Source organism: Labrus mixtus, chromosome 11 (genome assembly GCF_963584025.1).
Source record: "Labrus mixtus chromosome 11, fLabMix1.1, whole genome shotgun sequence".
NCBI classification, from domain to species: domain Eukaryota; kingdom Metazoa; phylum Chordata; class Actinopteri; order Labriformes; family Labridae; genus Labrus; species Labrus mixtus.
Genome location: NC_083622.1, coordinates 29,632,571 through 29,849,300, shown reverse-complemented (window position 1 = coordinate 29,849,300; position 216,730 = coordinate 29,632,571). Strand labels below are relative to the sequence as shown.

The 216,730-nt window shown below is 39.3% G+C and overlaps 2 protein-coding genes across 7 annotated transcripts; both read right to left on the bottom strand.

Annotated features, from left to right (window-relative positions):
• Window positions 1-29,826: 29,826 nt before the first annotated feature.
• Window positions 29,827-39,137, bottom strand: sqlea (squalene epoxidase a). The gene is made up of 12 exons (XM_061051260.1): window positions 38,661-39,137; window positions 38,017-38,019; window positions 37,610-37,862; window positions 35,490-35,667; window positions 35,014-35,110; window positions 34,783-34,896; window positions 33,761-33,932; window positions 33,354-33,449; window positions 31,558-31,700; window positions 31,191-31,287; window positions 30,946-31,033; window positions 29,827-30,491 (listed from the first exon to the last, which is right to left on the bottom strand). The coding sequence occupies exons 1-12, from the start codon at window positions 38,934-38,936 to the stop codon at window positions 30,299-30,301; spliced, it is 1,710 nt and encodes a 569-aa protein (XP_060907243.1). The 5' UTR covers window positions 38,937-39,137; the 3' UTR covers window positions 29,827-30,298.
• Window positions 39,138-57,157: 18,020 nt separating this feature from the next.
• oxr1a (oxidation resistance 1a) lies at window positions 57,158-193,051 on the bottom strand. 6 transcript variants are annotated; one of them, XM_061051256.1, is made up of 16 exons: window positions 192,935-193,051; window positions 150,386-150,579; window positions 125,790-125,872; window positions 109,620-109,727; window positions 109,180-109,293; window positions 96,884-97,036; window positions 93,681-93,865; window positions 91,687-92,345; window positions 87,596-87,752; window positions 85,713-85,875; window positions 82,660-82,740; window positions 80,930-81,055; window positions 68,235-68,387; window positions 62,639-62,734; window positions 59,442-59,515; window positions 57,158-59,192 (listed from the first exon to the last, which is right to left on the bottom strand). In XM_061051256.1, the coding sequence occupies exons 1-16, from the start codon at window positions 192,949-192,951 to the stop codon at window positions 59,057-59,059; spliced, it is 2,499 nt and encodes an 832-aa protein (XP_060907239.1). In that variant the 5' UTR covers window positions 192,952-193,051; the 3' UTR covers window positions 57,158-59,056. The 6 variants fall into 6 exon arrangements, 5 of the variants coding, with proteins under 5 accessions (XP_060907239.1, XP_060907238.1, XP_060907241.1 ...); XM_061051255.1 differs by lacking the exon at window positions 192,935-193,051 and adding an exon at window positions 173,165-173,264; XR_009674919.1 differs by lacking the exons at window positions 57,158-59,192; window positions 192,935-193,051 and adding exons at window positions 62,867-62,961; window positions 173,165-173,274 and having other exon boundaries at window positions 59,494-59,515.
• Window positions 193,052-216,730: the final 23,679 nt, after the last annotated feature.

The window sequence follows — 216,730 nt, the reverse complement described above, 5'->3', positions numbered from 1 at the left end:
AAGCAGGAGGAGAGTGATGAAGACCGACCCGGAGGAGGAGAGAGACCACAGCGCCACCGGCAACGCAAAGCATTCTGGGAGCTCTGCGTCTCCTCAGAAAGCAGTGTTTTCCTTCCTCATGCAGCCAGCTTCTCAGAGGTCAGCCTATCGGCAGCGAGCATCGCCACTGTAGGCTGGAGGGAGGATTCCGACTGGGGGAGAGGAGAATCACCATGGCAACAGGGGAACACCCCCGGCCCATGGCTGAAGCCGACGCTGCAGAAACTGACGCAGGTTCTGGCTGGCATTCGGCTCAGTGGGCGGGAACTAGTGGGCGGTCTCTCTCTCTGATTGGCTCACAGAGAAGATGGTCTCTTTTTTTTAAAATCGGCTATATAAGGGCTTTTTGATCGGCCAGCTGAGAGATGATGCCTCTTCCTGTGTCTGATTGAACAACGGACAATTTCTGTTTTATGCGGAAGAAAAAAAACGAAAAAAAGCAGAAAAAAACGACTTGTTTTTGATTGGCATGTGAGCGGGTTTTGAGGCCTCTCATTGGCCGATGACGTAACAGCGGCACACAGAGCCACCTAGTTAACGAATTGTTTTTTTTATACCCATAATACCTCGGTGCATCCTGGGACCTGTATCATGAAGCCATATTAGAGTTGAATCGAGCTTCACATTCTGGTATCACGACGCTGGTTCACCTTAACCAGCGCAAGTCGTCATTGTGACCACGTTTTATGACCATGGTAACAGTTGCTAACCTGAGCAGCCGGTTAACTTCATCCTCACCACTGACCAATCAGCATCCATCCTACAGCATCCTTACAGGGACAAAAAGTACTGTAGAGAAATCATTTTTTAAAGCGACAGGAGGAATCATGCTAACTCGATAGCAAACAGTCCCGCTATCTTAGTTTGATTGCAGCTTTATTTTCCCTCTCTCTCTTTCTGTTGAATGAAATGTCAGAAGAGAAAAATAATTACTGAGAAAAGTAGAGCGAGCTCCGTGCAGAATAAGAAGTTGTGTTCAAACTAGACGACGATGGAGGAAGCAAATATGTTGCAAAGACTCAGGAGTGAGTGCTGCAGGCTGAAAAAACGTTCTGTTTGTGTGTGTGTGTGTGTATGTGTGTGTGTGTGTGTGTGTGCGCATGTGAGGGTGTGTGAGACAGCGGCAGGTGTATCGGCCCCTCAATGTCGGGGCCGATACAGAGCTGCTCCTCTCTGTCTGCGATGATGTCATCATCTTCATCATCCTCATCTTCCTCTCTAAACCTGTATGCAAACAACGTGAGAACCTTAGAGACTGAACCTTGCCCACCTGTGAGGGCGCCGTGTGTGATTCTGTAACCTGAGCATGTGAATATCACTGGAATTATTTTTTATTTTTTTAAACATGTAAAGGCTCAATGATGTTATTATTATTCATATTATTGTTATTAGAGATTAAATAGAGATGAACTGATTTGCCTGCTTGCTTGTAAAAAAGAAAAAATGTAATAATTTAACCCTGATGATGTAACAGAGCCTTTTATTTCAGCCGTCTGCACAGGGAACGCCGCCATGACACATCACATCACTTCCTGTTCACACCACATCACTTCCTGTTCACACCATGTCAGCACTTTGGGACCCTGTTTTTGATTAACAATAGAACTGAAGATCTGACTCGATGGATCATTAAATTAACAGATCATATCGTTTTAAATCTCGTGCTATCAGAGAACATATCGACGACCTTAATTTAGAAAATCGATGGTTGCCGCTGCTTCTTAAATGCTAACAGAAGATGTTTTTATATTTTACATTTTAAGACATTTCCCGTCATCGTGTTCCTGAACTTCAATCCGGATCCACCCTCTGCTGGGATCAGGATGATCCACCTGATTCTACCTGAGTACGTAATATTTTGACCAACCCAATTTCTAGATTTCATCCAATCAGATTTCTTTAAACAACCCGTGTACCACCGGCATCCCTCAGTCATCAGATCGATAATTAAAGACGATCAGTTTCAGGGTCGATGCAGAAAACATCCATCACATCATGTTGTGACGAATCAAACATTATTTCACCGTCTGTCTGTCACCTTCTCAGTTACACTACATCTCCCACAAACCTTAGCCCTGCCCCTCAGCCCTGCGCTCTATACGGGCATTATGATCTTTGTCTTCTATGCATTTTCTAAGACTGTCAGCTGATCGGTTTGATGATCAGCTGATCGATCGGAGCTTGGACTTTCAGGATCTGCTCCAAAGACAAACAGGAAGCAGCGAGGTCTGAACAGGAAACAGTTTGGTCTTCAGACGGCTGGAGGACGGTCACATGACTGAACTGTTTGTTGCTTTAATAAAACTTTAAACTGAGCTGTGAACAGTCAGCTGGCTGCAGCTGCCTCGTGTCGTCTCTCACTGTTTACATGTCTGTCTTGATGAGTTTGTCATAAACTTCTAGTTTAAATCATTAATGACTGCATATTCAAATGGACAGAGCGTCTCCGTCTCCTCCCGTTGTGAAACCAAAACACACCAAGATCGCCGCCGACCTGTTGAGGTGGTGACGTCCTTTGTAGCCAAGACACACGCAGAAGGCAGCCGATTGGTGGAGTCTCAGTAGTGCCCCGCCCCTTCCTCTAACCATAACTTCCTGCTAAAAGGTCAAAGGTCGCTCAGGTGGAATCATTCCACTGCAGAACAGTGCTAACGGACGTTAGTAGCAGACACTTGTGGTTATTTAAACTTTAACGGCTCTTTTGAGCTTCGAGCTGCAATAACCTGTGTCCTGCATTGTTGTGTTAGCATGCTAATGTTAGCGCTCTTTAGTTAGCTCGTAGCTTCACATTAGCTGTGTCCTGCATTGTTGTGTTAGCATGCTAATGTTAGCGCTCTTTAGTTAGCTCGTAGCTTCACATTGCATGTAAACTGAGACAGAATGAGCGTAATCTAAAAACTCTTACTAACATCCAAATAATCAGTGAGTATGTTCTTCTTCTCTCTAGTCCTTGACTAAAACAGCTTTTATACACAAGGGGAGGAGCCGGCCGTCCCGTCCATGTAAACACGGCTCTGACAACAACACAGCCAGCGGGACTCGAGCTTCTCACTCATTGTAGTCAGTCATGACTCAGAGACACATTTATACAGGATAGACTGGATTTATGATAAATTTATGTGGAACATGTCGCATATTCTTCCTCTTAAAAATGAAAATCTGTCCATCATCTCACAGAAACAACCTCAGGATGAGACCACCTACAAAGTCTGTTCCGTCAAATGTCGCTTCTCTAATTGCCCGTAGAAAAAAATCGTCCATGTTTGATATTTATGATTCCAGATCGGGAATGCTCCGGCAGTAAAATAATCGTAGTGACCTCACACACTTGATGATTATTTGGACAAATAACTGGTTGCGACCATAGACTGTAAATAATAACAAGCAGCAAATCAGGCCACGCCTCCCGTCCCCTCTTTTGTTTCCACATAAACATCATTCTAATAGAAATGCAAGAGTCAGCTAATGAGTCACAGAGAGATTCAAAATGTATTTACAGATCAGAGACTCAAACACAGACGATAACAGAAGAGACGTTTTCACAGCCGAGGGATGATCAGTGAAGTCAAAGATGAAAGCTTCAGAGCAGGAAGTGACAGGACACATCTGAGGATTTCATTGGTCGGTTCAAATGTTATGCTCCGCCTCCTGCTGGTCGTCATGCTCCTATTGGACAAATAAACAGCTTCAGTCACAGAGTCAAGACGAACACTGTCAGTCCTCAAGAACATAAAAATACAACACAACACAAAGACACAACAACCAAACAACACAACGACACAGAGACACAGAGACACAACAACCAAACAACACAACAACACAAAGACACAACAAAAAAACACAACGACACAGAGACACAACAACCAAACAACACAAAGACACAACAAAACAACAAAACGACACAGAGACACAACAACCAAACAACACGACACAACAAACAAACAACACAGAGACACAAAGACACAACAACACAAAGACACAACAAAACAATACAACGACACAGAGACACAACAACCAAACAACACAACAACACAAAGACACAACAACACAACAAAACAACACAACGACACAGAGACACAACAACCAAACAACACAACAACACAAAAACACAAAGACACAACAAAACAATACAACGACACAGAGACACAACAACAAAACACCACAACAACACAAAGACACAACAACACAACAAAACAACACAACGACACAGAGACACAACAACACAAAAACACAACAACACAAAGACACAACAACACAGAGACACAACAACCAAACAACACAACAACACAAAAAACAAAAACACAAAGACACAAGAAAACAACACGACACAGAGACACAACCAAAAAACACAACAACACAAAGACACAACAACACAGAGACACAACAAAACAACACAACGACACAGAGACACAACAACCAAACAACACAACAACACAAAGACACAACGACACAGAGACACAACAACCAAACAACAGAACAACACAACGACACAACAACACAGACACAACAAAACAACACAACGTCACAGAGACACAACAACCAAAAAACACAACAACACAAAGACACAACAACACAATGACACATAGACACAACAACCAAACAACACAACAACACAAAAAACAAAAACACAGAGACACAAGAAAACAACACGACACAGAGACACAACAACACAAAAACACAACAACACAACGACACAGAGACACAACAACACAACACAACAACACAAAGACACAACAACACAACACAACACAAAGAAACAACAACCAAACAACACAACGACACAAAGACACAGAGACACAACAACCAAACAACACAACAACAAAACAACACAACGACACAGAGACACAACAACACAACACAACAACACAAAGACACAACAACACAACAAAAAAACACAACGACAGAGACACAACAACCAAACAACACAACAACACAACGACACAACAACACAGAGACACAACAAAACAACACAACGACAAAGACACAACAACCAAAAAACACAACAACACAAAGACACAACACAACGACACAGAGACACAACAACCAAACACAACAAAAAAAACAAAAACACAGAGACACAAGAAAACAACACAAAGACACAGAGACACAACAACACAAAGACACAGAAACACAACAACCAAACAACACAACAACAAAACAACACGACATAACAGCACAACACAACACAAAGACACAACAACACAACAAAACAACACAACAACAAAACAACACGACACAACAGCACAACACAACAACACAAAGACACAACAACACAACAAAACAACACAACGACACAGAGACACAACAACCAAACAACACAACAACACAAAGAAACAACAACACAACGACACAGACACACAACAACACAAAGACACAACAACACAGAGACACAACAACACAACACAAAGACACAACAACCAAACAACACAACAAAACAACACAGAGACACAAAGACACAACAACACAACGGCACAGAGACAAAACAACCAAACAACACAGAGACACAAATACACAACAACACAACGACACAGAGACAAAACAACCAAACAACACAGAGACACAAAGACACAACAACACAAAGACACAACAAAACAATACAACGACACAGAGACACAACAACCAAACAACACAACAACACAAAGACACAACAACACAACAAAACAACACAACGACACAGAGACACAACAACACAACGACACAGAGACACAACAACCAAACAACACAACAACACAAAGACACAACAAAACAATACAACGACACAGAGACACGACAACAAAACACCACAACAACACAAAGACACAACAACACAACACAACGACACAGAGACACAACAACACAACGACACAGAGACACAACAACCAAACAACACAACACAGAGACACAACAACACAAAGACACAGAGACACAACAACCAAACAACACAACACCACAACGACACAACAACACAGAGACACAACAAAACAACACAACGACACAGAGACACAACAACCAAAAAAACACAACAACACAAAGACACAAAGACACAACGACACAGAGACACAACAACCAAACAACACAACAACACAAAGAAACAACAACACAACGACACAGACACACAACAACACAAAGACACAACAACACAGAGACACAACAACACAACACAAAGACACAACAACCAAACAACACAACAAAACAACACAGAGACACAAAGACACAACAACACAACGGCACAGAGACAAAACAACCAAACAACACAGAGACACAAATACACAACAACACAACGACACAGAGACAAAACAACCAAACAACACAGAGACACAAAGACACAACAACACAAAGACACAACAAAACAATACAACGACACAGAGACACAACAACCAAACAACACAACAACACAAAGACACAACAACACAACAAAACAACACAACGACACAGAGACACAACAACACAACGACACAGAGACACAACAACCAAACAACACAACAACACAAAGACACAACAAAACAATACAACGACACAGAGACACGACAACAAAACACCACAACAACACAAAGACACAACAACACAACACAACGACACAGAGACACAACAACACAACGACACAGAGACACAACAACCAAACAACACAACACAGAGACACAACAACACAAAGACACAGAGACACAACAACCAAACAACACAACACCACAACGACACAACAACACAGAGACACAACAAAACAACACAACGACACAGAGACACAACAACCAAAAAAACACAACAACACAAAGACACAAAGACACAACGACACAGAGACACAACAACCAAACAACACAACAACACAAAAAAACACAACAACACAAAGACACAAAGACACAACAACACAACGACACAGAGACACAACAACCAAACAACACAACAACACAAAAAACAAAAACACAGAGACACAAGAAAACAACACGACACAGAGACACAACCAAAAAACACAACAACACAAAGACACAACAACACAGAGACACAACAAAACAACACAACGACACAGAGACACAACAACCAAACAACACAACAACACAAAGCCACAACGACACAGAGACACAACAACCAAACAACAGAACAACACAACGACACAGAGACACAACAACACAATGACACAGAGACACAACAACCAAACAACACAACAACACAAAGACACAACAACACAACGACACAGAGACACAACAACACAATAACACAGAGACACAACAACAAAACAACACAACACAAAAAACAAAAACAGAGACACAAGAAAACAACACGAAACAGAGACACAACAACACAACACAAAGACACAACCAAACAACACAACGACACAACCAAACAACACAACAACACAAAAACACAACAACACAACAACACAGAGACACAACAACACAACACAAAGACACAACAACCAAACAACACAGCGACACAAAGACACAGAGACACAACAACCAAACAACACGACACAGAGACACAGAGACACAACAACACAACACAACAACACAACAAAACAACACAACGACAGAGACACAACAACCAAACAACACAACAACACAACGACACAACAACACAGAGACACAACAAAACAACACAGAGACACAAAGACACAACAACACAACGGCACAGAGACAAAACAACCAAACAACACAGAGACACAAATACACAACAACACAACGACACAGAGACAAAACAACCAAACAACACAGAGACACAAAGACACAACAACACAAAGACACAACAAAACAATACAACGACACAGAGACACAACAACCAAACAACACAACAACACAAAGACACAACAACACAACAAAACAACACAACGACACAGAGACACAACAACACAACGACACAGAGACACAACAACCAAACAACACAACAACACAAAGACACAACAAAACAATACAACGACACAGAGACACGACAACAAAACACCACAACAACACAAAGACACAACAACACAACACAACGACACAGAGACACAACAACACAACGACACAGAGACACAACAACCAAACAACACAACACAGAGACACAACAACACAAAGACACAGAGACACAACAACCAAACAACACAACACCACAACGACACAACAACACAGAGACACAACAAAACAACACAACGACACAGAGACACAACAACCAAAAAAACACAACAACACAAAGACACAAAGACACAACGACACAGAGACACAACAACCAAACAACACAACAACACAAAAAAACACAACAACACAAAGACACAAAGACACAACAACACAACGACACAGAGACACAACAACCAAACAACACAACAACACAAAAAACAAAAACACAGAGACACAAGAAAACAACACGACACAGAGACACAACCAAAAAACACAACAACACAAAGACACAACAACACAGAGACACAACAAAACAACACAACGACACAGAGACACAACAACCAAACAACACAACAACACAAAGCCACAACGACACAGAGACACAACAACCAAACAACAGAACAACACAACGACACAGAGACACAACAACACAATGACACAGAGACACAACAACCAAACAACACAACAACACAAAGACACAACAACACAACGACACAGAGACACAACAACACAATAACACAGAGACACAACAACAAAACAACACAACACAAAAAACAAAAACAGAGACACAAGAAAACAACACGAAACAGAGACACAACAACACAACACAAAGACACAACCAAACAACACAACGACACAACCAAACAACACAACAACACAAAAACACAACAACACAACAACACAGAGACACAACAACACAACACAAAGACACAACAACCAAACAACACAGCGACACAAAGACACAGAGACACAACAACCAAACAACACGACACAGAGACACAGAGACACAACAACACAACACAACAACACAACAAAACAACACAACGACAGAGACACAACAACCAAACAACACAACAACACAACGACACAACAACACAGAGACACAACAAAACAACACAACGACACAGAGACACAACAACCAAACAACACAACAACAAAAAAAACTAAAATACAGAGACACAAGAAAACAACACAAAGACACAGAGACACAACAACACAAAGACACAGAAACACAACAACCAAACAACACAACAACAAAACAACACGACACAACAGCAAAACACAACAACACAAAGACACAACAACACAACAACACAACAAAACAACACAACGACACAGAGACACAACAACCAAACAACACAACAACACAAACAAACAACAACACAACGACACAGACACACAACAACACAAATACACAGAGACACAACAACCAAACAACATAAAGACACAACAAAACAACACAGAGACACAACAACCAAACAACACAACAACACAAAGACACAACAACACAGAGACACAACAACACAACACAAAGACACAACAACCAAACAACACAACAACACAAAGACACAGAGACACAACAACCAAACAACACAACAACACAAAGACACAACAAAACAACTCAGAGACACAACAACACAACAACACAATGACACAGAGACAAAACAACCAAACAACACAGAGACACAAAGACACAACAACACAAAGACACAACAAAACAATACAACGACACAGAGACATAACAACCAAAAAAACACAACAACACAAAGACACAAAGACACAACAACACAACGACACAGAGACACAACAACTAAACAACACAACAAAACAAAAAAACACAAAGACACAAAGACACAACAACACAACGACACAGAGACACAACAACCAAACAACACAACAACACAAAAAACAAAAACACAGAGACACAAGAAAACAACACGACACAGAGACACAACCAAAAAACACAACAACACAAAGACACAACAACACAGAGACACAACAAAACAACACAACGACACAGAGACACAACAACCAAACAACACAACAACACAAAGACACGACACAGAGACACAACAACCAAACAACAGAACAACACAACGACACAACGACACAGAGACACAACAACACAATGACACAGAGACACAACAACCAAACAACACAACAACACAAAGACACAACAACACAACGACACAGAGACACAACAACACAATGACACAGAGACACAACAACCAAACAACAAAACAACACAAAAACAAAAACACAGAGACACAAGAAAACAACACGACACAGAGACACAACAACACAACACAAAGACACAACAACCAAACAACACAACGACACAACCAAACAACACAACAACACAAAAACACAACAACAGAGACACAACAACACAACACAAAGACACAACAACCAAACAACACAACGACACAAAGACACAGAGACACAACAACCAAACAACACAACAACAAAACAACACAACGACACAGAGACACAACAACACAACGCAACAACACAAAGACACAACAACACAACAAAGCAACACAACGACAGAGACACAACAACCAAACAACACAACAAAACAACACAGAGACACAACAACCAAACAACACAACAACACAAAGACACAACAACACAGAGACACAACAACACAACACAAAGACACAACAACCAAACAACACAACAACACAAAGACACAGAGACACAACAACCAAACAACACAACAACACAAAAAAACACAACAACACAAAGACACGAAGACACAACAACACAATGACACAGAGACACAACAACCAAACAACACAACAACACAAAAAACAAAAACACAGAGACACAAGAAAACAACACGACACAGAGACACAACCAAAAAACACAACAACACAAAGACACAACAACACAGAGACACAACAAAACAACACAACGACACAGAGACACAACAACCAAACAACACAACAACACAAAGCCACAACGACACAGAGACACAACAACCAAACAACAGAACAACACAACGACACAGAGACACAACAACACAATGACACAGAGACACAACAACACAAATACACAGACACAACAACCAAACAACACAAAGACACAACAAAACAACACAGAGACACAACAACCAAACAACACAAAGACACAACAAAACAACACAACGACACAGAGACACAACAACACAACGACACAGAGACACAACAACCAAACAACACAACAACACAAAGACACAACAAAACAATACAACGACACAGAGACACGACAACAAAACACCACAACACAAAGACACAACAACACAACACAACGACACAGAGACACAACAACACAACGACACAGAGACACAACAACCAAACAACACAACACAAAGACACAACAACACAAAGACACAGAGACACAACAACCAAACAACACAACACCACAACGACACAACACAGAGACACAACAAAACAACACAACGACACAGAGACACAACAACCAAAAAAACACAACAACACAAAGACACAAAGACACAACGACACAGAGACACAACAACCAAACAACACAACACAAAAAAACACAACAACACAAAGACACAAAGACACAACAACACAACGACACAGAGACACAACAACCAAACAACACAACAACACAAAAAACAAAAACACAGAGACACAAGAAAACAACACGACACAGAGACACAACCAAAAAACACAACAACACAAAGACACAACAACACAGAGACACAACAAAACAACACAACGACACAGAGACACAACAACCAAACAACACAACAACACAAAGCCACAACGACAGAGACACAACAACCAAACAACAGAACAACACAACGACACAGAGACACAACAACACAATGACACAGAGACACAACAACAAAACAACACAACGACACAGAGACACAACAACCAAACAACACAACAACACAAAGAAACAACAACACAATGACACAGACACACAACAACACAAATACACAGAGACACAACAACCAAACAACACAAAGACACAATAAAAAAACACAGAGACACAACAACCAAACAACACAAAGACACAACAAAACAACAAAACAACACAACGACACAGAGACACAACAACACAACGAGACAGAGACACAACAACCAAACAACACAACAACACAAAGACACAACAAAACAATACAACGACACAGAGACACGACAACAAAACACCACAACAACACAAAGACACAACCAAACAACACAACGACACAGAGACACAACAACCAAACAACAAAATAACACAAAGACACAACACAACAACCAAAAAACACAACAACACAACAAGACAACGACACAGAGACACAACAACCAAACAACACAACAACACAAAGACAAAAGAACCAAACAACACAAAGACACAACAACACAACCAGACAGAGACACAAAGACACAACAACAAAACAACGACACAGAGACACAACAACCAAACAACAAAATAACACAAAGACACAACACAACAACCAAAAAACACAACAACACAACAAGACAACGACACAGAGACACAACAACCAAACAACACAACAACACAAAGACAAAAGAACCAAACAACACAAAGACACAACAACACAACCAGACAGAGACACAAAGACACAACAACAAAACAACCAAACACAACAACACAACAACACAAAGACACAACGACACAACAACCAAACAACACAGAGACACAACAACACAAAGACACAGAGACGCAACAACCAAACAACCAAACAACACAAAGACACAACAACACAACGACACAGAGACACAACAACAAAACAACACAAAGACACAACAAAACAACACAGAGACACAACAACCAAAAAACACAAGAACACAAGAACACAACAAGACAACGACACAGAGACACAACACCCAAACAACACAACAACACAAAGACAAAAGAACCAAACAACATAACACAAAGACACAACAACACAGAGACACAACACAAAGACACAAGAACACAACAAGACAGCGACACAAAGACACAACAACAAAACAACCAAACAACACAACAACACAAAGACACAACAACACAACGACACAACAACTAAACAACACAACAACACAAAGACACAACAACACAGAGACACAACAACACAACACAAAGACACAACAACGACACAGAGACACAACACAACACAAAGACACAACAACCAAACAACACAAAAAAACAACACAACACAAAGACACAACAACCAAACAACACAACAAAAAAACACAACACAGAAACACAACAACCAAACAATACAAGAACACAAAGACACAACAAAACAACACAGAGACACACCATCCAAACAACACAAAGACACAACAACACAACGATACAGAGATACAACAACCAAACAACAGAAAGACAACACAGAGACACAACACAACAACAGAAAGACACAACAACACAACACAAAGACACAACAACCAAACAACACAACGACACAACAAACAAACAACACAACACAAAGACACAGAGAAATAACAACCAAACAACACAACAACAAAACGACACAGAGACACAACAACACAACACAAAGACACAACAACAAAACAACATGACACAGAAACACAACAACCAAACAACACAACAAAACAACACAGTTACACAACAACAACAACAACACAACAACAAAACATTACAAGGACACAGAGACACAGGAACACAAAAACACAACAACACAACAAGACACAACAACACAACACAGAGACACAAAGACACAACAACACAAAGACACAACAACACAACACAGAGACACAAAGACACAACAACACAGAGACACAACACAAAGACACAACAACACAGAGACACAAAGACACAACAACACAGAGACACAAAACAAAGACACAACAACACAAAGACACATAGACACAAAAACACAACAACACAAAGACACAGAGACACAACAACCAAACAACACAAAGACACAACAAAACAACACAACGGCACAACAAACAAACAACACAACAACACAAAGACACAGAGACACAACAAACAACACAACAACACAAAGACACAGAGACAGAACAACACAACAACACAGAGACACAACAACCAAACAACACAAAGACACAACAACAGAGACACAACACAAAGACACAAAAACACAGAGACACAACATAAAGACACAAGAACACAACAAGACAGAGACACAAAGACACAACAACAAAACAACCAAACAACCAAACAACACAACAACACAAAGACACAACAACACAACAACATAACAACCAAACAACACAACAACACAATGACACAACAACACAGAGACACAAAGACACAACAACAAAACAACCCAACACAACAACACAACAACACAGAGACACAACAACCAAACAACACAAAGACACAACAACAGAGACACAACACAAAGACACAAAAACACAGAGACACAACACAAAGACACAAGAACACAACAAGACAGAGACACAAAGACACAACAACAAAACAACACAACACAAAGACACAACACAACAACATAACAACCAAACAACACAACAACACAGAGACACAAAGACACAACAACAAAACAACCAAACAACCCAACACAACAACACAGAGACACAACAACCAAACAACACAAAGACACAACAACAGAGACACAACACAAAGACACAAAAACACAGAGACACAACACAAAGACACAAGAACACAACAAGACAGAGACACTAAGACACAACAACGAAACAACCAAACAACACAAAGACACAACAACACAACAACATAACAACACAACAACACAAAGACACAACAACACAACAACAACAACAACAACACAGAGACACAAAGACACAACAACACAGAGACACAACACAACAACACAAAGACACAACAACACAGAGACACAACACAAAGACACAACAACACAGAGACACAAAGACACAACAACACAAAGACACAGACACAACAACACAAAGACACAGAGACACAACAACTAAACAACACAACAACACAACAACCAAACAACACAAAGACACAACAAAACAACACAATGACACAACAACCAAACAACACAAAGACACAACAACACAACGACACAGAGACACAACAACCAAACAACACAATAAAACAAAGACACAACAACACAGAGACACAACAACACAACACAAAGACACAACAACCAAACAACACAACGACCAAACAACACAATAACCAAACAACACAGACACAGTGACACAACAACCAAACAACACAAAGACACAACAAAACAACACAGAGACACAACAACCAAACAACACAAAGACACAACAACACAACGACACAGAGACACAACACAAAGACACAACAAAACAAAGACACAACAACACAAAGACACAACAAAACACAAAGACACAACAACCAAACAACACAGATACACAACAACAACAAGAAAACATCACAAAGACACAAAGACACAGAGACACAACAACCAAACACAACAACACAAAGACACAACAACACAGAGACACAACACAACAACACAAAGACACAACACAGACACAACAACACAACACAGACACAACAACCAAACAACACAACGACACAACAAACAACACAACACAAAGACACAGAGACACAATAACCAAATAACACAACAACAAAACGACACAGAGACACAACAACACAACACAAAGACACAACACCCAAGAACACAACGACACAACAACCAAACAACACAACAACACAAAGACACAGAGACACAACAACCAAACACAACAACAAAACAACACAACGACACAGAGACACAACAACACCACACAGAGACACAACAACACAACAACACAAAGACACAACAACCAAACAACACAACGACACAGAGACACAACAAAACAACAGAGACACAACAAAACAACACAGATACACAACAACAAAACATCACAACCACAGAGACACAACAACACAAAGACACAAGACCACAACACAACAACGACACAGAGACACAACAACAAAACAAAGAGACACAACAACAACAACACAACACAACGACACAGAGACACAACAACAAAACAAACAGACACAACAACAACACAACGACACAAAGACACAACACAACACAGAGACACAACAACATAACAGCAACACAACAACACAACAACACAGATACACAACAACACAACGACTCAGAGACACAGACACAACAACACAGAGACACAAAAACACAACAACACAGAGACACAACACAAAGACACAACAACACAAAGACACAACAACACAACAACACAACAACACAACGACACAACGACACAAAGACAGAATAAAACAACACAACGACATAGAGACACAACAACCAAACAACACAACAACAAAACAACACAGCGACACAGAAACACAACAACACAACACAACAACCAAAGAACACAACAACAACACGACACAGAGACACAACAACCAAACAACACAACACAAAGACACAACAAAACAGCAACACAACAACACAACGACACTGAGACACAACAACCAAACAACACAACGACACAGAGACACAACAACCAAACAACACAACAACACAAAGACACAACAAAACAATAAAACAACAACACAACAACACAACGACACTGAGACACAACAACCAAACAACACAACGACACAGAGACACAATAACCAAACAACACAACAACACAAAGACACAACCACACAAGGTAACACTTTAGGGCACGGTCACACTGGCCATCCGTATCGTGCCCATGCACGCTTCAACGCTAAAGTCCAGTTCGTTTGACCAGTGTGACCGCTCCGTATCGTGCTCAGGCACGGTACACTTCCTTGGCTTTGGCACAACACAGAGACACAACAACAAAACAACACAGATACACAACAACACAAAGACACAACAACACAGAGACACAACACAACAACACAAAGACACAACACAGACACAACAACACAACACAGACACAACAACCAAACAACACAACGACACAACAAACAACACAACACAAAGACACAGAGACACAATAACCAAATAACACAACAACAAAACGACACAGAGACACAACAACACAACACAAAGACACAACAACCCAAGAACACAACGACACAACAACCAAACAACACAACAACACAAAGACACAGAGACACAACAACCAAACACAACAACAAAACAACACAACGACACAGAGACACAACAACACCACACAGAGACACAACAACACAACAACACAAAGACACAACAACCAAACAACACAACGACACAGAGACACAACAAAACAACAGAGACACAACAAAACAACACAGATACACAACAACAAAACATCACAACCACAGAGACACAACAACACAAAGACACAAGACCACAACACAACAACGACACAGAGACACAACAACAAAACAAAGAGACACAACAACAACAACACAACACAACGACACAGAGACACAACAACAAAACAAACAGACACAACAACAACACAACGACACAAAGACACAACACAACACAGAGACACAACAACATAACAGCAACACAACAACACAACAACACAGATACACAACAACACAACGACTCAGAGACACAGACACAACAACACAGAGACACAAAAACACAACAACACAGAGACACAACACAAAGACACAACAACACAAAGACACAACAACACAACAACACAACAACACAACGACACAACGACACAAAGACACAATAAAACAACACAACGACATAGAGACACAACAACCAAACAACACAACAACAAAACAACACAGCGACACAGAAACACAACAACACAACACAACAACCAAAGAACACAACAACAACACGACACAGAGACACAACAACCAAACAACACAACACAAAGACACAACAAAACAGCAACACAACAACACAACAACACAACGACACTGAGACACAACAACCAAACAACACAACGACACAGAGACACAACAACCAAACAACACAACAACACAAAGACACAACAAAACAATAAAACAACAACACAACAACACAACGACACTGAGACACAACAACCAAACAACACAACGACACAGAGACACAATAACCAAACAACACAACAACACAAAGACACAACCACACAAGGTAACACTTTAGGGCATGGTCACACTGGCCATCCGTACCGTGCCCATGCACGCTTCAACGCTAAAGTCCAGTTCGTTTGACCAGTGTGACCGCTCCGTATCGTGCTCAGGCACGGTACACTTCCTTGGCTTTGGCACAACACAGAGACACAACAACAAAACAACACAGATACACAACAACACAAAGACACAACAACACAGAGACACAACACAACAACACAAAGACACAACACAGACACAACAACACAACACAGACACAACAACCAAACAACACAACGACACAACAAACAACACAACACAAAGACACAGAGACACAATAACCAAATAACACAACAACAAAACGACACAGAGACACAACAACACAACACAAAGACACAACAACCCAAGAACACAACGACACAACAACCAAACAACACAACAACACAAAGACACAGAGACACAACAACCAAACACAACAACAAAACAACACAACGACACAGAGACACAACAACACCACACAGAGACACAACAACACAACAACACAAAGACACAACAACCAAACAACACAACGACACAGAGACACAACAAAACAACAGAGACACAACAAAACAACACAGATACACAACAACAAAACATCACAACCACAGAGACACAACAACACAAAGACACAAGACCACAACACAACAACGACACAGAGACACAACAACAAAACAAAGAGACACAACAACAACAACACAACACAACGACACAGAGACACAACAACAAAACAAACAGACACAACAACAACACAACGACACAAAGACACAACACAACACAGAGACACAACAACATAACAGCAACACAACAACACAACAACACAGATACACAACAACACAACGACTCAGAGACACAGACACAACAACACAGAGACACAAAAACACAACAACACAGAGACACAACACAAAGACACAACAACACAAAGACACAACAACACAACAACACAACAACACAACGACACAACGACACAAAGACAGAATAAAACAACACAACGACATAGAGACACAACAACCAAACAACACAACAACAAAACAACACAGCGACACAGAAACACAACAACACAACACAACAACCAAAGAACACAACAACAACACGACACAGAGACACAACAACCAAACAACACAACACAAAGACACAACAAAACAGCAACACAACAACACAACGACACTGAGACACAACAACCAAACAACACAACGACACAGAGACACAACAACCAAACAACACAACAACACAAAGACACAACAAAACAATAAAACAACAACACAACAACACAACGACACTGAGACACAACAACCAAACAACACAACGACACAGAGACACAATAACCAAACAACACAACAACACAAAGACACAACCACACAAGGTAACACTTTAGGGCACGGTCACACTGGCCATCCGTATCGTGCCCATGCACGCTTCAACGCTAAAGTCCAGTTCGTTTGACCAGTGTGACCGCTCCGTATCGTGCTCAGGCACGGTACACTTCCTTGGCTTTGGCACAACACAGAGACACAACAACAAAACAACACAGATACACAACAACACAAAGACACAACAACACAGAGACACAACACAACAACACAAAGACACAACACAGACACAACAACACAACACAGACACAACAACCAAACAACACAACGACACAACAAACAACACAACACAAAGACACAGAGACACAATAACCAAATAACACAACAACAAAACGACACAGAGACACAACAACACAACACAAAGACACAACAACCCAAGAACACAACGACACAACAACCAAACAACACAACAACACAAAGACACAGAGACACAACAACCAAACACAACAACAAAACAACACAACGACACAGAGACACAACAACACCACACAGAGACACAACAACACAACAACACAAAGACACAACAACCAAACAACACAACGACACAGAGACACAACAAAACAACAGAGACACAACAAAACAACACAGATACACAACAACAAAACATCACAACCACAGAGACACAACAACACAAAGACACAAGACCACAACACAACAACGACACAGAGACACAACAACAAAACAAAGAGACACAACAACAACAACACAACACAACGACACAGAGACACAACAACAAAACAAACAGACACAACAACAACACAACGACACAAAGACACAACACAACACAGAGACACAACAACATAACAGCAACACAACAACACAACAACACAGATACACAACAACACAACGACTCAGAGACACAGACACAACAACACAGAGACACAAAAACACAACAACACAGAGACACAACACAAAGACACAACAACACAAAGACACAACAACACAACAACACAACAACACAACGACACAACGACACAAAGACACAATAAAACAACACAACGACATAGAGACACAACAACCAAACAACACAACAACAAAACAACACAGCGACACAGAAACACAACAACACAACACAACAACCAAAGAACACAACAACAACACGACACAGAGACACAACAACCAAACAACACAACACAAAGACACAACAAAACAGCAACACAACAACACAACAACACAACGACACTGAGACACAACAACCAAACAACACAACGACACAGAGACACAACAACCAAACAACACAACAACACAAAGACACAACAAAACAATAAAACAACAACACAACAACACAACGACACTGAGACACAACAACCAAACAACACAACGACACAGAGACACAATAACCAAACAACACAACAACACAAAGACACAACCACACAAGGTAACACTTTAGGGCATGGTCACACTGGCCATCCGTACCGTGCCCATGCACGCTTCAACGCTAAAGTCCAGTTCGTTTGACCAGTGTGACCGCTCCGTATCGTGCTCAGGCACGGTACACTTCCTTGGCTTTGGCACAACACAGAGACACAACAACAAAACAACACAGATACACAACAACACAAAGACACAACAACACAGAGACACAACACAACAACACAAAGACACAACACAGACACAACAACACAACACAGACACAACAACCAAACAACACAACGACACAACAAACAACACAACACAAAGACACAGAGACACAATAACCAAATAACACAACAACAAAACGACACAGAGACACAACAACACAACACAAAGACACAACAACCCAAGAACACAACGACACAACAACCAAACAACACAACAACACAAAGACACAGAGACACAACAACCAAACACAACAACAAAACAACACAACGACACAGAGACACAACAACACCACACAGAGACACAACAACACAACAACACAAAGACACAACAACCAAACAACACAACGACACAGAGACACAACAAAACAACAGAGACACAACAAAACAACACAGATACACAACAACAAAACATCACAACCACAGAGACACAACAACACAAAGACACAAGACCACAACACAACAACGACACAGAGACACAACAACAAAACAAAGAGACACAACAACAACAACACAACACAACGACACAGAGACACAACAACAAAACAAACAGACACAACAACAACACAACAACACAACGACACAAAGACACAACACAACACAGAGACACAACAACATAACAGCAACACAACAACACAACAACACAGATACACAACAACACAACGACTCAGAGACACAAACACAACAACACAGAGACACAAAAACACAACAACACAGAGACACAACACAAAGACACAACAACACAAAGACACAACAACACAACAACACAACGACACAACGACACAAAGACACAATAAAACAACACAACGACATAGAGACACAACAACCAAACAACACAACAAAACAACACAGCGACACAGAAACACATTAACACAACACAACAACCAAAGAACACAACAACACGACACAGAGACACAACAACCAAACAACACAACACAAAGACACAACAAAACAGCAACACAACAACACGACACTGAGACACAACAACCAAACAACACAACGACACAGAGACACAACAACCAAACAACACAACAACACAAAGACACAACAAAACAATAAAACAACAACACAACAACACAACGACACTGAGACACAACAACCAAACAACACAACGACACAGAGACACAATAACCAAACAACACAACAACACAAAGACACAACCACACAAGGTAACACTTTAGGGCACGGTCACACTGGCCATCCGTACCGTGCCCATGCACGCTTCAACGCTAAAGTCCAGTTCGTTTGACCAGTGTGACCGCTCCGTATCGTGCTCAGGCACGGTACACTTCCTTGGCTTTGGCACACTTCGGAGAGGTGTGCTTCGGCACGGTACACTTCATGCACGAGCACAAGCACGCGGGAACACAACGCTGACAGCCTTCATTAAGGAGAAATCCAGAGTTTCATGTCTGTATCTGACTAAAATGACACAAGCCACAAAGTAGCTGTCATGCTGTGTTGTTCTCCGATGTGCAGGCGTCCGCGCGGACTCGCGCGCAGACTCTGCCTACTTTTTTATTTTTTCTATTTATTGCTGTCTGATTAAAATGGCTTAAAATAAGCTGTAAAGTCAGTAAAGTAGCTGTCATGCTCTGTGTTGTTCTCTGATGTGCAGACGCGGACTCGACTGCTCGTCTCTCTCTCTCTCGTCCGCCTGTTTGTAAACTGAGCACGCTTTATAATAACATAAAGCGTGCATGTCTTGGACGCGCCCTTATATTAAGGTGCTTGTAATAAGCTGTAATTAATAGGTAATAAGTCACTTATAAGACGTTATAACACCTTATTAGATTCTTATTAACACAAATAAGTCTATATAAGTGTTAATAGAGGCATAATTAAAACCTTTATTATGTCTTAAGACACATAAGCTCTTATTAGAAACTTATTAACAGTTTATATACCACCATAAACATTAATAAGATGTTTATTAACATTTATAAGACTTTAAAAGGAAATATAAATCCTTATAAAGATTAATAAATACTTTATTATGCACTTATTAAGAGCTAATAAAGCTCCTCTGCAGGTACTGGATCTAAAGTGGGAACACTACTTATAAAGATTAATAAATACTTTATTATGCACTTATTATGCGCTAATAAAGCTCCTCTGCAGGTACTGGATCTAAAGTGGGAACACTACTTATAAAGGTTAATAAGTACTTTATTATGCACTTATTAACAGCTCAGTGGGAACAGGGTCCAACTTTCAAGTAAACGCAGAAACAAAAAGGAGGTCTATTGTATTGTATTGTATTGTATTGAATTGTATTGAACTTCCACTCAAACAGTTTTTGAAAAAAAAAATGCTACTACAAATACAAGTATTATCTTTAACGTTAACTGTAAACAACATTATGAAAACATTTGGTGTGTCATAGCTACAAATATGTCTGATCAAATTCAGGGAAAAAGCATAGTTGTTTTTAACCAATGTTACTGTAAATAAAGTGTTGAAGGTGGACAAACATCAGAAGACTAGGACACCTTGAGCCCAAGGTCTGAATACCAGAGACGCACACAGGAATACATTTTCAAACTTTGTATGTAAGGAACACAAATATTGCAGGTCAAGATTACAATATACAATTTACTAATGCAATTAACAACTTAATTAATAAAGTGTGCACATGAAATAAAACAAACATTTGAAGTGTCTAAGCCCAGTCTTTTTTCGTTGGGGTACAATCCAGGTGTGTGTTTCTGTTTAATCTGTGCTCTATGAAGTAGCAAAGGAAGTTCTTCGTTAGAAGAAACAGTCTTCTTAATCCCACTTGAGGTCTCGAAGGTTGGGCTCACCATCCAGTTAGCTGCTCACAGTTCTATGGTGGATGCTCTTGTCGGTGGATGGTCTGCTGGATGAGCCCAAAATCCGCCTTTTACCAAAACCTGACCTACAGACAGGTCACACCACCCCTATAAAGATAAACATGCATGTCAGCATCAACACAGGCTTCATCTCAATTTAAGCACTTAACATTTAACACCAAGTATTAAAATAACATCTGTTTTTATTCACAATTTTCCATTAGCTCTGTTGTACTACAAAAAAGGTTAAAGATCTTCTTTATCAATTTACTGTTGAGCTTTTTATTGATTAGACAACATAGGACACTTTACTGTAATAACTGTACTATGAAACACTGAAGTTCTGTGTGAGAGACTCCACAAAAGAATGTGAAATTAGCAAAAGAGGAAAAAACTTTCATCATAACTTGCACTAAACTATTCGTTACTCATTTACATACATACTGTGGCTAAACTAAGCTACTTTCACCCTTCACGGTGTCAAACTTTTGCTCTTACAGATCACAAAAGCCTGAATAAATACTAAATTTTTCACAACACAAAAGCTAACACTGATTAGCATTGGCATATGACATTTTACATGTAGCTTGTTAGCATCGCGGCTAACGCTAATTGCACAGGACAAGGCATTTTTCAATACACCTGTTAGCATCGAGGCTAACGCTATCTTAACGGCTAGCGGATCAAGCCTTGATCAATAGCTAACATTGTGTTGTTTTTTCAACTTACCACTGAACACTTTGGATGTTTGTACCCTCAGTCAGGACAGAAGAGTTGGATTTAAACTAACACGCATGTTCTCAGCACAGATGCTGGGCTAAGCAGGAATATATGGCTGGCAGGCAAACATGTCTCAGAGCAGCCAGCTAGGAATGCTGGGAGTCTCACCTGATTGGTTAGAAAGTTCACTCTCACTATCAAACACATTTTTTCTTTTATCTCTTTTATTATACTCTTTAAGCCTGGGTTACATTTAACTAAATATATATAATAATAAGAAGAATAAGAATAATAAGAATAAGAATAATAAGAATAATAAGAATAATGAAAAAAAAGACCAATAAAAAAAAAGAAATTGGTAAAAATAATTTGGGAACCTTGTGGCACTCCATGGCAAACTTTGGTGTGCATAGAGGACTCATCATTAACATGTACAAACTGAGATCGGTATGATAAGTAGGATTCAAAACAACTTAAAGCAGTCCCTGTAATTCCAAGTAATTGTTCTAGTCTGTATAATAGGATCTGATGGTCAATGGTGTCAAAAGCAGCACTAAGATCTAACAAGATGAGCACAGAGAGAAGTCCCCTGTCTGAAGCTAAAAGTAGATAGTTTGTAACTTTAACTAGTGCAGTCTCAGTGCTATGGTGGACTCTAAATCCTGACTGAAACTCCTCAAATAAACTGTTGTCATGCAGAAAGTCAGCTGATTAGCTACCACTTTCTCCAGGATCTTTGAGATAAAAGGAAGGTTGGATATAGGCCTATAGTTAGCTAGAGTTCCTGAATCGAGAGTAGGCTTTTTGAGTAGAGGTTTGATTACCGCTACTTTAAATGACTGTGGTACATAGCCTGCCAGTAAAGACATATTGATCATATCTAATATAGAGTTGCTAATTAAGGGAAAGACTTCCTTAAACAGCTTGGTCTAAAAGACAGGTTGACGGTTTCGACCCCCCTCGTTCTCGAAGTTGATACATTGACATTCTAAAGGCATTTTTTAGAGCAGTACAACTGAAAATGTGGGGGTTAGTTACCCTTTAAAATGAGGCTGTAATAGTTCTTCTCTGTTCTGACTTCACTTTAATTCTTCTTACACTGCATTATCATTTGTCTCACCTGACGTTCAAAATATTGTTTTTTGGGCAAAAGTAGCGGACTCAGTTAATCTGGTTTAATCTGCAGCCTGCCACATCTCTCACTCCTGACTCGACTGACTGCTGACAGATCAATTCAGTCAAGAGGGTCGAGAGGTGCGGGGCGGACTAAACCATTCTGCGCATTCAGAAGGGGGGAGAGGGGCCTTTGAGACAGACTCCACATTTTTTCCAGAAAGGAATTCCGAATGTTTGTTTATTTATTCAAACAATTTTAGTAATCTTATTGCGGTTATAACTTAAAGAAAAAAGCTAAATAAGAAATTGATTTTTATTTCAGGCATTAGCTTCATGCAGCTTCATGGGGCTTCATGCAGCTTCATGCAGCCTCATGCAGCTTCATGCAGCTTCATGGGGCTTCATGCAGCTTCATGGGGTTTCATGCAGCCTCTTGCAGCTTCATGCAGCTTCATGGGGCTTCATGCAGCCTCTTGCAGCTTCATGTAGCTTCATGCAGCTTCATGGGGCTTCATACGGCTTCATGCAGCTTCATGCAGCCTCATACGGCTTCATGCAGCTTCATGCAGCATCTTGCAGCTTCATGCAGCTTCATGGGGCCTCATGGGGCTTCATACGGCTTCTTGTAGCCTCTTGCAGCTTCATGCAGCTTCATGGGGCTTCATGCAGCTTCATGCAGCTTCATGGGGCTTCATGCAGCTTCATGGGGTTTCATGCAGCCTCTTGCAGCTTCATGCAGCTTCATGGGGCTTCATGCAGCCTCTTGCAGCTTCATGTAGCTTCATGCAGCTTCATGGGGCTTCATACGGCTTCATGCAGCTTCATGCAGCCTCATACGGCTTCATGCAGCTTCATGCAGCATCTTGCAGCTTCATGCAGCTTCATGGGGCCTCATGGGGCTTCATACGGCTTCTTGTAGCCTCTTGCAGCTTCATGCAGCTTCATGGGGCTTCATGCAGCTTCATGCGGCTTCATGTGGCTTCATGCGGCTTCATGCATACTGTAGCATGTCCTGGACATGCAAAAAGGGGTGAATAACTTTACTATTGCTAACGGAAGCTCACCACCCATTAGTTAACTAGACTACTCTTTCCTAGAACTAAATGAGAGCTCACTCCCTACCAACCTGCTAGTCTACTCTTTCCTAGTGGAAGGAGCTATGTAAAATTACTCCTCTAACACCCTTTGGAGGACGGATGAACAAGTTATAATCACAGCCCCAGGATTATCTGCCTAACATTAATTTCTAGAATAATTAAATTCAAGGATAACCCCTGGTATAGGACTCTAGATTACCCCCCGGAGGGGGGATAACTGTGAACTCCCCTTGCTAGGATGTAAGGTGTGTATGAAGTGTGTAATATAAATCAGTAGAAAAAGTGTGCCGTGGTGTGACTGCTGAAGCTTACCTTCCGAGGTTCACGGGGTCCTTAAGGGAGACTCCGGTCTTTTGTGGTGTAAATGATTTCAGTCAGAAAATGATTTGAAAAAGTTTCCGAAAATTTATTTTAAAAACTTCAAATGATTATATATATAATGATTAGCCAATAAGCCACGCCCAGCCTCTGAAAGAAAAAAACACAAGCACCAAAGCAAGAGCAGACAAGGAAAAACACACAACACTGTCCAATCACCACAGTATGAATGAACAGGATTGTTCTCTCATTCCTTATCTGCAGCTGCAGTATCCTGTTTAACCACATTAACTTCATCATCACACCTCATTATATTGGACCGCCTGCACTCTGCGCTTTTGTGAATAAGAATGGTCAAATGACGTTTCACACGCGCCCTTTCTGTGATGCGCAGAGCACTGAGAGCCTTAAGCAGAACGCCTGAGTTAACAGAGAGAGTTCATAATCAGCTCATGCTATCAGATATATTTATCTGGAGCTTCTGGCTTTCTTAAAGAAAGCCTGGATATGTTGAACTTGCTTCAAGGCATAGAACTGACCCAAATACTGATCAATAACTTAAACAACAGCCAAATACCGCCACCTAGTGTCTAAAGTGAGTTTTGTCTAAACAAAATGTGTTGATGTGTTAGCACTTCAGAAATAAAAGTTTCCATGGCTAACAAAAAACAGTATAAACCGGCTCATCTGCCTGTCCCTGTCCATAGGCACACTGCAGACGTGAAGAGAGAGGACTTCCATGTATGAGACACCAAGTCCCAGATTGTGTCACTCTTTCAGGTAAAGAGCTAGCTCACTTTAAAGTAATATAAGAAGGTGGAGTATTACAGAATCATATTAAGCCACAGTCCTTTCTAACACTGAGTTAATATAAACTCTATGTATATTAAAATATACAAGATTCTGATTTCTGCCTCTCAGGTTGAGTCTGCTGTTTCAGTTTTCACCTGTTAGCTCACATCCCTGGCTACTAAGTCATAGGAAAAAGTTAATTATTGTTACCCCGTTTATGTCATGATTATATGAGAATATTTAACATTAGTTTAATTCATCAGGCTGGCCCATGTGATGACAGTTTAAAATAATCTTCAATAGAAAGTGGCAGGAACACTTTTGTCTTAAAACATAAATTCATAAAGCTGATCATATAATTGGATTCATCCTGTCTTATTATATATTTTGCTTTTCCTCTTAAATAGTTCTCCTGTCTTTAATAGGAAAACAAAAACATTATCAGCTACTTATTTACAAAAGCAAACTTTAGAAGCTGAAGTTTAGCAGAACCTGAGGACAGATCTTATTTCAGGTCTGAAGCATAAACATCACAGTAAAATTAATTATACTTTACATTTAACTCCATGATTGTTTTTCTTTATTACAGAAGATGCCCTCAGATTGAGATCCATCAGCAACCACTGACAACATGGAGGACTCGTCCCCTGAGCGTTTCCTGTCCTCTCTCGATGGAGTTCTTCTCTTCAGTTATTAACTCTTGAAAACAGCAGCACAAAATGCCAGACTGTTTGACAAGTCTGTGACAAGTCTCATGCGTATCTTGCTATGCTTATTGGCTTTAAATGTTTAATATTAAATAAGTTTGAAGGCCATTTATCTCAGACGAGCCCGGCTGTGACAAGCTGAGCTCGTCTGTTAGCTTTGCTGTTGTCTTAGCTGTTGTTGGTCAAGAAGAAATTAATGTCAGTTCAAGGCCTTTTCAAATGTGAGCTATAAACTTAACTGCTAAATTATTTAACTGTGACCAACACTTGTTGTGCTCCAGTTAATCAGAGACAGTCATGTCAGATTTTTAAGAAAAGACCCGTGAGTAGAAATGAGTGACATCTTGTGGTGAGATTGCTCAATTGGCAACCAACAGTATACAACAACAACAACAACAACAACAACAACAAAATACACAACAATCATTTGTTTCAGATGATTAAACAATAATAAAAACGTTCTAATTCTGACAATAAATCTTACTAAATTCTACTCATTGGACCTTTAACATGCATTCAAAATTCTTCTGCTGCCACTTTTAAGTTGTTCAACATTGCTTTCAGTTTAAGTAGTGTAAAGTAGTATGTTTCAATGCAGAGTACTGTGAATACCATTATTTAGTAGAATGTTTCAAATTGATGGTGTATAATGACAGACTTCACCAACAACTTAAGTATAAATGAGTTATTTCAGACAACATACTGTACTATTATAACGTAAATTTCTTATTATAATGTCAATGGTAATTTTGGATGAGAGAGAAAAACTGAGGAACTTAACCATTGGTGTTCTCTTTTACACATTTACAACATCTCCATGTCACAAAATAATAATGTTTGGCAATTTCAAATTGCGGGATGGTCCGAACATTCTCACTGCTGGTCTAGAGTTTGTGGCAGGGTCTGCACATTCTCACGTCACGTTGATTTTTATAAATCCCGACGTATGCGTCAAACACAGCGTACTCAACATTTTTGTACGCACGCACCATTTATACTTGAGGCCCATGGTGTGTTTCAGAAGGTCCAAACATGGATTTAAATACCTTGCTGTTGTCCTCATCTAAAAACAAACAATTATTCTCCTCCAATCATGGTAAAAAAAAAATTATCTAAATAGATGGGGTGTGCTCCCCCTGTCACTCTTTGGCAGAATAGTCTGTTGGCATTCTACCAACACTGCTTTTTTTCCGTTTCCAGTGCCGTAGAAAAGGAAATATTGAAAATGATCTGGCAAAATAAGAAACTAAGAATCCGGTAAAAATGTTTGATGTCAACAAAAGAGAGGAACATTATATCTACCCAATATAACAGTCTATTACTGGGCTCAGCTCCGTGCAGTGATAGCATAAGTGATCAAAGATATAGAGATGGGATGGGTTTTTATTGAACAAAATTCTTTACCAGGAATATCACTATTAAATGAACAAAACATTGGCACATGCTCACTCATATTTTCAAGGTTTATTGATAGAATAGCTGAAGCGAGACATATTGTCAAAACGTTGCATTAAAAATGACCAAACATTGTTCTATTTAATTTTGTCGTTTCGGTATACAAAACATTTTCGGTTGGGGATACGGATGCACATGTTGCTATATATAATAAAACCATAGTAGAATGTATTGTGGTCATCATGATACAGCACTATGTTTTAATTATCTGCGGAAGACATTTACAGGTAGAATGTGTAAAAAGTATTTGATGTGAGAGACAAAGACTAAGGGCATATATGCAATTGCACACAGATGTCTAATTAATTTAAACCCCAGTGGAAAGATACTACTGGGACTACAAACAGTTCAAACAACAACAATATTGTCACTGCATTCTTACGTGGAATCTGTAAATAGAGATGATTTCCAATCGTCATCTCTAATCTAGCCAGTTTGGTCCTTCTGTGTCAAGATGCAGGCCTCTTTAGTACACCATGTACCTGAGTTCAGAGTAGATGAGGGGAAACATGACTGTGCAGGCACGGTACAGGATGACTCCACTCTTGAGTAAAGCTCGGGGTTTCTTGCTCCAAGACTCAGACTTGAAGTTGAAGTAGATTGCATACAATGCCACAGCAAAGAAGTGTCCAATAAGGGTCATAGGTTTGGGAGACAACCTGGACACAGACATAAATTCAATAAATAGAAGTCTGTTATTTTACCGGAAAATGTCTCTGGTCTTCAGGAACAAAATGTATGTTAATAAGTAAGCTTCACTTGTATGATGGTACACCGTCATACAGGTAAAGCTTATACAACCTTGCATGAGAGCTTACATCTTGTTCAACATTTGCAAAAACCAAAGTAATGTAAAAAGTTGTGATTTAACAGTTGGATAACAGCAAGACTACACCAGACCATCTATTGACCCAACCAGTAATGTAGAGGTTCTAGTAGGTGGATTTAGGACAAATCAAGCCAGCCATACCCCTATTACAGTTTTTTATTCTAAGCTAAGCTACTCGACTGTAATTCAGTGCTATCAAACTTATCATCTAGCTCTCATTGAGAAAATAAAATTGGCCATTTCTTTTAATTCCATGTTTTTGTGAAGGATGGTTTAAAGCTTACACAGAGAGTAATCCAATAGGTCCTGCAATGCATTCGCCTCCAAGTTTGAAGTACTGGAAGCAGGCTTTTCTCAGCTCTTGAAGAGAATCTGGTAAACACATAATAAATAGGACATGATTAAGATTAAAATGGCCATTAGTTATTGCAGTTTTGGCTTTTTTAATTTGCAAAACAATAATTATGTTTGCTTCAGTTTTATTGTTGTCCATATGTTAGCCTGTTAATGGCAGGGGAAGGCCACTCACCATCAGTGGCTGCAAACAGCTCGTACAGGGCCTGGGCTAAAACATTCACCACAAAAGAATGAGATGACTTGCGTTTCCAGTGGAATTTTTTCTTTGCCTTTGGAGAAGGAAAAAGGTTTTTTCAGAGTTTTATCATTTCACTCAAGACACAAAAGAAAGAATTAAAAGGCAAGGCAAATGTGATGCAGTATCCAGGCTCCAAATATAATTTTCAGTTCCATGTCACAGTCAGAAGGTCTAATTAAGTGTATACTTAAACAGATTTTTAAATGACAGTTGAATTATGAATACTGTCATTCCTGTTTAGAATAATCGATCTAGAGAAAGTCAACTGTTTTTCAGCACAATTATTTAGCTCTGTGCTTACCTGCAGCATCTCCCTATCATTGTGCAGATCAGAGATGTTGTTGAGCAGATTCCTCCAAATGAGAATGTCATTGAGAGCGACACTCATCCCTCCTCCTGTGAGAGGATGCCTCATGTTGTAAGCATCACCCAGCAGAAGCACGCCTGCAAAAACAAAAAATTGTCTTCCTTTTAATATACATGACCAGTTGTTATCTTATCACAGTGAATGGCATGACATGCGGAAGATTATTTCAATTATTTATTTTGCTTTTGATACAGCTCTCATGTCTAAGCACAACATATATAGCTACTGTCAGTCCCGTAGCCTCACAAAAGACTGGGAACAGGGAAACGGATGGCCTAGCACTGTCTAAAGGTTACAATATCCACCAACCAACAACTCTAAAGTTGCTAATTAACAGGTTAACTTAATATGTTTTCTTGTTTGTTCTGAGATTATGTGGAAGTCAGATTTAAAAAGAAATGACTGAATGGGGTGAAGACATTATTGCAAAGCCAGCGTTTCCGTTTCCAGCCAGCCAAGCAGAAGCTTGAGAAATGATAACTTTCAATGTTTTCAAAAACTACAATTGTGTTTTAACCAGACCTTGTTTGTTACCAAGAAACATTGGTAACACTGTATAATAACCATCATCATAGGGTAAATTGATAGTTAATTAACCATTGGTTAATAGTTATTTTACTATTAACAAACAATTGAAATTATATATATATATTATAGTTAATAATGTTTGCTAATTATTTTTAATGCTTTAATTTATGTTAAGTTAACAGTTTATTGTTGCACAAATTATAACATTTTATACAACATATAAAATGTTTGTTAATGATAACCAAATGATTTGTAAACTTTTAAGAGAGCGTTTACAAAACATCTATAAAGATTAAATAGATAGATGGACCAGATATTTGTAACACTTTGTAAATGGTTATACATATTTTGTAAAGCATCTATTTACATTATTTGGATGGCTATTAAAAAGTTGCAATTGACAATTATAATATCTTGTTCCAACTTTATAATGACCACCCAAATAATGTTTATAGATGCGCTACACAGTATTTATTAACCATTTACAAAGTATTATAAATATGAGTTGCAACTTTACAATAATCGTTCAGATGATTGTAGATGGTTAACAAACCAATTATTAACCACTGATAAAGTATTAATTATCTAGCTAAAACATGTTTATAGATAGCTTTACTAGTTGTACTTATTAAGTATATATAAGTTCAGTTCGTTCCAACTTTATAATAGCAGACCAAATGATGTTAATAGACAGTTTACGAACAAATTATTGACATTAACAAATATCTGTCCATCTGTCTATGTAATGTTTATAGATGTTTTATAAACGATTTCTAAAGTTTTACAAATCATTTGGTTATCATTAACAAACACTTCATATAGTGTATACAATGTGTGCAACAAGAAGATGTTAACAACATAAATTATAGCATTTTCAGGGTTTGTTAATAGTAAAATAACTATTAACTATCAATTAACCCTTTATTGCTAATGGTTATTATACAGTGTTACCAAAACATTTTTTAACAATACATTCAATTAAAAAAAATGTGAAGTAATATGCTGTGTATTAATTTCACCTTAGAAGCCAATACATTTCAAACTAGCCCACAACCAGAATCAGTTTTATTAGTTTACTCGTACAGTTTTTAACCAAGTTTGACTATTTTCCAATACACATGCATTATCATACTATACACAATTATTTCATACATCCCCCAATCCTATTTTAAATGAAGTCAATGTTAATTATACTAAAGTACCTGGCTTGCTGATTGGGGAGGGAGGGAGAAAGCTGGCAGGCATGGACCTGAGTCGATCGTTCTGCAGCGCAAACATGAAAGGGTCCTTTAAATGCTCTGAAGAACAAAAAGACAGCACAGCTGGCTCATCAGATGCAACCCACAGGTGCACACTTGACTCACACAAAAGCAAATCTTTTTTCTTTTGGTGTCTGAATGGACATTTATAAGAATAGAATAGAACAGAATTACTTTATTGATCCCAAACTGGGAGATTGTGGTGTTACAGCAGCATGTTATCAGAGCAAATGATAAGTGAATCTGACTCCATTTCAAATGATTTTCTGTCAGGGTTACAGAGCCTAGTGGGTTTGATAACTTACACCTTAACGATAAAGCTCTAAATAAAGTTCTGATCTGTCTCATACCTGGCAGCTGTGGGTATATCTTCTCAGCCATGTAATCTGGGAGGTGGCGAGGCATCTCCCCTCTGATGTCCACGAGGACTCTGGTATGTGAGGAGGAGATCTGGTAGATGAGCACAGGGCTTGGGTGGGCAATCACAAGCTCAGCATGGTTGTCTCTAAACTGGGGGCAGTCCTTGAAAAAAAAGAAAAGAAACAGAGATGACTCAGAAATAAAGAGATTGACTAAATTCCTGACTCCAGCTGAGAAAAATAGACTTCACAGCACCATATTACATTTTTTGTTAAATATATCCTTCAAATATATTAAAGTTCTTTCATGAATACCTACAACCTTAATTATGATGACGATGGTCTCTATATTATTGATGATGATGATGATGGTAATGACGATGGTTTTGTTTGATAATGACGACTTATAAGATGGTTTCTATACTGATTAGAGCTCTCAAGAACTGCCCTCAATGTTGTGCTTTGCCTCTGTGCAATGCCTGTCAGCACCTGTGTGTCCAATCAGACTCAAAGCTGATCGTTTGCTCTTACTGACATTGTTCCCTTTTTTCTAGATCCTTGCTTGTGTTGTTCTTACTCTCTGATGTACGTCGCTTTGGTTAAAAGCGTCTGCTAAGTGAATTGTAGAATTGTAAAGTCAATCAGAGTTATTTGAGTGTTGTAACTAGATATTATTCTATTATCGATTGCTCTTTTCTGGTCATTTTATTAATAAAGTGATCGCTTATGTTGCATCTTAAATGTCAAGAGGAAGTTTTAATTTACCAGAGGGAAAGCCTGGATTAAAGTTTTGTTCCTTGTCATGTATGACAACGAACAACAGGATTTTCACAAAGGCCCCATTTGCGAAAACTTCTTCCTAACAATGTTTGGTATATTTGCATGAAAAAATAAATGTTAATCTAAATATTTGCTCATTATCATCATCGATTGATTGACACTTTAATGACATTAAATTAAATCAAATATAATCATCACTGGTCATAACCACAGGAACACTGGCCTGTACTTGCTTTCATAAGGCATCCAACAAAGTGAGAAGAGATGTGAGCTTTCCCAGAGACAAGACTTCTTCGGAATTTGGAAAAACAGCCATCGGCCACCACAGTTAGCGCTGCATAAATTTCCTACAGATCACAAGTTCATACAGTCATCACACATAATGAGAAATTAATACATTATATCTCCCCAGAGGGTACTGGAAAGTTGATTAAATGACTTTATATGAACAGCAGAGTTCTTACCTTGATTTCCCCAGTTTCTTTATCCTTGTATTGGAGTCCTGTAACACAGCCGTCCTCTTCCTGCAAACGTGTCACTGTGCCCTCTATGAACTTAACACTGGGGTTACAGTTAGAGATATCAGAACCACATACCAGCTTAGCATGGACAACATGAAAAAATAAGGTCTGAAATTAAAAAGATTACTACTTCACATACAATCACATGATAAACTCTGTTTGGTAATCCATGATTTTCAAGGTAATTTAAAATAAACATAACTCTCAATATTTGAATTAAATTGAAATACAAGATAAATTCCATGAAAAGTAAAACCTGGTTTCACAAAAATGTGTTTAACGATTAAGATTTATTTTCTCAAACAGCCACATCTAAATGGTGTACACTTGATAGGAAAAAGTGCAATTAATCCACTGTTTTGAGATAAGTAAAATACATTTTAAAAAATCAATAAATTTAGGGGTGTGACAATGCTCACTTCTGCTCGGCCAGCGCGGTTCTCCTGAGGCCCATGATGAAGCGACCATGATGGAAGGCGCGTCCACACTGAATGTTGTCCTCCTTCTGAGGATAGGGAATCTCTACCTTTGTATTGCTTTCAATGTCATGAATAACATATCCATTGACCAGATGAGCATCTATACCCTCCACTGAACCTAAGGCCAAACACATGTAACAAGTTCAATCTTGTTAATATTTACACAGTTTGTTTAAAATGTATTTTTAATTAATGAGGCGTAAACACTTTAATCTGGATTTAGAATTAGATACAAAATGAGATCAGGGTATACTAAAGCAAACAATATGTATGAATTCGGTTTTGACATGAGGTTTCTGAGTGCAACTGCACTGTTGTAAAACACACTGCTGTTATGCCTCCCACACTACTACCGCTCACAGACAAGATGAATATGTTGACAGAAGTGAAAGTCAAAGACCCATGGCAATTGACAAGGTAGGTTTTTTTTTGCAAATATGACTAGCAGAACAGCCCCTTGCAGAGACAACTTTTGGTGTAAGATGGATTTATTTGTTTAATTGTATGAAAACCGGAGACATAACTTGGGTTAGTTGAGTTTCTGCAACCAGAGAATCTGCTAAACAGCTAAGCTGCATGCTTAGTATGAAACTGACCTGGTGGCAGCAATAAGAGACATTAAAACTGTAAAGGAATAATAAATGTTCTCGGTGTTGTTGCTTTTGAAGGTCATCAAAGCACAACAGTCTGTTTTATAACAAGTTAAAAACTTTTTCCAGGAGCTTTAATTTAACCATATTGAGAGAGTGACTGCGCAGCCCCTAAACAGCTCAGTGAAATAGAGACGAGAGGGCACAGTGACTCGTTTGCAGGAAGAGGACGGCTGTGTACACTCAACACAAGGATAAAGAAACTGGGGAAATTAAGGTGAGAACTCTGCTTTTCATATAGAGTCAATGATGACACTGATAACAGTAGAGCCTACGATACAGCCTAACGTTGCAATCTGTTATGAATCAAATCTGCAGGGGGATGTACACTGCTTCCTGCGCTTTCACTCTCTTTTCGTCTACTTAGGTCTTCCGTCTCTTTATATATATCAAACAGTACAGAGACGGGCTAAGTTGCTAGCTTTGTAAAGACGTACGTACTTCTCAAAAAAGAACCACAACCTGCTGCCAAACTTACACAGTGCTATATAAGCAGGTGACTGTGGCAATCTGTGGACGTGATAGACGCTATTTTCTCTGTGGACAGTTGTAGTACTATTGGATAGACTTTGAAACTATTATTTTAAGATGGAAAAGTTACATTTGGTTGCTTTAAAGTATTATTTTCTTTTTAGTGCTTTTTTAAAGCTACGATGAGGTACTTTTATTTTGTGTCTATATTTGTGCTGCCTGTGGAAAAAGTGGTACCACTTTTCTGTAGTCTTGAATTGTAACATAACAAGTGACAAAGACAATCTCATCCTGCTTTCTTTTAACAGTAAAACATATGACTTGGATATAGTATTTACAGTGGAAAATGTAAACAAAGGCTGCATGCTTAGTCTGAAATTTGACCTGGTGGCAGCAATAACATTAAAACTGTAAAGGAATAACAAATGTTTTCGCTGTTGGTCTTGTTTGCTTTTGTGCAAAAAGGATACGTAAATCCTTACGTTGTACATGTGATGCCTGTGTCTTCTACTTATGGCTGGTATGCTTGGATATTTTCTTTTAGCTTTTTATTGTGCTGTGACTGTTTGGAATGAAGATGGCTGTTGGAAATGTTGTATGCTGCTATTTTTTAGCTGTGCTGTTTGTCCTTTTAACATTGACCTTTCTTTTCAGCTTTTCACCTTTCTTGTTTGTGGATGTGTTTCTTTGGTTCTTTGGAGCGTAACCACTGAATCTTTCAAAAATATTGTCTTATTTCAGTTTTACTGTTTTTTGCCAATGCTTGCTCTCTTCACTTCCTCGTAGTAAAAGGCTGATGACATAATCAAGAGTTTTAGGATGTTTAAACTAGAAACTAAAAGAATTGTGCAAAATCAAGTGCACTGAGGTGGAGGTAAAGCGAGCTTGTACACTTACGGTTTTTGCAATTCTCTGACAGCAGCAGTTTCTATCACCAACCTTCAAGTCCTAGCTCTTTCAGGGCTTTATAGCCTCCAGGCTGCAGCAGCTCCCCTACTATCCTGTCAGGCTCCTTCAAATCCCTCTCCACCACAGTCACCCTCCTCCCGTCCCGGGCTAGGACAGCTGCCATAGCTGAGCCCAGCACCCCGGCCCCAACTATCACCACATCAGGTTCTGGAGCCACTGTTGGGCATCTGTCTGAGGCACTCTCTGGGGTGGAGGACTCTTCTTTTACTCTTTTCCTCATTCTCTGGCAAGGAAATCAAGGAAGTGAAGAATCTTATTTATTCACAAGTCTAAACTGTAGCGTGAACCAGACTGCAAGGTTGTAACTTTAAAAACTTTCAATAATAACTTTCTGAGAATTTATCAATCTAGTCACTCTTTATGTAACTACTGTAAACACTCTCTACCTTATGTAAATTAACCCATCTGTTATATAATAACATATTTCATGATCATGTTAAATCTCAGCATGTTTGCACCATTCACTACTGCACTATTGTCTAATTTTGTCTCATAGTATTTGCTTATTTTGTGTTTATTGTTGATATTTAATGTACTTTCTGTACAGAGAGCACAGTTGTGTGCAACTGGCCAATAAAGCTGAATTCTGATTTACATTGAAAAATGCTTTAGCGTGTTTTACATCTAGCCTAATGTTAATGTTTTTTTTTGTCCAAAGCGAAAAAATTCAGTGCCAACGCAACCGTAAATTTCCAACTCAATTTTCTTTTTACATTTTTGCAGCCCTCCTGAAGGTAAACACTGGAAAGTGTACAATTTTATACTTCATCAAACAAATACCTGTGTCCCTCTTATTTTGGCTCCATCCCATGAATATAACCTTCTATTGTCCATTAGCACGTTTTTTGCAGGTAGAATAGCCTACTTGAATAAACCTGAGAATAAGAAACCTATGGCTAAGTAAAAGCTCACAAAAATGTTCACTATGAAGTTTTAATTATTTTTAACTGTCTGTGTCTTACTTTGTAATCATAATGTATAATGTGCTTTACAAATGTATATCGATAAGTAATAGGCCTACCTTTTCACTGTTGGTCGCTGATCTCTCGTTCGACTGTGTTGACGTATGGGGAATAAAGTTGTTGATCACAGGAAATAGGGACAAGAGACGCAAAAGAAAATGAACTACCTGAGAGGTGAGCTTCTGACCATGAAAATACCTGATAAATTGGAGCAGCAGGCCGAAAATGAGAAATAAGGTTGTAACCATCACGAGCTCTTTGTTAGCATAAGTCAAAAACGTGTTTGATTTGTTATACAGATATGTGAAGCTCGCTATTCCAAGGAAAGTCCACATGTTTTAGGAAAAATAAAATAATAATTTCTTAGCCGATTGAAAGAACTGTTTAAGAACAGTTTTTAATATTAAAAGGCTATTCTTATTTTTTTAAATGACTATTCTTATTGTGATATCGTTTCTCGGGTGGTTCGGAAATATGTCTACTATTCTTCAAAAATGTTTCCTTTTCATTCCATGAGAACATGTTCAGAGTCAAATGGATGGGACGCAGGCACATACCACTTCGGATTCGATGGTTTTAAATCCCGCCTCATCAACAGTTCAACTCTCCAATCAGGAGTGCCATGGCGGTGAGCAGAGCTCACGCTATCCACGCACTGGACAGCCACTCCGGCACTAGACTTTCTCGAGGCCGCTGATTGGACAGTCGGTTGGAAGGATGGTAGTATGATATGATGTCAGTGAAAATGTGCCTTCTGCCTGCTTCCTCCTTCTACAGCGCAATGAGTCTCGTTTTTTTGGTAAACTTTATTTAATCAATTTTCAATTACAAAAACATGTACATATTACACATTGAATTGCATGTACAGATATGTTCAATATTTTACATCACACATCTATTAAAAATACGAACAAGGATAAAAATTGAATATATACTATGAGAAAAATAAACTAATAGCAGTATTAAATGAAGAAAATTGGACTTGCTTAAAATGATCAATATGTCAATTTTTGTTAGTTGTATATTTTCTTCAACATTTTCTAGACAGATAGAGATAGATGCGTTATTGATCCCAAGGGAAATTCAAAGCATCCAGTAGCAGGTTACAAAGAAGTACATGAAACATTTGTTACAAATTAACCACAAAACCAACGCCCCCCCTCCCATACATATATATATTAACTCGAAAAAAAGATTTAAAGAATACCCCTAGATGAATCTTAAACCTGTGCAATTAAAAAAAGACTTATACAAGAAATGTACATAAACCGTGCAGGGATAAAAATATATGTGCAATTTAAACAAGAACCTATAAACAGTTGAGGAAAAAAATCTGTAATTATACCTGAATATAGAAAAATAAAAAAAGTGTTGATCTTCTGAAGTTGTGTTGTTTATATATGTAGAAATGTTTAAAAAGAACGTAGCGCAAAATTATCAAAAAACAGACATTAAATAACAGTCCGTGCAAAAGTTAAAGGTGTGATTTAAATAACTGAGATATTCAGTAGTTTTGCAAGAGATTGCAAAAAATTTACAAAAATAAGAAAATGGCCTACCACATTAATCAGATTAAAAGTAGCGTAGTGGTTAGACTGAGCCATAAATCCAGGTATCATTTGGAAATCCGCAATTCATTTTTGACTGAATCAAAAAAACATAAAACAAACCAATATTGGGGTCAGGGTCAGGGGTCCGGGTAGGTTAGTGTATCTTTTGGTTTGATTTCAGAAACAGGCATTAAAAAACAAAAAACGAGTGGTTATTTGATTTTCGTTTTTAAAATACAAAAATTAAAATTGAAATACAAGGCGTTTTTCTTTTTCATGGTCAAAAAGGGATGAGCGAAATCTAAAAAACGTTTCAATTTTGGGGCGCTGGTGGAGCAGTGGTTTGTGCACGCGTCCCATGTATGGAGGCATTGCTCCCCCAAGCGGGCGGCCCAGGCTCGAATCCCACCTGTGGCTCCCTTCCTGCATGATGATTTCCAACTCTATCCACTGTCCTGCCTCTCCATTAAAGGCACAAAAACCTTACAAACACTTTGACGGTAATTTTTCTGAACCGTTAAAACGAAGTGTTTTATTATGAAAATAAACCAGATGTTTTAAAGCTGTTTCGGTGTCTGACTTCCGGCCACGCTTGTTCTTTTTTGTGCTAAATCCTGCAAATTATAACCCTACACAAGATTTCAAAGTGCGCGTTATAAATCGGATCCCTCCTAGAAATGGGATAAATCCCAAAACAAGAACACAACTTCTTAGCAGTTGAACCGCCTGTCATAGCAGGTCTGTATATATTCTTCCCAAAATCCATAAAAAATACGGTCGCCCATTGTTGCAGCCATTATGTTTTCTTTAAACATATCCGCTTTTGTCGATCAGTTTCTCCAACTATTTGTCTATGGAAGCGATTAGTGATCAAAATTCAAATGATAAAGCTAATTTGAAAATTCAAATGCATTAACAGAAATGCTTTTTAATTTTGGAAAAGTGGACGGCGCAGGAAAGTAACGTCAGACTCCAGTTCCCAGGCAGGTGAACGTAATATGTACAGTCTATAATAATAATAATATGTAGTCAGCTCTCGCAGTCCAGAGCCCACCGCAGCAGATACGCAGGGCTTCCGGATGCCGGAGCCTGATGCATCAATTTAGCACATACAGTCTGTATGTACATCAATGACAGGTGGTGTAACAACATCAAGGTGCACCGTAAGGTGTGTATGCCCGACGTAGAGATGCTGACCCTGTCACTACGTCCCTACTATCTCCCCCGGGAATTTCCAACGCTTGTGGTCAGCTGTGTTTATGTAGCCCCCAGTGCTAACGTTAAGATAGCAGCGGAGCTGGTAGCTGAGGATGCTAATGTTATGATGGCAAAGTACCCCGGAGTGCCGCTGTTTATTGTCGGGGACTTTAACACATGCCGACTGGACAACATTTTACCATCATTCCAACAGTATGTGGACATTCCCACCAGAAAGGCAAACATGTTGGACTTATGTTATGGTAACATTACCGATGCACTCCGTGCCCGCTCATGTCCACCGCTCGGACTTGCAGATCATAACATTATCTGTTGCCTTCCGCTCTACAGGCAGGAACTGAAATGTCACAAGCCACAACGCTACAGCGCCCCACAATGGTCAGAGGACGCCATTACTCACCTCCAGGGCTCCCTGGCATGTACTGACTGAGACATTTTCGATGGAAACTTGAATGACAGGGTCTCTGTCATCACGGATTACATAAATTTCTGCATTCACAGCAGCATTCCTGTAAAAACAATAAAAAAGTATCCCAACTCCAAACCATGGATAACTCCCCAACTAAGACAGAGTCTAAAGGAAAAGAGCGAGGCCTTTAAGCTCAAGGACTGGGAACGCCTAAAACTGGAAAACGGTTTTCAAGGCAAAATTGAAATTCAAAGACAAACTGGAGTCTGAATTTGTCAACGTGAACACCAAGCAGGCATTTCAGAAAGTCAAAACTCTCACCGGGTGTGAATCCAGAACCAAAGTAGGTACAATAACTGACCCAGCCTCCTTTGCAAAACAACTCAACACTTTTTATGCCCGTTTTGACACCCTGGACTGTACAGCTGACTGTGAAGCATGGTTAAGAGCCCCCTTCACGGTAGAGGATGTACAGCACCAGCTCAGCCGATGGAAGGTGGGCAAGGCTCCGGGGCCTGACGGCATCCCAGCAAGGGTGCTGAAGGCCTGTGCCCACAAACTCTCACCAGTACTCTTCTCACTCTTCTGTGAATCCTACCGGACTGCCACCATACCCACCCTCTGGAAAACTGCAACAATAATTCCGGTACCTAAAAACCCCGGCCCACTGAACTCAACCACTGTCGCCCTGTTGCTCTCACCTCCATTATAATGAAGTGCCTCTTACCTTTGTTCAATTTCAGCTCATCACTGGACTTGAACTGCTCCAATTTCAATAACACTGGAAGAATGGGCATGTTCTAACACTTTGGACCTTTAGTTTATATATATATTTACAGTCTATGGTATTTATGTATGATTGCTGTTGCCCAATTCATTTTAGTCTTCTGTTCTCTTAAAGTAATCAAAGTGAGAAGATACCGCACAAGACATTAAGAAGTTAATTATGGAAACACAAAAATAGTACACCTAGTAGAATTTGAATGTATAAATATGAATTTAATCTTAATGTGTTTAATGCAATAAATTATTTTGTACTGATGAGTGGAGAAATCAAATTTGATGCTTTGGCCACACTTTGATGCCAATAAAGACGTTTGAATTTGAAGAAAATCAGGAACTCTTGCCAACTATAGACCTATATCTAACCTTCCTTTTATCCTGGAGAAACTGGTAGCTAATCAGTTATGTGACTTTCTCCATGACAACAGTTTATTTCAGGACTTTCAGTCAGCATTTAGAGTCCATCATAGCACTGAGACTGGGTGAAAGCATGGATACTACAGCGGCATGCTCAAGGGGCTTTCCCGAAGCTGTGTCGAGAGCTGGAGATAAATTAAACCTCCGAACAGCCAGTTAGAGAGATTCCGCTCACTGATGTTGATTCAACATGTGGAAACGGGGGCCGACAGGTAGCGATGGAGCCGGACCCTACACAAAAACTAGGGCGACGACCGACGATCTCCTTGGTGTGTCAGGGCCTTCACAGAAATTAGAACAATTAATTGGAATTAAAGGGAATCCTTTAAGTTGGTTTAAATCCTATTTATCAGATGAATGTCAGTTTGTACATGTTAATGATAAGTCCTCTATGCAACCAAAGTTAGCCATGGAGTGCCACAAGGTTCAGTGCTTAGACCGATTCTCTTTACATTATATATGCTTCCTCTTGGTAATATTATGCCAAGAAGCTGGCTGGTTTCGGGGAAGTGAAGCGTCACCTGCCTGCCTGCCTGGGGTGAAGTTTGGCCTTTTTTATCCAGCGGTACTGAGACTGACTTTAAGGGACGGCTCCACTCACAGATTTGAGGACCCAGCACTCGTGGCAGATTTCATCCAAAAAAGCCTTAAAAAGGTTGTTGAGCTACATAGCGTGGAACATGTGGAAGGTTAGCTGGTCTCACCAAGAGAGTTATAAAGCAGCCCTGTTAGGACAACTCCACTAAAGTAACCTTTTTTATGTAATTTTTCTTAAAAAACCTATTGGTAATAGTGAGTAGATACTAATGCCATCCTACTATAATGTTATATAATGATACAGTTATGCAGGGTTGTGCATGTAAGAATGTGAGGGTGTATTACCCCTATATGTTGGAGTGTTGAGGGCAGTTGTGTCAGATGGCTTCAGGGTTTCAAGTTATACAACCTAGAAAAAAGCGATAATCTGAGTGAAAGTGCAGACTTGCAGCGGCACTAGCGGCCAATTTGGACACGAGGCTATGGAGGCTATACTGCTAACATCATTGCCGAAATACAGGCGTTTCGCTCGGATGTGAAAAAAATAATTAACTGACACTCTTGGACAATTGAAGAGCGAACTAGCTGACTTTAGAGGGGAAGTTAACCAAAAGTTGAACGTTAAGTTGGGGCTGATTTAAAAGAAATAACGGACCGAGTCGAGCAGATGGAGCAGAAACTAGCAGATGTGGAAGAGGGGAACACCGAAACCTGCTTGTTCACACTTTAGAATTTCACAAAGAAATTCAAGCCAAGTTGACGGATCTGGAAACGCGTCCACGAAGAAACAACATACGAATCCACGGAATTGCTGAAGGGGCAGAGAGTGAAAACATCCAGGATTTTATTGTGAACTACATCTCCCCGATGCCTCTCTCAACATACAACGCTGCCATCGGTCTCTCGGATCAAAACCCAAGGTCGATCTTCATTTATTTTCTGGATTGTAAAACCAAGGAGCTTGTACCGCTTGGAAAAACAGAGAGATTCACTACAACAGAAAAGGAGTGTTTTTTGAACAAGACTACCCGACCGAAATAATGATGAAAAGACTACCTGAAGAAAAAAGGACTACTCTTGAACATTACTGGAGATTCCCCCCCTAATTATCTTGTCATTCTCTGCAAATACTGTCTCAATTCTCAATTCCCCCCAGTTAACTTCATCATTCATTTTGTACTGTATATAGCACCTGTTTTTATTTTTATTTTTATTTTAATTTATCTTATCTATTCTGTTAAATGTGTATTTTTGAGCTTTCTTGTCTGTGCTGCTGTAACGCCCGAATTTCCCCTCTGGGGATCAATAAAGTACTATCCTATCCTAATAATTAAAACCTTAATATCACTCCAGCACATAACAAACACCAATACTGAAAATTAGGACATCCAACTTCAACACATTCCCTGTATAAGCTCATCCCACCGTCACAGACTACTACTAATAATTTGTCATATAGTGAAACACTTACAAATATGCAGAGCAATGTCCATGAAGAGTCCATACAATGAAACCACTACACACTTTCAGTCCTATGAATATAGAAAAATGTCCATAACAAATATATGCATTCACATGCTGAAAAGAAGCAGTTAGTACATTCACACACAATTCTTGGGGCATCTTATCACAAATCCGGCTTACTGAGCAACATACAAAGGCCTGGGTATTTATGTAGCAATAGAAATCAAACTCTATCCTTAAGTGTACTTGTAATGTATTCAAATCCAGGTGTCAGCTTAGAAGAGGTATTAAGGCCATTTAAGTCAAAATTACCTGTATTACAGGTTACCTATTGATGGTCAACAGTAATAAAAATGAACAGACCTGTAACTCATAGGTAAACGTTTTCAATATTGCAGCATTAAAAATATCAAAAACAATGATGAACATTCTTCTTGTTTCTTTTTTTTTTCTTTTAAACATTCAACATCATTATTATAATTTTTTTTTCCCTCTGAGTAGGGCGGCGATCCGCCCACACCCTGACTCAGGTTAAGAACACTCTTTGCTGGTGCTTAGTCATGCACCCAGTCTCCAAATAAATCAGGTGCTTTGCGCACCCTCCTTGGTCTCTGGGGAGGTGTGGAGGTACCTGTAGGACGGCTGGCTGGCCCACCAGTGGGAGGTCTGACGTCGGTCTCACCCAGCTGAGGTCGAGCAGGACTCCCAGCAAGCCAGCTACCACTTGATGAAGGTGAAGGCGGAGAGCTGATGCTCCCAGCCACGTCTGCAGCAGGATCCTTGGTGTCTGATGAGGAATCCCACAGGTTGAAGGGACCAGTCTGTGTCAGACGCAGCCCCGTCTGCTTCAGCTGCGGGTGTCTCTATGGATGCCGACACATCTGAGTCTCTAAAAATCCAGCTGTTGTCAAGTGGAGTCCTGGAATGGTAAGGCTTGAGCTTGTAATACCTGGTTTTAAGGCGTGTTAGTGTCCTCTCTGCTCCGAAGTGCCCACCCACAGGACCGTCGTGCATCTGCTCCATAACAGGTTTGTGAAATGTGTGGGGCAGCAGGATCTGTGAATGTTGCACCTTCCCTTCTTTGCAGTAAAATCTTCTCAATAACACTCCCTCTCTTTGATGTAGTCTTTTCCACTGTGCCCAGTAGGCTTTGGTGGCAGGGCTGCAGGCTGCTATGTCAGCCCAGGGTGGCCTTGTGCTTCCTTTTTCCATCCAGCCTAACAATGGTGCTATGTCAGGGTCAGTCATTTGAGCTGTATAGAGTTGCTCTAAAGTCCAGCCAGAAAACAAATCAGTGTGTGCTGCTTCACTCACCCGGTGGATGCTTTGATGAGCCTCAGCACTGCTGCAGTTGCTGACACTGGGGTCCACCACCCCCACTCTAGGTGACTCTGGCTCAGCTAACCTGCTGTCCTCCAAGCTGTCAGGCTCCACTACCCCCACTGGCGTTTACCCTGCAGGGATCAAAGCGGCAACCGTCTCTGCCAGACAATCAGTTAAGTTACACTGCACACCTTTATGCTGGTACTGTAAGTTGCTGAGACTGGGGTCTGTTACTGTGCATGGACATGTTTCTTGACATGGTTTCCTGGAGAGCGCTTCTGCATTCTGGGGGTTTTTCCCAGGGCGATGGATAACTCTGAAATCGTACTCAGCTAGCTTCTCCAGCGGGCGAACTTTAATCTGGTTAGGAAGCGCAGGCTGCTGTGATCAGTGCGGACTGTGAATGGCCTGCCGAGTAGGAGAAACAGGGTGTCCAAGGTAGGCCATCTGCTCCCGAAACAGGCAGCACTTGGAAGGTTTCAGTTTTAAGTTGGCTTCACGCAGCCTGTCGAACACTTGCCCAAGCCGCTCTAGCATCTGAGTGTTGTCCCGCCCCAGGACAACGATGTCGTCGAGGTAGACCAGGCACGTTTCCCACTGCAGCCCAACCAGCACACGGTCCATTAACCTTTGGAACATGGCCGGGGCATTACCCAGTCCAAAGGGCATCACATTCCACTCAAAGAGGCTGTGCTCTACCTGTTGGTCTGCTGCTGTCTGCTTTTCTCTGGACATCCTGCGGGGTTGTTGCTTTACAGGCGTGGTGGTCAGAATGTCATGCTGGACTATGTTGGTGCGATCAAGGTCTGTGCGGCTAATAATAATAATAATACATTTTATTTATAATGCACTTTACATTTAAACAAAAATCTCAAAGTGCTACAATTTCAATAAAACCATAAAAACAGTAGCAATAGTCAAAGGTAAAATCAGAGTTAAGAACCTAAGCATAACACAAGATCTAAAAGCAGTGGTTTAAGGGAAAAGGTCTTTAGGAGAAGGCTCTTTTAAAGAGGAGAGTTTTCAAGTCCTTTTTAAAGGAGTCCACTGTCTGTGGGGCTCTCAAGTAGTCAGGTAGAGCATTCCATAGCCTTGGGGCAGCAGAGGAGAAGGCTCTGTCCCCCATGGAGCAGAGCTTAGTCCTGTGGGTTTGGAGGCAATTTGTGGCGGCAGATCGACGGTGTCTTGTGCGGGTTAGTGGGGTGAGCAGTTCTTTGAGGTATGGGGGGCATTTCTGTACATGCATTGATGGGTGAGTAGTGTGATTTTATATTCGATCCTGAGTGAGACGGGAAGCCAGTGTAGTGAGTGCAGGTTGGGTGTGATGTGCTCGTGTTTCCGCACTCTCATCAGGATCCCGATGAGAAGTGCATTGCAGTAGTCGAGTCTGGAGGAAACAAAAGCGCGGACGAGTTTCTCAGCGTCTTGGGAGGTGAGTGAGGGACGGAGTTTTGAAATGTTCTTGAGATGGAAAAATTTGGTTTTGCAGATGTGTTTTATGTGTGAATCAAAGGTTAGATGGGGGTCCATTTTTACGCCTAGGTTGGTGATGAGTGGTGAAGGATGGATGTCTTGATCAGAGAAGGATATGGTGGTTATGGGAGGTGCCTGAACTTGGTGAGGTGTGCCCACTAGGATGGCTTCGGTTTTTGAGCTTTTTAATTGGAGGAAGTTTTGACTCATCCACGCTTTTATCTCCTCCAGGCAGGTGGTGAGTGTGGATGAAGGTGGTAAGGCTGTGGAGGAGGTGTTGTGGGTTTTCATGTACAGTTGGGTGTCGTCAGCATAGCAGTGGAATGAGATTCCATGCCGGGTGATGATGTGACCGAGGGGGAGTAGAGGGTGAAGAGGGTAGGGCCTAGGACTGATCCTTGGGGGACCCCACAGGTGACGGGGTATGTGCAGGACTTGGTGCCTGCAATTTCAACATATTCAGTCCTTCCAGAAAGGTAGGACTGAAACCAGTTTAGGGCTGTGTCTGAGAGTCCAATGGTGCTGTGGAGTCGGTTCAGGAGGATGTTGTGGTCGACTGTATCGAAGGCTGCAGTCAGATCGAGGAGGATGAGCAGGGATGGAGAGCTGCCATCAGCAGCCATTAGTAGGTCGTTTGTGACCCTAACCAGGGCTGTTTCAGTGCTGTGGGCGGGGTGGAAGCCAGATTGGAATTTGTCGTAGAGGTTATTGAGTTGTAGGTGGTCGTGCAGCTGGGCAGCAACTGCTTTTTCCAGAACCTTTGAAAGGAACAGGAGGTTGGAAATTGGCCTGTGATTGGAGAGTACTTCTGGGTCTAGGTTTGTTTTTTTCAGCCGGGGTCTGATGAAGATTTTAGTGTAGGTGGGACACAGTGGCAATAGTGGAGAAAACATTGCTGTATGACTGTAGCAGGTTAGCCAGCTTGCTGCGGTCTTCCTCTGACAGGCAGGAGAGGCTCTCAGCATACAGGACACGCAGGTGACTGGGAACAGAAGCAGAGACAGGGTAAACAGGCTCAAACAATGCAGATGTGCTTGTAGACAAGGGTTCCACCCTCTCCAACACCTATGCAGGCTGAAGGACTCCTGCCACAGCTCCTCTCTTTAAAGTGACAGATGCAGCACCAGGGTTGAAGACTCTGATGGGGATGCTGGTGGATCCCTGTGGCTGCACCACAGCATGAGCCACTAGAACATTGTGTTTTTCAATGAAACCTTTAGTTGGGCTTAACATCATGTCTCTTTCTGCAGTACCGTGAAGGCTTGAAGACTGTTATCTCTCTGCAGCCATAATCCCGACGGGCTTGCATCTGCTGCAGGATGACCCAGGATAACTTCAGTAGTTGCAGCTGTGTCAGCCATAATAAAGTTCACTTGAGCAAACCTGCCCGCAACATGCACAGGCAGGATGACTTATCCTAAGAAAGCCAAACCATCAGGCCCAATGCCTTGAAGGACCTGTGTTGTAAACGGCCAGAATAGGGGGCTTAAAGTCTGTGGGGATGGAGTTCCCCTTTTTCGTCCCCAGGGAGGAGAAAAAATGTGAAAAGACACAGAGGTAACGTGCTGCACGGATCAGTTATTTATCTGTTGTAGTTAAGCTAGCTTGTTATTGATGGATGATAGTAACGTCAGTGTTTCCTAGCTCGAGTTAACATCAGTTATTTCCACTGTACTTTTAGTAGGTTAAGATTATTCATGTTAAGAAAATAACCAGTTTAAGAAAATACACTTCCTCTTTTGTATAGTAGGCTACGTTGTTTGGGACACAAAACCTACTTTATATTTATTTACATTTCTGTACTTAGTTAGCTTTCACCCTAGTAGATTAAAATGTTTATTTTCCTCTTCCTGTTGTCATTAATAGTTTTAAGCTCTTGTATTTAGAGTATTGATGTCTAAGAGCATGAATGCATTTTGTGAAAGAAGTCCTCACTGAATAGATATGTGTGCATGCTGTAGGTCTGGTTGCAAGGAAAGCTATTGAGTTGAGTTTTCTGTACTGCTCAGAAGAGAAAATAATATTTAAATGAAACACTATATTATAAAATGCAGATTGTTTCACAAATGCTCATCTTCTCTCTCCATGTGCAATCAGAAACATTTAAATCCATCCCCTGCTGTCCCTGGGCCGCCTGTGACCACTTCTGCTCCCTAAACTGTTTGGTATTGTTTGTTCTGTAACACTAGTTATTTGTATTTGTTTTATTTTGTATTTACTTATAAGAAATATTAGTGTTATTACCATTTTATTAATGTTTGTCTAGAAGTATTTTTTATTTTTGAAATAAAGACATTATGTTAAATATAAAGCTGTAGGCCAGTTTTCTTTAAATTGATGAATATAGTCTTTGGTGGTCAAACTGTCTGCAATATAAGGGGCAACTGCTGAAATCTTGCCTAGGGCACCAAAATGGCTAGGGCCGGCTCTGCTCCTGACTCTCTGCCTCAGTTCAGTGGCTGCAGCTCCACAATGCGCTGGTAGCTCCACCTGGCAGACTTGGGATTTTTGTGAACCTGAGTTGGACAGCCATGGTCTTTTCAGTCCAGCGGTTAGCCTTAGCACAGCTTTCAAACTGATAAAGAAAGTCTTTCCATGAATCTGATCCATCAAACTGACTTGACATGGGGATGGGGATTCTCTCCTTTGCTCCATATGGTTCATCGTCACTGTCTGTGGAGTCACCGCAGATCATTGTTCGTGAGGCACGGCGGTGGGATGCAGTTCTAGGCCGTTTCACATCATGCAGGCTACTCTCACTCTGTCTATAATCATTAGCTTGTGGCAGAGCTGCATAATGGGTTTTATTAAACTCTGCGCTGACACTATGCAGCAGCCTGGTGTGGGTTGAGGCACATATGGTGGTGATTGTGACACAATCTGGTGAAAGGGCTGTGTTGGCGTGTTAGCAGTGCAGCGGTTACAGTTTTTATCAGAGTAGCTTGAGTCATAAGCTGTGCAAAGTCACGTTCAAAAGCATTCGGGGCAGCCGTGAATGGAGTTGAAGTGACATATTTCCTATATTCTGGCTGACCAGGGGCCACAAACTCACCAACATTTATTGTTCCAGGCGTTAGGAAGGGGTTTGTGCTTTTGGGACTTGAAGGAGTCTGCAGCCTGCCCGCCGAGTGATGCGGAGTTGCAGGGCCCTCTGTTGCTTCACGTGGCGCTAGCGTTAGCTCCATGCTAGCCACGAAAGGGTTTGTACATCCATAAACATGCTCATATCCGTGATTAATTCTGTCCATATCAGTAAACAAAGTCTCTGTAACATCCGACAGGAACGGGTTGGTGCTTACATTTCGTTTCATCACATTCACGTGTCTCATCTCTCCGGTTGCTACGTGAACTTCGTCCCTGACATCCGCCATTGCTCTGATTAGCACGAATCCCGGACGAGCCCCCATTGTTACCTTTTTAGCTTCTTCGTCCTTAACCGTGGTACAGGAAAGCTGCCTGGCTCGTTTTAGGGCTGGCAACTAGCAGTCCGTTTATTCGGCACACAAAGCATGAGGAGAGACACTGCAGATTCTCTTAACCGGGTCACTTCATTCATAGACACCTGTACCTGCACACATACTCGTACCTGTTGCAGGGGAGACTCACGCAACTTCTCATCGCCTACATTTCCCATCAGCCACCTACTTAAAGGGACTGCGGTCAAGCCAGCCTCCACTTCAGAAACGATAGTCAAGCCAGCCCTAGTTGTTGTAGTTTACCGCCCTCCTGGCCCATATTCTGAATTTCTATCTTAATTTGCAGAATTTTTATCAAATGTTATCCTTAGCAGTGATAGAATAATTGTTGTAGGTGACTTCAATATCCATGTGGATGTTGATAATGATAGCCTTAGCAAAGCTTTCATGTCATTATTAGACTCTATTGGTTTCACCCAGGGTGTAAACGAACCTACTCATCAAACCTACCTGGATCTTTTTTAGCTTATGGCATTGAAATCCAAAACCTTACAGTTTTCCTAGAAAATCCTCTTCTATCAGACCATTTCCTTATTACTTTCGACTTTGTCCTACCAGAATTATCTCTGCTTAATAAAAATGTGCTCTCTAGAAGTTTATCTGATAGTGCTGTAGCTAGATTTAACGAAGCTATTTCAGCTGCTTTTGATTCAGTACCGTGTTTCAACCCAGTTGGAAACTCTTATCATAGCTTTAGTCCTTCTCAGCTAGATCAGTTTGTTGATAGTGCAGTGGATTCGCTGAGAGTTACTCTTGATTCGATTGCTCCCCTAAAACAGAAGGTTATCAAACGGCAGAGACTAGCTCCATGGTTCAACTCAGAAACCCGTACTCGAAAACAATCGTCGCAAAATTTTGAAAGAATATGGCGCTCGACCAAAACGGTAGAATCTCGTTTATTCTGGCAGGATAGTCATAAGAAATATATGAAGGCTCTACGTCACGCTCGAGCTGCCTACTACTCCTCTCTAATCGAGGAAAACAAAAGCAATCCTAGATACCTTTTCAGCACTGTAGCCAGGCTGACAGAGAGTCATGGCTCCATTGAGCCTTGTATTCCTCTAGCCCTCAGCAGTAATGATTTCCTGAGCTTTTTCAACAACAGAATTCTAGACATCAGAGACAAAATTGGTAACCTCCTGCCCTTACCTGGTGCAGATACGTCTGATACGGCAGAGACAGTTCCAGGACCAGATATTAATCTAGACTGTTTTTCTCCAATCAACCTTTCAGAGCTAAATTCAATTATTTCTGCGTCGAAACCGTCAACCTGTCTTTTGGACCCAATCCCAACCAAGCTGTTTAAGGAAGTGTTTCCCTTAGTTAGCAACTCTATATTAGATATGATCAATATGTCTTTACTGGCAGGCTATGTACCACAGTCATTTAAAGTAGCGGTTATTGTGCTAGGCCCTAAAAACCTCAGAGAGACTTTTTCTAGTGATTTGACTGTCCTTAATGAGCCTGGAATCTAGCACCACTGTTAGGAATCTAGGAGTTCTATTTGATCAAGATATGTCCTTTAGCTCTCACATCAGGCAAATTTCAAGAACAGCCTATTTTCACCATTGTAATATATCCAAGATCAGGAATATCCTGTCGCAAAATGATGCAGAAAAACTAGTTCATGCATTTGTTACCTCCAGATTGGATTATTGTAACTCTCTTTTGTCAGGGTGCTCTGGTAAGTCTCTCAAGACTCTTCAACTAGTCCAGAACGCTGCAGCTCGTGTACTGACTAGAACTAGGAAAAGGGACCACATTACTCCTGTGTTGGCTTCTCTGCACTGGCTCCCTATACAGTCTAGAATAGAATTCAAGATCCTTCTTCTCACTTACAAAGCTCTAAATGGCCAGGCACCATCTTACCTGAAGGAGCTACTAGTGCCGTACTGCCCCTCGTGAACATTACGGTCCCAGAATGCAGGCCTACTAGTGGTACCTACAGTCTCTAAGTGTACTATGGGAGGTAAAGCCTTCAGTTATCGGGCTCCTCTCCTCTGGAATCATCTTCCAGCCGGGGTCCAGGAGGCAGACACAGTCTGTATTTTTAAGAATAGACTTAAAACTTTCCTTTTTGATAAATCTTATAGTTAGGGCTGGTGCTGGTGTAGACCAGCTCTTAGTTATGCTGCCATAGGCTTAGACTACCGGGGGAACTGGCACCTTGAGCTCCTCTCTCTCTCTCTCTCTCTGTGTACTATGATGACCCTGTATGTTTTGTGTTGTGTGAATTGATTGTCATGTGTTATGAAATACCAATTAAAAAAAAAAAAGAATGTTCAATTCCAACCTCTGCTCTTGGGATAAATTGTAAGCCACCTTATATTGTCTCTTTTTTCTCAGCAGGAGGGAAACATCCTTCTCTACTAGTCTACAAGTGTCAATAGATTCATTTATTTTATGCGCTGGAATAAAGGTGCTTTTACCTCTAAATGGGTTCTGGGCCCAGCAGGGAGTCTTCAGTTTTGTGCAACCTCTAGTTCGGATGACACTGGAGAGACGTCAGGGGCATCAGTGTGATTAAGTATTGTGACTTTCCATGTTGTGCAAAGTGCCCAACATTCAGATATGTGTCATTCTCTGGTGTCAACCTTTTTCTCCCGGTGGATGGTTCTATAGTGTATTTCGGTGTATTTTTCCATTTGCTGTGGGTTTGATGTTAATATTACATTTATATCTAGACATGTGTCACACTGTGATATTATTCTGATTTTTTTGTATTTGTCTCTATCACTTGTTCTATATAATAGAGCCACCTCTATTATATCGTTCTCTCCCTGCTTTACATGTCATTATGATGGTTTCTCCTGATATTCCAGTCAAGTAGTCACTTGTTCATGTATGATGAAGGGTGAGGCCCGAAACATTACATGTGGTGAGAAAAATGTTGTCCAACAATGACCTAAAGTGACCAGCAGAGGTCCCCACGCCCTAACAAATTATATAAAACACCAAATCACTTTCTGAATATGATCAAACTAATGTTAACTTTTTTATGGCGCTTGTCAATGCTGGCTAGGGGCACTAGGTTTATCAAGTATATTACAAATGTTTATCAAATCAAAGCTGTAAATTACCTTATTTTCCAGATTTAAAATTCTCTGGCTTATATGTCGAAAATGCATCCTTTTAAAATCCACAAATTTCAAGATCTCCCATTTCCAACCCCCATGGCAATCTTGGTAGTTAGGCTTCTAAAGCTTGACAACAAGTTTATTCATTCACTTTACTTTCATTACCATGTTTGGATCCAGTATGATAAACGTGAGGCCTCCTGTTTCTTACTCACTATCACTAGGCATGATAGAATGTGTGTTGCTCCAAGCAGTTAGGTCCATCTCTCTGTGCAACAGGTAGCGGTGCTAATACGTTCCTCCGCCTTGGTCATTTCATACCTTTCATGCATTAATAATTCAAACTTTGACAGTGATACTTTGGTCTCGGGGTGGCCTTCTAAATTTTCTTTCCTTAGTTAGCATCTCCAGTTTGGCTACTATTTTTGATTCTGTGTTGCATGTTTGAGCATAAGCCATACCACGCCATTGCCTCTTCCCGACCAAGCCATTCAATTATATTACTTTGCTAATTTTTTAGTAGTTTTGTTAGGAAATTATTAGTGGGAGGGATGGAGCTCATCTTTTACGCTGCTGCCTCAATTACCTAATTGTTTAATTGTCTTAGTTTACAGTGCATGACTGTGAATGAAAGACGGTAGATATATTCCTTTACAGAATACTGAACAATATGGAACACACATTTTGCTATCCCCCTTCTTTTTTCTTCAGTTGATTTTACTGAACGTATTTTGGATTTGGTCTGCAAACGTGTACTGAGCGTGAGACGTAAGGTGTGTTACTGTAATTACTGAGGGGGATTTCTGTGAAGTGGCCTTAGAGGGGAGATGGAATGAGGTTTTTAGTATGTTGGGCTCTTGTGTTGGTGGTGTAGGAACACTGTCAGCTGTGGAGGGAACATTGTCCAATGCAGATTGGTCCTCTGTATAGAGTCTGCAACAGAAAGGATGTGGCAGTGATACCTCCAGTATGTTGGACGGGATAATGTAGTAACATGGCCTCTTTCATGATCCCAAGTTGATCGTAGTCTTTTGGTAGTCTGCATTCTGAAAAAGGTCTGAGAGGGCGGCTTGAAGTTTCATGGTGGTGCTTCATAATATGAGCCTTTTGTTGTGAAGTAATAAACTATATAAATTCCTCCTTCCATTCATTGTCTAAACCGCATCACTTTCGGGACGCAGGGGGTTAGAGACAATCCCAGCTTTCATTCTCTGTGAGGCAGCCTGACATTTAGAGACCACCAACCTGTCACACTTAACAGGAATTTTAGTCACCAATTAACCTAACCACCATGTCTTTGGACTGTAGGAGGAAACCGGAATAATCCTGAGGGATCTCAAACCTGCATGTGAATAACAGGCAAACTCCACATAGAAAAGTCCCTGTCCAACAAGGATTCTAACCAAGAACCATCGGGCTGACGTGACAGTGCTAATCACTGCCCCAAAATACAGCCCATTCAAGATTCAAAAAAAGGAATTGTCTCTCACATAGTGAAAGAATATTACCTTTAGTTAGAGGCCCAAAAAACAAAACACCTTCACACCCATTAGACTCACACTAAGTCATAGCAAAAGTTCCATAAATAGGTAAAACTACAACATAAAATATAATGGTTAAAAATACTTTAACCAACGCTTGGAAATGTGACAACTAGATGTCAATTACTCACAGCTGACTGATCTCTTTTCAAATATAGGCTCTGTCAATCATCCAATAATCCAAAAAAGCTTTTAATAAAATGCTCTGGTTTTATGCCAATTTATTCCAATTGAATAATGTATAGTCTACCTTATTATAGTTCATATTAAAATTTGTTTTCGACTTACAATATCAGATTGAAAAATCCTCCCAGCCCAGGTTAAACACAACTAGAATAGGCAATTCCTTAAGAAATTGCAGTGTAAGAGCTGGCAAAGTTGTCAGCATAAGCAGCTACCATCACAGCCATGGCTTTTCTCGCCTCAAAGCTGCAGCTTAAATATTTTAAGTCCTTAAGAATCACCTAGACAATCATCAGTCAGTCAGTTGGTACAACATTGTTGAGAGGTCCTATTTTTAAAATATACTATGTAAGTTCACAAAAAAAGCGTGTTAAACAGCCAAAGGGTGGAGCAATAAGAACTGCAGGGATTTCAGGGCAAATGATGTTGAGGAAATTAGTTATCAAGTTTAAAAAGACATCAGAATTTTTGAAATACACTTCTTTTATTATTACCACAGCGCCTCCTTGTGGGTAAAATGCTATGAAATCTGAATGTTAAAAAAACTTCTCTTACACACTCTTACCACCACAGGAACAAGTTTCCATCGTGAATCAGATACTCTGCTAGTCTTGAAGTCAACCCCCCATGCATCGGATTGACTGAGTACAGATAAGGCAAGGTAGCATAAACCAATGCCACAATATGAGGCAATGACATTTCTTAGGAAAAATGTTTGTTTTTAGATTAACTTCTGAATTGACCATAGGTTGCAGCACGACAAACGATCAGCATGATCCAAGGAACGTGCTGTGTGAATATTAATTTCCTATGGCTTATGGTTAGCGAGTTACTAGCATTGAAAAGAAAACATATGTCACCACATGGTGGCGCTAAAACAAAAAAGGGCAGAATAATAAAGAAGAAAAATAAAGATAACATGTTGCCAGCTCTAACACTAATAACACAAGTATTTACTGTGGTTACCTCTTAGGCCACTGTCTGTTGCCTTTAGTCCCGTAAATTCCAACACACTTTCAAAACTGTTACAAATGTATAAATATCTAAAATTCTGTGTAACAAAACAGAAAAAAAAAATTCATTAAATATTCAGTCATATCCAAGGTTACAACATTTTACTCAGCTTTATTGTTATTTAAACATCACTGATACATTTTATTCTGGTGAACTAGTTGGAAGAAATATCCATATTACTTTTTGTGACTCTCCACAAGGATACAAATACTGGTGTGGAAGACCAGAAAGGGGGGGAAGAAAGCTTCTAAAGGGAGGGTTACATACATACATGTCTCCCAGCCCACCTGTCAGACGTCAGTCACTCTGTTCACCAACCTTTACGAATGCGACTCACTTGAGAAACAGAGCCCTGATGCCATGTTTAGCCACATTTCATCCCCCCTTCCTACCTTAAGTAATTCTCTTTTTTACACACATAGCATTAGTGGTTACCCTTATTGATATTGGTAGCATCAACTTGTCTACCAACAGTTGCCTTCTTGATGATCTGACCCAAAAAAATACTGTACAGCTACTGCTAATAGAATATCAGAACCTGGCCTTAACACTTTTACACACCAGATTAAAGTGCTAGAAGCAAACCAATCCACACTATTAAAATTACATATATATATTTAGATATATATATTTATATAGCATTATATATATATTGATATAATGAAATATATATTTATATAATGACATGTATATATGTGTGTTTGGGGGGGTGGACAAATCTAATATTTAACATTAATTTACAGGGTACTATACATTATGTTTTAGCAGCTGAAATATCAGCACATACAGATTACTGTCACACTTAACAGCAAAATATATATGATTATATATATATATATACAATCATATATACCAATATTTAATTATCTTATAAGCATGTTAAACTGTTCACAATGCCTCAGGCTCTTCAACTGATACCAGGGAAAGCAATTTTGTATTAAGACATAAAAGCTTTACAATTTTGTCTTTCAAAAGAATGCCAAGCAGTGGCAAAAGTGCCATGACCTGCAGGTATTTGAGGTCACAGGACAGTTATTTGCATATTCCACAAATCTATTGCAACACGTTACTGTCTACAAAACAGTATAACCAGCATCCAGCGAGGGGAGCTGGTATTAGCTGGACTCACACATACACCCAGTGAACAGAACATTACAACAATGGGTAAACTGATTATAGCTACTGTATGTGCTTTCAGATGGTGTGCTATGACAGTTGACAGTGTACAACAAGAGGGCTACAAATCACAATACTCAATAGTTTAGCATCAGAAGACAACCCAAAATGGTACTGTAAAAAGATCAACTATCCCAGGAAATAGTTACTTTTCTCTGAGTTCTGTCATTGTATTCAGCAGCTACAGAGTTTGGTATATTGGTGTTTACCACAACCCCCAATTTGTTTTGACACATCACGAAGAATGGAATGTGTTTAGTTTCCTTTTCTTTTTCTCTACCTGGGTTTCCATCAGCCAAGGCTAACAGCACATTAAATAACATCCAACCAAATGAATAAAGTTCTAAGGGGGCTTGTGAGTTTGCCAGGGACCTTGAGGTTCTGTAAAGTTCAGATAAATAATCTGGGCCTGTAGGGTAGGTCTTCTTGTAGCAGACCCAACCACAGGCGACGTTATCTCCACAAGCTCTCAGGTAAATGATCTCTCATGGGCCTTTCATCATCAAGGCCCGATTGTCCTTGCTTGCTTCATCTTTCTGTTATAACTCCAACTATCCATCATTGTATTACCTCTTCCCCTACTTTGCAAAAAACAATGCACAAGGCTGTAACAAGATACACACAAAGGACATTTTTCACAAAGAGAAAAAGCTCCATAATAACTGTAGTAGTAATGCACAACAAGCATCCGATAGCTGGCTTCTGGCCTGAGGAGCCCTGGTTATGTGCAGTTATGTGAAGTTTGGGGCATTGCCATTGTTCTAAAAGAACCCTTTGCAGGACATGTTATTATCCCCTGTGGTGCATTGTTTTGTTATTCAAAAGCCCAGATCTCTATGTCTTGTACATAGAAATCCTCCTTTTTTGAGAGCATGGGGTTCCCAAACGTTTTACAGGAGTGACTCCTGCCATGGTAGAGGTCTCCATCCAGCCACAGGCCAAACTCCCCACTAAAGACAACAAAACAAATATTAAACAGGGGTCCAAACACTATAATTGTAGGTGTTTTGGTCACAAAAATGTCTTTCAAATACACTAAACATAGATTAAGAAAATTAACAATCAACTTTTGACTAGAAAATTTCATACGTTTGCCAACCTTCGTGTTAAACTTCATCAACAGAACTCATTTAAACATGTTTTGCTACAACTGGGAGACTTCTGCTAGACAGTGTCCATGAGAAGAAGCTTGGGCTCACCTTCCACCACCAAAAGCTAAGGAGTCCATATCTCCTTTGATGAAAAACATGTTGTCACCTGTCCATTTGTACACCTGTTGCATACAAAATAAACCATATATTAGAAGATGATGTATGACATTATCAATGTTGACATTATCTTTTATTTCTACTCAACAGCCTCGAGCATGATGGAATGAGAACACAAGTTAACTTTAGCAGGAGGATCCAGAATTAACATTATATGATACAGTTACAGCTACTAAACACAAAGAAAATGAAATTATTTCATCAACAAGTGTAAAACAGCAGACAGAGTTCTCTGTGACACACCAAAATATGGTGTAAGACAACCACCCGGGCCACCCACTTGGAAGACTATGGACAGGGGTGTGTTTTGGGCACTCTTCTTTTTGTTGTGTCTGCACCCTTTGGGGCATCTTATAAGAACTTTTAAAGATGTGTCCAATCATTGTTATGCAGATGACATTCAGTTGTACATGTCTTTTTAACCTAAAATTGTCTCTAAGTTGTCTGTTTTGCTGGACTGTATGAACTGCATAAAAGCTTGGATGTCAATTAATTTTCTCCAGTTGAACTGATAAAACAGAGGCTCTCATCTTTGCTCCTGATCATGTTGTTCCAGAGGTGAAGAGATGTCTTTTTTGTTATCCTCTACTGTTAAACCTGCCCTGCTTAATTTAAGGGTCCAAATAGGTCAGGCTCCGAGTCTGGAACAGCTATGGAATATCTGAATTTTTTAAACATAAAACAATATTTAAGATCTCAAGTCAGACTAACAGGATCCATCAGGATCTGATAAAAATGGATAGTTTAAGTTTTTATACACATCCGCAGGGTCACATACATTTTTGGGAAAGTTGAAAAAACCCCAGCATCCTCCCGATAAATCCTGACTCCCTGGGTGAGATAAAATTGTAAAAATTTAGTTTGAAAAAGAAAAACATTAGTCTGTTTACCCCTTAGAGTGTCCTCTGCCCAGTCAAGTTTCTAAAGTTACAGTGTGCATTGAACTTTTACTATCAACTAAAATTAGTCTTTACATGAAATCATTAAAGGCCCTTAGAGGAATTTTAGGGTTGTGTTGATCTTGGCGATTCCTGTAGGCAAAGTTGGTTGATTTATCCTTTGCTGATCTTGTCCTGTGCATGTGAATGTAGTGTGTTATGTAAAATAATCTCAACCTTCTTTAAACATCTATTGTACAACTCAATAAATCTTTGGCAGGAAAATATTTTAAAAGGCTGTTTGTGGAGCATGCTAGTAATTACCTTGTCTGACACCAACCCCACGGCAGGGGTTGGATTGTAAAATAACTGGACAGAAATAATCAGTATTTTCACTAATGTCTGGTTTGCTTTTGTATAGCGGCATCAGTATTAATTTCATACATCAATACAAACTTCCAGAAAGAAACCCCCAAGAAAGCTCATGCAGCTCAACCTAGTTTCAAATGCAGATGACAGAAGGTGTGGGTGTCCAATCAGAGAAATAAGCTAATTGGCTTGGTTGTGGGTGAATGACTAATGCATACAAGCATCCAAATGGATGACGAGACGACAGATTAGATTAGTGCATCTAGAAATTGCACTTTGTCTCATTATTGTATTTAGCCTCTTTAAGAAAATTAGAACTATGTCTACAAATCTTTGTATTTTTTAATTAGGCAGCAATGGTAGTGTTTAGTTTAAACTGGTTGTTGTAAGTCTTGTAGACTTGATTATTTTAATTTATTGGAAAATGTATAGATAAGAAAAAAAATAATTGAATGCTAAAAAAAACAAGAAAGATATTTGTAAATATTTTTATTCCCACATAATGCCTCTTTGTGTGACTTCTTACAAAGGGCAATGTACAGTAAAAAAGTAAAGTGTCAAAGTTTGCTGTATCACTTACAGCATATATTATTATTATTTTTTTGTCTTTTCATTACAATCTCAGTGTTGTAGCCCTTGTATCGTCTTAGTTTAATACCTTCTTCCCTATTTCACAATTAGTCCTACATTTTGGTAATTTTTAAATCCTTGGCACATTTTGGGATGTAAGTGACTTACAGTATAGGTACTCAACTCTACAGGGGGCAGCTATAGAACATTTTGTGGAACAGAGGATAATAGCAGGGTTGACTGTGGTTCCTCCCTATTATCCACAGCATTCCTGTTAATAGTCATTAATGTATTGGACATACAAAAATGATAGCTACATGCCCTAGTATTAACATGCCTGCGAGTGATCTTATCACAACTGCACAGCCTTAAGTACATGTGTAAATGCACCTAAGACATACTGAGGAACTATTGACTGTGACACACAAAAAAAGAAGCAACATTTTGTACAAGTAGTCTTGAACCTATTTCTCCACAATAATTTGACAGCGTGTAAGTATGTGACCACCTACTCTCTGTATCCAGGGAAATTATACAGGCCAATAGCGTGATTCCTTTTGTTTGTTAAAATCTATTGGCTTTATTATTTTTCATAGTATTTTCAACCAGTCAGGAAGAGACAATATATTCTTTTTTTTAAATATGGGATGAGTCTGTTCAGAAAAGGGATCAGGGTGAGACAGCAACTGGATCTGAGAGAGAGTGGTGTGACCCATTATTACTTTATAAAAATGCAGTGCAAAAGGATACAGAGGTTTCATGAGGGAAATAAGCATTTTTAACATGATTCTTGACAGAGACAAACGTTCACGCCACAGAGAAGTGTGCATGCCAGCAGCGGAGCGCAGCCGACACTACACACACAGACACAGCACAGCGGAAATACAGCACTTTCATGGCAGCAACTGTTATAATCATGACAGTTAGTTTTTTAAATCCTGTACAGTACCATTTGGCTACAGAATATGTCTACATAACTGTAGACTGAGTACTTACTAAATGAGAAAACGGACTCAACTGGCCGAGAACTCAGTTAAGTCAGAGCACGCAGACGCTTTCTTGCCCTGTCTCTCGCTCTCTCTCTCGTAAATATTCTGCAGTCAAATCATACTGTACAGATTTTTAAATTACGAACTGTCTTGTGCTTTTTCCTGGCAAAAGGCTTAAGAGTAGGGGATCCTTCACTGCGACAGCCCTACCAGGAAGCATGTTAACACAAGGTGGAAACAGATTTAAAGAACACATGCAAACGAAACAGCACATTTGAATTTTGGATTTTAACAGACACCCTCATACACAGGCTGGTAGTACCTCGAACTCCGGATTGAATGTGAAAAGGAAGGTCTCTCCTGTGCCATAAAAGCCATCGCTGATTTTAAAGGGCTCAGATGCTAATGCTCCAAACACCTGGAAAAACAGAACAAAAGAAAAAATGACAACGACGGTTGGTTATTGGTAAATTATTAAAATGTTTTTTTCCAACATATTTTGACAGCAACCAGCACTACTCAGCTGCACAATACAGCTTTCTTAACTTACTGATTTAGCTCTTTCCGTTGTGGTATTGACACAGGCTGTGTATAAGCTGCTGCTCTCTTGCTGTTGAAAGCCTGGTCACTTCAAACTGAGGTTCCCTTTGATATAATGACCATAAAATGAATGACTGTTTGTGTTAAATGTTTGATTTCAAAAACGTCAAAAAACAAAAACCTCTTAACTAAACAAAGAAAAATAAATCCCATAGTTCTGTGAGATATTCTCAGCTATATAGATTGAAACTATAGTGAAATGTCTAATATCTTATAATCTCCTAATCTTTGAAAATGTTGTGGGTATTGCTGATGCTTGTCTAGTGAACAAAGTGATCTACTGAGTTTGGCAAAATCAGCTGTCTCTATTGGAACTCCATACCGGCTAAAATCAGAGAGTGCTGTAGCTTTCCTGAATTTAATTCTAAAATGAACTCATGGCTCAAATCAACTCAATCATGTCCTCATCACACATAAACACATGAAGTTTGTTTGATGTAGTGTATAGAAGTGTTATTATGGTACTGTTGATGTCCTGATTAGGAGATATATGATGTTGTGGTACAGCTGTTTTTGTTGTGTAGTTTTTAAAGTGAATGGCTCTTAGCCTTTTACTGTTTTAATATAACTTGAGAATTTTACAGTGGATTACTTTAATGCCGTTGTGGTAATGTATTGGTGCATGACATAAACAGTGTGAGGGAAAAAGGTTGGGAGCATATCACAAAGTTGATACTCAAAGTCCCATTCTTTCTTTTTTAGAAAGGTGAAAAAATCATGGCACACTTCTGGTAAAAGTAAAAAGCCTATATTCAACTGGCTATTCCATTATGACATTGCTGAAAACAGATTATGTAAAAAACAAAGAAAAAAAAAATCATAGCAACAACCAAGCCTCTGGTGTTGAAAAATGAAGCCAATGCACAGACCTGCAGTTCCTCTGGTTTCCATTTAAGGTTGGCTCAAAAGGCCCCACATTAAGATACCAATTATTCAAGCAGAAATTGACATGTTAACAGCCTTGGTCAACAACTGACCAGCTTTAAAGGGATACTTCTAAGTGAATTCTAGGGAATTTCTAAGTCTTAAAAGGAACTGGAAGCTGTTGCGGTTAGCGGGGTGAAACTACAACGCTAGTTCCTCATATTTTCGACCACTGAAGCTACAGACCAATCACAGATCAGTGGGTGGGAACTCACTCCCAGAATCGAAACTTCCGTTACGTTCGCCATACTGCTTGGAAGCTATGCTAACAGGCTCTATGGAGGAAGCTGATAATGGCGAAAAAATATAAATATAGCGGCGAGATGGCTGCTGCTGACAGGACGGTCTTGTGTTCTGGCCGCCAGGGCCACTGCTGGCTCAGCAACCGAGACATAAGGCCTGCCTGTCGGCGGCGGTGAGGATGAGGAGCCCGGGCCGGCTCGAGCTGGGGCGGACTGGTAGTGTCTGTGTTCTCACTGTTTGTCTATGGACACAGACATAGAGTCTGTTTTCTGCCAGGAATTTCCAAGATCAATTCTGGAAGAAATCTCTGAATCAGTTGAGGAAATGGTCTTATGTGTTGAAGTAAATATGTCTGTAAATGTTTTTATTTCTATATTTCTACTGCTATACTGTATATTTTGGAGAAACTGTAACGATCGAATTTCCCTCTGGGATTAATAAAGCATTTATGATTCTGAACTAGAGGACCTCAGTGGGAGTGGCCTGCGGTGCTGTGCATTCTGGGAGTTGGTGTCTTTCATCCACATGAGCCAAAAAGACACTTTCTGCCTTTTCACGGCCAAGAAGGCACCAACTTCAAAATGTATTTCACATTTCTACTACATATATGACCCAATGTCAATACAGATTCATGTTTCAACGGGTGAAGTATCCCTTTAAATTGTTGAATAAGAGTTGTTCATAATTATGGGCATGACTGCAAGAAGCATGTTGAAGTAGCTGTTTGCCATGAGGCTTAAGGCCCACCCCAGCATCTTTGGCTTTTACTAGGTTGAATGAAAGTTAGATTGAGATAGCAATATGGCGATTCCAATTATTAGGCTTAAAACTTTCAGCAACCAATGAAAGATATCACTACGACTGCTGACATAATAGTTTATTCAGTGTCTGAAAACCACCTTCATCTTCATCAAGTCCAGAAATGTAATTCCCTTGATTTCTTGACTGGGTCTGAGGAGGAACTGTTATAGTTTCATGATTTCTTGAATAACAGCAAAATAAACATACAATTTATTTATGAAGTATTAGAAAAGGGTAATTACTTTTCTTGACTTGACTATTTCTAAAGGTAAGGGTGGTTTACTACCTACCTCAGTTTCAGGATATGTGCAGAAAGGATGTTAGAGGGGCAGGGGCTGAAATTTACTAAATCTACAATTCCTTTAGCAGATGCTTTGATCCAAAGTAACGGAAACCCAAAGCAAACAGCTTCAGGTCCAATTTAGAAACAGGTGCTGACAGGCAGTACACGAATGCAGAGTATTTTTAAATTATGTTTTTAAAATTAATTTAGCTTAATTATTACAGAAAAAATAACGTGCCAAAAAAATTATCGCAAATAATTTTAAGTCTGACGTCATACATTACTGATTATAGAACCGTCCAGAGCAGCATAGTAAACTAGAAAACACATGCTAAAAATGTAATGGGGTTTTGATTGTTATTATTTTATCCATCCAAGTGCTCAACACCATCTGGGATGGAGGGTCTACACACGCAGGCAAAGCACGCACACATGCACGCACACACAGGTTTGAATACATCCTATCCTTAATGTGCAATCTATACAGTGTAATATATATCGTCTTCTGTCGCTGTTAGCTTGTTAAAAGTTTTGATGCCAACCAGAAGCATGTTCTTTTTTAGGTCTTTGAAACTAAACTTTTCCAACTAAAAAAATTTGATGAAGAGGGAGAGAGACAAACTGAAAGAGGGGAGAGGCGAGCAGCCTTGTATAGAGAACACAGGTACACCCAGAGTGTGAGTGTGTGTTGGGGGGGACTGAACGGAAGCAACTTGATTAAATTAAATTGTGGATTGACTCAAAATAACGTGAAGAACTCTATTATTAATATTTGCGATTCATTGATTACAAAGCCTGTAATTAATTAGATTATATTTTTAATCGATTGACAGCAATACTGAAAACAATTAGAAAGAACATTGTTTTCATCTGAAATAGGGCTGCATGATATTACATTTCATCGTTATCGCGATGTGCGCATGCCCAATAGTCACATCGCAGGACGTGCGATTAGAATTAACTCATAACGTCATTCTACAACTTGTTTGCATCCAGTTCTTTTTTTTCCGTGATTCATCTACAAAAGACGCATGTCTGGAATAACATCATTTACTCTGATTTGGCTTATTGCAAAGGGGTCTTTTCTATGAAAAGAGCCATTTTTGCTGGCAGCACCCCCCAAAAAATCCGACTGGCGCCACATAATATATTTGAACCTTTCAATGAAGTTATGAAGCCTGTCTAAGCCCATTCACATTACTAATAGATCTAAAGGAGCATTCATTTATATATCTTACCACAACTCTCCAGCAGGAATTTCATCCACCACACACTGCCTGTCTGTCTGTATCACAAGAATGTGGTGGGATCTGACGCGTATTGCAGCCAATTAAACAACAGAACAAACGATCTCGTTATATATTTTATATATTATAAAACAACTTTCAATGAGAAGTCACTACAGAGGCTTCTTATCACCTTTCGTATCAGAGCGCTCTGTCATCTCACCTTCTGTTATCAGAGTCGGGCGGAGCGACGTGTGTGAGTGGTCGAGCGACTGGCAGAGAGGGAGCAGTGAATGTGAGTGGCGCAAAGCAGGGATTTTGACAATCTGACAGTTTGTTGTTTCAAATTTCTGGCAATAGATTGCCTACAAAAAAGCCAAAACGCAGGGAAAGGATAAACTCTGTGCCATTGCGCATCTGCTCAGCCTTTATGTATGTGCGCTCGCCCGCTGTGTCTCTGTCTCTCTCAGTCTGGGGGAGTGCCGCACGTTAACATGTTTAATTAATATCCCCGTAGTATTAATTGGTAACAGAGGGAAACTTAAATGGTGGAACCTCAGTTCATGAGCGCATTGTTAAAAAGTCTGACCTGATGTGAGAAGAATCACTTTGCAGGAAATATTATAGATCAATATCGATAATTAACGGATATAAACATGATTAAAACGCTTTGCAAACGCAAACAGCGTTCACGGAGGGAGGGAGAGACAGAGGCAGACAGGTGAGAGTCTGTAAGTGATAATTTCTTCAGGAGTCTGGGAGAATTCAGCTTAACAGAGTGAAGCAGTACACTTCTCTGTTTCTATAATTTGATTAATTAATGGAATAGATCAAAAACCTTGGGATAAAGAATATTGACTGTTTGAATCTTTGAAGATTTCTCTTTAAAATGTAAGCAGGATCCAAACATTTCTGACCTTTTTGTTTTAGAGTGATGCCATAGACGCCTAGAGAGATGGTCTTTAAAATTTCATTTTTTTATCATATCGCAATATATATCGCAGAAAAAATTAATATTGCAATGTCAGTTTTTTCCAATATTGTGCAGCCCTAATCTGAAACCAATACTACAGATGGAAACTATATATTTACCACATGAAGGCTACCATTTATCCAGTATCAAATTAAGAAATTGACTTCAGTTCTGTAGTTGTTTTTAGTGTATGAAGTTTGGCTCCTTTTCCTGTTTCTTTTGCTTTGCGCATGAATGTTTTTTCCCCTTATTTTGAAAGTGATTGCATTAACTCTAATGAGTGCATTTTTTCTCTTTTGCTCTTATTTCTGTACTTGTATATGTTGTACAGCCAGGTGACCAAGCTCTTTCATTAACACTTGTGCACTCATGTGCTTGTAATTACCTGGCATGTACTAAGTGGAAGACTATGCGCTGAGAGCTACACCCAGAAGAAGGCTGTTCATGCAGCTGTACGTGGGTTGTAGCTTAGCTTGTTTTTTTTACTTGTCTTTTAAGCAATTTCATAGTGAAATAGCCAATTGAATAGAGGCTTTTTACCTTTTCTAGAAGAAGAGCGCCTGGTGTTTCTCTCTCACATTTTTGAATTTGTTTTTCCCCATCAAAGACCACCGTCATTACAATTTGCATGAACTTTCAAACATTCCAGATTTACATTGGTTGGTGAGGGAGAAAGGACATTTATGAGCACCGCAGTGTTCCCCTAAGTTGAACTATTTTTAACTGAGCACTGTGAGCGCAGCAACAAAAAACAGCTGACACAAAGGGTGCCTGTGCAGTTAGTGCTAAAAAAGCTGGACTGCATTGGTACTGCATAAATTTGTGCTGCCAGAGTAAAAAATGCCTTAAGTGGACATTTGAAGCTTACCTGGCCATCACTGTCCTTGATAACCATGAGAACTGGGGTGTCCTGGCCCTGCATGGCTCTGTAAAGTGTTTTAATGCTCATGCCATGCTTGGATGTACCGAAAGCTAGAGTCCATGGATATCCAATGGTCCGGGGTGGGAGATTCCTTGCCAGCTGTTGGAAGAAATAATTAGCAAAATTTAAGGATTGATAAGTTAAAAAGACAAAGGAAGTTCAACACGAAAATGCCCAGCCACTAGCACTGAGTTTCATCCATGTTGACCACTAAAGGTCTAAAGAGATACACAGCTCAACACACTAAAGGCCATCATAAAGGGAGGTCCAGCACTCCCTTAAAGAGCCTGCTGCCCTGTTGCTAATAGACCAAGGATTAATATTTGTGGTGCATGGGGAGATTAAGCCGACATAGGCAATAGAGAAGCAGTGCAGTGTAAACTTAATTTGCAGGGACATAAATAAGACACTCAATGAACATGGAATTAAAGTGACCCCTTTTCCAATATACTGTACCAGTATCCCTGTAGGGACATAGTCCTTTAAATGTTCTGTTCACCATCCAATAATTCAAGTCTCTTTGCTCTTTTCTTGTTGGTTCAGTACATCCTCCAGTGGTGGAGCTACAGCTATTCTATTAGCACGCTGGAAACATTATTGAGATGAGCCCTAACTTGGTATGAATTTGCTTTGGTTGTGAATTGAGCTTAAGCTCTTAGCATAATCTTTACAGTGATTAAATTAATCTAAATATTATCAATGTATTAGTAATTCCATCCATTCACATGTCACACCAGATTCACACAATGGGCCGGATTCAACCCTCATAAAATTACATACATTTTATGAATTTCACGAATGGGGATATGAGCTGGATTTCATTTACATAAAGCTGTTTTTGCAGACATTTTTGTGAGTAGCTTCTTTGAAAGTAATATATTTGAAATTGTAAAATCCATCATTTAAAAAAAACAAAAACTAAAGGTTCCTTTGTTCATGTATCCCCAGGAGTAGTGCCAACATTTCATTCCTCAATGCGTGTCTCAGTTCCATAATAAATTATACAAGCTCTAAAAACATCATATTGCATATTTGTAATAAATAAAACTGAATGCTTTGTCTGTTTTACCTCAAAAATAAGAAAACACCTTTAAAATGTTAGTTTATTAATCGTTGGATGTATAATTTCTGATAGATTTTCTCCATACATTTGAGAAATGAATGAATCAATGAATGATGTCATCACTGGGAATTGAGTTCTTCATTTTGTTCTTAATACAGCCATATGGACTGTTTTCCTGCATACACTTACGTCTCTGGATACATAATCGATCTAAACTACTTGGAACAGCGGTGGACTGGCATAATAATTCAGGCCAGGAGTTTGACTCCATCCCAGGCCACCCTGTCCACATGAACCACTAATTGTGTAAGCTAATTGTCCTGCACAATTACTTGCAAAATAATAAAAAACACAATCTTACTAAGTCCAAAATCCAAATCGCAAGAACCAGCAATTATATGATAATGGTAAATGTGTCATACAACTGTATTATAATGACATTTTGTGCTGCAGAAATGCTCTGGCCTACAAATGTTGTTCTCCAGATGTAATAACACACGTTTGTTTGGTAAAGACACCAACAAAATGTCACAACATCATGATAACTTGTTTCTTTTTTTTATAATTTATATTTTATTATAACAACATTAAAATGGCAAACAATTATAAAAACAAACAAACAGACTAAAAGGGAACAACAAAACAGGCAGGAAACATAATAGACAATAAATGGATGACAGAAATTAGATACAACGATGTATCAACAGTGCATCACCAGAAGGAGGGCATATTACATGTGCTTGCAAACAAACAAAAGTCAATCAACACCCTGGCAGTGATGTGTTGCGTTCTCCTGATATAAACTGGCTAAAATTGTCCCATTGCTCCTTAGAAATGTCATTGTTCCAGTTCAGCTTTCCAAGCATATTTTCACAAGCAGCTATTGTCATAATTTCTTCTTTCCAAATTTTCAGTGTCATTCTTGGTTCTTTCCAAAATCTAAGAATTAGCCAAGCACATGTTTTGGCACTTTAAATGAGTATTTGCTTAAATAGGGTACTACACCTTTATCCCCCAGGAGACAAAGCTGAGGTGATCTGGGTGGTTGGCATCCCAACCAGTCCTCCATAAGTGCCAAAACATTGTTCCATAATGGGAAAACCATTCAGCATTCCCATTCTGTTTACATCTGGTCACTACTGCACATAGTTCTGGTTACATCTGTTAACATCTGTTAGTCCGATCACTGTCCACTTATATCTACTCTTTTATATTTTGTATTTTTAAGTTAAGTTTAAGATTTAAGTTGTATTTAAATTGACACTTTATATTTAGGTTAAAATGTTTTGTTTACTTGCACTGTTGTTAATTTACTGCTGTGTGCCTTTGAATTGCCCCCCAGGGACAAATACAGTTTTTTGAATTGAATTGAATTAAGCGTGAATATATGTACTACATTCTGATTTACATTTCCAACATGAACTACTTTGGATTAAACCCATACTATTACATCTTGCAGGGGTGTAATAATATCTATTCAGTATTTTATGTTGAATAAATTTGCCTCTTGCTTCTCTGATATACTTCCCATTCTGTAAAAGAATCCTCTCCCACATCTCCTCATCCAGTGTGTATCCTAAATCTTTCTCCCAAATCCTCTGAAGATTTTTACCTTTATTATTGTTTAACCATGGACACATTTCGTACCACTTTGAGGCTTTAAGGAACATTACTGGTAGTTGAAAGTATTGCTCTATTGTGTTTTTTTCCTTAGGAAAGTGAAACATTTTTTCCATACAGTGTCTAATTTGCAGATACTTCCAGAGATGACCATGACCCTCTAAGTTAAATTTCTCCCTCATCCTGTTATAAGAAAGAAACTGGTCATCCTCAAATAGGTCCCCAATCAGTCTAATACCTTGTCTTAGCCATTGTGCCCAGTAAATTGTTTGTTTACCTATTTTTATTTTAGGATTATACCATAGGGATGCATATTTTTGGTTAGTTTCGGAGAGTTTACATGTTTTATGAACCCTTTGCCACACTGTCTTGGAACACACTTCCCTTGTTTTTTGAGCCTTCCTTAATGTTTGTGCGAGGGCCTCAACAGGTTTAAACAGAGAAGTGAGCTCCTGTTCAATCAGGACCCAGTCCATTTCAGGGTTAATTTCTACCCAATGTTTAGCAAGTTTAGCCATTTCAAATGAAATGCTGTAATATTCTAAGTTTGGAAGTGATAGACCTCCCGCTTTTTTAGGTTGGCAGAGTTTATCCAAATGAATTCTAGGCTTTTTTCCCTCCCAGCGAAAATGTTTTATGTCATTATATCTTTGCAATAATGGCTTTGGAATACATATATGTATCATTCCAGTTAAGTAATTTATCTGTGGGACAATTGCCATTTTTATTATGTTTACTTTCCCCCACAAAGTCAAACGTAACCTGCTCCAGTTTTCAAGGTTAGTTTTAATTTTGTTTAATAGTTTTTCCATGTTAGTAGTAATAATATCTTCAACTTCTGGGTTCAGTTCTACTCCCAAATATTTCATGCTTTTTGGGAACCATTTAAAATTAAATGTAGCGAGAAGGTTAGGAGAGCAGGTTTGGGAAACAGGCATGGCTTCTGACTTGTGCCAGTTAATCTTATAACCAGATACTTTTGAATATGCTACAATAACTTCCAGCAGCACTGATTATAGAGCGAGTTGGTTCTTGACTCAGCACCAAAATATCATCCGTGTAGAGAAACAATGTTCCCTACCGCCTCCCATGACTCCTTTAATTCTGGGCTCTTCTCTAATCAGTGCAGCCAGTGGTTGAAGAAAAATTGTGAAGAGGAGTGGGCTTAAACTACATCCCTGGCGAGTTGATCTAGATATGTTAAAAAAATTGAGATATCATCCCATTAATGAAAACTGCAGCCCTAGGGCGTAAATCTAAATGTAATTATACTTATACTATAGGTACTGTGTCTGTCCCCCGGCCCAGACCCGTTTTAAAAAGTCATCCAAACGTAGAAAAAAAGGCGTAAATTGTCAAAATATCATGATTTTATGATTTCGCAAAAAAAAAAATCAGAAAATTCACTGCAGACTTTTGAACATTAGGTCCTTAGCATCCAAATCTCTTTTAGTGAATGATCTGATATCAGATCAGCATATTGATTTACTTTGTTTGACTGAAACCTGGCTGTGTCGAGATGAATATGTTAGTTTGAATGAATCCACTCCTCCCAGTCATTTTAATACTCATATACCTCGAGACACTGGACGAGGTGGTGGAGTAGCAGCTATTTTTAATTCTAGACTTCTAGTTAACCCTCGACCAAAGCTGAACTTTTCTTCTTTTGAAAGCCTTGTTCTTAGTCTTTCACATCCAGTCTCAAGAACCTTTCAGCCAGTTCTAGTTGTAGTTTACCGCCCTCCTGGCCCATATTCTGAATTTCTATCTGAATTTGCAGAATTTTTTATCAAATGTTATCCTTAGCAGTGATAGAATAATTGTTGTAGGTGACTTCAATATCCATGTGGATGTTGATAATGATAGCCTTAGCAAAGCTTTCATGTCATTATTAGACTCTATTGGTTTCACCCAGGGTGTAAACGAACCTACTCATCGTTTTAACCACACCCTGGATCTTGTTTTTGTTGCTTATGGCATTGAAATCCAAAACCTTACAGTTTTCCTAGAAAATCCTCTTCTATTAGACCATTTCCTTATTACTTTTGACTTTGTCTTACCAGAATTATCTCTGCTTAATAAAAATGTGCTCTCTAGAAGTTTATCTGATAGTGCTGTAGCTAGATTTAAGGAAGCTATTTCAGCTGTTTTTGATTCAGTACTGTGTTTCAACCCAGTTGGAAACTCTTATGATAGCTTTAGTCCCTCTCAGCTAGATCAGTTTGTTGATAGTGCAGTGGATTCACTCAGAGTTACTCTTGATTCGATTGCTCCCCTAAAACAGAAGGTTATCAAACGGCAGAGACTAGCTCCATGGTTCAACTCAGAAACCCAGAAACTCAGAAATAAAAATTGATTGATTGAATTGAATATAATTGAATATAATACTTTTATCCATTTACAAGAAGTACAACCAAACCCAAATTTTGACAGTGCAGCAAATAGGAAAGCCCATTCCACTCTGTCAAATGCTTTTTGAGCGTCTAGCGATATGGCTGACACAGGACATAAATTTGTTGTATTCATCCAGAAAAGATGTAAAAGTCGCCTCATGTTATGACCTATTTTTTAAAAATCCCACCTGGTCTTTATGAATTATCTGAGGTAAAACCTTTTCTAGCCTTAGTCAGGGGTGCAAACTCATCAGGGATGAAAAAGGTGACATGGATCCAAACTCCCTAGGGGGGTCCGGGGGCATGCCCCCCCGGGAAGATTTTTTTTTTTTTTTAAATATCAGCTTTAAATTGTGAATTTACAAAAGATTTTAGCATTCAGACCTACTAAAGAAGCAGTGCAAAAATAAGAAAAACACAATCGCATGTCGATATCTATGTTCTGTTCTAACTTTTTGATAAAGTTTCAGTGAAACATGAAGAACACATGCTCCCAACCTTGAGTCCCTTTTTATAAATGGGATGAATTTGCAGAACAGGGCTTACCATGTTCTACTAAGAGGTGATGTGAAGGGCAGTCACTATGCAAGTAGCTCTCAGAGCAGAGTGTGAGAGAACATAATACAGTCATCAAGTATGACAATATTGTCAAATATCTTCTATCATAAAATATGAAACATTATCAATATATGAACCTGATGTGTTGCTCCTGCTGATTTTAATTAAGTTTATATTCCCTCTGGTCTACCTTATTACATGTGTTGACACTGTCACATTTGCTGTCACTTTAATGTTGCCTGAGATAATAATGAACCAGAAAGCTGCATGAAGTTACCTTCAAGCTAGCACACATTTCTCTCAACATCTTTACCTATGGCTACCAAACAGTAAATATAATCAGACAGCATGTTTAACAGAAAGGCTGGCAAAATAACGTTATGTAAATTAGCCATGTGCTTCACATTGACTCATTGAATCAGGTTTCATGCTTCTTGCGGTCGGCGCGGCGATATTGCGCAATCGCAGTCGGAGCGAGAATGGTCTGCGGGCGAAGAGGGTCTGAGCGCCCAGCTGCGCACCTCCAAGATTTTTGTAACAACGCGGATGGGTTCGTTGCAATGATTGGCTGCAGGGCCCGGAAGTACTTTCTTCAGGCCATGTTGAGCAATCAGACCGCTCTGACCGCAATCAGAAACGACTTAAAGGCTTTATATGTGATTTCTCACACTTAAATATAATAGAAATCAAGTATATCCTCTGAAAATAACTATGTGAGTAATGATTGTCTACAATGGGTGTAACACCCGAGTCCCACTGTCTGTGATGCTTTCAGAGTTTTTTTTCTGTATGTTGACATAGCCGGCCCGACAGCTGACTCCTCCCCTCGCGAATAAAAGTTGTTTAATTGAGGGACTAGAGAAAAGAAGAATAACATACTGTACTCACTGCTTAACTGTGTTTCTAGATCACGCTCATTTCAGGTAAATTTACATGCAGTGTGAAGATACGCGCATAATAAAGGTCACTAGCATTAGCATGCTAACCCACAATGCACCGCGAGTTGTTTTGGTTTCATGCTGGTGCTCAAGGGCGACATCTGCTGGATCAAAAAATCGCATATAAAGCTTTTAACGTTCGCAGGACCATGCTCGCCGGCCGCAAGAAGCATTACAGCTCGTGTCGCAGATTTACCCACAGATCTAAATGAATCACACAAATGACCTAATTGGGATCCAAAACGGCGAATTTCGCCAAAAGGTGACAAGTTTGCGCCCCTGCTTAGTACTAGCACTTTGGACAATATTTTAGTCAACATTTATTAAGCTTATCGGTCTATAGTTGGCCGGGGCCGTCAAATTGTTATCCTTTCTAGGTATAAGTGAAATAATAGCATCGTTAACACTGTCTGGGAGGGATCCATTTTGCCATGCCTCTTGGAAAACTCTTGAGAGAATAGGGCAAAGTAAGTCAATATATTTATGATCATTTTCAGTAGGGAAGCCATCAAAGCCAGGTGACTTTCTGGTTTTGATGCACATAATAGCAGCTCTTACCTCAGGCTCAGTTAAGGGAGTGTCTAAATTATCTTTGTCCTCTTGGGATACTGATGGTAACTTTATATTTTGGAAAAAAGTATTCAGTTCCTCTGAGCTAGTTGTATTTGTCGATGAATACAAGTCTTGATAAAAGTTTTTAAAGACAGTTAGTATCTCTTTGGAAGAGGTAACTATTTTCATCATCTTTCCTTATAGATGGAATTATTCTATTTGTCTTGCCAGCAATTTTCCAGTCTTTTCACCATTTTCATAGAAACAAGTTTGCAACCTAAATAATGCATATTCGTCTTTTTTATCATAGATTTCGTGTAATTGAAATTTAAATTGACAAATTTTCCTAAATTTGTCCTCTTCGTATTGTTTTGCCAACTGCTCCTCCATTTTGGATATTTCTTTTTCCAGATTTGTTATTTTCTCTTTACTTTCTTTTTTCTTCCAGGAACTATAAGCTATACATTTCCCCCTAACGAATGCTTTCAGTGCATCCCAGACGGTAGCTAGTCTCTCTGTTGATACGATATTGATGTCTAAAAAAGTTATGTCCTCTCTTAATTTTGTAGCAAAATTTGTGTTTAATCTCCATTTTCCCCCCTTTGCCTTTCTCTGAATGTAAATCAATGTGCAGTTCTACAGGTGCATGATCTGTTAATGCTATTACACCTATAATGCAATCTGTAACCAAGTTAACAAGTGACTTTGAAATCAGAAAATAATCAATTCGAGAATAACTTTTATGGGAGTGGGAGTAAAATGCGTATCCCTTTTCCCTGGGATTTGTCAATCTCCAGATATCCATTAAACCTGTTTCTTCTCTCAGAGAATTTATCGCCCTCCTGTTTCTAGGATTTAGATCTATGTTCATTTCACTTCTATCCAAGTAATCATCTGTTGTCTGATTGAAATCTCCCCCCAGAATGATTTAACCGTCCATTTTATCCAGTATTTTGTTGACAGAGTGATAAAAAATAGAGTCATCTCTATTTGGGGCATAAATGTTACATAATACAGCTTTTGCTCCATTAATAAGTGCCTCTATGCATATAATGCGACCATCATTATCTTTTAATTGTTGTAAAAGTTTGAAGTTTAGTTTCTTATTGACAAGAATAGCAACTCCACAGCTCTTACTGGATATTGAGCTATGGAACACGTTACCAACCCCGTCACGTTTCATTTTTAAAGCCTCCTCTTCATTTCTGAAATGTGTCTCTTGTATAAAAGCTATGTCCATATTTTTTTATTTGAGGTAAGTAAGAGTTTTCTTGCGTTTGTCTGGTGTGCCACAACCATTAATATTCCACGAGACTATGTTAACATATTCACTACTCATTGTTGTAAAACCGATACTTGCACATTATTGTCATTACTGCATCTTTTATGTCGTATGTCGATACCATGTTCCTGCCATTATAAAACTTCAAACAAAAGAAAAACAAATATCTGTGATAACATCTCTCAAAAGAGCATAAAAACACAAAAAACACTGCTTTTAAAATGCACGTAACAGTGTAGTGCGCTTCCCTGGCTTTAGTTCTTTTACTTTGGTCCGCGTGAATCCTTTAAACCGCTGATCCCCTCTCACCTTCAGCTGTCCTGGCTCTGACAACGCTCCACCGACACCAACCCCGTCGTACCTTTCAAAATAAATTCTGATCTCTTCGCCATACATCGGTCATTCAGTATTCACCCTCCGTGGTCTGAAAAGTCTCCTCAACAAAATCTGCTGCCTTCTTTGGGTCAATAAAATTTAGTCGCTTTCCTTTCCACGTGAACCTGAGGATGGCTGGGTGTGCGAGCGTGTGTTTCACCTTGTGCTGCCACAGAGCTTTCATTACCGGTGCAAACCGTCTCCGCTGGTCTGAACGCTCCTTAGTCATATCCTCATAGATGGAGAGCGTGCAGTCTTCCCATGGTATCCCCTTCTGTTTCTTTGCTGCGGCCATAACTTTCTGTCGAGCTGTATAACGTAGAAACTTGACTAGAATCATCCGGGGCTGTCTGTTGTCCTCCGGACGAGGTCCGAAGCTTCTGTGGCTCCTTTCGATCTCATACTCGTCCCCCATTAGCCCAAGCCATCAGACAGTATCTTTTTTATGTAGACATTCATCTCTGTACCTACTTCCTTTCCTTCTTTAAGCCCAATCAGTCTGATATTGTTTCTTCTGTTTCTGTTCTCCTGATCATCGACTCGGCTCCAAGTTGCTCCACGCGTTTCTCAAGCACTTTGTTTACATTAGCAATGCTAGCTGTTTCGTCCTCAACTCCAGCAATACGAGCTTCCGCCTCTTCTATCCGCGTTTGCAAAACACTAACAGTATTCTTCAGCTCCGCTGTGTCAGACTTAATTATCGATACATCAGTTACAACTCCATTCAAAGTGGTGCCGATTTTGGTCATCTCTATGAAGAGGTCCTCAATGTTTGCTTTCTGGCTTGTTTCAGGGGGGTCAGCCTTATGTTCCCACAGCCCAATGGTCCCACAGCCCTATGTTCCCACATTTTCTCAAAATTAGGCCCTATGTTCCCACAGGGTAGGGTTAGGCTGATACATATTTATGAAAAAGGAAATGTGGGAACAAAGGGCCTAATTTTGGAAAAAAATCGTAGAAATGTGGGAACATAGGCACGCTCCCGTTTCAGGGCTAGCGGGGCTAGTATCCATGATGGTAGTTTTCAAGCGGGTCTGCATGCTTCTTTTCGCCTGGCTCATCCTCTTCCTTTATTCTTTATAATATGGATTAAGTTTGATTGAGTATGACTCATAGAACAACTTTAGTCAACAAGTGACCGACTACGGCGAGTAGTTATAGTAATATGTCGAAGTATGTCGGCGAGGGTCTGGTGCTAGACTAGAATGCAGCCATTATCAAGGTCTTCCCCATGTGACAACCCGTTAACCTGTATCTTAAGTAAAAATTTAATTGCAATGCAAAATCCTAATCACTAATCGCAAATTATATGCAAACACAACATCTGTATAATAGTTATAATAATATGAGTATATAATGTGAGTGTTTGAACATATTGTGCAGCCTGAATACATACTGTGCTGTAAATCATAATTTCTGGTCAGATATAGAAATACTAAAATATATTGATCTTTGTCATTGATCCCAGTAATATGAAGTTGATAAGGCACTCTAAACTCAGAGAGCTCATTTGGTACTGGGGGTTCAATATCCTAATTTTTGACAAGTGCATGATTTGATTTTGTGAAGATAATGTCAATTCAGACATTGAGTTGTTCAAATTACATTGACAGTCAATATGGCACATTTTATCCTAAAACTTAGTGGAAAGTACAAAAATAAGATCTTGTGGTTGCTGCCATTAAGTTTTATATTTTAATCCAAGAAATAAGAAAACCCACCAAAAATACTGTGCTTGACAATTTGAAAGCGGGTTATTTTTAAGTACTTTATGGTCAATATGTCAATATCTTTTTGTTTTATATTTACAAACCAATACACACAAGTAGCATACAGTATTATGAATTAGAGTGAAGAACAGTTTTTTAACACAAATGCCTAAAATGTGATCAAGAAGCCAACCACCAATAGTTCATTATATGGTAAAGCCTCAACATGCCGATTTTGGAGTATGTTTAAAACTACACATCACAGACAGTACTTTACTGTACAGTTGTGAATTTCAATAATTGAAATAGTTTCAACAAATCCATATGTCTAAATTCTGAGGACGAGCAGGTGCAGTGTGGCATGTTTACAAACCAACTGATGAATGCTCGTCATCAGAAACGTGTTATTCACAGCATCTGCAGATGTATGTATCCTGGTTTATGTCTACAATTTCAAGTTTTCTTCACTAACACTGCAATCGAGTTCATATTACAGCGGCTTCACAGATGACACTCACATGGGTAAAGAGTACAAGAGTAAAAAGAATGTTGCAGGAGAATAACATCACTACCCAGAGTGCATTGCAGTGTATACAACAATGACCACCTACGCATTGGATTTATTTTTAAAATTTTCTCAAAATGTAGAAATCTAGTGAGTTTTTTGGTAGGACATAAATGCATCCCTTTAAGCATTTCACAACTTTTGTAGTCTTTTGTTGCCACTGTCCCACATTTTTTAAACCATGTTGCTGGCATCACAACAGGATATCACAAGATTCAACCTTAAAAGTTAAATTAACATATATAGATGCACATTAGGCATGCAACAATTCTCTTTTGAGAGTTTGGCGTTTAACTAGTTACTGCGCATTGTATTTCTCTCTAAATTGGCTCTGTCTGTATGTGCCTGTGTGTGCCTGTGAGTCAGCGTGCAGCGATGAGGAAACCCCGTCCGCCAAGTGAGTTAATAGCCAATCACCACGCTGACAACAACATTACTTTTAGCATGGCGAGCAGTGAGGAGCAGTGAGGAGCAGTGAGGAGCAGCCAGGCCCGGAGTGGCTAATCAGGAGAACCAGGACAATTCCCGGTGGGCCGGGCTGCCTGAAGGGCCGCCAGGGCCGGTACAGTGACAGTCTATAGATCATACAGGCTGCAGTCATTGCTCAAGTAGCGATGTTGACCAGTTTCTGATAGTGTGGAGCGAGTGTGTGCGCCTGGAAAACATGTACTGCGCAGTGTTTCCCACTCGTCCAGGTATATTAACGACCACAAACGCCCTTTTTCCGAAAGCCTCTCTCCCTCATTATGTCAAAGACATGCATTAAAAGATAACTGTGGGTCCGTGAACGTGAGAGGGAGAGAGAGCTATACGGGTGAGCGAGAGTCGGGGAATGTGCCATTACCCATATAAGTGGACGGACAAGAAACAAAAAGTGAAATTGATCATCTGCTCTACAGTTTACATGTTAACCAGTGAAGTATGTGAACTACATGGCAGGCTGCTGTCTGTTAACTAACTGATGTCTTTGAAACTGCTCCAATCCACGCTGAGTGCTCCTCTGTCTGTGCGTCTGCGCATCACCCTCACTGCTCTTATTAAAAACTCTAAACTGGTCATAAACCACGTCTGAACCTTCAGTGTGAGGTTTGAAATGTTCTTAAATCGTCGTTTGAGCTGCTGTTAATACTCAAAATATTTACAATACTGAACATTACATGAATAAGAGAGGAGCGATAATCGTAACTAAAAGAGAAATATGACAGTATGCCACCAATGCACTTTTTTGTTGACATTCATTGAGCTAATTGTAGTTTACTTCATGTTCAAATCTAATCTGACTTTGCAATAGGCTGAAAGGAGAGCACCTGAATTTGTTTTTGCTTCCAAGTAAAATAAATAGTTTTAAAATGAAAAAAAGTAGCTCTCTTTCTTAATCCCTTGATGTTCTGTAAAATTCGCCTAAAACACTTAACACTGGAAACATTTTAACGGCCCATCTCGTCAGAACCGAACTGAACTGTGACCAAAAAACCGAGGTACGTATTGAACCCGTGGGCTGACTGTATTGTTGCATCCCTAATGCACATAGATATATTACAAGTAGTGTTGCTCTGTGTTTGCCTTTTGCCTAGAACAGGCTTTACCTTTTCTATCTGGTCAGCTTCCAAGAGATCACTTGGTTCTCTGAGGTTGGGTTTGAATGTTTCTGGCTCCAGCTCTGTCTTGACGGATGTGCCATGCTTGGAGTTTACCTCTTCCTTAGTGGTGATCTATAAGAGAAAATGTAAGTGAGCACAAATATTGACAAGGAGTAATTAAACTTGAACAAAGCACTCTATATAATGACATAGGTCTAACTTAACAGCTCAATGATAACATTTACAATGTAAACATGAGGAAAATTGGCTTTAACCATAGTCCACCGGGAGTTACAAAAGTTAGTGGGGGAAAAAAAATGAAAAGTGTTTTGTAATTTCAAATGTCTAGGATTTGACTAAAGGAGAGCAAGCGGAGATGCTGTCTGGGACAGGAGAAAGCAAGGTGAATAGGAATTTCTTACATTAATTATACTCCATTCAACCGATAGATTGTTTTGGGTAAATTATTTTCTTAATTTCAGAGTTCTTAACCACTGGTGGCTGGGAATGCTCTCTTGTTATAGTTCTCACTCCAAAAGGGCATTGTTTTCACAAAACATCATTCACCCATCCCATCTTACTTCAGACCTCTGACAAACACATCATAATTTTGTCCTTCATTTATCTGACTGTCTCTTTCTCAGTCAACACCCTGCCCACATTTTTACATTCAGCTCATTTGAACTAAATTAATATTTTTTAGAAAAAAGGGAAACACAGAAACACTATGCTTTTTCGGTAAGAAAGTTTTAATCATACACCTAGCGATGCACCGATCCACTTTTTTTCAGTTTCGATTTGATCCGATTCCGATACACATGTACTGATACTGATTATATAAGTATCCTAAACAATCCAGTGTATCTAAAGGAATACATTATTAAGAGATTTAATTTAATTTTAAACTGATTGGCTAAACCATTGTCTGACATTTTTAAGAATGAAAATATTACTTTGCTCAAAGTATCTATTAAAATAAATGTGAATGTTCACAAATATGAAAGTCAAGACAAAGCGTTATGGTTGTTGTTGGTATTATGTGTAAGGCTAGAGAAAGCTGTAGTAAACCAGGCATTGCATTGCAAACAGGAAGTAGCATTAACTGCCAGGTTTTAAATTGAATCTTGAAAATGAAGTGCAAGAATTGAAGGAGCTGTTCCATCTTGTCTGACCGTAGTCATGGAAATGATTTGTGGACATTTCTTATAGTTCAGTCTGAATGTTCTCAAAAAGAGACTGTGCTAGTTGAGAATGTTTAAAGTGCCCAACCATTTTTCTTGATTAGTGACGTGGATTGTTGGTGTCAGTCCAATATCCGATGAGTAAGTAATGTCAATATCTGACCAGATACCGATTTTAGATCGGATCAGTCCTATTTCTATCTACAACCAGCAACAAACAGCCAGTGACCACCACTTTAGTTTAAGGTGAAACAACTGTGCTGTAGCCACTAAAGACCTCATCACGACAAACAAGCTAACTTTTCAAGATGAATTGAAATGCCATATGTCACTCTCAGAGTAACTTGTATTTAATGTTTTGAAGAGGTTTTAAGATGTCAACAACCCATAAATAATACCCATTTACATTATGTAAAAAAGGAACATTTGAGGTAAGTATGCATCAGCATTAGCTAAATCCTGCAGTATATATTCTATGGGAGACCATGTTGGTGCAGACAGCAGCTGGGCTGGGCAGAGCAGAGAGAAGGGGGCAGACAGGGCTGGTCAGGGCACCTGGAGTCGTTTGCAGAGTGAGCGCAGATCTTCACTGTTAAGTGCATCAATCCGACGGTGGTACTCCGTCAGAGACACTACCTGGTAGTACAAAGACAGGAACAGGTGGAACATAAAACGCTGCCAGATCTATTGCTGGCAATGGGAAGAAAATAGTAATAAGGTATTATCAGCACTTAGTTGTGCTATTCCAGCAAACTAAACACTGGTTTAATCTAAAGGTAAATGCAAGAAATTTGAAGAAAAAATGGTAACAGGCCCTCGTAAACAGGAGTTTACTTTTGGAAAAAGAAGACAAAATGGAGCAGTTAAGTGTACTCAGCTATCTTGCATGTTTGTGTAATATGTTTAATAATACCACTCAAAGATGCTTCAATTTTACTTAAAGTAAACTAAGACCATAGAATGGAAACAACACCACAGCAGAAAGTTGACTTCAGAAGCTTGGTCTTGTATATATTATCCAAAACACCAATAAAATAGAATGAACAAATAAATAAATAATAATAAAATATATATATATATATATTTTTTTTTTAAAAGGTATGCCAAGCTGTTCAGAAACCTTGAACATTTTGATGCTGGAACGCACACAGAAAATGACGCCATTGACAGATGCATCAGTACCTAAAAGATCCAAGAACACAATACAACCATCTAATTGGCAGAAACAACTTTTAACAAAACTAAAGACCAGGCAAATAAACATCGTGGCAACATTCCAACCGTTACACATCCCAATTTGCACTTGAGAGTCATTTAAAAGAGCTGGGTTTTAAAAAGTCCTCTAAATGTAACAAAATAAACATATTAAAAGCACCAAGGATGCGATACATAAATGCATGCAAACATATATCCATATCCATATCCATAATGCCTTAGGTCACCAATAACGAAAAATAAAACAAAATAAAAATGTCTGGCAAAGATGTCACATCATTGACAATTTTGATTACATCTGAACTTTCACCAATCCTATAATTATTGGTGCTAAAACAACTTCTCTGGTAATAAGCTTACAGCTCTCAATAATGCAGGTGGTAAACTGCAGCCGATCTGTGCCTCATTTCATCTCTGGCGAAGGCACTAAAGTAATGGAAACGGTCATCATTTAAATTATAGCAGTATATTTAATATAATGTGATGAGGGAAACATACTCGCACGAACAGTGAATGAAAAATCAAGGGTTAGTTAGTATATGAACTCAAAATGATATCACGTAACTCTGGTAAAAACTAAAACAAAAAAAACTGCTAAAGTAAGATTATAGAAACTGCTGAATGAGTATGACCTGCATGTTAAAACTGATAGCTTAGAGAACCACAAGTAGTCTACCCTCACAGATGCCAAAAGGAGATGAGACCACAGATGAGAGCAGTACCCTAAATGCCAACTAGTGTTCAGACAGCAGCCACTTTGTTCAACATCGGCGACCGAACTACAAACTGAAGGGCTCGCAGGCTAGTTAGCTACGTTAGCGAGCTAGCCCGGTGTATCATCAAGTAAGATCTTAAACAGTAAAATAACATCGCCGGGGACAAAAAATAACTAACATTATTCGCAAGCAACATACAGAGGAATACTTAGGGGTCAGCCGTTTGTTATGGTCTTTTACCCTCCAAGAAAACATTGTCTTGCTTTCTGGGCGAGGTCGAAGCTGGGCACTCACATTACAGATATCTAAGTTGCCTTCTCTATGCAATTGCCTTGGACAAGCAGACAAAGTCATTGGAACGCCTGCTTGCTTGACTAAAATAGAAACATTTTTTTCCGATTGGGGTGTCTCCAAAGTATGTTTTGCGTGACATCGTTGAAATCCAATAACAGTACAGGAAATGAGGCAAAGTGGCTCCCCATTGGTTAAAAAATGATGATGCAGTCCGTAGTCGACAGAATTTAAAGACACAGTACAGTTGCTGTCCCATGTGTTGTAATTTCTTTGACTGAAGCTGTCATACAAACGAAAAAAGTTCAAATGTTCACATCAAATCAAATCATTGACCACTTAACCCTAAATATGCTTTTTAAAAGACATTTGTCAGTTATTTTTTTGCAAACAACAAATGACAAGATTAACCCCTTTCATCTCTTGCACTTTGAAGCTCAATCAATAAAAGCTATCTTTAATTTCATGTATTGGACAAACTTTAACAGAATGTACCTATTTAGGCTACTTATTTAAGTGTAAAGGTTCATGTAGCCTCTTTTTGCCAGAAGTCCAGGGACATGCAAATTAGTCCACTTTGTTTTCTGCATCATTCATTTACATTAGAATTTAAATCCAGGTCACTGCTTCTATTGTATCAGTTTCTTCATACAATGAATTCAGCTGTTTGTCTACCCACTGGCTGTAAATAATAGTGTAAAGCTTGTAGTGATGAAAAGTGAAGATAGATTTAACAAACATCATTGAATTGTGAGATTGTGGGATTTAAAAAAAAGCAGTTCAGTTTCTCAATCTTACATTCTGTGCATATGTTGAGAATGAGAAACTCATTATGGTGTGAGCCTTTTGCCATTCTGCAAAAAAACTTACAAAATACTGACCAACACTAGTAACAGCCACACAACATGTAATGAAGCTAAAGGCAATGACTGAGTAGACTAAACATTTACACAAACATGCAAAAGACTTTGGTTGGAAGCTCAATGAAGTGCATGTCCAAGCAAAGCCAGTGTTCACACAAGTTACATGTGACAGGAAGTTCAAAATTTCTTTTTTTTACCATCAAATCAAGAAATATGTAGCAGTACATAAAAATGCAAAACACACAAACACAATACAAAACTAATACTTGAAGACTTCACAGATCAGATGGTTTAAAAACCAAGATCAGAATAATATAAATTCACTATGCATTGCATAATGAAAGCAAATCAACACAATATTAAACATGTAATTTAATGCATAATGGCAGAAACTTGTTTCACAGGGTATGGATTAAACATAGTTTACTACAACTATTATTAATCCATTTCCGCGAGGATTCAGAAAACTGAACAAGTGCACTCTAAGCAAGGTTACGGAACAATTTATCTGTGTAGACCTTACCTCCCATTCCTTATTACTGAGGTCAGTGATGGACTCATCACATGTTTCTGATTCCTCATTCTTCTTGACAACCATAAATCCAGGGTCTTGTCCCATGCCCCTGACACCCTCACCATACATGTCTGGGCTCCACTGCATAAAGAACAGGTAAAGGTGATCTGACCTAGAGGGGAAAGCACAGGAAAAACAATGCAAGCATAGATTATGTTCCTAAATGATTTAGTTATTTTTTTAAATCATTATCTGAGATGTGCCATTCAGTAAAAAATATCTATCTATAAAAATATCGCAGCATAGGTCAAATCATACACAAAGCATCAACAGGCTATACTTCTTAAACTGAAAGTGACTTATGAGGGAAGGCGGTTTTTAGGGTGATAGAAATCGATTGATTGAGTTGTTACTGCAGCAGGTTATCAGAGAAAAGCAAAAACTCACACTAAAATATAGGAATATACACGCCAAGATATAATACACAGATGTAAACTAATACCCTCAAATATAAGCGCTAATTGCAGATATGTTTTTGTAGTCATTGATGTGCAATTACACTAACAGTGTTTGGAGGTGTTGCTTTGCAGATACAGTGAGTATGTGTTCCTAACTACATCACATAACCTGTGTAATATTTACAGTCTATGGTTAGAACACATATTTTCTTGTAATTTGTTTCCTTCCACTGTGAATGTAATTATGACTACTGGTGACTCCGCTACTTGGAAAAAACAAACAAACAAGGAAATGCAACCTTTGATTTACTTGAGCTTGTATAGTGCTTTTGCAGTCTTCTGACTTAATCAAAGCGCTTTTGAACACAGGTCACACCTACCCATTCATACACTGATGGCAGAGGTTTCTATAGTGACCATCAGAAGTAACTAATCCCATTCATACGCTGCTGTCGAAGCAGAGGGAGGAAATTTGGGTCAAGTGATAGGGACACTTCCCAAGGACACATCTGAGCTGGTGTTGAACCCCAGATCTTCCGGTTAGGAGACGACCAACTCTACCAACTGAGCTACCACTTGACCCTCTGAACACTTTTGATGCCCAGATACATTAAACATTAAAAATTTCTGTTTGGATCAGTCAGAGTATCTTTGAGGGTGAAATACTTTTTTTAAATACAAAACTAGGAAAAACATTATGTTTGTGGAAAGACCGTGTAGAGGTCTGCTTTAGCAGGTCAATACTTTTGCATGGGTCATGTGTGTGATTGACCAGGCACAGGGACATAGTGTGTATCTGTTTCTCTACAGAGTGAATAAATAATGAAACCAATTTGCTGTCTAGCAGAGGCATTACAAGGGGATGGGCAGAAGCCGGAGTGAGAGTCCAACTTGACAATGTTTAAATATTTGAATTGTTTCAAATATTAAAAGGATTGAAATTGAGATTCCCCAGTTACTCAGTTGTCTATTGGGTTGCTTCACATGAAGCGGGCGGCTATGGCTCAGTTGGTAGAGTCGTCACCTCTCAACCGGAAGGTCGAGGGTTCAATCCCCAGCTGGGCAACATGTCCTTGGGCAAGACACCCAACCCCAAGTTGCTCCTGCTGCTTCGGTGGCGGTGTATGAATGGGACCTAATCTAATGTATCTAATAAATGGAATTAGTTACTTCTGATGGATGATACTACATAGCAAGTGTGAAAGGGTATGAATGGGTGTGACCTGCGGTGTAAAAGCGCTTTGAGTAGTCAGAAGACTAGAAAAGCGCTATATAAGCTCAAGTCCATTTACCATTCACATGGATTAATCAATGACTATTGTGAGATTTGCCTTGAATTATTTAGGCAACCAATACATTTTACTTATATTTACTTATACGTATTCAAATGTCTCCTGCTCAGGAAATAATAAAATGTGCAGCAGAGGTACTGACCTTTCATGTGGCACAGCAAACCAGTAGTCATGTTTCTTTCCCTGTTGGGCATATTGCTGCATGGAGGCGCTTGCATTAGAAACAAACGTCTTCTTCATGGGCTTTCCCACCCTCAGACATAGGAACTTATGGGAGGGGTGCTTCCGGCTCTCCGTACCTATAAGATAAATCATTACATGATTATGTTACCTCAAGTCTATTAAAAAATGAATAGTTTAAAGGAATAGTATGAAATATTGGATTATGCTCATATTAACTTTTTGAATGCTAAGGCGATTGATACATCCATGATATTTGTACACAGATTAAGACTAGACACAAGGGAAACTAACTTGGCTCTCTATAACAGTAAAGACTGATATGGCTCAACTAATACAATATCCTGATTGGTCAAGCTGATGGCTGTAACTTTATGTTACCATACAGCTATGAAAGTATTAATCTTCTCATCCAGCCTTTACAGTTTGTACTATAGTATCAAGTGCCTATCATCTTAAAACCAAATATATATATTATGTTAAATCTATGAACCTACTTTATGTATGTCACCTATTTTTCTATTCTTTATTTACTGTCAATAATTTTGTGGCTGAAACACAACAGATAAGAGAAATAACTTAAGTTGAATGCAGCTGTGGCAGTGGTAGTCATTTGTCATTAGGTTGGTGGTTTAATCCCAGCTCCTGAGGTCTACCTTTAGCAAGACACTGAACCCCAAATTGACCCATAGTGGCATAGCCAGCAGCCTAAAAATACATATGAATGGGATAAGTTAATACTTAGGGGCACTTTACAAAACATCCTCTGCCATCAGTATATGAATGTATATGTGAAGTGAGTGAGTTGTCAGTAGACTGGTAAAAGGTTATATAACTACAGTAATTTTACCAGTGAGTCTTCTGCCAATGCTACAATGGTTGCGGCCCCAGGAAGCTGAATGAGATCACTCTCATTGAGAACCCTTGTACATCAAATCAATAATGTAAAGAACAGTGATGGGCAGTCAGAGGTCTACAAATAGTGGCGCAAGTAGTTCAACTATATCTTTCAGTAGTTTATTTGTAGTGGATGATCTACTTTAGTTCAATAGTGACATCACTGAATAATTCCTTACATGATGCCTAGCATGTCCCTGCTGAATGTGCAGATACACAAGCATGAATTCACCCAACGGGGACATACATGCAGGTGATTCTCCGAATTAGCTAAGAAAACCCATCACCTAGTAAACCATTTACTGTATAGTCTACACCAGCTAACCACCTGTGACCTGATAACTACAGAACATATACTGTAGGAGGAAAAGAGGTAAGGAAACTATAGAAGAGGTGAAACATAGATTATGGGACACTTGGACAAATTGAGCCAGTGGGTAAATTGACCCACCCTCTGTTTCTTTGCAATTGTGCACACTTTTTGTCTACTGATAATATTTTAAGAAAGCCCATATTACTTCTGTCTAGTTGTGATGGAGAAAGGCAAAAGGAAAAAGTTCTGAGTATTATTTAGACACAAAACAATGTTTTAGCTGTCGGAGAAACATTTCAGAATTTCGAATTATTAGTATGTTAATCCACATTTATCTGGGTCAATTAAACCAGATAATCGAAGAACACTATCATAAAGCATTTAAGGTGTCCATAGCTGGCCAGTTATTTGTTTGAAATGTATTAAGATATACCATAGCTTATAATTTAAGTAATGAGTGATCTTAATAAAAGTACTGATTTGATGTTAAATAAAAAAGCTTTGGTGTAGTAGTTACTTTTGCTGTAGCTAATTTCTCTGGGAGGTAGCTTCAGTTTGGTCAAGCTTGTTTTAATTTAGCAAGAAAAATAGCCTGCCCAATACTGGCAACAAATAACCAACTGAAATACAAAATAGCATGATTTCATACTGGATCACATAAGCTAATAGGGGTGGGAATCCCCACGATACAATATTATCACGATACTCGACACACGATACGATTCTATTGCGATTTTTAACATTTTCTGATATGCTGAGAATTGCGATACAATATATTGTGATTAAGCTTTTTTAACTGCATATTATGTCCACTACACTAAACTAAATGAACAACTGTTTTGTCAAATAAGAAAAAAATCTCAGTTTGTTCATCTCACTTCAATCTTTTTATTTGTATTTCAGTCTAATTGGACTTTAACATGAATTCTTAACAATGCAACTTGTTCAAAATGAATTGTGCAACCCCTTCACTAGTTCAAAATTAAAAAAGCATATCTAAAATGTTACATTAAAAATATAAAAAAAAAAAATCATGTTCAAGTTGGATTAGACTGAAATACCAACAATTCAGATTGTGAGGTGCAAGCAGCATTTCACAGGGTTTCACTTTAATCACAATGTTGGTCAGTCTGTGGGCTGGACTCACATTGTGTGGTAATAAAAAGACTGAATTGAGATGAATAGACTGAGAATGTTTTCGTATTTGACAAAAAAGTTCTTGATTTAGATTAATTTTGTGGACAAAATATGCAGTTAAAAAAGTTAAATTGCAATATAATATAATATATGTATTGTTATTCTCAGCATATCGCAAAATGTTTAAAATTGCAATAATATCGTATCGTGGGGCCTCTGGTGATTCCCACCCCTACTATGAATCCTAATGCATGATTCAGTATAAAACAGTGTTATTTGGGTTGGAAGGCATCAAGGTTTTGCTGGAAAAACACATGAATCTTAGTTATAGATTTAACCAGATTATTGAAAGGCTTGACAACCTTTTACTTTTTCCCTGTTTGATGTTTATTATACATAGTACTTTTCTGAAAGGTGTAATTTTACATCTTGAGAGTCAAAGTGGGCCAAACTAAATGTTTGGGATGACCTGAAATACCTACCTTTATTTGGCAAATTACACCGTGGTATGACATTTTTATTTCAAACTTGACAATTAACTAGAAATTAAAATTTTGGGACATAGGGAATTAAGAATTAGTCCAAGTCAAAATAAAAATAAAACCAGAAATGGATGCAAGCTATAATAACACCTCTTCGAATGCTGTTCCAGAAGGCCTTTTTGTGTTGGTTTTATCATGGCTGTTGTTCCCCTTGGTTATGTAGAGCCATTTTCACTATGCACTCCTCGAACATTTCTAGAAAATTTCAGAAAGAATCCCCCTGAAATCTTCCTGAGTTGCTTGTTCACACATGCAGCAACACACGACAACATGGGACTGTCCCTGCATCTCATATCTCTTAAATGATTTTTCCTCGCTTGGTTGAACCGGAGGTAGTTCCAGGCCTGCCATCTTAAGGATCAATCCAAAGCTCTTGCTGCTGCTCAAAAAAGAGAGGATGGACGAGACCACAGTGTGGTAAGGGAATTGCATCGCCCACAACCACAACACCCTGCAACGCATAGTTAACAAGGCCTGAAAGATCATTGGTGTCTCACTCCCCTCCCTCCTGGACATCTACAACACAGGCCTCACCCCCAAAGCACCTTTCCATTCTGCCCCCCACAACTCTGGACTTTCAACTTCTAGCACCCATCATGGAGCAGCACTCTCACTCTCTCTCTCTCTGTATCTTTTCTATTTCTCTCTCACATAACCTCACCCTGACTTCATATGGAAAACTTACAAATGGGGTGGCAGGAAAAATTGAAAAAAATTTGGCTGTTTGTGTTCACTCATGAATTTTTTTTGAAAATTTTAGGAAGTTTCATGAGTATTGAGCATGTGAAAGTGTTTCTGATGTCCAAGTGTTTGCTAGGCTTTTTCAGGACTGACCGAGACCTACAGAGACAGCGAAAAGCCATTTAAAGCCCTGCTAGTTTAGCTGATGAGAAAAAAACAGGCTGCTATTTCCCTTCACCTTTATATTGCTATGACCTACACCAGGGAAAAGTGGAAAAGGAGAGGTTATCAGAAAACTACATGAGCGAAAGGATTTTGGAAGAGAGGAGAGGAACTGGGTTGGATTGCCTTTAGAAGTTCAATTTACGACTACTATTAATGATGTGGGGTGGCTTCTTAGAGACATTGTGGTGACAGATGTATCACGTGAAATGTAATGTGTTTTTTAACAGCAACAAATTAACTTTAGTTTAGCTTTTGTACCGTCTGCCGAGTTCAGCATGCCTTCCTTTTCCGACTGCTCTTCATCTTTTATTTCCTCCTTGTCTTTTTGCATAGAGTCTGTTTTCGAGATGTCTGTCCCATCACTGGCATCTTCCTGTGGACTGGCTAAAACAGAAGTGGCATCTGTGGTGGGGTTGGCTAAGCTTCTGGAACCATTGCGTGAGGTGCTGCTAGTACCCTGGGCCGGGCTAACGCTGCTACTTGTGGTAGTTAGTGTGCTTGGTGGCTCTACGCTGTGTTGCTTGGATCCCATGGGGGACTGGCTATTGTGTTTTGTGTCAGTGTCTGGTGGATTATCTGCTCTTTTTGCCGTTGCAAGCTCCTCCAACTGGCTGGTGGAACTGTGTGTGCTGCCTGGGGCCTGGGAGGTATCACTGATGATCTCCATCTGGGTGACAGTTTTCACAGACACTGTGGAAGCAGCAGAAGCCTTATCAAGGTGTAGGTCCTCATTAGATGCTTGCTCCTCCTCCCGGATGGGGGACAGCTCTGGCTCAGTGAAAACATCTTCTGAAATGGAACCTTCTGTGCTGCGAGGGACGGCACTGCCGCTGTCATGTGCACCTGGCTCCCTAAGGTGCAGATCTGGGTCCCTCTGCTGGGAGGGATGTCTTTCAGCAGGAAGAGGCTCCAGATCACTGGTAACATAACAAAGAAGTAATAAGGCACATGCAACTATAGTAATAATAAAGGAGCATAGCAAGTAGCATGCATAGCACTTAAGCATTCTGAATGTGTATTTCATAGGAACATGAAGGCCTTTTAATGTTCTTACAGAAGTAAGTTTTCAAGGTTAGCTTTTCTTAGTCTGAAAAAGATGCTAACTCAGGGAGAAGCTCTCTCAAGTTAAAAAAAAAATGTCCCTGAACGTAGCTTGGGTTTAAGACCTTAATTATTTTACAGTTGAGCTTGTGTTTCAAAAGCAGTTTAAAGAAATGCAATATCTCAGTCAGGGTATCATGACAGACAGTGTTTTGTTGTTTCATGTGAAATATAAACTGTTTTTGAAGCTTAACCAACTACAGACTAAAGCCCCTTATAGACAGAACTGATAAGCCATTTTCCACTTTGGCATTCTGTAAAGGTACAGTGCCAAAAATGGTGGGGGAAGTTGTTCCATTGTTAAACCGGTTGTGAAGGTATAATAACAGAGCCATATGATGTAAGTTATACAGCCAAACAATATTGCTACTACTGTTCCTGGTGTATTTTGCTTTGTGTGGCAAATGGCTAAACAGATAAAGAATAAAAGAGATGATAAAAACTTTTATTTTAAATAGTAGTAAATATATTGGATGCAACTTCAAATGTGGGGCATTTAAAACACTATTTGACTTCTTATCTATGAACTGAAAAGGAGGACAGCTGAGAAAACTAAAGCCTGGCATATTATCAGTCTTTTACCAGCACCAGTTACTGTTCCATGGGCAAAAGTCAACCAACTCAATACGTCCCACTCTGTCTACACTAAAACCTAAAGAAACAGAAAACTTTGACTCTACATCCTTACGCTGCAACTTATTTGTCCTTTCATACATATTTCTTCAACAACATGAAATATCCAAATAAAACGAAAACAAATACAATAAACAAACAAAAATCCTTGAAAATCTGTAGGAGGATAGTGAACTTTAAGACGTGACTGCTTTCAACTGTATAAAAGTTGAACATTAAGAATTTTGGACAGAAACTTTATTAACCTTGGCGTTGATAACATTTTACTTGTGTGAGTGTGTGTGTGTGTGTGCGCCCATGAGTGTGATGGTGTTGGGGGAATGAAAGTCATTTGGTTGATGTAATACAATCAATGGTTCAGTAGTGAAAAAGATTGTTTATAGAGTTAATTCTGCATTACAGTGATTTTCAGAGTCAAACTGTGTAATATGATTAGAAAAATTGGAATGTTTGAAGCCAGATATGCTTTAAAAACAGATCTTCTAACAACAAGGATACACAGTAAATGTTTCTCCTACTCAGGCAAAGCCTCTCTGATCTTGGGCTCAGTGATCTCCTTGTAGATGGCTGCAGACTGTACTTCCTCCAGAGGACACATAATACCATACTCCTCGCACCCATGGGCCTGAACCAGTGGGTCCATCCGGTGAGGGTCAAACATGATGTTGTTTGGTGTCACCAGCAACACTCCACTTACTGCACCCTGAGTAAACAAATGGAGGAGAGGGACAGTGAAGAGAATCAATTTGAACATGTAAATCATAAGAGAATAAGCTTAACAGCTTTGTTTATCTACCGACAAAAGATAATCAAAAACACTGCTGCCATAGAGGAATTGGAGGCAAAATGAATAATTGCCCACAAATGTGCCATTGACTGTCAGTGTCAAACATTTCAGTGTTTTAATTAGTTTTTTTGAACAAAGCCTGAGTAAAGTCACCCATCTGTTACGGCAGGGGGCTCTGGAGGCTCATCGGCAGCAACCACCATGTTGGAAATGCTGTCTCAGCCTAACTTTCAGTCAACCTAAGCACAGTCTGAGAGCTGGAGCGAAGGCAGGTTTTAAGCCTCCTGACAAACCGTTACACCGCTCCCACCTGTCAGCTACGCTCCTAACTATGGATAACACGTATCGTTTAGAAAATCAACAGATGCATTATAAAAAATGGCTGGTTTACGAGGATTAGGGCCACGTAAAAAAAAAAAGATTAATCTCGTAAATTTACGAGAATAAAAAGTCGTAAATTTACAAGTTTAAAGTCGTAAATTTACGAGACCAGCCTGGCGAAAATGATGAAAGGAGAACCCTTAAAGCCTTTTCTTCTGAAGACACAACTTCCTCCCAGTCAGTGTGGTTCTTTCTGTTCTGTTCTTCTCTGCCTTGTTGTCTAGATTATGTGCAGAGCCAGTTTGTGTCTTGTTTATACATCCATTTACAGTTATACAAGTCCTTGCAAATTGAAGCGAAAACTTGAACTTGTGAAACCTTTACTAAAGTATAACAAGATGCTCCATGTTTGTCATTTGAGAACAGAATGCTGCTGCTCTTCTGATATAGACTAAAATAACGAGTTTATTCTTTTAATCTTTAAAGGCTGTAAGGGTTCTACTTTCATCATTTTTGCGCAGGCTGGTCTCGAACTCGTCAATTTACAACTTTGAACTCGTAAAGTTTATTTTTCTTTAACGTGGCCCTAATACTCCATTGCCCTACAAGATCCTTTGGATCATTGTTGTAGACCCACAGCTGCTTTGGAACTTCTTGCCGCCCAAGGCTACAATTATCATTTACTGTCATGCCTATAATATTATATACTGTACACCGTATACTTACATTATAGTTGTCATTGCTAATAAAACTATTTTCTTCCATTATCATTGACATTTCATCTATAAGTCTCCATGAACTGCTTTTTTTCTGTCTGGCCGCTTTCTGTTGATTTCATCTCATTCTTTTTGGTAAAACTGTTTGCTTTTGTGTGCTGTCTTGTGGACTATCCGGTGAGGGGTTTTGTAAAATGTGTTACATGTTTTTGTAAGTACCAGCCTTAAGACTACGGATGAAATTAAGCTTTTGCACTAATACCAGCATATTTACATTGATGGGTAAGGCTGATATGTTGATTTGGGGCAGCAGTAGCTCAGTCTGTAGGGACTTGCGTTGGGAACCGGAGGGTCACCGGTTCAAGTCCCGGTGCGGACCAAATATGGATGTTGGTCTGGTAGCTGGAGAGGTGCCAGATCACCTCCTGAGCACTGCAGAGGTGCCCTTGAGCAAGGCACCAAATCCCGTACCCACCACCAGCTCAGGAGCGCCTGCCGGTGGCAGCTCCGTCACTCTGACATCTCTCCATTAGTGCATGTCCATAGGATCCTGTTTGTGTGCATGTGTGTATATTTCAGGCTGTGTGTGTTGCATGACTACAGAGTGTAAAAACAGAATTTCCCCTTGCGGGATCAATAAAGTAAATCTTAATCCGTCCTCGTCAATAAATACTTACATGTGTATGAATGGGATTAGTTAAAACTGATGAATACTAACGAGTGGCACAGAAGGAAAAACTGAAACTGTAGAAGATTAAAGGTCCTAACGTATGCCCAGCTGTGGCTGGATTTAAAATTAATCCTATACATAACTATAAGTACCACCAACAATATAGCCCACATATATTAATACATACTGTCTTTGCAAACACATTAGAGAATACAGCTGAGGATTCCAACATACAAAATAAATAAAAGTTTAGAGCCTTCGTTTATTACTACTTAACATAGATCCTGTTGGCATGTTTTCATAATTATTTTAGAATATAGTCTTTTTGATCATTACTGATGTTGTGGGAATGCGTCAGGAAAATATTACTTAAATTCTCCATAAAGATACTTTGGACAGTGTGTTCTGTGTGTTCAGGGGCACAGTGAAGGGAGAGAAGATAAACGGTCTGACTGGAATTTGGTCCAAATGAGCCACTTAAATACCAACGTACCAACGTGCCAGCATGAGGCGCATCTGGCTCTTAAGGGATCGAGCGCTGACACTCTTCATGCGTTAAATGTATTTTACGCCCCAACCACTATCCTATGTATCAAGTGCCTTAATCAAACTTCTTTGTACTCTGTATCTAGCTTTGCGCCCAGATTGTGCCCAGTCCAGATCGCTTTAGACAGCGTGCTTTACGCCATCAAAATAGGGCCAATTATGTTTTCCCAATTGTCATCATTGACACTATAGTGCAACAATGGATTCTTGCGTTAGTTCAGGCGGAATATGGTAGTCCTGCCCACAAGCGACCATCAGCTGACCATCAATACCACCAAATCTATGACGAGAGTATTTCTGTCTGAAACTGGGGTTCTAGTCACTGAACTACCTGAATGGATATTTTAAGGTTGTTTTTTTGCTTATTTATTCTTACTGATTTTGTTATGGAATGTTGGTGTAAATTATTGAAATCCAACAGAGGCACTTAAAAATGCTTTTTTCTTTAAATTTGTCTTAATTTAACATAAAAATCACCAAAAATTGTGACATTTGAAGTGTAATCTGGCAGCTCCGCTGTATGTTCATATATTTTGTTTGGTTCCATCAATATTGATTGGTATGTTTTTTGGTTATACAGCCATTTCAGTAATCTGTAGGTTACATGACTGTGTGGGAAAAAAGTGATCTTACACAATTACCTTTCTAATTAATTGGTTGATATTTTATGCTGTACCTTACCTTGTCCTCAGTGATGTATTTGCAGTTTATTTTGAGGAACTTCTCTGTAAGGGCCTCTTCTTCCTCCGAGGTGGATGAGACCACTCTGGACTGGCGCAGACTGGAGAACACTGGAGGGTTAAAACCTTCTGGTCTGTACTGGGCATCTGAGTCCTGGAGGTATGATGGGTGGGGGTGCGGAAATATACAACGTTTTTCAGTGTTTCACTTTTATGATACTTGATAATAACAAACAATTTAGATAATAAATTAATCAAAAGAAAAAAGAATGTAAGATGTAGCAGGCTCTTAAATAAGAACATAACTGTGAACTGTGATTTTCGCACACACTGGATTTGTTGAAAAATCATTCAGGTTCTGTTCTCCATAGATAGACAGACAGACAGACAGACAGACAGACAGACAGACAGATACAGATAGATAGATAGATAGATAGATAGATAGATAGATAGATACTTTATTGATCCCGAGGGAAATTCAAACGCATGGACCCATGCAGGGAATTAAAGGTGACCCTTGAGAGCTAAAAGCAATAATGACAACAAATGTTCACAGGGTTGAGACAGGGTTCGAACAGTTCAAAACAGACAAATGCACCTCCTTCCTGTCATTCTTCAAGCAAAAATAGACACCATCTACGCCAACCTAGCTACATCCTCATCCTACTGGACCTAAGCGCAGCTTTTGACACCATCAACCATTCCATCCTTCTCTCCCGCCTTGAAACCACCTTCAACATCACCGGCACTGCACTCTCCTGGCTCAAATCATACCTCTCGGACAGATACCAGTTCATCAGCATCAACCACTGCAAATCCCCCACTGCTCCTCTCTCCCAAGGTGTTCCCCAAGGTTCTGTACTAGGTCCCCTCCTCTTCATGTACATGCTCCCCCTTGGTCACATCATCAGCCGCTATGGTCTCCAGTTTCACTGTTTTGCTGACAACATCCAGCTCCACATCGCCATCAAAGCCATCACTCCTGCCACTCACTCAATCCTCATTGACCACATCACTGAAATAAAATCCTGGCTTCAAACCAACTTTCTCAAACTCAACTGCGACAAATCAGAAGTCATCATCATCGGCCCCAAATCCCTCATCAAATCCACCAACAACTTCTCCCTCACCATCGATGGCTCTACAGTGCTCCCTTCCTCCCACATCCGTAACCTTGGTGTCATCTTGGACCAAACCCTCTCCTACGACAAACACATCACCAAAACAGCCTTTTTCCACCTCAGAAACATCGCCTGCCTCCGCCCATCCCTCTCATTTTCAGCTGCCGAGACCCTCACCTACGCATTCATTACCTCCAGATTAGACTATTGCAACAGTCTCCTCTACGGATCACACTCACTCAAGAAACTCCAATACATTCAGAACTCCGCAGCCCGTCTCCTCACACACTCCCGCACCAGAGACCACATCAACCCCGTCCTTCATGACCTCCACTGTCTCCCCATCCCCCAGCGTATCAACTTCAAGCTCCTCATCATCACCTTCAAAGCCCTTCACAACCTGGCTCCCCCCTACCTGTCTCACCTCCTCCACCGACACACTCCCACCCGCACTCTCAGGTCTGCAGATGCAAACCTCCTGTCCCCCCCCCTGCAGGACAAACCTTCGGTCCTGGGGGGACAGGGCTTTCTCTGTTGCTGCTCCCACCCTCTGGAACTCACTTCCAAGACTCCCCCACACTCACCTCCTTCAAGAAATCCCTCAAAACTCAGCTCTTCATCACTGCCTACAACCACTAACTCCCCCCTCTCCCTACATTACTTCTTCATTGTACTGTCCTCGTCGTTTTTTTGGTTTGTTTTATGGTTTTCTATTTTGTCAAAGCGTCTTTGGGTTCCTAGAAAAGCGCTATAAAAAACCAATATATTATTATTATTATTATTATTAAAACAGCAAACAACAAATAAGCAACGTTGTACAATTTCACTGAAGTAAAACAAAGCCTGACTGCCTGCTCTGACTATGTGTAGCTCCAAAACAGCTTGACGTCAAGAAGATTTATTGTCTAGATCCAGAAAAATGTATTGAAGGTATGGGCACACCAGAGGCCCCCAATAGCACTTCCCCAATCTTGGTTGTGTGACAAGTTAAACGTTTTGAAAACAAACTTAATCAAAAATGATTAAGATTAAAAACATTGTTTATTTATTAGAAGTTTTAATGAAAAATTTTCTAAAATCATAAAATCACTTAAAAATGCACGTATGTTGAAACCATATTAATTTCGATATGACACCTATACATACGCACCTTACTTTATTATTAAATTAACAATACACAATAAGCAACAATTAACAATAAGTGAGTTGGTTAAGGTATTTAAAAAAAACAAAAAACTGCATACTTACAAATAAACCCACAAATTTTAAAGAAGCTGGATTGTACAGGTAGACTATTATGATCCCCAAGAGGGTAGTTCAAGAGGAACAACCATAATGTTCAAGAAGGAGATGGCCTGTGTTCAAACCTTAGTACAGATAGTTGCTGATGGACCTAGTTTAGTCATTGTCATCCATTTAAAATATTTTAGAACAATCATTATATATGACAGGTCAATGTAGATACCTCTATGGTTAATTATTTCTTTTTCCAAATAACAAGATTTAACAAAATACAAAAATAGCATTAAAACTGTACATGCAAAAGGTCAACCAGGCAAGTCAAATGTGTAGCAATGTGTAACTGCAAACATATGCAATATGCAAAGCGCCTTTGTAGTCTTATTAGGAATAAAATTTCATATTCCAATTTCCCATAGTGATGGCAGAGGATGCTAACTAATCCCATTCATACGTATTTTGCAGCTACACAAGATCTTGCTTCCAGAAAGGCTATCTGTACTTGGCCTTTTTCATCTTCAGTGTGGAGATAACCCACTGCACCATATGCCCTCTCTGAGGCATCAGTGAAATGTGGATACTTCTCTTACAGTTGCAAGAATCCATAGCGGCTCTTGTGTAGCACCGTGAAAAATACATTTCTGAGAGCTGTTGGAGTTCATCCTCCCAAGCAGTCGAGGCCTGAAACATATCTTCAGGCAAATCTCTATCATCATGCTCACGCTTCTTTGTCCAGAGCTTTTGAAACAGAATCTTTGCCCATGTCACTGATGAACTGAAAAACCCCAGAGGGTCAAACTGGCTGGCAAGGACTCGATATACAGTATAACACGCATGGTGGGTGCCTCTGTCATCGTTTGGGCTGGCTTGTAACCCAGTATATCTGAGAGGCAATGCCATATCAGTCCGAGAGTGAGCTCTTGAGGGTCATTACAACTCTGAGTAAGCCACAGTTTACTACTCTCTGATGTGCATTCTGGAGGTAGGTCACTGATCACTTCTGGGTGATTGCTGGCCCACTGACGCAAATCAAATCCACCCACAGTCAGGAGATGTTGTAGCTTGTCAGCCAAATTTTTAGTTTCTTTTGTTAAAGATTTATTTTTGGCCATTTTGTGCCTTTATTGGAGAGATAGGACAGTGGATAGAGTCGGAAATCAGGGAGAAAGAGAGTAGGGAATGACATGCGGGAAAGGAGCAACAGGTCGGATTCGAACCCGGGCCGCCTGCTTGGAGGACTACAGCCTCCATACATGGGGCGCGCGCTCTAACCACTGCACCACCAGCACCCCAAATTTTTTGTTTCTTTTATAGTGGGTAAGCTGTGCAACAAGCTTTCTACATAAAAAAAAGCACTCCACTGAAGCATGTCTATCCTCACCAGGCAAACTGTGATCTGTCACATGCTTTTGCAAGGCAAACACTGCACAGCATGTACTACAAGTTGTCCCAAATGGTAATGCTAGCCACAAGACCAGATAGACTTCTGGGTGATCCTTGCTCACATCTTGCCTTTTACAAATCTGAGGAGCGGATGATCTTCAGGAAGGAGACACACCTGATGGAACATCCCCTTAATGTCACTGCTGATTGCATATTCTCAGAAATTTAAAAAGATTCCCAATAAGGAAGTCGGCCCCGCCAGCCAGCGCCGGCTCCGGCAGTGCAGCAGCAGCCGTCTCACCGCTATGTTTATATTTTTTCGCCATTATCAGCTTTCTCCATAGAGCCTGTTAGCATAGCTTCCAAGCAATATGGCGGACTTTAAGTTTCGATTCTGGGAGTGAGTTCCTACCCACTGATCTGTGATTGGTCTGTAGCTTCAGTGGTCGAAAATATGAGGAACTAGCGTTGTAGTTTCACCCCGCTAACCGTAACAGCTTCCAGTGACGCAAAAAATTTAATTTTGTGTCACTGGAAGCTCCTTTTCAGACTTAGAAATACAAAGATTTCCCATCTTAGGGGAAAATGAGGGCGGAATGCACGACCATTCAAAAATACTACCAGGTTTCTAATGAGTATTCCTTTAATTTAAAATTTTATTAAAAAGTAACCTGAGCTGGTCTGAACTGTCGATGTTGCACTTAGCCCAATGTGTAAAAGGGAAATTCTAAATGTTCCTAATAAAGAAAAAAAAGTACTTACAACATACACAGACAACTGTCTGCTGTCCTCCTTACACGCATACCCACACCTCCTTATGCCAATTTCCTTGCGTAGTTTATAAACAACCCAAACCTACACAAGCAGCACAGACACTGGCAGCCAGGAACGGCTGAGGGGGCTGGCCAGATCTGTTACAGCCAAAACAGTCATCTTTCAATAAAAAGAGGAGAGGAACCTAGGAATGCAAAATTTAGACAACTGAAAATCCAGGAACATCCATGAAAGAAATAAAGCAGGATCCCTGAGTTATGGGAGCATCTGTTGTTGATACATTTCAGATAAAAAACTCAATCGTTCAATATTGGTAAGTTTGCTGGAAATGTATACTTTACCACTTACAACAAAATACATCTTTCCATAACTATATACATCTTTGAATAACTTAAATTAACTGCCCCCTCTCAGACAGTGACTTCCTAATGCCATATTGAAGCCTCCCACTCTGCTTAATAGTTCAATACAAAAAAAGCAGCAGCATTTACAAAAAAATAGGAAAGTTAAAAGGGACTACAAAACATCTATGACAGGGATCAAACATGCTGCATACATGAGAATACCACACTTGAGATGATATTAGTTGGTAAAAATGTCAAAACATGTACTCCCTCAATGAAGTGCATCATAAACACTGTCTCCCATTCCCTTCAATTACATCTTGCACATCAGAAGAGTGTTTTGTATCTGTAACAAAATTACACCAACCACACTTTCCACAGATATCTCATAAGAGTGGAGGGACAAGTGTTTTGCTCTTAGGACAACACAAGGTGACATGTGTATAATTATGTTTTATAATCAGAATCAGAATCAGATTTATTGGCCAGGTATGCTTACACACACAAGGAATTTAACTAAGTATAACATTAAATATCATTTCTACAATTCACTTAGCAGACGCTTTTATCCAAAGCGACGTACATCAGAGAGTAAGAACAACACAAGCAAGGATCCAGAAAAAAGGGAACAATGTCAGTAAGAGCAAACGATCAGCTTTGAGTCTGATTGGACACACAGGTGCTGACAGGAAGTGACCAGAGGCAAAGCACAACATTGACGGCAGTTCTTGAGAGCTCTAATCAGTATAGAAACCATCTTATAAGTCGTCGTTATCAAACAAAACCATTGTGACAACCATCATCATCATCAATAATATGGAGACCATCATCATTAAGTTAGTAGGTATTCATGAAAGAGCTGGGTCTTTAGCTTTTTCTTAAAGGTTCAGAGGGACTCTGCAGATCGAATGGAGTTTGGAAGTTCATTCCACCACCGGGGGGCGACAGAGGAGAAGAGTCTAGTCAGCATCTTAGGACCCAGTCTGGACAAAATTTATCCTGATAGAACAGACTCGTGTAATAGGTGTAAACAGTCACCTGCTGACTATAGTCATATGTTCTTGTCTTGCCCGCAACTATCACAATTTCGGGGGGCAATATTTAAAACCATTAGCAGAGTATCAGGCCAAATTGCCCCTGAGCCGGTCAATACTCTCTTTGGTGTATCTTCTAATCTTAATCTGTCCAGGCCCACTCGCCAAATCATTGCATTCACCACTCTACTTGCTAGGAGGCTCATCCTTCTTAAATGGACTCACGCCTCACCTCCTACTCATAATAAATGGATCCATAAGATACTGCGCTGTATCACACTGGAGAGGATCAGGTTCTCCCTGAAGGGCTCCTTAAATACCTTCTATAGGATATGGCAACCCTTTCTGACATATATTGATTCTCTGACTATTGACGTATACAGATTATTTATTATTTATATATACATATTTTTTGCCTTTTTAAAATAATATTTTTTACATGTGTATATTATGTTTTTGCAAAGATAAATGTATTTAATCTTTAGACGTTTTTATGCTGTGTCTTGCCACCCATTGCACTGCGTAGTCTTCCTTTGTTAGTTTTTGGTGTATTTCTTTATGAATGAATCTGTCTGTGTATGCCAGTGTGTGTGTGTGTGTGTGTGTGTGTCAGTGCGTAAAGATGGGAGACGGGATGTGTTGGGTTTGGATAGAGATTTAGACCACAGAACTTTTTGCACTCATTTTGGTGATTGTTCTAACACTGTACATTTCTGTGCAAAAACCAATGAGGAAAGTTTGGATAAAAAAAAAAGGTTTGTACTTACACCTGCATGTAATGTTCCCTGTATAAATCACGATCCACCTGGAACTGTGCCCACATAGATCAGCTCCATGTTCCGCCCCCTACACACCCACATTCAACCATAAACGGTCAATGCAAAGCACCTCATGATGCAAAAATTCATAAACAAGCAGGCAGATCAAAGGTTTCAAGCACTGGATCACAGTGACAACTCTGCAATTTTCTGATCCAGAAACTGAGGTACTTGTGAATGAAGTGGAGGTCAGAAAGCAAATATTGTTTGTTTGCTGCAGCAGGAACGTGTAAATTGAAGAAAAATCTGAGAATGACACCCTGTTGCTGCTGCATTCACGCAATCCATCTGCAATGCCAAAACATCCTCCAGTCATCATTACAAATGAGTATATCTGCAGTGTCCATATGTTCATAGCACCCAAACTGATTTCTTCATATATTATCATAGTGCTCAAGTCATTCAGCTACAACGGAGGATTAAGGCCACATAAAAAATAAAAAAAATAAAAAAAATTTGAGATTGAAGTCGTACATTTTCAAGATTAAACTCACAAATAAAATTAACGAGTTCGAGACCAGCCTGCGCAAAATGATGAAAGTAGAACTCTTAAAGTCTTTTCCTTTGCAGACACAACCTCCTCCAAGTCAGTGTGCTTCTTTCTTCAAAAAAGCCACAGTATCTTGCCGTATCTTTTCAGGGTGCTGATATTTTAAAGACAATGTGAAGATGATGATGTGCCAAAAGCATGTGTAGTTTCATATCTGCATAAGTAAAGCCCCAACACAACTATTTGTGTCTCTTATCTGCACTTGTGTGGCTTGTTTAGGTGTCTCATGTGTAGAGCCAGTTTGTGTCCTGTTCATACATCATTTTACAGAACAAGGTCTTGCAAGTTGAAGTGAAAACAACTTTAAACTGTTGGCTGCATTTTGTCTTTGTAAACTAACTGCACCCTGACCAATTATGAGGATATATATTGTAGGCCTAATGATCGTTTTGGAGATTCCCCGACTTAATTTCCACTGTTTACTCATTTACACAATAAATATGTGCAGGTGATGAAGATGTGCGTAATGAGTAATGAGAAGGCAAAATATTTGAAACAGCCACCAATTTGTCACCACTTACTGTACAGTAATCTGTATCAAAACTAAAGTCACCCTTGATGATAAATGCATGATATTGGAATATATTAATGAAAACTATTGACGCTATATTTTTTTGTGTTAGTCTATTTTGGATCTCTACGTGATTATATTACTATATAGTCCAGTCCTCTGCGCTTGGGGATAATGGCGTTTTTTTAAACGTTTATATATTTTTAAGTTAAAGCTTCTTACTTGATAACGGCTTAATACATGCATGCGTACCACTTGTCGGTTTGAACGACTATGATGATGTAGATCTGTCAGTAAAGTTTGATATTTTGCGTGACAGACATCAGTGTGCAAATTTTTTATCATTATTTTTGTTGATGTAGAAAAAACACTTGCACTGCAAGAAATAGCGTACGTCTGTTTCAGGCCCCATTTTGTGTCTATGCAACGGTTATATATGAGACCCCTGAGTTCCCTTATTTATCAACAGTGCATGGAAAGTATGTAAATGTGAAGAATGAAAAAGATAGAATGTGCATAAGTCCAAAAAATAAATCTTATTAATCAAACATGTGGATTGCAGTCATACGAATATGGTTGGGTTAATCCCAAGTGTTTTCAACCAGCTGGCTCGTGAATGTTCAGGGACATTTGCAATCAGAAACGCCTCCAATGAACCACATGTGGTAACAACACACCTCTTTAAAAACCACGTGACTATATTTACCTCCCCAGAATAATGTCCAAGAGAGCAAAGAGGTTCATTGCAACAGAATTGGAGGTAGGATGAATGTAAATAAAAAAATAAAAAGACGGTAAGTAACTTTTGCGCTAAGAGAAACAAATAAATTATTTGTTTGTTCATTTAGAGTGGAAGTTACTAACAAAAGGAAACATGCAATTGCTGTAAATTATGTTGAGTCAGAGGAGAAAACACAATAAATTTAAGCAGAGGTTTGATACTAATCTCAGAGCAAAAAAAACCCGAATCAAGGCACAAAAGTGATAAGCATTTTCAACTGGAGGATAACAGAATACCACACAATTTTTATCCTTGGACAGCACATTTTCATCGTCATCGATGGCACAGCTCTCAGGAAAAATAATCAAGCAGTGATGCTCTTCCAACAAGTTGGACCAAACAGATTAGACCGCTCTGTTGAAAAGCGCTCAGCAGAGTGCATGGTTTTCTAGATCATTTAATAATGCAAAATGTTGTTGTTTCAAACTAGACAAAAGCACTAGTTCTGTGTTTTTATCTTGGGTGATCACAGCACGTGATGTCATGAAAGCACCAAAAAAAAAAGACTAACTTGTAAGGCATTGGGTTCTCTGTGGGAAAAGTTTGTTTGAAATCAGGTAGTTATGTTTAACTGTAGGAAAGAGATGATCAGCGAGTTTAACCCGGACTCAATCGGTTGGGATGGTGAAAGCACGATGTGTCAGGCGGTGAAAGCGGGTGCAGAGGGATGTGTTGGAGCTGGAGCTCATCAGCCCCAAAGCTAGCACTAGCTCCAGGTATCTCGGGGCAGCAGCAACAGAACCCACACTCAGCTGTCTCGTCCCCGATGTCAAAAACCCGGTCGGACTCGCTTTAATCTCTGTGTCTGTAATATTGATGTTATTCTTTGTCTTTCAACGATACAACTTCCCTATGTAAACATAACTTTCTGTACTCAGCAGTCTCTCTAAGGCCCTGTGTCCAACTAGCGTTTTTTCCGGGCAGTAAAGCACTGGCTGTGCGCTCGGAAGTGTTTGCATGAAGTTTGTGCTCTGAGAAGAAAAGCGCTGCACGTCCTTCTTGTCTCTATGACAACAGTTTGTTGACAACGGCCTGTATGACCGACAATGCTCCGATACTTTTTACTGCATGTTTGATTTTTTGGGTTTTAGGTGTGTTTTTGACTTGCTTGATTGATGTTAATGCAGTTGTTTTACCTTATAACAGTCTTTGCAGCGCATTTCAGCTCTTGCATTTGTTTCTGGAGTTTGCATGTGCAGCATTTCTGAATATGCTGCATGTTTTTCTAAATGTTCATCGTTTCAGCAGTTGCAGAGCGTGTGACCCCTACCGGCCACCGTAGCGCTATGCTTATTTTTACACACATTTCTAAGTAAAAGTACAAGTTGATAAATTCCACTCTTTACATGGTAATGTTCTTATGCACTCATCCACGCTTACACTCTGTTGATAAATGAGGGCCCTGGTCTTTTTTGCATAACAGGGGATTATCTTCAGTATTTAGAAAATAAAAATACAAGCATTATTAAGTCAGTTTGACACGTTTGGCGTGTTAAACAATCTTGGTGTTGCAAACAAAATTAATATTCTTTTTAGTATGTATCCAGCATATCTCTTAATTTAAAGTAAAAGAAGAAAAAGTATAAATAAGACTCATTTAAACTATGGCTGCTATCCAGATCATAGTGTGCTATATAAATATAGACACAGTTTTGACCTTGACATTCACACATGATGCATTTAAAAATGAATCTAAAGCTCCACCTTGTGGCCATGGTTGCTTACTGCAAGAGGAAGCACAAATTGGTTGAGATTTGGCATCCAGTAAAAGTGCCTGAGCCTCAAGAGCAGTCTGTACTGCTGTCACCCCAGATGTAGTTACATGCTATGCAGGCAGCTTGATGAGCCCATGAGCCGATTATGTCAAGTTAAAAAAACTAAAATGGAAAAAATACATACCGGTACCTATAAAGTTAAGTTAACAGGTAAACTGGTTCTGTTTACCCAAGGACTTACTGCCCTGACTCATAACCAGGGAGCAATTGTGCAGGCGAAATGGTAGCTGCCAATTTATAAAAAAACAAGACCACATGACAGAAAGTCTGCCAGCTAGCCACGGTCATCCAGACAGCTAAGCCAATATCCATCCAACACAAGATGTGTTACTTTTTCGGCCAATACCAGCCGGCTTGAAAGCAAAATGAGAGCATGCAGATGCTTCAGCTGCTTTGTCTGGTCTTTAGCTCTTTTACAGAAACAAAATGGATGGATGGTGAAAAACGTTCACCTTCTGAAGCATGGTATGTGTTGTGAATCAATAGCCTCAACCCATGAGTTGTAGTAAATAGTATATACTTTTTAAATCATTGCAATATATTCAATATTTTTCTTTTTACTTTGGAACAGTTTTTGTACCGGTAAATGAATCACCATAACAAAACATGAACTTGTTTCATTTTACTGGTCTTTTAAACATCTGGGTGCCAGATCTGACTAATTTATTTGAACATTATCCTCATAAAAATGTTTGGCCAAACACAATCATTCAGATTTGATATAAAATTAGTAAATCACAAAACACAAACCTATACAGAGTTGGCACCTTTAGAAAATCTCTATACAAGCTCAAGTCCATTTACTAAGTTAAAATCAGATGAAGTTATTTTACTTCCCTTCTGCCTTTCAAGCATCTGTATTCTGCTTGTTGGGAGTGTTAACTGCTCCATACATTATTTGCTCTAGATATCAGACACAGGATTACTTTAAAAGGCTTAATTTATCCACAGTCACAGCTTCTCTCTCTGATCCTCGCCCATTGAGAGCTATAGAATATGCTACTGATCTCTCAAGTATGACCTAAATAGATTAGCTTAAAATGAACAGAGGTGTTTCTTTTGACAATCATTAAAGAAGTGGTCGTCAGTGATGAGGGCAAATGAAAGGTGAGTGCTTGTAGTTGGATGGTGTCTAAATTCAAGTGTAGCAGCAGTTCCAGTGATGGCAATGAAGACAGCATGATTCAAAATGGCAAAAACAAGACTGAAGTTGCCATGGAGACCAACAAACGATTATATTTCCAAAGGGACCACTGGGCTTATTGTGGTGCTTAGTGAATTGTTTGCACAGATGCTGCATACATAGCACCAGAAGTGGGTAGCTTACAATGCTGGTCCTCTTGCTGTAAGGATAGATGTGTAGTGGTTGATAGACCAAACCAGAATTAAATGTAGACGCATACATTCATCTAACCTCCAGCTTGTCTGAGTTTCTATGTGCTACAAAAAGGCTAAGGGGGAAAAGTGGAATAAATGTGATAAATCTGGCCATATATCAAAGCAAGAATCCCTCCCCCCCCCCGGTAGAATTCTGATTTATTTGTTTCTTGGTACACCATTTTTTTTCTTGATCAGATGGCTGGGGGGTGGAGGCAAATTCTTCAGATTTAAAAATTTGAAGGCTCATCACTACAAGATAGCTTCAACAAGATCCAGCGGGCCTTCTCCTCCCTGAACCTCATGCTTAACACCAGAAAAACCAAGGTCATGTGGTTCAGGAGGAAGGGCCCCACAGCACCAATCAATAGAATAATGTTTTTAGGTTAACCCTCTTCTTTCTCTAGAGGTGACAGGTGATGACAACTTTGTGACATTGACTAAAATATGTATGTACTGTAGCAACTAAGAGGTTTTCGAAAAACATAAAGGTCTAAATTCAACTCATATATAGCATTACATAAAAAGTTTATATATAAACATTATATGCATATTTTGAGTGTGAAATTATACATCAAGTGTTGTCATACCGTTACTTTCTCTAAATCAGCCTCTGAGCAGGTGGGAGACAGTGGGCTGATGGGACTGAGGGAAGGGGAACTTCCGACACTGGAGGCGTACTCGGGATCAGGAACATAGAGAACCTGCAAACACAACCCATGACAGTATTTACACAGACATTTCCTTGAGCAAACACACATTGGATACCACACATAAAAACACAGGGAGAGATATAAGAGAAAACCTCAAATCAACTTCTGGTGCGAGCAAGAACATGAATTGAGTTAATTGGCTCATGTTTTTGCTTGTTAAACCATTAAAAGCAGTAGTCAGAACTAAAGTGTCTATGGGAGAGTAGAGTTACACACATCACTTCACCTTTTTGGAAACAAAAAAGGTCTTTTGCAATTGATTTGCATCCCAAAGGGACGATTAACACAATATGACAAGGATGTTGGGAATAAGTCACCTGGCCAGGCACCACTGCTCTGGAGAACAGCTTGTTAAGCTGAACCAGCTCGTTGGGCGTGGTGTCAAACTTGAGCGCAATGCTGTTCAACGTGTCCCGTGATTCCACCTGCATCAAGAAACAAAAAGAAAAGAGAGACAGAATCACACTTCTGCTATACAGGACTATTTATTATAAAGCTGTACAAGTTCAATCACAGCCAGCAATAGCAGATGTGTTATAGAGGCTGAAGTAGGAAAGGTGGACATGGATGATAAATTGACCTGGATTTCTAGAGGGCTTTTTTAGTCTTATGACTACTCAATGAGCTTTTACATGTGACATTACCTTATTCACACCACACATACTGATGGCAGAGACTGCTATGTTGAGTGCCCAACCATCCAACAGTATTACTCCATTCAAACACATTCAACCACTGCCACTGTAGCAGCAGGAGCTATTCAGAGGGGTAGCCTATAGCCACCTGTATCTTTCTTTGGAACAGTAGGGGTGAATGAGTCTGTTGCAGAAGTTCCCCCTCAGCTTGTTTGTAAGCAGAAGAGGATGGAAGACAGGCCTTTCCTGTGCACAGTGTCTATGGTAAACCACTCTAGTCTGTCATCCAGATGTAAGCCCAGGTACCTGTAGCACTTGACAATCTCCATGTCAGTCCCACTGATGTAGACTGGAGAAGGAATGTTTCTTCTGAGGTTCAACATAATTGCCTTCATCTTTCCCACATTCAACTGCAGACAATTTTCTCCAAACACACCGCTACACCAGGCACCTAAAGATGGCATGAAACTTTTTTTTAATTAAAAGTTTTCTGTGTAGGTGGTGAAAAGAAAGGGAGATAGGACGGTCCCCTGATGTACTCCGATGTTGCTCACTAGACTGTATGACAAACAGCTTTGAAACCTTACAAACTGAGACGGTACTACATTCAAAAGAGTTCTACCATTTTTTATAACTATTGAAACACTGTCAAAACTAGATAGAATAGTGGATATTTATCAAAACATTTCTTATTTTCCAGAGGTGTAGCAAAAGTGGACCAAATAAAGCTGTATCTTCTTTTATTGTGGATTTAAATAATTGCATTGGAGTTAAAATTATTAATTATTAACTGTTATAAAACCAAATAGGACACAAAACAAAACTTATATCCCATGGAGATGATCATTTTTTTCGTATCCTGAGAGGCCCTTATTAGATTACCTTAGATCCAATTTGATGTTTTTCAGAAAAAAAAAAAACCTAATTTCAATTAATACACCACCATGAGAGCTGTACTCCTGTGGGGAAACAACTTAACCTTCACCACCCAGCTCCAATAAAGTGGAGTAGATATTTTGTGAAATCAAATTCCTTTCTTACAGTGCAGACGCTTTTCTTCTTCTCCGCTTTGCTTACATTCTTTTGCTGATATCCACTTTTTCTGAACCTAAATTCCTGAACAGCCGGTCCTGGACATTTATAAATCAGCAGGACTGTTTTTCTTGAAAGACGTAGGAGGTCTTTAGCCATAATTTGTACTATTTGTTTTATCTCTGCATCGCTACATGACTGTGGCCTATCAAGAGTACAAGCCTGTGCTGCAGCACTTTGAAACACAGTACACAGCTAAAGCTAATTAGGAACAAGATGCATCCCTTCTCCATGGATGACTACCACAAAGTACAGAAAATTGCAGTGCTGGAGACAAAGATTCATCGCCTAGAAGTGAATGTGGAAGTGAACGGACTGTGCAGGAATGACACCACATTACCACTAACTCAGAATAGTGGACAAGAGCAAGCTAACACACGGCTAAGGAGCACAGAGACATCTACAATGACAAAGGTGGGCTCTGTTTTGTCTAACAAATCTATGAGTGGTAGTCCTCCTTGGAACTGTCTTGGTGCTAAGCCAAAGAAGAAATAATTTCTCTGGGAAATGGGAGGACAGATAACAGGCAGAGCACAGTGAGCTGAGATATGTGATGAGACCGGCTGGCCTGCACTACCTCCCCTGCAAAGTGCCTCTTCAACCCCTGTATCAAGAGGGAGACAGCCGTGGACAGCTGCGAAAGGGAAGGTTAGCGACGAACCTCCACATCAAAACAGATGTGGAACTCCAAAACAGATGTGCCCCTCTGTTGCAGAGCCCTGGATCTTCATCTGGTCCTGCATCGTCAGACACCAGGGTAAGAACTGAAAGCATATCAAAAAGTAAGAGAAGAAGTACTGTGTTTTCCCAGGGAGGTTGCCAATAATTGGCTTACAACTGCATGTAATGCCCATTAAGTGAATTTTATTAACAATTTTAACCTTTTCTGGGAATGCAGACATCTTTTTAAGGCAGATGGATTTTGCCTGTACATGTCAGGGGTGAAACTGTTCACCTCTAACCTATTTTAATTCCTGCGTCAACTATAAGTTCTCTCTGACAAGGACAAAAGGAAACAGCTCACAAGGAAGACAAAACACAGCACGTTGAAAACCTTGGGCAAGAATCACGTCCCAGACCAAAAGAGGAGAGACATCAGAACCAAGAGGAAGGGTCTCCACCCACCTTCAACCCCCTCACCAACACCTGTGAAGTTTCACCACCCTTACCCCCTTGAACCCCAACCAGGTAATAATAATAATAATGATAATAATAAATTGGTTTTATATAGCGCTTTCTAGAAACTCAAAGACGCTTTGACAAGGAAAAAAACAACAACAACAAAAAACAACAAAGAAGTAATGTAAGGGGGGAGGATCTTCCTCCTTAATCACCCTATCCTCCTCCTCCCCTCACTTGGAGTTCACTGACTAGATGAAGGAGCTGGTCAATGCTGGATTAAAATGTACCCCCGCCCTTCTCCCTTTTTCTCTCTCAGCTCTTTTAAATCGAGGTTGAAGACTCACCTGTTTCAATTATTATATAACTCTTTTTATATTTTTATTTTATTAATTTCAAGTCATTTCATTTTAATTAATTTAATTTAATTTATGTCTTTATGACTTGTGGGAAGCACTTTGAATTGCCTTGTTTTTGAATTCTGCTATATAAATAAAATTGCCTTGCCACAACATTTTTATACCGTCCATATGCTGCAGGCATGAGGACTAGATTTAAAAACTGGCTAAAGCCACTCAGTATTTATCATTAACTCACACCTTAACCAATATAAAAAATAGTTTTATTCTACAGGGTAAATTACTTATATTTAAAGCAGAGTCAAGAAGTAATCAAATTTATGTTGAAAATACATAGTGCAGCAATTTCCTCAAGTTGTCTCAAGGGGTAGACTTCTGTTCAAAGATTCTGCATTAAAAAGCTACATTTAAAGGTGAGGAACCAGATTTGCTTTTAAAGAGTCCTAGTTACTGTTAATAGTATGAGTAGTTATGATTACTAGCATTTCAATGGGCACTTCCTGTATAAAGGAAATCAGTCTATGTGGAGAGGCCTTAGAACCCTGATACTTTTAAAAATGCTGCTCCACCCCTCAAATGTAGAGTACAATTTACTGTCCTGTCATCAGGGATTATTTTTTTTTTTTTTTTTTCTGTTTCATTAACGGCAATATAAAAATTTGAGTGAAAATGGGGCAAATGCTCGACCATAAAAACCTTCCAAAACCGATCAAAGGAAAATTCCAGGTTGCAGTTTGTGCAACTGTGTTTGGACAACTGGACAACAATAAACAAAGCATAACAGGAATGCATTGTGTTGTATGGACTGAATGGGTAGGCTCATTGTTGACTAATGTAATAGTTTCATGGATGTCAGGCATAGGTAAACTTTAGACATGTGAATACAAACAGATATTTTTTCAGCAGCAACCACAAAAAGTAAACTGGATTTTCAGCTGCTATCCCAGTTTTCATTGAGGACTGATTAACAAAGTTAATTTCTGATGTATGCAGAAATCATATTTTAAACAATAAAAAATACTAGTTTGTGCAGAACATGATAATTTATAGTAATTTAATTACTCTTAGGCAGCACTTGCCCTAACTTCAATTAAGTGCATTTGTTTCAACCCAATGTTACAAATTCTTTAACAGACCAGCATTAAAAGATATTGCCTACAATTCTGCTCCTAAAAGTCAGAAACAATGCTTCAGTTCTACAATTCTACAATTCATTTAGCAGATGCTTTTGTCCAAACACAAGCAAGGATTTAGAGAAGATGAAACGATGTCATAATTGCAAACAAACAGCTTTAAGTCTGCACACAGGCGCTGACAGGCAAAGCACTTTTTTGAAAAGTAAAGTTAATATATTGTCAACAAAAATCAACAGCCGCTCTTGAGAGTTGTATTCAGCATCAAAACCATCCTAAATATCATCATCGTCAATATCATTAAGTGCATAGGTGTTCATGAAAGAGCTAGGTCTTTAGCTTTTTCTTAAAGGTGTAAAGGGACTCTGCAGATTGAATTGAGTTTGGTAGTCTGTTCCACCACTGAATGAGAGAGTTTAGGAGCCATTTTTTTTGCTGTTTGTATGCAAGCAGCAGGGTTTTAAATTTGATGCAAGCAGTAAATGGGAGGCAGTGGAGGGGGGTGAACAGAGGAGTGACATGAGCTGTTTTAGGTAGGTTGCTCTGCTGCATTTTGTATCATCTGCAGGGGTTTGATAGTGCATGCAGGAAGACCTGCCAGTAAGAAGTTGCAATAATCAATCCATGATATCACAATAGCATGTACGAGGTGCTGTGTAGCATGCTCTGACAGTTAAGGTCTGATCTGCCTTACAATCATGTATGTGCTCGGGGCAGGCTCCGTGTCATGCGTGAATTTTTCGATGATTATTGCACACTGCAAAGTAGAGTTATAAGCATTTAGTTTTTTTGGTGCGATGCCAAAAACGACATCAAACTTTGACATCACAACGGCCATGCCTTTTTATGTGGAATCGTGGTTCGCACAACTTTGAATCCTAAACTTGTCTATCAGCTGATACCACAGACACAGAAACACTATCACACTTAAATTGCACGCACTCCTGATCTTGATGCAAACATTTGTGAGTTTTGGTGCATGTTAAGGCCCCCACATTAGTGATTCAATTATGCAAAGGAAAACCATGAATCACATTAATTTCTTGCATTCCAAACCATGAATCACGTTAATTCCTTGTATTCCAATAGGGTCCTTCACACTGTCAGTGCTTCGGGCCCTAATTAAGACAAATGGAGTCACTGGGATTGGGGAGGATAACTGTAAGCTCTCAATAGTTAAGGCTAGGAAAGGAAATACACCAGTGCATACTTGCACATTTCTTGACCCAGGCAGCAAAGCATCATTCTGCAAAGTGGGACTAATGAACAAGCTTCATCTTTAGAGAAGGTCAACCATAGAATGGTCATTCCTATATCAGACTACCTCTGAAGGACAGAGAAATATTGATGCCTTACAATAGAAGTGTTTCTTTACAACAAACACTAAACCTGAATAAAGGATTCAAGAAAGAATCATAATTTCTCTTGATGTTATGTCAGACATAACATCCAAGGGTTATGCAGGGAAAGAAAGGGTTATGTCAATACAGATTGCTTGGAAGAAATCTCCCAGAAGCCCTGTGAGGTCAGGAGCACGACTGTAAACGCTGCTCAAATATAAAGATAAACTTTATTGATCCCCCATGGGGGAAATTTTTGCATTACAACAGCTCAAGAAAACAGGAGACAGGAATATAATTATTAAAAATAAAAATAGAAGTTAAAAATCAATATATTTACATCAGTTAAATAAAAAAATACAATAATGGAAAATTACACAGTATCTACACTGGAAAGAGTTATTGTTATTGTTACACAGTGTGTAGCACTATTGAAATGAGTCATGAGGTGGTGATGCTGTTAAAGAGTCTGATTAAACAGTCTGACGGCAGATGGGATGAACGACCGGCGGTAGCGCTCTGTCTTGCAGGGTGGGTGTCTGAGTCTGCTGCTGAAGGAGCTGCTCAGGGCCCCCACAGTGTCATGTAGGGGGTGAGAGGGGTTGTCCATGATGGATGTCAGCTTCACTAACATCCTCCTCTCACCCACCTCCTCTACAGAGTCCAGAGGACAGTCCAAGACAGAACTGGCCCTCCTGACCAGTCTGTTCAGTCTCTTCCTGTCTCTCTCTCTGTGCTCCCTCCTCCCCAGCAGACCACTGCATAGAAAAGTGCAGACGCCACCACAGTGTCATAAAAAGTCCGGTGCAGGTGCAGTCCTGGCCCTTCTTGTACAGGACGTCGGTGTTGTGTGAACCTACAACCAATTCCTCTCATCCTGTACTTATTTGAAGATAACCAGCAGGAGATATGTGCATTCCTAACTCCTCTCAGCCTCTCCACATTGTCAGAGGAGCAAGTTGTAGCAGTTTCTAGGTCAAGGATTGCTCTGACAAAATAATATAGTTTTAGATTCAAACTCCCTCACAGGACTAGACAGAATCTCAACCCTTTTCCCTAAACACAGCCAAGTAAACCTTCTTACAAAGAATATGATTGACTTTACAAGAGCTGCAGAGGGCTGGCCAAAGACACAAACACCTGGACGGACTGAGCCTCTTCCGTTTGCATGCTCCAAAGGTGAAATCTTGCCATTAAAATAGTTTTTACATTTTTGATATGTATATATGTATATATATATATATATATATATATATATATATGTATATATGTATATATATAAATATACAGTATGTATACACATTTTTTAATGCAGCAAAAGAACGCACACGCAAGCATGCACACACGCATGTAGTTTTGGAAGCAAGTCTGTAAATTATTCAAACCTTAATACAACAAAACACACACACATACGAGTGAGGCTTTTTCAGAAAAGTACAGACTCTTTAGTTATGATGGTAGCTTGTGATCCATGTGAGCAAGATATCCTTTGTTAAAGTAACCATCTAAGCGCTGTCATGTAAAGTTGTAAGTTTGCCTGAATGTGTCAGAATCAGATCCCATATGGAGTATAATTTCTCCTTAGACCCTGTCAGGGAGTAATATATCTTTTCTAACTGGATGAAATTAAACAGGTCACTCAGCCCCAGAGACGCTTTGAGAGGATTTGTCGATGTCCAATGTAATAACATTGTTCTGCAGGCAAGCAGTGTTGTAGAGGAAATAAATGTTTTATGTCTTTTCTTTTAAGTATAATTCTTATCTGTTATACCAAATATGGCTGCGGTTGTATTAGGTTTGAGGTTGATACCAAGTGCATCCGGCAGTGTTTTAAAGATCACAGAAAATATTTATTTAGAAAACACTTTTCTTTCTAAATCCTTTAAAATCCGATTTAAACCTCACACAAAAAGAAATGTCACACTTAAGTAAGAAAGAAAAGCAACAATATTTTACATCAGCACAAAACAGAACACCATTGAAAAAACACCTTGTGTTAAGAGCAGCAGGTGAGAAATGTAATGTATGACACACGTAGTTCCAATTTTGTGGAACTACGTGGGGGCTGGGAGACTAATAGGATGGATGGCCCATTATGTTTGATACTGTTGCTTGAAATTCAATGTACTGTAATAAGGGGTACATTTACAGATGGCTTTTGCAGGGCGCTGGGATGAAGCGGTTTGAGCGATCAGGAGAAATAAAGATGCTGTAGGCATGATTAAACACTCCATGTCTAAATAGCACAGGCAAAAATACAAATTTAGATAAAGGATTACTTTTAGGAGGGTGTTGATACAGTAGGCTATTTCTCACAGAGAGAGATGTGAGGCGCGCCAGACTGAAGCATACAGTATTAAGGGCAGCTGTAATTTATGAATCATAATTATTGATATTAATTTAATAGCCAAAATTACCACATCAAAACCCTAACAACAACCTATAAGAAAAAGAGGGAGCATTTTCCAATTTTCTATAATACTTTTTATTTTATCAATTAAGATTAAGCTGAAGCTTTGTGTTTCTAGCAATATTAATTTAGAGATAAATAAAATGATCAATGGAAATTTTGAAGGGTAAATTGTCAAGAAGGTTGAAGCCGAAGCCAAAAGAAGCATAAAAGGCCTTTCCCCAACTGATAGTGAACCAAGAGAGCTGTCCAAAGTTCTTTATCAAATAGAGAAAAGGGGCGATGGATGGCCTTACATCAGACAAAGTCAGGATCACATCATCTTTGTGTTGTAGTCAAATGCGCCTCACAATATTCCAGAAATTTGGGGACTCTGCCAGCGGTTCAACGGTCAAAGTGAAGAGCATAGGTGGGAGGCAGCAACCCTATCTATTTCCACGGTATAGAGAGAATGGAGAACTCCTACCATGAATGGTAAGGACATAGAACATTTGTAGTAAAGATAAAAATGTATTGCCATAGCCACATTTTTTAATTGTGGCAAACATGTACCTCCATTTAATTTGGTCAAAGGTCTGCTTAGCATTAAAATAGAACAGCATATTAGGGCAAATTGTACATACAATGTAATGTAAGAGTGTTGGAAAAGGGAAATCTTTCTGTGGTAAAGCCCGTCTGTATGGATTAGTGTGGTTGTGTTTATTTAGTCAGTTAATCAAAACCTTTGCTATAATCTTTTGATCACTATTTAACAGGCTATGAGGGCGATAATAAGCAACATTAGTACTGTCCCTATCATTTTTCAGAAGTAGACAGATTTGAGTATCACACAATGTTTTGGAAAAATACTGTTACTTTACCATACTGAGTACCCCCTTGTCTGAGAAAAATGTCCTTGGAAATAATCTGGAAAAAGAACATGGTCTTCATTAAACTGTTGGCTAATGTCCCCCCCAAAAGACAAACAGTGCGTCGGGAGGATCAGAATACGTGGAGGTAAATCCCATAAAAATGTATTCATCCAGATAAGTGGTGGGTGATATGGAAAAAATATCATATCACCATCACAATTTTTTTTCATTGTGATCTTAAAGAAAAAAATTGCAAGTTACCAACCAGTTAAACAAACTAATTTCCCTGTATGTTTTTAAATGCACAAATACTGTGCTTATAAGTTTAGTCTATTTAAAATTGTCTTTGTTGGGGGGCTGGACATCTCCCCAGAACATTTTTAGCACCAGAAATGTTTTTCCCTGCATTCTGATCAATTTTCATGTACAATTTTAGGCTTTTATGCACCACTTTAAATTAATGATTTAGTATTCTGTCCTCTGTTGTGTCTTTAAATCTATGTTAGGGTTCATCAGGTACATTTTTATACAGGGATGCATTCATTTAAAAACATGTAGACTTCAAACATAATCCAAAATGTGATTATTCTGTGACACATAGTCAAAGTAAGTTTTACTGAATTAAGAGTTTATTCACATAGGGGGCGGGACATCGTTGATTGATGGACAGACAGTCACCATGGTTACTGACTCTCATCTGCCTGCTGCACACTGAACGAGAGGAGAAATAGCTGCTGACATCATTTCAAGCAGCATGCATAGATACTAATGCATGGAAATAAATTATTGTAGGTGACTGTTCAAAAACATTTTTATAACAACTGAGGTCCAGACCTTGCTGATATCATTGTCTCCGTCTGTTTCAGTTATCACAACAGGTGAGCTTTGAGTGGAGAGGCTTGCTAGTAACTTCTAAAAAAACAGAGCGAGCAGAAAACACAGACAGCATCAGTTTAAATAACGGGATTAATCTCTAATCACGGACTGTCTGTCTGAGCTCCGCTCTGTCCGACTCTCAGCAGACTGTTAATGTCTCTCAGGCTTATTTAAGGCTTTATATGCGATTTTTTGATCCAGCAGATGTCGCCCTTGAGCACCAGCATGAACCCAAAACAACGTGCGGTGCATTGTTGTGTTAGCATGCTAATGCTAGCGATCTTTATTATGCTCGTATCTTCACACTGCATGTAAATTTACCTGAAATGAGCGTGATCTAGAAACGCAGTTAAGCAGTGAGTACAGTATGTTATTCTTCTTTTCTCTAGTCCCTCAATTAAACAACTTTTATTTGTGAGGGGAGGAGTCAGCCGCCGTCCTGGCGATATAAACAAACTGAAAATATGACTCGGAAAACTCAGAAAGCATCACAGACAGTGGGACTCAGGTGTTACACCCATTGTAGACAGTCATGACTCACAGAGTTATTTTCAGAGGATATACTTGATTTCTATTATATTTAAATGTGAAAAATCACATATAAAGCCTTTAAATCTTTATTAATACAACCTTTGTTGAATATGTTTCATGACTCCTTGGGGAACAGCTTCCTTCCCAGATAACTCACAGAGGCCTTGTTCTTAAAAAGGGAAAACCTGATGATGACTGTGGATCCTACAAGCCTGTTAAATATTGACCTTAAATTGCTTTCCAGGATTCTTGCTCTGCCTACAGTTATAAACAGTGACCAAACATGATTTATAAATTGTCAGAAAATCAATAATATGAGGAGGCTTCTCAATATGATTCAACTTTCCCAATCTGACAAATTAGACTGTGTGGTTGTTAGTCTGGACGCAGAGAAAGCGTTTGATCAGGTTGAGTGGACCTAACTCTTTTCCACTCTTAAGAGACTCGACCTAGGCGACACATGTATTAGCTGGGTGAAGTTATTATAGAAAAACCCATTATCTGCTGTCCTCACAAATGGTAAGAGATCATCTTATTTTCGCCTAGGCCGGGGTACAAGACAGGGCTGCCCCCTGTCCCCTATATTGTTTGCAATTGCCATCGAGCCTTTGGCAGAGGCTTTAGACACAGCCCTTCTATCACAGGGGTTTCAGTAGGCGATAAAAACTCACAAGATCTCCTCATATAACGACGACGTGCTATTGTTTCTTACAAATCCATGCACAACTTAAAAATACACCTTCCAAAATACTTTTATGTGTCCTCACTTTCTGTGTGAGAAAAAATATATTGCAAACCTCCAACAATAGATGGGTGGCACAAGGTTATTTTTTATATATTACCCATGGAGTATCTGACTTACAAGTCTAAGTGTATGATAAAGGTTTTCTATGATATCTGTTCCCCATTCTTAAAATATATTGGTACTAGACTGACGGACATTGTGATGAAGGGTCTGATAGATCATAGTTAGGAGTACATGACTGATTCGCTATGAAGTTACACAGATCTTGATATATGTTTGTGTGTTGTGATGTGATGTACAGGATTGCAAACTTTGGATGCTGTCTGTTATTTGTAATTCTCTGTTTCTGAGGTGTAACATTTTTGTTATATCTGTTGTTCTATTACAATTCAGTTTTCTCTGTATTGTTTTTGGTGGTCTGCTGGTCTGTGTATGGTCTGCCGGAGTAGTGATTTCTCCCCTTGTTTCTTCTACTTATCACACGGATCACCTTTGTGAAACTGTTTATTACTGTAATTTTCAAGTTTTATACTTGTATATCAGAAAATCAATGAAGATATTTGAAAAAAAAAAAAGTTGTCTAAATCTATGTTGTTTTTAATTAAGTTATGGAACTTAAACACCTATTTTTATGATCAATTCATGTAACAAAAATTGACAGATTAGTTAATTTTTTTAAACAATCGTTAGTTGCAGCCCTACTGATCACCCGTATTTTAAAGAAAGTTGAGAACTCACTTAAACGGCAAAAGATATAGACCTATCAGCTTTATTAGCAATTACAGTACATTTTTTTTAGATCTTTGTTGTTAGACTAAAGATGGCTAGCCTTATGCATTCTGCAGTCCCTCCAGGAAGTTGGGATGTCGCGATCGCAACAATTAACGCAAATTCAACCAATCCCCGTGAATTCTGGGTGACCCTGCAATTTTGTCCAATCACCATATAATTTCTGAAAATTTGACCAATCAGAATAGTTTCCCCTGCGAGTTTCACCAGTCATAGCAGTCCCCCGTGAAAACGGCGAGCCATACATCACCAAAGTTTGACCAAACTCACTTCCTTGTTCATATGCAGATTCAGACATGTCTGACACAAACACCGCACATTTAACCAACAAAAATTACAGCTAAGGACCGTGCAAGGCAATTCCCTGATGTTCTGCACAGAGGCAGGGGTAAACTTTTTTGCACCTTGTGCAACGTTGTGGTGGAACACAAAGGAAAGTCATCGATCTACCGCAAAACACACCAGGAGAATGACTGAAACACGCGGACATACAACATACAAGACAAATCACAGTGACAGAGGCTGTTGCATCTGGATCGATTGCAAGTGCTGAAAGAAGCCAGGTGAGTTAAATAAATAAGCATGGATAGAGCTTGTCTGATTGCGAAACAAACGGAGTGTGTGTGCGTACGTGCATGTATTAATGAAAATAGTTAGGAATAAAAAGTCGTAAAATGTTTAAAAGCTGAAGGCAAAATATTGATTTGGATGTGTAATGAAATCAGATGAAGAGTTTGAGTGTGTGTGTGAGAGAGAGAGAGAGAGAGAGACATCACTGAGTGAGGCAGAGGAATATGTATCTTCACAAAGCTAATGGTTCTGCTCAGGTTAAAAATATAGGCATCACTCTATATATTGAAAAAGTCTAGATTTTTTTACATCAAAAAAATCACAACTAGTGTTGCAATTTTCGCTTACTGCTGCAATTTAATTGCAAAAAAACGTCTAAAAACATCGCAACATGCATTGCAATTGTTTTTTTTAAACTGCCGCCAAATCAGGCATTTCAGGCCGCAACATTCCCCCAAAAAGTCGGCAAAATCCTGGAGGGACTGATTCTGACAAAGTTGGCTATATGCGAACACTCTGCTGAGAGTATTAGAAATCTGATTGACATCATTTGGACCACCCATTATAAGGCCTCCTGGGTTGATGCTTCTATCTTTGGATGCTATGAAGGCATTTTGTTTTCTAGAGGCTACGGCTAAAGAATGCTAAAGAAGAGAGAGGGTGTATAAAGTATCTGAAAAGCAACTTCAAATAATTGATCGTCCTTTGATGATTCAAAACTATCTCCACAAATACAGCTTCAAAAAAAGACACTGATTAAAATAACCAAACTGGATACATGCTAATAAGTGTAAAATATAGGTAACACAGCAGACTTCTTGGATGATCTTTTAGCACCATTAGCTTCCCCGCAAGCGATAATATTTGTTCATGACCAATTTCTCAAAAGGCACTGACCTGTCACTCAAAGCAATGACCTTCTTATTTATGCATGACTTTAAGGCCTTATACAATTTGAACAGGTTAGTTAAAACGTACATTGTCATGAAAAGAACAATTGCTGTACAGTTCGAAACCAGGCTTAAAACATTCTTAATTCGGCTGCTAGGCATTTAAAGGATGAAGTGTGGATTTACTATTTTGGAGTCAACAAATGGCCATGAAAGGACCTGAAGTTTAGCGCCTCTAACTGGCTTCATTTCTGAGTCCCTGAGATTCTTGATTCATACTAATTCTGAGGATGGAATCAATATATTTACAATTTTGTTTCATCTTTCACATAACCACAATTTTATTTGGTCCCCATGGAGGCTTTTATGGAGATTTACGGGTAGTCGTTGGCATTAATCCTCGGAATGTGTGCAAGTCCATACAATAAATACTGCGACATTACACAGGATTAGTGTTGAAAGTGACCTTGAAAGTCAGTGGATCTCCTTATGCCAGCCTTACACCACAAAACTATTCGACTGATTTCAATTTTACAGAAATTTTTCACACTCACTAAAATCAATCTCACTTTGGCTCCAGAGGAGGCACTTTGAGCAGACAGCGGTCTTTCTGTTGGGGGTTTGCATGTTCTCACTGTGCAAGTGTGGTTCCCACTTGTTACTACATCTCCATTCAACTGCCAAAAGACATTATTTACAACCCTACATTACCACACCCCAACAACCCATCACCTTAAGAGGATAAGCAGTATAGATAATGGTTTGTGATTACAAATAGAGTTGCTGCAAGCTCCTTTCAACTTCATTGTTTGGTGTATGGTGGCAAGAAAAACACTCAGTCCAAGTCACCTTTAGCCAATCTTTTCTAGTCTCAATACTAAAATAAATAAGGCATGTTTAATATTATGAAAAGTCATTTTTTTAGACATTGCCCAAGCAAGAAGAGAAAAGAAGTGACAGAAAGAAAATATTGGAAGTCTTATTATTTCATGATCAGCATCTTCAAATTCATGGGCTACCAGGATGTTACAAATATCAACTATCCGTCAAAAGTATTGATTTAAGTTTAGAAAAAAATTCAAGCCACTATAAATTTCACCTTTTGAATATAATTTACCATGTAGGGAGTGATTATGTATGCCCTTTATGTGCTTTTGGTTGACCCACAAAAAAAATCAGCCTTAACTGTAATTTTCTACAACAACCTGTCTGATATTCTGACTCACCATGTGACTTCTTTTAGTCATGCAACCTATAGTCACAAGATCAGTTACCCTTACTTCCTTTGGTCAGGGTAATGTTTTCCTTACCCAATCGAGCAACAGTGGCCCGAACTGACTAGAATAGATCTGAATTTTCTTTCCTTTATTTTTTAGCAACAAAAGTAAGCCAACGCATATATGTTCATGATGGTATTATGCTAGTGGGCCGTAAAAAAAATTGTAGATTTCATGACCTCAATTCATAATTTTGTTTGACTTTGAATATGCCAAATAATTTTGGAAGAGCAAGCCAAGTGTTGCTCACCTCTGTGAAGCTCTTACCTCTTTCTTTGGCTTTATGATGGAATGCAGGTTATTTCTCAGTACAAAACATGGGACAGTGAAAGAAGCTTGTGTGAGGCACAGTGGTAAGGATGAGATTGTATTGAGGTAGAAACATAAGACATAAGAAGAAACCATCCTTTTTCCTGTCAAGGCCAAGATATGATAAACCTGTGAGCTGAACAGTGAAATAAGTTACCGATGTCTGCTGTACCCCCTGCACGAAAAAGGAATTAGAAAATAAAATTGCTTCTCAGAAACTGATAAAATGGTGACTTTGTGTCTCTTACAGTGTAGGTTAGGCTTGGTTATACCACATTGAACACTTTCTTCCGACCCATGCCTCCAAGTTACATGCTGCTGCAGCATGTCAGGCTAGAGGATACAAAACTGTGCAGTGATCTACCTAGAAGTCATCTAGTTGGGTTTAAGGAGAACGACCAAGAGAGAGTGACAATACACAAGAACAAGGTTGGTATGATACGTGAATAATATATGCAGATTTTATCCAAAACAATACATTTCTCAGTATTTTTTCCATTAGTATTTCCATCCTTTCCACTTCTACTCTGCTGTAATGCTTTGGTTAATAAAGCCAGAGCAAGATAAACAAGGTCTTTGTCAATCGGCAAGTCTCAGACGACACAGTGTGAAGGTGAGGGAGCTAATTGCAGTGAAAGCTACAGCATCTTCTGGATCTGGGAGCAACAGCTGGAGAAAACTGATGACGGAACAATAAATCCAAAAAGGGAGAACACAAATAGAATACTGTTAAAGTAATGGGTAGGTCAGTGAAAAGCCAGAGGCCCTGGTCTAACTAAACCTAACATCATTTTCCTTTTTTCTTTCTGTCTTCTTTCTTTTCAGCAGACAGGGAGTTAAAAGGTACTGAGTGACTGCAATCCTAATTGTTAATGTTGCCAGGGAGGGAGGCGATCTGAAGCAGTCTGACTGCATCCAGATTTGAGGGTCATTTGAAGAACACAACCAGGCATAGCAGAGACGAGCTCCATTTTCAGCTCACACTAGGGAACCAGAGCCCTGTCCCTCCCCCCTCTCACCATCCCTCTCTCTCGATCGCCTCATTCCCCCTCCCACTTTCCTACACAAAAGCTAAATCAATAGAAATGACAACGCAGTTGGAAGGTCATTCATTTGTGATCACAGCAAGCTCTGTGGTGGAATGCTCCTTATTATGGCATAGAGAATAATAGAAGAAAAAATACATAAGCTACCTGTCCTAGCCTTCTTGTTTGTTCTGTCATAATGGAAGAAGGAAACGACAGAGCTGATACATTTCCTCTCTCCTTTCTAAACTTGCAAAATGAAGCTAGCACACAGGGAGGCTTTAACCGAGGACACATTGTTTCTATAAGCTTTCTATCAGCTGCCTTGGAAGTCTGGTAAAAACAACAAAATACCTCTTTCCTTACTAATGAGCTACCGAGCATGGTGAGCTATATAACATGAGCTAGATGAAGCTCCAGAAACCAACAGCATAAGACAAACACACAGGCAGCAGCAGCAGTATATTGGTGAATAGCATCTCAAAGAAATAACATAATTAAAGCACCCCGAGCACAGTTGCTTGCATATTACTCACAGAATATTCAATAGTCCCTTTGGGTCTCTGGAACGACATGCGCCTCCCATCCTTCTTTTCTGGAGTCTTCTTCTGGCCGGTATCTGAAAGCAAGCGAGGCAAGGTACGCATTACATTCATGTTCCTCTCTCCCCAGCTTGTCACAAGCTGCTGTTTCCCAGCCCTGTGGGTAGACAGCTCATTCGTCAACAGTGAGGGAGCCAGCCAGCCAGCCAGCCAGCAGTATGAGCTGTGAGCGTCGAACCGATTTCTCTCTCTCTCTCTACTTCACTCAGCTTCTTCGCTCCTGCCTTACTGCCTGTACCACACTGTCCTCTCTCTCTATATTTATCTCTCTCTCAAACAAACACACATGCACACACAAACACTCTTCTTCCTCCCTGCCCCCACATATAGAGCGTAAAAATATCTGTTAAAACCAGTCCACCTTGCCTTCTTGCCTCTCATAACAGACAGAGATCAAGTTGACTTCCATCTGGGTACTGCTGTCCTCTAGTGGGGAGCAGGGGGCTTAGGCTGGAGATGGAGAAGGAGGAAATGGGGGCTGAAGAAGAGGGTGGATGGAAGAGTAGGGTGGGATCATTGATATGTGTTGGCTGGGTAATGGCATCCCAGAGTAACATAGCATTGTTACTGGCTGCCCTTATAAGAGTTTGGTGATGTAGCGGTAGCATTACAGCAATTTTTAAATTATTTTTCTGAATTTTCTACTTTTGCTAAAAGGACCTAAAAGGGTTAGAAAATGTACAATGAAAATTCAGAAGAAGATACAGGATGGATGATTGAGGAAATAAAGCAGAAAATAAAGAAATGCCTCATATACACTAGAAGTTTGCAAAAACTTAATAAAGATGTTTAAAACACTGACCACCTCTGGCACCCTCTCAAATCTAATTACAATTTGTCAACAACTCATTTTGGAATGACTGGGGATCTTGCAGGGTCACTTACTGCAAGAATACAACTAGATTCCTTTTGAGATTATTTCCTATGATGCACAGTTTAGTTGAGGAGGAATTTCATAGCAGGATCTAGGGTAAAAATATGATTATGCCATTCTTGATTTATTATTGTAATCAGATTGGATTATGTAATGGGGCCCACATCTCCGCTGAGGACCGGGGATATCCCTGGTTAGTACGCTAGCTAGCTAGCTATCGCATTCTCACTGGGGATTTCGAGGGCTGCAGCTATTTCAGTCCAACTTTTTCCTTTCTTCACTCGATCGTGGTACAACAAGGGAGGACACGTCGGAGGGGCATTCTAATGCCCACTTTACACCTGCAGTTTCTCCTCCTTTTCCAAAGTGCAGGAGAACTGTATATCCCTTCGCCTCCTTATCATGTTAGCTAGTTCATACTAGTTCGGTGCTGGCGAGAGTGCTCCTATTGGCTGTTAACAATGGTCACGTCATGGAACAACACAATTTGCATAAGACAAATCTAAAGAACTGCGATAATATTAAACATGTTGGAGCCGATGCAGATATAAATATTAGCAACCTATGATGGTTGGAAAATATATGTATTCAGTTTGGAAATCTGCAGCCCATGCAAATATTTATATTATATTAAAATATACAATTTTTCTCCTTTGATCAACAAATAAATACAAAAGTGAACAAAAAATGTAATAAAATTTCCTTTTCCTTAATACAAGTGGATATCATTTGACCACTATTAACAAGCAATTCGGGTTTAGACCCCAATTGGAAAGCACTATGAAAAAACAATCAGAAGTCCGTGGCACACTGAAAATAACTTAACTATATTATATTAAAAAAATAATAATAATAACAATAAAAAAAAAAAAAAAAAAAATATATATATATATATATATATATATATAGTAAAGTCATTTTCAGTGTGCCACGGACTTCTGATTGTTTTTTCATGATTTGATCCTGCAACCGTGAGCACCTGGGAGCGTGTTTAGGCTGTGCACGGGGTACCCTGTTGACCATAGATTAAGCACTATATTTCAGTATTAATGTAATTTGCTTGGTCATGATATTTACAATAGTCAGCGGGCTCATCATCTTCCCAGGTGGATTGTTTTTGAATGGGACCAATATCCAGATTATTTGTAATTCATTCAGTATCAAGGCATTCTCTCAGAGGAACAATTACATTTCACATTGTCAAAACTGCCAAGTTAGTATATATTTTTTTTTTTAAGATTTATTTTTGGGCTTTTGTGCCTTCATCCATTTACTTTCAGTGGGAGAACGCAAATTGTGGATGATTAATTATTTTATTTCAAGACAACATAAAATTTCTGTGATTCCATGCCTTCCCTTTATGAAATGTATTCAATTGTGTCTCTGTGTCTCTTTAATTGCAGGCCAGTGCAGCAGAGCCCTAAACAGCAGAGGTGGCAATCCGCTTTGTTAGCTGCTGAACTGCATAGACAACAAAGATGTGTGCAGTGTTTTGGTTTTGTTACAGCACAATCAGCTGAGCACAATCAGGGTTAACATGAATTCAGAATACATATAAAAAAAGATGAGAGGAGAAAGGAAGGCAGATTGTGAGTCACCACGAGCAAGAAAGACTTAAAGGGTAAGAGAAAAGCATATGCATAAGGGATTGCAGTGGTGTTTTTACATGGTGAGCCAGTGACTGGTCTAAATTTAAACCTCACCATGGATGGTGGCACAAGAAATGGGCATTTTTATTCACACTCCAGACACACAGCAGCATTCAGCCCCGGGACATATTCAGCAACAAAGGCTCTGGTTTGATCAATTCCACAGTAAACCAGGATCATCTATTGTCTACAAATCACCCATGTTTCTATAAAAAGAAGCTATACGTCTACAAATCACAGTATTGTATTGGAATTTTGTATTTTTTCCTCAGAAGCTATGCCATCAATGAGTAAGCATACATGGACTTGAGCATCCCGGTTTTGATAAGTATCCCCTTTTTGTGTTTTGAACGTAAACATCATATCCTGATTTTTTACCTGGAAAACTCAGAAAGAAAATTGTGGCATGTATATGCCTGTTTCTGACAGCTGATGACTACCTGCGCAGTCGTGGCCTCAACCAAGTTACGAAGCAGCAAAACAAACATGGTTGACGAATGGCGTGACGAAGAAATTGAGTTTTGTCTTTTGCTAATAAAAATTAATTAATTAATTACAATAGAAAAAAATCAAAAATATGTATAATTGGAATTTTAGATGGGAAAAGGCTATGCTGACCTTTTAAGTCAGTTGTAAACAGGCTACAGGACTAAAAATAGTAAAAGTGTGCACATCTGGAGATGAATAGACTTTGGAAAAGGCGAGATCAAATAGGCCTATGGCAATACTCATGTAGATAAGGTAAATGAGTTATCTAAACTATTATTTAACATAATTACTAACCAAGTTGAGGTCAATTTAACTGTTGTAATTTGACATTACGAATATTTAACTAGACTTGTTGGTGGGATGAACTACAACCAAAGTAGGTCAACTGCAAGAGAAGCTGTGTGACTCACTCAGACACTAAAATGAGTTGCTGTGTGTCAGAAGAAACAAAGCGTGTCTCTCACAAACCTGGGATGTAAACAGTCATGAGAGGTCATTCCTATCAGCAACCAAAGAATGTGTGACAAGGCTGCATTTCATGTCATGACCAAACCCAATGCCTCCTGGCAGAGAGAAGAGCAGGATGCATCAACACACGGATTTCTTTTTGTGTGATGTTCATTAGATACTAGGCATGTAACGGTATTTGGAATCATCCCCAACCACATCCACGGTTAGGTGCATGCCGCCACACGACAAATATGTTTAAATTGATACAAAAGGCAATCATACATAGCCATATTCACACCCCAATCCAGGTGGTGGTAATCTGCACGTAACTGTTTGCTAACCCCTATTAAACAACAAACCAAGAAGAAGAGTAATAAACAGTAACAGCATGACACAGCGGCGCAACACGACCCGCCTGCTTTTTTTAAACAGTTGCGTGTGTCTTTTTTGTATTGTTTAATGCAAGGCTGTACCTACTATCACAAGTAATTTTTAACAACACTAGTTGGACCAAACTGTAACTTTTATGACTGTCATTTCAAAATAATTTAGAGAAACCTAGAAATATGCATCCAGGACTTTTTGTTGCTGGTTGTACCAGACCGTGACCCCAAATCCAAGGTAAGAACCAAACCTTGACCCCTGTGAACAGCTACAACCCTGTTACATACATATGAAAACTGTGATAAATTCATCCTGAAACCTCCGGTGAGCCAATGCCGAAGTGCAAAATCCTGCAGTTCGTTAAGGGTCGGCTTGAGGCTAGCTCCAAGAGCCCCGGAAGTCAGATACACACCCAATTTAAAAAAAGCCTGCTTTTACGTCAGAAATTAACATGTTTACGGCCTGGTACCAAAAATTATATTGGTCTGATTAGTTGTATTGTATGTATTGTCCTCAGAGGCACACACTGTATGGGGGATGAATTTTATTTATAATGCAAATGTTTTGATTTAATGAACGATGCCAGTTATGCATAATGGCGCGAGGCTGACCTGATTGTTATCGCACCACCCCCCTATATAATTTATTTTGCACATTCAATTGTGAACAACCTGTACAGTACGATTTGGAATACATAAAATAACAAGAGGGAGAGATTGAGAGAGAGAGGATAAACGATGCACAGTCTTGGCCAGGACGCTCTTGTAAAAGAGATTTTTGACTGTCTACAATGGGTGTAACACCCGAGTCCCACTGTCGGTGATGTGTTCCGAGCTTTCCTAGCCATAGCTTCACTTTGTTTACATCGCCAGGACAGCAGGCTGGTTCATCCACTTGCATATAAAAGTTGTTTAATTGAGGGACTAGAGAAAATAAGAATAACATACTGTACTCACTGCTTAATTGAATGTCACGTAAGCGTTTCTAGATCCCAGTCATTTTGGGTAAATTTACATTCATTCTTGGTCTGCTTCCTCTCTATCTGTGTGTTTTTATCATGCAAAGAAGTACTGGACAGTATTCTTTGCGTTCTCAGGACCTCTTTATGCTCTCTGTCCCAAATGCTCGGACAGAAATTGGGAAAAGGGCTTTTGGGTATTCTGCACCCTCAGCCTGGAATCTGTTGCAGAATGACTTAAAGCTCAAGGAGCTGGTGTCCTTAAATGTTTTTAAATCTAAAATGAAAGACATGGAAGCAGATTCTATAGGATGTCGATGTTTTAGCTCGGCTGTTTGAACAATTGATTCCCAGATATGACTCATAGATGGTTCTATTTTAATCCAAAATGTTGTGCTTTGTAAATTGTACATTGTCTCTCTTTGTATTTCAGTCTGTAACTTTGTGTTTTTGCTGCTGCCTGTCTTGGCCAGGTCTCCCTTGAAAAAGAAGTTTTTAATCTCAATGGGACCAACCTGGTTAAATAAAGGTTAAATAAAAATTCAGTGTGAAGATACGAGCATAATAAAGATCGCTAGCATTAGCATGCTAACACAACAATGCAGCGCAAGTTGTTTTGGTTTCATGCTGGTGCTCAAGGGCGACATCTGCTGGGTCAAAAAAATCGTATATTAAGCCTTTAAGTCCTAAGCCTGATGTTATTTATTCTGAAGCCAAATCGTACTGGTCAGATTATTAAACATCACATTGTCGTGGTGATAACTGTTACTGCAGTGATGGTGGGGTGAGGTGACTTCATGTGCGGTTGTGGTGGTTGTCTAAGTGCTTGTTTATACTGCGGAAATTCATTTTTGCGGTTACTGCAACAGATTTAATATGTGAACACGTGAGACCTCTTGCTCTTGATTGCAAAAAAATGTATGTTTATATTGAAGTAAATAAAATAGACTGTTCTTTACACTACATACAGTGACACAGCTACAGCTAAAAACAGATCGTTCAAGATCAAGGGAGTCCTATTATGTGCCAGCAAGTTTTGTCGACCAATGTTCAAATTAATGCATGACCCATAAACTCCCCTAAACCTGGACAACTTACTTGCCTTTAAATGTTTAATAGTTTCTCTGCAGCTATTGGCTTCAGTTTTGGATGTGCTATTTGAAATCACAAACCTATAAAATTAAATTCCACGTTTTCAAGACACTGAAAAAGATATTACGTAAAAGCACTAATTCTAGTAAGAAAGTCGACACATGTCATAAACCTATTCTCATTGCATAATGTGAATTATGGTCTGAATATATTTATGAATTGGGACAGGCTTGAAGAATACTGTTAATTTAAAAGAACAACACATTTTGTAGGCTATAGCTTTAAAGGGGACAAATTATTAAAAATCCACTTTTACAGTGTTTTTGAACATATATTTGGTTAACCTGAGTGTCTACTGACCCACAAAATGTGAAATAAATACATCCAGTCACAAAGGAAGACTTCAGCCTGCTGTCCCATCTCAGGATAAAGTAAGTTTGCATACAGAAAGACAATTTACTGACTGATTTTGTTCCACAACTTTCATATTTAACTGCTATTCTTTACATGTGATGTTCTGTCTGAGAAGATAAGATAAGATTTACCTTTATTGATCCCCGCAAGGGGAAGTTTCAGTTTTTACACTCTGTAGTCATGCAACACACACATGCACACAAACAGGATCCTATGGACATGCACTAATGGAGAGATGTCAGAGTGACAGAGCTGCCCACAGCGGGCGCTCCTGGGCTGATGGTGGGGTGGGGGTTTGGTGCCTTGCTCAAGGGCGCCTCGGCAGTGCTCAGGAGGTGATCTGGCACCTCTCCAGCTACCAGACCAACTTCCATATTTTGGTCCGCACCGGGACTTGAGCCGGCGACCCTCCGGTTCCCAACCCAAGTCCCTACAGACTGAGCTACTGCCGCCCCCGTTGTGTGAAAGTTTATGACACTAAAACTTTATTTTTTGTGTCTCTAATTTATGTCTAGATGCTCAAACTCGACAGACGATGGCAGCTTGGGCAGTGTATGAAGTTGCCTTTGCCCAGGTGGTGAAGAAATGGCTCCCTTATGCTCCAGACTGAGTGTGAGGATGGACACAAGACAGCACAGGAATACATTTGTAAAGATTAAAATTATCAATAATCTTGATGAAATTAACGTGTTTTTAAGCTTACATTAAATTGTATGCTGTAATGTCTTCATTATATAAAAACCTGTTTAATTAAGAGCTATTGCTATATTTTATAACGTTTATCCTGGCTGTATAGAGCAGGATATATTGTGAGTTTTACGGTAATAGTAGGCTAGTTTATTGTGGTTGAAAAACAGTTGAAAGACCGTTGGTTGAATGGTCTAGTTATGATTTTAATGTTTCTATATAATTGGAGGGTGCAAAACTGATGTTTAATCAACTTAAAATGATAACGCTTATTCAACATAGGCCTACATCACTTGATTGCTTGCTATCTGGACTGTAAATATTAAGGTGTCTTTTATTTTGCAATTTACTTCGTCACTTTCCGTCCTGAAAGGAGGCGTCCTCACAGTGGAGACTGCAACGACGACACTTGATGACAGAGTGGAAGTCTACAGCCAGACTGCTTTCAAAGACAGCGTAGTTTATAAAAACTATTGCCTAATTAAATAAGTTTCATCTCAATATCTTGACCGAGTTAATGGATGAAACGTTTTGTTTATAATTATACCCACCAATCGTTCTAAAAGGTATGATAAACAAAAGGCAGATACTTTAAAGTGAACAAGTTTTAAATGGATTTCTGCATTCAACTCGGAAGTAAAGCTGCGTTTGAGATTTGGTTTCTCGCGAAACCTGTCGAAGTCGAATATAGACTATTCCCAAAATACTAAATTAACGGAATTAAATATTCAACTAACCTGTGTGGGAGTCGACACTGTCATTAACCTTTAATGTCGTACCACAGGGCTGTGGATATTGGATTGTCTCCTGTCCGGGTCCAGGCCAGAGCCTCTGTCCAATTGCCTCCCTAACAACTCTCGCACCGCTGCCCGTAACAGATAGTATGAAGTCCATAACGTCAACTCACTGCAGCAAGCCCTAGCGAAATGAGCTTGAAAACAAAGCTTTCCGATAGTTCTTAAAGACCGCAGTCATTGCCCAAAACGCAGTGTTAGCAAACAAACTAGTTCTCGTGACGTGACGAGTCTCACATTGCAAAACAGGAACTGACATACGTCAGCATGCGAAAACTTTTTTTGCCCCTGGAGTTGTATTGTGCAAGCGCAGGTTGGCATGTAATCGGCCCCATTTCAAGCAGTTTATATTTAAGAACAGCGTAATCTCTCATCTGTAAGGATTCTCAGAAGCTTTTTTATGATGACAAAAAGGTGTCTGCAGGGGTGTGTCCAGACTGTTTAAACTCGGGGGGCCTAACTCAGGCACGCACTTGCAGGGATGGCATTAAAGTGCACAAACACAACAATGACTTTCATTATTTACCCTTTCTATCTCCACTAATGAAATCCGTTGATCAAGTAATAAACAGTGAATGGCAACATATGAATAATCTTAAATAATTTCTTCAAGAAAAAAATCCCCCACTCTGCCTTACAAATATACATTTATTGCTAATGTTTTGGTACAGAGATGTTAATAGTTAGTTCATTGCAAGCAAGACAGATTATGCAGGAGTTTGAGGCAATTTATTGAGACCCAATTCTTTCTTCTGCACTGGTCTTATTTGATTTAATACCCCCCCCCAAAAAAACTTTGAAGCTACTTCTAAGGATAATTAAACAACCTTGACTACTCAATTTGCTGAGACGTTTAGTTTTTAAACCATTCGAATCATTTTTGGATAACAAAACGTAAAAAAGTTCCACCTACAGATATAGGTATAGACAACACACACACAGACACATATATGTGTGTGTATAAAAATACAGTGAGTAAGTGAGTACAATAAAACCAGTGTGTTTCATACTGTGTCAAGGCCATATTCCATTTTTCATGTCCATCTGCTGGATTTATTGGGTAGTGCATGTATCAGTCACCACATTTGAAATAGTTCAAGTTAAGGGGAAAGTAGTGGTAGGAGCAACCCTAAACTTGATATAAAGATTATTTCATAATACTATCTACTGTTAAAAAATAAAAAACATAATTGCAAATACTAATTTGCTATTCCCAAGGACTAATCAGTTGTTATACATGGTCTTCCTTAAAAGTGAAGGCCATGTACCATTAAACATGATCCTGCTATTAGGAAATTAGAGGCACTCGTAATTTAAAAAGTAAGTTGCACCGTTTTTCTTTCCTTTTGTCATATATTTGATCAAAAGAAACAGACAGATAATTCAGCAGAATGAGTTTTGTTGCATTTATGTTAAGGGTGGAAGGCCTATTGACTTAAATAACTATGTTTATAACTCAAACTTATTGGTCGGTCAAAAAGAGGCATCAAAATTAATTTCTGTTTCTTTGATAACCAGTAGAAAACTCCTCACAGCAGCAAGAGTCTGCAAAAGACAGATAACAAGGAGAATATGGCAGAGGTGTTTTGACGTTTGGTCCGACACTGAACCACTGCTGCAACAATTCCATCCCCCCTTATTGCTTGGACATCACCCTCAGTAGAGTTGTACAGGTTGGCTAGTTGTGATCAATGACCAGTGGTGTCAGAGCATTCTATTTATTACCAACCCTTCCACTACCCCCGTCATCTATCCTCTGTAGACAACTGGCTGTCTGAAGAAGCTGGGTGGCCCCATCAACTGATGATCATTGCTAAGAAAAAAGAAAACATTGATCTGATGGAGGGCTCATAGGGCTCTCTCCTGGAATCGTTCGTGGAATGTTCCTCTATTTCCTTAATAAATGCATCTTACACGCCATCAGATTTTATACTAAATTGTCTTTCCCTAAAAGCAAGTGGAAAAAGTCAAAAGGAAGAGGAAGGAACATGCTTGTGACAGGGATTTATGTTACGATGACATCTTCAAACAAATAAACAAAAGAAATGTGTTTAATGTCAGTATCCATTTAATATTCTGTTACTCCCGAAAGGACTTCATTGATTCATTTTAAATTTAGGTATCGTCATATATTTAATTCTTATCCTATACACCTTCTCATGAAAAACTATGCTACAACACAGCACAAAAGCATTCCATTGCTCTACATGAGCTGAAGGGATAATGTCTGATTCACACAGTCTGTCTGAGCAGCACAACTATCCATGTATTCTTTTCACAAGCCCTTTACAGGCGTGGAGGCTACTGCAGAACTTTGTGCTTCTAATCTAGTCTTTTTGTCCTGTTTGGTCTATACACAATGATTGCATTCATTGAATATTTTTTTTAAACATGTGGACTACAGTTGTTCCTGCACTATTTCAGCCCTGCAAAGTTTCTTTAGACCTAAAAGTAGCCTATATGTAAAGCTGATATATAATTTAGTATTACATTATTTTGTGTTCTTTATGCACTTGTAAGAATGGCAAACAATGTGAAAATTTAAACATGATCCAGATTTTGATTAATTTTCTGTGACACATGGTCAAACAGTGATCTTATTATATCATTTTTCTGGGTGGTTGTTATTGTTTTAAGAGGGGTTAGGACAGTTTGATGACTAATGCACTTGAGAGATAGAGAGAGAGAGAGCGAGAGAGAGGCCTTCGGGGATCAGTGCAACACAACATTACTCCCGTTGTAACACAACACGTGAGCCTACTGTGGGGAGATTACGACGCAGCAAAACCAAGAGACAGCATGATCACATCAGTAGCAAGCAACTGCAGAAAACGAACAACAGAACGGCATTTGAAGTAGAATAACATACACTGAAAAAGATGCATTCAACGAGTCTTAGCAGCGGACATCGCTCTCTTTCTTTCTCTCTGCTGACCTGCAGAGTTTTTTTTTTCACAAGTAGGCGGTGGGTGCACGTCATGCCCAGCAAGAACACAGAGGCAGTGTAGGGCGGTCTGTGACTTTGTAGCGTTTCTGTTTAAGTATTTTCAAAGTAAAAGCCATCTAGCAATTCATACATTGATTGGTAACAATTTTTGTGGTCTTGTTTTTAAAAAAATGACAGAGGTCCAGACCTCAGTGTCCTCATAGCTGGTTACGGCCATGATCCTGACAGACGTCATCATTTCAGAACAAGGCCCAAAAACCTGGATTAGCTGGGTAGGTTTGGTTGTTTGGATTGAGCTAAGTGGAGAGCAACAGGAGGAATATAAACCTTATGCACTATCAATCATAATGTTGAATGGGAGGACCCTGAGCAACAAGAGCGATAAACTTGGAGCGCTGATCTAGAACCAACGGGAAAACAGTGAGTATGACATTATATGCTCAGTGAACAAGGCTGCATTTGCATCCAGACCACAAATTGGCTGTAGCCACTCCCACAGGCAGCATCTCCTTCACTGCAAGCCAAGCCTTTGTAAAGGCTTCTGCCACTAAGCTTCTGCCACAAGGCTTCTTTGTGACAGTTTTCCAGTGCCCCGCCATCCAGTAAATGTCCAAAGCAATGACCCGTGTGGTGAAGACAGCGTAGTGCACTGGCCGGCTTAATCCTATCCTCTAGCTATTCTTCCTCTTGGATAAACCAGTGCCAAGCACAACGTGGCCCAAGAGTTTTTTTTTTTAACAATGTATAGTCCTGTGCTTGCTAACCAGTACAAAAAGAAGGTAGGGATTGGGTTATCAAGGGGGTGAGGGATAGTCTGGGTGGATGTGGAAGAGTCATTTCTATTACCTTTTAGGAGCTTATCTCTTAACCATTTTGTCCTCATCTAACTTTACCATTATATTTAATCATACCTATTGATTAGATAAAACCTACAAGCACAAAGACAACAAGAAAAATAAAAACATTAAAAAAATGAAATAATTGCAAACTTCCTCAATAATTCCATACTGAGTAATGCAAAAAGAAAAAATCTATGTAAATTATGTAAACTTACATAGGATGTTGGGTAATACCATAAACCCTGACAACATATCTTGCATAAATACAGCCTTTCATTTCAATTACAGAAAATAGAAGTGATAACTCCATTGTGGATAAAAGTAATATGTGGTCATTCCTGAACAGTTTTGCTGTAAATAATCTAATCTCCTTGTTCTATTGCTAATTCTTGCCTCTATAACATTGATTTGTTCTATCTATATCTGATCCAAGGCAAAAAAAAGCTGAAAATGACCACTGCCTTATTTTACAGTTGCAATTTTGATGAATGATTGCAGTCAGCACTTTATTTCACTGTTGAAAGACTTACATGAAAAGTGTAAAAATATATTCAGTTTCTTTTGCTATAATACAGTTACAGCTCGGATTCATTGCAAACATTGAAGCTACTATCAGTGTGATGAAATTAATTGCCAATTCAAATTTTATGACCATTAAAATTACCTAATGGAAAGATGGTAACTTAATGTTATATCTACTAGGGAAAAAATAAAATAAAAACTTGGCGAATAGCAGTTCCTAAACAGGTCCTCAGTCATTGGGGTCAGCAGCGATAAATGGTAAATGGACTTGCGCTTGTATACAGTAGCTTTTTTCTAGTCTTACGACTACTCAAGGCGCTTTTACACCAGAGTTCACACCTACCCAGCCATACCCATCACACACTGAGGCTGCTATGTAAAGTGTCCATCAGCAGCAGTAGTAGTAACTAATCCATTCATACACATTCACAAGCCAATGACGAAGCAGCAAGAGCAACTTGGGGTTAAGTGTCTTGCTGCAGGGAGGGTTATGTTCAAACTGTTTCTGCAAAAGAAGTACATAATACGCATTTATAGGTGGAAGGATGAGGGGTTTGTGGCCATGTTAAGCAGAGGGACGTGCGGATCAGGCATTTTTTAGGGAAACTGAGTCCAGAGAATATTGGAGCAGTAGCAATAGCTACTTGAATTTTGCCCCTTTTTTGGGTTAATTTTGTTCATTACATCATTATATTTCACTTTAAGCTGAAACAGGTTCACCCATGATTGGTGCTCATATCCATTCAGGGGAATTTTTTAGTGAATTGATTTCTGTTAACAATTTGTTTTCCTCCTAGAGCAGCTTTCTATTCTTTAGACTACTAACTTTAATCAAATCTCATCTAAGGCAACATTTCAGAGCTTCCAATATCCTTGGAGTGTCAGAGATAGAGTTTTTATTAATATTAATGAATGAATGTATGTATTCACTTATTTTCTTTTTTATTTCTGGAACTTCAAAGAGATAATTATTAACACTGTTTGGACTGTAGTGATGGTACATGCAGCCTTAAATCCAACTGAATAGGGCTGTGATCTGAGATAAAAAAAGAAATATCTGTGTTACTCTACTAGCTGTTTCTTGTGAGATCAGGAAAAAGTCAAGTCTTAAAAAGGTTTTATGTCTGAGTAAAAAATGTAATCTCTGACATTATGATGTAATGTTCTGAAAATGTCCAGAAGAAAATCTAAATTCTGCATAAACTTAGAGAGAATGCAGATTTTTAAGGTTGGTTTGCATTTCCCCTTTTATCAATGTGAGGATTTAAGGTTAGGTTTAGATCCCCTCCTAAAATTATTGTTGAGTTGCAAAATTCTGACAGTATATTTTCTAGCTTATTGAAAAATTATGGATTGTCTTCATTAGATGCATATATGTACCAAGGTGATATTGTTTGACTCTAATGAACCATTAATAAAAATATATCTTCCGGATGGGTCTCCTAGTATCTTGTTGACTTTGAAATTCATTTTTTTGTTGAACAGTATGGCCACAGCAGACTGGTGCAAGACTATCCTGCACCAAAAACCTCTCCAACCAATGCATTTTTCAGTGTTTTAAAAAAATGTCCACATTAACCTGATTATTTATACCATTCATATTACAAGATATAATTCTCAAGTTTGCACTATTCAAGATAATAATATGTTAAACAACATTGCAAGTTCATTCTATGCATTATCCAATACAAATAAACCCCGTTTGCTGTAAGTTTAACAACATGTTCCTGAGATTGTTGAGGACTAAGAAGGACTGTCTTCTCCTGATTGCTTCCTCTAATTTGAATATAATTTGAATATAACAAATAATAACAATATTTGAATGCTTAATTTCCATTGGAATATGTAATTTCATTATAAATAAATAACTGATTAAAATGTTTTGGATAACGAGTGAATCAATTCACGTGAGGATGTTAAATGTTCCCTAGACAGTTTTACAAAAGTAGTCAGCCTAGGTGTATTTTATGAAAAACAGAAATGCTCTGTCTTTAATTAGGCCACTACCCCAACAACAGCCCGCGAGCACTATATGTCGTGTTGCGTCGCGCACCCTGGCTGTCCACACTGCATCTGTTAAATATTTCATCCTTTGCTCTGTGAATTTCAGTTTCCCCTTGCAAACATCTAGTCCTTTTTTATTGAAGGTGGACATGCAGATGCATGGTGCTTTGCATTGAGGAGCAGTAGGCGGCAGTAGCTCAGTCTGTAGGGACTTGGGTTGGGAAACGGAGGCTCGCCGGTTCAAGTCCCGGCACGGATCAAGTCCAGAAATTGGTCTGGTAGCTGGAGAGGTGCCAGTCCACCTCCTGAGCACTGCCAAGGTGCCCTTGAGCAAGGCATCAAACCCCAAAACTGCTCTGGAGTGCTCGCTGTGGGCAGCCTCCTCACTCTGAGACCTCTCCATTAGTGCATGTCCATAGGATCCTGTTTGTGCATGTGTGTGTATTTCAGCCTATGTTGTGTAGCATGTTCATTAGACAGACTGTAAAAACTGAATTTCCCCTTTATAATTATAAACACAGCACTCAGAGACTCAGAGGATTGTCAACAAACGGCTCAAAAAAGGTTCTCTCTGGTCAAAGCACAACATTTCAATCACAGATTAAGATATTATTAATATTTTGTTATCTCCACTTTATACAACAAGCCAACAAAGCTGTGTTGAAAAGCGAGTGTCAGTGCAATGTAGAGCCCCCACCTTACCGCGAGAGACAGAGGGGGAAAAAGAAACAGGGCGTCAGGGTAAAAACAACAAAAAAATGTCTCCAGTAAAAATACTATGGGCAATGCATACATCCAAGTGAACATTAGTCTGTGCCAAAGTTTCATGATAAAGAAAATGCAGTATGGGCGCAAGGTTTGCCGTAGTAATTAATAAAATTGGCCTATAGGATATAGCAGCCCAATACATTTTTAGCATTAAACAATTTGAATATAATTCGAATATTAAAAATGATAAAGCATAGAAATTCGAATGGAATTATAGAGGAATATCTGCAGCTCTAATGGTTACCGATGCTCTGATGACGCAATCAGCATGCATTTTGTTTTCATGAGCTTGAGAGTTGAGACATCAGACTATCTTCACTTGCGCATGTTTTCATCTCCTCCACTTAAGCAGCAAGTTATTTGTGGGTTTCTATATAGCACTTCTCTGGGCCAGCCTTCCCTAACATGCTGCTAAACTAAGCATGAGTTGAGATCAAACCTGTGCATACAGTATCAAACTGGAATTGTATGTGGATGAATCTATTGAGGATTTAAGAGTATTGCATTGATACAATATACAACAAAATGTCAAAAAGCACGACAGCAAGCTTGGAATGAAGCATCTTAGCTCGAGTGAACCTGACCACTCTAAAATATCAATGGTCCTCCACCACATGAGTCAATAACCACCATGGAAGAGCAACTTCAGAAACTGGACTTGTTGAAAAAGTTTCTGATCAAAGGTCACAGTGAAACTGGGATTATACCTTGATCAACATCAAGGCAAGGCAAGGCAAGGCAAGGCAAGTTTATTTATATAGCACATTTCAACAACAAGGCAATTCAAAGTGCTTCACACAAGACATCAAAAGCATCATGACAGAGGAAAGAAAAGAAACATTCAAATAGAAAATTTAAAAATCACTGAAATTATTAAATCTGAACATATGTTCAAATAAAAATAATTCAAATGAAATTGATTGAAATAAATAAAGTAAAAATATAAAAAGTTCTTTAAAAATCTTTAAAATTTAAAGATTTAAAATCTTATTAAAATTGTTTAATGAAAGGCAGCTTCAAACAGGTGTGTTTTCAACCTTGATTTAAAAGACCTGACCCCCAATTCACACATACTCCGTGCGCGCCGCAGTCCGTCAGCTCCACGGTTTTGCTCCGTCGGACAGCTCGCGCCCATTCACACTGGATCCGTTTCTGGGACGTCAGCGCAGCGGAGCGCACCCATGACACATCACAGGAGAACTACAAGATGCCGCGGGAATAAAGAGAAAAACATGCAAACAACATGTTGCTTTGTCTTTCTGATGATGCATTGTTGTTCATTCGGTTCCTGTTTTGACCTAATGTTGATAAAGTGATGAAAAATACGATCGCGAGTCTGTACATTGTGTTTTATTTTGAAATTGACCGGATGCTCTGTGCGTTTCCTTGTCTGACTTCCTGTCCGGGCTGTCATATTCTGTCCAGCTTAACGCGTGCCTGAAGCGTACTCTGGCGAAAATAGACTTGCTGCGTATTTGAAACGGAGCAGAGCGTAGTGCCGTTGGTGGCACGCGCCGGAGACGGACCGCAGCGCGCCCTGTGTGAACACAATGATTGACTAGAGTGGAAGCTAAGTACAACGTAGTGCACGGCTAGCACAGAGTATGTGTGAATTGGGGGTGAGAGTTTCAGCAGACCTGCAGTTTTCTGGGAGTTTGTTCCAGATATAAGGAGCATAGAAACTGAACGCTGCTTCTCCGTATTTGGTTCTGACTCTGGGGACAGAGAGCAGACCTGTCCCAGACGACCTGAGCGGTCTGGATGGTTCGTAATTAATCAGGAGGTCACTCATGTATTTTGGCCCTAAACCTTTAAGCGCTTTATAAACCAGCAGCAGGATTCTAAAGTCTATTCTCTGACAGACTGGGAGCCAGTGTAAGGGCCTCAGAACTGGACTGATCTGATCCATTTTCTTGGTTTTGGTGAGGACTCTAGCAGCAGCATTCTGGATCAGCTGCAGTTGTCTGACTGATTTTTTAGGCAGACCTGCAAAGACACTGTTACAGTAATCAATACGACTGAAGATAAAAGCATGGACAAGTTTTTAAAGGTCCTGCTGGGACACAAGTCCTCTAATTCTTGATATGTCCTTCAGGTGATAGTAGGCTGATTTTGTAATTGTCTTAATGTGGCTTTTAAAATTGAGGTCTGAGTCCATCACTACACCCAGATTTCTTGCCTGGTCTGTGGTTTTAAGTCTTACTGACTGAAGCTGATTGCTGACTCTTAGTCGCTCCTCCTTTGCTCCAAAAACAACAGCCTCAGTTTTGTCTTTGTTTAGCTGGAGAAGTTTTTTGCACATCCACTCATTGATTTGCTCTATGCATTTACCCAGTGCTTTTATGGGACCATGGTTGCCTGGCGACATTGTAATATATATTTCTGTGTCGTCTGCGTAGTTATGATAACTTCTTTTATAATCTGAGCTAGTGGGAGCATGTAGAGGTTAAACAGAAGAGGCCCCAGGATAGAACCTTTGGGAACTCCACAAGTAATTTTTGTTTTTATTTAATTTTAGTTACCTATAGACACGAAGAAGTCCCTGTCCTTTAAGTAGGATTCAAACCAGTTTAGTACTGTGCCAGAAACTCCCACCAAGTTTTCCAGTCGGTCGAGTAATATATTGTGGTCAACTGTGTCGAACGCAGCACTGAGATCAAGTAAAACTAAGACTGAGGTTCTGCCACTGTCTGTGTTTAAATGGATGTCATTAAACACACCAGAGCTGTCTCAGTGCTGTGATTTTGTCTAAAACCTGACTGGAAGACATCAAAACAGTCGTTCAATGTCAAGAAGTTATTTAACTGTTGAAAAACAGCTTTTTCTATTATTTTACTTAAAACTGGAAGATTTGATATAGGCCTGTAATTGTTCATTATTGACTTGTCTAGATTGTTCTTTTTTAATAGTGGCTTGATGACTGCTGTTTTCAGGGCCTGTGGGAAGACACTTGAGAGAAGAGACAGGTTTACAATTTGTAACAGATCTGGAGCCATGACTTGGGAAACTTTTTTGAAAAAAAAACCTCTTTGCAGAATATCAAGACAGCAGGAGGAGGAATGTAATTGTTGTATAATGTCCTCCAGGTTTTTAAGATTGATTTGATTAAATTGCATCATGGTGTTTAAGTTGGTTTTAAATGGACACAGCACATATCCTGATCCTGATGATGAGTTACTGACAGTTTGTCTAATTTTCTGGATTTTTTTCAGTAAAGAAGGTGGAAAATGTATTACAGGCCCTGGTAGAATGAAATTCAGATGCTACTGACACAGGAGGGTTTGTTAGCCTGTCGAGAGAAGCAAACAGGGCACAAGCATTATTATTGGTTTATTGGTTTATAACATTTGTATTGTTGTACATGTATTTTAATGTATCCTCATATCGTGTTATGGGGTTTTATGTAACTGAATGTTGTACATTTTAATCTGTTTGTTTACACAAAGGCCCAACTGGGGACACGAGTTGGAAATTAGCAATAGCTATATACTCTTTATGCAGCACATCAGTTTCATGCTTTGTATTGAAATTATGTTAAATTGCATTGTCCCTATTAGATGATGTCAGAGAAGAAAGATTGCCTTGCATTCCTCAGTTGTGAATTATAAGTGTGAAGTCTCTCTTTGTAGATGTCATAATGAATCTGGAGATTAGTTTTACGCCACCTGCGTTCAGCTTTTCGACAATCTCTTTTTCCGATTCTTACCAGTGTCGAATTTCTCCATGGAGATTTTTTCTTACCAGAGACAACCTTCACCTTAGTGGGAGAAATGGAATCAATAACATTTGTGATTTTAGAATTGAAATTATCTACCAACTCACTGACTGAGCCCCAGGACAGGGCAGCTGTGGAAGAGAAAACCTGGTTAAATATTTCACTGGTGTTTTCAGTGATACACCGTTTTGTGATCACTTACACTGTTTGAATACTTTTGTACACTGACATAGTACTCTCAAATAAAACACAGGAGTGATCAGAGAGGGCAACATCTGAAACAAGAACCTTGGAGATGTCCAAGCCCTTGGAGATGATTAAGTCCAGAGTGTGCCCTCTGTTGTGTGTGGGCTCTGTCACGTGCTGAGTCAGCCCAAAGCTATCAAGAGTGTGAAACAGTTCTTTAGTCCCTCTGTCCTGGGGGTTATCAACATGGATGTTAAAATCACCAACAATAATAACACAGTCAAAGTCAATACAGATCACAGACAGCAGTTCAGTGAAATCATCGAAAAAGTTTGCACAGTATTTAGGCGGCCTGTAAATATTTAGGAACATTTAGCTCTGGGGGTGGACTGAAGGGCCACATATTCAAAAGAAGCAACATTTCCAAAAGATAATTGCTTACATTGGAAGGAGTCATTAAACAAAACTGCAACTCCTCCTCCTCTTTTATGCACTCTAGCCTCGCTTACAAAACTGAAGTTGGGAGGGTTTGACTCGATAAGAACAGCTGCACTGTTATTTTGATCTAACCAAGTTTCAGTTAAAAACATAAAATCAAGCTTGTGCTCAATAATAAAATCATTGATTAAAAATGATTTCCCTGCCAGTGATCTAATGTTTAGTAGAGCCAGCTTTAGGGTCCTAGAAGCTTCATCTGCTAACGTTTTTGGGACAGGTTGTGGTTCAAAAGGAATGGATGCTAAGTTTGACAAGTTTGCAAAATCTGAATGTTCTGCATTTCATCCTTATCAAGCTGAGGAGACAAAACATGACGCACCCGCGGGGGGGTGAGAGCCATGTCGGAAAGGGCAATGGTGGGCGCCGTCGGGTGTTTGTGGAAGAGAAAAAGGGAGAAGGGCGGGGGGTACTTTTTAATCCAGCATTGACCAGCTCCTTCATCTGGTCAGTGAAGTCCAGGTGGGGGGAGGAGGGAGATGATGATCTGATCGGGGATCGAGGGGGCAAGGGCGTGAGACTTCACAGGTGTTGGTGTTGGTGAGGGGGTCGAAGGTGGATGGAGACAACCTGCTGAATCTCTCCTCTGCTCTTCTGACTGGTGGTATGGGACCGCTGATAAACACATCCACATCCAAGGGGCTGACCATCTTCAGCAGACCAGTGAAGTCCTGCTTCAAGACTTCTGATTGTTGTTTTGTGACATCATTTGACCCAATGTGCAGTATGACATTCTTCACAGGGGTGTTCAGCCACAATATGCAGGATCCTTTCTGCTAAATCAGAGACCATATCTCTGGGAAAACACAGTACTTCTGTGTTTTTACCGCACATCCTTTGTACATCTTTAACAGCAAAGTCACCCACAATCAGAGTTTCAAGCCCAGGCTTTAGCTTTCCCTGTAGCCTTTTACTTTTTGATATGTTTTCAGTCCTTACCCTGGTGTCTGAGGATGGAGAACCAGATGACGATCCAGGGCTCTGCAACAGAGGGGCACATCTGTTTTGATGTGGAGGTTCGTCGCTAACCTTCCCTTTCGCAGCTGTCCACGGCTGTGTCCCTCTTGATACAGGGGTTGAAGAGGCACTTTGCAGGGGAGGTAGTGCAGGCCAGCCGGTCTCATCACATATCTCAGCTCACTGTGCTCTGCCTGTTATCTGTCCTCCCATTTCCCAGAGAAATTATTTCTTCTTTGGCTTAGCACCAAGACAGTTCCAAGGAGGACTACCACTCATAGATTTGTTAGACAAAACAGAGCCCACCTTTGTCATTGTAGATGTCTCTGTGCTCCTTAGCCGTGTGTTAGCTTGCTCTTGTCCACTATTCTGAGTTAGTGGTAATGTGGTGTCATTCCTGCACAGTCCGTTCACTTCCACATTCACTTCTAGGCGATGAATCTTTGTCTCCAGCACTGCAATTTTCTGAAGAAGTTTGTAGTAATCGTCCTTGGAGAAGGGAGGCACCTTGTTGCTGATTAGCTTTAGCTGTGTACAGCGTTTCAAAGTACTGCAGCACAGGCTTGTGCTCTTGTCAGGCCACAGTCGTGTAGTGATGCAGAGGTCAAATTTTTTTTTAAATATGGCTAAAGATCCCCTGTATCTATCAAAAAATGCAGTCCTGAGGATTTGGAAATGTCCAGAACCGGCTGTCGATTAAATTAGGTTTAGAAAAAATAAGATATCAGCAAAAGAATGTAAGCAAAGCAGAGCGCAAGAAGAAAAGCGTCTGCACTGTAAGAAAGCAGGAAGCACTAGGGTGTTTCCAAAAAGTATGTGCCATTAAAATTATAAAGCTGCTAATGGAAAATAATGACTGAAGTGTCCAGCAAGAGCCACAAGGTGAGGACATTAAGGGGGCTTTCCCAAACAACAAGCCCTGTATTACCAGTATTGTCAAAGTTCACTGCACCTACTGAGGAGACTGAGGTCCTTCGGAGTGTGCAGGACTCTGTTACAGACTTTTTATGACACTGTGGTGGTGTCTTAATTTTTGTATGCTGTAGCCTGCTGGGGAGGAGGGAGCACAGAGAGAGACAGGAAGAGACTTATCAAGCTGGTCAGGAGGGCCAGTTCTGTATTGACTGTCCCCTGGACTCTGTAGAGGAGGTGGGTGAGAGGAGGATGTTAGTGAAGCTGACATCCATCATGGACAACCCCTCTCATCCCCTGTATGACACTGTGGGGGCTTTGAGCAGCTCCTTCAGTAGCAGACTGTCATATCCACCTTGTAAGAAAGAGTTTACCAAAGATTGTTCATCCCATCTGCAGTAAGACTGGTTAACAGCATCACCACATGACTCACATGTAAAATGTCTTAGCTGACTGTATCATAATGCTACACACTGTGTTTTTTTAAATAACTGTTCTGTCTTTCCACAAGGGAAAGTGTACATAGTGTATATTCCTAGTATAATTTTACTCCTTTTGTATCTTTCTTCTTATATTTAATGAATGTAAATATGTGTGTTTATAATGTTTTTGCTATTTTTGAGGATTCCAATTCTGTTTTTTTAGCTGTTGTAACAACCAAATTTCCCCCAATGGGGGATCAATAAAGTTTTATCTTATCTTATTTCCAAAGCCAACATTCATTTTTTTTTATCAATTCCATTAAAATTTCCTCAGAAATGGGTCAATGAGATACGTATATTATTTTCAAGGTTCTTATGGAAAGAGAAAAAAAAACAAAATGAGCCTTAACAAGTTAGCTGTACCCAGGGACAAGGACGGATTAGGAATACCCAATGTCTATTTATATTACTTGGCTTATAATGCAGTGTATCCATTATCCTGGGCTTACAAAGCAAACCATGCAGATGGCTGGAGCAGAAAAAAAGAAAGTCTTGGTGAGAGATTAGAGCAGTCAGGGCCTGATTTACTAAAGGTTTGCGTGTCTTAAAACGTGTGCAAACTTGATACCACCAAAAAATGTGCTATCTGATCTACTGACGGCGCGCAGCACTGGCCAGCTGTCTGCTGCTCAACAATGTGCCGAGTGTTGCGCCTGAGCGCCACAGAGGACACAGCTCACACCTCCTGCACAATGTATGACAATTCATTCAAAAGCTGGAGGGTAGAAAAGAGAGGCCCTGTTTAATGCTGAGGTTTTCTTATAAGCCAAATTTTACTTTTTGTAATATTCAGATGTATTTGCTATAACTTGAAAATACTGTACGTTTATTTGCTTTTTCCACTAATACCTATTTTGCGCTTGCAGTTGTCCTGCTTTCCGTCCAAACTCTCTGTGACGTAAACCAGTAGAACACGCAAAAGCCTAACTTATATAGTACAGCCTCCACAAGGTTTGCACCTGTTGTCATTCACGCAAATTTTCTTAGTAGATCACCTGCAAAACGCCCACCAACCAAACATGAACGTATGGAGTGAACAGGCAATTTAGTACTCTTTAATTGAGATCTTAGTAAATCAGGCTCTTAGTGTATTGGTCACCTAGCATTGGTTCATCCCTGCTTGAGTGAGGATCAAATAAAATAATTAGTCATACCACAGCAGTTGGTCGCTCTTGGGTTGTTACACTTACACAGTATGTGGTCATAGTTTGGTCTGAACCAGCTATTTTGACCCTTTCACATGCACATGCAAATTCACACACTGATGACAGAGGCTGCTATGAAGCACCAATCTGTCCAATCAGTGCTGATCTAATTATTCCACATCTTCACACCCAGCATAGCCTGCCCTCTAGGAAAATTGGAGTTCAGTGACATGCTAGAGGACACCTTGTTCGAACTTGCACAAAACTCTTGAAAAGCTTAAGTTTTTCTAAGTGAGTTGCATGTGTGAACGCTGTGAAGCTGAATATTTTACTCTGTTTCTCTTACCAGTCCCCAAGTATTTTATCCGCAGAAAGTCAGAGGGAGCTGATGTGAGAATGTCTAGCCAATAAGATAGTGTTGTGGGCGGGACATGAGTTGAGACAGAGTTGTAAGTCAAAACAAACCCAGAGGGAAGGATGCACATGCAGCAGAGCCAAAGTAAATAAAACACAGATACAGATTATCGGCCCCAATAATCAGTGGTTGTTGTTTATTCTTTACCATCGGTGCATGAACATAAATTGCACCTGAATGTTTAATCTCCATTTTTTTCTGTTCGGCTGTGTGTTCTTTTTCGTTCTTTTGTTGATATTGTGATTCTGTCCACCTAAATATAGCATTGATATAGGCAAATATTCTTATTTTAGCTATGTATTCCAAACTATGTTGCTTCATCTGCACTCACTCCCAAATAACATCAGAGACTCCCCCACACTCACCTCCTTCAAGAAATCCCTCAAAACTCACCTCTTCATCACTGCCTACAACCACTAACTTCCCCCCTCCCCTACATTACATCTTCGTTGTACTGTCCTCGTTGTTTTTTGTTTTGTTTTATTGTTTTATGTTTTTGTCAAAGCGTCTTTGAGTCTTCAGAAAAGTGCTATATAAAACCAATGTATTATTATTATTATTATTTGCAGCTGCGCGTCATTCTTTTCCCTGTTAGTCACCCACAGTTTTTATTTGTGAATACACAAGATGTTTGTTGGGAATCATTTCAAAATTGGATTTCTGAAAAATATTTTCAAAGACCAGAGTCGGTATATAATATAAGCTAGAGGTGACCCCATATAGTCGATTACTTGATGATTTGGGTTAAGGGCCCCCCAAAATCAAACAAAAGGCGCACCATTTTAAATCATACTATAAAAAATATTCATTCTCTGTCCTCCTTTATATGAAAAGCAGATAGAGTATGAGAACTACTGATTCAGTTTTATCAGTCAGTCACGTGTAATATCGTTATCAGGGCAAAAGAAAAAGGATAGATCAAGTTCTATCATAGAATAAAATGTCATTCAGTCTGGAAGACAATGATGATGATGTCTAATTCAAAGGAGAATATGGATCAATGAGCACACAAAAACAAGAACAGAAATTTCGACTGTCAGTCGACTATAGGCAAAATCTGACAAATCAGGTTTGACTTTGTAAATCCTCAGTCGGGGACAACCCTAATATAACCAAAGATTGTACAACCTTCATGTGATATCTTACTTAAGAAATCATGTTTTTTCCAGACTAAATCTTCAGATCAAAACATTGTACAAGGCATTGATGAGCAAACCCTTTTGTATCTTTTTGATCAGTGTACTTGTGACTCATACACAGTGACTTATCAGTAGCATGGGCTTGTCAGTACAGTAAGTCATAAGTAGCTTTTCAAACAGACATATCAGTATCCCATCTACTGTGTTATTTACCTATGGTATAACCTCTCTTCAGCTCACCACACTGGGGACTGCGATGGGAGTTGGTTGTGTTTTTTTCCTGCACGGCAAGAATGTTGGTTGTCTTGGCAACAGGATCAGCAGCCTTGTTAAGGGGTGAGGCTGGCACCAGAGTCGGGGAAAAACCTTGACTGGCAATATCCACAGACTGAGACTTCTTCTTCAGCCTGTGGAGGAAAAGCAAGACACAAAAGCAGAACACATTATTTTCAATCTTTCTAAGATTGCAGAACACTTTTGCATGTTTGTGATGGTAAATGGACTACTCAAAGCGCTTTTACACCTCGTCACATCTACCCATTCACACACTGATGGCAGATGTTGACCATCAGAAGTAACTACTCCCAGTCATACACACTCATACGTATGAATAAACTAATAATGCTTTCTGTCCTTCTCCTTCCTGCATCTCCCTCGATCCCAATTTCAAGTCCAACAGTTTTGGCAGACGGCTGTGCAACACGAGTCTAGTTCTGCTCGAGGTTTCTGCCTCTTAAAGGAAGATTTTCCTTACCACTGTCACCTTGCTAAATGTTGCTTAATGCTGTGTTGATTGGATTAATATTGGGTTTTTATAGATAATATAAAAATGAGTAAGGTCTTTTGCCTGCTGCTTTTGTAAATGACAATTGTTTTGAATTTGGCGATATACAAGATTGATTCGTTGATTTATTTATCATTTACAAGCAGTCTAGTATGCAGCAGCAATTTCTTTTTTACTCTTTGCCAAAAATGTTTCCTTTAACTGATATAATGACTTTTAAAACTAACTTTCCATGACATTCAGAATCACAATTCAAGATCCTTATGGTGATCACTGAGACCCTGCATATTCATGCATATCTGAACATTACAGATCCACTGCAGCATAAATATCTTCTCACACTATACAGATATAAAAGCACATGCATTTACACAAGCACCTTATAAACAATAGAAAATATGATTCAGTTAAAACTGAGTACAGTTTAGTAGAAAAATGGCTCTTACACTATCTAGCCACAGTCCTGAAACTGCAATCAAGATTCCAACCACTCAGATTCTTCACACACACTTTAAATCATTTCAACAAAACTGCTTAAGTCAACAGATACTTTCTGCCTAGTTTTACCGAATGGCACTCCCCCTGATGGTCCAAAGCAGCCCACATGACATTGTGTCTGGCTAATGAAAACAATAATCCCCATGGACATGTTGACCATTACTTGAGTGTTCCCTTACAAACAAAGCCAAGTAATCTGGAGAAGAAGACCAACATAAAAGGCCAATCTGTGAATCAATAATACCAGGAGAAATAATGTACTCCTTCACAGAAGTGTTTCCTTAAAGGCTTTATATGCGATTTTTTGATCCAGCAGATGTCGCCCTTGAGCACCAGCATGAAACCAAAACAACTCGCGGTGCATTGTGGGTTAGCATGCTAATGCTAGCGATCTTTATTATGCTCGTATCTTAACACTGCATGTAAATTTACCTGAAATGAGCGTGATCTAGAAACACAGTTAAGCAGTGAGTACAGTATGTTATTCTTCTTTTCTCTAGTCCCTCAATTAAACAACTTTTATTCGCGAGGGGAGGAGTCAGCCGTCGGGCCGGCTATGTCAACAAACAGAAAAAAAACTCTGAAAACATCACAGACAGTGGGACTCGGGTGTTACACCCATTGTATACAGTCATTACTCACATAGTTATTTTCAGAGGATATACTTGATTTCTATTATATTTAAGTGTGAAAAATCGCATATAAAGCCTTTAAGTTTATTAAGTTAACTCACTAAACAAATGTCTACAAATATATACACCTAAACTAAACAGTTTTAAATGGACTGCATTCTATTTTGAAAAATATTCATTTTAAATTTGTTTTTCTTTTAAATGCTGCATGTGGTGGATCTTTTACAAAGCTAAACAAAGGTAGATGAATTTAGCTCGATAGTTCAGATTTTGCTGATGAATATTCTGAGGACGATGCCTGTCTATCTGGCACATAGTGAGTTGTGGAATGATTGAGTAGTAGAGACCTGCTGCTCCTGCTGCCGCTGTCTTGGCTGTTGAAGACTAGAGTTGGACAGAGAGGATAACAACATAGTGGGTAATAATTGAAAATGAAAAATTATTCATTTTTGTACAAGGTCATAAAAAATGGCTATTACAATCCTGCGTGTTAAACAAAATAAAGTTATGCTTAGGACATTCTATTTTGGAGTTTATTGAAAGAGGTTTTGGGTATCTGAAGTTTAAAATTCTGCTTTATAAAAATCTGATGGAGAGAATTTTGGAGAGAATTTCATTTGCAGGAGTATGTTGTTGATTAAATCTTATTGGAATGGAAACATCTGTTTCAAGTCATAAGTCAAGTCAAACAGTTTGGAAACCTACTTTTAAATAATAAGTAAGATGTTTGAAAAAATACTTAGCAGTTTAAAGCACAACAATTTTGTCTTCTTTTAACTTCTTTGAACTTAAACTAAGTTAATGTTTGTGTTTTTTTTTAATCTTGCTGCAGTATATTTAAGTCTTGTAAGGTTAGCATTGTCCTTTGTTTACAGGTTGTGTGATGCTGACATTTCAGCTGCCTCAGGCCCTGTTCTGTGGTAACAATGTCCTAGTCACTAGCTGTCACGGATCAGCTGTGTGAGCTCATGAGGGACTCTGCACACATCAACTCCGGGACAAGTATATACAAATGTGTCACAGCTTTTTCATTTCAAACACTTTGTGTACCATCAGAAGTTCATTTTTGCCCCAAAGCCTCTTAAGAACTTGTGACCATCCTCAGAGCTGACTAGTCAACAGCATTGTGCTTTCTAATATCCCTACCATGAACACAACATTACTGACTCAGGTAACCCTGAAGCTTTAATTCTCTGTGTAAACTTCAGCTATGATCTTCTCATGTATACAAATGTGCATAACCACAATGGCAAGCAAAAAACAAAAAACAAGTAATCATCAAACATCATAAACTGTGCATTACTTGATAGAGGCACATAAAAGCATAAAAAGTGGCTGAGCAATGTTGTACAAAACAAACCAGGATATAGTGACCTCAGAGTTTAAGTCCATAAAGTGCTTAAAGTGCCTGCTACAGGATGTAAAGTGCCAAAGTATTAAAGTGCAAAAGTGTGTATTGTACATGATAATGAGGTACTGATGTAAATTGCACATTTGCCCTAGAGCTTGTAACTTTAAAGTGCTGGTGTAATTGCACATAGCCCTATTTTTGTGTATTTGCTGTTAGCGCATTTGTTACAGCTATTTGCAGCACTTTGATATACAATAACAGTTAGTCAGTTTCAGTAAAATAAAAGCCTCGCATAGTATGCTCTTTTGGCCAAAGAAAAATACAGATATTTAAAAAGAATTACATAGACTTAAACCCGCATCTCTACTTTGGAAGACGGATGCAACTTAATGGAGAAAACAGAAACTGAAGTCGTGAAAAAAGTGACACAATTCCAAGAGAGTGTGACTTATTCGGAAGACGCGGTGTGCCACAAAAATGTCCGTATAGTTGGTGTTTTGGAAAACTCTGAGAAAAGAGACATGCACATATTTGTGGGTATATTGTTGGAAGAAGGACTTGGTTTGGACATTGATAAAGGATTTGAGATTGAACGAGCCCACAGGTGCGGAACTAAGCCTGGTCTAATTTCCCCGATTCAGCACGAGGGACGGGGTGCTGCAAGCCACTCGTGAGAAAGTAAGTGTTGAATGGCGGGACAAGCGCATATACTTCAGACAAGACCTATCTAAAGAAAGTACAGAATTGAAAAAAATATGATGAAGTCAAACACCAACTCCGAATGATGAAGGATGTCTCCTATGCCATCCTTTACCCAGACATGCTTCGGATCTCGATGGATAACCAGACACATCTATGCACGACCCCAGCTGAGACGCAGGCATTCATCTGGACACTACGTTGACCGCTGCAACATCCACATAGAAGAACTACAGGACGATAAAGGATAGCTAAGCACCCTGCAAGATACCAGAAACTAAATTCAACACCTACAATAAACCCTCTTGCACCCATGCTCAATATCCAACAGGAAGTCCACAAATCACATCGCCATGAAGAGGAAGTGGCTGTAACTCTCGCTAGCTAACGGCTAACTAGCTAAACTTATAAGACCGTTATGTTACATTAGTCAACCAAGCAATTTCACCGCTAACGGTTTACCAGTTAGCTAGCAGTCATTTCGTTAGCTAGCTATCGCGAACGGTTAACTTGTTGTCTAATCTTAGTGTGCCCTCAGCTGACATAAATGTTACTATTTTTCGGACGGCGTCGCGGGCTCAATTCTAAAGTTAGAGGGGATATACCGGTATCTAATGAAAGTCCACGATATACTGCATCCATTGGTACCACATGACATGCTATCATGTCGGGAAGAGGGGTTAATAACGCTCTAAAGTCAAGTTAGTTTCAAATGTCTCATGCATGATAGGCTACAGGGCCCGCTCTAAAATTAAGGCAATGCTGCCATCTTGTGGTGACTAGAGAGGCTGATTTAGCTCAACACATCCATGATTTAAATAAGAGCTGTACAATTAAAACAATGCTGCCATCTTTTGGTGACTATCCATGATTGAAATATTTAAATTTAGAGTGTGGTTCCAATTTGTTCCACAAGGAGGCATATCCTCCAAGTGAGACAGCTCAGTGTGCTCCGTAGCCCTCGGGTGCATTCGAATTGTCCCTCCTATCTCCTTTCACTATCAACTTTACCTTAACCCCGGGGAAACGTCATGAGGTCAAGGAAAGATGTTAGGAGAATTCATAAAGGACTTAGGGAAAGGCGATCTCGAAATCAGCATCAAAATAAATATGACTGTATGAAATGAATTGTTACATTTATGTAAGATATAACCTGCACATAATGTTTGAAGCATACAAATGTACAACTGCACAAAGCATTCTTAAGTGAATGAAATATGTTGAATAAAACATCATCTTGATAAAAATGTCTCTTATCTTTTTATCCCTTACATGATCTGTGTCACTTTACGATCATCGTTCATTTCCGTGAACAGTCAGATGCGCGACTTGCTTTAAATGTTGGGGCCGCAAGGAATTGTGGGGCGGCATATCTCATCTCCTTTCGTAAAGGATGGTCCAGTGTATCCTATGCTAAAGGAGGTTATAAAGGAAGCACTGACCCACCTTTCCTTAACTTTTAGAGAATTCGAACGGCTCTTATCATGGCCGCCACTTAAATGCTTCCGGGGTTAAGGTAAAGTGGATAGTGAAAGGAGATAGGAGGGACAATTCGAACGCACCCCTCACCTTCATACTGGCAGAAGCAAGGAAAGGAAACACTATAGGCTACCTGTGGTTGTCTCATTATTTCCCTGTTATTTACCAGTGAGTAAATGTCACAAATCACATAGGTACATGTGGTCTATATTCTTCTATAGCATGTGGAAGGTAACACCATCCTTTAGTGTGTGTCAGGATGTGTTTTAAATTTGTTTTGAAGGTTTTAAGGTACTTTAGCTATGATGCTCATGAGCGCCAGCTTAGCTCACCGCCACGTTCATATAGCCTATGTCTGTCATGGCTTGTCCCTAGCTCCCATGCTCTTTTGCTAGTTTTGTAAAGCTCCTGTATATCTCTTAAAGTAACCGTGGGTTCATGAAGACTGTTCGTTTTCATATTTTGTACTTATATTCATGTAAAAAGTGTAGCGCTAACTCCGCTAGCTTCACTGTTTCTCTACGGGATTTCCCATGTTATTTGTTAGCATAATGCTAAGCGAGAATTTAACTTTTATTCAGTTAAACTGGAAACCTGTTTGCAACTGTATTGCATTGATAAGAAGCTCTAAGTAGCAGAACCAAATTATTTTATATTTGTGAAAAGAATAATAACACACAAATGTTTATTTTGTAGTTTTGAGAATTTTTGCATGTAATTAATGACAAGTATAAGTTTATGTATATTTCTGTGCATATTGTGTTGAAAGCATATCCCTAACCCAGAAATACAGTTTAAGTAAAAGTGAAATACATAAACAGATGTATAAAAATAAAGACTGGCAGAAGCGAAAAATAATGCTAGTCCGAAAGCGTTCAGCCGTTGGATGCAAACTTAGTGTCAGTGTGTTCTAGTGATCAACATATCCCGTTGTGCTCTGCACGTTATTTTGTCAAAGGGCGTGGCTATGGCGTGCGTTCAAAGTTTGATGTGCATTTTGGCAACTTGCCAAAAAAGTAAATGGTTATATCTCTGCCATGCAGTGTTCAATCATATTAAAATTTCTCATGCATCATCCATGATTGAATTTTTTTGCTTAGTCACAGCGCCACCTGTTGACAACAGGAAGTTACTGCTTCTCAGTTAGCATTAGCCATTGCTACAAGATAGCTCATTTCCCGCTCAGAATTGGTGAGGACCATTCAAATACCTTGGCCATACAACACTTTCAAGCTCAAACACCTACGTCTAACGCTCTCGCCATACGGATGCATCATTCGCCATCAAACAGGAAGTGGCTGTAACTCTCATGTACTTTGTCTGATCTGCCTCAAATTACACAGGTATGATCAGGGTTGGCCTCTGAACACATTGACATAACAATAGTCAACTTCAACCATAGTGCCCCCTAATGCAAGTACTAAGTACTACATCCTATATACTTTGTCTGATCTGATTGAAATTTCACTTGTATGATCAGGGTTGGCCTCTGAACACATAGACATAACAATAGTCAACTTTAACCATAGCGCCTCTTACTGCAAGGAATAAGTACTAAATCCTATATACTTTATCTAATCTTATTCAAATTTCACATGTATGATCAGGGTTGGCCTCTGAACACATTGACATAACAATAGTCAACTTTAACAATAGCTCCCCCTACTGCAAAGAGTAAGTACTACATCCTATATACAATGTCAGACTTTCACCATATTTCACATGAACAATGTCAGTACTGGCCTGATCACATCTAACCTAATACAATTTTGTCATTAACATAGCGCCCCCACTGGAAAGGGGCGGTACTGCATCTCAGATACTTTTTCTGATCTGATTGAAATTTCACATCAGGGTTGGCCTCTGAACACATTCACATAACAATAGTCAACTTCAACCATAGCGCCCCCTATTGCAAAGAGTAAGTACATCCTATATACAAAGCTCAATTTCCTCCAAATGTCATAGCTATCATGACAGTGCCAGCCGTGAACTGCTTTACGTCACAATTTTATGTGATCTTCATTACGTTGCCTATTTCAACATGCCAGTACTACGACTTTCACACATATCGAACTGCACGGCCTGCTGCTTTGCCATGTTCCGCTGCTGCTGCACTCCCGCGGTCGCGACACACCCCGACATCCACAGGGGTGCGAAGGCCCTTCATCAACGCTTGCGGTTTTATTTAAATTTTATTTTCCTCTATTTCAAATCAGAAATAGTTTGGTACATTCTTGTTCTCTTAGTTTTATGACAATACAACAAGTCATTATTTTTGCAAGCACAGAGCATGATACGGAAGAGGAAATATGTACTGTATGGTTATCTTTGAGGTGGACTCGGGTTATTTATTCAATTAAATCTTCAATATGACAGGAACACTAAAAATAGTAACCTGGAATGTTAAGGGGGCTAACCTTGCTACTAAAAGGAGAACAATTCGAATGTATCTTGAACAAAAGGAAACAAACATAGCTCTCCTGCAGGAGACACATAGTGATTCAGAAGAATCTAAAAGGGGACTGGGTCGGTCAGATTTTTTACAGCACATCTTCCAGTCAGCAATCAGCAAAAATGTTATCACCAAAGTGTATGATCAGAAAACTGATGCAGAGGGGAGATGGGTAGCACTTAGACATAGACCTAAAGGTAATAAGATGTTCATTAGTAAATATATATGCCCCTAATACAGACTCTCCTGAGTTTTTTTACGAGTTAAAAACAACTATACACAATGTGGTTAATACTAATATAATAATTGGTAGTGATTTTAATCAAGTTAGACACAATGCTTTAGACGGACCAGGTGATGCAGGCAGACCTAAGCCCATTCAAAAGTCCCAGGTAACTATAGATAACATCTCAGAAGAACTTTGTCTGGTGGATGTGTGGAGGCTCTTAAATCCTGAAATGAGGGAATATACCTTATTTTCTAATTCCCATGCATCAAATTCTAAAATTGATTATTGTTTAATATCAAAACAGCTTGTGTCATTTGTAGAAAAAAGACATCTATAGGGAACATTGGATAAGATAATACCATATAAGGATAAAAATACAAAACACACCACTCACTGGACATTTAATATATCCCAGCTCCAAAACAGTCATTCGTGTGGCCTTATTAGACAACAAATATTAGAATATTGGCAAATTAATGAAGGGACAGTGAATAATCGGGGGCTGGTCTGGGATGGATTTAAGGCATACCTAAGGGGTAGATTAATACAGCATTCATCTTGCCTAAAAGAACAGGCATCTGATCAGCTCATTAGACTTGAAATAGAAATAAAGAACCTTGAAAATAAAAATGCTGACCATGGGGACCAAACTGTATTTAATAGCTTAAGCAGGTTGAAGTTTGAGTGAAATTCTATAATGCAACAAAGGGCAGCGTTTTTGTTGTTTAGATTTTAGAGGCTCCATTGAGCCTTGTATTCCTTTAGCCCTCAGCAGTAATGATTTCCTGAGCTTTTTCAACAACAAAATTCTAGACATCAGAGACAAAATTAGTAACCTCCTGCCCTTACCTGGTGCAGATACGTCTGATACGGCAGAGACAGTTCCAGGACCAGATATTAGTCTAGACTGTTTTTCTCCAATCGACCTTTCAGAACTCAATTCCATTATTTCTGCGTCGAAACTGTCAACCTGTCTTTTAGACCCAATCCCAACCAAGCTGTTTAAGGAAGTCTTTCCCTTAGTTAGCAACTCTATATTAGATATGATCAATTTGTCTTTACTGGCAGGCTATGTACCACAGTCATTTAAAGTAGCGGTAATCAAACCTCTACTTAAAAAGCCTACTCTAGATTCAGGAATTCTAGCTAACTATAGGCCTATATCCAACCTTCCTTTTATCTCAAAGATCCTGGAGAAAGTGGTAGCTAATCAGCTGTGTGACTTTCTCCATGACAACAGTTTATTTGAGGAGTTTCAGTCAGGATTTAGAGTCCACCATAGCACTGAGACTGCACTAGTTAAAGTTACAAACGATCTACTTCTAGCTTCAGAGAGGGGACTTCTCTCTGTGCTTGTCTTGGTAGATCTTCGTGCTGCTTTTGACACTATTGACCATCAGATCCTATTATACAGACTAGAACATTTACTTGGAATTACAGGGACTGCTTTAAGTTGGTTTGAATCCTACTTATCATACCGATCTCAGTTTGTACATGTTAATGATGAGTCCTCTATGCACACCAAAGTTTGCCATGGAGTCCCACAAGGTTCAGTGCTTGGACCAATTCTCTTTACATTATATATGCTTCCTCTGGGAAATATTATGAGGAAACACTCCATACAGTTTCATTGTTATGCAGACGATACTCAGCTTTATGTATCAATGAAGCCCGATGGCACCAGTCAGTTATGTAAGCTAGAAACGTGCCTTAAGGACGTTAGGACCTGGATGATCAGAAATGTTTTGCTACTTAACTCAGACAAGACTGAAGTTATTGTGCTAGGCCCTAAAAACCTCAGAGACTTTTTCTAGTGATTTGACTGTCCTTAATGACATTAGCCTGGCATCTAGCACCACTGTTAGGAATCTAGGAGTTCTATTTGATCAAGATATGTCCTTTAGCTCTCACATCAGGCAAATTTCAAGAACAGCCTATTTTCACCTTCGTAATATAGCCAAGATCAGGAATATCCTGTCGCAAAATGATGCAGAAAAACTAGTTCATGCATTTGTTACCTCCAGATTGGATTATTGTAACTCTCTTTTGTCAGGGTGCTCTGGTAAGTCTCTAAAGACTCTTCAACTAGTCCAGAACGCTGCAGCTCGTGTACTGACTAGAACTAGGAAAAGGGACCACATTACTCCTGTGTTGGCTTCTCTGCACTGGCTCCCTATACAGTCTAGAATAGAATTCAAGATCCTTCTTCTCACTTACAAAGCTCTAAATGGCCAGGCACCATCTTATCTTAAGGAGCTACTAGTGCCGTACTGCCCCTCGAGAACATTACGGTCCCAGAATGCAGGCCTACTAGTGGTACCTACAGTCTCTAAGTGTACTATGGGAGATAAAGCCTTCAGTTATCGGGCTCCTCTCCTCTGGAACCGCCTTTCAGACGGGGTCCGGGAGGCAGACACAGTCTGTATTTTTAAGAATAGACTTAAAACTTTCCTTTTTGATAAATATTATAGTTAGGGCTGGCGCTGGTGTAGACCAGCTCTTAGTTATGCTGCTATAGGCTTAGACTACCGGCACCTTGAGCTCCTCTCTCTCTCTCTCTGTGCATATACAGTACATCATATTACTGCATGTATCTATCTGTAAATCTCAGTCACTAACCACCTACTTTCCTGGGAGCTCTTGAGCTCTCTTAGGCTCCTAAGATGAGTAAGGTCTTTTTACCTGCTCTTTTGTAATGTTAACAGACAAAGAGTAAGGTATTTTACCTGCTTTTTGTAAAGTGTCTCGAGATAACACTTGTTATGAGTTGACGCTATACAAATAAAAATTGATTGATTGATTGATTGATAGATGCAGACAAAAATATTACGAGCAGGGAGAGAGGGCAGGAAGATTACTGGCTCAGAGGCTGAACAACAACGAGACCAAACCTTGATTCCGGGGATAAGGAGGGAAAACTATAACAGATAACACAGAAATCATCAACGTATTTAAATTATTTTATCAGAAATTGTATACTTCACAGGGTACCTGGAATAGTTGTGAATTCGGTGATTTATTGTCTGAGATTGATTTGCCTGTGTTACCTTAGTCAGCTGTAGAGGACCTGGGGGATTGCATCATCTTAGAAGAGATCCAAAAGGCAATCACAGATCTTAGTGCTGGGAAATCTTCTGGTGGTGATGGGTTCCCCACTGACTTTTAAAAGGTTTTTTTCAGATTTGTTGGCTCCAAGGCTCCTTACTGTGTTTCAAGATGCGTTCCAGAGAGGAAGCCTCCCAGAAAGCATGCAAGATGCAATAATAACATTGATTCATAAGGGTAAAGACCCACAATTGTGTGGGAGTTATAGACCAGTGTCCTTGATAAATGTTGACGCTAAGATCCTAGCCAAGGTCTTGTCAACAAGATTAGAGAGATATCTACCTACATTGATTAATTCTGATCAAGTGGGATTTATCAGGGGGTGGACATCAGCTGATAATCTATGCAGGTTATTACATTTTGCATGGCAAATAAGGAACAGTTCAGAACCAGTGGTGGCTTTCTCTCTGGACACAGAGAAAGCTTTTGATAGAATTGAGTGGGAGTACCTTTTGACAATACTTGAGAAATCTAGGATTGGTAATTCATACATTAGATGGGTTAAACTGTTGAATACATGTCCAAGGGCATCTGTTCTTACAAACTGGAATATTTCTAGCCCTTTCAATCGTGGAACCAGACAGGGCTGCCCCCTGTCTCCCCTGATCTTTGCCCTGTGCCTTGAGCCTTTGGTATCAGCCATTAGATGCCATACCAATATTAAAGGCATATCTTCAGGACAAAAGGAACATCAATCAATCAATCAATTTTTATTTGTATAGCGTCAACTCATAACAAGTGTTATCTCGAGACACTTTACAAAAAGCAGGTAAAATACCTTACTCATTGTCTGTTAACATTACAAAAGAGCAGGTAAAAAGACCTTACTCATTGTTATGTTACAAAAATCAGGTAAAAGACCTTACTTATTGCTATGTTACAAAGATCCGGCCTATCCATCATGAGCACTTTAGCAAAGCAGCAAAAGTTACATAAATTGTAAACATAAATTACTTTTATATGTGGACGATTTTCACATACTGTATATGTTAGGATATAAAATTAACTGGTCGAAGTCTGAAGCTATGCCTTTGTCTAAATTATTCCCCCCTAGTATTTGCAGTAACTGGCGATTTAAATGGCTTCCATCACTTATTGTGATGAATTTAAACTTACTACCCCTTGTTCAAAAAATTGAAAGCAATTTATTGAATTGATCCATACTGGGCCTCTCATTGAATGGAAGGATAAATACTTCTAAGATGGTTGTAGTACCACAGGTTAACTATATAACATATATGCTACCTCTGGAGTTTCCTCCTCCTCTCCTTTCTAGATTGAACAGAGCCATTAGTGACTTCCTATAGTTGGGCAAGAAATCCTCTTTTAATAAAAAAAAACAATTTCAGTCAGTGGAGGAAGGCGGACTGGGATGTCCAAGATTGGATTGTACCATTACTCCTTCTCACTAAGTCAGTTATCTAAAACAAATCTACCTGAAACCAGTGTTCCTGCAGGTGGCAATAGAAAAGGAGCCAGTAGAACCCTTTTCAATACATACCTTTTAGGAACCTGGTGCTGGCATTTGCTAGAGACAGTTGGAGAAGAGCTCATCAGATTTGTAAATGAAATCCCTATTATACCAAAGGATCAGCAATATGGTATAATAAGCAGTAATAAGCAGTGTTGGGAGTAACACGTTACAACGAAACGCGTTACTGTAATTAGATTACATTTGTCTGTAACGCATTACTGTTGCTAACTCAGTAATCACGTTACCGTTACTAATCAAGCAATTGCCTCGTTACTTGCGTTATTCCAAGTCACTTAACTGTCTGCATAACGGGAGGACAGAAAAACAAATCAACTGTCCTTTTTCATGCGCGCTCAGGCGCTCACACAACATTCGTCTGACCCATGTCTGACCTTATTCACATGTCACGTGACGCGGGTGACAGGTCACACTCAAGTGTAGTTACTCATGGAGGAGGACAACCAAAATGTCAGAGCCGCCCAAATACTTTGAATTTGTTGGACGAAAGGACAAAAATGTGACGGTAAAGTGTAAACTTTGCCCAGGCCAGAAACAACTCTCAACTGCCGTGCACTCCACATCAAATCTTTCCAAGCACCTGCAGAGGCAACATGCTAACACAAAGCTAGCAGCTAAAGAAGACCCCCGGCCTCTGCTCAACGCTCAAGAAAGAAGTACGATGCCGACACCAACCAAGCAGCAGAGGCTTGATTTTCAACAACAAGTATGGACTAAAGCAGAGATAAATAGCCTTGTAGCCGCATACATCGTTGAAGAAATGATGCCTGTTTCGACAGTAGAATCGGCGTCTATCCGAAATATACTGAGCAAAATACAGGTAACGGGGAGCGTGATGGGCCGCCATCATCCGACAGGAAAACTTTTGCAAGTTACCAGAACCTGTGTTATGTAAAGATGGAAACTGAGCTAAAGAAAACATTTGAGAGCTTACAGTTTGTGTCAACTACGGCTGACATTTGGACAAGCAACAATAAAAGCTTTTTAGGCATGACGACTCACTGGATTAATCCAAGCAATTTACAGTGTGAGAAAGCTGCAATTGCTTGCAAAGGAATAAAAGGACGACACACATATGATGTTGTCGTAAGTGAAATTTTACAGGTTCGCTCAAAGTATGGACTTTCGCACAAGGTGACCGCTACTGTTAGTGATAATGGGTCAAATTTGATTAAGGCTTTTAAAATGTATGAGCCTGCAGCGTCTGATTCAGGCGAGGAGGGGGGTGAAGATCAAGATGTGGCGTTCACAGATGTGGAAGAAGTGTTATCCAGCGGCACCGACACGGAGGGACAGTTTTCTCTCCCCCCTCACTTGAGGTGTGCGTCGCATACCCTGAACTTGATTTCTACTAATGACAATGGCTGACTGCCAACCCCGAGTCCAGATCAGTGTACAGAAGTGCAACTGAGAAGTGTTCTGCCCTTTGGACTAAGACCAGCCGTTCTACTGTGGCCTCTGAGCTTGTTGAGGATACATGTAGGCCTAAAAGGAAACTTGTGGTCCCTACAAGATGGAACTCGTTTCATGATGCCCTTTCTCGCATCACTGATATTCCCATCCCAGAGTTGAACACACTCTGCACTCGATTAGAAATCAAAGCCTTTACTGAACGAGAGTATCAGTTCCTGAATGAATACTGCACAGTTATGAAACCAATCACTGTGGCTTTGGACATCTTGCAAGGTGAAGATAATTGCTACTATGGCACTCTCCTGCCAACTCTGGAGATTTGAATGTCAAAGACAGCGGCACTGCAGAACAGGCTCTCCCGGATGACGACAGGTCTGCCTAATGCCATAGTACAGGTATGTCTGTTTTATCATTTTACATCTAAAAGCCAAATGTATTGTTTCATTTAATTTATGTTTATTTATTATAATTTTTTGAAGTTTTTGTGGTGACTGCAGATATATGTCACAGTCTCTCTTAAACTCACTTGATGCTTCACACCAAGTTATTTAATCTAATACCATACAGCTTAAATTACACTGCATAGCCAAGCTCCTCATATCTTTCTATATTGCATTTGCAGGCCATCAAGACGCAATTTGGGTCAGTGTTGGACAGTAGAGCTGCTCTCCTTGCTGCTGTCACACTGCCAAGATTTAAAGTGTGATGGCTGAAGGAAGAGGAGAGGAGAGATTCTTTAAGGACACTGCTGACCATACACCACAGACCCCCACCTCCAGCGGAATTGGGAATGATTTTTTTGACTTTGATGAGGAGGATCTAGCTCCCTACAACTCAGAAACTGGAGTCATGGACTATCTGAAGTCAGGTTCAGAGATGGAGATCCTGAACCGTTTCCCCACAAAAAAGACTATATCCATTAAATTCAACACAGCGACACCCTGTAGTGCAACGGTGGAGAGACTCTTTAGCCTGGGCAGTCTTGTTCTTACGCCAAGGAGGAATAGGTTGTCTGACAAACGATTTGAAAGACTCCTCCTCATGAGGTATAACCACTTCTTTGACAAGTATGATCAGTCTAAAGCCATAGTTGATTGAGCTACAGTGAGTTTGTTCAGTGTGTTTGGCCTCTTAAATGCACAGTTCAAATTGCATTTCATGTGCAATGTTGTTTTCTTTGTCTTATCTTATATATGAAGGCCAGTGTCTTATTTTATTTATTGATAAACATTATTTTATTTATTGAAATGATTTTGAACTAATTCATGTTGGCACTAGGTGGTTGAAGCACAACCTCCTTTAAGTTTTGTTATTGTAAAGAAACTTTGAAGTTGCTTGTCTCATGGCTTCAAAATAGAAACAGACATTTATTGATGACAAGATTCCACTTCAAGTTTTCATCACAATTTTGTTTTGAGACATTTAGCATGCTGCCAGTGTTGTAGCCTTTTTGACACATTTAACTGTGAAGGGCCTTTTTGTGTATGTGCTACTTAAAAAAAATGTGGATTTGTTCTGATGTGGGAATATGTACGGGTTAACTTTATCATTTTAATTGCCAATGAAGTGACTCAGGCGATGTTATCGAGTAATGAAAAAGTAATGTAACTAGTAGTGTAACTAATTACATTCAGCAATGAGTAACTAAGTAATGTAATGCATTACTTTTTAAAAAAGTAACTAGTAATATTTAATGCATTACTTTTTTTGAGTAACTACCCCAACACTGATAATAAGTCATTGAAAATAAATGAAAAATCCATCATGTGAGAAAATTGGGTGGGAGCAGGAGTTATGCTAATGAAAGATCTGTTCGACGGGAAACATTTACTCTCCTTCGAACAGATGGTGTCTAAATATGATATACCCAGGATAGATTTTTGGAAGTTTCTTCAAATAATAAGCTGCCTCTCAAAAGCAGAAAGAAAGAAAAATATCTCTCCTGTTTCTTGCATACAGGACTTATGGTGGTCGAGATGGAAGTATAGAGGAGGGTCATCCAGATTTTATAAAGAGCTGAGAAAACATCAATCTCCTAACTATGAGGGTTTTAAACTGGCATGGGAAAACGATATAAGAAAATCTATTCACAGGGAGGCCTGGGTAAAAGTTTTACAGTGATGGTACTCCACAGCCCGAGACATGAAGACACGCTTAATTTATTTAAAATATTGAATAGGAATTACTGAACTCCTTCAAAAATGTCAATGTTAAGGCATAGAGAGGAGGATAGCTGTTGGAGATGAAGTAAAAAACAGGGTACACTGATTCTTATGCTATTCATATGCTGTATGAATGCAAGATGGTACAAGACATTTGGTCAGAAATTGTCAAGTGTATTAAGAATATATTGAAAATAGAGCTCATTCAGTGTCCAGCATTTTGTTTATTGGTAATCTTACCAGTCCATTGAGATGTCCACTAAAGTGTGTTCTAAGGGTAAAATTAACCTTTATAACAGGGTGCAGGATTGTGCTAAGGCACTGGAAGTCAAAAGACAAAGTCAGCTTTAAGGAGGGGAGAGATAAGTTGGCTAGGATGGCTTCTTTTGAACAGCAAATATACAAAATTAAAAATAACGCAGAGGTTTTTAGATCTGTTTGGGGTCCCTATCTGGAAATGATTGGCAGAGATGATCATGATATTTGATGTTTAATGCTCAGTCCTTTTCTGTACATCACGTATCGATGTGTGCTAAGTGAATGACTATGATAAAACAATCACAATTGGTTGTCTGGTCTCTTGTGTTGCTTTGAAATGTATATATAAAGAGGGACGGATAAGAAGGGAAAATATCAGGATTCATGGAGTCAAGGAAGGAGCCGAGGAAAACCAGTCAATGATACGTTTTGTTGAGGCTCTCCTTAGGGTGAGACTGGAACATCCCAAGACATTTGAACTCAGCATTGACTGAGGCTACCGTGTCAATGCCACAGAGAGAAGCTTCGCAGAGGTCTAGCTTGGTAAAACTGCACATTTTCAAAAAGAAAGAACTTATTAAGATAGCATGTCAGAAAAGAGAATTCCAGTATGAGGGGAGGAGAGTGTTTCTGGATCATGATTATGTCTGGGAGTCATAAGAAAACAGAGGGAATATACAGAGGCAAAAATGGTCCTGATGGACAGTAATGTCCCCTTCCAGACGGCGTGCCCGGCAAAGCTGCAGGTGTTTTATTATGGCGGGACATGCTCCTTTAATAAGACAGAGGCAGCGACTAAGGATATGCTGGAGAGAGGCTTTGAAGTGACGGCCTTCACACCCATGGAGACGTGGCTTGAGAAGATAAAGAGACTGTCTTGGCAAACAAGCGGAGTGCAGAAGGGTCAGCGCAGAAGGATCCCAGACCAGAATACAAAAGGAAACTGCAAGCCTTCAGGATGAGTGGGGACAAGGTGTGATTGAAATGGGTCACAGAACTTTAAGTTGAATTTGCTTTTGCTTGCCTCTACAGCTAATTGTTCAACTTAAACTTAAGAACTTAAGTAAAGGGCTCTTGGTAAGTGAGGGTCAAATCCTCGAAGCAATTTTAAAGTTATTAATAAGATAGTTGGGGTTACTTTTGTTTTTTATGCACCTGCTATGGACACATGGACAAAGCTACCAGTTAGAGGTGATCTCTCAGAACCAACAAACCATCAGGGCTCAGTAAAGGTCGAGAAACATACCTCATTTAATGAAGTTCTGTTGTTTACGTTTACCTTATATTGTTCATTGTTCACTGTTGTTTTTGTAGCATAAGGGGTACTATGAGGGGAGAGTTACGAGACAGAAAACCAATAGAGGACAAAAAATGGCGGCACCAAAAGAGCTGATTAAGGTAGCCTCTTACAATGTTAACGGAGTACTCTTGTTTTTCTTTTTTAATTACATCATAGCTGGTTACGGCCATTACTGCCATTATGGCTTGACAGTTAGACAATGTTTTACCAGAAATTATTCACTTGGACCAGACAGGTTTTATAAAACAGAGACAGACACAGGACAACATCAGACACACCATGCACATGCTGCAACATTTAACAACAAAACAGGTAGAAGCATTGGTGGTGGGGATGCAGGTCTGTAACTCCTGGACTTGGATGTCGACAGGGGTGTTCAGTGATATCTCTCCTTTTTGCTATTTTCTTGAGCCGTTGGATGAAGCCAAATGAACACATAAAGGGGTTAAAATGGAGGGGGGAGAACAGAAATTGGGGCTTTTTGCAGATGATGTCCTGGTACATCTGTCAAGACCTTCTTAATCTGTCCCAGCACTAATGTCAGTTCTGAAAGACTTCGGTAGGGTTTCTGTCTTTGAAAACCTCTTCGAAAAATATGGAATTACTTGGGAATTAAACTCAAAGAAATATCTAGGAGTAAGTCTGCCACAAGAACTAAGTAAACTCAAAGCTATCGATTTTGATCCACTAATCTCCAAAATAAAATCTGATATAGGAAGATGGAAGATCTCATTCCCTTTATGAGTATTGCCTTAAGAGTGGAGGTAATTAAAATGAATATACTCCCAAGACTACTCTACCTGTTCCAGACACTACCAGTAGAGCAGAGGTTGCACTAGACTTTCTGACAGTCGGACAGGATCGCAAAATTTCCGTCATTTTAATTTCTTATATTTATATGATAATGAGACATTTCCTATTTATTTATTAACTATATATTTTAGCATTTGATTATAGAAACAAGTCAATCACACGTTACGTTTAATTTGCTGAACAACTCTTGTGGAACAATTTTAGGGCTCACTCATAGTAGCAAAGATGTTCCATAGCCTACTGTGCTTAAGCATGATGGCCTAAATACTAGAAACACAGACTTTTGCAGAGCCGCCACCCTGTGTTTTACTGAAACCTAGCTCAATGAACACATCCCGGATAGCTCACTACACCTTCCGGACTTTCAGCTCCTCAAAACGGACCATAAAGGAGATTTCTGGGAAGATGAGGGGAGGTGGAATATGCTTTTACATAAACAAAGGTTGGTGTACAGATTTCACATTGTTGAAGAAGTCATGTAGCCCTAACCTGGAGAGTTTTTTCATGAACTGTAAACCGTTTTATTCACTGCGGGAGTTCTCCTCGTTAGTTCTGGTCGGTGTTTATATTCCAGGCCTGAGGTGAAAAAAAAAATCTTGACTCCCTGCTCATCATTCTGGGTGATTTTAACAGAGCAAATCTGACCCACGACCTTCCAAAATACAGACAACATATTAAGTGTCCCACCAGAGGAGCTAACACACTGGACCACTGCTACACAGTAATAAAGGATTCATATGTTTCCCGTGCAGCTCTAGGACTCTCTGACCACTGTCTGATTCACCTCAACCTGACCTACAAGCAGAAGTTAAAAACTGCTAAGCCTGTAGTAAGGACTGTAAAGAAATGGACAGCAGGAGTTACAGGCCTGCATTGACTGCACTGATTGGAGTGTTTTTGAAGCTGCATCAGCAAAGCTCAATGAACTCACTGACACTGTGACATCTTACATCAGCTTCTGTGAGGACGTGTGTGCAGGCCTGGACCTTCTGCACATACAACTACAACAAGCCCTGGTTTACACCTCAACTTAGGAAGCTGTGTCAGGCCAAGGAGGAGGCCTACAGGAGTGGGGACTGGGACCTGTTCAAGCAGGCCAGGAACAAGCTGATGAAGGAGATCAGGGTAGCTAAGAGGAGCTACACTGAGAAGCTAAAACAAAACTTCTCAGCTGACAACCCTTCGACAGTTTGGAAAGGCCTGTGAGAAGTCACAAGCTACAGGAGACCCACCCACCCCCCTGCAGGTAACAATAGACTGGCTGATGACTTGAACAGCTTCTACTGCAGGTTTCACACCCATCACTGCAGACTAACACCCCGGACACAAACTTTTCAAACTCCTCCCCTCCAGCAAGCGTTACAGATCACGTTTACATGGACACAAATAATCGGAATAAAAGGCTGATCAGAATAAAAATGCTTCATGTAAACATGTCAATCAGAACAGACTGATCTGATCAGACTCATTCGGAAAGAAATTCATTCCGATCGAGAGGGGTGGTTTATGCCGATCGTTGTTCGGATCCATGTACACGCTCCATCTGATCGTGTCTGCCTGACTGGGATAAAATGATCGTTACTGTGCATGTCTGCCCCACATGAAGTGACATCTTTATACCTCTCCATCAGAGCGCATAACTTCATGAATGATTGTCGTGTCATTCAAAAGTTTTGTCTCCACTCTTGATCGGTGAACTCCATGAGGACGACCCTCTCTGACCAGTCTCGTTGGGATTTTATTTGTGTTTTAAGTAGCCTATAAATGTATTTTATTAATCTCTTTCATAGGTACTATTTCATACGACCCTATTTTATAAAAATATTAGATTGCGGTAAAATGAGTCCACTGGAGCGATATTTAGCACCTTTCCCAGCGAGCTACAATAACATCTTTGATATCAACAGATTCATTGTAAACTGTAAATTCATATGATATCAACATTGTCGCACTAGCATTAAGACTCCACAAACTCTGCCTAAAAAACAATATTTTTAACATAAGGTGAGACAAATTATAATGTTAGAAGAATAAAAGTGAACTATTTCAGTCTAAAGTCATGCCGACAAGTGTGGCAGAATTTAATTCTGATTTATTGTATGTTTACAGTTTATCATTAATGGCAGTATAATATTTAATTCAATAATCTAACCAATAAGATCACTTTTAGACAGTAAAAGCCTTAAGAACATTAATAAGCAAGGTCCTGGCAGACGCTGAACCATAAATACATAGGGATGTGGTATTTAAATGACAATTGTTTTCAAAAGCTACACTTATCAACACCAGGTCGTGCGTACGCTGTAATCAGTCAGATTCATAGGTCCCACGTTGACCCTGTTGTACGATGATTTCTACATCCAAATCTGCTCTGGTTTCTTCACCAAATTGACAAGTGAGGGCCAATAAGTGTGGTTGTTGCTTGTTGTTTCTGGAGGTGTTGTTGTTCTTAGCTTTATCTTCAAGTACAGTACATATTTAAGGCACATATAGTTCATTATACTGTTGCACTGTTCACCTCCTATCAACTGCCACCGTCTCTAATTGGTCTCTCTCCCTCCATCATACGCTCCTGTAGCTCTGTATGTATAGAATAAAAGAATGCAATGGCATCAGAAGCATATTGGCCCGCTAATTAAACAAGCTGAACAAGCTATCACAATGAAGAGAAGCTGGGGTGCTCCATTTACAGACATTTACTATACACACATACGGCCGTTTCCACAACTGATTCTGAGGTTTCTTCCAGAATGAATTGTCATCTTGGAAATTCCGGGGAGCAAACAGACTTTATGTCTGTGTCCATAGGCAAACTGAGAGCACCAACACCACCAGTCCGCCCAGCTCGAGCTGGCCCCAGGCTCCTCGTCCTCACCGTCGCCGACTGTCGGCAGCAGCCGCCTTGTCGCTATATTGCAGCTCGTAGAGATAGCCACGAACATCGGATTTGAGCACAAGACCTTCAAAATTCCATTCATCCTTATCGGTTTGAAGTTGAAACATACTTTAATCATACTTTCGTTCTTCTCAACTTTCGCCACAGAGCCTGTTAGCATAGGCATACATCTGTTTTATTCATTGTTGTTGATGTTCTTGTTGTTGGTCTGTTTGTTTGTCTCCAACTGTATCTCTATATCTGCATCTCCCTATATCCCACTTTTCAAGTCCAACAAGAGTCTGGTTCTGCTCATAGTTTCTGCCTGTTCAAAGTTTCCCTTGCCACTGCTTCTTTGCTAAATGTTGCCAAGTGCTGTGTTCATGGTGGATTAATGTTGGGTCTTTGTAAGTTCTAGATCTGCTCTTTTTTGTAAAGTCCCTTGAGATAACATTTGTTATGATTTGGCTCTATACAAATTAAGGTTGAATGATTGATATACACACATTTATGAACAAACAGGACAGCTAGTGTACCTGTATCAAGCACTCCTTCCATAGGCATATGCTTTTTAAACATCAGTGTCTGAATTTTGTAACCTCCATGGTCTCAACATATTCCTTCCGCTTTGTCTGTTGCTGCTGTCACGGCACTGAAACTTAAAATTGTTAGCCAGATGGTCATTTTTTTTATCATAGAATAGCTGAGAGATAATATTGCAAATAGATGATGTGTCTGTGAAAAGCTGTTGTGTAAAGTGATGCACACCTTGTTCTGCCTCAAAACGCTTGTCATTGTGGCCTATGACGACTATACCATCTGGTGTCAAAAATCAGATACATTTTCAAGTGGCCTTTCCAGTCACTATGGTAATGGTCGAAAAAATGACCTTTTACTTCATTTATTCATTTTAAACCAATCTCTGACCAACACATTTATTCTCCATAACCCAAGAAAGTTTTAACATGTTTAGATTATTCTCTCCTGGGAGGGAATACCAGTGTTATAAACTGTCTTTCATTTTTAAAACACAATCCTTCTTTTAAAATCCCTTCAGGGAATTGATTGTAAGTGCTCCCTAGACCATAATCAAACAGCTTTGAGTCTTATTTGAAGACAGAAGTTCTTTGAAAGGCAAATATTCATTACAATACTTCAAATGATTGTAGTTAAATGGTTCAAAAATCAAGAGTTGTACACCTTGACATTAGTTTCCTTTGATTTTCTTGAAGAAAATCCAAATGCAACATATAGGTTCCTAAACAATTTTCTTTCAACAGTGATGTCGGTTGCAAAGCAGATTTGCTGATTGAGCTTGTAGCTTACTCTTGTCTTTTACTACCTTCAAAACAGCTCTCAATTTCAAATAAACGTATAACACCATCAGGGTAGGGAATTTAGTTTGAGGAAACAGACGTATCAAGTAAAAGGAGTAGTTTGTACATACCCAGCAGGTTTCTGAACAGGTTCCATTGACTCGACTGCAGAGAAGATTATGGAATCGATCCCTCAAACTGCTTAACTTAAGCATAGAGAAAGGCCTGTCATGTGACCTTGTCCTCATTAGGAGAGAGGGATACTGTGCTAATGTATTTACCCAATATATCCCAGACAAGCAGAGATACACAGACAGAAAGTGGAGCAGTAGGAGGGAGCAGAGGGAGGCAAGCCGATTTTATCCTGTTTCTGATGCCTGAGCCAAGATCAGAGGGGTGGGAGGAGGATGAGGAAATGTGTGTTTGTGAGTAGGAACGGTATGATAGAGGAAAACATTGAGATTAACAGGACAGACGAGGAAAGTTCTAAAAGCTATCAGATAAAGAAAGCAGGCAAATGCAGAAGTTGCAATGAACAGAAGGATGGAAAAGATACAGACTTTATGGTCATTGAACTAGTGTTCTGTGAAATGTTTTGCCTAGTCTTTGCTGGGCATAAAGACAGTGAAAGCGTGCAAGCATAAGGGTTCCTGGTGGCGGAGAGGTGTCACTCTCAGCCATCTGGTGATGAGTCACCCTGTATCTGCTCTTGTTTGCTTTGACTGGGCATGTGATTGCATCATTAAGTTTTTCTTACAGTAAGAGTGTGTGTCATGGTGTCCTTTCAACACTTAAATACCATGTTTATTGTGATGGAACCTCATGGAGACGGTTTCAGCAAAAGCTGGAAGTATGTAAATTCAAATAGCAATATGGTAATGTAAGAGGCTCTCGACTACTCTTTTCAAAAATAAAAGTATTTGTATCACACAATAACACTATACCAATTGAGTATGAGCAGGCTTCAGCTGCTGTGAGCAGATGCAACTCGCAACATCGTGGTCTTCCCACCAGCTGTGTGTTGGCTGCAGCCTGTTTCTGTCAGCCCTGTATTTCTTATTATTTCTTCCTTCTAACTACAAATCTCTCTCTATCTCTCTCCTTCTCTTCAAGTTAAACAATTATCTTATTCGCATTAAAAACAGGTACCTAATATACACTGAGGCGCTTCAACTACTTATTTCAGATGAGGAAGTGATGAAGAGAGGAAGACAGTGAGTAAAACAGAGACAAAGAAAGAAAGAAAAAGAGAGAGAGAGAAAGCACTTTTCATAAAAGCAGAGTATATGTATGACTGCAAGAGAAATATGTATTGCCTTAACATGATGTTACTTAATTATTATTTTTTGAACATTGTTTTTATTGAGCATTTCACATTATATAGAATAATCAGTACAAATACAAATGAAATAGATCCAAACCAAGGGTAAAGGAAATTAAGATAGAAATAAGCGATAAGACTAATGCTAACTTGTACAAGATATTTTCCAGAATTCTGTTCCACGGTACATATAGTTTAACAGGTTACTTCTGCATTTTATTGACAGTATGATTTTATATCTAGTTATATGATGAACACACTGACAGACACGTATGCACTCACTCACATCTCCCTCATTTCATGTGTGTACGCTCTAGTACAAGTAACCCCATACAAGCCATATCTGTGGTCCAAAATCTACAGGAAGATTGCATTTGTCTCCATGAAGGGAAAAGAAACAGCTGGCTCTCCATCATTCAGTCTGTTCTCTGCACCTCCATCACTGTCTGGTTTGGATCTGCAACCAAACTGGACCGACACAGACTGCAACGGACAATCAGGACTGCAGAAAAAAATCATTGGTGTGGACCTGAACCCCATCCAGGACTTCTACCAGTCCCGGGCCAGGAAACTGGCAGGTAGTATCACTGCAGACTCCTCACACCCCGGACACAAACTTTTCAAACTCCTCCCCTCTGGCAGGCGTTACAGATCACTGTACGGAAAAACAACCCATCATAAGAACAGTTTCTTTCCCCAGGCTGTCACTCTGATGAACGCTAAACAGTCACAGAGTGTCAGACCTGTCTGACTTGTAGAACAACACTGAACCAAACCGTCACTGTGAATCTACATATACCTATATATATATACATTATTTAATTTAAATGATCTATTTACACTCACTTTTACCCATCTGTCACATAACTGCATTTTGTATTATCAGTTACTTCAGCATCTTTTGCACTACTCACCACTGCACTGTTTATTTAGTCTTGTACATATTAGACTTTGCTTATTGTGTTTATTGTTGATATTTAATGTTATACTTGTACATAAGAGAGCACAGTTCACCAAAATTAAATTCCTTGTGTGTAAGCACACCTGGCCAATAAAGCTGATTCTGATTCTGAATTGAAATTCCCCTTATGTTGGATTCCCCTCTAATTTGCTGAGCAAGTGGTTCCAGGATAAGAGCAAAAATTAGGGGGGATAAAGGATACCCCTGCCTCGTGCCACGACCAATAGCAAAGGAGATTGATATAGTCCCATTAGTGCACACTCGAGCTCTGGGTTTATCATATAAAACCCATATACAGTCGATAAAGTATTTACCCATAATGAAATGTTCCAGGACTTTAAACATGTAACAGCACTCCACACGATCAAAAGCCTTTTAGGCATCCAGTAAAGCAACTACAGGTGAACCATTTGAACTCACTGCCTCTGATATTATGTAGAAGAGGCGTCTCAGAGTATTCATAGCTATTCTATTTTTTATAAGCCAGTCTGATCTTTACGGATGAGAGAGGGGAGAAATCTTTCCAGCCTAGTTCCTATGGCTTTCGCAAATACCTTACTTTCCACTGAAAGAACAGAAATAGGACGGTACGAACCCATGAGTTCATGGTCGTTGTCCAACTTGCATATTAGCGTATTAAGGGCTTCCTGAGTTGTTGGGGGCAGAGTGCCTTGTTGTCAATTGAGTGACGGTACATGTCTATTAAAAGGGTTCAGAAGCAGATGCTGGAATTTTTTTATAAAATTCAGGTGTGAACCCATCTAACCCAGGGGCCCTTCCTGATTAAAGAGACATCAGAGCTTTTAAAGTCTCCTTTCTGGAAAATGCTTGTTCTAAGAGATCTGTATCTAGTTGAGATAGTTTCTGTAATTTCAGTGAGGATAGAAAACTCTCACATTTATCTGCATTGTTTTCACATTCGGATGAGTATATATATATTTTTTTGTGAAAACATTCATTTATCTCCCTTGGGTTACATGTGGTAGTATTGTCTGCTTTTTTTTAACTTTTTGAATCATGGAGTTTAATATTTGTTTTTTCAGTTGCCAAGCTAGTTATTTATACCCCTAATTCATAATAGCTTTGTCTAGTTCTGTGTAGTGCCTTCTCCTTTTTATCGGTGTTTGATATATTGTATTTGTTGCGTTTCCTTAAAAAGTGTCTTATATAGCCTTTCAGATCTGGTTTTGAAATGTTCCTTTTCTAGGTTTTTAATCTCTGCATCTAGCAGTTCTAATGTTTTCCAAACTTCGTTTTTCATGTGACTAGAGAAAGATATTACTTGTCCCCTTAGGTAAGCCTTCAAAGATTCCCAGAGGATGGAGGGTGATGAGGCAGTCTCCGAGTTGTTCTCTAAAAATAATTGAATGCGGGACGTTATATACACTGCCTGGCCAAAAAAAAAGTCGCCACCAAAAAAAAAGATCACACACTCTAATATTTCGTTGGACCATCTTTAGCTTTGATTATGGCACGCATTCGCTGTGGCATTGTTTCGATAAGCTTCTGCAATGTCACAGTATTTATTTCCGTCCAGTGTTACATTCATTTTTCACCAAGATCTTGTATTGATGATGGGAGAGTCGGACCACTGCGCAAAGTCTTCTCCAGCACATCCCAAAGATTCTCAATGGGGTTAAGGTCTGGACTCTGTGGTGGCCAATCCATGTGTGAAAATGATGTCTCATGCACCCTGAACCACTCTTTCACATTTTGAGCCCAATGAATCCTGGCATTGTCATCTTGGAATATGCCTGTGCCATCAGGGAAGAAAAAATCCATTGATGGAATAACCTGGTCATTCAGTATATTCAGGTAGTCAGCTGACCTCATTCTTTGGGCACATAATGTTGCTGAACCTAGACTGCACTGCCCCCACAGGCTTGTACAGTAGGCACTAGGCATGATGGGTGCATCACTTCATCTGCCTCTCTTCTTACCCTGATCACTCTGGAACAGGGTAAATCTTCCTTCCAGTTTTTAATAATGTGTTGGACAACCCAATTTTAGTAGTTTCTGCAATCTCCTTAGATGTTTTCTCTGCTTGATGCATGCCATTGATTTGACCCTTCTCAAACAGACTAACATATTTTCCACGACCACAGGATGGGTCTTTCAACATGGTTGTTTAAGAAATGAGAAGCTACTCATTGCATCAGTTGGGGTTAAATAACTTGTTGCCAGCTGAAAGATTATCGCCCATGCAGTTATTATCCAATGGGAGGCTCTTACCTATTTGCTTAGTTAAATCCAGGTGGCGACTTTTTTTTTGGACAGGCAGTGTATTTATCAAATTATCAGAGGAGTGATCCATCCTAGGGTTTAGAATCCAATTAAAATCACCCCCTAAAATTAGTTCCTCCTCTGTATCAATGAGTTTTAAGAATAAAGATTGTAAAAAGTTACTGTCATCATGATTAGGGGCGTAATGTTAGCAAGGGTGATGGTCTTTGAATATACTCTGCCTGTTGCCCAGCCACTACGATCTGACTTTGTCGTACCACAACCACTACGATCTGACTTTGTCGTACCACAACCACTACGATCTGACTTTGTCGTACCACAACCACCGCCAGATGACCAGCCTCCACCTTCAGACTGCGTCGTCCTATCCACTGCCTGACGCACAGCCACCCCACGGACTGTGTCGTCCCCACAACCACAGTCGTCCTCATTCATGCACAGCCTGCTCCGACCTCCACCTCAGCTGCAAGGAACACAAAGGAGAAATCCTTCCTGCACATTATCCCATATGGTCTTTTGTAAAGTGTATCGAGATGACAATTGTTATGAATTGGCGCTATACAAATAATGATTGATTGATTGATTATTGTCTCTTGTTTGCAAATGCACTCATAATCTGCCTTGTCTGACTACTTAATGTGACCTCATTTGCAAACAAAAAGATATCCTGGGTATGTTTAACTGATTTCGTAGTACAGGCCTAGGAAAGTCAACACTGACACAACAGCAGATGTACAGTTCAACACATTCATTCTTTTTGCTTTCAGCCCAAAGTCACAGCATTCTTTTTCTACCATCCTTTGGCCTTTATGGAAAAAATGACATGGTAAATGATGTTCTTTTAATGCTACACAGCAGTGATTTGTATGACGCCACTCATGTTTTATAATCTACCTCCAGCACATTCACAATGCTTGTTTTCTCCCAAACAGGATTGCTTATCTAAGATTTCCTGGATCCAACATATTAATTTTTCTTACCCTTAATACATTGTGTTATTCAATGTTTGTATTTGTGTTTTAACCTCTCTATTAAGCGATGAAATAAAACAAATTGGACAACATTTAATAACTTAAGAAAACATCTAATGTACACAGAAAAAAATAATCCTCTATTGACCAGAAGATATGCAAAAAGTTGAATCTCCATCTTTGCTTTCTCTCTCTGTGATGTACTCAGCAAAGCCTATGACAAGTTTGTAGCTGGCATTAGCAGAAAGACCAAGGCTGCAAAGGTGGGCTGGGGGGAGGGGGGAAATCATTACATAAATAGTTTTATGCTGCATATAAATTCATTATTAGACCAGATTTTAATCCTTGTAGAAATGGTAGATTTAAGAAATAAAACTAGAACACACAATTCTAGTTGTAGCGTATGTTGCTCACTGCCACCTCTCTACTAGTACATGCCAGTGTCAGATAGTCCCTGCATGTGGGCCAAACCATGTGTGCCTAGTGTGTGTGTGTGTGTGTGTGTGTGTGTGTGTGTGTGTGTGTGTGGGGGTTTGTTCCCAATATTGTGCAGGCCATGTCAAAATATTTTGTTTTTGTACAACTTGTATACAGTGAGAAAAAGTTTGCTGGTATTGTGCCTACGTGTCCTTGAGCCATTTGAATTATGTATGCAGTGTATGCTTGTTTATCTGCTACACCAAATGACCTTTCATGATAATGGTGGCCATGTGTCCTTCGGCTGTCAAAAATAGGAATGTAAAGATTCACTCAACTCATGATATGATTCACAATACTGGGTTCACGATACGATTTATTTTACAAAATGAGACTGTAGACAAATTATGAGTGATAAAGATTCCTTTAGGGGCTGCAAACTTGTCAGTGTGGTTTGGCCTTTTAATGTTTTTTTTCTCACAACAAGGGGAGGTGATTGGAGCTTCTAATTGTGGTGTTGATTAAATGCTGCATCATGTTGGTTGTGCTATTTGTGTAGCTCTTCTTGCAATACTCACAGTTTTTGTCTTTTCTGTTATCTTCTCACCAAAATGCGTTCACACCTCCGATTTAAAAGACAGTGGTTCATCCTTAATTTCAAAATCTTGCTCTGCAGCTGCAAACCGCCTCTGCTCTACAGCTTCTTTTTTTTCCCAGAGTACCGATGTGAATCTTGACAAATTTGAATCGATTTATCACAATTTTACGATTAATCTTTACATCCCTAGTCAAAAATGTCAAAGATAACAACACCAGGTGAAGTGCCCCTTTTGTTGAACTTCTAATGGAAGCAAACAGTATAGACAAGATACCTGTGGCCTTAATTAAATTTCAACAAGACTTCCCTGAGAGGACATACTATTGTACTCAATAAAACAGTTCATTCAGAATCAGGAATACTCAACTAGAATATGATATTCCTGAAGAAATTGCAGTTTCAGAGCTGGCAAAGCTGTAAGCATAAGCAGCTACCATCACAGCCATGGCTGTGGTAGCTGCAGCCATCGCTACCACATTCACTATTGTAACTTTTTCCACCTCCAAGCTGCAGCTAAAATTTTGAAAGGCCTTGAACACCAGCTATAGGCGATCATCTGTCAGTTGGTACAACCTTGTTGAGAGGCCCTGTTTTTAAATATTACCATAGAAGTTCACAAAGTGCACAAGTGTCTTACAAACAGCCAAAGGGTGGAGCAATAAGAACCAAATGCAAGAACTTCAGGCAAATGATGCTGAGAAAGTTATTTATCAATTTTATCATCATTTTAAAACCATGTCTTTTCTTACCACAGCGCCCTCTGTGGGTTAAATGGTATGAAATCTCTGTCTTATAACAATTTAATACATACTCTAACCACCAATTAGTAATTATATAGCCTGTCCTGCTAGTTTCAGGAATAAAACGCCCAACCATTGGATTAACTGAGTAGCAGTGTTACCCACTGAGCTACGGAGAAGGCAAGGACTCCTAGCCAATGCCACAATGTGAGGCATGACATCACTTAGGGAAAAAAAAAATGTTTTTAGACCTAACATTTATTTTAAAAATGTTGATGAGTAGTGAACTTCTAAATTGAATACAGCTTGCAGCACGGCAAGCAATCAGCATAATCCAAGGAACACTGCAAATATTACTTTCCTGAGGCTACTGGTAAACGAGCTATCAGCCTTGAGCACGAAACACTTAATGACTGACACCACATGGTGGCGCTATAGTGTCATATGGCTAAGTTTGAATACTATAGCACTTTTAGTTGTTGATATATCAGCTTTCAAGAATAGTCCCAATTGATTTTTTTTCCAAGAAACTCTCTTTCCCTGTTTTGTCAGGCAACATGTATCGTAGCACAACCACCATTTATGTTTTGTAAGAGTCATCAGTTGTCTCGTCAGCCTGTATGCCGACAAATGATGTCTCGTCCACTTGTTTGGTTATCTCCGCCCTAAACGCTTCATACACACAGTCTAAAAGTTTGTTTTGTATGGTACTGAATGTCCCTTTTGAAGATGGGCTGAGCATCAAAGTGCCTCTGAAGCCTTTAATCACCCTCTCTCAGTCTCAAAAATTAACCTGAATATTCCCTTGGTTAAGAGAGTCTGCCAACTTGTTATGGCCCTGCAGTGCTGTTTCAAATTTTCCACGCAGTTTAATACACCTTATAATCCGAGAGCACATACCTGTTTTCCTCCACCTGTCATGTTATGCTGCTCATTGGAGCGCCTGTTAGCGCTGTCAATTTGTGCAGCGACTTTCTATTTTTCCAAGTAAGCCAAATTCCACCACATTGTCCAAATGACTCCCACTGCTCTCATGTTTTGTAATCCTCTCGGAAAGATGTTTCAAATCTTTGAAACCGGTCCTCGACCAGGTTCCACCTTCACCGAATAGCAGACACGGAAAACAGAAGACTGTCTTATTCTCAATGCTAACCGTAAACCACTTTTTATTCGAGAACCACTTTACATTAAATCAACGTTTTTTATTACCAGCAGTAAGAACTATGACACTATCCCTTGGCTGGTGGGCGCCAAAGCACTTTAACGCCAACTTGGCTTCAAACCTGTACTCGAGTAAGAAATCCACTTAATTCACTTTCACAACTTTGCTTGCGTTTCAAAAGCTCCCACTTCTTGCAGACTAATTAATTGTTAACAGTCAAACACAGACAGCCAATCAGCAGATCCACACTGAATATTTAGCCAATCAACTCAACAAAAAAGAATGCATGGCGTTTTACTGGGCCTACGAGCAGTGAGCCCCACTTGTCTTTTTTTTTCTGGGATTTACATTAAATACACCAACACTCTGAGCTTGTGTTTTAGCATTTTAACCATACAATACACATTGCATCGTAAGGGAGGGGCTGGCCCAGCCCTGTTTAAAAAAAATAAAAAATAAAAAGCAAATACAAACATGCCAATCATAGCTAATACATTCAGACTGATAATACTATGTGACAAATATAGATGACTTTATTTGTTTGCACAGTTTTTTCTGGTGCCAACAGGTGGGGCTATGCCTGTCCTTAATGGCCAGTCGCCACTGATCCTTACATTATGCTCAACAACACCTTTTCAATGAAATATTCTAAAAAAGAAAACAAGTGTCAAAAAGAATACTGAGTTAAAACAGAAGAAGCATTGCAGCACTTTTTGGTGAAAGAAAACGGAATATTATGAGTGATAGATAAGATAGTGTGTTTTTTTGTAGCAGATCAGCAGACATCTGTCTGACATCTTTTTTTCAGAGCATTCTTAGAAAAAAATGTATTATCTTTCCATGAAGAACATTACAGCTGAGGGTCTTTGCATATTCAATGGGAAGAATAAGCTGTTTCATGATCCCTAAAATTAAAGACTCATGCCCACACAAATATCAAACTCACTTTTTGTTATCCTGTCAGATGTTCACATATACCAGTGATTACAATGTTTAAGCAGACAATGACTAAATATTCCTCTGCCGGGTATCAGACAATCGTAGTTCCCCAAAGAAAGTGCATTTTCTGACTAAAATGCTGCTGGCATTACAGCTTTTAATTTTTTTTAATACATGATATATAAATGAGATTAATTTAATTCACATTGTCAGATCCGGTGAGACCTGTTTAAAGGGCATAGATGGACATTGTACGAGCCAGTAGCATAGCCAGAAAAGAGACTTTAGCCTTGTTTCCACCAAGCGATCCGACAGCACGTCTTTTCTTTTTTTCCTCGAGTCCGCCTGTCTTGTAAACTAAGGAAGCTTCATAATTACGACCTTATGTACAAGAGGTAACCGTGCTCAAGTCCGGTTAGTCCTGGAGCAGTGTGAGTGCAGGCCAGGAGGGAATGAGGAGGGGGGCCGATCGTGCTTAAAGAGCTAATTGCATGTTAATTGTTTTTGTAAATTAACACTTAACATTGTCTGATAAAGGCTGTAGAATACGTTAATTCTTGATTTGATATGTTCTACAAAACAAAAAGGCACAAATTTAGAGGATAAAGTGGCCGTTTTCAGTATAGCTAGTTAGAACGCTCTTTTTTTCAACATCACGCCATATTACATAACATGGGGGACTCACGTTCTCTGACTCTGCTTTGATCCAATGTGCAGTAGGTGGTAGTGAGTGAGAGCGGGCATTTCGGATTGTGTTTTTGTTTCTTCCATTGTATAACATTTAATTTGATCAGTCATTAAGATGGTTAAATATTGTGTTTGTGCTCGATGCACTAAATAAGACATCGGCTCCACTGTTTCCCCAGTAGGAAGAAAAATTTAGTTAGCTTTGGTGCCTTGGTTCGTTTTGTGCAGGTGAAGAGATGGGACTTTATTTCTGCATGTGTGAACTGTCACAAAAAACGCGGTCGTCTGTGGTGCTCCTTTTTGGTAGAAAGATTATGTGCCTGGCGAAATGATGGAGTTCAGCATGGGATACCGAAGCCAGGACCGGGTAAGACTGATGGCGGGTGCTGTCCATTCAATATACGCAACTTCAGGTTCACCGGCATCAGCAGCCCCTAGCCGGCTCCCAGTGGCAGAAGTAAACAAAGATCTGTCAGAGATTCAGCCCGACGGAAACGTGAGCTGAGTGTTTTCTGACTCCAGATAAGTGGATATACGAATTTCAATAGTTAGAGTAACACTTGTTTAATTCATAATTATTATAAATATTATAGAATCCTTCAAGCTAATGGTGACATGGCATCAGGGACATGGGAAGTAGGCCTAGGGGTGCTGAAGTCAGGGACAATTGAAACCATCAGCTATAAGAACTTTAAAACTACAGTTTACCCCGTTACATGTGATGTGTGGATGTAGTAGCCTACACCGGTATGTGTGATTACTTTTTTGTCCGTCTGGACCTTGTTTTTAATAGGTGAGAGAGAGCTATACGAGTGAGTCGGGGAACGTTTCAATGCTTATATTGGGCACGGACAAAAAATCTAAAGGTTAAATTGATAATCCGCTCTACGGTTTAAATGTTTACCAGTAAAGTATGTTTACTACAACGCATGGCAGACTGCAGTCTCTGTTAACACACTGATGCCGTCCAAACTGCTACAATATGCGATAAGCTTATCCGTCTGTGTGCACGTCTGCGCATCACCGTCCCTGCTCTGTTTATTCAAATCTATAAACTGATCATAAGCCACGTCTGAACTTTCAGTGTGAGGTTTGATGTCTATTGAAATGTTCTTTAATCCGTTTGAGTTACTGTTAATAACTGGGGGACCTCTTATCTGCCCATTTTCATTCACTGTGATGTTTGTGTCTGACCAGTTTGTTATGTCATTGTTATGTTACAAAAAGCAGGTAAAATACCTTAGTTATTGTTATGTTACAAAAGAGTTATAGGTGATAACTGGACGGCGGTGCCTGAAGCCAGTGCTGCAGGTCTTCTATGTCCAGAACTGCCTTTCTCCAGTGGCTGCTCAGCCATCAGCTTTGTTACATTGTGGCTCTCTGTGTAACATAAAACCCCTCCATCGGTAGTACAACTTTACATTCACAAAATGTTATATTGAGAAACATTAATATTACACAGTAAGATAGATTGTTGTAGACTGTTTCTGTCCTAAACATACTCATGTCTACTGGCCTGAAGGGGACCATGCTCCTGCCTGAAGGTCATGTATCTGCAGTACAAAGCGATTCAGACAGCAGGCCTCAAAACCTGGGTGCTGTATCAGGCATGTAATGTCTGGTCTGGGGGTAAGGTTCTCCACCAACGCCCAGAAGGCATCCGCCTCCCTGCAGCACAAACTCTCCATGGCTGGAGCCATGGGCTGACATTTCCCACACAACCACCTATCAAAAAAAAGTTACAGGAAACTGTTATCCCTCTCTACCTAATGCGCTCTACAATGACAGCTTAAAGCATGTTGTTTAAAAGAGGGTGGCGAACGGCAATTTGGGGCATGTCTGACAATATTTTGGAATTTACGGGGCGCACAATCTGGACGCATAGCACAGAGCGGATGAATTTTGTGGCTTGAATATAGGCTTCATAGTGTGTTTTGGGTGTGAATTAAACCAATCAGAGTGTCAGCTCTCATTCCCTTTAAGAGTCAGATGCGCTAGCAGGCTAGTGTGTTGGTATTTACACTGCAGATTTCAGTTGTTATTCTGAGATAGCCTGAACTCTGGCTCTTCCCGGTCTCTATCACGCCTAACAGGTTGATAATTATAAGCCTGTGGACCATCATATGCATAGGAATATACATTTTATCGCGATGACTTTATCGCCAAGTAACAGGTAACGCCCAACTTCTGGATTTAGGATTTTATTGGCCACTATGCTGATTATTGACCAACCCTCGCATAGCTCTACATCAAACATTGAAATAACTAGTAATTGGATAAATGTGCTGTATTTTGGACCTATGTCCAGAGTACCAGAAAATGGGCACAGGTCAGGGACATTTTTATTTAAAAGAAGAATCTGTCAAGGGTGCTTCAGCTTGCAGCAGTGTGATATGCCTTCTATACTGTAACTATATATAAGAAAATGTCCTGGGCCAAATTCTGTGATATTTAACACATTGAGTACATGCATATGTCTTAGTACACAAAATTAACACTTACGAAGCTTTTTCCTGCATTTTATCCATTCTTACTCTACTTAGGATCAAGAAAAAAAACTGCACTATTGACAATTGATACCTCCCTCTTTCCTTTGTCAGCAGAAAGCCCCTCCCCCCCATCACTTTCCAGCAACGTCTAGCAGTTCCCAAGCTCTATTACTTATGCTGACTTCCATTGTCCAGGACCTGCTGCTTCGGCTGCCTGATCGAAAAAGCTGCTGCGGTGTGCATTATTAAACTAAGCTGTGTTGGTACAGACTAATTTAAACATTCCTAGCTGTGAGACTGAATATATCACATTTTGTCTTGCAGGCACATCCTGCCACAATGGATGTGTTCTTGGCAGCACAACTCATCAGGACTAAGGCTGCAGCAGCACAAATGGCAATCCAAGACCTTCAATCATTTATGTCAGTGGTTCCCAATTGGCAGCGAGCCGTTTAATGTAATCATTACCCAAACTGACCCCATAACAACATGGACAAACAAAGTGAAAAAAGTATGCCACAAAGGACACAACTTTTAATGTGCCAGTTTTGTTTTACTTTTGAAGAGGTTCCTACACCATAAATCTGATCTATGCTGGACTTTTGACTTATCAAGTCTCTGGGAATAAACTAGAGAATGTGAACCAGAAAGTTAATGATACTCTATAACTGTCCAAAATAAAGATATGCTGAAATAATACTACAATTATAAGTAGCAAAGTAGCACCAGTAGATCGGCATGTGCCCGGAATCTGCAGATGTGACATGTGACCGGCAAGCCCTCAAAAATAAAGCCGTTTCATGCTGAGTGCACAGCGACACAAAAACCAATGGACGGCCACAAACACACCAAGGTTACAGATCGGCAGTGTCGACGAGAGGTGCCCATCAACAGAGTAGAAAAAGGTTTGACATACAGGGGGAGAAACACATGTTTCCAAGTATCACTTTTCAGAAAATATGATTGAACCATATTGTTTAGAATTGGAAGTCACGTAAGTGTGTTTACATCACAGTCATTCCATGTCAATTATGTGTAATGTGAAGTTATGAGCTTACTTAATTGTGCTAACATTTGCCTGCTAACACAACAATGCAGGCTACAGGAAATTGCAGCTCAAGCTGAATATATGTTTGTCCTCCGCTTGCGCTTAATAGTGGTGGAAGCTTCAGAATAGCGGAGGTGTCGCCAAAGAGCAACTTGTTTTGGTTTCATGCTGGTGCTTAAGGGCGACATCTACTGGAACAAAAAGTTGCACATTCTTCTTTTAAAGAAAGAAAATCAGTATTGGCCAAAAGCTGTATCGGCAGGTCAGACCAGGTAAAAATCGGAAGTTTGAATCGGCCAAAGAAATTGCAATCAATGCATCTCAATTTAACACTATACACAGTATGTATAAAAAACACAATAGAAAGAGCTTCTATACGACAGCAAAAAGAAGGCACACAGCAGGATCATTTTGTATGTCCTATAGCGCATTGCTCATAATTGAAATAGTTTAAAAAGGAATGTGGACCTTTCTAAAGGGGCGGAGCTACTTGGCACTCAGGCCCACCCAATCAGGTGACCTTTTTGGTTGGCGCATCCAGTGAATTTTATTCACAAGCAGTCAATGAATACTGTGAATAGCAGGCATTGAATACTGTTTCAATAGCTGTAATTGGTCGTTTAGCTGAGTATTTGCAAAAAGATCGACAAATGCACACACAGATCCTCAAATGTGTGCACTAATCCCCAAATGTGTGTACTGATTTGCAAATATGTAGACCAATTGGGAAATGTTTACTCATTTAATAATGGCAGAAAAGTGAACTTTTTTTCCTGTAAGTCCTGAAAATACGCACAAATCATCGGTTACAACAGAGGTGGGCCTCTCCATTGGCTGTCATTTCACACGTGACTTTTGCAACACTCCTGCTGTGCAAGATCAGCAAATGCATACTCATATCTTCAAATGTGTGTGTGAAGATCTGCAAACACATCTGTTGGGGGTTTGTTGCCCTGAGGTCAGACCCACAGGCTAGGCGTCCAGGCTGCGTACCCCTTTGCCCACACTGTGCCTCAGTAGCTGTTCAGTCTGCATTTACAAACTGTCATGTGGGAACCTCACTGCATTTGTGTGTGGGATTTTTGAGACTCCCTTACCGTGGTTCGATTCATTTTTAGCAGGGAATTGTCTGTCGCCTATCAGATGTCTCCTTCCTATTCAGCCAATCACAGTATATAACAGCGTTCACATCCCAATTATAAGAATTAACAGTGCCAACAGCAACATTAACATTATTAGTGTTAACCTTTCCTGCTTAGGCGTTCCGACCGTGGTCTGAGCGCACAGGAGAGACTTATTGATCTGCTCAGGGCCAAAGGTGTAGCTCTCACTTCACCTTTATTGAACAGCAGCAAATAGTAAAGAGACACGGAGAGTCCGGCTTGTTTATTACACACTTGGGGCTCAAACTGTACATACTCTTCAGATACTGACTCTTCAGTTTCTCTGCTCCGGCCCTCAGCATCAGAAACGTGACTCGCGCCCACCGATCGAACACACACACTCGCCTCCGATCTCCCTCTCCTCACTAGCTTCACCACCCACACACAAGTGGAAGTAACTAATCCCATTCATACGCTGCCGACGAAGCAGTGGGAACAGCTTGGGGCCAAGTGTCTTGCCCAAGGACACATCGGACATGTAGCTCATTCTTGTTTCACTACTTTCAATGTTACTGAAACAGCATTAATCTGGCTAGATTGTTTTAAAGATCTTACTAAAGATCTATGCAGTTCAAAACACTTTTGAGCTTTACTGTTGAGTGAGTCAAAGTCTGTTGACAGTGTACATGTGATACTGATATTTATACTGTAATTAAATGCCTAAGATCCTTCATTATTTTACTACTTTAATCATGTATAGCCCAACTCAAAGGTAAATTAATTTCACATTTCTTCGAGTGCAAGATGGATGTCTCTGAATGTGTGGGTTTTATGCATCGAGTCACAGCCACAATGTTGCAACACCCTTCAAGGTCACTCCAAGGAAAATATGCATGTGGAGGGCAGCCTATTCATCATGATTGGATCTGCATGGCTTTGCAGGGGGTTAGCACATCCCAGCAATACTCCCTAGACACCATTCGCATACATAAGTAATCAAGTGCAAGGCCCATTCATGTCGATCAGCAGCTCAGACGTGCAGACAGACAGATATCCCCTTATGAAGGTCAGGATAAGTGGGGAGTGAATGCTACATCATATATTTTGTGTAGCCGCTATCAGCAGCCACGTTTTACAACCTCTCTTCCTGCAGGACTCAGGACTGTGGATTAACATTACTTTTACCAAGGAACAAAGGAACTGATCAATGATTTAAGTCTCCCTCTCAGACAGGATGTTATGAACTTTTACAACACCTGGAATAAACAATCGAGCGGAAACAGAACACTCTGCTATGTATGAATTGACCCCAAAGACATGAACTGTGACCGAAACCAGTCTCTGCAAAGTCGTAAAATTGACCATCTGTTGAAGGACTGCTGAAGAACTGAATTAAACCACAGCGTTCAATTCTGCATCAAATGAACATTTATGTCTTTCTTCATCTAGATATTTGTAATTGTCACATTGAATGTATTATAATCATCTTTTTAAACTCAAAATCTGATCTTCAGAACAGGAATAAGAGTTATATTATGTTTAATAGGAATTTGACGTGGAGCGCTATTGCCATCTAGTGTTAGAATATCCATGAATACGTAACCTTCATAATTATACATTTAGGACGTGTTATAAAGCATACTCTTTGATATTAGCTATAGAAGGTGTTATTTAAAGACACCAATTTCTTTTCCTACTTTATTAATATGTCTTATTAAGAATGCTGACTGTATAACATGGTTTTGTTCACCTACAGGCTGGGATTAACTGAGGATGTTCCCAGATGGTGTGATTTTCATCTCAACATGAATCTGATAGAAATGTTTGTCTAAATATATGACGTGAACCTACATCAACGTGGATCTGATAGAAATAATATCAAAATGAATGTATGGTGAGGTATATATGTTTAGATTCTTATTCTTAATCTTATTGAGTAAACTCGGTTTAGTTTAAACAATTGTCCTCCAGTCAGAATGGGAGTCACCCCTCTTTGCCTGCAGGCCCCCCTCCTTCTCCCGCAGCTGATAAGAGTTCACACTGAGCTCAGATCTTTAGTTATTTAGTTTGTTTTGGTTTCTTGAAGTTTAGAGCTTCAGCTCTTGCTCTCTTCTCTTCGGACTTCGGTCCGAATCACTTCTTTTAAGTTTGTGCCGTAGAGACGAGTCTCTGCCGAACTTTCTTTTTCACGCACAATTTTTGGAACATCAGTTCTTTCTGGCTCAAGCAAGGTTTTTTTAACTTTCTTCTCCAAAGTCTTTGCTTTTCAATTTTGAACGCCAATTCCTTAGTTTGGATTCATCAAGATGGCCATCCGGTTGATCTGAATTGGAAATCGACGTATCAAAAGACTCTAATATTTTTTCCTGTTGGATCCTCTTGGAGCTTCTGAGACAACGGCTGAACCGACGTACATTCTCCATCCCAGCTGCATACTCTGACCAAGTTGTCAAGGCATCTAATCTGGCCCGTGGACCTCTCTGGGCCTGAAAAGAACCGCTTGCCAGGGACTGAAACGCGGGACCAGCCGGCGGAGTTCAATTGAACACATCTCACAGTAAGACTGCTGGTGGCAAGGGGTGTTGGAAGATTAAGTCATGAGTCGTGTCTATTCAGAGCCCTCCTTTAAATCCAAATAGAATCCCAAAATTCCTTTATCAACTTTTTCTTTTTGACCATTTTCTGATCAAGTCATTCAAACAATACCGCGTCTTATCTCATTACTAAATATATAATGTCACCATACATTATAATTGCATTATACCGATCATAATAATCATATTCTTTATCGGTTTCATCTATACATTATTGTTTACCCCTTTTTATATGAAATTTTACACATAAAATTCAGGACTTTGTCTGTGTGTTTTCTTATTTAACATTTCCAGAACTTACTTCTTTCAAGATATGAAACTGACTGATTAATTAATTAACTTATACCATTAAAGTTATTTTCTTCTTTTAACAGGAAGTGGTGCCCCCTTCTTTTAATCCGAGGTTAAATTAAGATATAACAATAATTTAATTACACTACATTTGTTATGACTGTAATTACTAATGTTTTATGATAATATAGAATGTTGATATCGGTATTGTGAGGCGTGCTAGGTTATGATACAGAAGTTCATAACTTAGTAGTAGTAAAGATATTTTCCACATCAATTCTGTCAGGATTAAGTGTGTAAATTGCGTTGAAATATGGTAAACTACACGCTTCCGGCTTCTAATCCCTTTCGTCCCTTATTCATCCATTTAATAGTTTGGTCATTTTAAAGCTATTGCTGGTCAAGTTCTAACACCTTCACATAATTTCTTCAATATTTCTGTCTGAGCTGTTGTAAGCATCACAGTTATTTCCTGTTAATGTCACTACAGTTCAGCAGAGGTCACTACAAATCAGCAGAGGAAGTTCTTTTAATGGATGGCCTAACATGATTCACAACCAAGTAGGGAAAATGTTGTTAAACTCCTTTTCATTTTAGATTAAATGGTGTGCCTACAATGCAATTGCTATAGAATGGCAATTCTCTTGACATTTGTAACCAGAGAAACTGTGCCATAAATTTCCTTAATAATCCATTAGGGTGACATCTATTGTCTTTATTGAGTTCTTGCTGGCTGGCATAGGCAGCTTTAGCATGCAAATGTTAAAATATGTTACCCCAATCAAAGCAAGGATGCCTTTTCAGGATTAAAAGACAATTTTACAGTCCCATTCAGTATGTGTAGACAAAAACAATCAACTCTTAAAACATTCACTTTTAGTTAATCTATCATAGTGGAAGTTCAAATAAACAAAGACCGCATTGGACAAAGTAAAAAAGCACAAAATGCAATTTGAATTTCATTGATTATATGCTCATTTGGGGCAATCTTCAATTTTAAACAAAGGTAGGCTACCATTTTAAGACACTTGAATTTTAATTAATAAATTTTAATAACACTTGTATTTTATACTACTGTCTTTGGATGTTTGATTTAGGAGAACTCAAGCAAATAAGTAAATCAAACGCACTGCAACAACAGCACATTGCAACACTGTCAGATTCACTGGTTTCCTAATCCATTGTACTGTATTTTCATTAAGCAGTATGGAAGGAGAAAAATGACTTGTTCTGTGTTCTGCAAAAAAAATAATTGAGCTTTTGGGTTCTTTGAATTTCATGATAGCCTATTACAGTCGATTTGATCAATGAAATGCTGATGCTCTATTACACAAATAAAGTTCCTAACGGATAAATAAAGTTATTTGAATTGAATTGAATTGAATGAAATCGATGAATCAGTTTTCATCACATGATGATATCCTAACCATGCTGTATACCTCATTTTGACACAAAGAAACTTCCTACTGTATAACATTCCGGTTTACTTCATGCCAACCTCTCCTTGCCTTTATCTCTGCAACAACCTGGAGCCTAGAGATCAGGAGCAATACATATATTACTAATGCAGTGGCGAGTCCTTTGTGTCAATGTAAATCAGGACTTGAAAGGTAAATCTCAGTCTAATCTGCCTATGATGTTCTTACACTGTTGATCCGGTTGAGATCATTATAAAGCTCTATTACATAAGGGCTTAGCTAGAGGTAACAACTTAGCTGTGTGTGCTGTAAATGTATGTATAGTATAGGTGAGTATTACAAAACAAAGGGTCAAGAGTAAACAGCTGTGCACTGAATAGTCTAAATTCTTACAGAAGAATCTTCAGTGATGCAAACTAATAGAAAGCTCAGGTAATGGCTTGGGACTGCAGGAAGTGTGATTTAATCTTTCAACTCTAACATAGACTAACTCTGTATATCAGACCAACTTGCTAGTATTCAAATTACAGTAGTTTTACATACATATTCCAATAGGTACAGAAACCAGGAAAATTATTAAACATGCAGGCTTAATCTGAGCTTGAAGCCATGTCTTCTTTAGTAATCATTGCTTCATATGTGATATGCAAAATGTCGATAATATCGGTAAAGATATTGTATCCAGATTTTATACTTCAAAGAAATACTAGTATGCATATGATGAAACGTTGTGTGTGATGTGACCTGAAGTCAACAGTCACATTTCCTCACATCAATTTATTTCACATCCCAAGTCATCTGTGGAACATCGCTGATCAGAAATGTCAGCCATTAACAACAAGACATTTTAAACTGCCTTGAGATTTCTTTCTGTTTATTATTTGGATAAAAGTAGATCAAAAGTGACATTGTGCTGACCTTTTTGTGGTAAACATCCTGACAGCGTCTTCTTTCTTCTGCTTGAAGGCTTTGGAAGCTTGAGGTTTGATGTTGACTTTTCAAACCTGTAGGCAGCTTGCACATGCAGACGCACACCTGCATGTAAAAAAAGGAAAGGGGAAGGGGGCAGAAGGAGATAACAGTGAGATTATAATAATCACAGTCGAGTCATCCCTAATTTAGATACCTTTGTCCCACTGACTTCAACAACCCTTTGTGAGTTTGTCTTCTATTTTGCAATTCCAGTTGACTGGGCATTGCAAAGCATATTTCAGCCAACATGGCGTACCACAGGGCTGTGTGCTGAGCCCATTCCTCTACTCCCTCTTCACCCACGACTGCAGACCTGTACATGGATCCAACACCATCATCAAGTTTGCGGACGATACGGCAGTGATTGGCCTCATCAGCAACAACGATGACATAGCCTACAGGGAGGAGGTACAGCATCTGGCCGCCTGGTGTGCTGACAACAACCTGCTCCTCAACACCAGGAAGACGAAGGAGCTCATCGTGGACTTCAGGAGAGAAAGAGGAAGCACGCACAACCCCATTCACATCAACGGGATGGCTGTTGAACGTGTCTCCAGCTTCAAGTTCCTGGGGACCCACATCACAGAGGACCTCTCCTGGTCCACTAACACCTCCAGTCTGGTTAAGAAGGCTCATCAACGCCTCTTTTTCCTGAGGACACTGAAGAGACACCACCTGTCTTCAGCTGTACTGATGAACTTCTACCGCTGTGTGATCGAGAGCATCCTGACCAGCAGTGTCACAGTCTGGTACGGAAACTGCTCTGTCACAGATCGTAAGGCGATACAGCGGGTGGTAAAAACCGCCCAGCGCATCACAAGGTGTCCACTTCCTGCCATTGAGGATGTCCAAAGAAAACGCTGTCTGCGGCGAGCTCACGGCATCCTTAAAGATTCCTCCCACCCTGCCCACAGACTGTTTACCCTCCTGCCCTCCGGTAGGCGCTTCAGAAGCCTCCGGACCAGAACCAGCAGACTGAGGAACAGCTTTTTCCCCAGAGCTGTCTCTCTACTGAACTCTACCCCCCGAACTCTGAACTCTGTCTCTCTCTCTCCCGAACTCCGCCCCTTGCTGACCCCCCTTCCCCTGCACATCACCTCACACCCATCATCCCCACCACCACTCCTCCTGGTCATACACACACATCTCTCATCCAACTGTATTATAGTATGTTCATATCACCTCAATAAGTTATCGACCTGTAAAATATGTCCATATTCTGTATATTATCTGTAAACTAGTATAGCATGCTCACTGCACCTTAATCTGTATATTATAATCCTAAGAATATACTTATATTTATAGCATCCCATTAATCCAGCCATATATACCCAATAATTCCCTTTTTTTTAGTCTACATCTGTAAATTTTGTAATTACTTGTACATAGCACAGATTCTTGCACTTTCTGCTTATTTGCACTTGATGCAAAGAGATGCCAAACCTCATTTCGTTACTCTATGCTTGTATATGTGTAATGACAATAAAGTTGAATCTCATCTCATCTCATCTCATTACAAAGACAATAGATGGAGTCAAACCCAGTTTTAAGAATAGTATACTTTACCCTGGTACAAGAGAACCAATTTCAAAAAGACTGAAAATGAAATGCACTCATTTGTACTTGAGTAACAGGAACAGGAAAAAAATAGAAAGAGAAAAAACTACTTTGCTTGTGTCAGCGATTATGTAAAACAGTCTCTGAATGATAAAATACACAAATGGAGTCTCTATTTGTATGTATGTATACCAACCACACTGTGTAATGACTGGGAGTTAGCCTCTGCTCTTTCATGCATTGGTTATCAGAGACTGTGGAGGAGAGGTTGGGGGTAAAAGAAGACAGGGTTCAATAATTAATGCCAAGGTCTATGCAGGCCCCACATATCACCCTCTCCTGTCTTTAATGAGATGAGTGGACAGCTCGAGGGAAGGAAGTAGGCAATGGAAGGAGAGCACCTGGCTCAGCCAGAATTTCTACCTTTGTCCACTATTGGTTAGATCCGCAAGCATTTACACACACACACTATCTGTCTACTCTCATTTATAGCCCGTTTCATGTCTGAAAGAGCTGAAAAGTTGGTATAAAGGTTAATAAAAATAAGACAGTTTAAACATCGATTTGTTCATTGAGTTGACATGCAAACAGAGAATGTTCTAATTTCTGTAATTTCTGTAAGCTAGTAAAGAAGCCAGTCACAAAAATGTAGTATTACTTTTACATATCAAATTTGGCAGACTGAGTTTGAACTTAAAACATTTTTGAATTCTGTTTGAAGTTAAGATAAACTGTTTTCACATCCCATTACTTTCAGGGCATGACGTGCTTTTGATAAAGCATGTAACTGGATGAAATAGTAGGTAGTCTCACTGTTAAGAATCAAACAAACAACACATTTCAGGTCATATGTCAAGACAGGAATGTCCTTCCCTCATGCTGTGTTCATGATTTTTATATTCCCTATACCACCTGCTCTCTTGACATCAACCTACCCACTTCCTTAAAGAAACTCTTGCAACAAGTTTGAATTTTTCACAAATGTATTCAACTCCTCACTCTCATCTGGGTTTTTTCCTGATCTTTTCAAAACATCAGTAGTTCAACCCCTCTTGAAAAAACGTATTCTCAACCAAGACATTCTCAATGATTTCAGGCCAATATCAAAACTGCCGTTCCTTGCAACGATTTTGGCAAAAATTGTTGCTGAGCAGATCATTTCTTTTATGAACGGTAATAGTCCCATTGAGAAAATTTCAATCAATCGTATTTTAGGGCAGGCTATAGCACTCAAACTATCATCTTAAGGTTTTTTAATTAAATAATTTTAGCAGCTGACTCTGGGCAACACACTGTTTTACGCCTGTTGGACCTGTTGGCAGCTTTTGACGCTGTCATCTAAGTATTTTAATCAAATGTCCAGGATTGGTTTAATTCTAATCTCTGGGAGCGATCATTCTGTGTGGAATTTTGAAATCAACTTCAGTATATAGAGTTTCACAAGGTTCTGTTATGGACCCTGACTATTTTCAGTTTACATGCTACCACTTGGCCATATTATTACAAACCACAATATCAATTACCATTTCTATGCTGATGACAATTATATTTCTCCTTCAACAGTATAGACCCAAATCAATAATACAACCTCCACAAGTGCATTGCAGACATACATAACTGGATGGCAGCTAATTTTATAAAATTACACTCACAAAAATCAGATGATCATAGTAGGGATGGGAATTTACAGTAATCCCTGTACTCGGTTACTCTAATTACCTAATGAACGAGTACTCGAGTACCCGCAAATGATTATTTTTTTTTTTTACCATTAACAAAAAAGAAAGGGTCCGTCATCGGAATTGTAAGCTTTATGCCTGTAAAATATCATAAATATCCAATATTTAAACATACATGTAAATTAATAGCCTTCTCCTTCCACAAAACTTAATGGGGGCATATCTCCAGTTACCATTTTGGTTATTAGCAGGCTAATCTTCTCTGCTCTGGTTTCGTCACAATGACGTGTGCTAACCATAGACTGTGCTAACAGGGCTAGCAAATGAAGCAATGTGAGAGGGCCCGTTTTCTGTCTCCGCTGTTTTCTCCTTGTGCTTTAATTGTGTGTTTAAGCATCAAACTAGTATTTCTATGGTATGCATGTTTAACGCCACATATCTTGCACTGAACATTAATGTCGTCTTTTTTGTCGAAGTACTTCCAGACATACCTTTATTGGCTGACATATCGCAGGTGTAGCAGACAACAGGGACATATGACCCACACATACATTCACTCAGACAACACATTCAACAACAGCAGACAGACAGAGAAACACACCAAGATGGTGAATTTTTAAATTCACCATCTAAGACTTGCTTTTTATTGATTTTATTGTTTTATTATTTAGTGCTATTTTCTTTATCAAATGTTGCTAATTGGCTTTTAATTGCATGTAAATAGCATTGTTTTGAAAAATGCTATACAAATAAATGTATTATTAGTATTAAATATTATTAGCACTGTGACACAACAGCGTGCTCAAAAAAGCAAATGCTGACAAAGATTTGGACGAGCAATAAGGCAGGGATTCACACAAAGGGCTGTTTCCCAGTTGCCTACAGAGTGTCATATTTTATTATATTTAGTATATAAAAATACTAAAAGCTCTGTGAAGCTGTACTAATGGGGCATTCGTGCAATGTTGGCAGAAGGAAAACTGCTATTCCCACCTAAATGCCTTAACTCATTCCCAAATGGTTACTTTCATTTCAGCTTTGTTGTCCCTTCAACTAATGTTTTTTGGCTGTTATTAATCTGAAGCAGTTCATTAACCAATAAAGCCAGACTGTAGAGAAAAACTGTGTTAGGTATGGTAAATGGACTTGAGCTTTTCTAATCTTCTGACTACTCAAAGCGCTTTTATATCGCATGTCACACCTACACATTCTCACATTGATGGCAGAGGTTGCTATTTAAAGTGTCAGAAGTAACTAATCCCATTCATACACATGCATACGGCACTGACGAAGCAGGAGCCAGTGTTAAGTGTTAAGTTCTTGTCCAAGGACACATCGGACATGTTGCTGCAGGAGCTGGGGATTGAACCCCCACCTTCCCTGATGAGAGACATCTGACTCTACCAACTGAGCCACAGCCGCCCCTGCGAATCAGCCCCTTGCAATACACAATGAATGGGGGCAAAGTCTCTTTTCACATCACTTCACGTTCACTTCAAGTGGGCACACATGGACCCGCTGAATGTTAACCAACACTTGGAACAAAAAAAGTATTTTGTTTTCCAACATGTTCCTTATCTTACCGTTAAAACAACATGTAAATACTATTACTACAGCTAAGCATAGCCAGGATGATAGATGGAAGCGGCCATTGTTTACATGTCTCCTGTTTTTTTGTGAGTGGAGTTGTCTTGGTTGACTGAGTTATTCCGGAGTATTTCTGGAAGCATGTCTGTGGTGATAGCATGATGTGTTTGACGTCCGAGATGTAACAGAATGTTAGGTGAATAGGTGATTCGCAGGCCGCCGGGGATGTTGTTTCTGCTCACGGTCACACAAACCAAACCTGCAGTAATGCCCAAAAAAGTATCTGGATATCCATGCCGAAGGTAGAAATTACCGGGGGTAAAAGAAAGAAAAAGAGACAGCCGTGTGTTGTAGTCTGGTAGCCACTGGGTTAACAGAAGTAAACAAAGAGGCAGAGCTACGAGAGGACAAGCGAGTGAAAAAAAGAAAGGCCGCTTCGTCTAAGTTTAAAAAGTTCAAACACACTCTTCCTATGTCGTACACAGAAAGAACACAGAGAACAATATATATGTATATATAAGGAATAAACAGTGGAAAAATGTAATAAATGCTAAATAACTGCTCTGTGAGCCGGCCGGTCGTCCACACTAGCAGCGACCCGGAGACTGTTCCAATTTCAATTTTTGTGGGGCACGATTCGATTCGATATTGATTTGATAATACATACAGATGACAGGAATACCCACATAACTCATCACAGTACCTTCTGATATTTGTTAAATAATTATGTGTGCATTGTTTGTATAGGTATGATCTAAAGTGCAAATTTGTACCTGAACTGAATTTGCAGCAAAATCGTAAAAAAACATAACTGTGCTGTAATGGCCTGGACAATAACTATATGTAAAGTGCACAATTGTGCCTGACCGTCATAGCACCCACAGTGCCCCCAGTGGACAGGGGCGTCATTACAACAAAAAATATCAATCTCAGGATTTCCCTGAATCTGAAAATAATAATTGCAAAGTATTGATTAATCGATATTTTCAAGAGATACCATCAAGCCTTCAATTTTAAGATGTATAATTTGTTTTAGCACATCCACAGTAATTGTCATTAACTGTCAAATCAATGATCTGTAGAATGTTTTTTGTTTGATTTGGATTCTAAGTAAGACGATGAAGATAATGGCCAACAGTCAATCAGTGAGTGTCTAAAAAAACAAAAACTAACTGTTGGCATCAGAGTCTTACGGAAATAAAGTTAACCATATTTACATTTAAATTTGAATTGTCACTGTTTCTAGTTTTATAAATGACTAACAAACTGACTAGAGAACTTAAATAAAAAATAGCTGTGTTGGTTCCTGGAGAAGATAAGAAGTGTGAGCTGGATAGTTGTTGTATTAAAATGAGGTAGGATTAGCTGGCCCAGCATCTAGCTGAATTAGTAACAGCCAAGAAAGAAGAACAGTGAAGTTTTTGTAGTCTACAGCCATATACTGTAAATATTACTGGACGAACCCTGACCCGTCTGTTACATAGGCAGCAAATGAGTCCAATCGACGGCCGCATCCATATTGCATTTGCAGTCTCAACCTAACTTCGGATCAACCTAGCCACAGCAGTAAGGCGGGACCGGCGGGACTTAAGTCCGCCCATTCAGCGCGACGTTAGCAGTCCACTTCACAGCATAGCTAACGGCTAGGCTGCTATCATCCCCTATTCCTGCTCGTCCTGAGAAAACTCTATAAACATTAAGTTAACATTTAACTTTTCTACAACACAGTTAAAACAAATTATATTCAACCCAAATATTTAATTAAAGTCTTAAAACTACACCTTGTTAAATATACAATTATGGTTATTAGTTATTTGTCAGAGCAGTTACTAGACTTTGTCCGGGTTAGCAAAGTTTTATCCATAAACTGTAAATAAATATGAGACATCCAGAAGAAATCAATATTACAAAGCATACAGTTCATGTTACTGTTCTGACAAAAAGAGGAATGTCTGTGTTTTATATTTACTGATGTCAACAGTGATGTGGGTGAACATGACAATTGAAAAATAATTATTTAGTATTTATTATAAGATATTTGTTTTCTATAGAACCCCATGAAGTCATGGAGTCTGTGGACAGTGTCAGCTTCACACCAAGTATTAGAAAAAATAGTGTTTAAGACTGGCATCCATTATTATTATTGCAGCTACCTTGTTCAATATTATTCCTGCAGATGTGGCTAAAAACAAAAAAAACACCCTGAGCTGTCACATGTAGTTAACTGTACATTTTGTCTTGTCTGAGGCATTAATTGAACACCTTTGTATTTCTCCTATAGACACAGTGTGGATTATTGGTGACAGAGAGCTGCAGAGACAGAGGAAGAAACCTGAGCCTCAACAACATCTTCATTTGTTGGTTCTTCTGGGGTGGACTTTGGTTGCTTCTCTTCAACAGCTCGCTGCGAGGGAGGTCTCCCCCGGATGGCCTGAGTGATGTCACCCACAGGCTGAGAACTGGAGCTGAGGCGGGTTTTAAACCTCCTGACAAACCGTTACACCGCACCCGCCTGTCAAGCTGGTCAGCTACACACCTTATTGTGAATAATCAATCAATCAATCAACTTTTATTTGTATAGCGTCAACTCATAACAAGTGTTATCTCGAGACACTTTACAAGAAGCAGGTAAAATACCTTATATAATAACTCTTATCCTTCATCAAATCAAACGACCCCCGTACAGTGTGTCGATCGAGACATGAGCTAATCACACCTATTTGTTTGTTTTGTACCAAGCTGTAAACATGTTAATCTCTGCTGTAAAAACAGACTTTTTGAATGTGGTTTTTCACATTAAATAAATATTTCTATATAAATGCACTCCTTTATGTCTACTTATGAGTATGAGTTTTTACCAAATACTAATGTAGTTCATAATTTGCCCTTAAACACAACCCCATTCTTAAATCAAGATACATGGAGAGTAAATAAGATCAATAACTTGTGAATAAAAACAGTTAAAAATGATTTAGAAATGTAGTCTTCCCAGATCAATTTCACATAATATCAACTTCTCCCATCTAAACTGGACAAACGGTTTTAAAATGGGAAGAAAATGGTTTGATTGCAAGTTGTTTGGAGGAGATCTATTTTTATTTGAATAGCTGAAGCATGAATACAGTCTTCCAAGGTACAAACCCTCTTCCTTCTCCTGAAGCCTGTGGAGCTCGTTGATGTACTGCCGTCTTATCTGCTGGCCATCTTCTCTCACCAGAACTTCGACTGTTGAAAAGTAATTCAGAAGAAGCTCGAGCATGTGACATGGATTCAGGAGAACATGGACTTTTAGTGAGGGGTCTTCAGGATGGAAAAGAAAGAGAGAAAATAGCAGTTATTCATTAAATCAATTTGTTTGTGCATTTTCTGTATTCATCTGTATGTAAGAGCACATTTATAAATTCAACAGTACTACCCAGACAACAAAGGTACAGTATTCAGGTAATCAACATCTATTCAAAGTTAATAAGATAAACCTTATTGTAATCATGCTATTTTCAGCTCTCTCACTCACTTGCACGATGATATTCCACATCAAATTGTCTCAGATTTTGTGTGAGGAAAAATTAAGCAATTTATTGTGGATAGTACTTAACATGAAACAAATATAACCTGAATTATTTAAATCATTAACAGGTCCCAACTCTCTGTGCTTCAGTACAGAACATACAGTAACTCATTTATTATTAACATGAGCTCAGTACATGGCTGTATTGTTCAAACTATTTCTTGTACTTATGGCTTTATATCTCATTTTAATTCCACATGTTATTTATATATTTTATATTTCTACTGCTATATTCTTTATAAGAGCATCTGTAACGATTAAGAACTATATTAATAACCAGATTAAATTTACCTGAACTCATACAAAGTTAATTTGTTTTTATTTGGTAACCGTTTGCACAAATCTTAAGACACTACATCAACCATGTAACATTAATGTCATCCTCTATAACCTACACAGCATGAGGTTCAGTTAAGTTTATGTTACTGATGGATAATTACTACACAAAGTTTGTTTTTTAATGTCCACATTTACGTCATCATGACGTCAGATAACCATATTTACAGTCTGTGGTTAACCATCGAGGTGAACCTTTAGCTTCTAACATCACACAAACTCATTATTTATCTTAACAACAAACATTTCTAAACCATGTAAATAATGGACTACACTGAGTACAGTTAGCCGACTGGTTTACAAGCTAACGCTAAACAAGCTAGGTCCGTAAATATAAATACCGACACGTGAGTATGCAGTAAATATAACACTACTATATCACTTACCAAAAAAAACTGAAGCATCAACTTGTTGGATGGTCTGTTAACCGCACAGCAAGCCATGTATGTTGTCAGATATGTGTTAAACAAACTCTCCAAACGAAGTAAAAAAGAGGAGAAATCAGACGGATCAAGCTGTTAGCCTCCTGACCTGCTGACCTGACAGACAGATGCAGCGCGCAGAGCTGTCAATCAAATCTGACACAGCCCTTATATGGGCATAGTCGTTTTCCTTAATAGAATAAAAGCCGATGAGTTATAAAAAAATCCCCCCCCCCCACAGTGTGAGGAGAAGGGGCCGTCAACTTATCAGATATATCTCGTTTTTTGAACCAGGCTGTAAACATGTTGATTCCTGTGGTAAAAACGGGCTTTTTTGGCTGTGGGCACTTCCGGCGCTTCTACAGCCAGCCTCAAGCGGAACCTCGAGGAACTGCAGTTTTTTGTACTTCCGCATTGGCTTCATTTTTCGAGACCGGAGGTTGCCCCTTGTCTACAGCTGAAATACTGTTTTTGTACACATTCATTTCCCATGTTGGGTATATTTACCTTCTTGATTGATACTTGAATGAAATTCACACAGTTTGTTGAAAACATTTGGCTGCAAAAAATTTCTCAGGGTTGTAAAATATATCGTGGTGCTCCAATACAAAAAAAAGTTGTACTGCAAAGCACGAGAACTAAAAACAAAAAGGCCCCAATGCCTTGTTTCAAGTTGTATTTGGTGAAAAAGAAATCCCAATATAGGCCAAATAAAATCAGTTGATCCAAAAGACATGGGTTAATTACTCTAGCTGCAGTAGTAATTCAAACAGGATCCTGTTTGCTGCAACAATATGAGTCATCCTCTAGACTGCTTTCCACTCCTTTCCCCTTTATTTTTTTACCACTGGCTGCAACTCACCATTTCTATGTCCCACCTTTATTCTCAATTCAATTCCCAAGCTGTGTCTGGCAGCGCAGACACAATCTAATTGCAGTATGTTTACACACCTAAAGAGGGGTTCACATTAGGCTGGAAGGACACATAATGCTCAGGTTAATGCATATCAATAACCTGTTGAAGAATATATGCCCTTTCTCTCATTTACGACTGTTATATTTCGGTTGGCCTGTTGAGATGCTGTTGTTATTATCTGCTTCGGGTCATCTTACATGCATGTCCCAGATGATCTCTGCAATAAGTTTGAGGTCACTAAACACCTTCTTCTTTAAAATATCTTATTCAGACATTAGAATTCAGATTCAAATTCAGCCAACTTTATTTATCCCTAAGGGCAATTCGGTTTTTGGAAAGATAATAGATTAATGTTTGACTGACAATGTCTTTCTCTTGAGTAACCTTGTCGGTTTAGATATACTGAAAAATACGAAAATAAATATAAAATAGATAATACATTTCACACGTAGTGGTTTATAGCAAGAAATCAAATTCAGTTCTCAAATTCAAGTTTATTCTCTAAGACCCAATGTTTAAAACAGAAATAAGAGGAATCTAAGTGACTAACAGGGTACACAAGGTTGCAGGAACATGCCAAGAAAAATAAATCAAAAATCCATGGCACACAAAAAATTACCTAACTGTAACTTTGTTGTGAGCGAACAACGCGTTTCGCCTGTAGCTTCCTCAACACCTCACAATACAGTAACAGTAGAGTCATTTTCGTTGTGGCATGGATTTTTTATTTATTTTTCACAGTATTAAGAGGCTCAGTTTAGGCTGTATTACAACAGGTACGTCTTTTATTGCAAATGAAAGAGTAATATTAAAGCCACTATGACAATGGGAATATCAAAGCAATGAGGCACAGATACCAAAGACTATAAATTAATCTTAAATTACTAATTAACTGAAACACAACACATGCAATAACTTTGATTCAACCCAATGACATGCTGAGAGCTGGAGCTGATGGTTTTAAGCCTCTTGACGGACCGTTACATTGCGGCCACCTGTCAATCATGTCAGCTATGCGCCTCACTACGGATAACACGTATCGTTCATAAAATCAAAACGGACCAGGCTGTAAACATGTTAATTTATGCTTTTTGAAGATTTGTTTTATTTTGGGGTACCTGATATTCCTATCCTCACAGCGGTCAGTGAGCGTCACACTTCAGTTCACCTTGGCCGTTAAAGGGAAGACAAAATGCTGAAGACTTCAGCATTTTGTATTAAGTGAAGACAAGACAAAGGCAGTGTGCCAAATATGAAACTGGCCTACCATGGTGGCACAACAAGCATGAAAAGTCACCTGAATGCTGAAAGTAGTTTCTTATATATATATATATATATATATATATTTATGCCTTCAGGGAGAGAGAGAGAGTGGGGAATGACATGCAGGAAAGAAGCCACAGGTGGGATGTGAACCCGGGCCGCCCGCTTGAGGCTACGGCCTCCATACATGGGGCGTGCGCACTAACCACTGCGCCACCAGCGCCCCAGTTTCTTATATTTTGACGGTATAAAAAAACAAGACCATACTAGCTAGCAAACTTAGCTTAGCCTTAACCTTTGCTTGAAAAATACTGCCGCGGCGTCCCCCGGGCAGCTGTTCTGGAACTCAAAACTAAGAGTTTCCCACCTGAGGGTAAATCAACTCAGAGGTCAGGGTTAGAAAGACTTTGTTGAACCTTCTTGGGGTTAAGTGTCTTACATTAGGACACATCGGACAGATGGCTGCAGGAACCGTTTCATTATACAAAGTTGTCCATTCTGGCGCCTCTGCCTGTCAATATAGTGGGACAGTACTGTATGTATGTGTGAGCATGTAAACAGTCCAGTTAGCAACATTAGCATTAGCATTAGACGTGACGTAGCACGGTAACGTCTGCTATCGCACTAATCTCATGTAAACAAAAGTGACAGCGTCGCACACTGACGTCAAACAGAGGACAAACCGGCGCACAGCGTGACGTTAAAACTCAAAACTCTGTTTTCCCCATCTACACATAAACACCTTAAAGTAAAGTCAACCGTAACCTTGAATTTCTGAAAACCTTCACCCTGGAAGGAGTTTTCCAAAAGGTGCATTTTCAGTGACCTAAAACGCCGTTTGCGTGTGTAAGTAAGGCCAAATGAGCACGTGTGGACTAGGCCTTCTGTGAGGGTTTAGGGCTGTCCCACTGTCAAATCGTCAACCGCATGAGGGAAAGCCCACAAGAATGGAAAGGTAAACAAACAGCATAAAATGGAAAAACAAAAAGGGAAAGACCGTAAACAAGTAGCAAGATAAACCCAACATTGAAGCTTAAAAAAAAAAAGCTTATCCATGCCTTTTGTTCAAGTAGACTGCAGTTAATAACAATCTATTCACGGTAGTGGTATGCGATATAACCATCTTAGATCGTGAACGATTAGAATTTGTTGACGATCTGCTAAAGCAGAGGGATCGTAGAACCGGGCTAGTGTGTTTATTCTATCATGCTGCAGTTTGGACTCCTACGCAGACATGTCTCCCCCTCTCCTTTTGCTCCGCTGCAGAGGGATTCATTGCTGAAAATGAAACTTAAGAGTTAGACCGTAAAAACAACTGAATCCCTGTTATATGCAACTGTTTGAGATATTTCCAAACCAACAGGGTCAAACAGATCAGAGCTCAGACAGAAAGACAGTCATTGATGGAATAATCAAAGAATAAATGAAGTTACTAACAAGCCTTTCTACTCGATGCTCACCAGCTGTGATAACGGAAACGAGACTGAAACTTCATTATGAAATGGAGGGAGGTGATGATATCAGTGAGGTCCGGACCTCAGTTGTTGAATTTTCTATGCTTTGATTTCCATGCGTACTACTTGAAGAGATGCAGTGAGCAGCTCTTTCTCCTCGTCGTGTAGCAGGCAGGTGAGCGTGAGTAACCATGGTTACTGTCAATCAACGATGTCCCGCCCCTTCTATGAATAAAAATCTCCTTTAAATAAAACTTACTTTGACATTGTTGTCAGAGAATAATCACAATCTGTATTATGTTTGAAGTCTACATGTTTTTAAATGAATGCATCACTGTCTAAAAATTTACCTGATGAACAATAAAATAGATTTAAAGAAAAAAGGACACAATACTAAATCATTATTTTAAAGTGCCGCAGAAAACGCTCAAATTTTGCATATAAATTGATCAGAATGTAGGGAAAGAGGTTTCTGATGCTAAAAATGTTCTGGAGGTGACCTCCAGACCCCCAGCAAAGACAATTTTTAAATATACTAAACTTATCAGTTTTTAATCACAGTTTTTGTGCATTTAAAAACTTTATACAGGAGATAAGTTGTTGAACTGGTCAGTAATTTTTCTTTAAGATCAATATGAAAAAAAATCGTGATCGTTATACTAACATAAAAAAATCAGGATGTATTTCTTCCATAATCGCCCACCACTAATTTACCGTCTAACAATAAAGTATATATATATATATATATATATATATAACTCTGCTGCAAGACAAAAAAGAAAGAGCATATTATATGTATGCATGTGTTGTATTTCAATGATATGCAGGTTTAATGCCGTTTGACTGACTTATTTTTTCATATTATTCGCCAGAAACACATCTATCAACTTGATCAGGATGGAGTCCTGCTCTTTTTATTTACAATAATACCTGAAGATGAGAACACTTGTTCAGAGCGCACAGATCTTCATTGTACATACAAATATTTGCGAGCTAGCTTGGAGAGTAGTGTGTATCTGATGTACGCTGGGTCTTCACAAAAGCAGTGTGCTGCTGTCTGCAGAGAGAGGAATCGCCAGCATCTAAGTTTGTATCTGCTGAAATCATGCCCCCATTTATTTGGTCACAACATCACTGTATTTTTTATTCAGGTCAAAAGCGCATGCAATGGTCAAGTTATGCTGAGAGCGCCATCTGCTGGATAAAACTGCAAACTACTCCCGACAGCCTGATGTGCTGATAGACTGTACATATTGAATTTGAACCGCTCAAAAAGTGACAGTCCTACTCAGCACATGTATGTATGCTGAATGAAGCTGAAGCTGTGGAAGTTAATACCTCTTCATTATTTTCATACCACATATTCAGTTAGGTAAACCCAGAATGCTTTGTTATACATGCAACGTTAACCAAGCTGAAATATTGTAGCGCAGGGGCAAAACTACTGAAACATTATTCGAACGATGTCAACAAGTTCTCAAATATTCATACCTAGGCGATATGACTAAAACTTTTACCATGATAACATTTTCCTATCAGTCAATATCAATAATTATCACGATTAATAGCCAATCATTATTCCTTTCAAATTGAAGGTCACATTTTTGCTTCTGAGTGAAAGTTCAAGAAACCTGATGGTTTAGTGTGGTTCAATTATTATTTATTGACAGACCATGATAAACTATACTTGAACATTACACAATCAAAGGCACAGTGCACAGTGCTGGAAAAACGCTGATAAGACAGTTTGCTGCTGGGGAGTGTACTGGCCCTGTGCTTGCTGAGGGTCCACTAACACTCATTTGGGACGTTAAGTCGTTTCTTTGATTGTTTCAAATGGTAGAAAAGGTTTGTGGTATTGCCTGTTTAAGCTGCACTTGTCTTCAGCACAGTTTACAGAGCATGTTACTCTGGAAATATTTTGGATATTTACAGTAAAAAATAAAACAAACTCCTTAAGTTGAGCGGCCTTTCTTGTCGACAATATTTTCTCCCTGCTTTGGGCAGGTAGGCTTTTTCTTCGGTGTTGCTATCGCTCAGCTCCTCATTTCAACAGTGATTCCATTCTGCTCCAAATGGCTGTAAGCCTGTCTGACCATACTTCGCTATCACTCAGCTCCTCAATTCAACTCCTCATCTTAGCTGTGTTTCCATTCTACTCCAAACAGCTGTAGGCTGTCTACCCATATCCACGCGACATGATTGGCTGTTTTCGGCATATTTTTCTACTTATGTTTAATTAGCTCCCCCCTTTCACAGTGTCTGGGTGGTGTAATTACAGGTTTAAATCTATCAAACTTTTATTGAACATTTGTTATATTTATATTGAGAAAAATTATATCGCAATGATTATCGAGATAGTTTTGTCGCCCAGGTTAACTCATACCCATCCACAGCATCAAGTTAGGACATTTTTCAGCTTTGGGACCAACCTGGGGTCCGGGCCCCTCGGTGGGCACGGCTTTGTTTGTTATGAGGTTGTCAAATTAGGCTGTGGCTGGGAAGTGCAAACCAAAATAAAAAAGTGTGAAGCAAGGACAGAACATTTTTATATTTTATCTTCATCTTAATCTTTATGCCAAAACAAATTAATTGCTCACTCAATCTCTTCTGATCACTTCCAACATTTGGTACATTCCCTTACCGGCAAGATTCTGCCAACCGTAAATGTGTCTCAGTACTCTTAAAAGTGTTTTGCATCTTGTAAATTTATAAAATATAAAGATGTTCTGTCCTTCTGTAAAGTGTTTTACTTTTGTACTTTGTTTTGTAAAATGTAAAAATGTCAAGCATAATGTAAATTTGTCTCAAGTTTCGCAAGTGTTTCACATTTTGGTTTGCACTTCCCAGCCACCTCCTCCCCCAACCAGGCCATCAACTCCCTTTCCTCTTTCTTGTCCATTCCGTCAGAGAACTTCACAGGTCTGTGTAAGTATACTTACATATACTTATCTCTTCTCCAGAGTTCACCATTTGCTCAAAATAAACCTTTTCCTGCTTGGTTGATTTATTTCAGTCATACAGAGCTCCTGGGGTTTTTTATGGGCATTGAGGCAACACATGAAGATGACATTGGTGGTATAAAAAGGCTTCCTGGCTTTATGAAAGAGTAGCCAATGGCAAGGTACAGGAGCTAGAACACTGTCAGTTTGAGTTAAGGCAACACAGTTGAATCAGGGACTGCTCTGTGCTGAGTCACCTCACTGCATGATATTGTGCTGACGGAGACAAATGTCCATGGAGTGTCAGAAGTGACCCCCTCCCCTTGCTTTGATTAAATAAGCTCTCAAGCTGTCACAAAGTGGAGCCAAAAGCAATGTTCGCTCAACTAAAGTGATATAATGAAATCAGCTTAATTCAATGACAGCAAGGATGTCGTAGCAAACATTATATGATGTTCTATTAATGCATGACTAAAATCTAATGTTTGGACAAACATAACAACATAAGGGATATCAAAAGGATTCATATATTTAGGACTCCTAAAATGACCAGAATTTTCAAAACATTAGGTCACTCTACCCTGTAGTGTTGGTCAGAAGAGCTATGGACTCTGATTTCAAATGAATTACAGAAAGAAAAAAAGCTAGAGCTTCAGAATATTGCAGCGTGTTTTTAAGTAGTCTACATCAAATACATTTCAGTTATTCAACCTTATTATTTCAGACTTTATTCCATTTTCAAATTAAAACCCCCTTCTACTTTTATCACACACTGTGTCCAGCCACACAAGCTGTTTTCATATACGCTCCAGGAAATGTCATGAAGATATCAGGCAGACTGCCCCTAATATCTTCCTGCGTTGCTTATTCAATAGGCCTGCTCCTAACGACTATTTCAATCGTGGACTAGTCATCAACTATTGCAACGATTAATCAACTAATGTTTCGCGCACTTCTTCCCGGTTAGATGGAACTGTCCGTGATTTTTCCAAACCGACAGGGCACAAGAAACTGTTATTTGGAGAGTTTCACAGTTAAGGCTTGCACTTTTGATGGCGACACAACAAACCCAATAAACAGTCTACTGACAGTCAAACAGGGAGATATAATCCGGATGTTTAAACTGTTTTCTGCTGTCTCTCGGTTTTAAGACGTTACTAACGAGCCTCTCCACTCGGAGTTAACCTGTTGTGAAAACAGAATCAAGAATGAAATGTTATGAAACGGAGGGAGGCGATGATATCAGCGAGTTCTGACCCTCGGTTGTTAAAACGTTTTTTAAACAGTACAATCATTTTTTTCCGTGCATTGATTTCAATGGATGCTGCTTGAAGTGATGTCAGTCAACAGCATTTCTCCTCTTGTTCAGTGTGTAGCAGGCAGGTGAAAGTGAGTAACCATGGTGACTGTCTGTCTATCAAAGTCTATGTCCCGACTCTGAATAAACTCAAGTTTCAGTAGAACTTACTTTGACCATGTGTCACAGATTAATCAAATACTGGATAATGTTTGATTATATATTTTTTGACATTCTATAAACAAAAATAAAGTAAATCCAGTAATATCATAAAAAAGGACATAGCCTACTAACAAATGCTACTTGTATGAAGCTACAGTTGTAGGAATTCTGCAGGGCTAAAATAGAACAGACACACAAGAACTTGAAGTCTACATGCTTTCAAATAAATGTATTACTGTCTAAACATTTCCCCGATGAACACTAAAATAGATTCAAAGACACAAAAGAGGACACAATACTAAATCCTAAAAATTAAAGGGGTTCAGTAAACCCTCAAATTGTGCATAGAAATTGATCAGAATGAATGGAAAGACTAATCTTATTAGCACAGTTATTGTGCATTTTAAAATGTGTATGAAAAAGAATTGTGATAAAATCGTGATCCTGCTATAAAAAATTCTGATATGATATTTTTCAATATAGCCCACCACTAATTCAACCATATTTTTGTGTTGGCTTTAAATATAACTAGTGTTAATGAAAGACTGATCATTTTGTTCTAATCCGTATTACTATTATAACATGGTCAGGGTTTGCTCTGAAAAGAAAATGAGATGAGGGGGAGAAAAAGGTTTGAGGTGTGGGCCCAACAATGTCAATAAGAAAAAAATCACTGCAGGGCTGTAACTTTGGATGTGAAGCTGAATGTCAGAGATGATTTTTAAGTAGACAGACATGCAGGGTTACTCCTCTTCTTATGCTTGCACATAACTGACATGCTCCCATGACAAGCAAGATTTATAAATCCTTAATTTATAAATCCTTCTTATACATAATATAAATGATGTGGGTTGTAAAGCGAGTGACGACTGAAAGTTGAGTGTGTAAGAGTTATATTGTTCTCAATACCGATAAGCTGAGAAAGAGCGTTCTGTAGCTGTAACAAAATGATGTAATTTTGTAGGCCAACACGGAAGTTAGCATTCACAAAAAAACCTATGGAATTGTAGCATCTGATTTTGGATCAATGCAGAAAATAAGCTCTGTGGCAAACACACGTTTATTATGCTTTTTCGCATTTGGTTCTTCACAAATGAACACCACTTTTATGATGTTTGAAGCATTAATGCAATACCCAGAAGTAAAAAGCTAACATTATGCTGAACTACACCATGGTCACCATGGTCGCATGGCTTCAACATGGCTTCAACATCACTATCACTGGATGTCTCCGACAAGCTAGTAGTTTTGACTAGCTAGCGAAAAAGTAGCCTAATAAATTGTTTATATTCGGTTGTTTGTATTAATCTAATCTTTGCCCTAACCCAAAAATTAAACCTACAGGAGACCTTGTGTCTTTTTGTAACATCCCACAGAGATGATGAAGTTTAATGTCCCCGGCAACCGCACTGTAGTTTCATTTAGCCACATGTTAGTAACCGCAAGGACACATAATAACTTCAAGTGGAGGTATTCACTAACACACTCAGGGCCTGATTTACTAAGATCCGAAGTAAAGAGTACTAAATTGGGTGTTCCCTCCAAAAAATTGCACGTTTGCGATTTGCAAGAAAAACAAGAAAGATTGTGTGAATGATAACAGGTTTTAACCTTGTGTAGGCGGTGGTATTTCTAATACATTTTTGCGTGTTTTACTGGTTTACGTCATGGACAGTTTGGAAGGAGAACATATTGACTAAAAGCGCAAAATAGGTATTCGTGGAAGAGGCAAATCAACTTATTTTTGAGTTGTAGCAAATAAATCTGAAAATTATAAAAAATAATTTTGGCTTATGAGAAAACCTTGACACTTAACAGGGCCTCTCTTTTCTTCCCTCCATCTTTTTTTGAAGATGGATTGTCATACATTGCACAGGATGCGAGCTGTGTCCTCTGTGGCACGGGTGCGTTCAGGCGCAACACTCGGGCCATATTTGTGTACCAGACAGCTGGCCAGCGCTGTGTCTGTTCGCACTGCTACTTGAAAATGAACCCAAGTGGCACAAAATCAGATATACTCGTGAGGACCGGCCGCTCACCAGTCAAGGCCGAGCAGGCTAAAAACCGTCCGGTTCCGTTCACATGCCGATCTAACTGTGCACCCTTATCTCTAATGCTTGTGTTAACCACAGACCTTAAATGCTATATTTCAGGCATCTAACCACCAACCCATTAAACATTTTAAAAAATGAGTTAGAGGCAAACAACCCCAAGGCGTTAAAATGCTAACTCTAACTGACAAAGAGTAAGGTCTTTTACCTGCTCTTTTGTAAAGCGTCTCAAGATAAAACTTGTTATGAATTGGCGCTATACAAATAATGATTGATCGATAACTTCCTGGTTTTAGAACTCATGCCTCCTTTGGGCTAATCAACTGATGGGTCACAGAGTATTTTTCAGTAGGTACCGAATGTGTATCAACATTTAGCAACATGGAATAGACCATGTATTAAAGCCAGAGGGGGAGGAGGCTGTGAGACATGAGTTATACAGTATATGAATTAGCCATTCTTCTGATTACATTTTTGCATATAGATTTTTAGAAAAAAATAACTTACTTAAATAACTTATAACTTACGACAAAATAAAATAAAAATAATAAAATTCTCCCCCTGCAGTTCGGGTGCCAATTACCTACCTATGTTAAAGTCCGCCACTGCTCACAGCTGGACACACGTAGTAACTTCTAATAAAATGAAAGCTCCTAATATTGTGCCAGCTGTGACTACACTGTGCACTGCAGTTTGACACCATAGACTGTAAATATTAATGGACGAAGACTGAGTGACGTCATTCATCTGTTACTGCAGGGGGCTCCGGAGGCGCCATCCGCGACAGCTGCCATGCTGGAAATCCTGTCTCAGCCTAAAGACATGCTTAGAGGTTGGAACTGAGAACTTGTGTGTTTGCACTGGTATTTCAAGAACCTGATGTTATTTATATTCTTAATTTTTACAAAATAATGTTTATCATTTTATGTGAATGATGTTGAGTGTTGTCTTTTTTATGGCTGCAGAATGGTTGAAGAGCCAAGGACAAATTTCTCACTTTGTGAGACAATAAAGTCAATTCTTGAATCTTATCAACAGGAAAAACTCTCCTCCATTGACAGGTGAAACTTTCCTCGCTCCTGTCTTGTTTTCATGTGGACCTACCCCGTTGATTTCATGATTCTTTCACTTCTTGAATGAAAGACATGTTCACTGCTTGTTCACTCAGTGATGAGTACAAGACATTTTGTCTCATACTGTGAATTTTGGCAATTAATAAAAACAATAAACGCATCGGACTCAGTGTCTGTGCTTAACTCTTTTTTTTTTTTCGATTACATATTCCAAAAAATGCATCCGAGAGAAACTGACTCAGTGTGCAAAGGCCTTTAGAGTGGAAATTAGTGTCCTAGATTACATTCCCTTTGGATTGGATCACAGATGTAAATCATGAATTGGATTGTTTTTTTGGATTGAACCAAAAGAAAATGTTTTTTTGTTTGAGCTTTGACGATATTGAACATGTAACACATGCTGTTTGCCCAGCTGTTTCATGCATGATGCATTGCAGAAGGGGTGAGAGAAAACTAAGAAAAGACAAAGAAGCATTTGAAATATCAGCGCTTTACGACCTGTATCTGTGTGAAATTTTGCGGAAATTGCATGAAATATAATTTAAAAGACTATAATGTCTTGTCGGGTATATGCTGCACTACTTATCAAGTACGGCCCGAACTGCAGGGGTTGATCTGATTCACCACTAATACACTAACTTAAAGGAAGAACATGCGATTTTTTGATCCAGTAGATGTCGCCCTTGAGCACCAGCATGAAACCAAAACAACTTGCGCTGCATTGTGGGTTAGCATGCTAATGCTAGCAATCTTTATTATGATCGTATCTTCACACTGCATGTAAATTTACCTGAAATGAGCGTGATCTAGAAACACAGTTAAGCAGTGAGTACAGTATGTTATTCTTCTTTTCTCTAGTCCCTCAATTAAACAACTTTTATACACGAGGGGAGGAGTCAGCCGGCCGCCCTGTCCATGTAAACACGCTGTAGATACGGCTCGGAAAACATCACCGACAGTGGGACTCCGGTGTTAGACTCATTGTAGACAGTCATTACTCACAGAGTTATTTTCAGAGGATATGCTTGATTTCTGCTACATGTAAGTGTGAAAAATCTTCCTTTAAGATCTTACAAATGTATGTCATATCAGTCAGACTTTGGTTTCAGATTAGTCATGGCAAACAATACACATTTGTGAGTTCCACATGAAACCACAAGAAATTACAAATTCACCTGGTCTAATGTAGTTTAAGTAATATTCTATAGTTCCTGGAACAACTTAAGTCAAAAAGCATATTGTACAAACGAAGGATGTTTCTCCGTACAAACGCTGACTACTTCAAAATCACATCCAAAGCCTTAATGTACTTTTGTTTTCATATCTGTCACGTATTCCACTGATGTATATATACTTATTGCTCATACAAAGGTAATACATCTCTCTAAATATCATTTTAGTGACTATTTTGGCCAAGAGCCTCACATGGTTCTTTGTAGAAGCAGGCAAGCCTTCTAAACTGTAGATTTTTAATGGGGAGATTAGCTGCCCTCAACATGAGCGCTGCATCCCTAAACATGCACACCAAAATGAAAACGGAGCCATCGTACAGCCAAAGTATGGGGTTAGTATGATGCATTTCAGGTTACGTGACTGACATGCCACATCCTGCGAAACAACCATCTTGCATGTGCGCATCGCAGTTGCAGTGGTAAGTCAATCTCTTAACCTTATACTTCTTGCTTTTCCCCTAATAGTTTGAACAAGTGTTGCCTGTATCATTTTACAAAATACTGCCATTAAAAGGGGTTTGATAAGTCACTTAATCTTCAGACAATATTGTGAAGTTGGCAAGAAAGACCACTTTTTTTCTTTATGTGTTTAACCCTAAAATAGGTTAATCATACATAATTAATGTCACTTTCAAAAGATTTAAGGGGAACAGGTTTAATCATTTTATGATGCATCAAATTCTGGAGACTGCCTTGGCAGCATTACACCTTCACTTCATCCTAGCCATATAATCTATGATTTGGGTCACATGACAAGCCCCCGATGCATCATGGGACAAGTAAAAGACAGAGAAATAAGGCTGCTTGTTGCTGTGCTCAAGGGAGAGGAGACATGAGGGGGTCACTGGGCTGGGCCGTGGCTTAGCATAGAAAATCCTTTGTAATCCTCAAAACAGTCCCATGGCACTGTTTATTGCACATAGGTAAAGCTATTATTGGCCAAGACAAAACAAGCCTTGCTGCCATGGAAGCTACATCCTACTACTGCTTCAGTTCATTTTCCTATTGTTTATGTTTTTTTTAAAGAGGACTATGGCAAGGCAGACAAAAAAATATATACAAGCCAAACCACACAGAGAGCTTATGGCTATCTTTAGGATCAGAGTCAAATCATCAAGGACAACTAATTGATCCAAAATACCAATCCAATCCGTGATCAAAATCCTTGATTTGTAAAACCACTACTATTATTCCAACAATTCAGCTAACCAATAAGAACAGTTTTAAAAAAGCAAAGTCAATCATTTGATCTTGCAGCTTTATTGCTTTCCAATATAGAGGTAAATTGATTTACTTCAGTCTTTATTGAAACAAGCAAGTTAAAAAAAGAAAAAGATCACTTTATATAGTGCTGTAATGGTAACTCAATTATTCTATCATTTTGTTCACTATTTTAAAAACCCTTCAATGTTGTTTTTCAAGTGAAGTATAATTTAACAAAATTATTAGAATAACAGTTCTAAAATGAGATTTGCAGCTCTGGTCTGTACTATTTCACATATTTTAATATTTTGAGAGGGACTGTAAGACAAGTCACTTGATGACTTCATCTTACATTTGGTTGCAGACCAAAGCCTCTTTATTGTTTAAGATTTTTGTTCTCATGTGGCACCAGTCAGTCATCATTCAGCTTCAAATGCACTTTCATTTTCTTATAGCTACAACGTTAATGGGTTTTGAACATTTAGCGCAGTTGCCATTGTTTCCGTATGAACATGAGTGGTTACTGCAGAAGCCTTACTAGTGGTAACAAGTCAGATGGGATATTGATAATTAAGGGGTTGTGTTCTTTAAGGTAACGTTGATATCCTGGCCTCTATCTGAGTACCATATGATACATGTGATTTTTGAGTTTCACACCTATTACCTTGAAGTGTTCGCTGATCAGCAAATCAAAGCATGATAAGCATGGTTTTATATTATTAAAACACGTTTTATTAAAAGTCTTAATCTAAATGGAAATTGTATAGATATAATAATTTCTACTGTAAGCTAACTGTAGCTCATTTACATCAACTTAAACCGCCAAGGAGTAATCATTTAGTAAAAGCAGGCACTCACTGATTTTCCAGAGGGACAGATTAATCACAACCTTCAGGACCATGAATAAATTGATCATTAAATTAATTATTCAAAGTGTGTGTATGTGTATAATTTCTATCTTTAGAAGATGGTTCTTGTTATCCCTTACATGATGTGTTTT

What these genes read in the sequence shown, in the direction of transcription:
- sqlea (XM_061051260.1), bottom strand. Translation starts at nt 38,936, where the DNA reads ATGTGGACTTTCCTTGGAATAGCGAGCTTCACATATCTGTATAACAAA. An exon ending in GCTGTTTGCAGCCACTGATG is followed by an intron (nt 31,034 to 31,190) that starts GTGAGTGGCCTT and finishes TGTGTTTACCAG; the next exon opens with ATTCTCTTCAAGAGCTGAGA. An exon ending in CCTATTGGATTACTCTCTGT is followed by an intron (nt 30,492 to 30,945) that starts GTAAGCTTTAAA and finishes GTCTGTGTCCAG; the next exon opens with GTTGTCTCCCAAACCTATGA.
- oxr1a (XM_061051255.1), bottom strand. Translation starts at nt 173,190, where the DNA reads ATGGAACCTGTTCAGAAACCTGCTGG. An exon ending in AAGGGACTATTGAATATTCT is followed by an intron (nt 109,728 to 125,789) that starts GTGAGTAATATG and finishes TTCTTGATGCAG; the next exon opens with GTGGAATCACGGGACACGTT. An exon ending in GAGCAGTGGTGCCTGGCCAG is followed by an intron (nt 109,294 to 109,619) that starts GTGACTTATTCC and finishes TTGTGTTTGCAG; the next exon opens with GTTCTCTATGTTCCTGATCC.